The following is a 288,358-nucleotide window of genomic DNA, read 5'->3' as shown; positions in this document are numbered from 1 at the left end:
ATTTGTTTAAAAAAAACTTTAAGGTGAGTGGAGAGTTCTGATCACAAACAGAGCATATAAAGGCACACACAGTTTACAGAATACTGCTTAGAAAATGAGTCTTTATTCCTAATCAATTCTTGAAGGTGCAGACAATGTGAGTGGAGATAGCATTAAGCATGGGTTAAAGAGATACGTATTGTCTCCAGACAGGGCTGTAAGTGAGATGTTGCAAGCCCAGACAAGTCATGGGGATTACCGCTGCCCTCAACTAGACATGTATGCCCAAGCCATCAGGAGGTGTGTCAACACCAGATTCATCAACTGCATTCACAAGACAGCCCCGAACATCACCCAAGCACAACGCAATGCCATCCACACTCTCAAGACCAACCGCAACATTATCATCAAACCAGCAGACAAAGGAGGGGCCATCGTCATACTGAACAGACGGATTACTGCAAAGAAGTGTACCAACAGCTGAACAATGAGGAACACTACAGACAGTCTTGCTGCAACTGTACAGGGCACTGGTGAGGCCACAACTGGAGTACTGTGTGCAGTTTTGGTCCCCTTATTTGCAAAGGGATATATTGGCCTTGGAGGGAGTACAGAGAGGGTTCACCAGGCTGATACCGGAGATGAGGGGGTTAGTTTATGAGGAGAGATTGAATAGATTGGGCCTGTACTCGTTGGAGTTTAGAAGGCTGAGGGGGGATCTTATAGAGACATATAGGATAATGAAGGGGCTAGATAGGGTAGAGGTAGAGAGATTCTTCCAGCTTAGAAAGGAAAACAGAACTAGAGGGCACAGCCTCAAAATAAGGAGGGGGGGCACTTTAGAACAGAGTTGAGGAGGAACTTCTTCACTCAAAGGATGGTGAATCTCTGGAATTCTCTATCCATTGAAGTGGTGGAGGCTACCTCGTTGAATATATTTAAGTCACGGGTAGATAGATTTCTGATAGACAAGGGAATTAAGGGTTATGGGGAGAAAGCGGGAAGTGGAACTGATCCACTTCAGATCAGCCATGATCTTATTGAATGGCGGGGCAGGCTCGAAGGGCTAGATGGCCTACTCCTGCTCCTATTTCTTCTGTTCTGTTCTTAAGTTAGTGCGTTCTCTTTTGGTTGAAGAGGTGTCTGTCTGTCACAACTATGTATAGTAGGAAGTTTCCTTCTGTCAGATACAGCACAGGAGAATTCCATGCTAGCGCACAGTGGAGAAATCTAGACAGTCCCACTCCTCTGTCCAAACCCAATCACCCTGCAGATTTATTTCCTTCAACTGCTCATCCAATTTCCTTTTGAAATCACTGATTGCTTTCACTTCCACCAACCTCATGGGCAGTTAGTGAGTAGTAATGATGCGGAACAGTGTTAGAAAGATCTTCCTGATATATCTCCTGTATCTCCTACCCAAAACCTTAAGTCTATGTCCCCCTATTCCTTGTATTAATCAGCTAACAGGAACAGTTTTCTATTCTTTATCTTACCTGAACCTGTCATAATCTTATACATTTCAAATAAATCTCCTTTCTCCGAGGAGAATGGTCCCAGATCCCCCTACCCAGTCTTGGTCAGGTTTTAGTCCTCAGGTTGGGTGCTGGGAGTCAGGAAAATTGAATCAGTATTGAGAAAAGCATGGATGTTAGGGAGTTTGGGGAAATAAATAGTAATGTCTTGAGAAGTGTACGTATTATAGGGAAAGGAGGTGCCGAAAACTTTAAAACACACCAAGGTAGATAAATCCCCGGGACCTGATGAAATGTATCCCAGGACATTGTGTGAGGTGAGGGAGAAAACTGTGGGTCCCCTAGCAGAGATATTTGAATCATCGATAATCACGGATGAGGTGCCTGAAGACTAGAGGGTGGCAAATGTTGTATCTTTAAAAAGAGCTGCAAGGAAAAACCTGGGAACTATAGGCCAGTGAGCCTCACACCGTGGTGAGCAAGTTGTTGGAAGGTATTTTGAGAGACAGCATCTACGGGCATTTAGACACGCAAGAACCGATTAGGGACAGTCAGCATGGCTTTGAGAGTCTCGCAAATTTGATTGAGTTTTCTGAAGGGGTAACCAAGAAGGTAGATGCAAGCAGTGCAGTTGGTGCTGTCTACATAGACTTCAGCAAGGCATTTGACAAGGTACCACATGGTATGTTGTTGCATAAGGTTAAATCTCACAGGATTCAGGCGAGGTATCTAAATGGATACAAAAATGGCTTCTTGACAGAATAAGGAGTTTCACAACACCAGGTTAAAGTCCAATAGGTTTATGTGGTAGTAAATGCCACTAGCTTTCAGAGTGCTGCTCCTTTGTCAGGTGAGTGCGGAGTTTTTGACAGAAGCCAGAGGGTGGTTGGAGAGGGTTGTTTTTCAAACTGGAAGTCTATGACCAGTGGTGTGTCTCAGGGATCAGTGCTGGGTCCATTGTTATTTGTTATTTATATTAATGATTTGGATGAAAATATAGGAGGCATGGTTAGTAAGTTTGCAGATGACACCAAGATTGGTGGCACAGTGGATAGTGAAGAAAGTTATCTCGATTGCAACGGGATCTTGATCAATTGGGCCAGTGGGCTGGTGAATGATTGATGGAGTTTAATTTAGATAATGCAACGTGATGCATTTTGGTCAATCAAACTAGTGTAGGACTTAGTAAATGGTAGGGCATTGTGGAGAGTTACAGAACAAAGATTTGGGGGTAAATGTTCAAAGCTCCTTGAAAGTGGAGTCACGGGTAGACAGAGTGATGAAGAAGGTATTCACATGCTTGGTTTCAATGGTCAGAACATTGAATACAGGAGTTGGGATGTCTTGATGAAATTGTACAAAACATTGGTAAGGCCACACTTAGAATACTGTGTTCAGTTCTGGTCACCCTATTATAGAAAGGATATTATTAAACTAAAAAGTGTGCACAAGAGATTTATTAGGATGCTACCAGGACTTGATGGCTTGAGTTATAAGGAGAGGCTGGATGGACTGGGACTTTTTTCTCTGGAGCGTAGGAGGCTGAGGGGTGATCTTGTAGATGTCTATAAAATAATGAGATGCAAAGATCAGCTAGATAGTCAATATTTTTTCCCAAAGGTAGGTGAGTCTAAAACTAGAGGGCATAGGTTTAAGGTGAGAAGGGAGAGATACAAAAGGGTCCAGAGGGACAATTTTTTCACAGAGGATAGTGAGTTGCCAGAGATAGTAATAGAGGTGGGTACAATTTTGTCTTTTAACAAGCAGTTAAACAGCTACATCGGTGAGATGGGTGTAGAGGGATATGGGCCAAATGCAGGCAATTGAGATTAGCTCAGGGGTTTAAAAAAAAGGTGGCAGGGACAAGTTGGGCTGAAGGGCCTGTTTCCATGCTGTAAACCTCTATGACCCTATGACTCGAATTCTCAGCTTAGCCTAGCCGTCTGTGCTGTAGTTGGACCTGCCAGCTCAGAAAGAACTGGAAGATAGCCATAAGTTTCTGGGTGCCAAAGCAGACTGTTTATTAGATGTATCTTGATGCAATGGGACTTCATCCCAGTTACATTGAAAAAGTAAATCCCTCTGGACCACACCCTTCACATCTGCCATTCCCCATCCATTTTCCCTCATGTCCCTCCACCCAAGGCCTCCCTTAGCCCTGATGCCAAACTATGCCTTCAACCCACCCTCATGGCTTCTCATACCCCCATGCCAATCTGTGTCACTTCCATATCTGTTGTATAGAATCAGTGAACCCTTTAATATCTGAGATAACTTCATAATTTCTTAGAAACCACTATTTTTGTTACATGTCAATAAATGTGTCACTCATTCAGATGCTTTAAAATATCAAAATCAGAAACTGCAAGCATTTGAAAGCCATTTATCTTATATAATTAAACAAAGTTTTCCCTTGAATTCAGCCATTTCAACTTTGCAATATCTGGGTTTTCAGCAAGACCCCATTATGTATTCTTGACTGAACACCCAGACATCCATTAGATTATTGAAACAGCTGAGCCACAGGATAAACATTGCTTGATTAACACCTCTAGTTCTCCGATCTATACTGTTAATTGTACTTTATTTATTTACATAAGATCCCCCGAAGTTTTCATTTTGCGCCCTTAAGGGGTCTGAAAGGTTGACAATTTTCCTAGTCTTAGTAAATAAAGGTTTTGTTAAAGTGGAAAATAATGAATGAATGGCTGCTTTCACAGCTATTTTTACACATAGTGTTGTCACTATCGAGTTCATTGGTTCTATATACCGTATGGGGACTGAAAAGGCATAGAATACATTGTCATATTGGCGGGGGGGAGGCAAGAGAAAGACCCTTTAACTTATCTTTCAAAAGGTTCCCTAATCCAGACTATGGTTTACAATACCTGTGAGGTGTTGGTGTGAAAATGTAGAAACACACAGAGCACTTTATGGCAACGTAACCTTCCTCCATAGGTTCACCTCTTCATCAGAATGTAGATGTTTAGAATAGTCCCATTGGACAATCCATTGACACCAGTTGAGGAAACAATGGCAATAATTATTTAGAAACAATTAGGACAAGGAAACATGAAAATCTAAGGGAGGGATTCTCAGGCCTTACACTCGCAGCAGGATTCTCTGGTCCCTCCAGCAGAGGGCCCCCAATCTTAGGTTTCCTAGCAACATGGGATAATGGGAAATCCAATTGACTGCAGCAGAACCAGAAAATCTCACCACCAGCGAACAGCATACCACTACCAAGAAACATGTGGCTTGGAGGCTGAAGAATCTGGCCCCAAGTCCCAAAAGAGTATAAAGAAATATACAAAATATTTACTTCCTCAATAAAGGGTGCTTTCAACAATCTCCCACTCAATAATCCTCCACAGTACTGATTGACAGTGTTCCAGAAGCTACAATGATCTTACTGTCCCCCTCATCTACAATTTTAAAAGGGAATGGGATTTCCACACTCCCTTTTCAACATGAAAATAGAGCTCAGGTTTGGCTCAAATGGGAACTTACAAAACCACCCTCAGGCCTGATCAACAATCCACATGGGATCAGAGTTAGGAAAACACAGTAAAAACTGATCTCCATGTAATTACATGGTCTGGCTGTCTTTGCTCAAAAACAGACATTGACTGGGTATAGTGGGCACAAAATTAGTCTCTATGCTATTAAATGATACAATTCCTTTCAATGATAATTTCTTGGTAATTGACTAAAAACATTAATTTTGGGGATGCCCTTTTTGTCACATAGAAAGGGCAATGCTCAACATTAGTCCTGATGGAAAGTAATTATTCAATTTGCTCAGATTAGCAATTTGTCAATTTCTGTTTTAGATTCCAATCCATCGCCATTTGCCTGTTCTAGAACCAGGTTCCCAGCCCGATATTAAAATTATTGGCGACTGTACAATTCCAAATATCACTCTGAACTGCTTGGTCTCTCATGGAACACATTTCACTAGGGGAGAAACATTATCCAGAATGATTGATAGTGCATTCAATGAGACACAACTAGTGATAGAGTTTCATAATGAAGAGGAACAACATGAATATAGATGCATGGTAGAGAATCAGTCAGTCGTGCAGAGAGTGATGCAATGTGGCCCAAGCTTTGTACTGGGAATCACGGCGAGAGTTTGGAATATCAATTACACTAAAAAGAATTCTAGCTTGTCAATGTAGCTTTGAAATTACTTTTGCAGTGCAGGAATACAACTCTGAATCATAATGCAGTGCTTTTCATGGGTTTATCCAAGATAGGTTATAGAGTTCAATAAAATCCAATCTGACAAGAAAGGGTCAGGTGAGGCTTGTAGGCTATGTTCCAGTATTAAACATTTTTGAATAAGTGATGGAAGGCAGTCTAGCTTTGCATTGTAAATTGGAAGACTATGGGCTGGATTTTCACCATTGTCTCAGGAAATCACAAGTTAGGCCATTTCCCAAATTTCATGTCTTGAGTTCTAAATGAACTCACATGCATATGTCACAGTCCCTCGCAACACTCTTTATTGTGAATCTGTTTAACTGCATGAATGTATATGGGCATCAAATCATGGTACATAGTTCATCTGTAATACTGACTCTCATGTTAAACTGTTAGATGAGAAAACTCTTACCTCTCTCACATCTCTGCGCATGCGCAAGATCACCATTCACAATTTTACCCATCACGGGATTTTGTGGGAATGAAACCCCAACAAACGATGGGAATGGATTTATTTTGGGGAGTCACAGGTGGACTGGAGTTGGGGCCACCACTATGTGATGCACGTTTAAGGTGAAAAACTGAGTCAGGCAGAAGCCAAACCAGCCCATCTCCATTCAGTAGGACATTGACCCAGTGGCTGATTTTGTTCTTTGTTCTTTAGTATGGGCAACAATTAGACTTCCTAGAACTCATGCCTTACATTCCCACCATCCCCTAAGACCCCTCCGTATCCTCTCATATGGCCCTTTACCCACTTACCCAGTATCTATGAACAGAATACACAAGCCCAAAGAAAGCTGTTTAAATTTTTTTAATGTCATGAGCATTCAATCATCCATTCAAGCTCTGCTTGGGAAAAAAAATCCTTTTAGCTCATAGAACTATCAGGGAAATATTTAAACTCCCCTTATAAAATAACCTTGGGTGTTTGTAAGTCTGTTAAAATAAACAGGTACTCAAAAAATCTTCTTCAAAAGACTTCAAACTTATTAGCTGCTGAAAGGTATCAAACAAAGCTCTGAATTGATAGCACAATGGGCAGCACTGCTGCCTCAGTGCCAAGGACCTGGGTTCGATTCCCGCCTTGGGTCACTGTGCACATTCTCCCTGTGTCTGCATGGGTTTCCTCTGGGTGCTCCGGTTTCTTCCTACAATCCAAAAGGTGTGCTGGTTAGGTGCAATGGCCATGCTAAATTCTCTGTGTACCCAAACAAATGTCAGAGGATTTTCACAGTAACTTCATTACAGTGTCAATGTAAGTTTACTTGTGACTAATAAATAATCTTTTAAACTTTAGAATTCCCTTTGCAGGTGTGTTAACAACCTTTGCTGAGCTAAATTTATTAGTGGATTGGCCTACGGTCATTGGGCAGTTCCAATAGGTAAGGCCTAATGGGGTGGGGCCTCTGGGGGTGAGGAGTCCCGTTGCCGCTCTGCACTAGCTTCACGATCAGAAGGAGGGAGTCCAGCGATGCCGGCTGGGCATCATGCTGGATGGGGTTTGGGGGAGTCAGGTCTGCCAATGGGGATGGGGATTGGGAGGTCAGGGTTGTATTGGGCTGGCGGGGGGCGGGGGGGGGGGGAAGTGGGATTAGTATGGCCAATCCACCAAAGCAGCACATCTTTTAGACTGTGGGAGAAAACCAGAGTACCTGGAGGAAACTCATGCAGACCCGAGGAGAACGTGTAAACTCCACATAGATAGTGACCCTAGCCAGGGATTGAGCATTGTGAGGCAGCAGTTCTATCCACTGTGACACCATGCTACCCCTCTTTAACTGTAAAATCACAAGCCTACAAAATGATGCATGAATCTTCTTAAAACACAAACTAATCTGTTTTAGGTTTTTGGATTTTTCATTTCTTGTTTATTTTTATCCTGCCTTAGTTTCTACATTTATTTTCGATCACATCTGGAAACGATTTCAACATCAAAGTGAGTGGAATAATATAAAAATCTCTAACAGTTCTGAACTTTCAGAACAGAATAAATCAGACAGATTGCATTAGACAAGCCCGAATATTTCACAATGTTTATTCATGTTTATAGGGAACTCCTGCAAATATTAAGCACCTTTTCCTTAAGAGCCTTTCAAATATTAATTCACTCCGAGACGTTGCCTGTAAATACTGAGTGAAATTCAGGATCATTGAAGCTGTCATCTTCAGACCTCACAGTTAGATTTTTTTCTCTGGACGTTGGGCTGAATTAGGCCAAATGTAACCTTTAAATCTCGTACATTCAAGAACTGAGCTTGAAATATCATTTCCTATCTTCAGTAAGACACAAGTGCATTTATGCAGCACCTTTACATCTCTTATCTCACCTTTAGACTCCGTTCCCTCAATGTCCTTCATTTGTAAACTCCAGTTTCTTCAAAGCTCAATTGCCTATAGTGTTCTGGCTTTCAGTCTAATCCACTTGCCACTGTCCACCCTGACTGCCACTCATCTTGCAATCCTTCCTTGGTTTAATCTGGCCCCATCTCTGCAATTGCTTCCCACATTATATAATCTCCCAAATCCTCCCTCCTGTCCCATGTTAGTGACAGAGCACTAGTCATCTTAGCCTTATTTCCTGCAATACTCCCTCTAAACCTTTCCACTTTCACCTCTCTATACATTTGTCGTCTGGGTGCTTCACGTGGAGCACAGTGCCTGATCAAGAGGGCTCCCCTAATTTGTAGAAAGCCCACCAGATTTTACTGAGTGGCTTTTCCTAGTTGTGAAATCCCCCCTTCCTTCCCCCAAAGCCACCGGCCAAATGGCAGCAAGAGACCCTTAAGTGACAATCCCACCTGATTTTACATCTCCCACTACAGGCCCCTCAGCCTGCTCCTGGGGGTGCGGTATAGCATAACATTTCAGTCATTATCTTTCTTTATTCACTATAAAAAAAGCCATCATTATTTAAAAAGTTTTCATTGAATCTCGAATCTGCCTCACTGCTCCAACTGAAGTTATTCATATATCTCAAGTGTCTCCTTTTAACAATAGTTTCTTACCCTCAGCATTAGCCTACTGAAGCTTACATACACACAATGATATAAATGCTGTTTCTATAATGAGGGCACCATGCTGCACACTGTAGTGACTTACTTAGGAGCTTTCTCATGTATTACTAACACAATGCAGACAAAGCTCATATCTGTTTCTACGGCTATATCTTTCTAGAACAGATTGTCAATGGCTATAGCTTGAGAGGCAGCGCTCCATATTAAGCGTGGCTGAAAAGTAAATACTCTCATTCTTATTGTCCAGCTTAGGCATATTGGAAGGATTGATAACAAGTCTGTTTGACCACGTCATGAATGCACCTTCCTTGGCCATCAGGTCCTGGAGTGGGACTCAAACCCAGAGTTTCTGGCTTAAAGGCATGAATGCTACCCACTGCACCACAGACCCACTGTACACAGGAGCGTTATTCCAGTTATTCTTTGTCATGGTTTGATACCACAGTTGTTTGCTTGGCTACTTCAGAGGGCAGCAAAGAGTCAACCAATCCATTGTGAGACAGTCGCAGTTCTATTACACTAAATACTTCGTCCAGTAAGACGGATGAACAATTTTCACATCTGACATGCAAACTAGGGATGGGTGAGAGCAGTAGCTACCTCCAGAGGTAAATTCATTTAATTTCTGTAATTACCCCTTTTTAACATGCTTGAGGTGAGCTGCACAGGCAGCATGAATTTTAAGGGTCTATAACAAATGTTTAAAGGACAGGTGTAGTTTTTGTGTGGATCTGAAAGGAGCAAGGTAAGGTAATGGGCTCCAAAACAGACAGCAACAACTATAAACACTGACAAATCCTTTAAGATGTAAAAATCCTCTAACTAATTCAATATTAAGATCTGCAAAACCTTTACTTCTTTACCTGAAAGCAGCTGCAGGTCCCATTAAACTCTGCTAAAATGACTATTTTTAGTGATTTGTATTATTAATGGGCAGGGTCAGAAACCTATGGTTGTAAGGCAGTGAGGGTTGAAAATAGCACTGAGGTTAAAGTGACATTACTTTGACCTCTGACTCCAACAGAAATCGCTTCTATAATGAACAACAAATTTGCAATGTCAATCTTATATCTGGGCTACAAAAGGAAAAGATGCCCCATATCTTTCTGAGTTTAACACAATTACCAAAGATTCTAGACTGTAATGTAAAAGGTGTGTCATTACTGCACAATTTTTTTGAAGACAGACCTATATTCATAAAATAAAATAGTCTCATTGTTTGAAGATGAATAAATTTGATCTCTAAGAATATAATTTTGAAAAACTTTGAGCAGAATCTAATAGAACCTAAAGAAATATATGTCATCAGAACCATACAGGTCAACCATGAAGATGCATTCTGGGAAATTAGGTACCCTGCACATGCTCAGTCTGCACAATTGGCACTCACAAGCCAGGTGATATTTAGTCGAGGTGATAGAGGTACTGCTGCTAGGAGGCTTGTTTTATCTCCTTTACCTTCCTCTAGATTAAGGATCTTGGTGGCTGAAACCTCTTTTCCTGAAAATTCCTGCCCAATGAGAGGAATTGTTCATTGGCAAATATTCATTACAGGCAGTGCCAACTGGAGTGGTGACAACTGCCATTTAGGCACCCAGGAAGAGGCCTAGGCTCGCCAAAGGACATACCATAGGATAGGAGGTTGGGATAGGGATTGCGAGGAAAGGGTCATGGGAGGGTACGAGTGAGGGGTAAGTCACAGTAAAGGCAATGGACTGGCTCTCAGCACACCATCACCACTTCCAGATTCCTCAATCAGCATTGTTTTTAAACCTAGATAACAAGACACTTAAATGTCAGACTCTTATTTATTGACTACAGTTCAGCTTCAGTACCATGATTCCTACAAAACTCATCTCTAAATTCTGTGGATTAGGGCTCAGCTCTTCCTCCTGTGACTGGAACCTAGACTTCCTAAACCACAACCTGCAATGAGTAAGGAGAGGTAACTACACCTCCTCCACACTGGTGCCTCACAGGGTTGTGTCCTCAGCCCCCTACTATACACCTATGACTGCATGGCCAAATTCCACTTCAACTCCATTTTCAAGTTTGCTGATAGCATCAACGTAGTGGGTTGGATCTCAAACAAAGACAAGACAGAGTACAGGAAAGAGATAGAGAATCTGGTGGAATGGTACAATGACAATAATCTCTCCCTCTTTATCAATAAAATAACTGAGATGGCCATCAACTTCAGGCAGCGTAGTGGAGGACATGTTCCTGTCTACACCAATGGGGATGAAGTGGAAATGGTCAAGAGCTTCAAGTTTCTAGATGTCCAGATCACGAACAACCTGTCCTGGTCCCTTCACACTAACACTCTAGTTAAGAAAGCCCATCAACACATCTACTTTCTCAAGAGGCTAAGGAAATTTGACATGTCCACTACAACTCTCATCAATTTTTACAAAGGGTATGAATGTAACTCACTCCATCAAACAAACCAGCCTCTTATCCATTGACTCCATCTACACTTGCTGCTACCTCAAAAGCTGCCAGCATGATCAGGGAGTCCACGCACACTGGACATACTCTCTTCCACCTTCTGTTGTTAGGAAAAAGATACAAAAGTCTGAGATCACACACCAACCAATGTGAGACCTTTGAATGGATCTACCTTATATTAAGCTGATTTTTTTCTACATCCTAGCTATGACTGTAACACTGTACTCTGCATCTTCTCCTTTCCTCCTTCCCATATACTTTACGAGCGGTATGCTTTGTCTGCTCAAGAAACAATGCTTTTCACTGTATAGCAATACATGTGGCAATAATAAAATCAAATCAAAAATAAGGAATCCTGTGGGACTCTGCAAGAAACCTTAAGAGTTTGTTTTTTGGCCTTCCCATCTGATGATTGCCTCACCCACCACTGGAAGGATAACAGTGGTGGTGAGATGAGGATCTTAAATGGACATGAATTCCTGATTCTCAAGCCTCAAATAGCAGTGGGACTGGCAGGTCATGAACCTCCCCATCCCAGACATAAATCAGGGCAAAGGCAGGACGGCAGTAGCGTTTCCCCCCTCCCCCACCTCCCACCCACTTTCTAATCCAGTTAAATCCTCCTTCCGCCAAACTCATCTTATGGGATGGCATTAAATTCCACCCACCATGTCAAAAATATGAATGCTAGAAATCTGAAACATGAACAGAAGATGTTGGATTTACTTTGTGGATCTGGCAGCATTTTTGGAGAAAAAATGAGTTAATGGGCTGTATTTTATGCTGAAGGACCTCAGTGCAAATTTTGGGGGAAAATCTGCCTAGCTGATTTACCTGCTTTAATTTTTTGGGGGAACGGTCTTTTAATTGGTACAAGGCAGGACTTCCATCCGTCTCCGGGGGGAGGTGCTGGTTCAAAGAGCTGTTGGCCAATTGTGGGGTGGAGGACGGGAAGGGGATGAAAAACTATGGAAGGGGAGCTTCAGGTTGACACAGGAATCTGGGAAGGGGAATGGAACACCACCCACTCTTTCACTGATCAGCAGCCGGTGGAATAAACCTGTTGGACTAAACATTAAACGCAGGCCACTGCAACCGCCCTTTTTTTCAGAGTCGCTGCTGGATGAGACCTTCAATTGACATTAATTTCCCATTAAGGGCTTTGATTGAGTCATGGCCAGACAACCAACCTGATGCCTGCCCAAGTAAAATCGTGACAGGGTGGGCAGGCCAGGAGGCTGGTACACCACCAATGGCACAGTGCTCTAATTTACTTATTTTTCCTGCCCATCGGTGACATGTAAAATTTAGTCCAACGGTGCAAGTCAATGACCTTTCGCCAGAATTTGATAAAGTTCAAGATGTAATAGGTCTGATGCAAGTATAGGGGCAGGGAAAGAGAGCAGGAGAGAGAAAAGAACAAGAGGAAAGTTCTGTGATAGAACATAACATAAGAAATAGGAGCAGGAATAGGCCATCTAGCCCTTCGAGCCTGCCCCGCCATTCAATAAGATCATGGCTGATCTGTCGTGGCTCAGTTCCACATTCCCGCCCTCTCCCCATAACCCTTAATCCCCTCGCTTATCAAAAACCCATCAACCCGCATCTTAAAAATATTTAGTGAGGTAGCCCCACCACTTCAACGGGCAGAGAATTCCAGAGATTCACCACCCTTTGAGTGAAGAAGTTCCTCCTCAACTCTGTTCTAAACCACCCTCCCTTTATCCTGAGGCTGTGCCCCCTAGTCCTACTGTCCTTTCTGAGCGGGAAGAGTCTCTCCACCTCTATCCTATCCATCCCATTCATCATCTTATACGTCTCAATGAGATCTCCCTTCATTCTTCTAAACTCTAACGAGTACAAGCCTAGTTTATTCAGCCTCTCCTCGTAGCTCAACCCCCTCAACTCCGGTATCAGCCTAGTAAACCTCCTCTGCACTCCCTCCAAGGCCAAAATATCCTTGCGTAAGTGCGGCGCCCAAAACTGCACACAGTACTCCAGCTGTGGCCTCACCAGTGCCCTATACAGCTGCAGCAAGACCTCCCTACTTTTATATTCAATCCCCCTCGCTATGAAGGCCAGCATCCCATTTGCCTTCCTGACCACCTGCTGCACCTGCAGGCTGGGTTTTTGCAACTCATGCACAAGGACCCCGAGGTCCCTCTGCACCGTCGCCTGCTGTAGTTTTTCGCCCCGTAAGTAATAGTCCTTCCTACCATTATTCCTACCAAAGTGGACCACCTCGCACTTGCCAACATTAAATTCCATTGGTTGGGAGAGATTAAATAAGGAAAAGAAGAGGGTTAGTATTGGGACAAGTAAAGGAGGTATTAATGAGGAAATTACGTAATAATTACCAATAGCTTTCATCCAAAAGCAAATACATTATAAGGAGCAGGGCAGAGATTATAATTGGAAACTGTTGAATCCCCTGTTGAATCTGGAAGGCAGTGAAGTGGTTAACTATGTTGAGCTTTGCTGAAACATTAAAAGTGGCCAAGGACTAGGAGGTGGAAATGGAGTGAAAAATTATGACAGGGGATCAGTGTTACCATTGCAATAGGTACTCCGCAAAGTGATCAACCAATCTGTATACAGAATCCCTGATTTAGAGGAGACAACATTATAAGCAGTGAACACATACTCTGAATTGAAACATATTCCTATTGGCAAAAGAGTCAAGAAACCATGGACATGATTTAAGGTAATTGAACTAAGTACCAGTGGTGACATGTGGTAAAACCCTCTATAAAATGAGTGGTTAGGACCTGGAATGCCCTGAGAGGATGATGGATGAAGAACCAGATGAGCACCTCAAGGGAGGAAATTTACAGAGCTACAGGGAAAAAGCAGGAGTTGAATGAGCTGAGTTGCTCTTGCAGAAGGCCAAAGTGGACACAATGGGCCAAATGGCCTCCTCCAGTACTGTATTTCGAATTGTCAAATGTTTACACTAACTCAGTTTCACCTGAAAGAATTTTGGGGCTTTGAACAAGGAGAGGGGAGGAGGCAAAAGGGCAGGTGTGATTTTTCCTGTGCTTGTATGGCAAGGTGCCACGAGAAGAGAAGGGCCTGTTGGAGGTGAGTGAGGAGTGGACCAGTGTGGTGCTGAAGCAATGGTTTCTTCAGAATGTGGGAGGGGAGGAGATGATGAGGTAGGGGTGGTGGATCATGCTGCAATTGGTAGAAATGTCAAAGGATGAAGCATTAAGTGTGGATGCAGATGGCGTGGAAAGTGAGGACAAGGGGAAAGTAGAAGTGGGGAAGTGAGAGCTAAAGTATGAGAAATGAGGGAGACGTGGTCATTGCGGTTTACAGCACGGGAACAGGTCCTTTGGCCCAACTGATCAAGGCCCTCATCAACCACAATGGGAGGAAATTTTTAACTGAGGAATAAAGACAACATTCCAGAAGGGAAAAAAAAAACAATGAAACAGGGAGATAACAGTATTGGTCCAAACTGTTTTTCCTTCTGAGATATTAGAAATATTGAAATGGAAAAAGTGGCATCATTGGAACAGATGTGATGGGGAAATCCAACATTTTCTCCCCTTATTTCACTAGTTAAGTCACAGCTATATGTATATCAAGTCCAGGTCAAGGTTCAGGAGAGGCCTAGACTTCAGGTAAAAGTTTTTGCAAAGACATTAAAAGAAACGTAAAAGATATTTCTACAGAAATGTTTGATCACACTATTATGACATAAAGATTTAATTAATTTAAATACAAGCAAAAGAAATTTCAGTTGCTGTGGAGAACAGTACATAAGAAAGCAAATTCAAAATCTTTTGAACCCTTTTTTACTTTGATCTTTGCAGCATTTTAAAATAACCAAAATGCAATGCACTGTGAGCCATTTAAAGATTGTTGTAATAAAACAACTTCACTTGCTTAATTCCTTTGAACCAATAGAACAGAATAATATACAATATTCTTCAGCAGTGCCACTTAATGGATATAATCAGATACAGCAACAATATCACAACTTGAAGGAAAATACTTGTTCCTTTACAACACCAGTCCTGACAATAAGGAACCCGACTTATTGGTATTATTGATCACTAGTCAAAGCTGTGTGGACATCACAAAACCTCATAGTGCCTGCACTGTTATTCTTAGTCGTTGTTTGCTTGGCCACTTCAGGGCGCAGCTAAGAGTTAACCGATCTGCTGAGAGACAGTCACATTTCTACCAGGCCACGTGAGGATGGCAAGTTTAACCCTCCCAAAAAGGTTATTAGTCAACCAGTTGTGACTTTATGATAAAACAACTTTGTGGTCACTTTTACTGTCACCAACTTTTTAAATTTTTAACAGGACAGTTCTTTGATACAATCATATTTCCACTACATTAAAGTATATTATTGACAATATTGGAGCAGCAGTACCAGTGGGAGTCAAAATAAAATGCCTTTAGGGTAAGCATGAACGTACGTGGCACAGAATGTTCAAACTTGTACCTAATTCACTAATTACCAGGCTGGGGCTGCTGAGAGATTTCAGCTGATTGCAAAAGGTTGATGAAGCATTCAGCTTGTTTTAATTGGAAGCATAATGTTAATGTGTTAGTACTAAAGGCATTGTCATAATAATTCAAGTTAATTCTTATAATCTTCCCTGAATACTAAAATTGTCTACTATCTCAGAACACGTAACATCAGGTTTCATCCATATACAAAAAGAACTTGTGATACACATCTAAAATAGCAATACATGTTCTTTTAGACTTACTCATCACTGGATAAACCACATAAACCAACCTCTCCACACCATAGCTATTGACAAGACAGCTTTAACTGATTCCCAAACATTGATTGGAACACTGAATCAAGTCAAAATAGAACCTGTTTTCAGTGAATGTGTGATTGAGCATGATTGCTGATTGATGCCTGTTAGTCCTTCACTTTATAGTTACAAGTCTAAAATGGGAATGTTCAATATGTCCCACCTTTGCTTTAAACTACTATACTTTCTGTGCTTTGAAATTATGTAGCATTTTTGCAAACAACTACATAATACTGAGATAGACTGTGGAGACTGTGGAAGTTCCTCCCTTTTCTTCAGCCACATATTGCATCATGAATGAATGAAAGTGAACAAAGTTTTGGCATTAGTTTATTAAACTCTTGAAGTTTCAGTTCCTTTTGAGTGACCGCTTTAATTTGTTGCAGAGCAGCCTTTTGGTTCTGCATTCAATATTTTCAGCATCCTTAGATTTAACCTTAGCATAATTGTTAGGATCCTGGACCAGATCCCCAAGGCATATGAAGCCAGGCTAGACCCCAACAATTTTTCTAGTTTGGCATAAATGTGAGGAAAGGATGCTTCATGCCAGGAGTAAATTTTAAAAATTTATTTATTAGTCACAAGTAAACTTAGTCACAAGTTAACATTGCAATGAAGTTAGTATGAAAAATCCCCTAGTCAACACACTCCAGCGCCTGTTCATATACAGTGAGGGAGAATTTAACATGGCCACATCTTTCAGACTAAGGGGAAACTGGAGCACCAGGAGGAAACCATACAGACATGGGAAGAACATGCAAACTCCACACAGTGACCCAAGCTAGGAACCACACCCAGGTCAATGGCGCTGTGAAGCAGCAGTGCTAACCATGCTGCCCTAATTCCAGTTGCAAATTAAGAATCTTTTATCAAAACAAACTGTAATCATAACACACTATGTATGACTAGCAAAATTAAGCAATTTAACTTTTAACAGTTGAACAGTCTTTAAACATGAAAAGAAACAGCTCTAATTTCTAACATCATTTTTCAGTTCCAAATAACCAGCATTCTTCTTACAAACTTAAAATCTACTTTACATGTAGTAAACAATCACAAACATACTTGCTATAATGGTTGTGGGCAGCCTTGAAGTTTTCAGAGAGATATAGAACTTTCAAAAGCCTACAAAACTCTCCTAACTTCAGCTCAAATAACCAAACTGCAACTTTTTTTCTGCAGGAATCTATTGCTTGCTCTGCTACAGATCCAGGACTACACAGAAACTATAACATCACATGACCCTGTCAATCACTCTTATCTGAAATCCCAGGGTAATTTAAGTAAACAAACACCCATTAACACCACTTAACATAACCAGTTGCAAGGTTGGAGTGAGTAATTATTCTGCTTTCCCAACATCTGAGCTGTAGTCCTTCTAAATATACTGACTACTCATAGATAAAAGCTGAATTTTAAAACATTCTGCTGAAAAGTAAAATATACAATATGCCTGCATATTATTTGCATATTTTCATCACACCTCGGGTGAAATTTTCCTGTCCTGCCTGCCATGGGAATAGTAGCGGGTGGGGGAATGGACCATACAAAGGTCCATTGACCTTGGGTGGAATTTTCTGCTTTTGGGGTGAGCACAGCCAGAAACTCCCACCCATTGTCTCTGTTGAATTGTTGACAACATAAATGTTAAAATGCTGCAATGCCAATAACAAACTCAATGTCTCCTTCTTGATGGTTGAATATTTCTTTTGATAAATATTTAATTATCTAGAAAAATAACTATGCTTTCGTTATCTTCTTGTAATAGTACAGCACCAATAGCCACAGCACTTGCAAGAATGGCCACCTTGAATTGCTTTGCATAATTTAGTGTCATCGAAACTGGTGCAATGGCAAGACAATTTTCAGATTGTCAAATGCCTCCTGACATTCAGACATCCTCCGAAATTTTTTGTGCTTTTTCAGCAGTTTAGTCAGTGGAGCAACCACAATGCTAAAATTTGACATGAATTTCCTGTAAAAACCATTCATGCCTAGGAGTCTCAGCACTTCCTTCTCGTTGGCGGTATTGAGAAATCCCAAAAACTTTCATTTTCACATAGCATTGGGGCATCTGTCCATGTCTAATCACAAGGCTTAAAACATAATATGAACTTTTGTGAATTTGTTTTTAGCCAAGTTTATCACCAAGCCCAACTCCTGTAGTTGAACGAACAATTTCTTTAAATGCTCCTTACACATGAGACTGAAAACTACCAGATCGTCTATGTACATTGCACAATTATTTAGTCCAAAAATAACCTTATTGGTTAGCCTTTGGAATGTTGCTGGCACATTACGGCATGATTTAAACTGACATAGATCATTCGGTGTCACAAAAACCAAAACTTCCTTTTCTCCTTGTTACTATCTTTAAAGTAAACAGAGTTTGGAAAAAAAATTTGTTTGACCCACTTTTTCAATACAGCCTTCTAATTGAAGAATAGGATAGAAATCTGACTTTATAACCGCATTGACTATTTGATAGCCTGCACATAATTGTTGTGTACCATTTGGTTTTGGTACCATCACCAAGGGTGAGTTCCAATCACTCCAACTCACTTCAATATCATTCTTATGCATGCTTTCAATCTCCTTTTGAACCTGTGCCAACTCTAGTGGATTGAGTCTACATGGATGTAGCGTAATTGAAAACAGTGTTTCCCACATCTACATCATGCACAATTACTTTGGTATTTTCTATTTTGTTCCCACATATAGCTCTATGTGACTGTGATAACTCTTTCAGGTCATTTAGATTTTCTTCCAGAAGGTAACTTAGTAATTTCTCCAAATTTCTGATTATTTCCTCATTGTCCATTCTCATTTGAAGAATGCCAAACTCAGGATCATCTGGATTTGTTTCTTCATTCTTGAGTTTAACAACAAATGTCCTCCTGCTTAGATTCCCTTTCAAAGTACCATTTATTAAAAGCTCTGTGAGCTTTCCTTCTATCACATTCTTATCAAATAATTTACCTCACTCAATTTTCTTCCCGTTTCATTAGGCCTGCTAAACCTTTTGGCCTTGGAGGGAGTGCAGAGGAGGTTTACTAGGCTGATACCGGAGTTGAGGGGGTTGAACTATGAGGAGAGGCTGAATAAACTAGGCTTGTACTCGTTAGAGTTTAGAAGAATGAGGGGAGATCTCATTGAGACATAAAGGATGATGAATGGGATGGATAGGATAGAGGTGGAGAGACTCTTCCCGCTCAGAAAGGACAGTAGGACTAGGGGACACAGCCTCAAAATAAAGGGGGGGCAGTTTAGAACGGAGTTGAGGAGGAACTTCTTCACTCAAAGGGTGGTGAATCTCTGGAATTCTCTGCCCGTTGAAGTGGTGGAGGCTACCTCGCTAAATATTTTTAAGATGCGGGTTGATGGGTTTTTGATAAGCGAGGGGATTAAGGGTTATGGGGAGAGGGCGGGAATGTGGAACTGAGCCACGACAGATCAACCATGATCTTATTGAATGGCGGGGCAGGCTCGAAGGGCTGGATGGCCTACTCCTGCTCCTATTTCTTATGTTCTTATGTTCTTACCACTGATAATGATACTAATACTTCCTCCTCACTACAAAACTACAAATTTTTGATTTCTTATCCACTTGTTCTTTCATCACATGTTGTGCCACTTTTAACTGTGTCCAGCCAGCCCAACCAGCCCTAGTTAATCTGTCCTTAAAGTTTGACATCTGGCCAGCCCAAATCCAGTTCCCACCCAGAGTGAGCGGCAACCTGATAATTACGCAAATACCTGCCTTTGAATGTCAATAGTAGGACTGACCCCAGATTCAGCAGCCATGTGATATTCACCCATCCAAGCTACCAATGTAGGTTGAGTTACTTTTAAAAAGCAGGGACATGGCGGCAAGGCATCCAAGAGGGAGCTAGGAGGTAAGCATTAACTTTGAAATATTTTTGTCTTGCTTGGGGCTATGCCTGACTCAACGGGGCAACTCGGGTTTGAGTTGGAAGGAAGGTGGTGATCTTGGGAAAGGTGCCCTGGATCAGGGAGGCCTTACCTGACCACTTCCATTGACTCTTTGAAGTTGCAGCTGCCTCACTGGCAATGCCAGTCCTAGAGACCCTCATTGTCTGAGCAACGTAGGTGATGTCCTTAGCCATGGTCTGGTGTGACTGGGCCAAGCTCATGAGCACTTCTGCAATGTCCACCTGGGCCTTTGATAATATGTCCATTAGAATGCTGGACATGCTGTTTCAGCCTTTTGCCCCAGGCTCCTCACTGTGGCTGCCATCCTCGCAGTGTTGGCCTGGATTGCGTGCATTGTCAGCACTATCTCCTGCAGCAGAAGCCTGGTGGACTCTTCCAGGTGGCCTTGCAGTTGCAGGAAGGTTTCGGACATCACTGCATGGCTTTGCTTCTACATTTGTAGCAGTGCTGAGATGAGCTTTCCCAGAGGATCAATATCTGCCTTCAGAGCAGCTAGTTCCTGGGAGACAGCAGTCCCCTGACAATCAGCTCACCTGGAAGTTCCTACCTCCACCTGATGTGCAGCAGCAGCTGTGTGTTGCTTACCAAAAAGAGCCCCAGAAATGCTGACCACTAACATTTCTCACCAAGGTGAGTGTGTCAGCGCTGATGGATGGTGCTGGTAACAGGAGTGCTGAGGATTTAGTGTCAGGCCTGGAGCTGTGGTCCAGGGAGTTCTGAAGTGGTAGATGAGGGGGTGCGACCCCAGATGGCCCACCTCATTGGATGATGATTGCGAAAGAGAAAGGACATGAGAATGATAAATTCACTTGCGATATGGATGAATGTACTTTAGACTCTCTCTTTCTCAGGGCATCCTGATCTTGTAGTTGGTTACTAATCACTCCTGGCCCTATTGTACTATTTTCAGAGCTGATTAAGGACCATTAGCATGTGTGTGCCCTTGCCCATCTTCCCCCTCTCCCTCCTGTTATGTGCCACCTTAAGAGAGGAGAGAGGAGATTTTGAGAGGGTGGCTATGTGGGTCAGTGCCATGTGTTGGGATTGGTGAGGAGCCTTGATGGGTGTCAGGGGGAGGGGGAAAGACTAATAGGAATTATTTGGGTGTGAGCGGGGAATGGGGGGATTTGAGGAGATGCTGGTAGGCCAGCTGGCTGAAGGCTGGAAATGATTACTGTAATGTGGCTGCATTAGGGTTGGGAATGATGCCAGGGAGGACAAAGGATATTCATTCTTGCAGCTCTAAGGAGGCCATTAGTTTTCTTCCTGCACTGAACACTGTCCTTCGGGTCAGACCATTGCTGTTGATAGCCTCAATCACTGCGTCCCAGGCTTCTGTCACTACATTAGCAGGTAGTCTCCTGCCCACCCTGGGGAACAGAGTGGCTCACCTCTCCTCTCCTCAATGATGTCCAACATCCAGTTCACATCTGGTCTCCTTCTGGCCATCTTTCCAGGCGATGTGACTGTGGAGTGTGCGGGGAGCACTTTTAAACTGCTCCTGCTTGATGCTCATTTGAGTGATTTCTGACCCCAACAAATAAGCTGCCTGTTGAGTCAGAGAATCCGCAACCTTCACGAGGGGGCCAGGCTTGCTCATTTGAATAGGCAGGGTGGCTTGTGAACACCACTGCCAGAGAAAATGCAAATCACTCCCATTTTCCTGCTGGCAGGAGTACTTAGTCTCAAAACAGGAGATTTGAGCCCTATCGAGCCTAATTTCAACCAAACTGCAACCCCCCTCTGCAAAAAACTATTAATTTCCTTGCTATCGATCCAGGACTGCACATAAACCACATCACCACATGACCTTGTCAGTCATTCTAATTTGAAATCCCAAGGGAACATAAATAAACAAAAGTCCATTAATTTTACTTAACATAATCACTTACAAGGCTGAGCTCTCCCAGCATCTGAGCTGTATTCTTTCCAGACATACTGACTACATGTAGAAAAAAGCTGAACTTTAAGACATTTTTTTCTGAAGCATAAATGCATACAGTATATATAAATATCATTTGCACACTTTCATCACATCATAGTATCCCTTTTGATTCTGGGCCAGAACTCTTGGGAACGACTACATTCTAGAGACTTAGCATAATCATGGCTGGCTCTCATATCCAATACTGAGGGAGTGTTGCATTGTTGGATGTGCTGTCTTTTAGGCCTTGTTTGCTCTTGATGGATGGAAAAGGCTCTATTGCACTATTCAAAGAAAGCAGGGATGTTCATTCAGTATCCTGGTGAGCATCAACCCCTCAACTACCACCATTAAAGAGTAAAGTAGATTTTCTAGTCACTCATCTCATTGCTTATCATGGGAAATTGCTGTGTGCAACTTAACATATAATCTCCCACATTACAGCAGCGACTAAACGTCAAAATGCTTAATGGGCTGCAAAGCCTTTTGCCATTTCTAAGGTCATGAAAACTTATATAAATGTAGTTATTTTTCTTCTCTTTGTAGATACTCAGTAATGGTTGACAATCATGATGATATTAATAATTAATTATTAATTAATATTAATAATTATTTAGTATTACTAAAAGGGTTTTGATGTCTACCAATGTGTACAATATGTTATTAATTCCCTCTTATATTGACATATAGGCATTGACTATATTACACCCTAACATGCACAGGATTTATTGCCTGGTGCATCATTGAATAATGTGTGGTCATGCTTCACAACTGCATTGTGTTGTATAATAAAACATTGGTTTTACGCTTTCATAGATATTCAGCAAAGCAACATTATTGAAATTTGGAGCAACAGGGTTGGGTCGGAGTCTTGAAAAATCATTGTGCCTGTTTCTGAGCAGACAGCCAACCTACTGCAACACTAATTATGTAGATACTGCATAAGAAAACCAAATAAACAGATGACCTTTTATCCATTATGGGGAGCTACAGGGAACGGTGCTGCGTGAGATAAAAATAAATTGGGAAATCTATAGATAGAAATCTGGATTATGTTGCTCTCTCAAGGTGGTGAAGTAAAAGCTTCGATAGCACATCAGCTGTGGTCAGTGATGAACGCCACCACTGAAGAGCCTTAAAGGAATTCCAGAGACTGGTAGTTGAACCTTCACTGGATGCTAATCAATCAAGGCAGCAAAATCCAGTCCTGATCAAGTAAGTATGCTTCCTCAGAAAGGGATAGTGGAAATCTCAAATCCCATCTCAAAAAGGTTATGGTTAAGTCAGTTGAAAATACCAAAATTAACCATAGAATCTCCACAGTGCACAAAGAGGTCACCTGGCCCATTGAGTCAGCACCAACTCTCCAAAAGAGCATCCCATACAGGCCCTCCTTTCAGCCCTATCGCCATGATCCTGCACATGTACTATATCTAATCCACCTAACCTGCACATCTTTCGACTCTGGGAGGAAACCGGAACATCCGGAGGAAACCCACACAGATATGGAGAGAACAAGCAAACTTCACACAGTCACCCAAGGTCGAATTTGAACCAAGCTCCCGGGTGCTGTGAGGCAGCAGTGCTAACTACTGTGACACTGTGCAGTCCCTGATAAAGTTTTTAAAGGTTACAGAATACAGGAGGATAAATGGCTTAATTATTTAATGGATTACAGAACAGACTGAAGGAGCTGAATGGCGTAAACCTGTTCTTACGTAGATAAAGTACATTTTCCATTAAGGAATCATTTCATGAAATTAATAATTAAACCAAATATAATCTTAAAATGCTTCAAAGGCATCTATATTTTAAGGAATTTAGTAGTTAAATGGTTGGGAACTCCCAATCGGGTGCTTCAATGTATAGATTTCTTCGAACTTGTTCTGGAATTATTGCACCAGGTGGTGCGTGAAGAGGCAGGGAAATTAATGTTTTAGTCAGGGAAGGGATGACCTTAGATAAACTGGATTTTATCTTAGAAAAAGACAACAGAAACGGTGCAAGTAACACCAGCAGACCTCAGAGAGCTAGTGCTAACACTACAAACATTTCAAATAATATCATCGGAAAGAAGTTCCTTCCTGTCCTGTTAATGACATAATGACCTCCTGTCCTTAGCCAACAGAAAATAAGGCACTCCAGACATAGTCCTCTCTTCCACCTTCTTCCATCAGGAAAAAGATACAAAAGTCTGAGATCATGTACCAACTGATTCAAGAACAGCTTTTTCCCTGTTGTCATCAGACCTTTGAATGGATCTACTTTATATTAATTTGATTTTTTTCTACACTGTAGCTATGAATGTTACAATATATTCTGCACCCTCTCCTTTCCTTCTCCCCTATGAATGGTATGCTTTGTCTGAATAGCACACAAGAAACAATACATTTCACTGTATCATTAGAACATGAGAAATAGGAGCAGGAGTAGGCCATCTAGCCCTTCGAGCCTGCCCCGCCATTCGATAAGATCATGGCTGATCTGAAGTGGATCAGTTCCACTTTCCCGCTTTCTCCCCATAACCCTTAATTCCCCTGTCTATCAAAAACCTATCTACCCATGACTTAAATATATTTAGCAAGGTAGCCTCCACCACTTCAATGGGCAAGGAATTCCAGAGATTCACTGCCCTTTGAGTGAAGAAGTTCCTCCTCAACTCTGATCTAAACTGCCCCCCCCCCCCCCCACCTTATCTTGTGGCTATGCCCTCTAGTCCTGCTATCCTTTCTAAGCGGGAAGAATCTCTCTACTTCTACCCTATCTAGCCCCTTCATTATCTTATACGTCTCTATAAGATCCCCCCTCAGCCTTCTAAACGAGTACATACCCAGTCTATTCAATCTCTCTTCATAGGCTAACCCCCTCAACTCTGGTATCAGCCTAGTGAACCTCCTCTGCACTCCCTCCAAGGCCAATATATCCTTCCGCAAGTGAAGCGACCAAAACTATGTATCTCAATACATGAAACAATAATAAATCAAATCAAAAATCTTTTTAAAAATACGTGAGCCTGAAACATTTGGGAACTTCTCGTATATCTGAAATCCATAATTGTTTCCGAAAGCACAAGGGAAAGATACTGCCCTGTTACAAAACTGCCCATGAGCTGTGTTACAAAGATGGCAACTTCCATCAGCAGCTGTGTTAATGAGGCCTGTCAGTGTCTTTTTTTTTCGCCCAGCAGTTGCCCAAGATATTGAAGCTTCTTTCATGATCAGTCAAACAACCGCCTGAAGATATTTTCATAGCTGGGTTAGATTGATGCATTTTTTTTCCAGATAATCTCCAGCAGCAACCACCAGCTCAGTCTGCAACAAATCTGATTATTTTACCATTCTGAAGGCATGAGATAATTTGCTAAATTATCATTGGCTCATTATCACTGAAATCTGACTTTGAATCTAACCCCCTTACCAGCCGTTAATAATTGTCCATTAAAAATGTTGGTCTGTATGTAGCAACAGTGAACAAATTTGAGTCTTATTCTGGTGCAGCAGGTTGGTATCTGATTTATATGACACTGTTGTGTCCATATAGAAATGGAATAATGTACTCGCCTCCAGAAACACAGAAATCACTGTCAGATATTATTATTCCTTGCCACAAATACAAAGTGCTTAAGCAGTAAACATAAGTGGTCGCTGTAGGCAATGCTTCATGTGAGAACATCATTTTATTCTCGCTGTGACAAGAATGTTGGTATTTTTGCCTAGCATTGGTATGTTGCACATTGCTTCATCATGCGTAAAGGTATAAGTAGGTTCTTTAAAAAGGCTGCAGTTCAGATTCCTGTACATAGCTTACAACATTTCAAATGTTGCTGAGGAATAGTTCAAATTTGCTTACATGTGGCTTAAAATTCTTTTTGAAATCTGAGGGTGCAAAATGAAATCATCCCCCATTTGTGGTTGCCAGGGCTGTGATTTACAGTGTGCCTGCACCCACTCAGGTTGAGCTGATTAAGACACAAAATTGGTCTTTCACCTCATTAGTATTATCTCTACACAACAAGCTGTGCTGGTCTCCTCTTCATAATAGTGCCAGCAAGCTTTGTGCATAATAATTGGCACAGGCAGTGTTATTTTCTAATCACGCTGTACTGGCAGTCTGTTTTATATATATATATATATATATATATACATATATATGTATAGAAACAGGCTGCCTTTTAAAGGAAAGGTGAGAAAAAGAGATTGCTGCAGTGAATGGTGGGTGTGGCACTGGAGGCACTAGCTGTGAAGATGGGTAGAAGAGAGATGACATGGTATACAGGTGGAGCTACGGGCCTTCAAGGACCACCCTTGGAATGGAATGGGTGCAGGTGGCCACGGAGTCAATTCCCTATGTCTGGACCCATGGAAATGGCAGCAGTATCATAAGTAGTCTAATTAATTCAGCTAGTTATATGCACCTATATCAAACCATACAGGCTCGAGGCGTATTGGTCCATAGTGCTGCCTGCCTGCAAAAAATGGAGATAAATCTGCATAGCACTGATTAAACTTTCTAACCTTAGTATTTAGTAAATCTAACATAAAAGAAGATCCAGCATTGTTTCAAATCTGAAAAAAGGAGAGGTTCTTTCAGACCTCTGCTCAACCTATTAGAGAAAGGATATTATTAAACTAGAAAGACTGCAGAAAAGATTTACCAGGATGCTACCGGGACTTGATGGTTTGGGTAATAAGGAGAGGCTGGATAGACTGGAACTTTTTTCTCTGGAGCAGAGAAGGCTAAGGGGTGATCTTATTGAGATCTATAAAATAATGAGAGGCATAGATTAGCTAGATAGTCAATAGCTATTCCCAAAGGTAGGGGAATCTAAAACTAGAGGGCATAGGTTTAAGGTGAGAGGGGTGAGATACTAAAGGGTCCAGAGGGGCAATTTTTTCACACAGAGGGTGGTGTGTGTCTGGAATAAGCTGCCTGAAGTAGTAATTGAGGCAAGCACAATGTTGTCTTTTAAAAAGCATTGAGACAGTTATATGGGTAAGATGGGTATAGAGAGATGTGGGCCAAATGCGGACAATTGGGATTAGCTTAGAGCATTAAAAAAAAATGATGGCATGGACACGTTGGCCCAAAGGGCCTATTTCCATGCTGTGAACTTCTATGACTGTATTATAATACTTCAGACCAATGAGTTTCCCACAGTTGTAAGAAATTCAAGGGGATAACAATGGAATTATTTTCATTATTTTGTCCACGCGAAGAGTTAAATGGAAAAATGTCTACCATAGATAATAAATATCATCATATGATTGTTTACTTGTTTATCTTTTGTCACATAAATTTAAGGCAGTGTCTGGTATGATGCTCTACTGTTCCCAAGCTTGGGGTAAGTATTCCTGATTCCAGGAGTCCATGTATCACAGAAAACTTTCCCTCCGTACGTGATGATCCCCAAAGGAGCAGGAGTTAAGAGCCATCCATCAGGGTGATCTCAGATATGAGAGCTGAAAGAATATAAAATAAAAAGATTAGAAAATATTACAGAATGTGACACTGGCCATAAATTTGCACCTTAGCTGATCTTGATGTTTTGTCAATTGCAATTCTTACATAATTGGGGCTGGATTTTCAATGGGATCCAGACAGAGAACCAAGATGTGCAAGCACACAATTTTCCTCCACAGCTTATGTGTTTGTCTGCCCTCATTGACCCATCGCAGGGCAATTTCCACTGAGGTGATTCTGACTATTCCTCCCCACTGACAGGTAGCCAATTCAGCTAACTGAATTGCCAGCAAGACCAAAATCCAGCTGGTGTAACAAGGCAACCACCTAACAGCAAACTGGACACCCGTTCATGCCTCATTGAATTTAAACTCCCCCAGTCCTGATTGCCAGAAAGCCACATCTGCAGCTGTAGGGTTATCCTCCACAATGACAGTCTGGCAACTGTGGCTACTATTTATTTTCAGTCTTTGAGAAACATTTCAGTTGTTGCCTCCATATTGACGCACCTTCTCATTTCACTACTTACATCAGCAGGTCCCATCCCCTAGAGCTGCCAATCTTTCTGTGCTGCAGTGCCTCCTGCCTCAGGAACCTGCTCTTCATCATTAATAACAAAGAGCGCCTGAAGGCACCTTCTTGAAAATTGTCCTGTGGGTCCCAGCAGTGGTTGTTGTAGGTTCATAACCCTAGTAACAGGTGAATCAGGATCCAAGAATTCAAATCGAGTCCTTTGTATCCTCTTCAAAATGTGTTTTATACTTGTATGACCAGCACATTTGGTTTTGAAACACATATTCCTTCCATCCCAAGTCATTAATGAAGATTGTAAATAGGTGAGAGCCCAGCAAATATCAATCACTGTAGCACTCCATTAGTTAGAGTTTGCCAACCTGAAAATGACCCATTTGACCCAACTCTCTTGTTTCCTGTTTGTTAGCCAAGCCTCAATTCATGCTAATATATCAACCCTAATACCTAGAGCTCTTAATTTATGCAGCAAAGTTTTAACCTATGAAATGTCTTTTGGAAATCCAAAAACACTACATCTACTGGTTCGCCTTTATCCACCCTGCTTGTTACATCCTCAAAGAATCTTAATAAATTTGTCAACCACAATTTCCTTTTCACAAAAACATGTTCACTTTGCCCGATTATATTATGATTTTTTGATATATCCTGTTTTACTTTCGATGAACTCCAGCAATTTCTCAATGATAAATGTTAGACCAACTGGCCTATTGTTCTCTCCAGTCTGTCCCTCTTCTTTCTTAAACAGAGGCATTACGTTTGTGGTCTCCCAATCTGCCTGGACTTTTCCAGAATCTGGGCCATTTTGAAGAATACAACCAATGCATTCATTATTTCTGCAGCCACTTCTTTTTATAAATTCTAGGATGCAGGCCATCAAGTCCAGGGGACCCAATAGTTTTCCTAATACTTTTTCTCTAGTGATCCTGATTATTTTAAATTCTTCCCTTTGGTCCACCTCAGTTTTTCTGCTACTCTTGGGATGCTTTTTCTGTTCTCTACTGCAAAGATATACAAAGTTCCTGTTCAAAATCTGAAATGTCCTTGTTTTCCATTATTAAATTTCCACCCTCACTGTCAAAGGGACAAACATTCACTTTAGTTATTATTTTCCTTTCATAATATTGTAGATTTTTAAAAATTGTCTGTTTTAATATTCACTGCTAGCTTTCTCTCATACTCCAATTTCTTCCTCTTTATTTTAGTTTTAATCATCCTTTGCTAGTTTCTAAAGTTTTCCCAATCCCCTGGGCTACCAATAGCCTTTGCTTTGTAGATTTTTTTTTCAATTTGATACCGTTCTTAACTCCCTTAGTCAGCATCTTTCTTATGGAATCATTTTTCAATGCAACATATTCTCGTTGAGAGGTATGAAGTATCTCCTAAATGTTTGTCAAGCTCCTCTGCTACCTTACCTTCCAACCTAATACGCATTGCACTTAGCCAACAATGAGCAGGATTTTCCACTCCTCCCCCCTCCCTGCAGCATGTTTGATAGTGGCAGTGGCCCACCACTGGCCAAAACTGGGATTTTCTGGTCCCACCGCTGCCAACAGTGTGTCCCATTGTTTACACTGTCTGACACCAGGGAACCACATGGGGGGAGGGGGCGGGGGGTCACCATTGGCTAGACTGGAAGATCCTGCTGAGGGAATGGCCACCTGTCCCCTGTTACATTTATTGTTGTGAGGAGCAGTCCCAAATATTCTATTAACTCATCCTTCATGCTAACTTTGCCAGTTTGATTCTTCCTCAATCTATAAAAAGATTAAAATCATCCATGACCATTGCAGTACCCTTCTTAAAAGCCCACATTATTTCTTACTTAATACTGAGCCCCGTAATATAGTTACTGTTGGGGGCCGTATAAGCCACTTCCACCGGTAACGTCCTTCATTTGCTATTTCTTATCTCCACCCAAATTGGTTCTACCCTTTTAATCTTCCAAACCAAGATAATTTCTCATTCCCATACTTACCTCATGCTTTATTAACAGGACTAACCAACCAACTTCCCCATTTTTCCTGTCATTCCGAAATGTCAAAGATCCTTGAGTATTCAGATCCCAGCCATGGTCACTTTGAAATCATGTCTCTGTAATGGCTATCATATATTTATTTATTTCTACTTGTGCTATATTGTTCCAAATGTCTACCTGAAAGAGAAAGGGCAAGGGCCTTGTTCTTTCTCTTTCAATTTCCGAATTTCCCTCCTTTCATCCACTCTGCCCACTATTTAGTTTGAAGTGCTCCTAACAGTCACAGTTATATGATTCATCAGTGCAATGATCCCAGAGTGTTTCAGTTGAAGGCCATCCCAATGGTTCAGCTCCCTGTCCCCCTGTACTGGTACCAGTGCCCCACAAATCAAAACCCATTTCTCCCACTCTAATCTTTGAGCCATCCATTCAACGCTCTAATCTTGTTTACCCTGTGTCAATTTTCTAGGGGTTCTGGTAATAATTTAGAGATTATTTCAGAAGACAGCACACGTTTAAAGTGAGAGGAAGAAAATTTAAGGGGAATATGCAGGGGAAGCTTTTCATGCAAAGAGTGGTAGGTGCCTGAAAGGTGCTGTCAAGAGGAGGTGGTGGAAGCAGACACATTAGCAACTTTTAAAGAAACATCTGCATGGGCACATGAATAGGAAGGGAATAGAGAGATACAGACCAAGTAAGGGCAAACGTTTTTTTAGTTTAGTTAGGGCATCATGATCAGCACAGGCTTGGAGGGCCAAAGGGCCTATTCCTGTGCTGTACTTTTCTTTGTTCTAACTGCAAGAATATCAAACCTATTGGACAATTGCAAGGCTGAGTTTCCTCCATTGTTCCATTCTCAATTCCCATGCCTGCCTCTCTTCCTGTCCCTGACCCTGGACTAAGTCTGGTGTACCTTGCTTAAAGGGTGTGACAGCCTGCTGGAACAAAGCATCCTCCCCTTCCCAATCCATCAAGGGTGTCTGAAGCTTCGACTCTAGCAACTTTGAATCCCAGTTTCTTGAGCTGTAGACACTTTCTACAAAAGTGGTTGACTATGATCACAGCTGTAACACATCACCTGCCCTGCCTTATAGATTGTGTTTACTTAACCAATAGATTTCAACTTTAATAATTATCCATAGTTATGTTATTGAGTTTGATTTATGCTATAAATTTTAATATGAAACTTACATCTCTCCAGGAACAATTTAAATTACTGCCCCTGTTTAAAAAAAAACTTAAAACTCACCAATCACTTACCTGCTCTCCCAATGAATGTCTCCAGGTTCCAGTGCTCAGGTCTCATTGTCACTGGCTCCTTCTCCTAGTCAATTCCTTTATGTAAAAAGTCAGAACAATACCTCCCCTGTCACCACATCAAATTCCCACACTTAGCAAAATCTCAGAATCGCTGCACTCAGTCTCAAACTGCACTTTGCGCAACTTACTTCCTACATCTGCTTAACCTCCTGTATTTAAATAACTCAAATTCCAGTGAGCTGAGTCAGCCACTGCTGGCTAGGGAACCAGTTGTAGTTAGCTATCTAATTAATTAACTGCAGCTCAACAGTTGGATTGAAAGAAATTATAATTTACAGATAAATGTTAAATGCAAGCTTGGCTAAATTTTACAAAGTGATCAACACTTAAAACTTGGGGTGGTTGGTGGCACAGTGATTAGCCCTGCTGCCTCACAGCGCCAGAGATCTGGGTTCGATTCCCGGCTTGGGTCACTGTCTGTACGGAATCTGCACATGGTCCCCATGTCTGCATGGTTTCCCCCAGGTGCTCTGGTTTCCTCCCACAGTCTGAAAGATGTGCTGATTAGGTGCATTGGCCATGCTAAATTCTCCCTCAGTGTATCTGAACAGGCACCAGAGTGTGGCGACTAGGGGATTTTCACAGTAATTTCATTGCAGTTTTAATGTAAGCCTACTTGTGACACCAATAAATAAACTTTAAAAAACTTCCTCACTTATCAAAATCCCTAAGCCTGTGATCTCACTGCACTCAGTTTCTCGCTGTATCTTTGCACAGTGTATCTGTGCAGCGAGAACTGGATAAGATTCAGGATTGGAATGATAAGTGGTAAGTAATGTTTGTGCCATCCAAGTGCCAGGCAATGATTTTGGACAGCATAGAAGCACAGTGGTTAGCACTGCTGTTTCACAGCTCCAGGGACCTGGGTTCAATTCCTGGCTACGGTCACAGTCTGTGTGGAGTTTGCACATTCTCCTCGTGTCCGTGTGGGTTTCCTCCCACAGTCCAAAGATGTGCAGGTTAGGTTGATTGGCTATGCTAAAATTGCCCCTTAGTGTCCTGAGATGTGTATGTTAAAGGGATTAGTGGGTAAATATGTAGGGATATGGGGGTAGGGCCTGGGAGGGATTGTGGTCTGTGCAGACTCGATGGGCCAAGTGGCCTCTTTCTGCCCTGTAGGGTTCTATGATTCTATGAATGATCATTCCCAACAAAATAGAGTTTGACCTCCTTGAGGTGACATTCAATGGCACTACCATCTTTAAATTCCCACCCATCAATTTCAGCTGGAGTTTGCACCACTATTGACCAGAAACTCAACTGTACCTGCCAGAGTTATTATGACGGTTAATAGAGCAGAACAGAGGCTGGACACTTTGGGCCTTCTTCAGCAGTAACTCCAAAATGTACCATTTCCACCATCCAAAAGAACATGGGCAGCAGGTGCAGGGAACACTGTTACTTCCAAGTCACACACCATTAGGAACTGGATATATATCACCATTCCTTCATTCTGTTTCAATCAAGATCTGGGAATCATTACTTTGCAGCATTATCGGACCACCTTCACAACATGGATTTCAGCAGTTCCAAAATATGACACCCCTCCCCCCCCACCACCCAGCTCCCTACACTACCTCAAAAGTTCCTGCCTTGCCACTGATACCAGATCCCAGAAACAATTTTTTAAAATTGGAATTTTTCAGCAACAGAATCAAGAGCCCCAACTTGGATAAATAAATCTGTGCTATTAGTAGGTTCAGCGTTAATGTAACTTCAATAGATATATAGAGTAGGTAAGAAACAACTTTTCCTTTTAGTAGAGGGATCAATAACAAGGGGATAGATTTAAGGTAAGGAACAGGAGATTTAGAAGAAATTTGAGGAAATACTTCTTCAGCCAAAGGGTGGTGGGACTCTGAAAATCATTGTTTGAAAGGGTGATAGAGGCAGGAATCTTCACAGCATCTAAGAAGCATCTTAGGTAAGCATTTGAAACGTCATTGTATACAAGGCTATACACTGAGGAGTGTTGAAAAGTTGGATTAGGATAGGTGCTTGATGGCAAGTACAGACATGATGTGCCAAAGGACCTCTTTTTGTGCTGTAAAACTCTATGACTCTATGAGCCTAAGGGTGGCATGGTGGCACAGTGTTTAGCACTGCTGCCTCACAGCATTAGGGGTCAAGGTTCAATTCAGGCCTCAGGTTACTGTGTGGAGTTTGTATATTCTCCCCATGTCCGTGTGGGTTTCTGCCACGTGCTCTGGTTTCCTCCCACAGTCCAAAGATGTGCGGGTTAGGTTGATTTGCCATGATAAATTGCCCCTTCGTGTCAGGGGATTAGGAGGGTAAATATGTGGGGTTTTAAGGATAGGATATAGGTGGGAATGTTGGTGGTGCAGGCCTGATGGGCCATATGGCCTCCTTCTGGACTGTAGATTCTATGATAACCCATATAGTGTAGAGTCTTGGCACTGTAATCTCTGGATTATTGAGGTATAATGGCATATTTTCTGCATGCAGTACAACTTTGTGGCAACACTTCCGAAACCCATTGAACTGGATAAGTGCATACGCATGGATAGTTGAAGATAACAGCAGGATTTGCAATGGAAAGACCCGAAGCAGCACAGATCAACGTTGCTAGGCACCCCTTCCACTAGACATTCCTGAGTCACTAAGTCACGCTATCATCATTGCATAAGGCTGCGGAAGTGAAATCATCCAGTAACTAAAATCATTTATCGAAATCCTTTTGCCTTGCTCAATCCCTTCCACGTTTTTTACTGTTTTCTCAATACCCAGTATTCTATGTTTATTGAAGAGTTATGCTGTATCCTGTTAAAAATGGAGCAGAGCAGATATTGTTTTCCTGGTAGGAAGCCAGTTTCAAGCATCTATATGGATGAATTCCCACAATGTCAGTGACTTCACACAAAACCATTATATCCAGAGGGCTGCCAAAGCCTTTTATAGAACTCCATCGGAAAAACTTTTCCATTCTGAATTTGGCCAAATGCCTGTCCTAATCAAGAGGGAAACATCCCAGGATCTGTTATTCTTATCTCAGACTTGCAGAAAATCCTGACAACTGTATGCAGTTGCCTTTTCCTAAGTTTCTTTGGGTCAGAAACGGTGGCACCGTGATTAGCTCACAACTCCAGAGAACCAGGTTTGATTCCAGCCTCGGGCTTGTGCCTGTGTGAGTTTCCTTCAGGTGCTCCAGTTTCCTTGCACAGTCCAAAGATGTGCAGATTAGATGGATTGACCATGTTAAACTGACCCTTAGTGTCCAAAGGTTAGATGGATTAGCCATGGGAAATGTGTGGAGTAATGGGGATAGGATGGGGGAGAAATTCTGAGTAAAATAGTCTGTCAGAGAGCAGTGCAGACTCGATGGGCCAAATTGCATGTTTTGCACTGTAAAGATTCTACAGCTCTATCGATTGATCTCCTGTAGGCCATTGAAATATTATACTGCTCTTTGAGCTTCAGGGTGTGTGGGGAGGTGGTGGATAATGGTGTGAAGTGTCCTTTCAACCATCTTAAAGTTATGAATCTAGTGAGAAGTCACTTCTCTCTTCATTGGGTACAGTGACAACTTGCCATGTCCTCTTTCAAAGATAATGATACTGATAACATACAAACTGATGTATGGCTGTTTTTGGCTTAAACGCTAGAGAGTTCTATACACTGCTGACTATTAGAACCACTTAATAAATCTACAGTGTGGGAACCCGATTGCCCAGAAATGATTTCAGCTTCTTTTGTAACCTCAGCATAATCCTTCAAAACTGCTCTTTCCTGGAATTTGTGAATCAGGTCATTTGTTCCCCACAATAGGCGAAGGCTCTTTTTCCTGTGATTGTATGGTGACAATTTGGCTCATTGTACAGTGTCCACGCTGGCCAAAAAGTGCTATCCAGCTGAATGCTGCCTTTCAAACTTTGTCTGTAATCATGTAGGTTCCTACATGTAGCGCAATTCCAAATGTTCCTTTTCAAACAGAATGATGGTTTCTGCTGCTATCTATGTTTCAAGCAGTGATTCAAGACTCCACCACTTTTGGGGTGAAAAAATCCTCCTCAACTCCTGTCCACTCCTTCTCCCAGTTACTTAAATCTATGTTCCTGGTTCTTGACTTCTGCAAACATAAAAAGGTCTTTCCTATCCAACACATGTAGGCCCCTTAATTAAGTCTCCTTTTGGACTCTTCTGTTCAAAAGAAAACAAAATGCCTAAAATAGCTTAAGTTAAAATTTTCCATTCCCGATAACATCCTCACAAATTTCTTCTATACCCTCTCTACTGTGATTACATCCTTTCTGTAATTCAGTGACCAGTACGGCGGCTGTGGCATAACCCATGGCCCAGATCCTCCATTTCCCTGGGGACAGGGGGTTGTGCCCTGGAGGTACGCAGGAGGATGCTCTGTGAGACCCTCAAAGGTCCTGATGCAAGTATTGCATGGGAATTGACCAGGAAGTTTCAAGTTCTGTTGGACTCTGGAACCCCCTGAAACTCTGATTTCAATTGAAGACTTCAGATTGTTCTGACTCTTTTGGTAAAATAGTTACCCAGCTAAAATTAGGATTAAAACCACTTCAAAGAAAAATGGTGTCAATCTCTCTGACTATACTGTCCTTTACTCCCTTCACTATATGTCTTTTGCTCTTTGAATGGCTTCCTGTATTATGGTGCCCTAGTCAGTTAGCTCATCCTTCCTGCAGTCCCTATTGGACCATTGCAAAGGCTGAGGCTCCTGCTCTTAGAGTCCCTTTACCTGCCTCACACACAGTCATACTCTCCTGTTCCTGACCACTGATCAGATCAGAAGACTCTGTCCTAAGAGGTGTGACTATCCCTGGGTACAAATAATCCAGTAATCTCCCTGCTCCCTGATGTGTCACAATGTCTGTAGCTCAGGACCCAGATCACAAACTCTGAGCCAAATCTGCTCAAACTTCAAACATTTACTGCAAACGTGTTTGCTCTCAATCAAACTGGCATCCAGAAACTCCTACATGTCGCAGCTGTGATGCATCAAATATCCTGCCTCCATAATGCTATAACTAATTATCTTATTCAATTACATATTTTACATTTTTTATGTATTTTACATTTGTTTATATATATTTTATTAACCTTATCACAATTGGTGTATAATTTTAAACATTAGGAATAGAATAAATCGTAGTCATTTACCAGATACTCACTGAATAACCACCTTCTTCTTTTGAAGCAAAGTGAGACCACTTCCTGAAGGCTGAAGAAGCGAGAAAGCAGAAAGTAAAAGATTGTCACTTTCCCTCACTGCCTTAATTACCCAACACCTAGTACTTTATTCGCACTCAAGTTCTAAGCCCCAATAAGTTGACTGGCTTTACAGCCTGTTAAGTCAAAGGCAAATGAGTCAGTTATGCAGGAATTTGTTTGAGCTGCCCTTAATTAGCTAAACCCAACTGCTCTTGCAGTGGAGGCCTTGTTAAATCACTGCTCAAGGCTTTGACCTTTAGAACTTAAAATTCAGGTTTCAGTTAAAGGATAACTACAAACAAAATTTGACTTTTATAAAAGACTTTAAGTTCACCCTCTTTATTCACCATCCACCAGCATCCAGTCCTAGCCGAATGTTCACAGTATCTCTATTTATGAAGCCCAAGATCCCATCTGCTTTGCTAACCATTTATTCAATATGTCCTATCACCTTCAAAGATCAATATTCATGTCCAGGTCCCATTGTCTCTGACTCTCTTCAGAATTGTGCCATTTATTATATATTGCCTCTCGCTATCCTTTCAGTCAAAATGCATCACCTCACACTTCTCTATATAAACTTCCATCTGTCATTTGTCTGCCCATCAATAGTCTGTTGCAAACAAATTGTATCACTTGTTGCCATTCTTCCAAATTTGGTATCAAATTTTGAAATTGTGTTCTGTATTCCAAGATTCATGTTATTTATATATAGCAAATAAAGCAGTGGTCCTCGCATTGACCCTTGAGAACACCACTGTCTGCTATCCTCCAGTCTGAAAAATAACCAATTAGCATGTCTTGATATTTTTTGTCCTTAAACCGATTTATTTTCTAATTGGGCACTGATCCTCCTTTTACATAAGTCTCAATTTTGTTATCCAGACTTGGTTATCTGTAAAAACTTGCATTCTGACCATTATTTTGTAAATTGAGTTTGTGTCTTTATATGCCCTGTTTGTGAATAGAACTTTCTTTCACCTGATGAAAGAACAACAAGCGCTCCGAAAGCTAGTGGATTTTGCTACCAAATAAACCTGTTGGACTTTAACCTGGTGTTGTGAGACTTCTTACTGTGTTTACCCTAGTCCAACGCTGGCATCTCCACATTATAATTTTACAGGCTGATTTACAGATAACTGGTGACATTACAATGTTGCTAAAATATGAGATTGTGAAATTTTAGTCAGATTAAAGCTTCAGTTGCCGTAAAATAAGGGCTGCAGAATCAATTGTGCTCTCAAGCAAATGAGTTCTGAGTATGCTAGAGTTGACTTGATATGTTGAATATATAAAAGGAAAAGCAATATTATAAGGGCCAACCACTTCAAACAGGATTATGTTCAGATGATAAAAGTTAAAGAAAAAGTCCCTGGAAATAAATTTGAGGGAACAGCAGAAGGAAGTCTCCAATTTAAGTTGGCAAATTGCTTTGCCCTTATAGTAAGATCTTAACAATTATCCAGAACACCCTGATAATCAAATGCTACAATACCAAGATGAAGCTCTGCCTTCCTAGTAAATTGAATCAATTGGAGTTAACCTGGCACACATCCACAATAACAATGCAAGATTGACATCATAGAGCAATACATAATATTCAAAAGGAGTTAAAGTCATGTGAAAATGTCTGCAATTGAGGCAGTAAGATGTTACTATTATGTTTACTGTTACTCTTCTATGTGGCAAAATATTTTCATCTAAATATTAAGATCCCACTGTTATTCACTTTTTTTAGGTGGAAGAGTTACGGAAAATACATATCCTATTTGTAATATTTCAAAAATATTCAATATATAAATTAATAAGACTTCACTAGAGCTCGTAGAGTCAAACCTGCCATTTTGACTTTAGTCTCAGGAACACTGAGGAGGCAGTTGTTTTGATGTAAGAAAAATATTTTGAAAGAATGAATCCAATTAAAAGATAACTTATAGACTGTGCTAAGTATAGACTGAAGTATCAAGTAATCTGTAAGAGACTATGATTCTTATGTGGTTGGGGTAAATATTATGTATGCAGGGTGAGGTACTTTAGTTTAAGAATTGGAGTGTGTTGATTTAAACTTCCCTCAAGAAATTAAATAGATGGGGTGATCAGACAGGGGTTAACTGTTCAGGGGTCAGTGGAAGGAGCCAGATTGAAGTTATTTTTACATTCTATGCATTTTTATGATACATCACCAGGAATGAAGAATTCGTGTCTGTCACAGATATGTGCTCAGATTCATTAATATCGATCACTGCCTGTCAGAGGTCTAGTGGATTAGTCGATAGCACTCCTGCCTCCAGGTCAATTCCCACTTAAGAATTTGATGGCCAAGGAAGAAGTGTTCACAACGTAGCCTATCAGTCTTTAAAAACCCTGTTCTCCAAGGGAAAGTGTGAAGATACAAAACAACAACAACCTGCACCTTTTCAAAGTTGACTCACTGCTTTCTATCAAATGAAGCTGTAGCTTAACCTGTGAGTGAAATGCAGATCATATCTCTTTTGGCTTAAGTCTGTATGCTTATATAATCTCTCAGAGAGTGGACCAAAGTAACACTAGGTGAGGGCCATATGGTCTTGTTTATAAATGCAAACAAAACGTACAGAACAGAGAGTATCATGATAGTTGGTACAAGTAGTTCGACTTCTGTTTGTGTACTGTTATAAAATGAACAAACACACAAGCCTGCTTGGAGGGAGGCTGACTTAGCATCCACATATTTAGTCTGCTATCTGCCCTACTAGCAATGCAGAGGTTAATTTTCCCAGGCAGCCTTTTTGCTACTTTATTTCTTTTGCATCTTATCAAAATAATTGATATCTGTTAACTCTCAAAACCCTGAAGGAACAGGAAAGTTCGCCTTTCTAAATTAGCCTACTAATATAGAATGGTTAAACATAGAAAAGTACAGCCATCAGGCTTGTGCTAGCTCTTCTGAAATTAGTCCCACTCAGAATTGTTACAGTGCAGAAGGAAGGCCATTTGGCCCATCATGTCTGTACCAGCTCTTCAAATAAGCATTATAGTTTAATGCCATTCCCTGTCTTTTCTTCATACCCCACATATTGGTTATTTGGATAAAAACATCCAATGTCTCCATTGAACCTGCCTCCACCACAATTCCAGGCAAAGCATTCCAGACCCAGATCATTCACTGTGTGAAAAAGTTTTTGCTTGCATCACATTTGCTTCTTTTGCAAATCTCTTTAAATTTGTGCCTCTCAACTACTCTTTCTCAATATTCCAGTATTTATTGGATTCTTTTTGAAGGATATAATTGAATCAATCTTCTTCACCCTATCGAGAGTGCATTCTAAATCCTCAACTTGTGTTACATAAAAAAGGCTTTTCCACATTTTAAACTTTGGTTCTTTTGAAGATCACCACTAATCTGTGCCCTTGCATTAGTCTAATGACTCTTGCAGCCATTGAAACAATTTCTTTCTATTTTAAACACCTCAATGAAATCTCCTTGAAGCTTCCTCTGCTCTGTGCAGGACAACTTCAGCTTCTCCAGTCCAGAGTAGCTGCACTCCATAATCCCTGGAACAATTCCAATAAATCTTTTCTGCATCCTCTCCAAAGCCTTCATGTCCTTCCTGAAGTGTGGCACGCAGAATACTACTCCAACTTGGGCTATACTAGTATTTTACATAGGTTTAGTATAACTTTCTTGTTTTACACGCTATGCCTCCATTGGCTTTGTTAACCCTAACATGCCACCTTCAAAGATTTGTGCACGCACAACTCCAGGTCTCCCATTTCTTGCATCACATGTTGGCACTGTATTCAATCTGCCATGTGTCCACCCATTCCACTTATCTATCCTTCTTGAAGTCAATTACTATTTTCTCATTATTTCCAAAACTTCTAAGTTGCATATCATCTGCAAATTTTGAAAGTGTGTGTGCTTATGCTCCCAAGTCCAAGTTAGTAATGTATACCATAAACAACCATGTTCGGAATCCCACAGCTAGCCATAATCCCAGGACTTCACCAAGGGAAACAGCACTTTACAACTTCCTCCAGTTCAAAACAAAATAACATATTAGAAAACAGAATTTTATATCCTTATTTAATTTTGTATCTAAGCTGATACTGCCTCTTCTGTCCCAAGAGCTTCAATATTGTTAACAAGCCCAATATGTGATACTCCACCAAACACCTTTCGAAAATCCATAAATACATCAGCTGCATTCCCCTCATCCATCCTCTGTTAACCTCACCTAAACTCAGTCAAGTCAGTCAAACGCAATTTGTCCTTAAATAAATCTGTGTTGGTTCTCCTTTATTGGTTCATACTCATCCAAGTTGGTGTTAATTTTCTCCTAGATTATTGTTTCTGAAGGCTTCCCCACCACTGATCTTCAGTTGACTGACCTGTAATGACCAGATTTACTCTTCTCCCTGTTTTGAAAAAAGGGTGGAAACATTTGCAATCCTCCAATCCTTTGGCACCACCACTGTAGCTTAGGGAGATTCGGGGGTGGGGATTCTCCTGGCCTGTTGCGCTGCTCGGGTAGCGCAGTGGGCTGGGAGATATCAGCAGGGTGCCCAAAGCAGGAGTTATGTCAGCATCCAGCTGATCACGACTCTCCCAGGCCCTTTTTTTTTAATAAAAGGTAATAAGCCTCACGCTGGAAATCAGCTCAAGGTTGATTATGATATTAAAATTCACATTTACATATCATTAGTAAGCCCAGGACAGTATCCTCCGATTTTTCTAACGTCTCCCACTCTGCCGGAAGAGGTTCTAGCAGGCATTAAAGTTGGTCCCCATCAAAGGGTCCCCCTGGACTTTCAGGCGCAGGGGACCTGTCATCCTGACATGGCTCACCAGCCACTCTGGCACTGCCCACCAGACAGTCGCAAGGGGGCAGCACTGGAGGAAGGGGGCAGCCAGACAGGGGTGGCTGGTCAGTGGTTGAGGGGGAGAACCCGCTGCCCACTTTTCACTAGGGATCAGTGGAGTTGGGAGGGAGGGGGAAATCGGTGCTAGATATCAGGAGTTGAGGGGGGTTCTCAAGCTCGACATGGGAGGGGACAATCAAGGCTGGACTCAGGGGACGGGCAGGAGGTGGGGGGGGGGGGGGGGGGGGGTCACTGTGACCAATCGAGACTGGAGGTCCAGGGAAGAATTTGTAAGACCAGCGATCAGGAGGCTACAGACTGGGGAGGTGGTGCAGTGCACATGCACCAATCTCCTCACTCCCTACTGACATCAGCGCATGCGCAGTGGCCCACTCAGCGCTATTCTCCGGCCTCTCTGGCGGCTTCAGGCCCCACACCCTCTTACCAGCATGAACCCCCCTATTGTACTTTGTGATGCACAGAGATTCATTCAACTAAGTATGCCCAAACAAATGGTAGGAAAAGCTCCCTCTTCCCACTCTGGGCACATTTGTTTTTGGGAGAATTGTCCCCGAGTTGTTTATAGTCTGCATCTCCCAAATTGCTACCTTTACATTCCTCAGCAACCTCATAATCATCTCAGCCAGACAATTTATTCACTTTGTGTCCGGCCTGCTATGCTGAATGTTCCCATAATCCATTTTTACTTCGCCTAGTATGCCAGCAACTTCCTTGCTTACGATACTCTGACAAAGTCGTCTACCTGGTTAAACATTAATACGAAGTACTGATTTAGTAGCTTAGTTATCCCTTCTTCCTCCACTGACTTGATTCTATTTTGGTTCCTAATCACGGCCACCATTCCTCTAACACTAACAATTTTACTGATAAGATGCCTTTGCGGGAGGGGATGGAATTCTCTGGGGCTGTTAGCTGCTTCAGTTGGGAATCCTGTTAGTTTGCTGAATTAGGCAAGAGGGCCAAATTGGGATTCTTGCCAGGTGTCAAGCCCATTGCAAGTCTCCAGGCCCCTGTACCTGGACAGATCAGGCTCTCAACCAGAGCGGGCAAGAAGCCAATGATTAACAATTAGAATGCATTTAAATAGAATTATCAGGGTGGAAGCCTGATTTATCAGCCTCCTGAGATGTTCACACCTTCCCAGCAGGAAGTCACATGGGTGCCATTTAGTGCAGGCACAAGGCACCATGGACTCTGGAGGGGGAGTAAGGAGGTAAGTACACTTCAAAACATTCTTCGGTGATGTAGAGAGGGGGTACTTCAAATGCCCTGGGGGTAGGTGGAGCTCATGCTAGGGGTTAGACAGGGAAGGAGATGACCTCAGGCAGGTCTCCCCTTGGATAGGGGTCTTTGGCTAGACTTATGCTTGTCATTGTTAGAAAGTAGTAAGTCACTCTTAAATAACCCTTGGTTGATTTCAGGAGTCATGATGTGGGTATGCCAGCGTTGGACTGGCGTAAACACAGTAAAAAGTCTAACACCAGGTTTTAGTCCAACCTATTTATTTGATAATAGACTCACAAGCTTTCGGGGTTAGCCCCTTCGTCAGGTGAATGGAGAGACCATTCACCTGACGAAGGGGCTAACCCCGAAAGCTTGTGAGTCTATTATCAAATAAATAGGTTGGACTAAAACCTGGTGTTGTCAGACTTTTTACTGATTTCAGGAGCCCCAGGTACTGGCAGACCTTCTTGAAGATTTTTGATTGGCAGGAGCTGCCAGTTTCACAAGGGAGATCCCCCTTTCTAGTTGGACTGAACTTGAGCCCCAGGTGTTAGCAGATCTCTCTGAAATCCTTTGATTGACAACTCCAGGTCAAGGAGTAGATTAGCCAAGGTCTGTTTACACAAAGGAACAGATGGGTGAAAAGCTTTTTTGGCAGACAACCCAGATCAGATCAAACACTACAATCAGTAAGCCTTAAGTGCTTCCTCTTTTCACCACATCTGTTCTCTCTCGTCCCATCTTCTGTACATTTCATTTTTTTTTTACATCTCTAGAGGGTAGAACTGCTTTCTAATACTACTTTTTAAAAAAAATTGTTTTTTTTGGCTACTAAAGCTTCCAAAGATACACACTTCTATAAAATTATTCTTAAGGCTGTGGCTTCACTCCAGCATCTTAAAAAAGAGCCGTATGTCTGCACAGTATTAACATCTCCACCACACACAGACAAGCAGGCACATGGGTCCTCCAATGAGCACCCCTGATCCCACCCACAAATTTTACTAGAAAATGCTGGGTAGGGGCCATACTGCTCGTGGCAGTAAATACATTTATTGCCGTGAGCTCTGGGGGATATTGGCTTATGATTGGGGAAGGAGGGATTGTGAGGATTGAAGATTTTCAGAGCAAAGTACAGGCTGCAAATCACTAATGGGGACAAGATTAAATTGTCAAGTCAATGTCCTGAAAGGGGACTGTGCTGGGGGTGGGGGGCTGGAATAGTAGCCTGCTGCTCATTTTTGGACGTGTTCTACAGTGACTCTCCTGCTGTATGGAGTGTGGCTACTTGCCAGGAAGAGGGTACCCTGATCATCTGCCAGCCATTCTTCTTTGCTTCTTAGAGCACCTGTGTCCTGCTACATTCACTCTAACATTGAGCCTCCTATCAACTGTCTTTCACCATTGATAAACAATGTGCTAAGGGATGACAAGAATGGGGTCAAGGAGGAGACCATGGAGGATAGTGGCCAGGCAGTGGTCAGAGTCTAACAGGATCAGAGGACAAAGGAGGCCCTCATAGCCTCCAGATTCATCACTTAGGAAGCTCCTCTATCCATCACCCCCTTAGCTATCTCAACAGCCTTAGCATCCAGGTAAGGCTTGGGGAAAGATGCAGTCATAGGCATGGCCTGAGGCTCATTGTCCTGCCATAAGCGAGGGCTTACCTGGCACCATGTATCACTGACCACACAACCAGTGGATTTTGAGACTGTGCAAGCTAGCTGTTATGGGCAACAGCTCCTCTAGGCTATGCTGGGCGGTGGTCCTATGTACAATGACCATGGGAGTTGGGAGGTCAAGAGTCCAGGGATACACGACCTTACTGACCGTCTCTCTCTCTGTCTCTGTCCTGCTCAGCTTTGGGGATGCGATTCACAATCAGGAAGGGGCTCCACTCCTCTAATATCCAGATAGTGTGAAACTACAGATGACCATCAGGCACGTCTGTGCACGTTATCCTGAGAGTGTGTACGATGCACTCATCCTGGGACACTTGGAGGTTCCTGCCGTCTTTGACAGGCACCCTAGACCTAGTGGTTGGCTAGTAGGGGAAAAGGTCATGGCTGTTGGTGCCAGTGTGGAGGGCCCAACACCAAGGTGGCAATCTGCTACTTTGAGGCTCAATCTGCCACCAGGAATGTCATCAAGTGGTGCATAGAGGTTTTCAAGATGCTGTTCTGCTGCTTGGGCTGCTCTTGGGCACCGCAAAAGAACCCCCAGAGAGTCTCGCAAACCATCACTGCATGCTGTGCTCTCCACAACCTGGCACAGCAGTGAGGTGGCATGCTAGGAGGAGGAGGAACATGCAGCCTCACTGGAGAAGGATGACAAGAATGGGGTCAAGGAGGAGCCCACGGAGGACCTGGAGGACAGTGGTCAGGGTCTGTGAGGGAGACCTTCATAGCCTGCAGATTCACCACTTAGAAGGCTCCAGCAGCTTGATCCACGCCCCACCCCCCTCCCCCCCCCCACCTTATCATCAAATCCTGACTTGACTGATTCCTTGTCACCCCCCCTCTTTTCCATTACCCTTGTTTCCCTCCTTGTACCACATTTTGCCACCCCCCCCTTCAACCTCTTCACCTTCCCATGACCAGTGCTCCCCCTACACCCCTCTCCAAGGATCAACTTAATATCACACCAGGGTGATGGGCCTGGATTGACAGTGTCAGCAAATCTTATTTCAAGGCAGGAGTGATGAGGGCTTGAATCTGTGGTGCTCCTCAGATTCTGCTGAAATTTGACTCCTGTCTTCTTGATGACATGCCTGAACGTGCAATGGGGCCACAGTTTGGCTAGGGGTGGGGAGGGAGAAAGGATGCAAGGTTTGGGGGGGATAGAATGGGTGTGAGATTTGACTAATGATCACATGGCAGTATACCTTTAGGTGATGATAAAGGGCCTGTTTGAAGTTCAGAGGTCCGAGGGGGAGATTACTACTCACTCACACGCCCACTCCCCCAACCTGTGGGAAAGCAGTGAGAGTAAGCTCGTAGTTTTGGGCATAACTTTCTTTAATTGTGATTACTTAAATAGGTTCTCCTTTTCTCCCTAACTAAATCTGTGCACCTTTACTTGTGCCTACTTGGTGGTTCTCCATGTTTTGATTTGATTTATTATTGTCACCTGTGAAAAGTATTGTTTCTTGCGCACTATACAAACAAAACATACCATTCATAGAGAAAGAAAGAGTACAGAATGTAGTGTTATGGTCCTAGCTGGGTGTAGAGAAAGATCAACAATGCAAGATAAGCCCATTCAAAAGTCTGACAGCAGCAGGGAAGAAGCCGTTCTTGAGTCTGTTGGTACGTGACCTCAGACTTCTGAATCTTTTTCCTGAAGGAAGGTGGTGGAAGAGAGAAAGTCCAGGATGTGTGGGATCCTTAATTATGCTAGCTGCTTTGCTGAGACATCTTATGTGACATGACATTCCTTCAAAGTATCTCTGCAGAATGTACATCAGACAGGGAGGTGGCCTGTTACATTCCATGCCCTATGGTGGACGTCCTCCACAAGACCTGGACCTGGACTTGGGGGGCCCAGGCAACTTTTAGGCAACATGTTTCACTACGTCACCCTGTTCTGCCTACTGGCCATAACATGCTTCGAGGTCAGGATTTAGAAGGGATGAAGACTGCCAGGGTCTTCCTGGTGGAAGGCCCTGGAGTGGGCACCACCGCTTCCTCCTCCTAAGTGCTTGCTGGCCCCTGCTCTACTCCATAGGACTGAGGGGCAGCTGCAGTGAGCCACTCAGTCTCCTGGCACTGCCAGTCCTGGAGGCCTGCCAATGTCTGAACCATGGTGTCAAAGCCCCCAGCCATGTCTTTTTGTGACTGAGTCATGCACCTCTGCTAGGGAGCCATGCTCTCAGTGCCGTCAGCCATGGTCGTGTGTGTGAAAGGGACAAGCTCTGGAGTACATGGACTTCAGCCATGGACAGAGTGAGCCAAGCCTTGGAAATCATCAGACATGGTTCGAACATCTTGCCCCAGGCTTTCCACTGTAGATGCCACCCTTGCAGTGTTGGCTTGGATATCACGCAATGATGGCACCATCTCCTGTGACAGAAGGTTTCCGGATTCCTCCAGTTGGTCGCTGACACCCCATCCTGTAATGCCTGGCTCTGTATTTGCATTTCCACCAGTGATTGGAAAACCTTTCTCCACAGGCCCAATATCTAGCTTAGGGGCAGCTGTTTCCTGAAATCCAGCAGACCTCTGACTCCCCATTTACTTGGAAGTTCCTGCCTCTACCTGAAGCACTTCAGCAACTGTGTGGTGTGCACCAGATTGTGACCCAGATGCCTGTCCACTAACTTATTCCATCGAGGTCTGTATCTCTGTGCTGGCAAAAGCAGTGCCAAAGATTCTATGTCCTCGTTGACAGTTTTGGGGGACAGTGACTCCGGATGGAGGTCTTCTGGATAAAAGTGCAGTGAAGCCAATTGTGCCATCTGCCATTCTTGCTCCGAAGCCTTCCCTGTGAGCTCCATTACCCTCTCCTCGCAAGGGGTTAGGATTCTTCTCTAGGCCAACCCCGACCTGCCTTTTCACCTTCATGCCAGTTATGGATGATCTTCTCCTGCAGGGACACAAAGAGGACATTGTGAGGCGGACAGCTGGCAACTATGTTGCAGCTTACATCAGTGGGCAAATGTAGGCTCAGCACCTAGCTGGAGAGGGGTTGTAATGAGGATTGCTGGGGGCAGGGGAAGGGGGGGGGTGGGGGATGGTTTCTGAGGGAGATGCTGGTAGGTGGGCTGTTGGGAGGTTGTGATGGAGGTTCATAATGAAATAACAGGGGTTAGAGCTGGGAGTGATGCTGGGGCAGGCAGGTGGGTACTCACTCTTGCAGCTTGAAGGTATTCACCCTTTTCCAGCACTGATGCCAATCCTCTTCACAAGGCTGCTGGCACTGATAGCCTCTGTCACCCTGTCCCAGGTTGGGCTGATGACATTGGTAGAGGTCTTTTGCCAACTCTAGGGTATGGGATGGCCCTCTTTTCTCCACAACATCCAGTATGCAGTCCAGGTTGGTCAAGGAACTGTGATGCAGATCATTGTGCTTGCAATGACTGTCAAAGGTGAACAGCTGATTCCCAACTTCAGCAAATCGTGTGTCGGGGAGTCAGGAACAGCGTGAGTCACATTGAATCAGGCCTTGTTAGCCTTGTCAGCGGGAATCACACCAATTTTCCTGATGGCGGCAACACAGGCTGCATTCGGGAGAATCACGCCATATAGAAGAACTTTGGATTTAGCCTTAAGTTAACTGCTAATCTATTCTGTACTGTCTCTTTGTCCCTTTTATTTCCCTTTTCTCATCGCCTCTGCTTGTTAATGTTTGGTACCTGCATAAAACAACCATCCATCCCACATGTAAATCACCTTTCATCTATCATTTCATAACCAACTCAGCATGCAATAGCAAACCATCAAGTAAACTACTGTTCCAAACTCTTCTGAAGGCAAATCATACCTGGGTCACGCTTGTACTAAGAACTGTAGTAAGGATGTGACACCAGGTTACAAAAAAAGTCACCTGTCTTTGCTCCTTGTTACACTGAAATGACTCATTTCACATTTTCAACTCTCGCCTTTAGACAAGCTGGAACTATACTTTCGCTCAGCATTCCACAGAACAACTCTGAAACGTGCCTTCTTACCCTGCAACAATACGATATTAATAAAATGGCAGAACAAAAACATCTTCTTTAAGTTCAGAAAAATAAGCTTCTCAGAAAAGCAATAAGATAAAATTAGGACAAGATGATTTACAAACTTTATTGAGTTTTGCAATAATTAAACACAACCATACTAGGAAATTATGAGTTTCTAAAAGCATGTAAGACATCTGCTGCATTAAAAGCAGCAAAACATACTTTGACTTCACAGTATTTTATACTTTAACAGTTACCCTTGAATTTGCAAAAAGGATGTACACATATGGTTAAGCAATTTCAAAAACAAAAATTGGATTAGAAACAATACATGAATGGCTTTGAGTATACCTTTCCAAACGCCACTTTATACTCAACAACTTTTTCTATAGGTTTACAACAATATTAAACATCAAAAGACCAGAGTTCAGAAACCGTCATGTCATCTAAAATTCAATATATAAAAATATGCTCCAACAACTCTTATTACACATCGTTCACCCTTCACATTGCTGATACCAAATAAAAACACAGAGCAGGATAGGAAATTAGTGTCAGCAGATTGCTGCCATATAGGATTCTTTAAATCTCTACTTCCAACAAGTTTCTGATCTCTGGTCTTTAAGTTACACAAGACAAAGTACAACATTTTTTTCCTTGACCCTCTGTTATAATTCCTGGTACAATTGATATCTTAAAAACAGTAAAAATACACACCATCGTTTTGAATGAATCTGATAACCATGGGATGGACTTTAAGTATAAATTAAAAGATAAATAATATCATTCAAAATTCTGATAACTCAGACACAGATTTTCTATTGATACTCTAAAATGATTTCTGTAGTACACAAATTATGTGTCGTCACATTCATGTCTGAGTAACTGACTACCTTGTTTCTCTTGCCCCTCTTTGCCAACAATAAAAGAAAAAAGTTTCACTGCACCATTCAGGATGTACGTTACAGTGAGTCAGTGGCTTACACAGTATTATAGGAGCAAAGATGCATTATTTACGCCAGGTCAACAATTATGCAGCCCAAAATTCTGGGCACATAATTGGAGCTTCTTGAAAAAAACTCAGAAAAATTGCTTCTGATATAATCAGTGATTGTAGAATATCTGTTAAATGATGATATTCTTTACAACTATATTGCAAGATAAAAACAACACAATACATGATGCACCCCTAAATATGAGCCACTATCAAAGCAAACTGTGAAGCGGAATCTGTAATCAACCATGAAAAACCAATTCAAAGCAGTTATGTTGTAATCAATCGAAGAGTTAAATGCAGCCAAAAAATATTTTGAGGGTATTACTAGAGTAAAAGCCCAATGTAGGACCTACCAAAGTGTGATTAAACTGTAATGTTATATATAAGCATTACAGCAATTATGCACAGCCTTTGGGCTGAAAGATTTTAAGGCGAAATCTGGGATGTCCACATTTCATGACATACGAGAGCATGTAGCCTGATGCAATTTGCACCCTCTCCCAAAATAATTCAAACCAAATTAAATCACAGATGATTGATATTCCTTGTGTATAACTGAACAAATTGAGAAAAGTCAAATGAACATTCCAAATGCACAATACATAAAATCTCACATCTCACACATTACGAGCTAGTCAACAAGGTTCTAAAGCACAGAGATAATTAAAGATCTGTAGTAAGACATAATAAGTGAAATACATATATATAATATATATATAGCAAGTGAAATATAAAAAGATTCAAGATATTGACGAAAGTGTAGAAGGAATCGGTGGTAAAAGGTAACTGTAGGCAGTGTGTTCACAATGAGCAGCTCAACAGAAGCAAGGCACAAAATATTTTACATACAAGAGATTTATTCAAAATTAAACAGAAGTACGATGCAAATGGGACACAACTGTAGTTTTAAAATTGAAAAATTATAAATGAATTTGTTGTTTTAGGTCATTATTGCCAGTAAGTTTGAAAACAAAACATGATTTCCCTTGCCTCCATTGCTTCTTTTTCCCTGCAAGAACAGTCCATTTCAGTGGATTTTTCCCTTCAACATTAAGATAAAGGTTTAACCAAGAACAATTTCTCTCCCTGTTCGCTCGTGAAAATTGGAGCCTTTTTGTAATGTTCCACTAAATCTTCCATGCTGTCAAACTTGCGCTGTCCAATGCAGTAGAGGCCTTGTTTCAACTGTACCTTGAAGTGTTTGTTTTTATTTTGGGCCTTCAAGGAAACCGAGAAGTCATTAGGCTGTGAAAGAAAATAAAGGCTGATTAGGTTTCTTTACAAAAATGCACACCAAGTTCTGACTCCAATCTTGTTTCACGTCATGCCTGCATATCATGGAGTATCACTGGACAATAGGAAGAATTACAGTAACTTTCATATTTCTAGCCCCATAGGTGGTCACCCAACTTGCATAGAAAAGACTACATTTCTCATCCAAATTCTAAAGATTATGATCAGCAAATATTTTTGATGCCATGATTAAATTCACAAGAAAAGAACAAGATACTGTGTGCATAATCCAAGTTGAGTGAGGGGGAATAAAACAGAGGGTTGTAGTATTTTTCTACTAGCAAAGTTTTAAGATCAGCTTTATATATTAATGTTACATTCACTTATGGTAGAATGCTAATAAGTTCAGGTACAACAGACAAGGGTGAGCCAAAACTGATGCTTTCCAAAATTAACTTCACCAAAAGCATTTGCCCAGAAGGTGCCAAGGAATTTGTGCAAAAACAAAGTCTCACTGCACTCAGCCATTAATCACAAATCAGAAAATTAAAGGATTTCATGCATTAAAGTTACATTTATACCTCGTGTAAAATATAGTGCTGGAATACTGTAAAAAGCTAGTTGAAAATGGAAGAATCTGAACTTGATATATTACTGATATATTACTTACAGATGATTCACTATCTCGAATTATGAAGTCTCCATCAGCGCCCCTTTCATTCAGAGCCATTTCTCCTTGATGCCTTGTAATCTTTCCATAATACCATGGACTACCAGCAAACCTGCCAGTGGTTGCTGCACCTATGTAGTCACATCGAGGTGGTGTTGGACCAACGCTAATGACTGGTGGTGACGTCTGCACAACATGCACATAGTTTTTGGGTACCAGACCCACTTGCCCATCAGCTTTCCTACATTTCCACCATTCTGGATCATTTTCTGGTTTCTCAACAACATCCATCACTTCACCCTTCTCAAAATTAAGCTCCTCTTCATTTGAAGAACTGAATGGGTATAGAGCTTGCACAACATGGAGTACTTTGGCATTGTGTGCATTGATCACAACTGCTAGTCTTTCTGTTAATGAGCCCACACCAGATTCCATTGTGGTTCCCTCAGGTTCTTCCATAACGTAATTTGAAGGGAACCAACCAGTTTGTCCATTATAACTACCCCTCCACCATCCATCGCTGCATTTTTCCATGACAGTAACTTTTGTTCCTTTAACCAATGTAAGCTCATCATCTCTCTCCGCTGTGTAGTTAAATTTGACGTAAGCTGGAGCATTCAAATCATACAGGCGTTCTCCATTGTCAGGATAACCATCCACATCTGCATTGGATGCAGTATCACGAATACTTGGTTTCCGTTTCACTTTTCCAATTCCTTAAAGAGAGAAAATATTATTGCATTGCACATATCAACTGTACTTTGTGCAAACAGGAAGATACAAAACAATATCTGAAATAAATTAGTTGCATTCAACTGTGATTGTAACCATTTCCTTGCAAATAGGGGTGACTGCTTCAAAAATCTCTCCTGGAGAACCAGAAGTGTTCACATTTCTAATTGTTTAGTACATTTATAATTGCTTAACATTGAACAAACTGTTTTATTGCACAATGCTAGTTACCATACCATAAATCATTTTTCAAATTTGCTATCATTAGATCAGATCAGCTGTGCTAAATGCATTGCTGCCATAAGTTATTATGCAGGTCAGCAAAGATCCTGGTTTGAGCTGGAATTTCACCTTGTTGGGAGAGACCAATCATAGTAATTTGCTGTTATGTTCCTAAACTTAGGAGAGGAGTAAAAGAGAACATGTGGAAGAAGATTGTTTCTTTAAAAAAAAGGCCAGTGTTGTTGCTCATTACCCTGCAAGCCCCCTGAATAGTGCATGCATAGGAACATCAGACTTGGTTCTGCTACATAGCATAGTCAAATAGTTTGTCATGATCAAAATGCACATGAAGTATAGCCAGCTGCATGAGGAACCATAGCACCATTGATCTGATTGAAACAAAATCAGTGCCCTCAAGATGAAGAACTGAGGCCAGAATCTGCTCTCAGCAGTAAATGAATGGCAGGTGCTCAATACAGTAGCAGTTGGCCATCGACAGTGTGGGATTTCACTCTGCAACTTACAAATGATCTTTTTCAAGACCCACAAAACAGTTAACTAATTTTCATAACAAGCTAATTAAGATGGGTATAATTTTAAAAGTCCAGTCCTGCATCAACTTTACTTTAGAATCTCTGTCTCAGAGGTAGAGTTGATTAATTGGACCCAACACTCGAACACTTAATCTGGGCTGACACTTCAGTGCACCACTGAGAACATGTTACACCTATAGAGGGACTGACTTTTGGATGACGTATTTCAGATCCTATTGCGCTACGCAAAGTAAGTGTAGAGTAGTTCTGTCAGTGTTCTGTCCAAATTTTATTTCTCAAATGACCATTAGCAAAGCAGATTCACCAGTCATTTATCACATTATTGTTTATGGGACCTAGTTTTTTTTTACAAGTGATTACAAAATAATAGTGACTACACATCAAAACAAACTAATTGGCTTAAAGCTTTTTGGGTTGATCCTGCAGTCCTGAGAGGTGCTACCTACATGTAAATACTCTCCTTAGTAGCCATACAAGTGGATACAAGCAGAAATATTGGATCAGTGCCAATCCGATAGAAGCCTGCTGATGAATTCATACCGTGGAGATGCTTTGTCTCTGTTTGCCAATACTGATTAAGGGAATGATAAAAGATCAAATCCTCATTTTACATAGCTTTAAAATTCTAACTCTTCTGGAAAATCAGAATCCTCAGAATTGAAAATGCTGTTCACCTTAAAATGTAGCCATCTGGTTTAACAGCAGAGCAGATTTGCCCCTTTAAAGCTGAGGTGTGAACTCTTACTGCAAAATCAGACACAAGCTGGTTAGATCTTTCCGTCTATTCATTTTAAGTTCACCATTCAATTGTGATGTGGAAGAGGAAAATCTACCTTAGCAGCTTCATGGTTTCGAATAACCAGCTTTGAAAGCTCTTTTTTTCATTTTTAACAAATACGTTCACTATAGTCTTTGATTATCAGTTCTATTATGTGTCACAAATAATTGATGTCATAGTTATTTAAAGATTGATTATGTTGTAGCAACAAACCAGTAACTGGTGCAGCTCACAATAAAATGATCAAGATGTTTCACAACATCTTTACTGAATGAAACAGGAAATAGATATATGTCATCAATGCTAATCTAATTCTCAATTTTAACACAGCTCCATTTGCCAACACGCTGAAATTTGAGCTAACATAAAAAAGTGTTAGCTGCTGAAGGCTCCATCTCCTAGCAACCAGCTATAGTCCTCCTTGCTAGTCTCAAAAACAAAATCCTTTAAACTTGCAAGACGAAGAATTTTGTTCCTAATTTCCTTCCACATAATGGTTGCTCCCTTCAGTGGAACATAATTCACTTCTGAAGGTCAGAAAACTATCCCACATTTCTAAATATTTGGACAGTTAATTAAAGGGGCACAGAAAATTGCATAATCAAAAAAAGAGAAACATTACATTGCTGAGACAAAAATGAAAATACAAGTAAGACAGTGATGAAGGAAAGAGAAAATACAGATGAAAATTATTTGAGCTGGAGGGTTGATAGACGGGGCCTGAAAACATGAGATCCATCAGAGAGAATGAATTTAATGGGCTGAGATTGTCTTTTGTACCTATGCCTTAACTCCTGCACATTCACCCCTATTATTAGTAATAAAATCTACTAGATGTCTTGGATTACGATTTCAATAATAAACTCAACTATCCACTCAGCGTAGTGAGTGTACAAGAATGGGATCAAGAGGAGTAAGATTACTGGGATTGGAGGAACAGATTCATTTACTGTTACTCTGCATCTATTTTTCCTTGTGGACTGCTTTCCATTCTTCCTGTTTATCCTCTTCCTTCCTCTAGCCTTCTTAATTATGGAGCAAGGGAGCAAAGCTAGCTCAGCTTCCACAATACAAATATGTGGGAAAGGCAAACGGTCTGAAGTCTTTTTGTTAGTTACTGGTCATATGCTAGTGTAGCTCTTTTTCCTGACAGCTGGAAGAGTGTGCCCAGCATCAAGTTTCCACTTCAATGAAGCTCTCGCCTAAATGGGCATGAAGGAAGGCATGGAGACATGTTGATGACGCGAACTGCATTCGATACAATATTTTCTACATCAACAGCTTATATTTATACAGTACCTTTAATGTAGGAAAATGTCTCAAGACTATTCGCAAGAGCATTATCAAACAAAGTAGAGCACCAAGTTACATAAGGAGATATTAAATCAGATGACATAAAGCTTTTCCAAGCAGGTGAGTATGAAGGAATTTCTTATGGAACAAAAGTGAGGTAGAGTGTCAAAGAGGTGTAGGAAGGATATTCTGAAGCTTGGGGCCTCCACAACTAAAGGCACAGCTGCCAATGGTTAAAATTCAACTGGAAAAAGTGAAGTTGTTGTTTTTGGTCCCCATCCCAACTGTGTTCCATAACTATGAACTCAATCTCTCTCCTAACACTGATATGAAACCAGCCTGGTGTTTCTGTGACCCCGAAATGAGCTTCCAACTTCATTCATGCCATCAATAGGACTGTCTATTTTCATCTCTGTATCAATGGCCAATTTCACCCCCGTCTCAGCTCATCTGTTGTTCAAATTCTCATTCATACCTTTGCCACCTCCAGACTTGACTATTTTATTGTACTCCTGGTTGGCCTCCCATATTACACTCCGTAAACTTGAGGTAATCCAAAACCCTGCTCCTCAGCCTTAACTGGCACCAAGTCCCATTCCCCTATCTACTCTGCCTGCTGACCTATGTTAACTCCTGACATCATTTCTATTTTAAAGGTCCTGATGTTCTTATCTCTGTAATCTCCTCCAGCCTGACAAGCAGACAAAGTGCACAATTTTAGTTGGTCCGCCAGTGGTGACTGTGCCTTCAGTTGCCAAGGTACTAAACTCTGGAATTCTCTGCATACAGCTCTCCACTTCCCTATTTGATCAAGTATAGGGGATCATCTGCTCTAACATCTCTTTACATGGTTTGGTGTTGTATTTGTTTTATAATACTCTTGTGAAACAACTCGGGACTGTTGAATACATTAAACGTTTTATCGTATAAATTGTCGAGGTACAGAAGATTAATGGCATTTGCGCTTTTCTTGAATTAAGGTCTGTATAGGGTAGGCACTGCATATGAGCCCTAAAACTCTTTGTCGTTCCTATTTGCATATCCCTTGATTCTCCTTTCCTTCAGTCATCTATCTTACCCATTCTCATTACCTCCCATCTTTACCAGCTGTCTCTTTGAAAACAAACAAACCGTCATTGGGAAACTAGGCCTGCATGATTAATCTGATGATCAAACAGCTGTACTTCACCCCATCTGTCTGGAAGACATAATTGATGAAGAATTTGTTTATCTCCCTATTGAAGATGGATCAGGGACCTGTTCAAAAGAAAGTTGCTCATTAAAGAGTTGATAACCAGCGCAGGAATCCTTCCACCACCTCCCCTTATTCTTGAAAAGGAAAACAAAGTGTGTGAATACATGCTTAAAAAAAATCATGAATTCCAAGGTTTTGCTATCAAGGCCAGACATACACAAGTGGTTGCCCATGTTTCTTCAGTTTACATCACTATGCAACACTGGCCCTGAGACACATAGCATTCCACTTACAGCATGTCCAAGATTACAAATTGAATAGTGTCTATTTGTGATCATTTTCAACATAGAGAAATATTAAAACCACAGTTAGCTCAGGAATCAAAAATTCATGCTGTAGTACACTGATATTCCTATATCATATTAATCATCAGATTGCAGCCTCGTTTGATAAAAAAATGACATACAAATTTGTGCATAATGGTGCTAGATTCAGATTAATCTCAGTATCGTGTGGTCCAGGACCAATTGATTTTATAGACACAAAACCAAAAGATTCAATGATCGCAGGTAAAACTTTGCTTGAAGTAGAATTGAAGAGACAGAGTAAAAATTGATCCTGTGCTATCCTCTTTCCCCAATAATCCTACTGCCAATTCTATTATTACACTTACTGAACTAATCCATTTCCTTGCTTTAATGTGTTTGGCTGTCAGGTAGTCTGACACACTGCCTTGTATGACATCTAAAGAGCTATTTCCAAAGCTACATGGCTCATGGATTCATAGAATCATAGAATCCTACAGTGCAGAAGGAGGCCATTCAGCCCATCGAGTCTGCACCAACCACAAACTCACCCAGATCCTATTCTCATAACCCCATGTATTTATCCTGCAAACATTAAAGGGCAATTTAGCATGGCCAATCCACCTAACCTGCACATCTTTGGACCATGGGAGGAAACTGGAGCACCTAGAGGATCATCTGCAACAACCTGTTAAAAAGCATCACTCACTCGAAGTGTTGGCTCTGTTCTGTCTCTACAGATGCTGTCTGACCTGCTGAGATTTTCCAGCATTTTCTCGTTTTGTTTCAGATTCTAGCATCTGCAGAAATTTGCTTTAATTCACTGCTACTTCTCTTTCAGGAATGCTCACCCTGAAGAAGTGTTGCTCTTCTCTCAGACAGGATCTCAATTTGTCTCTTTCACCCTGGTTATTTTCATTGCCTCCTATTTCCCTCTTAGTATTTGCCATCTGTCCCTAGCCCTCTATCTAGCCCCTACTTCTCTACCCCTCCTCCCCACAACAGTGTAAACAGGTATCTTTAGCTCTGATGAAGAGTCATTCAAACTCTCCCCACAGATCTGTCAGGCCTGATGAGATTTTCGAGCATTTTCTGTTTTTGTGTCAGATTCCAATATCTGGTGTAAGTTCTATTTTGCTTAAAAAAACATGGTCAATTGCTTGGCACACCTAATCCCTTGTGACTGTTGTCCCAATTTTTACACAAGCATTAAACCATGTTTTCAAGCAAACCTCCACATAGATTGGTATTTTCTGCAATATACCTTACTCTCCATAGTCACCTATTGCCAAGCATGGCATTTATTGATACTTTTGACATTAATAACTTTGTTTAAAAAAATTTTTGGTTAACCTTCATGCCCGATATAAAAGAATTAATAAATGTTTCCAAAGTGGTGTTTGTATATTAGGTTTTCCAGGTTAATAACTGTTTTGCTTGACCTTCTCGGGTCTTTTCATTTCTGGGTGCATGAAGGGTATCTAGATTAAAATAATCAAATTTCATTCATGCCCGAACCTCAACAACTTCGACATTTCCAAAAGGCGTGTACAATTTGTTGTTTAATCTGTGAATGTCTGAAACCATTTTTCTGCCAAATTTTTATATTTCCAGTGTTCCAAGCAGCAGTGTGCATAGTCTCTCAGCTCCTTCTCTAATTTATAAGTTTTTCAAATAAACTTGGTGTCACCTGACAATTATTTCTGAACTTATCTCACCTTTGCTTCAACAATTTTAAGTACTAATGGTATTTGGACATTGGTCGTTCACACAAGTTAGTTCTCAATGGTTTACGTACATATATAAGTTACCTTCTGGGTCTGCATCATTCCCCTCAGTCTGGAAGACAAGTTGCGACATGTACATAATTTCTAGAAGCTGAACAAAATTTTCGAATGGTTCAACAAGTTCTTCAAACAACTATCTGAGCCATACGGATCAAAAGCATTCCTCATCAGCCAATCTCAGAAGACGCAGAAAAATTGTCACTTTTGCTTTAGATAATGAGAATAGAAACCTAGAAGTGACTCTGTGTAGCACACTACGTACAAATGAGGATGGCATCACCTTCAACAAGGCTTAAATACAAATAACAGCCATTTAGGCAACGTACGGAGAGAAAATGGCACCTAGGAGAAAAGTCAATGTCTTTGAGATGAAAATTAGCAGGGGTACTTTTAAAAAATAAATAATAGACCAACTAATTGTCATAGTTAACCTATTCAAAACAATGCAAGAAAGGATCTCCCTTCTTTTACACCCCTTCATTCAATCTAGTTGAGACTGTCTAAACATTCTTAGGAAATGTCGATGAATCCATTTTACAGAAATTGCTATTAATACTCAGGGCTCTAGTTAGGAATCCAACACTTGAGCATATCTACTAGGCTGTCTTCATGTAATTTTATTTAATAGGTCATACATTAATACCAACTTCTGCTGGTGTTATGCAAAGCCAATAGTATAACTCTGATCTAGCTTCACACTATGTTCAGAGGAAAAAAATTGCATCAATTACATAAAAGCTTTTCACAAAAACAACAGACAAAACATTTAACCTGCTCACCAGTCTGCTGCTATAGCAACAAAACAAAGCTAATCTCAGGAGAGCAATTTGATTTTTTGATCTTCTGATTTGTTAGATTATATATAACGACTTCAACTTTTCCACTTAGTCATCATAAAGAACAACCAAGTAACTATAACAAAACAGAAGGTGAAAGGCCTAACCTGGTCCCTCCCGTCAAAATAGCATCTAAAACATGTGCATGCTTGTAATAGCAGAATTTAGCTGCTTCAGCTGTTTATAATCTTCAACAGCATTTTTTCTAAAAAAAGTGACAATTTTTCTTCACTTTTATCATCACTTTTTCCACAGTTTATCATTGGTCAAAACTGTTATTTTATAAACTTCTCAGGACTGGGCGGAGAAGTGGCAGATGGACTTCAACGCGGATAAATGCGTAGTCGTCCATTTTGGCAGAACCAACGGGATGAATGAGTACACTATCAAGGGCAGGAGTCTTGGTAGTGTTGAGGAGCAGAAGGATCTTGGGGTCCGGGTCCACAGGACTCTTAAATCGGCCTCGCAGGTGGAAGATGTGGTCAAGAAGGCGTATGGTGTACTGGCCTTCATAAATCGAGGGATTGAGTTTAGGAGTAATGCTGCAACTTTATAAGACCCTTGTCAGGCCTCATTTGGAGTACTGTGCGCAGTTCTGGTCGCCTCACTATAGGAAAGACGTAGAAGCTATTGAAAGGGTACAGAGGAGATTTACAAGGATGTTGCCTGGACTGGGAGGCATGCCTTATGAAGTTAGGTTGAGGGAACTGGGTCTCTTTTCCCTGGAGAGACGTAGGTTGAGAGGCGACCTGATAGAGGTTTATAAAATGTTGAGAGGAATAGATAGGGTGGATTCTCAGAGGCTATTTCCCCGGGTTGAAATGGTCGCTACGAGAGGACACAGGTTTAAGGTGCGGGGAGGAAAGTACAGAAGTGATGCTAGGGATAAGTTTTTCACTCAGAGGGTGGTGAGTGAATGGAATCGGCTGCCGTCAGTGGTGGTGGAGGCGAACTCGCTGGGGTCTTTTAAAAGACTTCTGGGTGAGTATATGGGGTTTTATGGGATTGGGGGTTATAGATAGGAGTTGATGTGATCGGCGCAACTCGTGGGCCGAAGGGCCTGTTTGTGCTGTAGTGTTCTATGTTCTATGTCCTAAACAACATTGGAATCATGTTTCAGATTTAAATATCGAATTCTCCAATGCAGATTATGTTTGAAATCATAAGAACATAAGAAATACAAGGAGTAGGCCATCTAGCCCCTCGAGCCTGCCCCGCCATTCAATAAGATCATGGCTGATCTGAAGTGAAGTTCCTCTTTCCCGCTTTCTCCCCATAACCCTTAATTCCCCTGTCTATCAGAAACCTATCTACCCGTGACTTAAATATATTTAGCGAGGTAGCCTCCACCACTTCAACAGGCAGAGAATTCCAGAGATTCACCAACCTTTGAGTGAAGAAGTTCCTCCTCAACTCTGATCTAAACTGACCCCCCCCTTATCTTGAGGCTGTGTCCTCTAGTCCTGCTATCCTTTCTAAGCAGGAAGAATCTCTCTACCCCTACCCTATCCATCCCCTTCATTATCTTACATGTCTCTATAAGATCCCCCCCTCATCCTACTAAACTCCAATGAGTACAGACCCAGTCGATTTAGTCCCTCTTCAACCCCCTCATCTCCGGTATCAGCCTAGTGAACCTCCTCTGCACTCCCTCCAAGGCCAATATATCCTTCCGCAAGTGCGGCAACCAAAACTGCACACACTACTCCAGCTGCGGCCTCACCAGCACCCTGTACAGTTGCAGCAAGACCTCCCTACTTTTATATTCTATCCCCCTCGCTATAAAGGCCAGCATCCCATTCGCCTTCTTGATCACCTGCCGCACCTGCAGACTGAGTTTTTGCGACTCATGCACAAGGACCCCTGGGTCCCTCTGCACCGTAGCATGCTGCAGCTTTTCGCCTTTTAAATAATAATCCCTCCTACTATTATTTCTGCCAAAGTGGATAACCTCACATTTGCTAACATTATACTCCATCTGCCAGGTCCTCACCCACTCGCTCAGCCTATCCAGATCTCTCTGAATCTTTCCACACCGTCCACACAATTTACTTTTCCACTCATCTTTGTGTCATCAGCAAACTTCGTCACCCTACACTCAGCCCCCTCCTCCAGATCATCAATATAAATGGTAAATAGCTGAGGCCCCAGCACCGATCCCTGCGGCACTCCACTAGTCACCAACCGCCAACCCATTGATACCAACTCTTTGCTTCCTATTAGGCAGCCAATCCTCTATCCACGCTAACACCTTACCCCCAACTCTGTGCACCCTAACCTTCTGCAGCAACCTTTTGTGAGGCATCTTATCAAACGCCTTTTGGAAATCTAAAAACACCACATCCACCGGTTTCCCTCTGTCTACCACACTAGTCACATCCTCATAGAAATCCAATAAATTCGTCAAACACGACTTCCCCTTAACGAATCCGTGCTGCGTCTGCTCGATCAAACCATTCTTTTCTAGGTGCCTCGCTATTTCTTCTTTGATGACGGATAACTGGCCTATAATTCCCTGCCTTTTGTCTGTTACCTTTTTTAATCAGCGGCGTAACATTAGCGGTTTTCCAATCTTCCGGCACTTCCCCGGAGTCCAGCGAATTTTGATAAACAATTACTAAGGCATCCACTATCACCTCTGCCATTTCTTTCAGAACCCTGGGATGCATTCCATCCGGTCCTGGGGACTTGTACACCTTCAGTCCCATTAGTCTATCAAGCACTACCTCTCTAGTGACAGTAATAGCATTTAGGCCCTCATCTTCTACCATCCTTCTATCTTTAATATCCGGCAAACTATTCGTGTCCTCCTCCGTGAAGACTGAGGCAAAAAACTTATTTAAAGCCTCAGCCATTTCGTCATCACCCACCGTTAAATCCCCCCTCTCATCCTCCAAGGGTCCAACATTCACTCTAGCCAGTCTCTTCTTCTTTATATATTTGTAAAAGCTCTTAGTGTCATTTTTTTATATTTAGTGCAAGTTTAGCTTCATACTCTATCTTTCCTTTCTTTATCACCTTCTTAGTCATTCTTTGTTGATTTTTTAAATCTTTCCCAATCTTCTAATCACCCACAATTTTTAGCCACTCTGAACGCATCAGCTTTTAATTTAATACTCTCCTTTATTTCCTTCGATAACCACGGCTGGTTATCCCTTCTCCTACAGTCCTTCTTTACCATCGGAATATATTTTTGTTCAGTACCGAAAAAGATCTCCTTAAAAATCCTTCACTGTTCCTTAGCCGTCCTACCAACCAATCTGCGCCCCCAATCTACATTTGCCAATTCCGCCATCATCCTATCATACTCCCCAATTGAATATTACATTTTTTTCTACTGCATCTAAAATGGAAAACTTGAGATTTGGATGGGCTGCAAAAGTATTACAGCATTGAGGATACACCCTGAGACACACTAGATTGAATAATTCAGAACTGCTTGGGGCATGCATAAGTTAAAAGTCCTACATCAAATGTTTAGCTTTCTGAAACAATAGTTTCAAGTTCCACATTCTGTTAGTATATATTTTTTTTGAAAAGTAAACAGATGTTCAATTTGGAATGCTGGCCTCTAATTAGCAATCTACTTAAACTGAGCCAAAAATCTCAATACATTAAAATCCTCTCTTTTGTCAAAACTAACATGAACCGAAGAGTTACCATTTACGTGAACTAAAAGGAAATTGAAAAAGTACACTGCAAGATATTCAAGTAGCAAAATTTCAGAGCTACAGTAATTTTAATTCTCACTGTACACACCACACTGGGACAGCTTGAGAATTTTAACAATTGAACTATCACAATCCAAACAATAATGGTTCGTTTATCCCTATTCATTACTATATATCCTATTTAGGGCAAAAATATGTACTATATAGAAATTGGTCTCCATACATAGGATTCATATAATTATCACAATACTCTCCTGATGGCGGAATTGCTTTTACTAGTGAATAACTGAGCCATGCAATGCAGGAAACATTTGATCCTTGGTGTGTATAGTTAGCCCTTACTGAGGACATCAGAAATGGACTTCAATTGCCACCAACAGGTTAGGCAGGATTAGGAATAGGGGAAGTAAAACTAAGCTGCCACTTTCAATTACTGTCCAGAGACCCCTGCTGAAAGTATCTGCATTGGGATACAGGCTGCAGTGCCAAATAGTTTGCCAACACCTTCCATCCAAATTTCCACAGAACCCACATCATTTGGATGAGGGCTGGGAAGACCCTATTGTCTAGGAACTTCATCCAAACAAGGAATTAAAGATTTCTTAAGAAAATAAATCACATCCACAGCCTCTTATAATGAAGAAATCCTGAAGTGGCACTGAATGACTTAATACTCAAATTATTTGACCCCCCCCACCGCCAAAAGCTCTTCAATACTCTATTCCCAGAGACCTTTCACATTTAAGAATTATTACAGCTGTTAATCTGGACTACTTAATGCTATAGAAATGTACACAACTACACAAACTATTAAAGTCCATGCCTGTAAAAATTAAGTAGCATGGCCCAAAAGAGCAGTTGTAAACTTTGCCAGAAAAGTTACAGTCAGGATCCTGACCCAAGCATCTGCCACGTCCTTACGATGAGAACAGCCATTGGCTCAATGCCCTATTTCATCTCAGAATATTGCAGCTATCTGATGTGGAATATTGAGAGAGTATAATGGTTGCTGTGAAAGTGAGGGTTTCTGTCCATGTTCATCTTCATCTGCTGGGAATCTCAAACCCTTATGAAAGTATTAAAAGGGCTACCTGCAGTGAGGGCAATGCATGGTAATAATTACATTTCTTCCTGTACTGACCAAGCTTAGCACTGAGATTAGGAAACTACATAGGACTTGATGCCCAGTACTCAAATTCAATACGTAGCTGCACTTCAGAAGTGAATGTGTGAATGGCAATGATATTACTGCTGGACACAGCTCTTCTGGATTTTTTTTGGGGGGGGGGGGGGGGGGGGGTGTGTGTGTGTGCACGTGTGTGCGCGCATTGGCAAGGGCCTGGGTAAAAGAGGAATGGTGGCCTGTATGTCACCGAGCCTTATAAGAAGGGGGCTTTGGATGGAGGCAAAACCCCTGCCCCCCCAACCCCTTCCTGTCCAACAAAGAGCTAGCTCCATTTTTATGTCTCTCCCCAAGTTGCCATCTGCCTGCCGGCCAGATAATTTAGGCCAAGTGGGAAAATGTCCTCAGGACCTTAATTTGGTCAAGTGTGGGTTTCACACCCCAAGCATAAAATCGTAATCAAATCAGAGGTGGGTGGGAACCAGGAGGCAAACCCCTGCCTCAGAACCTGTTGGGAATAAAATTCTGCTCTTAGCCTACAACATTAAGTAGTTTTGATAATAAAAACAAATGGAAATAATCAATTACAGTGCCATACAGAGCATCAGGAACTTGGCTCAGTGTCCACTGGAAACCTGCAATTGCTTTTGGTTGTTTTGGCTACAAACAGATCAATTATTTGCAATAAGAAAACAAACGTACTGCGCACTTTGATTTCTGAAAAGTAATCTTCTCCAAACCAATAAATTGGCAATACTTCCTCGACAATTTCCAGATTACACAGTGAACTCACATTCATTTCAAAATTATTTTGATAGTTTGAAGACTCTAAGCCTGATTGACAGCTTTAGTTTCTTCAAAGGGGTAAAGTGGTTTCACTTCAGGGTGGCACGGTGGCACAGTGATTAGCACTGCTGTCTCATAGCACCAGGGACCCAGGTTTAATTCTGGTCTTTGATGTCTGTCTGTGGGGAGTTTGCACATTCTCCTCGTGTTTGTGTGGATTTCCTCCGGGTACTCTGCTTTCCTCCTACAGCCCAAAGATGTAAAGGTTAGGTGGATTGGCCATGCTAAATTGCCCATTAGTGTCCCAACATGTGGAGGAGGAGGGGTGGTACTCGGTTAAATGCCCTGTCAAAAGGTTTGGCACAGACTCGATGAGCCAAATAGCCTCCTTCTGCACTGTGGAGAGATTATGATTCTTGTTCTGCAGACCATATGAAGAAACCATGGCTGTCAATCAAGCTTAGAATCTTTGTAATCATTGAAGTTAAGAACAATGGGGGTACTTGAAATGCATTCAAATGTGAAGGAAAAGGTAAATTTACAGTTGATTGGAGGCCGAGTCGATGACCATTAAGCTGTCAATCAAAGCCTATTTCAAAGTGCTGGAAAATGAAATTGAAATAAATCCTAGGTTTCCAATGGAATAGAGAGGGTTTCAAAGTATTTGAGCTTTCTAGGAACATTCAGAGACTTCACATAAAAGCTCAGTGAATGGAGGCTGAGCGAACAGCTGTGGTGAAGAAACCCCTTCCTTGCAGTGAAAGTGATATCTTTCTGTTACAGGACTTCAAAGGGATCAGCTCGCACCTACAACTTGTGACAGAAAGAAAGGGAATTCCCTGCTGCAGAATAGTGATTTAAAAGATGGCTAGGTGACCAGGCCACTTCAAAGTTTTCACAGATAACTGGCAGGAATGAAGATGTTGAATAGAGAATTGCCTGAAATCACACACCACACCAAGGTGGTGATCTTCAGGTCAGCCAAGGCTAGATGGGACAGTCAAACCATGTGACCACACCCCCTCCATCCCAGGGGCTTGTGCTGAGATCAACCTGTTGTCTCAAGCCGAAGCCTGCCCAACTCCCAGGACCCTTGGGGACCCTCTGCATCTTGGCAGCAACAGAGAGGCAAATGGTCAATGGACCTAGTTCCTTGATCCCCCTCAGGGTCCAGCACACCAAGTCCACACTGGTCACTACCAGTGTCAAAGCCTGCTGGTGCAGTTCCCGCTGGAGAGGTGGGTGAATGTCTGGAAGAGTACTGAATAGGGCTTGAAGTCCACTAATGAAATTTAAGACAGGAGTTCTGAATAATAACCAGGTTGCCACCCACTCTGTGCAGGAGCTCAATTAGGGCTGGCGAAGCAGGTGGGTGAATCCTGATTTTTGGTCCATGCCTCATTCAATGGGGTGTTGGGATTCCCACCAGCAGCTAACGGGGCTGGTGAATTGTCCCCATAGCATCATTCCGAATGGTCGTATTTCAATAGTTTCAGTTCATGTTGATATTGTTATATATCACTTCAGAAACATTCAATGTATTAAGCACTGATTCCAATTAATCTTTAAAAAAATTCCTAATGCAGTAAGAAATAAACTGTAAATTTGTGTTTAATCCTCAAAGAACATTGCAGAAAAATATTACTTCATCAAGCATCTAAGTGAAAACTTACTCATCTCAAGAAACTGCACATCGGTTATGCAGGTCACTGCATGATGCACTTAAGGCTGTGAGCAATTATGAGTGTATATTAAGAATGAGTGTTCCTACACTGATCCTGGGTTGATGTGTTGCTTCATCTCAAATTGAAGAGGGAGGCACCACAGCCTGTTAATGACCACTGGTGAGTTGCCAATTACGAAACATGAAATATGATCAATGTTTAAAACGTACATCTAATGTTGAGAGATTGAGATCCTGCCTCACTGCAGTGACATGGGATTTTATATTGCTCATTATTAAGTTTATGTTCTTCAATGGTGATCGCAATGCTTCCCTGAAGATGATCGTAAAACATGTGACTATAATTTTGTCATTCTTATTTTTCCTGTATATAAGATTTTTAACAAATGAGCATTGCATCCTCAATATATTCCCAAATGGACAATAAATTTCAATTTAATGCCCATTTGTTGAAAATTCCTTGCCAGTACTGACCAAGAGGAAAGACAGTTAACAAGTGAGAAAGTTACAAGGTAAATTTAAACCATTCTACCTATCATACAAACAAGTACTGTGGTTTATGAATTTCAGTGTCAGTGTGACGCCAGATATTCATGCCATACATCCCAAAGACTGGCTAAAACAGTGATTCCAAGACTGGACAAGACTTGCTAAACAATTTTGACTGTGCTAAGAATTACACAATCTTAAAATTGGTTATCAGTGTAAAATAATCAGTAGGCCTCTCGGCGTGGCTCACTTACATGTACTAAAAGCCAGAAATATTCTCTCATTCCACCTTTCTCAACTAAACAATAGCTTGGGACAGCCATTTCCTAGTTCACTCTCCAGACCAATGTCTTAACAAGACACAATCTATCTGGTTTGAATTTAAACAAAATTTGGCAGTTAACGATCAGTGGTCAGTTACTGATGCATTCTTCATAGTAACACCTCTTCCAATCAGAGCCCACTTTCCAACCAATCAGTGCTCCCTTCTCAGGCAGTATAAATTGTTGCTCCCTTTACAATTTGGTATTCCTGAGAATTGTCCTGATGAGTGCAAAGCTTTGACAGCATGTTTTTTTTTGTAATAATCAAGGTAAATTTAGTTCAATCATAGCTGGACTGACTGGGAAGGGGATCATGGAATATAATATCTAGAATCCCTCAGCCCATCAGAGTCTAATTATCCATTCCCAATTATGGTTAATGGACTGTAACTAGTTCCAAAGACAGGCATGCCAGCTGAGCAAGACACATTTCTACAAGCATGAATTTGGTTGAGGCAATATGATAAACTTGTTGCATGTTGTACGTACAACTGTGATTGCTGCCACTGTGAATTACATCATTAGTGACTCCAGCAGTTAACAGTGGAAGCACATATGATCTCTATGATTAACCACCAATTAAGCCGAATAACCTTTACTGTCGCATATTTGTTCAACTGCAGGCAAAGAACCCTTTGTTAATTCATTCCAAAGACAGTTGGTGAACGAAGAAACCAGATGCCAATCTTTCACTTAATGATAGATTTATTACAGAATGCAACATTACAAATATCTATCACCACCCTAAACAACACACTGTGTCCCAGAAGCTTCTCTTTTAAGCTTTTAGCTTAAGCTACTATAGTAAGAAGTTTCACACCAGGTTCAAGTCCAACAGGTTTATTTGGAATCACGAGTTTTCGGAGCACTGCTCCTTCATCAGGTGAGTGGAGAGGTAGGTTTCACAAACACGGCATAATTAGACAAAAACACAGTGCAAGATAATGGTTGGAATGCAAGTCTTTTGAGGTAATCAAGTCTTTACAGGTATAGACAGTGCAAGTGGAGAGAGGGATAATCACAGGTTAAAGAGTTATAACTTATCTCAAGGTAGGACAGTTTGTAGGATTTTGCAAACCCAGGCCAAATGGTGGGGGTTGCATGTGGTGTGACATGAGCCCAAGATCCCAGTTGAGGTCATCTTCACACTTGCGAAACTTGGCCATCAGTTTCTGCTCAGCAATTCTGCACTGTCATGTATCTTGAAGAATGTCATGGAGAACGCTTACCCAAAGATTGGAGGCTGAATGCCCTTGACTCCTGAAGTGTCTCCCAACTGGAAGGGGAGCACTCTGGCCTGGTGAATGTTGCACAGTGTCCGTTCATCCGTTGTTGTAGCATCTGCATGGTCTCACTGATGTACCATGCCTTGGGACATCCTTTCCTACAGAGTAGACAACGTTGGCCAAGTGTACCTGGTGAGTGGAGTTCTCACGTGTAATGGTGGTATCCATGTTGATGAGCTGGCATGTCTTGTAGCGGTTGCCATGGCAGAGTTGTGTGGTTCTGTGGTCTCTGTTCTCTTGAAGGCTGGGTAGTTTTCTGCGAACAATGGTCTGTTTGAGGTTGCACGGTTGTTTGAAGGCAAGTATTGGAGATGTGGGAATGTCTGGGCAAGATGTTCGTCTTCATCAATGACATGTTGAAGGGTCCGAAGATGTCACAGCTTCTCCATTCTGGGGAAGTCCTGGATGATGAAAGATACTGTCGGTCATGTCCCCTGTTTGTCTTCTGAGGAGATGGGTGTGGTTTTTCGATTGTCGATTGATGAGTTGACCATCATATCCCATTCTTATGGGGTCATCTTTCAGTGCCTGTAGATGTCTTCTGGGTTTCTCCTCGCTTGAGCAGACCCTGTGTATAGAGGGGGGCCTGTCCATAGGGGCTTCTTTAACATGTTTAAGGTGGAAGCTGGAGAAGTGGTGCATCGTGAGGTTATCCGTGGGCTTTCGGTAGAGTGAAGTGCTGAGGTGACCGTCCTTGATGTGTGTCTCCACGAATTCGGCTGCAGTTATCTGCGAGGGTGTCCCAATTTGGAACACCAGTTTTGTGGTTGTGTAGAATTCTGTTTATAGAAATGGTGTAAGGAGTCACGTGGAAGACCCAACGAGAAAGTAACCAGCCCAGTCATAGTTTAACACTTTAATTAAAGACTATTCATTACATACTGAACTCTAACGCATTCATTACAATAAAAACAGGATTATAATGATCCAAGACAGTTTTCTTTTTCGTGTTTGATCAGTCATCTAACAAAACTCACTTTCACAGACACGTCTTTCTTCAATGGCTGTCTCTGCCTACAACTTATGCCATATGGTTTACAACTGAAATTCCACCCTTTATATTTTTGATCCACCCATGATTAAAGACATTGCCAAAAAAATTCAGCAATCCTGAACCGGTGCTCTCCTTACTTTCTGAGATCCATAATTAATGCTGTATGCTGCAACATCTGATTCTTGGCCTTTCTCCACAGCAACACACACTCTGTCATAAAGCTTTCCTGGTCAGCAATTCCATTTCACCCTTTGCCTTACCAAACATTGTATTTTCTTCCTTTCAGGTGACAAGGACTACAAACTTTGATAATTCCTGAATACAAACAATCCATCCAGATACTTCCAATCTGGTCCTTTATTATGTTATCACAATCTCCTCCAACCTTATCTTCTATGATACTGAACAATTAGCCCTCAGATTACACTGCCACATCAAATTAACTCCGAGTTCAATACTATGCTAAGCTCTTCTTCAGGTACACTTGGCCACTGTTGTCCACTCTGTAGGAAAGGATATCCCAAGGCACGGTACATCAGTGAGACCATGCAGATGCTACAACAATGGATGAACAGACACCACGCAACAATTGCCAGGCCAGAGTCTTCCCCTTCCAGTTGGGAGACACTTCAGGAGTCAAGGGCATTCAGCCTCCAATCTTTGGGTAAGCATTCTCCATGATGGCCTTCAAGATACACGATAGTGCAGAATTGCTAAGCAGAAACTGATGCCTCTGCATCCATTTTCTGCCAGAGGTCTTTGACCTGGGAGAGCAAGATCCTTTCACTGCTCTTCAGAATTCTCATTCTACCTGGCCCTTCTCTCTGAGCCTTTACGGTATCCACATCTTTTCATTAGAAAGGGCCAGCATGAAGTTAGCTGCCTCAATTCTTCTACTCTACTCACTCTAAACTACCTCCCTCCAAACTTTCAGCACTCTGTTGTCTCAGGACCAACCACAACATTGTCATTAAGCCTGCAGACAAGAGCAGTGCTACTGTTATTAGGAGGCCAGTCCTCTACCTTTCAGAGGCTGAACGCCAACTCCCCAATACCTCTCACGATCCATGACTTCACCATCGAAAATCATTTTCCAGACTGCCACTGACCATCTTCTCTCCATGTCCTCCAACTTCAATCCCCGACCAATGTTCTTACCAAGCTATTAGTCACAGTGTGACCAAAAACATCCTATGTAGACCATACAAAGTCAACCCCTTTAGGTTACTGGACATGCACAGCCTCACAAAAAAATTAAAGGGCTTGCTCACAAACATATCAGCTGTATGCTACAAAAAAAGGTATGTAGCCTCAGCCATACTAACTTTTTCCACAATCCAGAAATAGCACTGTTCTTGCAGATCTATAGTTACTGATAGTTCTCTCCCAACTCTTTATTTTCTCCTCTTGTCTAGTCTCTTTCCAACCTTTTCTGTCTTTTCAGCAGTTCCCAGCTTCCTGGCCCTAAACGATGTCCTTTTCACGATGTCCAATCCCTCTGTTCCTGCATCCCTCATGTAGACAGCCTGAATACTCTTTGGCTTCTTCCTTGAAGGGAAGCCCAACAAGTCCCTATCCACCACCACCCTCCTCTTTATGTTTAACAATGACTCCTTTAACTCCATTCGGATCCTTGAAGTGAAAGGAGCTACTATGGAAGCCCACGTGGGTCCTAACTATACTTGTGATATCAGGGGATATATGGTCCATTCTTTGTTTCAATCCCATTCAGATCCCCTCCCATACATCACTTATCAGTATATTGAGGACTATATTGGTGCTGTTTCCTACCCTTGATCGGAACTGAAACATTTTCTGATAATTTCTACCTTCCCTTTGCCTTCACAATAAATCATTCTGATTTTCCTCTTTCTTTCCTCAACTTCTCTATCCCCATTTTAGAGATTGGCCAATATCCACCATCAGCCCACTAACTTCCACAGCTACTTAGAGTATACTTCCTCCCACCAGACTTCCTGTAAGAACTTGATTCATTTCTCCTAGCTTCACCCATTGAACTCCTCTAACAATATATCTTCCATACCAATGCTTTCAATATGTCTTCCTGTCTCTTCAGTTTTGGCTTTCCTTCCATGAGGGCACTGTTCACTCATGGCTGACAAGCCCCTTGCCAAGTTCTGTCCCATTTCCCACAATTCTGCTCTCAGCCGTTCCCTTCCCCCTCAAAAACAAGATAGTGTTCCCCTTGTTCTTACTTTCCACGTTCAATGGATCTTCCTCCATCATTTCCACCACCAAGCCATCTTGTCCCCGTTCCTTTCAGTATTCTAAATGGGAGTGCTCCCTTCTCAAGGCCCTCATCATCTTCACTCACCCCAAACATGCCCTCCTTCCCATTGAAGCACAGAAGATCCACCATTTATTCTTTTACCTCCTCTCCACAAACCTGGGTCCCCAAAATCCACACCTGGGTGAAACAGCAATTTCTTTCAATTTAGTATGCTGTAATCATGTCGTAATCCTTTCTGTGTTGGGTAATCCAAAGACAGATTAAGTGATTGCCTGTGATCATCTTTCCCAATATCATTTATAACTTGGTGTCAATTTTTGGCTGATTGTGCTGCTATGAAGCACCCAGGAGATCTTTTATTATATTAAAGGTACTGTGCAAGAGCAGCATGATGTTGAACTATGACACGTATAATATGTTCACCTTAATTTGTTTGGATTTGATCACTTCCAAATGCTCAAATGTAATGTGGTATGTGTGTATTTCCTTATCAAATGCCTGGTTTAGGCAGCACCTGATCAAAACAAGGTCAAATTCTTCCTTGCAATTACATGTTCTCCAACAGGGTGATTCAAGTTGATTCATGAACATCTCTTTCCAAATCCATTATTAAATACCACAGCATTAAATCAAAATTATTTGGGTGGCACTAATGTATAGCATTAATAAAGTCTAAAATAAAAAGAAAATGGCTCTGTCAATTTTGTACTTCAACTCAGGACGGACAAATTTCTTACAGAAGAGACATAGCAAATTCAACAGGATGACACTGGGTCATAGGGGTTTTAAAAATGAGAACAGTTCCATAAATGGGTTGCAGTCCTTTGCATTTAGAAGGTTGAGGTAATTGAGGTGATAAAAATGATTGGATAGTTCGAGGTTGAGATACAGAAAATTGTTCAGAATATCGTGTACCATTTCGGTCCCTTATTAAGATACATCACAGGAGGTAGTACAGAGGAGATTTACTAGGACGATCCTGGTTATGAAGGGACTGAGATGAGCAAAGATTAAAAAGAACACCTGTGCACCTTGGAGTATGATTGAAACATATAAGATTCTTGGTGGGGGGGGGGTTAGACAGGGTAAATGTTGGGAGGATGTTTTCACTCATGGGCGTGTGTAGGACTAGAGGACTTGGTTGCAGAATAATGGGCTGCTCACTTAAGATGGATTTGAGGATGAATTTCTACTCTCAAATTGTCAATCTTCGGAATTCTTTACCCCAGGAAGCTGTGGAGGTCGAGTCCTTGAACATTTTCAAGACTGAGATTGATAGGCTATTAATCAGCGGGGAATTAAGGGTTGAGGTAAGGCAGGAGAGTAGATTTAGTGAGTGTTAGATCAGCCATGATATTATTAAATGGCAGTGCAGGCTTGAAGAGCTGGGTGGCCTACTTCTGTTATTTCTTTTATTTCCTCCAGTGAAGGATTCCTGAACATGAGGGTACAATCTTAAAGTTGGAGCTAGGAAGTGGCAAAGAAACAAACACTTGAGGCGGCAAAGTGGCACAGTGATTAGCACTCACTGGTCACAGTCACCTCACAGCGACTGGGACCAGTGTTCAATCCCGACCTTGGGTTACTGTATGGAGTTTGTACGGTCTGCCCATGTCTGCATGAGCTTCCTCTGCGTGCTCTGGTTTCCTCCCACAGTCCAAAGATATGCAAGTTAGATGGATTAGCCATGCTAAATTGCCCCTTGGTGTACAAAGATGCACAGATTGTGTGGATTAGCCATGGTAAATCTGTGGGGTTATGGTGTAGGGACAGTAACAGGTTTCACAACACCAGGTTAAAGTCCAACAGGTTATTTGGTAGCATACGCCACAAGCTTTCTGAGCACTGCCTGTTCATCAGTTGAGTGGGAGCCGTGTTCATGAACAGGGCATATAAAGAAACAAATTCAATTTACAAGATAATGGTTGGAATACGAATCTTTACAGTAATCAAGTCTTAAAGGTACATACAATGTGAGTGGAGAGAGGGTTAAGCACAGGTTAAAGAGATGTGCATTGTCTCCAGACAGGTCAGTTAGTGACATTTGGCAAGCCCAGGCAAGTCGTGGGGGTTACAGATACTGTGACATAAACCCAAGATTCCGGTTGAGACCATCCTCATGTGTACGTAACTTCAGTTTCTGCTCAGCAACTCTGTTTTGTCGTGCGTTGTGAAGGCCGCCTTGGAGAACGCTTACCCGAAGATCAGAGGCTGAATGCCTGTGACTGCTGAAGCATTCCCCAACTGGAAGTGAAGACTCCTGCCTGGTGATTGTCGAGCGGTGTTCATTCATCCGTTGGTTTCCTGTTGGGGAACACTTCAGCAGTCATGGGCATCCAGCCTTTGAACTTCGGGTAAGGCAGCCTTCACGGCACAAGACAACGCAGAATCGCTGAACAGAAACTGATAGTCAAGTTCTGCACACAAGGACAGCCTCAACTGGCATTTTAGATTCATGTCACACTGTCTGTAACTCCACAACTTGCCTGGGCTTGCCAAATCTCACTAACTGCCCTGGCTGGAGACAATACACATCTCTTTAACCTGTGTTTACCCCTCACTCCACTCACATTGTATGCATCTTTAAGACTTGATTACTGTAAAGACTTGCATTCTAACCATTGTCTTGTAAATTGAATTTGTGTCTTTATATGCCCTGTTTGTGATCACAACTCCCACTCACCTGATGAAGGAGGAGCACTCCAAAAGCTTGTGGCTTGTGCTGTTGGACTTTAACCTGGTGTTGAGAGACTTCTTACTGTGCTTACCCCAGTCCAACACTGGCATCTCCACATTATGGGGTAAGGCACAGGGGAGGGCCTGGGTGGGATGTCCTTCCAGAGAGTTGGTGCAGGCTTGATAGGCCTGATGGTCTCTTCTGCATTGTAGGGATTTGTTTCCATGATGGGATTCCACACAAAAACTGATGCCAAGCCATAGATGATATTAAGACAGGTGATCATAAACAATTACTTCATCTATCTTTGGTTTACCCAACACAGAGAGGATTATGTTATGAGCAGCAGGTCACAGAAACATTGAACAGTCTCCCCAAAAGGCTGTGAGTGTTAATCAATTAAAAATGTCAAGATTCAGATGGACAGGTTTTTATTAGGTGAGAATAGCACGGAAGATGAGTCCCGCTGTCTACATCAAATGGGGATGAAGTGAAAATGGTTAAGAGCTTCAAATTTCTAGGTGTCCAGATCACCAACAACCTGTCTTAGAACATATAGAACATTACAGCGCAGAACAGGCCCTTCGGCCCACGATGTTGCGCCGACCAGTTAAAAAACAATGACCCTCTAACCTAAACCAATCCCTTTCCATCCATAAACCTATCCACGGATCTCTTAAACACCCCCAAACTAGGCGCATTTGGTGTCTCCATGCTGACACTATAGTTAAGAAAGCCGACCAAAGTCTCTACTTTCTCAGGACGTTAGAGATTTGGCACGTCTGCTACAACTCTCACCAACTTCTACAGATACACCATAGAAAGCATTCTTCCTGGTTATCTCACAGCTCGGTATGGTTCTTGCTTTGTTCAAGATGCAAGAAACTACAAAGGGTCATGAACGAAACCCAGCCCCCTATCAATTGGTTCTGTCTACACATCCTGCTGTCTCAGAAAACAGCCAACATAATCAAGGATCCCATTCACTCCGACGTACTCCCTTCCATCTTCTTCCGTCGGGAAAAAGATACAAAAGTCTGAGGACATATCAACCGACTCAAGAACAGCTTCTTTCCTGCTGCCATCAGACTTTTGAATGGACGTACCTCGTATTAAGTTGATCTTTCTCTACTCCTAGCTATGACTGCAACACCACATTCTGTCCCTCTCCTTTCCTTCTCGATGTACGATTTGCTTTGTCTGTATAATGTGCAAGAAACAATACTTTCCATTGTATACTAACACATGTGACAATAATAAATCAAATCAAAAAGATAATAAGGAAATGAAGTTGAGGTATTGGTTGGCCAATGTCTGATGGAGCCTGAGAGGCTGAATGGCCCATTTCTGTTTCTCAGATAACTTATTTGAAAACTGAAGCAGTTTTATATTATCAGCCTAATATGCAACTCATTTTCCTTTAAAAAAGAAAGAAATGTCTTTGAAACTTTCAAAAGTTCTACACGCAGCTTCTTGAATTTATGAACAGGACAGGTTCCAGCCAAGGAGGAAAATCACCAAATACTGGCATTTGAATAAGGCTATATCAATAGCTTAATTGTGAACTCAGATGAAAATTAGATCATTTTAGCCAGACTAAGAAAAAGCTCTGTTGGTCCAGTGTAGATTTATGACTCATTAATAATTCCCACTGTGGCATACATCATATTCAGCCATGAAATATATAAAGTCAACAGACCAGATAGGTAAGACAAATTAGACATTAGCAGCTTGTTTCAGCGAACCTGAAACAAGGCTGCGGTTACATAATGTAGCTTATTAACAGAAGGGGTTCTGACAAATGTTTTAAGGAAAGAAACCCGTGCTTAAACAAGCAGGAAGAACCCCAATGCCCCGATTGATTGGATGCTTTACTAATTGGATAGGAGATGGCCTCCATTTGTACTCCTTCAAGGCAATTGTTTCTGGTGCTGCTTTTTGGACAGGTTGTCTTCGTTTCAGTGGTATTTGGATTGTAGAAGGTATAGTAATGCAAATGACTGTAATCTCAAGTCATTGGAATGTGGCCTTAGTTTTTTTATACAAACTAAATTAGGAGACAATAAATTCAAAAATCATAAAACATTGTTTCACATTAGTCTCCAAATTTAATAGATCATTTGGCATTCAGGCTTACAACCCATTGCGTATAGAGGTTGAAAAAAGGCCATTGTCCACTTTCAGAACTACTCCCTTCACTGCTTGAAAACCTTACACCACACAATGATGAACATAGGTTATCAGGTTTCCACATGTCATTCAACTGTATATGGAGTTACACATACTGCCAAATGACCAACAAACATTGAAGGAATACATCTGTTCAGAGCTGGGGAAACAACATGCTAAGCAGCTTGACAAGAACAAAGGAGTCACTAATAAATCTAACTTAATAAGCAAAAGAAATACTTTCTTCCAGTCCAGAAATAAGGGTTTATAAACATTTCCATGCAGCAGATATATTATCTACAGTATATTAAACATGAATCAGAATTGAAAGACTGCAGGTAACATCCTATACATACAACTATGGAAACAGGCTTTGAATGTGATGAGATGACTAAGGAACTACTGCACCATTTCCATCAACATCTGTTTTCTGCTGTATTTGAGCAAGACTTGCCAATTAAAATGAGATATGCGATAAGAGGTGTAAACACAATTTCCCTGCTTAACTGTCTTGTGAAAACTAATTTTACCCAAGATTCCCACATACACCCCCACACATTCAAACTTCTTTGAAATGAGGTGCCAGAGATGGGACGGTGCTAATTCATGGTACTAACTTTCCTAACATTTCCTTTAGAGTTTCCAGCAGCTCCAAGCCAGTCAAACACACAACACGTTCAAGCTTTGCATGGAATGGAGACATCAGAATGTACTTGGAACACTAGTCAATTTAGAATTCTTCACCATTGCATACCCTAGACATTGTGGTTACTGATTAACCACAATTTGTCAATGGGCAGCACAGTGGCTAGCACTGCTGACTTAACACCAGGGACCCGGGTTCGATTTCTGGCTTGTGTCACTGTTGGTGTGGAGTTTGCACAGTCTCCCCATGTCTGCGTGGGTTTCCTCCGGGTGCTCCAGTTTCCTCCCACAGTCCAAAGATGTGCGGGTTAGGTGGATTGGCCATGTTAAAATGTCAGAGGGACTAATTAGGATAAACGCATGGTGTTGTGGGGATAGGGTGTGGGTGAGATTGTGGTCAGTGCAGACTCGGTAGTTTGAATGGCCTCCTTCTGCACTGTAGGATTCTATGATTGCTGGGCTGCGATATTCATCTGGCTGGAAGTCAGGGATGGAATAAAAATGCAGAACCATGGCCAAACATCTCCAATCTCTCCCAACACTGGGATTTCCCAATCCCACGACAGGGTATGGAGATTTGGTTGGGTGCCTGTTACTCTGTTCTTGCTGGCAGCAGTAGTGGGGTGTGTCAGACCAGGGAATTCCAGCCAATAGATTCAAACTAGAATGTTACAAGAGAGATGTGACTACTTATACCAGTAAATCTTGGCTAACTGACAACATAAAAAAAAGTATTAATTTTCCATAAGAAGTGGCTTCAAAACACCATATTTCTCTTGTTTTCCCCAATGTACACATAAAAATGGCATTGCTTTTTGAGGAAAGAGTGAATATATACTGCACATATATGCTCTGTTTTAGCAATACAAGCACAGTAAGTCCTTACTTCAAGATGCCAGTGTTTTAATTCAAATGCATAATTCAGTCCTTGACTGTACCATTAGCTTTGTATACAATTATTTAACTGATGCATACGAACAAAGAATACTCCATCTGCTCAGAGTGTCAAAGTTGATGTTAAGACGTTTGACCACAAAGCAAGTCCCAGTACTGCTCTCTCCTGAGATGGTCATTTTCCACTCCTAAGAATGAAGAACAAAGAAAATTACAGCACAGGAACAGGGCCTTCAGCCCTGCAAACCTGCGCCGACAATGCTGCCCGGCTGAACTAACTCCCCCTACCCTTTCGGGGACCATATCCTTCCACTCCCTTCATATTTAGGTAGTTGTCCAGACGTCCCTTAAAAGTCACTATCGTATCTGCTTCCACTACCACCCCTGGCAGCCCCCAGTAACTGACTCTTCCCTGGGAAAAAGCTTCCGACTATCCATTCTGTCCAGGCTCCTCATAACATTGTAGACTTCTTTCTGGTCGCCCCTCAATCGCTGTTGTTCCAGTGAGAACAAACCAAGTTTCTCCAACCTTTGCTCATAGCTCATGCCTTTCATACCAGGCAACATCCTGGTAAATCTTTTCCATACCCTCTCCAGAGCTGCCACATCCTTCTGGTAGCGTGGTGACCAGAATTGAACACTATATTCCCAAGTGCGGCCCAACTAAAGTTCTATAAAACTGCAACACGACTTGCCAATTTTTAAAACTCAATGTCCCAGCCGATGAAGACAAGCATGGCTTATGCCTTCTTGACTACCTTCTCCACCTGCGTTGCCACTTTCAGTGACCTATGTCCCTGTACACCCAGATTCCTCTGCCTATCAACACTTTTAAGGGTTCTGCCATTTACTGTATATTTCCTATCTGTTTTAGACCTTCCAAGATGCATTACCTCAAATTTTTACGGATTAAACTCCACCTGCCATCTCTCCAGCCAACCAATCTGTATTCTGCTACATCTTCTGATGGTCTTCACCGCTATCCACAAATCCACCAACTTTTGTCTCATCCACAAAGTTACTAATCAAATCACACTAATCCTCTACTATGTTGCATTAAATCTATTGGTAGAAATAATGGTATACATATTCTATGGCTACTTATAGTCACAAGATTAAAGCTAAGGAAGATCATCTTAACTTGTCCATCTGGAAAAACCTTACCAGTTTTCCCAATTCAATGCATAGTTGCTCTTAACTAGGACCAAAGCATTTGTTTCCACTTATCTATCTTAAGTTAGTTCCAAGTCATCACTCTTCATGTGAAGAAATATTTCAAATTTAAATTTGCTTTGTCTTGGTTTGAAGCTCCTCACCAAATCAATACAATTTAATTTATAAATGATATTTCCTTAACATACTTCTTTTTGCAACAGAAATACCCATGCATTTCTCAGAATCATGATACTGGAACCAGCCTTGTGAAGATTCTCTATCTTGCCTCTGGTGCAGGGATGTAAATTTTGTTTCTCAGTGATCAGAACTGACTCCAGTTGTAATCAGGACTTCCTCAGATTTGCATTACATAGAAACCAGAAGCTGGAGTAGGCCGTTCGGCCCTTTGAACCTGTTCCACCATTCATTTTGATCATAGCTGCTCATTGAATTCAATATCTGAATTTCCCCTTCCTCCCATATCGCTTGATCCCTTTAACCCCAAGAGCTATATCTAATTTCTTCTTGAAATCAGACAACGTTTTGGCATCAGCTGCATTCTGTGGTGGTGAATTCCACACATTCACCACCCTCTGGGTGAAGAAATTTCTCCTCATCTCAGTTTTAAAAGGTTTACCCATCACCCTCAAACTATGACCCCTAGTTCTGGGCCCCCCACCATTGGGAACATTCTTTCTGACTCTACCCTGTCTAACCCTGTTAGAATTTTATAAGTTTCCATCAGATCCCCTCTCACTATTCTAAACTTCAGTGACTATAATCCTAAACAATTTAGTCTCTCCTCATATGACAGACCAACCATCCCAGGAATCAGCCTGGTAAACCTTTGCTCGGTACTCCCCATCTGAGGACATCCTTCCTCAGATAAGGACACTAAAACTGCACACAATACTCCATTCTATCACCTTTCTAGGCAAGTCAGAATTTTGTTTGTTTGTGAAGTTTCTTTATTGTCGAATGTTTCAGCATTGAGTGTACTGATGTCTAAACTTCAGTCTTGGTTTTATCAACACCATTCACGGACTACATAACACCCGATTTTCTTCCTTCTGTTCAACACTTAGCAGCATTTAATTTCTATCAATGATGTGAAACAAGACTATTAGGTCTTCAGTTGCAATTTTATAAACGAACACTACATTTTAGACTGTCCATTAAAGCACTTGGAAAACTACATTTTCACATTTTTATGTGCAAAATACCACAGAGTTGCTTGAAAGGCAGCAACTCTGGGAAACTGATGCAAGGTAGTAATTGTTATTATAATGTTAATTAAAAGGTGATTAACATTACTTCACGTAATGATGACAGAAGAACAAAGAGACACAGGTTCAAATAACAGCCAATTATATTTATGGAGCACCTTTAATGTAATAAAATGCCCAGGGCATTTCATAGGAACATTATAAAATGACACTAAACTACATAAGGAGATATTCGGTCAAATGACCAAATGCTTGGTCAAAGAGGTAGATTTTAAGGAATGTCTTAAAGGAGAAAAGTGAAGTTGGAAGCAGAGGCATAGGGAGAGAATTGCCCAGCATGCTGACTGTTCCTTTAAGGATCCATAGGTAGAGTGAGGGGCACATGATTCAGGGAACCAATCAGGGAGCTGGGTAGGGGATCACCCTGGTGAGCTCAGGTTTCTGTTCCAGAACATTCTTGGAAGCTGACCAGCAGCCATGGGACTGCAAGCCTCTGTATTATAGTCAAATATTAATAAAACTGCAGTTGTTATACAGAGGTATACAGGAATTCTTACACAGAGCTTTTGTCACATACAATGATGGAGTGATTAATAATCAGGGAATGCCACGAGGTCAGAAGTGGATGTGCAAGGGGAAGATGAGGCCATGAAAGGATTTGAAAACAAGGATGAAAATTAAAAAAAAAATAAACATTTGAATTAGGGAACTTAGGATGGATACAAGGACATTCTCACCTACAGAATGATTGAGAGTTGGAATGGCATCCCAGCTAGGACTGTGGAGGAGAAAACCAGGACAACTTACAAAAGAGCCATATTCTGCAACATGGAGAGATTCCACACCTCCTCACATGGTGTGGATGTAGATTCTTCTATAACAAGCTAAGATTGTCCAGTTGTATTTTCTCATCCTTATCTATCCTATAAATGCACTGAATAGATGTAATGAATTTTGAAAATAATTCACAAAAGCTACCATAAAATGCACTTACTGGAAAACTGTGGCAAACTGCCCATAACCAGCCTTTCCGATCATATATTCTGCCACATCAACTATTTTGTGTGCAGCAGTTTCTCACTTCAATTTACTGGGTCCTGTATATACAAAATCTTGAAAAAAAAGAGGATCTCCATGGACTGTAAACTGCTTATTTTAGAACTGAAACTTCTATGGTATCTATCATAAGGATGTAAATTTATCTATGTTTGCAGGCGGTTTATTACTTCTGGTTCATTACACAATCCTTTGATCCATGCACCAGAGACTTCAAAAACAAGTCCTCTGCTCTTTAAAATAACAGCACTAATACATTATACAACATTTTCAATCCCCTGCCTCAAACCAATCTTTAAAAAATCCTTCATGTCGACAAGATTACACCTGTCTTAAATAACCTTTGATGTACAAGAACTTAGTCACTTTGGAATTTAGTTCAAGTAGCTTTTTCTTTAAGGGCAAATGCAAAAGGCACTTTAACAAAACTCAACCATCACGATCAATAACAAATTATCTGTTCATGCATGTGCAAAAAAAACTCTTATGGCATTATAATTAGAGATCCAAATAGTGAACAATTTGAAAAACCGTGCTTGAAGATATTGTGTTGGTTCATTAATATTTTGCCAAAATACACAAGATTGTCAGTTTATAGACAACATTGAACTTCAATGGAGTTTTTGAGCCTGCCCCAAGTGTAACCTCAAAAGAAGATTAATGTCAAGAATTTCATTGTAAACCTGAATATTGCCAAGTGTAGCCAGCAGTCAAAGCTCTTCATCTTGTACTCATCAGAACAGATTCACGAGAATACCAAGTGTAGCTCACGTACCAGTACTAAAAGCTATATATAGTCACACACACAGCCCTCTCCTTTGAGGACAGAAATAGCATGTCCACATTTTGCACCTTTTTGAGTTAAACAAAAGCTTGGGGGACAACCACTCCCTAGGGCAATTCCTTAACCAGAGTTGACATGCCTGGTATGACTTTAAACAAAGGCTTGGCAGTTGACTAGTGCATTCTCCATGGCAACATCTCTACAAGAGTCCACTTGACAACTAATCAGCAGTCTATCCTTGAAGTATAAACTGCTGTTTCCTTGACAATTGGGATTCTTACAAATCTGTCCTGTTGAGTGCAAGACATAAAACTTCGACAGCATGCCTCACAACTACTTGTAAAGCAGGATAGATTTTCTGTTGAATGAAATAGGTTAAGTCACAGCACTACACCCAAATTTAGAGAAAGGTAAGTGAGGGCCAAAAACAATAATCAAAATTTTCATTCTGGAATCCAAAATCAGAGTGGGAATGGAAGCTGGATTTCCTTTGGAGTGAGGAAGGAGGGGAGGTGTGTGGTTAATTATGTGGAATCTTGCATATTTCAGCTCCCTGTGCACCCATGCAGAACATGGCAAATCCTGTGACAGAGCAGGAATGACGTCACTGCCATTACCTCATAGGGTCGAAGATCTGGGTGCTATACTTAAAGGACACATTGAAAACCATTCACTCAGTGCAGACTAGGAGCTTCAGACTGGCTGCTCCAATAAGGAAAATGTGTAGCCCCATGGTCCTAGTCCTCCAAGCTGTTCAAGAAGGGCTAGCAGTATTGTTTCCTTGGAATGGCAGCAAGAGCCCCTCATGTCTGAGCATGATGGATCATTAATGGAGATCACAATGGAGATTTGCACCCATGGGGCCCAGCACAAAAATGCACAGCATTGTTGGAAGAGGATGAATAATCTGCTGTATTCCACTACGGTAAGTGCACAGTTTACTCTCATTGCAAACTGACACTCAAAGGCATCAGGCAATATAAGTATGTGGGTGTCAGACAGAAGTTAGAGTTGCAGCTCTCACCAGCAGATGGGACAGGGTGGCACAGTGGTTAATACAGCTACCTCACAACGCCAGGGACCTGTGTTCAATTCCGGCCTTGAGAGTTTACATATTCTCCCCACGACTGTGGATTTCCTCCGGGTGCTTTGGCTTCCTCCCACAGTCCAAAGGAGCACAGGTTAGGTTGACTGTCCATGCTAAAAATTGTCCCTTAGTGTTACAGAAGTGTAGGTTAGGGAGATTAGTGGGGTAAATACGTGGGGTTACAGGGATAAGGTCGTAAGATGCTCTGTTGGAGGGTCAGCACAAACTTGACTGGCCAAATGGCCCGCTTCTGCACTGTAGGGATTCTATACTGAATATGTGCCAGGAATTTCACACCTATAATCCTGCATCAGTTGCAGAGTATCATGTTTTTTAACCTTGTAAAGCCCTTCCAAAGGGCTTCCCAGACATTAATCACTTGGAAGCTTAACCTGCCTTTAAAGCCCCAAGAACAAAATTCCTGACTTCATCCCAACATCAGGAAACTGATCTTTGGCCTCACGCTAAATTCAGTTCTCCTGCCCACCAAGCTTCCCATTGCTAGCAACACTGGCAAATATCACCCTATGGCTACAATCTTTCCAATCCTAATTAGAGCAAATTCCAGCTCATCCACAATTGCAGCAGACTAACAACACATCAGCAGTGGAGTAGTCGTGAGTAGTAGTGGTGAGGTAGAGCTGTATCTCCTTAGGTTAAACATGGAAATTAATGTCAAACTTATGGGTTATGTAGCTGAACAGCAGCACATATACAATCTATAGCCTGAGAAAAGGATCTATATCATGTATCAGCAGGAAAGACTTGGTGGTACAACAGAAATGTTCCAGTTGATTAACTTGTTTAAGATACTTTGAGTTTTACTAATAATTCAATGTGACATAAAATCAGTAGCAAAGGAGGCACATATACTCAATTTGATGGGAGAAATATTTGAAAGAAAATTAGAAAATCACAATTTACGTGAAGCTGCATGTGCCTCACAGAGCCAAACATAGATTTCGTACTTTAAAATGAAGCAGATTTACCAATGCACTCCAAAGATGTGTGGGTTAGGTTGGTTGGCCATGCTAAATTGACCCTTAGTGTCCCCGGATGCGTAGTTTGGGGGATTAGTAGGGTAAATATATGGGGTTACGGGGATAGGGCCTGGGTGGGATTGTTGTCAGTGCAGACTCAATGGGCCGAATGGTCTCGTTCTGCATTGTAGGCTTTCTATGGTTCTAAATCAACTATTTTCATAGAAATGATCACAGACACATTCACAAAATCTGTTTTGACAATAAAATGATGGCTGATTGCTTCCTTCCATAAACAAGTGGAAACACTGCAACACACTTCGGGCAAAAATCCCCAGTGGCCACACTCAATAAAAGTAAAAGCAAAATACTATGGGTGCTAGAAATCTGAAATAAAAACAGAAAATGCTGGAAAAACTCAGCAGGTCGGTGCATCGGTGAAGAGAAAAGCACTTCCAAGCTCTGAAGAATCATACAGACTTGTTAATACTGCTTCTCTTTCCACAGATGCTGCCAGGTCTGCTGAGCTTTCTCAGCATTTTCTGTTCCAACAGAATCACAGAATTTATGCAGCACAAAAGGAGACCATTCAGCCAAACAAAGCTATACTGACAGCAATCCCACCAAGGCCCTATCCCCATATTTACTCTGCCAAACCCCCAGACACTAATGGGGCAATTTAGCATGGCCAATCAACCTAACCCACAAATCTTTGGAGTGTGGGAGAAAACCAAAGCACCCGGAGGAAACCCACCCAGACACTTGGAGAATGAGCAAGCTCCACACACAGTCACCCAAGGCTGTAATTGAACCAAGGTCTCTGGAGCTGTGAAGCAGCAGTGCTAACCAAATAAATCAGACTCCAATATCTATCATTTAGTTTCCAGAACTTACATGGAGCAATGAAGCTGACTAAAATAAGGAACAATTCAGGTATTGATTGGTCAGAGCTACCAGCAACTACAGGGAGCTTCTATAACACTACACATTACTTGCTTCGCCTCTAGATTATCCACCATGTCTGATGTTGGCAGTGCATTTCTGTTTATCTGCATCACTCCCAGTTTTCCCTTCTGCTGAGCTTTTTCAATTGTGTTTTATCAAGAGGATGGAGAAACTGCAAGGTGGAAACACAGGGGAATATTTTCATAATAAAAGATAGAGCACTGTATCACAAAACAAGTTCTCTTCTAACATCCCAAGTAGAAATGAATCATTCCAGTCTTGCCATTGTCTTCAATTTGTCTTCAATTTCCTTGATAATTTTGTCAAGTACAAAATAGTTTGCGAAGAAATATTTTCTTGCATGAAAAATTGGCAAAAGTAGATTTGATAAGCTAAACAAATGTAGCTGGTATCTGTTTCCACAACATGTTAACATCTGAGAGGTACCTCAGCAGACTATCAAAGTGCTGAATGATTTATGTTATGCACACTTGTAATAGTTTGCTAACGCTTTAGCACATCAGATTTTAGACCAGACTTACAAATGTTGTTGCCAAAAATTTATAAGGGACAAATTTTATGGAGGGTTGGCTTATGACTCGCCCCACACATTAGACTGACCAAGTTTAAAAGAGGCTCTCCCCGCTGTGATAATACTGCCCAAGAGTGAGATTTAACAAGCCAAAAGTGGGGCTTCCGCCCCTCAGTGGAAATCCCATCCTTGAGAATCTGATTGGCCACCAGCTCTTGCAATCCCAGCATCATTAGAATTCAGTAGTGAGTGTTGCTGGACAGTAAGCAGTTCCACAAAAATTACATCATGGAATGGGCAGGAATTACTGAGCACAGGGAGATGTGGGAGTGGGGAGGTGGTGGAGGGTGAGGGGAAAGATGGTTTTTATCAAGTTTTGGAGGAAAAAAGAAGGCACAAAGCTGAAGTACCATCCTGGAGGTGTCCCCGAAGGACACAGGGCACTCACCGAAGGAGATACCACCCCTTCCCTCTTGCTTTTTCATTTAATTGGGAAAGAGGGAGGAAAAAAGTGTGGAATAGTCACCAGTCACATTTGACTGCCTCCTCCCCGACATCCTGCCGAAGACACGCCCAGCAGGGGCTCGTACAGTACAAATTCCAATCAATTAAACACTTAGCCAACTTGGATCAGTGTTTCTGTTACTGAAATAGATCACTGGAATCATGTTGTCTCAGTCTCTGATTTTCCCTCCAAAGAGAATGCAAAGACCAAACTATGACCATGTACACACCATTGAGCAATCAATGAACATGAATGTGTTCTTCCCATTGGAGGCACAATATGTCAGTGCACCAGCATGCTGATCAAATGACTCATCACAAACTCTGCAATGTACAAATATTTGCATTTGTGTCAAATGTTTGATATGTCAAGGAAATGTGTAAACAAGCACCAACAGCTCAGCAGCAAATTATGGCAGCCATACAAACTGAATTTTTGGTACATTATTGGTCCTCCAACATTAATTCTTATTATGCTACTCATTCAATGGTTCTTCTGCCTTCATGCATTCGTAACTTTGTTATTATCTAATCTTTTGGATGGAAATGGTTAGTGGGTTAATGGTAACCAACCGCAGGGCTTGACCATGGGCTGACTGGGGTTATGCATTTGGATGGCAGGGCACCAACTGAATTTAGATGAAAGAAAAATTATAAACAAGAGAAAAGAAAAATCTGTGGTGGCTTGGGAAGGAGCTTTTGAAATGGAATTTACTTTTTCAACCCCCAAATTAGCACTACATAATCTCTGACGCCAGCCAAGTATCCTTGATGCTGGCTCTACTGGCAACTTGTACACATTCCAAAAATTGCAATGTTGACAATACAGAGAAAGAACTTATGTGCAAGTGTTTAGCCATGAAGCAGTGACAAGAATGCTTGATGATGGAAAGGCAATGGATGTTGTTTACATGGACTTTAGTAAGGCATTTGCAAAGGTCCCTCATGGCAGGCTGGTACAAAAGGTAAAGTCACATGAGATCTGGGGTATGTGGCTAGATGGATACAGAACTGACTTGATCATAGAAGCCAGAGAGTAGCGGCAGAAGGGTGCTTTTCAGAATGGAGATCAGTAACTAGTACTGTTCCACAGGGATCAGTGCCTGGACCTTTATTGTTTATAATATAAATGATCTGGAGGAAAATGTGGGTGGTCTGATTAATACATTTGTGTATGACAAAAATTGGCAGAGTTGCAAATAGTGACAAGAATTGTCTAAGGATAGGCAGGATATAGACAGATTGTAGACTTGAGCAGAGAAATGGCAGATGGAAAATGATCTGGACAAATATAAGGTGATGCATTTTGGAAGAACAAATTTAGGTGCAAATTATACAGTAAATGGCAGAACCCTTAGGTGCATTGACATGGAGGAATCTGGGTGGACAGGTCTACAGATCCCTGAAAGTGAACACAGATGTATAAGATGGTGAAGGAGGCATTCACCATGCTTGCCTTCATTGGTCAGGGCATTGGGTACAAGAGTTAGCAAGCTATGTTACAGGTATAAAACTTTGGTAAGGCCACATTTAGAATACTGTGTGCAATTCTGGTCACTACACTCTAAGAAAGATGTTGAGGCTTTGGACATGGTGCAAGGAAGGGTTCACCAGGATGTTGCCTGATCTGGAGGATCTTAGATATGAGGAGAGATTGGATAAACTCAAACTTTTTCCATCGGAAATCGAGGCTGAGGGGTGACCTAATAGAGATCTACAATATCATGAGAGGCATAAATAGAGCGAATAGTCAGGGGCTTTTTCCCCAGGGTGGGAAGGTTAATGACAAGAGGGCACAGATTCAAGGTGAGAGGGGGAAGTTTTGGAGAGATGTGCAGGATAAGTTTTTCACACAGAGGATAGTGTGTGGCTGGAACGCACTGCCAGTAGAGGTAGTAGAAGCAGGCACATTGGCAATGTTCAAAGTGTATCTTGATAGACACATGAATGGGAGGCAAACAGAGGGATTGAAACCACGTATGAGCAATAGGTAGTGGATCTAAATAAGGATTAGGAATTGGCGCAGGCTTGGTGGGCCTGTCCCTGAGCTAGACTATTCTTTGTTCATATTTGCATGTTATAGTCCTGACGTTACTGTAGGATTTCCAATAGAATCAAAGGAAATAGCAGATATTCCAATTCATCTGATAATCATGGTATTCCAAACAATGTGTAATTTGAAAAAAAAAAGTTACTTACTGAATACTGAGAAAAGAGAAAAGGAAACACATTACAGCAAGGACAATTAGGACAACACAAAATCCATTACATTTTAAAATTTGTTTTGGACATACAAAATTATGCAACGCTGTTACACCATTGCTCATACTGCATTAATAGGTTTCACTTCATTACATTTGGAATCTAATTAATATTCCCCATTTCTTATCAATGAAATAGATTTACTACATTTCCACTGATGTTAAAAAGAATTGTAACAAAAGTTGATTTACTGCAGTCTGGTACCAGTATATTGTATATCTAAATTTCAGGAACTGTGATTTCATTATTTTTAATTTTTTTTTAAATAAGACATAGGAGCAGAATTAGGTCACTCAGCCCATCGAGTCTGCTCCGCCATTCAATCACGACCGACACTTTTCTCATCCCCATTCTCCTGCCTTTTCCCCGTAACCTCTGGTCCCCTTATTAATCAAGAACCAATCCATCTCTGTCTTAAGACACCCAATGACCTGGCCTCCACTACCTTCTGCAGCAAAGAGTTTCATAGATTCATCACTCTCTGGTTGAAGAAATTCCTCCTCATCTCTTCATCTCTATTTTAGAGGATCGTCCCTTTAGCTTGAGGCTGTTCCCTCTGGTTCTAGTTTTTCCTACCAATTGAAACATCCTCTCCACGTCCACTCTATCCAGGCCACGCAATATTTTGTAAATTTCAACATGATCCCTCCCTCACCCATTGAAACTCCAATAAGTACAGATCCAGAATCCTCAACTATTCCTCACATGACAAGTTCTTCATTCTCAGGACCATTCTTGTGAACCTCCTCTGGACCCTTTCCAAGACCAGCACATCCTTCCTTAGACACGGCCCAAAACTGCTCACAATATTCCAACTGGGGTGTGATCAGAGCCTTATACAGCCTCAGAGGTACATCCCTGCTCTTGTCGTCTAACTCTCTCGACATGAACCCTAACATTGCATTTGCCTTCCTATCTGCCGATTGAACCTTAAGAGAATCTTGAACAAGGAGTCCTAAGTCCCTTTATGTTTCTGATTTCCTAAGCATTTCTCCATTTAGAAAATAGCCTGTGTCTCCATTCCTCCTTCCAAAGTGCATAATCTCTCACTTTTCCACATTGTATTCCATCTGCCACTTTTTGCCCACTGTCCTAACCTGTCCAAGTTCTTCTGCAGCCCCCCTGCTTCCTCAGTACTACCTGTCCCTCTATATTTCTTTGTATCATTTGCAAATTTAGCAACAGTGCCTTCAGTTCCTTATTCCAAATCATTAATGTAAATTGTGAAAAGCTGTGGACTTAGCACCGACCCCTGAGGCACACCAATAGTCACCGGCTGCCATCCTGAAAAAGACCCCTTTATCCCCACACTGCCAGTCAGCCAATCCTCCACTCATGCCAGGATACTACCCTTGACACCATGGGCTCTTAACTCATTTAACAGTCTCTTAAGTGGCCCCTGGTCAAAGGCCTTTTGGAAATCTAAATAAATCATGTTCACTGGCTCTCCTTTATCTAACTTCCTTGTTACCTCCTCAAAGAACTCGAACAGATTTGTCAGACATGACCTCCCCTTGACAAAGCTGTGCTGACTCCATCCTATTTTATCATGCACTTCTAAGTACTCCGCGATCTTATCTTTAATAACGGACTCTAAAATCTTGCCAATGACTGAAATCAAGCTAACCAGCCCATAATTTCCCATCTGCTGCCCGCGCCCCGCTCTCCCTTTCTTAAACAACAGTGTTACATTAGCTACTTTCCAGTCTTCTGGGACCCTTCCTGCCATGATGTGGAGATGCCAGCATTGGACTGGGGTAAACACAGTTAAGAAGTCTCACAATACCAGGTTAAAGTCCAACAGGTTTATTTGGTAGCAAAATCCACTAGCTTTCAGAGCGCTACTCCTTCATCAGGCAAGTGGGAGTTCTGTTCTGTTCGCAGACAGGGTATCCTTAAAAAGGGACAGTACTCAGGAATTTCAAATTATGGTAGTCAACATTGAACATTATTTGTTAACTTTGACAAATGCATCAAGATTAAAGTTTGGTGTGATTGGCTCGCTCTCTCTCGCCACTTCCATGGAAAAAAGGACTGCATTCATCTGTCTGCTCAATTAATCAGGTGAATTAGATCCAAAAAGTGACGAAAAGGTTGTTGTTCAAAATAGTAAACTTTAGTAAACCAATTTGCAACAGTTATGTCGCTACACAATAATATTTTGTCCTAATCTGCACTGAACACTGCTGAGAGAAAATATTACTCCATTAAAAAATTGCACCAGTGACTGAGAATAATACAAGGTGAAAATTGCCCTGTAGTGTCATAAGACACCTGGAAGGAAAAACTGATGGACTCCAGGTCTACCCAAAAAAACTGGATGATAATGTATTCTGTACTGAAAAAATTTCAGCCATTCCAGCATGTTCACTGACAAACAGCAGTTGCTGATCGTGCTTGGGGCAATATCCTCACATTAAAAGCAAGAATTAAAAGTTATTTTGTGACTCTCACCACATCTGTTAACTGGTGTTATGTAAATTCAAGTAGGGGTGCCTTGATTTGGTTTCAGTTGATTTCAAAGGCACCATTCTAATCCAGAATTCTAGTTCCTTCTATCTAGCGATCCAAAACTGCATATCCATGCATGCATCCATCACATTCCAACAATTAATACATTTTTGTTTCTAAGATTAAAAAAACCGTGCAATTCTGCACCCTGTATTTGCAGGCCTGTTACTTAGAGCAAGTCAGCACAGGAGCATGAGCTTACACAACATGTACATTGTACCCTATACATTGCTGTTAGTACTGCGGACGCATCAAGAATGATTCATGAATTTGGTGGGCATTAAGTACATTTACAAATTAAATTAAAATGAAGTACATCTCTTCATTCAGAACGTATTCTCAGCGTTGTTAATAGGGAACATCTTGGGGTATTCATTTAATTTTTATATACGTGTATTTAGCAAAGTCAGGGTGGGGCCCGACAATAAACTTAAATCAGAACATGAAACACCCAATATTCCCTGCTGGATTTAAAGTACATTCCTTGCTAGTAACATTGTGTTTCTTAAGTAGAGATTTTAAGGCTGGACAGCCACCATTGTACTTTTTTCTCATCTACTGAACTATAGAGAATGGTAGCCACACCTAAACCTGTCCTCAACCAAAGTTCACAAATGCATGCTTTTACTGGCAGCTGAAAGTCAGATAAGGGGATACTGGCTCTTCTCAGTTAATCCTAGAGTATGGATCAATAATCGTAGATAATCAGCATAAACCCAGAATCTAACAGCTTAGTTCCACATTTTCCAATAGAAGAACCCCTTCAAATACATTTATGATTTGAATGCAATGAGTATCATTCGTCATCAGTTTTCCTCCCTTCCCCCCCAAATTCCTTAAGGCACTAATCATTTATTCAAGTTATGGGGAGAATTTTAACCACCCACCCCCCCCCCCCCCCCCCCCCCCCCCACCACAATGGATGGGTTTGAGTCAATTAGAACGCAAAGTGTTAAAAATCTCAAACCAAAGTCCAACCTACTTTGAACTTGCCCATTTTTAAATTCTCCCTCTTTTGCACACCTCGCACTACCCATCATGGGATGGCAAGCTCCAACATATTGTATCTCCTCTTTCCCTTCACGCTCACTCTCTGTTGTACATCACCAACATTACAAGTGTTACTTGATAGTAAATACCAACAGGATGTTCAACAATGGACCATAGCAACAAAGCCTACTCAAACAGCACAACTGTGTCCAGCAAGAAGCCAATTTCTTCCTACCTAATCGAGGGGTGACTCAGTAAAAACAACATCTTGCATTTATTTTACAATCTATCCCAAGTCACTTCAGAGGAGCAATATTAAGCCACATAAGGAGATATCAGGCAGCTAAGCAAAATGTTGTTTGAAAGGCAGTTTTAGGACAAAATCCATAGCATCCCTACAGTGAAGGAGGAAGCCATTCAGCCCATCGTGTCTCCACTGACTGTCCAAACAGACATCGTCACCCAAGTCCACCCCCCACCCTATCCCTATAGCACCGTACATTTGCCATGGCTAATCCACCTAACCAACACATCTTTGAACAATAAGGGGTAATTTGGCATGGCAAATGTATTAACTTGCACACCTTTGGAATGTGGGAGGAAACCAGAGCACCCAGAGGAAACCCACGCAGACACAGGGAGAACATGCAAACTCCACACAGACAATCCCTCAAGGCTGGAATCAAATCTGGGTCCCTGGCACTGTGAGGCAGCAGTACAAACCACTGCGCCACCATGCTGCCCCAAATGAGAAGTAAAAAGGCAACAGTTGAGGAATAGAATTCCTCATCTCAAGATCAAGACAAGGAACAAAATCTAGTCAGTGTGGTCCAGCTAACTGATAACTTGTGAAACGTAAAATAAATCCAATAAAACACTTTCATTTCTAGCTATTTTCATTAAACTGAATAGCCTATGGCTTACTATTGATTAGAAAATAGTAACTTACCAAAGAACTGTTTGATGATATTAACTGGTTCCATTTTGTTTTCCTGTGCCTCTGTATTCGTTCAGATATGTAAAATCTTAAAGAAACTTCTAGTAGTCTTGAAGTAATTAACAACCTAGAAACTCCCCACCCCAAGAGCATGTGACTTGACAGCCTATCGACCTAAAGGATACCAGATAACACCCAACCAATCATTATAAAGATTTGGCTTGAACCCTTATAAAACCTGTCTGACAAGTGAATCATGTTGTCACGGTAACAGTGATTACATTACTTCAAAATACTTTACTAGTCACAATAGTGACTATCAATCAGAATCAGGGCAAACACTGCATTAACATTTCAACTTTCACTTTTATTTCCTCCCCTCCCCCATTATCCTCCAGTCCCTTCCCCTCAGATATAAATTGCTCCATTAGTCAATTCAACCATTATTTATATTCCTGCTGATAACATCCAAACTCAGTAACAGTTTCCCACCTACCCAGTTCAACTTAGATTCTTGTGCAGAGTAGGAGTACTGCAGACTGGAATTTTGTCACATATTTAATATATTAACAGATTTAATTTGCTAAATTGTACAATGTACTAGTTCCTGTTCAGTTTAGACAAACTGTCATAATGCCAAAAATACAAGAACAAAAATGTTCCAAAAATGTTCACACATTAAATATCTACAGAATGACTGCACTTCTTCATAATTACACTGCCATTGTACATACATTGTCAACATTTCTGCAAACCACATCCATTTCAATGCAACCGTAACTGACTAAACTCAAATATCAAATTTTGACAAGTACATCTGTAAGCAGCTGAATCATACAGAGCAGCAAGGATGCAGTTTTGACCCTGGTTGATGCCGAGTCAACTGAGTCAGACAGGTAGCGTGGCAAAAGATATCCTCACATTCAGGAATTACCTTGCATTCAATTCAGTCAATACCATCAAAAGCAGGGGAGAGGGGAGCATTAAAGGCTTTCAGAAATAATGTAAACTTGTTAGCTCAATAAAAGGGTTTGCAATCATAGAATCCTACAGTGCAGAAGGAGGACATTTTGCCCATCAAGTCTGCACTGGCCACAATCCTAACAAGACCCTACCCCATGTAGTTACCCTAGCTGGTCCCCTTGACATTAAGGGACAACTTAACATGGCCAGTCAACATAACGTGTACCTCTTTGGACTGTTGGAGGAAACCAGAGCACCTAGAGGAAACCCACACACAGACACAGGGAGAACATGCAAACTCCACATAGACAGTCATTTAAGGTTAGAATTGAACCCGGGTCCCTGGTGCTGTGAGGCAGCAGTGTTAAGCACCATGCCACCCCAATTGGGCTCACTTAACTTGAACATATCCCTTTTGTTTGCAGAGAACTGGTTGCAGCTACACAAGTGGTACTTTCCACTAGCAGGATTCTGCAATCAAGCTAAATTACATACTGCCTACCATACATATTAGCAATACTGTTTGCATTTTAGTGCTGGTGTGATGCCAGGTGCATAGCAGCACGTTTTCAGCGATTGGCTCATCAAATCAAAGAAGCCTTTTCCTTCATTGTTCGTAATAGGTAGGGTACAGGCTGCACTCAACCAGCCTGCGTTTGCAAAACCCAAAACAAAATGTCTAAGTGTTAGGTGTGACTCTGGGTTTGGGCAGCACTTGCTCAACAATACTGAGTGCACAAATAACCATTTTAAGATAATCAGTCAAGCTTGTAATGTGATTCATTTACATTTGCTAGAAGCAGCATACATCGAGGCACAGAGACCCATTCTCTGCAATCGAAAAAGGAATTTGTTCAAGCCTTATACTTATTTTGAATTACCTAGGAACATGGGTAGCCTATTGTTCCCTGCTGTTTTTTTCCACTGCAACACTGCAGCCAATCAGGGTCGATTCGCCAACTTTATTGTCTTGTAATACAAATTATTTTGTCCGCTTGAAGTTTGGCATTTTTGCTTTGGCACCATGTTGCTCTTTTCAGTAGTATTTAACATAATAATTAGGAGCAGGAGAAGGCCATATCAGCCGTTGAGAAATAAAATCATGGCTGCTTTTTGACCTCAACTCCTCTTTCCTGCTCTTGCAGGAAATCAAATGGTAAAAATTGGTCATCATTTAACCAGAGACCAATATTAAGCTTGGGACAGGTACATGGATTAAAGTAGAAGATGAAATATCATAAACAATTTAAAAAGTTGTTATTATTTGAAAAACCAATGGAATCATAAGAGAAATCTGACTTCCAAAAATTATTTTTTTTCCAAGACTCGAGACGTTATTCATGCTGTTGAAAACCCAGCTATACCTCAAGCAACAAGGCATCTTTTTTTCCAAGGATTTTTTGCAATGAGACCAATACTACGAAGTGAAAGTTCACATCAATGCAACTGATTACCAAGATTTCCATTGGAGGAGACTTCGGGTAGATTCTCTGATTTATTTGCCCTGCTCCCTTTCTATTGAGCATGGAGAATTTGGCACTCAGCCAAAGCTCCATTCACTGCAACAGCACTGGAGAATCCCAGCTGCGTGGAGAATCCCAGCTGCGGATGAGGTCAGAGGTTTCTGGCATTTAACAGTGCAGCTTTTGGAGGATTTGGAAAACTACTAGCGCACATCCCAGCAAGTGCTGTCAGATTCAAAGTTCTAGTACTGACAGTTTTGCCATCAGTACCATTACAAAATCCGGTGTGATACATAGTCCAGGTCTCACTGCTAAAAAACAAAGAAAATTACAGCACAGGAACAGGCCCTTTGGCCCTCAACACCTACATCCAACCATGCTGCCCAACTGAACTAAAACCCCCTACCCTCTCAGGGACCATATCTCTCTATTCCCATCCGATTCATGTATTTGTCAAGAAGCCCCTAAAAGTCACTATCTCCTTCCATTACCTCCCCTTGCAGCGAGTTCCAGGCACCCATCACCCTCTGTGTAAAAAATCTTGCCTCGTACATCTCCTTTAAACCTTGCCCTTCACACCTTAAACCTATGCCCCCAGTAATTGATTCTTCCTGGGAAAAAGCTTCGACTATCCATTCTGTCCATGCCACTCATAATCTTGTAGATTTCTATCAGGTCGTCCCTCAATCTCCATCGTTCCAGTGAAAACAAAGTTTTTCCAACTTCTCCTCATAGCTAATGTCCTCCATACCAGGCAACATCCTGATAAATCTTTTCTGTACCCTCGCCAAAGTCTCCACATCCTTCTGGTAGTGCGGCGACCAGAATTGAACACTATATTCCAAGTGCAGCCTGACTAAGGTTCTGTAAAGCTGCAACATGGCTTGCCAATTTTTAAACTCAATGCCCTGGCCAATGAAGGCAGGCATACCATATGCCTTCTTGACTACCTTCTCCATCCGCGTTGTCGCTTTCAGTAACCCGTGTATCTGTACATCCAGATTTCTCTATCAATACTCCTTAAGGGTTCTGCTATTTACTGTATATTTCCGATCTGCATTAGACCTTCCAAAATGCATTATCTCACATTTGCTGTTCAGAAGGGTGGTGATGACAACTGCTTGGTACACTATTTGCATGGATCCTTGTTGTCAGGCACTCATTGCCATAGTTTGCAAAAGACTGGGGCAGCTGATTTGGTGTAGGATCTTCTGGACAATGGTGTGCTTTTGAGAGAGGTGGGTGCCAAGGTATGGGAAGCTCTCAATATATTCCAAAGTCTTTCCTTTAATATATATGGGAAGTGGAATACTTGGCTGACTATGTATATGTTGACATATATAACTTTTGTTTTGGAGGCGCAGAGTTAATGTAATCATACCGTCATTGGACTAATATTCTAGAATCCCACAGTAACATTCTGGGGACCTGGATTCAAATCTCACCATGGCAGAAGGCAAAATTTAAATTCAATAAAAAAACTGGAATTAAAAGTCTAATATGACCATGAAACCATCATCAATCATAAAACCCATCTGGTTCACTAATATCTTTAAGGAAAGCGACACAGTGGCATAATGGTTAAACCTGGTGCTGTGAGGCAGCAGTGCAAGTCCTGGCTTGGTTCGTGTTTAAGAAGAGTCTGCATGTTCTCTCTGTCTGTCTGAGCTTCCTCTAAGTGCTCCAGTTTCCTCCCCACTGTCCAAAAGATGTGCTGGCTAAGTGCATTGCCATGCTAAATTCTACCTCAGTGTACCCGAACGCGCTGGAGTGTGGCAACTAGGGGATTTTCACAGTAACTTCTTGCAGTATTAATGTAAGCCCACTTATGACACTAATAAACTAAGCCTTTAAATCTGGTGTTTTTACCTGCTCAGGCTTACAAATGACTCCAGATCCACAGAAATGTGATTGACTCAAATATCTGAAGTAGTCTAGCAAGTCACTCAGTTCAAGGGCAATTAGAGGTAGACAATAAATGCTGGCCCAGCCAGCAATGCCCAGATCCCATTAGTGAATTAAAAAAAATTCAAGGAAAGGCTGAGTTTCATGAATGCAGAATTCAAAAGGCAGCATGACTTGCAGATCTTGTGCTGAGTGGACAATGTCCTTGAAGTCATCCACAAACTGTAGATCATGTATATCTATGATAGTTTCTCAGAATAATGTCTTAGACCAAACCATCTTCAGGTGCTTCATCAATGATCTTCTTTCCATCATAAAGGTCAGAAGTGGGGATGTTTGCTGATGATTGCAGAATGATCAGCACGATTCGTGATTCCTCAAATGCTGGCCAAATGCAGCAAGACCTGGACCGTATTCAGCTTACAAGTGGCAAGTGACATTCGTGCTACATAACTGCCAGACAATGACCATTTCCAATAGGAGGAGTGAACCTAATCATCTCCTGACATTTAAAGGCATTCCCATCGCTGAATCCCCATTATCAGCATTCTGGGAGTTACCACTGACCTGAAACAGAATTGGACTAGCAAAAACAGGTCAGAGGCTTGGAATCCTTTGGTGAGTAACTCACCTCCTGACTCCCCAAAACCTGTCACCATCTATAATGCGCAAGTCAGGAGTGCGATGGAATACTCTCTACTTGCCTGGATGAGTACAACTCCACCAAACTCAAGAAGCTGATTGAGTGGCACCCCATCCATCAACACTGACTCCTTTCACTATTGAAGCACAGTAGCAGCAGTGTGTAGTATCTACAAGCTGCACTGCAGGAACTCACCAAGGTTCCTTGGACAGTAATTCTTAAGCCCACTGCTACCATCTAGAAGGACATGAACAGCAGATGCATGGGAATACCACCACCTGCAAGTTCCCTTCCAAGCCATTCACCATCCTGAATTGGAAATATATCGCTAAGTCAGAATTCTGGAAGTTCTCTCCCCAAGACTACTATAGGTGTAACTACACCACATGGACTGCAGCAATTCAAGGCAGCAGCTCACCTTCTCAAGGTCAACTCGAGAGGGGCAATAACTGCTGCCTGGCCCACATCCTATAAATCAATTTTTATACAATTCAGTTTAGCTTTGGCACAGAGGCAGCTGAGGTATTATTCAGGTATTAAATAATACCATTTAGGTATTATGTAATACTGACAACACAGCGCAATTGAACTTGGAAGAGGTGATAGCAACTGTGAAGTAAACTTTAAATAATATGGTAGTTATCACACAACTTTGCTTGACCTTGGTCCAAATTTAAGGTGTCTGGTTCAGATCTCCCACTCAAAACATTTGCAGTCATATCATCTTGAACAATTTCAGGACTGTGTTGCAGTTTCTTGGACATTATGTAGCACAATCGACAGAGCCTCATGACATAATAAGTCAAGTGTGTTTTTGGAAGGAAAGGAGAGCCGCTAACTCAAAGGGGAAAGAGAGACAGCATGACAAACTAAGATGGAAGTTGACATTACTTAAAATGAGAAAATTGCTTGTTGCAGAGTATAGGGAAAGAAAACAGTAAAGAGAGCTCGTCGACAAAACTGGCATAGTACTTGTTCTCTATCATCCCCCCAAGGATTTTAAATGAGGGGTAAGGAAGTGGTGTGCAATAGGACAAAAATGATCAAAGAGTTAGTGCCAGAACAGCAGAGAGACAGACCAATGTGTGGTCTGGTGATAAGAGTCACAATCCCACTGCAACAGTGAAAGGTACAGCCAGGAGGGGAAGCATCATCTAGAGGGAAAGCATTATCAGCCCTCAGCCAACTTTCTGCCAAAGCCAGTGTTAGTGCAATTGTCATTGAAAAAAAAGCTGTGTTCATGAGTGATTGGGAATTCTGGAGGCAGATGTGCCAGTGACAGCAGAATCACTGGCAGAGTTCACAACATCAGCACTGGGAAGAGTGAGGTGGGTGGAGAGGACAATGGAAACATCAAACTCCAGCTACAATGTTGGACCAGGAACCCATGCCCATCAATGTAGCTTGGTAAAAATTAGGATACAGTTAGGAGAGCTTTGCATAGCCCAATGCTTATGGAGGAAGGAAGGTGAATATCTGGCCAAGACATCACTGGAATACCACAATCATAATGAGGAATGAGAACTTTAAAACTCAACTTATATATCCATTCAAGCTCAGAGATCAAAATATTAAAATAACCAATTCCAAAATTCCAAATCTTAATCCAAGCCCCTTAATTATAGGTGAAATTACTTTCCAGGGATGGGAATAAACCTACCAACATTATGACTTAAGTTATATATTTCTCACCTTTCCTCCCAAATAGACAAAAATACAGAAATAAGACACTATTGCAAGCTTGAATATGTTTTCTTCATCCAATGTCTATGAATATATTTGGTGTTCATATTGAAGTTTGGGACCTTCTCACATGGCTGACTACATTATACTATTATTCAGAATTGCAGGAAAATCAAACAGAAGTTGATGACAGGGAAATAAAAAGAAATCAGAAACAAGTAGATTTGTTTGCAATACTGCTCAGAAAAAAAGTTGAGGGTAGTAACAACAAGGATGGATATATTAACAATGATAGCATCAAATCTACAGTATGTTTGCTGTTGACCCCAGGGGAAAATAATCTGACAGATTTTAATGCAATTAATAGTCTCGCACAACCGTTGAATGTTACTTATGCAAACTCCTCTTCTCACCCCACTCCCAAGCAATTACCACTGTAGCCTGGTTACTGACTCAAACTTCAAATTGTGTGCCAGGTTGGGACCCATTTCACTGTCATGTTGACATATCTAAATCTAATAAGCAAGTTGACTCTCACACTAGCTTTTAATTTTAAAAAAACACAACATTCCCCTCCCTTTCCCTCACAATTTAATATTCAAGAATTATTCCTTCACAAATGGACTCCCAAATCACAGCAAGATCATTACTTAAATCATCTAATACAAAATGTTGCTGTGTTATGATCAGTATAGTATCAACTGAATATGAAAGTATTATTTAGAACAAAGTGGAAAAGCACAATGTTGGCCTTCATAACTCCAGGTCAGTTATAATACTAGAATTGTTCCAAGTGTAAAGAACACAGGGGATCGTGCTTTAATCACAAAGGGAGTTTGTGTTGATCATCATTGAGAATGATTGACGAAACTGGCCTCATTAAAGTAAGGCCACAAAGGAATTTAAAGCCACTGATTTAAAATTGTAAGTTCTGGGGGGAAGAGGGCCAACGTAACGGAGCTTAATGAATGGCACAACAGAGAAAAAAACAGAGGTGGTGGTGAATTCAGTGGTGGGGCAAGAGAATTTGAAGTGATAATTGAAATCAGAGTTGTTTGGTAGAGAATGAGGGGAGTGAAAAATGGAGATAGCTTGAGAATATATTCCACATTACATGTAATAAGGTTGTGGGAGAAAAATGCTGAGACAATAAGGGTTTTAAATCAAACAGGGATTGTGGAGGTGTCAAGGGGATGTTTGTGTGTAAGGTGAGGGGAGAAGAAAAATCAAATGGTGACACAGATGAGCATCATACTGGCATGGTGATAAGAGAGATGGATGGAGTTCTCCCTTCCAACAGACTTCTGTCATCATGAATACCAATCACAAATGGGTTGTAGATAGTCAGCAGTTTATTTGCTAGAAATCAGGAATTCTACAGGACATGTGGAGTGGTGGTAATGGGGCTGAGCAGCTGAACAGCAGGGAAGTTTACGCCACGAGAATAATGCCTGGTTAAATGGTTGGTGAGAGTGGAAAATGGGGTAGCTGCCTTAGAGAGATAGCAATTAGTTGTTAATAACAACCCACAGTGTTTGTGATGTTCCAAATACAAGATTTTAATTTAGCATCCTGACAAAGTTATTTTGCTTTTAAGTTAAATTGTGTATATTTTAAACAGGATATGGAAATTTTGGGATTAGACAAACTGATTAAAGCTGTTAATTTTCCCTACTTGGTTTGCTAGGGTCTAGAGTTCGCATGTTCTCATGTCTGTGTGGGTTTCCTCCAAAATCCAAAGATGTGTGGTTAGGTTGATTGGTCACGTTAAATTGCCACCTAGTGCCAGGAGGACTAGCTAGGGTGAATGCATGGGGTTACAGGGAAAAGGTCTAGGTGGGACTGTTGTCAGCGCAGACTCAATGGGCCAAATGGCCTCCTTCTGCACTGTAGGGATTCTATGATTGTATTCCTCGATTTCTTTTGAATAATACCCTGGTCTCTGTTCTCTTAATTCAGTCATCTGACTTCAGCATACAAGTCAAGGTTGACAGAGGGCATTGCCCCATCTTTCAGATGGGGCATGAAACTGAGGCCCCAACTGATCTCTCAGTTGGACAATAAAGAGCTCATGGTACCATTTCAAGAGTGAGCAAGGGAGTTGTCCAAGGTGTCTTAGCCAATATTTATCCCTTATTCAACATAATGATCTTTTTAACATTGCTGTTTGCGAAAACTTGCTTTGGGTAAGCTGGCTGTTGCAATTCCAACATTTCAACAGTCAAAACATTTCAAAACTCCCTCACTGCCTGCAAAAGTGTTTTGAATCATAGAATCTCTACAGTGCAGAAGGAGGCCATTCGGCCCACCAAGTCAGCACCAATCACAATCCTACCCAGCCCCTATTCCCGTAACCCACACATTTACGCTCGCTAGTCCCCCTGACACTAAGTGGCAATTTAACATGGCCAATTAATCTAAGCACATCTTTGGACTTGAGGAAACCGGAGCACCTGGAGGAAACCCACACAGACATGAGGAGAACGAGCAAATTTCACACAGTGACTTCAGCTGGGAGTCAAACCCAGTTTCCTGGTGCTGTGAGACAGCAGTGCTAACCACTGTGCAATGATTGGTGGTCATGAAAGTAGCTATATAAATGTAAGCCCTTCTTTCCTTGTTAAGCGTATCCAGCATAATGGCCCTTAGGGACAGCTTCAGAAAGATTCTTGAATCACAGAAGCATAGTCTTACAGCACCTACAGAGGCTCTTCAGCCATCGTGTCTTCACCGGCCATCAAGCATTTATCTATTCTAATCCCATTTTCCAGAATTTGGTTGTTAGCCTTAAATGGTATGGCTGTTCAAATGCTCATCTAAATGTTTTTTAAATATCCTGATGGTTCACACTGCCATCAACTTTTCAAGCAGGGCATTTCAGGTTCCCACTGCCATCTGGGTGAAAAAAGCCCTCAAATGCCCTCTAAATCTCCTATCTCTGACCTTAAATCTATGTCCCTGGTTATTGACCTCTCCTCTAAGAAGAAACGTCTTCCTATCTGTCCCATCAATGTCCTTCATAATTCTGTACATCTCGATCAGGTACCTCCTCAGCCTTCTCTGTTCCAAGGAAAACAGCCCCATCCCAACCCCACCCTAGGGTGCCATGGTAGCACAGTGGTTAGCATGCTGCCTCACAGCACCAGAGGCCCTGGTTCAAATCCAGCCTCGGGTGACTTTGTAAATTTTGCACTTTCTCCCCATGTCTGCACGAGTTTCCTCTGGGTGCTCTGATTTCCTCCCATACTCCAATGTATGGGTTAGGTGGAATAGGCCATGCTAAGTTATCCCTTAGTGTCAGGCGGATCAAGAGGGTAAATATATGGGGTTACAGGAATAAGGCCTGGGTGGGATGTTGATGATGCAGCCTCGATGGGCCGAATGGCAGCCTCAGTGGGCTGAATGGCTGCCTTCTGCACTGTATGGATTCTATGATTCTAATCAGCCTCACTTCATAGCTGAAACACTCCAGTGCAGCCAACATCCTGATGAATCTCCTCTGCATCCTCTCTCATGCAATCACTTCCTTCCTATAGCGTATACCAGAACTGCACAAAGTACTCTAGCTCTGGCCTAATGAGTGTTTTATACAGCTCCAACGTAACTTCCTTGTTTTTACATTTCATGCCTTAGCTAATGAAGGCAAGCATTATATATGCCTTCTTGACCACCTTATCTGCCTGTTGTGCTGCTTTCAGGGTTCTATGGACATGTACCCCAAGGTTTCTCTGGTTCTCTACTTCCCAGCGTCCTAGCATTCATTGTGTATTCTCTTGCCTTGTTAGATCCCCCCAAAATGCTTAATTCACCCTTTTGAGCTTGCGTCCCAAAGAATCAAAAATTACTCACAAGCAGCCATTAACAAATCGGTGGCCTTTAAGTTGGATGACTCTATACTCAAACTTGTAGTTGCTACAACAAAAGTTGCATTTTTTCCTTCAGTTTGGCATACAAACAAGTGTCTTTCATGTGGCCTAGTTCCAATACAGGTGTAGCATTTTGTTGAAAATCTAAATAGTGGCTGTTCCAATCACAGACCACTAACCTCTCAAGTACCTTTTGTTCTAAGTGTGAATTTGATTGCACAGATCTAATTATTGTGAATGAAAACTGCTTATTGGCAGCATGACATTCAGTTCCAAGCAGTATGTCTTTACATACTCATTACCATTCAGAGTTGGGAATTTATCCAAAGTGATGAGCCAAACTAGTATTTAATACACAACAACAATCAGGAATTAAGATAATCAAATTGGTACTTGGATAAATCCCAATGATGAAAGACAAATCTCAAGCCATTATCGCATGGTCAATCAAGATAACAAAGATTCTATCTCCAAATAAATTGCTTATAAATTAACACAGGAAATCATCCCCAAAACAAAAAAAAATCTCATGAGGACTATCATCTCAAGACCTTTTCCAATGAAACTGGGAGAATAAAAGATTCAAATAGTATACAGTGGGGTGACTATATGCATCTAACTATTTGTGTTGGATAATACCTATTTTCTGTGGATCATTGCAAATAATTCTGATCAGTGGCACAAAAACAGGTCTGCTTGATATTTTTCATCTTCTAGATTCACAAGAGATATAGTTGACAGCCAGGGTGCTCTCTGCAAGTAATTGAGACCAGATAGGGAGGGGAAAACCATGGTATCCACCTTAATTATCCAGTAACCTCCTGTTGTAAATTTGTGCACGAGAGAAGCAGACTGACCAAAGTATGACACAGCAAGTTAAAAAAAAGTTCACCAATTCATCTATCAGCTCACATCAAGAGTGGTTAGAAGGATAAGTTACTGGAAGAACCATGAAACTAAATCCCAAAGAATTAACCCTTAACATGAGGAGGGAAAACTGTCAGGAAAAATAAGAGATGAAACCATGAGCACATCAGCAATATTCTCACTTAAGTGAAACCAGATAGAGAATCATAATTCGTTTCCATCAACATTTCCACATTTCTCACATTCATAAAATTTGCATTTTACTGAACTCTACTGATCTGAAGCTGCCGAATGAATGGAAGCTCCTTTGCATAATGCATAAAACCACTACTAGGTTTCACCAATGGGTGGCATCATTCCCAAATTCAACCAAGATAAAGCACACCCAAATGGGTACTTGTATTTATTTGCAAAGATAGCAGCAAGTTAGAAAGGGATACTTTAGTTTCCATTAAAAGTAAATATACGACTGTGTGAAAAACCATTCAACCGTACATTAATGTTTCAGAACACAGTAATGAAACAGTACTTCAACAGACGCTCAAGGCAAAAACTGACAGTTTTGTCAGCCAAATAAAATTTCTAATATGTTAGGTGGTTTCAGTTTAATACAAGCAATCTGACTGACACGCAGGGAAATTCCTTTTTCTTTCGCTATGTTAAACTTTAAACTGTGCTCCCTCAACATCGCTCAAAATGTTAGAAATTGGGTAACATCTTTGGACTAGATGAGCCAAAAAAAATTGCCTTTTCTGACTAGGATCTGCTTAAACTCAAAATGATAACACAGGTAGAACGCCCCGTAAAGGATTCTAAGTGAATTCATTATTGGAAAAACTTAATGGAGAGGAACTATATGCTCCTTCTTTCCCTGAGTCCTACTGATCGCCACTGGATCAACAGCAATGAGGCACATATATTTCACTATCTTCAAAACAGCTGTCCTGACCCACAAAATGTCACATCCTGGATACCAGAAGTGAAGTCATTCCTTCCTTTAAAGTGATTCTGCACTGTGGTTAATTAAAGTATTGCAGACCAGAATGAAGTCCGAGCTGAAAAAAATATGGAAGCATACACATCAACTTCTTTCTCACTCAGCTCTTCTCACTTGCCACTAAATTAACTGAACCAGATTTGTCACCGTCAATGACAGGAGCCAACCCTTGGGCAGCAGTCTCCTAGAATTTGAGTTAAAACAACTATATCAAAGCAGCTTTAAATAAAGTTTGAAGGAAGCTATAAATTTTCTATTTTAATACACAGTGGTAGCTTCTCCACATCAGAAACAGGTTATTGATCATACTGGAATGGGAAATATTTAATGCCTCACTCACCTTGAGGTCCAACCATACTGTAGATGGGTGCCCTCTTCAACGTTGAGAATGTTCTGGGAACACCCAAAGTCATGGATGAAAGGCAAATTATTTGAAAGAAATGTATAAATTAACTTCTTAACATTTGGGAACATGGAGGGAACTATTTCATCACCAAGAAACCTGTGATGGGGATGGCAGTCAGTGGGACCAGAATATACTACCAATGGGAATGGACAGAAAATCCCACTGTCTGGATCTCAGTAACATGATGCTCTTGGTAAAAGATTTTTTTTTAAATTACCCATGAGATATCAGTCAACATTTATCACCCATACCCAATTCCTCTCAAGTTGATGGTGGTGAGACACCTTAGTGTACCACTTATTTTGTTGGTACACACACCCACAATTGATTTTGGCTCAGCAATGATGTCTGAATGACAATATGTTTCCAAAATGGAATAGCATGCAACTTGGGGGGGAATTTGCAGTTGGTGGTTCCCAAGAACCTCTAACTCTTGTTCTTAAGCTGCAGAGATCTCAGGTTTGGGAGGTACATTGATAGCCCAGCATGCATGTGAGACCCTCTTCATTAATCCATTAACATGTGTCACTAGAAAACGACAGTGAGTGGCTGCTTCAATTCAAAGTCCAGAAGCCACACAACATTTGGTCAAAAACTAAAGACATCCCACAGCTTACCAAAGAGGTAACTAGCCCTTTTTGGGGGCTTTTATACTCCAATAAAGTGAAATTTAATTTCTCTCAGGAATGTTCAAAAGATAATGCAATTGAAATTACTGAAGCACCCAAGGATAAATAATAATTAATAAGTAAATGAAAAAATCCAGCTTTAACTTGTATTGAAGTTCACAGGGCTGATACATCATTAGGATGACATTCACAAGGACACAGTGGTTGGCTGCTTTTTATCATGCAGAATCAAATGATGAGGGGATTTTGTGATTTTGAATCTGCCAGTTGTTCAACATAAACCAAATTCACATTACTAACATCAATAAAACTCTGTTCCCTTTCTACAGGAATAACAGAAGAGCATTTAGAAAAGTGGTCTCTTGCACTGGAGGTGAACTTCGACTGGGATTTATTGGACTGACATTCCAACTGGCTGCAGTGAACTGCAGAAATAAAATGGCGAATACCTGCAAAACCAGACTGCCATGTGGCAAACTGTAATAATGCACAATCTTAAAAGAGCTGTCAGCAATGCAGAGATGTTTGGATTGAGATTTGTTTCTAACCCTGAGATTTAAATAAATGAAGTTGTGTTTAGTTTTAAGAAGCATATTTTAAAAAGGCTACATTTTTAAGGAAGCACAAGTGAGTCATACAGCAAATCAGAGACTTGAGCGCCCATCTACCAATCAGCCATGAATCTCCACAGCATTTGTGGCAGGTCACAAGCTGTTTTAATTAAGGGTTAGGAATAAGGTAAACGTTTCAAAACCCATACCTAAAAGTCAGACTGGTTCAACTGAAGTTTCAGCTTATAATGAGTCAGACCTTCTATTTGTTCAAGCAGAAATATTTGACACTGTTTCTTCAAGGTTCAGTGAATCAAGATGGCAAATTCCTTTCAGGTTAACTTTACAATTAGTAGGGAACACAATAATTGGGTGGAACAACAGTCAATGTCTAAACCTAAGATGAAGTTGAATTAAGAACAATCACCCCAGTGTAGCACAACATTCATCTTTAACTGTCATCAAAACCATGACATAACCTTTTAGTAGAAATGCAGAGTAATTTTCATACTTTATTCATAAAACCATACAATTTCCCTGAAACTTTTTGAATTGTTCAAGAGGTTTACATTTGATTTGACAGACAGAGCGAGAGAGGAGAAAAGAAGTTGAGATAAGAATAACCAAGTTGACAAAAAAATTAACACGTCACCTTATGGCTCATTTTTTTTCCCATAGAATCCTGCAGTGCAGAAGGCTAATTGCCCATTGAGCCTGCACCGACAACAATTCCATCCAGGCCCTATCCCTGTAACCCCACGTATTTACCTAGCTAGCCTCCTTGATATAAAGGGGTAATTTAGCATGGTCAATTAACCTAACCTGCACATCTTTGGACTGTGGGGGGAAACCAGAGCACCCGGAGGAAATCCACGCAGACACAGAGAGAACGTGCAAACTCCACACAAACAGTGACCCGAGGCTGGGTCCCTCGTGCAGTGAGGCAGCAGTGCTAATCACTGTGCCAGTTTGTTTGACAGTACCTTTTTTATCTCAATACAACGTGACTCTCCACTGCTTCTGTGCCACCAGGTGTTCATTGCAATATCCAGTCTTAAATGAGCTACAATTTCCATCAACTAAATACTGCAGGCAGAAGGTACTGTTTCATTCTCTTCTATAAGCTGCACACGCTTGCCATCAATTCCATTCCTCTTCTTGAATACTATCTCAGACTTTTCTCAATCTCTGCATCTGAAGTTGTGATTCTATATGTTCTGCATCACAACAACAAAAACCTGATCTCACCATAAAACTGCCTTCTTCTGTCCCAGCCTCAGCCCAACCAATATTGATACTCTTGTCACTTTCAAACTCAACGATTCCAATAGTCTCCAGGTTACTTCTCATTCTTCAAATTCTGTGAACTTCAGCCTAACCAAACTTCTGCTGCCAGTGCCAACAGTTCCAGCTGACTCAAAAGTGTTCAAATTTTAAAATTCAAAATTTAAAATTAGGAATTCACTACCACAGAAAGTAATTGAGGCCAAAATGTTGTGTGATGATTTCAAGAAGAAATTAGATATGGCTGTTGGTGCCAAAGGGATCAAGGTATATGGGGGAAGGGGAGAATCAGGATATTGAATTTAATGACCAGTCACGATCATAATGAATGGTGGAGCAGGCTCGAAGGGTGTAGTTTTAGATATATGTATGAAAATTCCCATAGCCAAGGGAATCATAAATTGTACAAAAAGTATAGCCAGTAAGGAAGGCAGCAAAATTATATAGAAAGAATACATCAGTAGTAAGAGTATGATAACGAATGAACTGTGTTGCTGGATTAGTATTCCAGAGGCCTGTACTAATGACCTAGAGAAAATAAATACAAATCTCACTCTGGCTGTTCAAGGGGCGGCACAGTCACTAGCACTGTTGCCGCATTGTGCCAGGGACCCGGGTTCAATTTCTGGCTTGGGTCGTTGTCTGCATGGAGTCTACACGTTCTCCCCATGTCTGCATGGGTTTCCTCCGGGTGCTCTGGTTTCCTCCCATATTCCAAAAGATGATCTGGATAGGTGCATTGGCCATGCTAAATTCTTCCCCAGTGTATCTGAATAGGCACCAGAATGAAGAAACTAGGGATTTTTCACATTAACTTCATTGCAGTGTTAATGTAGGCCTACTTGTGACTAATAAATTAAAAACCTAATTTGAATTCAGTTTTAAAAGATTTAGAAATCAAACCATGATGCCCATGTCACAAACAATAGGATTGCCTACAGCTGGTTTGAAACTCCTAAACTATCAAAATCCTGCCTAACTTTGAATCAGCTTTTAGCATTTTGCATTCAATTGTGGGGAGAATGGCAAGATTAATGAGAATTAATCATGGACACATCTGGAAGCAATTCCTCAAATGACTGTTGTCCCATAGATAAACAAAAGTCAAAATCCACATTAGCCCACAATCAGTGCTCCCTGGAAGTGCAGAGTAATATTTGTGGAGTCACTTTTGACTTACATTATTTTGGTTCTGTCATTTTTCACAGTAACAGCATGCTGACCTGTTATCCCTATAACTCAATCATTGTTTTATGGATGAACAACATAGTTGAATTGGCTCAGTTATTCCCTATTGAAAAACTTCTTCACTGATTCCTAAAACTGGCCACACTATTTTCCTACACTATTTGCCAGCAACGATCTCCCAAGAATGTGCATCAAAATACAAATACAAGCAAAATGTTAGTTTCATATACATTACAGATGATTCGGAATTTATTACAATCTCAAATATTTGTGTAATATATTCTGAATCATCTGTAATGTATATGAAACTAACGTTTTGCCTGTATTTGTACTTTGATAAGGTATCTTCAACCTCTCTTTACAACAACCTGGAAGTTCCTATCTGTTTCAAGAAAACAACCATCATCCCAGTACCCAAGACATCCATCATTATCAACTGCTTGGAAGGCTATCCATGCACAAATCAATTCCAGCCTCTTGGACTACCTGGATCCGCTACAGTTTGCCTATCACTGCAACAGCAGATGCCATCTCCCTGGCCCTGCACTCAACCCTGGAACTATTGACCACAGCTCAGCCTTCAACACCATTATTCCCACAAGCTCATCTCAAACCCCGTGGCCTGGGCCTCAGCACCTCCCTCTGCAAATGGATCCTGAACTTCTCAACTCACAGAGCACAATCAATAAGGATAGGCATCACCACCTCCTCCACAATCATCCTCAACGTTGGTGCCCCACAAGGCTGTGTTCTCAGCCCCCTACTATATTCCTTAAACACCTAAGACTGTGGCCAAATTCCCCTCCAATTCAATTTTCAAGTTTGCTGATGACACCACGGTAGTGGGTCAGATCTCAAATAATGACGAGATGAAGTACAGGAATGAGACAGAGAATCTGGCGAACTGGTGCAGCGACAATAATTTCTCCCCTCAAAGTCAACAAAATGAAGGCGATTGTCATCAACTTCAGGAAGTTGAAAGGAGAACATGCCCCTGACTACATCAGCAGGGATGAAGTAGAAAGGGTCAAGAGCTTCAAGTTTTTAGGTGTCCAGATCACCAACAACTTGTCCTGATCCCCCTATGCTGACACTATGGTTAAGGAAGCCCACCGACACCGCTACTTTCTCAGAAGACAAAGGAAATTTGGCATGTCAGCCACAGCTGTCAACAACTTTTATAGATAGACCAGAGAAAGCATTCTTTCTGGTTGTATCTCAGCTTGGTATGGCTCCTGCTCTGTCCAAGACCACAAGGATCTACAAAAGGTCACGAACGTAGCCCAATCCAACACGCAAACCAGCCTCCCATCCATTGACTCGGTCTACACTTCCTGCTACCTTGGCAAAGCAGCCAGCGTAATTAAGGACCCTCACACATCCTGGACATTCTTTCTTCCACCTTCTTCCATCGGGAAAAAGATACAAAAGTCTGAGGTCACATACTAATTGGCTCAAGAACAGCTTCTTCCCTGCTGCTGTCAGGCTTTTGAATGGACTTATCTTGCATTAAGTTGATCTTTCTTTACACTCTAGCTGTGGCTGCAACACTACTTTCTGCACTCTCTCGTTTCCTTCTCTATGAATGGTATGTGTGCAAAATACAATACTTTTCACTGTGTTAATACATGTAACAATAATAAATAAAACCAAATCAAATCTAGAAGTTCAGTGAAAAACTTTACAATAGCTAATCTGTGTCAAAATCCTATCACCATTTTTTCCAATAATTATTTTTTGTTGCACAATTTAATTCTTTTAATTTAGAAAGATATTCATGATTAGCTGTACTTATGCAGAAACTGCCCATTTGCCTTGCGTTGGGAAATAAAGACTGTGATTTATGCTTTCGAATTATTTTAGTAATCGGCAAAAATGTACGTGAAGTTCAATTTGTTCCGTGAGCATTATGAAAAGAAGTAGCTACAGTAAACAGGATTATACAGCTCTACTTCTTCAAATAGTTAATTAATGTTGATCTTAAAGCTCCTTTTTAAATAATGCACATAATCAATGCTAGTGTATATAAATTCAGAAGAACTGTTTCCTTACAAGTCTGTATAAATCATTCTTCAAAAAATACTCATTTGAGATAAATGTTTAGACTGAGAGGATTTCTAGTTTGTTTGCATTGTGTCCTACTTACTTGTATGTGTTAAGTTTATGAAAGCAACATAGAAAAGGAACAGATGTTTGAAAGAGCATTATATTCAGCAGCACAGTACTTTTATTGCATATATTTCCTCTATTACCACCCACCCATCTGCCCAATTTCAGTTATTTAAATACCTACTGGGATTTCTAGCTTTCACTGCTGCAATAATTCCCTCATGATTATGGCTGCTGACATTTATAATGTGGTGTCACACTCTGACAGGAAGAGTTTTTAATAAAAACAATGAGTGTTTTAAAAAAAAATAGTTAAACTGTCTCAATACTTTAGTACATATTACTAATGATAAACTTACCCAAGGTATCCTTTAGATTCTTCACAATAGAAGCTTTCCTAGCGCTGTTCTTTCTTTCCACATAATTTGAAGGTACAAAGCCAGTTCTGTTTGTGGAGTTTCGCACACGCCACCATGACTTGGAGTCATCTAACAGCCATAATCGTTCATTCTTCTTGATGTCCAACTCTTGCTCCTGCTGAGCCACATAGTCAAACTTGGCAATCACTATCACCTCTTCCGTCATCTTCCCGTTGGCTTAGCACTGCAAATTCAAAGAGAAAGATTATTATAACAACATGCTGTAAAAAGACTTCAGAATTCCACATTTAAAACATTCCCGGGAAGAGCTAACCTGTACACATACTTTAAAAGCTGAAAGAAAAAAAGTTTTAAAGTGTGAACATCCTTAGTTAGGGTTGTACTTGGAAGTTTTTAGGAACGCAAGTTCAAACTCAAATGCAGTTTATGGAGTCATGTTCAAAAGACACCCGAAACAAAATTTCAATGATTTTAAGATGAAAATTGATAGAAAAAGGAAAATCTTTCAAGATAATAATACCAATATTATTTTCCATTTAGTTATGTGGCTAACCCAGCATAGCAACAATCTTTTTTTTGACCTGCAAGAGATTCCAGTGTTGTCAGCCTTGACAGCTCTGTTGTCAAACTAGAAGGTTGTGAACTCAAAGCCTACTCCAGAAACTTGAGCACATAATCTAAATGGAAACTTCATACTGTACCAAAAACGTCTGCACTATTGGAGACAATGTCTCTCACAAAGACATGAAACTGAAGCCTTGGGCCATCCTTTCAGATGGATGTGAAAGGTTCCATGGCACATTTGATTAAAAAAGCAAACTCTACCAGTGTTGAAGTCACGTTACAGGCACCTTATCTAGTCATTAATCTAAAGTAGTCATGATGTGGAGATGCTGGCGTTGGACTGGGGTAAACACAGTAAAAAGTCTGACGAAGAGGTAAACCTCAAAAGCTTGTGAGTTTACTATCAAATAAATTGGTTGGACTTAAACCTGGTGTTGTCAGGCTTCTTACTGCATTAATCTAAAGGTCAGGTACAAATTGATGTTGGCCATACTGGAGAAAAAAAAAGACAAAGCCATTGCACTATGAAAAGGATACTCTGGTTCAGAATTGCATAATGCTACAAAAACATGTTTTTAAACACAAAACAATCCATATTCTTTACAAATGCTCTAGTCTGACTTATAAATTGCACAGTCTACCTATTTTAACTTCTTTACCCAAAAGCAGAAACAGTGATTGACTCAGCTCATGAAATATTTACTGGATATTAAATTCTCAAGGTTACCTACTGGTTATATTAGTGATTTGAAGGAAGGAATAGAGTGTACTGTAGCCACATTTGCATGTGATAAAAAGGTGGAAGGAAAGACAGGTTTTAAGGAGGATATAGTCTACAGAGAGATACTGATAGGTTGAGTGAAATGGGCAGAAAATTGACACATGGAATTCAATGTGGGAAAATGTGAGATTGTTCATTTTGAAAGAAGGAATAAGGCGGCAGATTATTTTTTAAGTGGAGAGAAACTGCAAAAAACTGCAGCACAAAAGGTATTTGGGGATCTTGGTTCACGAAACTCAGAAAACCAGCATCCAGATGAAGATAATAGTGAAGGTAAACGGAACACTGGCTTTTATTTCAAAGGTCTGGATTATAAAGCAAAGAGTTGTTGTTGCAACTGTAAAAGGTACTAGTGAGGTCATAGTTAGGATACTGTGGACAGTTCTGGTCCCCTTATTTAAGGGAAGATGTATTAACACTTGCAGCAGTACCGTGGAGGTTTACTAGGATAATCGTCTTTATGCAAGGACTGAAGATTAAACAGGCTGGATCCGTACTTAGGATTCAGAAGACTGAGAGGTGATATGATTGAACCATATAGGATTCTTAAAGCATTACTTGGAGGATGTTTTCACTCATGGGACAGCACAAGAGTACATAATTGCAGAATAAGGGGATAATCATTTAAGATGGACTTGAAGAAGAATGGTGAATTTTTGGAATTCTTTACCCCAGGAAGCCGGAGTCCTTGAACAATTTCAAGACTGAGACAAATAGGCTTTTAATCAGCAAGGAGTTAAGGGTACTGAGATGAGGCAGGAGAGTGGATTCAGAGAGTGTTAGATCAGCCATAACCTTTTTAAATGGCAAAGCACGCTGGAAGGGATGAATGGCTGACTCCTGTTATTTCCTGTGGTCTTATTTCCTCCAGGGAACGATTCCTGAACATGAGACTATAATCTTAAAATTAGAGTTGGGGAGAGGCAAAAGAAACAAACACCTAGTGGGGTGGCACAGTGGTCAGTTAGCATTGCTGCCTGACAGCACCAGGGACCCAGGTTCAGTTTTTGTCTCGGGTTACTGTCTATGTGGAGTTTGCACATGGGGTCAATAGATTATTAATCAGTGGGGGAATTAAAAGTACAGAGATAAGGCAGGAGAATGAATTTTGAGAGTGTTCGATCAGTCATGATCTTATTCAATGGTGGAGCATGCTTGAAGGGCTGAATAGCCTATTCTGTTTCTTTTTCTTATGGTCTTATGATTAAGGACACATTTAATACACTAACTTTATAGATTGAAAGTTACAAATGTGCCACTGGAGCTCAGTGGAAGTAATATCTTTTTCCCAGTGTATTCTTTACAGACAAATAGACTACCTCAAAACCTAATGGGAAGATCCCAATGAAATCTGGTACATACATAGGGTATGGTCAAAGGAAGAATGGATTAGTTTTTGGCAAAATCGTGGATCCAGATACTGGAATATTTTTTAAAAAAAGGATCCATCCACTAACAATAGGATGGGCAAAAATTGACTTTGTCTTTTAGAATGTTGTGGATTGGCTTAGCTGTTGTAGTGCAATTTAATACATCAGAATGCAAGCAAAGTTTTGAGAGAAAGATGTTGGATGTGGATTGGCCTGAAGCCATTTGGATGAGATGGAAGCTCTTAAAAAGATTTTTCCAGCTTTGTAGTTACAGGGAGTCAACCAGGCAGGGAAACGCCTTAAGGAAGTGCTGTGTACTTATAATAACAGAGCTAAAACAGTGTGGCAGAGATATACAATTAACTGATTACCCTCTTCATTTGTTTCAGTTCCGTCAAAATGTAATTTTAAAAAACTACTTTTCAAATCTATGAAGACTTTGCCAAGAATGTAGAGTCAACCCACATAAAAAAGCCCATGAAGCAGATAAGTGAATAACCATATAGCCCTGTAGAGAAAGGATTTATTTTCTATTCCACGGAATGCTTCCCAAGTTTATTTGTCCACATTACTCTTTCATGCAATGTGGGTGTCGTTGGCAGGGCCAGCATTTATTGCCCATCCCTAACGGGCCCTTGAACTGAATAATGGAATTTGTGGAGAAAAAGGGAGGCAAAATAACAGTCTGACTAAATTATGTTTGTCTCAATATTATTGCGGGAGGCAAGGGGGAGAAAGGAGGTCGAAGGAGAAAGTGTTGTATGCATCATTTCTGGTAAACTCAGCACACAAGTGCAGGTGGAGGTAATCTTCTGCTTTAACTGAAATCTCAACACATCAGTAGTGCTGTAACATTAGGAATGCAAAGGAAGCAGACCATGTTTGCTCAAGAACTGGAAAAGTGGTTCTATATTATGACACCTCCAATCCTGAACAAATGGAGATGAGTGGGGGAACTTGCCTCTCAGTCACTGTTGTGTGTGCATGGGATTGATTAAAAAATAATTTGTATCTAAATTTTCTCTACTTCATTCCATTCTTATGGATAAATCACCCTTTTTTTCCTAAGGTACATCGCTGTCTTTTAGTTAAGAGTTCTGTCTACTGTCTAGATTGTAAAGGTCCTTTTTATAAGTTCTGCCCTCTACTCTTTTAAAAGTCTCAGCATCATCCTCCTCATCAAAATACCCACTCTCAATCTCTCTGTGGCATGAAACTACTGCTGCGTCTTCAACTTCTCCTTCCTTGACAAATTCCTTAAAGGTGTTGTTGTCTCCAAAATCCATGTTCATCTTAGTTTAAATTTCTTCAAATAAAATTTCCATCTACCACAGCACTCAAACATATTCTAAGCAAACAATTATTACATCCCATCATTGTGGGGAATCATCTCTTCTCATTCTTCTCAAATCTCAGATGTTAACCATATCAATCAGATTTTTCTGAATTCCTTTGGGATGTTTCTCGCTCCGAAAGTTGATAAATGAATGCAAGTTGTTCTTGTTGTTGTCAAAATACTTGCTCTAATCATTACAAATTAATTGTTTGTATGGTTACCTGATCAATTTTTTACAAAATAATTTTTGAAGATGTAAAATTCTCCACTTTTTCTCGTACTCATGATTGCTCGGCAAATTATAATTATTTAGGAATTAAAACTTCCTTCACGATTTGAATCAGATTCTAAACTTCTGAAAATAGAGACATCAAAAAACATATAGCCTTCCTTCTCCTCCCCCCCAAATGGCTATTCCTACAGGTTTTGGCCAATAAAGAACTGTCCCTTACCAGAGAGAATGATGGGGGAGGTGGGGCTTCGCTGCATTGTGCCACATTACTAAGTTTGTGAAGGGAGGAGAGGACAAAACCTAAACCTTCATATTTTCTGATGAAAGGGAGGTTGATTGATACTAGTTATGTGCATTACATTTAATAATGAGATCGGTTAAAAATAAACCTGAAAAGTCAAATCAGCAAGCCTTTGAAGTTAACAGATTTATAAACACATTCACAAGCTGCAAAAAAACATGCATGCTCAAGACAAAGATAAAGATCAACAGTGGCGTAAATAGATAATGCATCACTGCTCTCCGCAGAAAAAAAAACAGACAATAGTTGGGATATGTTTGAATAGACTAGACTGACACAATGGCTACAATTTTTAATTTTTTTTGAAGTTATGCAATATCACAATACAGAATTAATTTTAACTCGTAATCGAATCAGCTATCAGAATGCAGTTGCTGCCTTTCTTTCTAATTCAAATGAGAGAAAAATGTAAACATAAAATCTTTGAAGTTCAAACTGGGAGGGAAACACACAAACTCTTTGACATATTAGCAGTGTAGCATTGAAAACAACCTGCGCACCAGCTTCATTCCACACGTTTGCACAAGCAACAACACCAACAAACACATCTACCAGTTTCCTTTTCAACAAGGACAACTAGGCAAATCCTTTTAAGTTGAAGAGTAAAATTTGCTTTAAAAAAATCAACTACTGTCAAACTAGTACCACACAAAAATGAACAAGTAGCTCACTGGCTTAACCAGACATCATCCTGGAGTCTTACTGTTTTGTTGCTGAATCTGGCCCTTGTTGGTAACATATTCAGACATTCTTCTGACTGTCAGTTATATTTAGAGACAGATGGTGCTTCATGCTCAAGATCCAACTAGCAAACATTACACATGGCATGCATAACAGCATCCAAACATTTGACACACCAGCACTGATCTTCTGTAAGTAGTTGCATTATTCAAATAATTATTGATGTGCCACTTAAATGAAACCCAACCTCATTCATGAAGAAACAGGGATCTCTGCAGAGAGAGAGAGAGAGTGTGTGTGTGTGTGTGTGTGTGTGTGTGTGAGAGAGAGAGTTTTTGCATGTGGTTTGCAGGGGGTAGTGGTTTTATTATGCAGCATTTCATTAGCAAGGATGAACATTTGTTCAATAATGGAAGATAAAGAATTTTAAAAATCTGATTAAAATGTTGGGATCTTCAGGCCCCTAGGCAATAGTTTCCATTGCTGCTGCACAACCAAGGTAATATAAAATTTGGGCAATAAATTGCACCCAGTCATATAAAGTCATGGCCGGCTGCAATAACTAGGTTTTAAAGAATACCGACCTGCTCTGGAAAACTCATTCCATACCTTTTAGCCCTTTTACCTTATCAACTTTAGTCAGCTCTCCTCTTATCCCTATATACTTGACTTTGGTAAATTTAAGATTTTTGTTCATGATTGGAGTATATATTTATGATCACCATTTCCAAGTGGATCTTTTACTATGGCCCCCCAAGGTTCGTCGGCAGGGGCACAGAAAAATAGGAATGAAGGGGAGACTGATTTAGAGGGACGGAAAGGGTCTGGTAAGGTGATAGTGGTAGGGGATGGGAGGGTCCGAGGGATTGATAGGAGGTTCTGTGGGCAAGGGCGCGACTCCAAGATGGTGGTCTGCCTCCCTGGAGCAGGGGTAAAAGATATAATGGAAAGGGTAGAGGGAATTTTGAAAGGGGAGGGGACCCAGGCAGAGGTCATAGTACACGTAGGGGAAGGGGATATAGGAAGGAGGAGTAGGGGAGAGGTCCGTAGGCAATTTAGGGAGTTGGGGGCCAAACTAAAGGGCAGGACCTCTAGGGTGGCACTGTCTGGGTTGCTGCCCAGTATGAGCAGGGCTAAGAATGACGAGATCATGCAGTTGAATGCATGGTTGAGGGACTGGTGTAGGGTAGAGGGGTTTACTTATGTAGATCATTGGGAGGTGTTTAGGAGAGAAAGGCAACTGTACAGGAGGGGTGGGGAGGATTTGAACGGGAGGGGGACTAGTGTCTTAGCAGGGAGGTTAGCTGGGGTGTTCAGGAATGATTTAAACTAATAGGGAGGGGGGGTGGGGAGGTGGCTGGGAGAGAGACGGGTGAAAGGAAAATTATAAGGGAGAAGGTGGTTCCGAGGGACGTTTGTGGGTTGAACTGTGTCTGTTTCAATGCTAGGAGTGTGGCAGGGAAAACGGATGAGCTTAGGGCCTTGATGTTTGTGAGGCAGTTGGATGTGGTGGCTGTAACGGAGACGTGGTTACGGGAAGGGCAGGACTGGCAGCTGAATGTTCCTGGGTACAGGTGTTTTAGGTGTGACAGAGGAGGGTTGAAGAGAGGTGGAGGGGTGGCACTGTTAGTCAAGGAAAACATCACAATAGTGCAGAGGGAGGGCGATATGGAAGAGATAGGGATTGAGTCGCTGTGGGTGGAGTTGAGGAATAAAAAGGGAGAGATCACACTGCTAGGGGTGTACTATAGGCCACCCAACAGCCCAAAGTCAGTGGAGGAGGGAATTTGCAGGGGCATTTTGGACAGGTGCAGAAAGAATAGAGTGGTTGTAGTGGGTGATTTTAATTTTCCCGGAGTGAATTGGAGGGGGCCTAGAGCTGGGGGTACGGAGGGAGAGGAGTTTGTGAAATGTGTTATGGAAGGGTCGCTAGAACAGTATGTAACTTGCCCGACTAGGGGAGGGGCTATACTGGATTTAGTGTTGGGAAACGAGCCAGGGCAGGTGGGTGAGGTAGAGGTAGGCGAACATGTGGCGAACAGTGACCACAAGTCCGTCTACTTTAGGATAAAAATGGAAAGGGACGAGTGCCGTCCAAGCGGAAGTGTGCTGAACTGGGGAAAGGCGAGCTATGGTAGGATTAGGAGGGAGCTGCAGCAAACTGACTGGGAGGGACTGTTAGCTGGCAAGTCCACGGTTGGCAAGTGGGAGGCTTTTAGGGACAAAATGAAATGGTTGCAGGGGAGGTTTGTTCCGGTTAAGCGAAAGGATGGGAAAGGTAGGATTAGAGAGCCGTGGATTACGGGGGATATTGAAGACTTGGTTAGGAAGAAGAGGGAGGCGTATGATAGGTCAAAACAAATGGGTACGGAGTGTGCGCTGGAGGAATATAGAGAGAGTAGGAGGGAGCTAAAAAGGGGAATTAGAAGGGCGAAGAGAGGACATGAGATGGCTTTGGCCGGTAGGATTAAGGATAATCCTAAGGCATTTTATTCCTATATTAGAGGCAAGAGAGTAGTTAGAGGGAAAATTGGTCCTCTTAGGGACAAGAGTGGAGAGTTGTGTATTGAGTCGGAGGGAATGGGGGAGCTCCTGAATGAATACTTTGCGTCGGTATTCACGAAGGAGAGGGGTTCGGAATCGTGCGGTCTCTTGGAGGGAGCGGAGGTTCAGTTGCAGGATATAGTTATTACGAGAGAGGAAGTGCTAGGGCTTTTAGGTAGCGTAAGGACGGATAAAGCTCCGGGGCCTGATGGTATTTATCCCAGGCTGCTTAGGGAGGTGAAAGATGAAATTGCTGGGCCTCTGGCGCACATCTTTGTCTCTTCTTTGGACACAGGTGAGGTCCCAGAAGACTGGAGGGTAGCAAATGTGGTCCCGTTGTTCAAAAAAGGTAGTAGGGATAACCCTGGGAATTATAGGCCAGTGAGTTTGACGTCGGTGGTAGGGAAGTTAATGGAAAAAATACTTAGGGGTAGGATGTATGAGCATTTGGAGCGTTGCGATCTGATTAGGGATACGCAACATGGCTTTGTTAGAGGGAGGTCTTGCCTTACGAATCTGGTGGAATTCTTTGAGGAGGTGACAAGAACGGTTGACGATGGGAGAGCCGTTGATGTCATCTACATGGATTTCAGTAAGGCGTTTGACAAAGTCCCTCACGGTAGGCTGGTAGAAAAGGTTAAGGCGCATGGGATACGAGGCCAGGCAGTTAGGTGGATTGAAAACTGGTTGGGAAATAGAAGACAGAGGGTAGTTGTGGAGGGTACCTTGTCGGGCTGGAGGCCAGTGACCAGTGGTGTGCCGCAGGGCTCGGTACTGGGACCTCTCCTCTTTGTAGTCTACATAAATGACTTAGAAGAGGGAGTAGGTGGTGTGATCAGCAAGTTTGCTGATGACACCAAGATGGCAGGGTTGGCGGGTACAGAACTGGATTGTCAGGTGTTACAACAGGATATAGATAGGTTGGTGCAGTGGGCAGATAGGTGGCAGATGGCATTTAATCCTGACAAATGCGAGGTGATGCATTTTGGAAGGAATAATGCAGAGAGGAGTTATGTGATAAAAGGTAGGCCGATTAGGAGTATAGATGTACAGAGAGACCTGGGAGTGCAGGTCCACAAATCCATGAAGGTTGTGTCACAAGTGGAGAACGTTGTTAGGAAGGCTTATGGGATGTTAGCCTTTATAGGAAGGGGCTTAGAGTATAAAAGCTGCCGTCTAATGCTTCAGTTATACAGAACGTTGGTTAGACCGCATTTGGAGTACTGCGTCCAGTTCTGGTCACCTTATTACCGGAAGGACGTGGAGTCTCTGGAAAGGGTGCAGAGGAGGTTTACCAGGATGTTGCCTGGCATGGGGGGACTGGGTTACGAGGAGAGACTGAAGAGACTGGGGCTATTCTCCTTGGAAAGAAGGAGATTGAGAGGGGACATGATAGAGGTATATAAGATACTGAAGGGAATAGATAGAGTTAATAGTGAGAGACTGCTCCCTAGACTGGGTACGAACACAAGAGGTCATCAATTAAGGGTGAGGGGGGGGAGGTATAATTTGGAGGTAAGAGGAAGGTTCTTTACACAGAGAGTTGTGGGGGTCTGGAATGCGCTACCGAGTAGGGTGGTGGAGGCAGGCACGTTGGACTCGTTTAAGATGCAGTTAGATAGGCATATGAGTGAAACGGGAATGGAGGGATATGGTAGGGGCTATTAAATAGGGTAAACCTCGGGAGACACCGGAAGGGCAGGCTGTATAACTAATATGTTTTGTCTTTATTCCACAGGTGGAGGTCCACCTCGTGTCAAGCGAGGGGCATGCACACGGCGGGTTGTGCGTGGGCTGCTCTTGGAAGTCCAGGAGTGGCCTAGTACTTCATGTCGGTGTGTGTGCTTGATCCTGGACCGATAGACGGGCTCCACAACAGCTCAGTGACTAGCACTGCGTGCTGTGCAGATACATGGATTTGGGCCTGTGTCTGTGGGAGTTTGCGCATTCTCCCTGTGGCTGCGTGGGTTTCCTCCGGGCGCTCCGGTTTCCTCCCACACCCCAAAGATGTGCTCTTAGGCTAATTGGTTTCCACCAAATTGACACTATTTCTTCCCTGAATCTGACTGAGTAGGGTCCCATTCGTAGACATGCAGGGTAGGATAGGTGTAGGGCGATGCGGCGGCGCGGGCTCGTTGGGCCGAAGGGCCTGTTTCCCGTGCTGGGTTGTTCTTTGTTCTTTGTTCTTTGTTCTATGTTACTGATTAACCCTGCCTCATTATACAATATGAGAACTAAAATAGCTTTGTCCCCAGTTGGTTCCACAACATATTGCACCAGGGAAGTGTCACAAAAATATTCTACAAACTATTTCATAATGAAGATTGAAAGCCCCCACAAAGATTACATTGTTTTGCTATAAGCTCCAATAATTTATCGTTTAATTTTCAATCCAACAACAATTATTGTTAGGGGACCTATGAACTACTCCCACAAACTTTTTTTTAAAACCCTTGTTATTGCTAATCTCCACCCATACTGAATCGACTTCCTAATTTTCTAAGCCATTATCTTTTCTTATTAATGTCCTTACGTAATCATCGATTATCAGAGCTATCCCTCTATTTCCATTCTACCCAACTTTGAAATGTTTTGTACCACTTAATATTTATTTCACAACTTTGATCACCTTGTATCTGTGTCTTGAAGGTTGATTCGATCTAAAACATTTACCTTTATTTGTGCCACCTTATTGATAAAATGACTTCATTTTCTTACCATTCCCTGCACTGACGCACTGTTGCTGTTGAACTCTTTCTCCCTTTCTGCCTCACTTAGCTCATCTTTACCCATATTACTATACTTTTCTATGCCCCAACTTCTATCTTAAAAATTTCTAAATCTCCTTTCATCTGAACCATCCTTCACCTCTCGCTTATAGCGATTTTCCCTACTCTGACCATATTTGCAGGTACATTCTTATGTTTATCCACTCTGTCCTTACCTAGCATACTCTGGTTACCATTACTCATATTGCTACCCTGCAGTATTGTTATGTCCTTGCTCTTTAACTTTCCAAATCACCCCTCATGTAAATGTACCCCCAGTCTCACTATTTACTTTAAGGCCCTCTCCAGAACCCCAGTTACATGACTCATCAGGACACTGACCCCAGCACAGTTCAGATGAGGCCCGGCTAAATGGTACAGTTCCTTCTTTCCCAAATTCTGATACTAGTGTCCCAAGTGATCAATGAAATAAATACATGCTTGAAAGTTGCAGCCGCAGTTTAAAAAGATTTTGGCCTCTTTTACAAACAAGCATATGCCCATAACTACTTGGCAACTAAAAAGGTAGGCCAATCCACAATGCCCTTTCTTAGCATATCTGTTCACCCATCACCCAAACTGGCCTGGTCCAGAACTAGATGAATCTTCACAACCCCGAGGGACTCAAGGTTGTCTACCACAGTCATCTGAACAGCCTTCAATGGAATTTAAGCTGCCTTCCACCTCACAAAACTGAAGCCACTGCATAAAGGGTTTGAAGCACAGCAGACAGGCACTAAGGAATTGCACAAGAATGTTTCTTTTGGTGATTCTTGTCAAATATTATACACTGATGAATTGAGTTTTTGCATTTTTATTTCTCCATTAGGTACTGGCAGTAATGTTTGCGGAGAAGTGAGGACGAGTGCTATAATGTTGAATTGAGAATTATAAGCATAATGGTGAAGAGGATTGCATCATTGATGGTAAATTGGGGACAGGAGGAATGGTTCACACAGGTGCTCTTGCATGAGCTGTTCTTTAAGAGCTCTGACAGATACAAGCACTAGTGGTTGATGCTGCTCATGTACGTCTCTGTCTACTCTTCCTCCTCTGGTATTTCTTACTATCAAAATGATAGCAAGAGCAGGCCGATGGCCGTACAAATTTGAGTGCAGCACATGACCACAAATCTGGATACATATTCAAAGCAGAAATGCCATTTGAACACATAAAAAAGCCTGCTGGGTGATATTCCTGGTGGCAGAATGGCTCCCATTGTAGGGCAACGTTGTAGCAGTACCCAAGTTTCTGACAAGGATCATTAGCCATGTTTGAAGAAGATATCCGATAATCAGCATGCAATTTTCCAATGATACCAAGCTTGGAGATGTGGCAAACAGTGAGGTGATACCAATCAATTGCAATAGAATAGTAGAGTAGTAAAATGAACAGGCAAGGGGCAATTGGAACTTAATGCAGAGAAGTAATGTAATGCATTTTGCTAGAAGGGATAAAGACAGACAATAGATATTTTATGACATTGTTGTGAGGTGCATGAAAGGACTGAAGGGATTCACGTGCATTGATCTTTTAAGGTGGTGGGCATATCGAGAGAGTAGTTAGCAAAGCATATGGGATCTCGGAACTTGGGCTTCATAAACCAAGATATTGATTACAAAAGCAGGGAAGCTGTGCTGAACCCAAAAGAAGATTTGGTCAGGCCACAACTAGATTATTGCATCCAGTTCTGATCACCATACTTTGGGAATGATGCAAAGGTCCTTGAAGGAATGTGGAAGAAACTTACCAGAATGATTCCATGCACAGAGGAAATTTTAGTTGTAAAGTTGTTGGAGTTGTTTAGTTGTTGGAGAAGCTGGGGTTGTTCTCCCTTGAAGCAAAAGGTGGTTGAGGGTAGGTCTGAGGGGGATACAATATTTAGACAAGTTTAAATAGACAAAACAAAAGCCATTAACTGATAGTACAAAGACTGGGGCACAGATTTAAGCTTTTGGGCAAGAGATAAAAGGGGAATGTGAGAAAACAGGTCTTCAAAATGCAGTAAGTAGTAATGACCAGGAATCTACTGACGAAGACATTGGTGGAAGCAGAAATTATCAACAATTTTGAAAGAAATTTGGACATGCACTCAAGAGAAACAAACACTGTGTTACAGGGATAGAGTGGTAGACTGAAACTGACAGGAGTGCTCTATGGAGAGCTGCATTGACTCAAATGAGCCAAACTGCTTCCTTCTCTGCTATAATGACACAATGACTTAGAGGAACCCAATCTGATAAGACAGGCCACAAACCTCTAGCACAGAATGAGCATATGCCCAGCATCTATTCTGGTCTGAGTTTCCTGTTTTACACAGCAACTTTGAAATTCTAGGCCCATAGATTTCAAGCAAATGTATAAAAATGCACAAGGGGAACAGTACCAGAAGCTTCAGCAAATTGCAGATTCTGTAGGATCAACATGAAGTTAAACTAGTATAATTTAAATAAGTGATATGTAAAGTACCAACATTATAAATCAAGAAAGTAATTGTTGCATTTGGCGTGGGAAAGGGGAAGGACTGGTGAACAACCCAATTTTAGAATGAAGGTCAGAGATTCTGAGAGAATTTAAAGATGCTGTGTCATAACTCCAAAGACAACCACATTTAACCCATCGGCACTAAACTAGGCATGGCTGTGCAGCATTTTTTTTTTGCCAGTGTCAACAACATTGTTGGTGTCCTTAATTTGTAGCCTGTGAACTTTTAGTTCAGCAGATTGTCAGCAGGATGTTGGCCAGCTGAACAACTTCAGTTCACAGGACAGCCAGCAACGCGGAGTGTTCGTAATGATTCAAATGCTGACATTAACTTAATTGTTTTGTGTTACAGGGTTATTCATAAAAGGCCAATTCCAATGCCTCCATGGAAACATAGTTTCAATTTAAGGAACGAGTGAGTGATTGGGAGTCTGAGGCAACATTGGGGGAGTGAAGTGAAATGAAATGAAAAATGTAACAGTTCAGGATTCTCATCTAAATGCACGGTAGGAATATGGGCTAGTCAGCATGTTGGACATGGGGGGGCTCGAGGATGAGTTCTTGGAATGCTGCCGGGATAGTTTCCTCGAACAGTGTGTGTTGGAGCCGACGAGGGAGCGAGCTATCTTGGATCTGGTGCTATGTAATGAGGTGGGTAGAGTTAGGGACCTTGCGGTGAAGGATCCTCTTGGGGAGAGTGATCATTGTATGGTGGAGTTTCTGGTGCAGATGGAGGAGGAGAAAGTGGGTTCCCAGACGCGTGTCCTTTGTTTGAACAGAGGGGAGTACGGTAAGATGAGAGAAGAATTGGTGAATGTGGACTGGGGGAGCGCGTTGGAAGGTAGGTCTGCTGAGGAGCAGTGGAGGATCTTTAAGGAGATCTTTCTTGGTGCTCAGCAGAAATTTATTCCGATGGTCAAAAAGGACAGTAGGAGGAGAGGTAATAAGCCGTGGATAACGAAGGAGGTGAAGGAAAGTGTTAAATTAAAAGCGGAGGCGTTTAGAGTAGCAAAGAGTAGTGGGCGAGAAGAGGATTGGGAGAGGTTTAAATGTCAACAAAGATTGACAAAGAAGATGATAAAGATGGTTGTCAAATAGGAGGCAGAGAGTGGGGGTCAATGGGTGCTATTCGGATTGGCGGATGGTGACTAGTGGAGTGCCTCAGGGGTCGGTGCTGGGGCCTCAGCTATTTACCATTTATGTAGATGATCTGGAGGAGGGAACTGAGTGTAGGGTGTCGAAATTTGCTGATGACACCAAGATTGGAGGAAAGGCAAATTGTGCGGAGGGTGTGGAGAGTCTGCAGAAGGATCTAGATAGGCTGGGCGAATGGGCCAGGAAATGGCAAATGGAATTTAATGTTGGCAACTGCGAGGTGGTCCACTTTGGTAGGAATAATGGTAGGAAGGATTATCACTTACGTGGCGAAAAACTGCAGCAGGCGACGGTGCAGAGGGACCTCGGGGTCCTTGTGCATGAGTCGCAAAAACCCAGCTTGCAGGTGCAGCAGGTGATCAGGAAGGCGAATGGGATGCTGGCCTTCATAGCGAGGGGGATTGAATATAAAAGTAGGGAGGTCTTGCTGCGGCTGTATAGGGCATTGGTGAGGCCGCAGCTGGAGTACTGTGTGCAGTTTTGGGCGCCGTACTTACGCAAGGATATTTTGGCCTTGGAGGGAGTGCACAGGAGGTTTACTAGGCTGATGCCGGAGTTGAGGGGGTTGAGCTATGAGGAGAGGCTGAATAAACTAGGCTTGTACTCGTTAGAGTTTAGAAGAATGAGGGGAGATCTCATTGAGACGTATAAGATGATGAATGGGATGGATAGGATAGAGGTGGAGAGACTCTTCCCGCTCAGAAAGGATAATAGGACTAGGGGGCACAGCCTCAAGACAAAGGGGGGGGCAGTTTAGAATGGAGTTGAGGAGGAACTTCTTCACTCAAAGGGTGGTGAATCTCTGGAATTCTCTGCCCGTTGAAGTGGTGGAGGCTACCTCGCTAAATATTTTTAAGACGCGGGTTGATGGGTTTTTAATAAGAGAGGGGATTAAGGGTTATGGGGAGAGGGCGGGAATGTGGAACTGAGCCACGACAGATCAGCCATGATCTTATTGAATGGCGGGGCAGGCTCGAAGGGCTAGATGGCCTACTCCTGCTCCTATTTCTTATGTTCTTATGTTCTTAAAAGTGGATTTTAGCCAGCTGTTCCCCTCATTGGAAATCATTGATCAGATCTAACTTTTTGCTTCATGAATTTTTCAGATGCTATATGTTTTTGCACTTGATCACAAATTGCAGTGCACTGTCAACACCACCTTGCAGTCTCAGACCAGACTTTAAAAATGAATTCTATGAATCAAATATGGAGCTTAAGATTGTATAGCATTCAAAAGCACGTGTTTGGGCTTGACAATGTAAGGGCATCCATGGGGCTGAAACAACAAAGTTTGCATTCAAACTCATGCACTTTTGACTGTCTTGCACGTTTCATGAAAACTGTTACTGTGAGCAATAATTCAAAATGTTCAAAAACAGCTCTATTGTAATATGCCATGAAAGTAATAGCAATACGCCATTCACTATGTGGAGTTGTACGAATGAAGTAATGGCACGATGGGAAAATTGGTCAAGTATTTGGTACAAAGTAAGGAAAGCTGATCAAGTTATTCCAAAATGCCAGATCCCTGTAAGACTTAATAAGACTGATTCCGCAAAACCTAAGACATGAATAAGACTGGAGAAGATCAAGACCTGATAAGACTGACTTCGCATAACGTGGGGCTGTATGAGTAAGACAAGATAAGGTCAGGGATGAAGGAGTCACCAACCTTCTTCTGTTCTATCAAAGGACAAGATAAAGGTATGACTGATGAGACAAAGAGTTTTAGGAGGTCAGCAGGTTGTACCATCATTTATGACATTACTCATGATGCCACTATTTGATCAAATTCCTGAAGAAGCTCTGGTCATGCAAACTGTTAATGATTATGTATAAACGTTGAGTTGCTTCTTTACATAAGGCTGGACTTGAAGAATTAGCAAGTCATAACGACAGCTCTCTGAACTCAAGTTTTTGCCAATACTGCAAGCAATCTTTCAGAAATAAAGGCAAGTTATTTTGTTGGAACGAACTTTGTTGAGTCTTTCTACCACAGTCAAGAAGCAGGAAAATTTCCACTTCAACAACTAGGAAGAAAGTGTGTTATGCAATCTTGTTTTATTTCCACTTTTGCTGTCAGCTGGGCACACACACACAGCTCTGACGTCATCAAGCTTTATATGCATCTGTATCAGTTCACATGTTTTTAGATTCATAAATGGACCCATAAGTTGTTTATCTAATCTCTTATGAGTGAATGCTGCCTTTATATCATAACAAGCTCCAATTCTAGGTCCTGCTTAAGACATCTGGATGGGTACATGAATAGGGCAGAAACAGATGAATGTAGATGAGTAAAGGCAGAAGTTTAGCTAGGCCATCATGATCAGCAGAGGCTTGGAGGGCCAAATGGCCTGTTCCTGTGCTATACTTTTCTTTGTTCCAATTCTAGGTCTTGTTTAAGACAGTTACAACACTTACCATGAGTTCAGCTCATTCAGAAGGAAATCATTGTATTGCTATTAAGGCATATGTTGTGGGTTTTGCTTGAAAAATTGAGTACAATCAAATTATCTTAAAAATAGAACAGGTAGATGATCACCAACTGGTGCAGGGGTTAAAAACAGGTTATAAGCAAGAATGGGTGTTGCTGACCAAATGGTTCAAGGCAGAACAGGACATCGAATTTTATGAACAAGGGTGCAAATTTTGTGACATAATATGTCACAAAATTTGCACATATTATGTTATTGATTCTGTTCTTATTGTGTTATGGTGTTAAATTGGATGGCACCCAAACAATTCAATCTCTGAGCAATTTGCTTTTTGATGGATGCTAGCTCCACCACTAAAAGAGAAAAATTTGGTTTTGTACAGTTGCTTGTGCCTGACCTGGAACTGGTAGCTATTCTGTCCAATGATAATCTGACAGTTCAGCAAGTTAGCATACCTACCTAAATATTCCCTAAAGAAAGCAATACAGATGGTCAAGGTGTTAAGAAGGCATATGGCATGCTTGCCTTCACTGGCTGGGGCTTTGAGTACAAGAGTTGGGAAATCATGCTGCAGCTATATAAAACCTTGGTTAGGCTGCATTTGGAACTGTATGCAGTTCTGGTCACCACGCTACAAGAATGTGGAAGCTTTGGAGAGAGTGCAAAAAAAGGTTCAACAGGATGTTGCCTAGTCTCGAAGGTGTTAATGAGGAGACGTTGAATAAACTAGAATTGTTTTCACTGGAAAGCCGGAGGCTGAGGGGTGACCTGATAGAGGTCTACAAAATTATGAGGGGCATGAACAGGGTGGATAGTCAGAGGCATTTTTCCAGGGTGGAAATGCCAATTACAAGGGGGCACAGTTCAAGGTGAGAAGGGGTAAGTTTAAGGGAGATGTGCAGAAGAAATTTTTCACGCACTGAGTGATGAGTGCCTGGAGCACACTGTAAGGGTGGAAGCTTTTTTTTAAAACTTTAGTTGAGGCATCATGATCAGCATTGGCTTGGAGGGCTGAAAGGCCTGCTCCTGTGCTGTACTTTTCTTTGTTCTGAATAGAGTTTAGTTATTTAAGAAAGCACTCTTTGCAATTATAGCTCTCCACCATTTCAGGGGGTTACAGGAAAATAAGAAAGCAAGCAGAAATAGTGATGGATGAAAGCTGAAAAGGTTATTTTTGTTTTGTAATACGGCACATATATTCACTGTATCAGTCACCGTATAGATCACTAAATTCGGTCAGGAAGTAACCAAGTAACTACTTCAACATGACACCAGTCAACTTCACTAGCATCAACAATGCATAAAGATTGGTGCAATGGTTAGTGATATGTATCTCACCACATACCAGAACATTATTACTTAAAACAAGTGCTAATCTTTCCAACTATGACCCCATTTTGAGACTTGAAAATTGCTGTGGTCAGAGTGTGCGCCAAGCGAATACAGCAACTGAGAACGGGAAAATTGGGATGGGGGTTTGCTGTTTAAGCCAGATCATTTTTAAGTGAAAAGCATTTACCTTTCCACTGGACTTTTTCGTTTGTGAATCAGGCCTCAAAGATCGGTCAGCTAGGCCACACTCACCATTGAAAAAAAATCCCACAGCTGTTAAACATTTGGTCGGAGCTTCACAGTAGTCATTGCATCCTCAGACTCATGGCCACAAACCTTCATCCTATGATCCCCACAACTTGGGAAGCCCTGACTTAAAACATTGCAACAATATGCTTACACAGCCACCCTCTACATAAAATCTACCAGTTTCTATTAAATTTTCAACTGACAAAGATTCAAGCCCACTATTTTTCTTTGCAAACAAAGCATTAAAAAGTTTAGAGAGTCACACGCTAAGTGATGATATATGATTATTCACAACAATTTGAAGAGGCAGTCTCTGAAGGCAGCCAACCATAACATGAGAGACTTTCCAGCAATCTTCACCATTTGACTAATATGTGATATTGTCCAATAGTGTTCACCCAACGTGTGACTATAAAGTTGTGCAATAAATTACCAATAATTGGGAAGGAAATCTGTAATGAAATATTTACATACAATGAGAGGAAATTCCTTCCTTACATTTTCTTCCACAGACTGCAACTTGGCTGATGGATTAAGTTTAAAACAGAAAATTTCATCTTACCTTTCTGCCAATCTGTTCACTTAGAAGCAAGCAAACCTGAAAATCGTATTTATTTCATTTGAATGTTTACAGATCAACAGTATCTAATTGCTTGCAAGACTTTTCAGGGTTGAGGAGGAACTTCTTCACTCAATGGGTGGTGAATCTCTGGAATTCTCTGCCCATTGAAGTGGTGGAGGCTACTTCGCTGAATATATTTAAGTCACAGGTAAATAGGTTTCTGATACAGGGGAATTAAGGGTTATGGGGAGAAAGCGGGAAAGCCATGATCTTATTGAATGGCAGGGCAGGCTCGAAGGGCTAGATGGCCTACTCCTGCTCCTATTTCTTACGTTCTTATTATCTTTTTTGGGAAGTCTTGAGAACGTTATATGTTATTTCTTTCCATTTTCATGAATTAGGCATCTTTAAAATAAACCTTTCATTATGCTTATTATCACTGTGATTTTAGTGATCACTAATTTTCCACCAAACAGTTGCATTTACCTAGAGAGTAAAACAAATTATTTGTACCCTTGCATTATTAATAATATGAAGTTAGCATTCAACTCATCAAGAGATAATAGCCCTTTTGCAATTTCCTCTTCACATATATTCTTTGATTCCATTCAACCAGTTTTGCTCCTCACTAAAACATTATCATATCAAAGAGATTTTCACCTTTCCTTCTTAGTACATAGGATTTTTCAAAATGGGGTTCACAATCCACACTTGGATGTTGAAAACAGATCACTGGTACCCGGTTTTCAAAAAAAATGTGGGATGTTCTGTGATCTTGTTCAAAAGAAAAGCAGGATTTCTGTTTATAGCACACATTTTGTAGAACTCAGTATGACAATAAGGATCTCTTGACTCAGATGATGACATAGCTAGCAAGAGCAGGAAAAGCTTAGTACTGCCTTTTACAATTCAAGTTATGCACACTTTTAAGAAAGGGTAAGTTGTATTTTTAAAAGCCACAGTAAATCCCATTTAAATTGCAATTGCAGAAGCAGGACTACAGCTTGCCTGGTCAATGGGTCGGGAGGGGCAGCCATTTTGTAGAAGTGGGTCACCAGAAAAAAAAGTTTGAAAACGACTGGTCTGGATCTTGGCTGAGCCCAAATTTAGTGATCGTGTGCAACAAACATTTTTCAGTTCTGTACACAACTGTTCAGTTTCCAGCCAAGAACTTGATTCATTAACTTATAAAAATTGCCGCTGTGATTCTAATTTCACCTAATAGTCTTACTGTTACAGCAACCACATAAAACCAGCATCCGTACCGAGGATCCTTCTGAAAAGAAAACCTCCTACGCAAGTAGGAAAGTAAAATAAATAACATTTGAAGTGTGTTCCAAGTAGAAGCAATGTGCCAGCACATGGAGATAACAAGTCACCTTGTTGGGTCAATGTACTGCGACTACATTTTCCAAAACTCAAAACAGTTCATAAACATTATTCAAGAGAATTACACAGAACTTTTCCAACAGAAATGTGGAATTTGTCAAAAAAAAAACACATCAGATAAGAAACCACATTGCAGCTTCACTGAATACAATTTTCCACATCAAATGTTTTACTCATGTAAAATTCAAAAGATTATTCACCAAGGGCCATTTAATTTTTCAGCACCTGGGACAAGGTTGGAATTGGAGCCGTGGTATTTAAATTAAGTTTGCTGACTCAGCAGAAATTTTTTTTAAAAATGCAGTTATCCCACTGTTGATGCAGCACTTGGTACATTTACATTCTAACAAAGACAAAAGCAATTTGACAAGAACAACTCTGTTGGGATCAGGATTCATGATTCTGTGCAGATGGTATTGGAATAAATATAAAAGAGTGGTTTATAAACACTGCAACTTTCCAACCACAAACAGTATTGGCCAGTCTGTAGACATGAAAAAAAATCCAACAGTGCAACTAATATTTTTGTTCAGTCACATAACGCACTTGATTTTCCATTATCAATCCTACAATATAATATGGTGGCAGGCTTGGCAAAATTATTGCTATATAGATTTAATTTTGAACATTCCAGGATCCAACTGAAAATCACAACTTGACATAATGTCAATACATCACATCCATCACTTGCAACTGCCATTGCAGATCATGGGGGAAAAAAAAATCCAATAATACAAACTAAAGTAAAAGGTACCCTACAAAAACATGGTTTTCATTATACCTAAAAATACCAAAAACTTTGCTTGTGAGCAATTTCAAGGCTGCAGCTCCACTTCTGGATTCAGAGAATTGTTACAATCCATAATAGATGCTTGGCTAGTTTACTGATGCCCATTATCAGATTACTGCCTTGTAATCATTTCCAGACAGCCATTATTCTCCATTTGTTCCATGTCATGATTGGTAATTTCACTGCTCAATGCTCATGAGAATGTTATTTTACATAGGTGGAGTCCCAATTTACAGTGCAATCTCAGCATTTCTGAAGAAACGGGTTTGCATTACCCCTGAAATTCTTCTTTCAATAAATCCTGGTGTTGAAATCTTCAAATTTTTATTGGGCTCCCTCCCCCAACTGTTTGCCTCCACACAATCTTGCCTTACATCTTTGTGACACCACTCATTCTCCTACAGTTGAGGGTTATTTTTCAAAATCTATATACTTTAAAGAATCACAATCTTTCCACAGAGTATTCAATGCTTGATTAAAACTCCAAAGTTCAAAGAAAATATATTAGTCACGCAAGTAAAATCAAAAGTTAACTGAAATGATGTGTGGACTTTTATTTTACCCAAATTAAATGAAAGCCATTTTAAAATACTGCTTCAAACTTAGATGTGATGTTGTTAACATGTTAATTCTGGTTCCCCTTCTTATTTCTTATTAAGTTTTCTTACTTAAAGTTTTTTTTTAAAGTTTATTTATTAGTGTCACAAGAAGGCTTACATTAACAATGCAACAGTTACTGTGAAAATCCCCTGGTTGCCATATCCAGCGCCTGTTCGGGTACACGAAGACAGAATTTAGTATGGCCAATGCACCTAACCAGCACGTCTCAGATTGTGGGAAGAAACTGGAGCACCCAGAGGAAATCCACACAGACACGGGGAGAACATGCAGACTCTGCACAGACAGTGACCCAAGCCGGGAATCAAACCTGGGTCTTTGGCACTGAGAGGCAGCAGTGCTAACCACTGTGCCACCATGCTGCCCCTACTTTGTGAAGTGCCAACACATTATTGCAATGTAAATTGTCATGACAATGTATTATGAATTACTTACAGACACACTAAAATAGTAAGATAAGTGTTCAATAAAAAAAGGCCATACAAACCAAAGACAGCTGAAAATGTAAATTCTGAGAATGTAATTCAGTGATTGGAAAGTTCCTGCATGGATTAAACTCAGCTCCGAAAAAGACCATGGAATGTCACAAAAAACTTCAGAAGAGATGCAACACAAAAACAGAACTGTAACGTCCTGTGGTTGCAGTGATAATGGAGGCTGATTACCATTTCAGCAGAAACCATCTCCTGTGAGTGACTGTGGACATGATACAAATTGAACGAAAGCAGTTTCTGGGTGGAAGATGTGTCGATTTTTTTCCTTCCACAAATACACAAGAAAATGGGTTAAAAACCAACTATAAACCTTGTCTCTGGGTGCTAGTCTGTTGTCTTAGTTAGACTGTGCTGATGTGTCCTGTGGAGGTCAGAGCTGAAGAACATCCACTAGGCAACTCGGTGTTTGAAGATAAAAATAATTTCTCTCTCTTGGATTGCTCGAAGCAAGTCATAAGTCAGTAAAGCGACAGTCAAAAAGGAAGCTTTCAGCTAGCCTGCAGAATCAAGAATCTCTGAACCAACTATTCAACTGCCAAAGGCAGTGCTACCAGAATCATCGAACTTAATGGTTGCAACATTCCACCACATACTGCTCACGGACAAACCATGACTGATTCGTACATCATTTTTAAATTTTATTTTTGGACTCACTTCTCATTTCTAATTTATTATTTTTTTCCTCATGTTTTAGTAACAAATAAACTTTCTTTAACTCAAGAAAGCCTGGTTAAATTAGTTATTTTAAAGACAAATATATTTGGACTGCAGTAAAGCATCCACAAGGGTAGGGATCCTTTTTAGTTAACCTTGTTGTGACCAACTGAGGGGGTTGAATAAAGAAGGGAACCGGCTCATTCCTCCTCACCTGGGAGCACAACAATTTGGAGATACCTCATCCAGAGTCATAAACTTGAGGACCTTGCCCAAGGACCGCTCACAACAAAATTAAACTACACAATATTCAGAAGGGTAAAATTATGCTATGAACTAACTGTGGGAGCTGATGCTTCCAAAATGGACAAAATTAGCTTTCACACAATTAACAGCTACCAGTTTCTTGTTTCAGCATGCATTAGATAGCCACTAAATAGCTCACAGCAAATGCACAGCTCTTTCAATTAGTTTGCAGGTAATTTTCAATCCTGCCAATCAACTAAATTTTCAACTAACATTCCCCTAAATTAAAATGCCTCCCAAACCTAGAATCACTGATCTCAAGACTTATTTTTGGAACTTGGGAAACAAACTGAAATTCTTCCACTTCTGCATGTTTCTCAGAGTCATGAGCATTCAATTTATATTCTGATGATACATATGTTAACTAAGCCCTATTAAAATATAGTAAGGCGTTACTAAATCAAATCGACTGGGCTCCACTGACCACAAATGCCGGTGGTTCTATAATTCAGAGTTCCAATATACAAATCAGGCAAAATTTTCTTTTGTGATATTAGCAACAATGTGCAAACTTAAAGCAACTTACTCTTTCTCTTCCTTCTTGGCTACTTGAAATTCATTTTACAAAACTCTTGCAATGTTTAAACTACTCATCATAACCTTATTAAAGAATTTTAGTTGAAGCTTAATTTCAGGACACAACAGCTCATTGTTTTCTTTCACAGATATTATTTATCACCAAATCTCTCTGTTGAGTTTTTAATGTGCAGGAGTACATAGGGGTATGAGGTTGAGCGTTTGGGGGGAGGGGGGGAGGGGGGGGAGGTGATGACAATGCGTCAGGAAGCTGGCAGCTTCTGCATTCAACTGTAACACATTAGGTTGGATGTGAACAAGTCCCTCGGGAGGTGGATTGTCAATTTCAATGCGTTAAAAATTATAAAACTACAGCCATATTAACATGGTTTTTGGAATTTAACTATGAATGTCTGGGTTTCCTAAGCTTACTGAACACTGCCAGTGAAAAGGCGGCGAGAGCACAGCAGCAATTAAGGGGATCTAAGACAAGACTGTGAAATATGCCAACAGGTACTGAAACCTCACAGTTGATTCCCTGCACGATTATGCTTTGTTCAAGTGCTGAGAAGGACTTCCACGAAATTGGAGGTCTATACATTTGATCTATTCTCTGACACTCTGATCAATCACATCAGCATGGGTGCTTCTTCATTCTGCATTATTTTAGACCTAAGATGAGGGTTAAGATCACTGGTACCAACAGCAGCAGGAGCAGCACTAGTCTGCTCACAGACCTGGAGCTCCGTAGGACAGAGGGGATCAGCAGAGAGGTGCAACTTACATGAGGCCAGGCTCAGCACACACTGACTACAGATGGATGATAACCTTCAGTGACAAGTTGCCACACCAATGTCACAGGGGCTTAATATCTCAAGTCTGATGGAAGACATTTTCTGCCTGCTGGAAGGAGACCGGTTATCAAGTGCACCTAATGGTCACATTTTACCAGTGGTCCTCAATGTCATCACTCTCCTCATCTTCTTTGTTTCTAGTTCAAAGCTCTGTTGGTAACATTTGCAGGGCTACCCAGTCAACAGTGCACTTATGCATAAATCAGGAGTTTGATGGCTTGTTTGGAAGGCTGACAATTATGTCAATGATAATACTTAGAACGAGTGGGTGCCTGGGTTTGCAGCTGTGACTCCCCTTCGGGTGTAAAGCATTACCAACAGCACACTTAAAATTAAAGGCCTCCATTCCATCAATGTGCAGCTGCTGCAACCACAATAGCATGATTTTGCAAGTGTTTGAAAGATTCCCAAGAAGTTGCCTCAATGCTTTCATCCTATGGGCAGTCCACCCTTCATGATTTCCATGTAACTCATAGCACTTTTACCAGCAGCTGCTTGGAAACATGGGACATGCACTTAAAAAACATGGCAACCACAAGGACCCAAACTAATGAGATCTAAGAGCAATGCAATGAAGGTCAGGCAACAACAGGATGCATTATTGAGCAAACAAATAGGATGTTGAAGGTGCACCTCAGGTGCCTGAACAGTATTACTCAATTGACAAAAGCCAGGATCTTCAGAATGATGCATGGTGTTTTGGGCTCTGCCACATCATTGCACAGAAGCAAGGTTTAGACCTGGCCAAGGGCTAGATGACTAGTGAACCAGCAGCAGCACGCATGAGTACTTATGATGGTCTCATTATTATGAGGTTCACTTAGGTCCACCAGTCGACTCATCAGCCACATACAAAACATACCTCCCCTCCCACCCCAAGCATAAAGCAGTCCTTCAAAACAATGAAATACTCCTCTCACAGCTATTAATTCCTCACTATCAATTTGTTTTACTATTCATCGCTACTAAAAAGGCCATAACTAAAAATGGGCAACACGGAAAGAAAAATGTTGGTGCAACTCAAATAAAATAGAAACTTTGCAATCTAACACTACATAAACAAATATGCGTATACCTTGTGCAACTTTACTCTCTCTTTTCAAAGCACTTTTACATATGCATTCTCTATGGAGATGCACTTAGCCCTTGTTCAGTGGATTTGGGAGCTTCACTTGCAAATGCTTTGAGTCAAATATCCAATGTCATGTCCCCTTTCACCATCATCCCTCTCATGGACTAGCCGCACTTCCCAGCTTCCAGTAAACTCAAGAACATTTTGCTGCAGGTAAGTGGGATAACAAATGACCAAGGCTAGTGCAAATCTTACATATATTTCAGATAGCATTCATACTGTACAAACCATTGGTGAAAGTCCCAAGAAACTAAAAGCAACAAACTGTAATGATCTTCAAATGGTTGGTAACTTGTCCAAATCCAATTTGTATGAAATGGTCTTTGCAAGGGAAAGAAAGTTCATTCCTATACCTAGCTGCTGTAGACGCTCACTTTTAATCAGCCAATACAAGGGAAAATCGCAGAAGTGTGCAGCAAGGATTTTCTCTCTATTTGAGATATTTCAGACTGCTAATACACAAACTTCCTTCTCGTAAATATGATTGTTTAAATGTCTTCTTTCATAAAAGGTAAAATTCTTCCTGAACCAGTTCGAGAGATATTTTATTTCTTGATTCTCCAACTCATGATGCTGCTCAAGCATCCAATTTTTCCCTATGCAAAATGCAGCAAAAGAACAATTTGAGGAGCAGGAAAAGAATTTCCAGATGGGGCGTGACATGACATGAAAAGAGCAGAAGCAAAAATAGCAAAAGCAAACAAGCAGAAATATGGTCCAGATGGATCATCTTCTCTGACTACATGTTGAACCTTCTTCAGATTAGTTGTAATCCTTCCAATTAAGTAGTGACACAAAAATATTTAAATACATAATCAGAATGAAACATCCTGTTAACACTACAACTGGATGCAAATTGGGCTCAGTATTTCTGCGGTAAGGAAGAGAAAGCAGCATGTGGGATTCTTACCCTAAACTAGAAGTTAGTCACACTGAAATGGGCTAAAACTGCACAAGTGTGAATGTCATTCACTGACTACCATTAAGGTGGAAGTTATCCAGTTAGCTATTTGTAACTGCAGTTAAAGTTCACCATAATGACTAACAATGCAAGGTTCTGAAAAACTACCACTACATCAATGAAACCATAACATTGTAAGTTTTTTCATTTAATGCCTTCAATCGAAAGGAAACTACCAAGAATGAAAGTGGAAAGGAAGGCTATATTCTTTGCTCTTTTATAGAATTCTATAGAAATTGTCCATTATCAATTCTTTCTCCTGGGTTAGCGGGGGTGGGTGGAAAGAGAGAAATGAAAAAGTGGTTTGTGAAGTACCTCCCCTCCAGCTCTGCTGAACGAAAGGCAGAGAGGATGTGTAGGGGAAATAAAGAAGAAAAATTTGCATTTATGTATCAATCTTCCACACCTTAGGACATCCCAAAGCACTTCACAGCTCATGGAGTGCTTTCATCTTTTTGTATGAAACACAACAGCCAGTTTTGATACAGCAAGGACCCAAATACAATAACTTTGGTGCTGAACCTGCACCTTAGTAGTACCCAATTTGGGGAAATACGGCAGCGTATATAGTTAACATTTTGCAAACAAATTAATTCAGCTGTAACAATGGACTACTTCTGTTTCCAATATCAAAACAGTAATACTACTTCAAAAGTATATAATTGGCTGTCGCGTGCTTTGGGACATTCACTATAAAGTAGGATTTATAAATCCAAGTCTTCCTAACTACTTCTAGCAGGCGCTGCAGATGACAAATTAAATCACATTTGTTGAAGTGGAGTTACCTTTCAAATGTAGTTAAAATGTTTGTCAACACCCACATAAATAAGAGCTGACAGTGTTCCACGATTTAATAGCTATTTAAGGATATTACTCTCAACATGTCTGGCGAAAACGTAAACCAATTCACTTAAAGAACATTCACGAATTTGATAACAGGAAGGCATTTAACAAAGTTTGTGGAAATCCCCTCTTCTATTACAAACATAGGTTTCATAGTCATTCACTCTTCAAGATGCTAATAAAAATGCAAAATGGAACACTGACACAAATTTTTGAATTGAGCATTTACCATTCAAGTAAATTGCAGATTTATTTTAAATACTGGAAATTGAGAGGTTAAATGTCTGTCACCTGAATTTAGGTGAATTTCCTAATTTAGGGGCTGAGCAAACCATGTAACAAAATGATTTGGTAGTTCTTGTTTCAAATGAAGCAGAAGTAAATGCAATATAAACACTTCATTGGTTTTGTTTGAGAAATGAATTCTGGATGCAATTTTCAGGTACTTTGTTTCTACTCTTTGATTTACTTAAAATAAGTTTTGTTTGTTTGTAATATGTGAACCATTATTAAATTAACCTACTGCACCATACATAATGTTTTGCCAAATTTAATGTGGCATGATCACTACTCAATATTACTGTTACTGGCTGCTATCAGTACCTGAAGTAATCTGCTTTGAAAACTCAGGTGAAATATTGACTGAAGTACAGTTCAGTTGGCAGGCTGAATGTTGTGTGGCAGAAACTTTTCCCAGTGCAGTTTTAATGTGCCTCAGCTCACCATTCAAGTTACTCCTGTATATGTGATAAGCATCGATAAATAAATTTAGACAAGTGATCTCAGGCAGGATTCCCTTTCATCCCAGGAATGCACACCAACCTCAGACACCCTGTTCCCACCTTTCTATCACTGACCACCCTGAAATTGCTACAAAGAGCACATCCACTGCAAAGTAACCAGCGATACATCCCTTTCTTCAAGGATATTGTTCAGAACAGCCACTCAGGAAGTGATTTTGGTTTAATCATGACACATAGCACGTTCAACAAATAATAGTTTTGCACCCTATCATTCACCAACAGCTATGTATACATATACAGTCAGATACATATGTTTGCAAATTAGCAAAGCAACAGTAAATGTGGCCACAATTCCAGCATACCAAAGGCACTTCCGGCTGAAAAGAGAGCAGTCTCTAACGCTTTCATAGCTTTGTTCACTATTCCAGCAATAAAGCCCAGAATGTTCTTGGCTTTATTAATTTGAAACAAGAATCAAATACTCTTAACATAAAGATTACAACAATTAATTTCTGTCAAGAAAGAACTAAGCAAAGTAAAACATACCACATAGCATAAAACGGGTCATCTAGAAACACACATTGAAATTATAGTGGAAGATTCCTCAGGTTCTATTTTAAAATGAAAGAGCCTGGACTAATATTTTCAAAATATTAGACATTAAATAGCATTAATAACTCTACCTAGCTTAAGAATTGGTCTAATTCCATGTCAAATTTTATACAAACAGCAATAATTATCCAATTTGTGTTTAATTGATTCCAATTTCTATAAGCTCTATCTGTTTATTCCATCAACACCTTTGTAGTTTAGTCAAGGCTTTTCTGTATAATGTCAGCTAATATATTAGTGATACACAGCAAGACACTTATGTGAGGCTTTATTTTATGACTACCTTAACTGAAAAAGGTCATTCAGTGGAGAACAGAATACTCTGGATACTGGAATCCAAAATTTAAACAGAAAATGCTAGAAATAGTCAACAGGTCAGGGAGCACCTGTGGAGGAACAGAGCATTTGTAAATTCTTGCCTTATCTGGTTATGGAATTTGGATGATAAGGAGAGATGGGGCAATAGGACAGATGTTACATCTTGTTCAATTCATTTAATATATTGTACTTGCTGCTCAATGTGGTCTCCTTAACATCGAGGCCACTAAATGCAAGAAATGACCACTTTGTGAATATCTCCATTCAGTCCCCAAGCATAATCTGAACTTACAATTGTATGTTGTTATTATAATTCTCCACCTTGCTCTCATGTTTTCATCTCTGTCCTTGATCTATTGTACAGTTCCAGAGAAGTTCAACATATGCTTGTGGAATAGCATCTCATTTGGGCACTTTACAGTCTTCCAGATTCAACATCAAGTTCAACAATTTCAACATGTAAACTCTATTTCCTACCTCTGGCCCTACCACCATTTTGTTTTATTTTTAAAATTATTTCATGGGATGTGGGCTTTGCTGACAAGGCCAGCATTTGTTTCACAGCCCTAATTGTCCTTGAGACAAGCCACCTTTTGGAACCTGCTATTAAGAATCCTTGTATGATTCAGTTTTTCCAATTTTTGCATTAGAAAGCAGCACACCTGTTAAAAGCACATCTTTTGTTTTTGGTTCTTTTCTTGTTCCATTCCTCTGGCCCTGAAAGACCAACTCTTTCATCATTCAATTTCTCCTGTTTCCTACCATACCTCAAACCTTCATTTGTCCGTTTCCCACCCACACCTTCCTCAATACTTATCTCTCTCTAAGAACATAAGAAATAGGAGCAGGAGTAGGCCATCTAGCCCCTCGAGCCTGCCCCGCCATTCAATAAGATCATGGCTGATCTGTCGTGGCTCAGTTCCACATTCCCGCCCTCTCCCCATAACCCTTAATCCCCTTGCCTATCAAAAACCTATCAACCCGCGTCTTAAAAACATTGAGCGAGGCAGCCTCCACCACTTCAACGGGCAGAGAATTCCAGAGATTCACCACCCTTTGAATGAAGAAATTCCTCCTCAACTCCGTTCTAAACCGCCCCCCCTTTATCCTGAGGCTGTGCCCTCTAGTCCTACTGTCCTTCCTGAGCGGGAAGAGCCTCTCCACCTCTATCCTATCCATCCCATTCAACATCTTATACGTCTCAATGAGATCTCCCCTCATTCTTCTAAACTCTAATGAGTACAAGCCTAGTTTATTCAGCCTCTCCTCATAGCTCAACCCCCTCAACTCCGGAATCAGCCTAGTAAACCTCCTCTGCACTCCCTCCAAGGCCAAAATATCCTTGCGTAAGTGCGGCGACCAAAACTGCACACAGTACTCCAGCTGCGGCCTCACCAGTGCCCTATACAGCTGCAGCAAGACCTCCCTACTTTTATATTCAATCCCCCTCGCTATGAAGGCCAGCATCCCATTCGCCTTCCTGACCACCTGCAGCACCTGCAGGCTGGGTTTTTGTGACTCATGCACAAGGACCCCGAGGTCCCTCTGCACCGTCGCATGCTGCAGTTTTTCACCACGTAAGTAATAGTCCTTCCTACCAGTATTCCTACCAAAGTGGACAACCTCACATTTGCCAACATTAAATTCTATTTGCCAGTTCCTGGCCCATTCGCCCAGCCTGTCTAGATCCTTCTGCAGACTCTCCACACCCTCCGCACAATTTGTCGTTCCACCAACCTTGGTGTCATCAGCAAATTTCGACACCATACAATCGGTTCCCTCCTCCAGATCATCTATATAAATGGTGAATAGCTGAGGCCCCAGCACCAATCCCTGGGGCACTCCACTAGTCACCAACCGCCAATCCGAATAGCACCCATTGACCCCCACTCTCTGCCTCCCATTTGACAGCCAATCCTCTATCCACGCTAACATTTCTCAATTCTGATGAAAGTTCATTGACCTGAAGCATTAACTCTAGGTTCATTCACTGCAGATGAAGAATATTGAATATTTTGAGCACTGCATTTTTTTAATACAGTGGAATTAAAGGGAATGAACTATTCAGTGACCCTGGAAACAAGGCAATAATGTACACACACCCCTGAAAGTAGATCTTCTTCACAAACCTCTAACCATTAAAATATGGCCCCTCCAATTAGAATACCTATAATCAGATGGATTGCAAACATGAACATTAATTAGCTCACACTATCATTCAGTCTCCCGACCACCTTTCGCAAAATCAAAAGGCAGACAATGACAATGAATCCAGGCAGGAAGAGTCATGTTAGGGATAGAGTGAGAGAAAGAAATCTGAAGTTGAACCAGAGGCTAAAATGAAAAATCATCAACATCGTAAGTGATTAAAGTGCCTACCAGGAAGAATTGTGAAAATATGTGATTTTCACACATCTGATCAAGATGTTTGGCAATTGGAAGGTTCAGTCTCCACATTACATAGATCATGTTTTACCTTCAGAGTTCAATAAGGAAGTTGGGAAAGATGAAATGAATCTGATGATTTGGATTATTGGGATGTGAGTAGAATACCAACAGTTTACATGACAAACGAAATTGCTGTATGTACATGGAGTTCCAAGTACCCAGATGAAACCAGTTAACCTGATTTTGTTTTATGTACACACATATACATTAAGCCATGACACCACTTTTACATTCTTCCCCAATAAAAATATTATAAAAAGGTTCAAAGCTCCACACAACCAGGTTCAATGTTCAAAGCTCCACACAACCAGCATACATTTTTTGTTTTTCATTTATGTACAAATCAAATGTAACCACTAATTTTCTATTTCTAAGACGATGCCTCCTTTCTCTTGAGCCAAGCTCTCAGAATTTGGGGAAGGGCCTTGATTCATCTGGACCTGAGTGAGAGAAGTTTTCTCCCAAGTCTGATTTTTCTCCCCTTGACCTTCAACTGAAATTTCGACATTATCAGACATATCTGTCTGACACTGAGCTGAATGGATTCAGAGGGTAACCGTTGGGTGGGGGTAACCGTTACTACTCACATCCCAATAATCCAAATCATCAGATTCATTTGATCTTTCCCAACTTCCTTCTTATTGAACTCTGAAGGTAAAACATGATCTATACAATGTGGAGACCGAACTTCCAATTGCCAAACATCTTGATCAGATGTGTGAAAAATCACATATTCTCACGATTCTCCCTGGTAGGCACTTCAATCACTTACGATGATGATGATTTTTCATTTTAGCCTCTGGTTCAACTTCAGATTTTTTTCTCTTACTCTACTCCTAACATGACTTTCTGCCCGGATTGATTGCAATTGTCTGCCTTTTGATTATGCTAAATGTGGCTTTAGAAATGAAACCCCTCATTCTAGGTTGTCTTCTATAAAACAATTCAACAAGCACTCTGCCAGTAATAGTGTGTTACAACAAACAAAGAACTCACCAATTTGCAATTCAACAACAACTGATGTTTCTTTCAATATTTGTTTACCGTTTGTTTAGTAAGCGTGCTTAACTATTTGTATTTTGCACACCGCTGTTCCATTTATAGCAGGATGATATAGTGAAACTCTAGTATGCTTTACCCTGTTCATTTTCACATTATAAATTCTTCTGAACAAAACTTAGGTCTGTTGTCAGACACAATTCCCCTGGGAACCCATATATAGCAAACTACACAACATATCAAGAGTTTCTCTAGTTGTTGTCTGATTCATTGGAAATCCCTGATCACACAGTGAGTAGCTGCTGCCCTGCAAAATCTGCCATATCTACATGCAGCCTCAGACACATTCGAGCTGGCCATTTCCATGGTTACAAAGCTACTGATGGTGGCGTCTTTTCTACTGCTTGACATACACCACAGTGCTTCACTCTTTGTCCTTATCCAAACTTGGCCACCAACAGTAGCTGCTCACTAGACACTGTCAATCTCATCACCAAGCGTCGATCATGAAGATCACTTAGCAACTGTAATCTGTACTTTTCAGGAATTACAATTCCGGCTCCCTTTATCAAACGTGGACTCATTCATACGCACAAAAGAATGTCATGATTTCTAATTTTGGTACGGTATTGGCCACCCTTTTGTGATATAGTTGTATACCAATGCCAATCCTGGGCCGCTGTGTGATATGTTCTAACAACATCACCTGTGAAAAGAAGCATACACACATCCTCTAGTTTGGTCCATCTCTGATGGGGATGGTAATCTAGACATTGTATCAGCATTACAATGGTCTATCATCTGTACATAATAGCAAACTGATAAGCAGACAAAATCAAAGCCCAATTCTGCACTCTGGCTGCAACTAAAGTAGATGCTAGAGGCTTTGGGTTCAAAATAACCATCAGAGAGTTATGATCAGTGTTAATTGCAGAACTATGACCATACAAATATTTAGGACATGTTTTTAGTTCAAAAATCAAAGAAAATGGCTGGAATTTTCTGATCGTTCACATCAGCAGTATTCTATTGTACTCCTGGCATGGCACCCCACTGCTGCAGGTTTCCCAGTAGCATGCAGTGGCTTCACTGAAAACTCCCATTGACTGTGGCAGGATCAGAAGATCCCACCACCAGTGAACGGTGCACTATCTCCTACCACCAAGTAAAACGCTGAGGAGAAGCTAGAGAATCTCACCCCATGTTTCAGATTCTGAGCCGATTTCACACATTGAAGTTGCCTTGGGCAACTTCAGTGTCAATCAATTTCTCCTTATCCAACACATGGGAGGTCACAGCACCTACTTCAGATGGAAAGGTATCACATGCTAGCTTAATCTTTTTAACACACTGTAATGTATGATCATTGTACTATCTACCAATTGACTTTTACACAATTGGAATGCCTTATTACACTGCCTTGTCCAATTCCACAGAACACTCTACCACAAGAGACCATTCAATGCACGCAATGAAGTTGTCAAATTTGCTATGAATTTATTGCAATAATTCTCAAAGCCTAAAAAATTTCTGACCTTGAGATATTTCACAGGAGTGACACTTTTCTTATGGCTTGAACCTTCCTCTTCATAGGATATAATGCTTCCTTGTCTATCTTGTGACCATAATACTCCAGAATTTTGGAACACTTCACGTTTTATACCTTCACCTGAACTCCATGCTTTCCCAAACACTGCAACACCTTATTCACCCTGTTATCGTGGGTTTGCCTGTTTGAAGCTGACTTAAGTATATAATCTAAATAACACACTACCTCCTGAATTTCGTGCAAAATTTAATACATTACCTCTTAAAATTCCAGGGGCTAAAGAAACACCAAATGGCAGCCTATGAAACTGAAATAGACTTGTGTATATTAGTACTGAATTATGACTTCTAACTCAAGCAGCAGATGGACAATTGTCAACTTTGAAAAAAATCTGGCCTTCTGGCAACATAGTGAACGCATTTTCCATGTTTAACAAACTATTGGATGGATTACATTCTAGTACCTGATTCAGTTACTTTATAATCCCAATACCACCATCTAATTTTGGTACTACCACTATAGGAGTAACCCAATTACTCCAGAGATAATATTCTCAGTCTCAAATTTGTTCAATTCTCGCTCTACTTTCGCCCTTAGAACGTAGGGCAGGTCTGCACTAATTTAGTCTTGCATTCTTCAGAATCCAAATGATTCAAGGGTCTTCTGCCCTTGAATCAGTTTGCTGGTTTCACTAAAGGCCTCAGGGTACTTTGGCAATCATGCAGTCTTGTGATGCAAATTTCACTTCGACACAAAAAATATTGTTCCAGTTTAAATAAGTGCTCCTAACTAGCTTCTTCTTGACACACCTATTTTTTTTTCCCCTTCACTATAATGATGGGCAACTTTACCCATTGCTCCTTGATGTGACTAGAACCAACATACTTTCCATCCTAAAGACTTTCTCTCCTATGCATGGTTTCTCCAGTTGGTGTTGACTCAACTTCTGACTATGTACTGATTCAGGAATCTGATGCACCCATGTCAACTTCCACACTAACCAGAACTCCATTTGATGATACACGGACTACAACGCCTTCCAAATTCCCACTGGACATCCTCGTACTTTGGATTGTATGGGTCTTGAGCAGCCACTCATCAACTTTGTGCAGCTCAACAACCATATGCAGTGACTACCATTTCCTCCAGCTCGCGTTTTCCCTGTTTACATTCTTCTGACATGACTTGGCAAGATTAGCCTTCTTGCAGCTGTAGCACTTTGCCTTCACAAATGGATAATTGTGTGTCCAATACTGGTATAAGCATCAGTAACTGGACAATGTTCTGCACTTATTATTAACTGGTGTTGTTAGGGCACATGAACATATGAATTAAGAGCAGGAGTAGGCCAATTGAGCCTGCTTCAGCTCTCAATAAAATCATGACTGATCTGATTGTAACTTCAACTCTACATTCCTGTCTACTCCCAATAACCTTTCGCCCCGTTAGTCAATAATCTATCCAACCCTGTCTTAAAAATATTCAGACTGCATCCACTGCCATTTGAGGAGGAGAACACAAGAGACTCATGACCCACAGAGAAAAAAAAATTCTCCTCATCTGTCTTATTTCCCATATTTTAAACAGTGATCCCTAGTTCTAGATCCTCTGACAAGAAGAAACACCTCCTCCACATCCATCCTGTCAAAACCCCCAGGATCTTAAAAGGTTTTGATCAAGCCTTCTGCTTGCCCAGCTGCAGCTTATTGATGTCACTGGACGCCTGGTAGTTGTTAACTCCAACTCCTCTAGTCATAATTTGAAATGTCCATGGACAATGTGGCTGTGAGCGCACTCACTTTTAAGATCATACACAAATTTGTCCCATAACGCTCAAAATTTTCCAAACTATTGTGGTTTTGAAAAAGCAATTCAAAGTCTCCAATATACTGATTCAGCAACTAATTTCTCATTCCAAACCAACATCTTTCAGCAATTTCAAATAGTTTGGGATTGTAATGCTGTTCAAACGAAAAATTACATACCTTTTGGCTTAGCAGGGCGAGAAAACTCTCGAGCATTTTGTACACTATTGGGCCCACTTCTTTTAAAAACATCAGCCATTTCCTTCTCTCTCCCCCACCACCACTGTCTGATTAACGGCTGGATTATCAGGTAAGGAAGGATATCATTAACTGTGAAGAACATATGGGGTCCAATCCACATATGTACTCTATGTGGATAGCAATAGTTTCCCAGAAATCCAATAATATCTGTTGATGTAGTCATCTTTGAAAGTCAGTCCAACCACATGTACAAACAGCCTTTTCTCTATGACCGGATTTTTCAGCCCATTTCTCCACACACAAAAAAAACCTTTTAATTCCTCTGTTGGAAGCTTCTGGAACCAAATTTGTTTGGCTAGGGAAACCCACAATCCTACCTCATTGTCAAGACAGTGATATCTTTGCAGGACGAAAAGAAACTGATGCATGTGCTTGAGTTCAAGTACTCACTGAAAATCAATTAATCTGGTTTTGGTTTATAAACATACACAAATGGCCATGAGGGGATGCTATTACAACCATAGTTCCAGTTAAACTTGCATCATCTCTTGAAACACAAGGGGAAGAAGTCCCAACTAGGCAATTATACATGTGCTGGGATTTTAAATACTAATATTTAAAAACAAAAACCAATAAATTGCCATCACCAATTTAAGACAGTCAATAGTAATTCATGTACCATAAAGAATGGCACATAACGTACTGTCATGCTAATTAATATTTCAATTGTCCATTTATTCAACTAATGTTTCAAAATAAGTCACAAACCAACTTGACAATGAACCTTGTACTAAATTCAAATTCACTTTCATTGTGTTTAAGTTGCACACTTCAGTTGTTGGTGCTCTTCCTGTTACTCAGATGTTCCCATATGGCTGCAATATCTGCAGCTCTCAAGCTTCCGGGAGCTATAGCAGGTGTGTGACCTTGACTGGTACAATACTTATCTAAACTATTTTAAGTAACTTGTTAATAGAATGACAAATTTTAATCCTCATTACAGGGTATGGGTGTGATTTGTTAAAAAATGCATCCGATTACAGACAGGATGATGTGAAGAAGAAGAGTGATTTATAGATAAGAGTTTTAAATTTAACGTGTGGAAAGGATAGGTGTAGGGGTACAGAACTTGGGATGGAACAGATTTCATGAGGTAGAGTCTTTGCTTACAAATTGAGCCTTAAAATGGGCACAGGAAGGAAGGAAGGTCGGCAATGATAGCAGTTGAGTCGTCAAGGCTGGAGGGTTTAGGGGTTGGGCATATTCACAAAGCGGTAAATATCATCGAGGTGTCTATAAACAGTCTTGATAGTGGATAGGTTAGCGGGTCTGAAACTAAGTATGGGACAAGCAATACACAAAAGTAGTTATGACTTGGTTGTGGAAAAGCTAGAATTAGGGAGTTATGTCTAAGAATAAAGGGATGTCCATTTAGGACAGATACAAGGAGAATATGTTTCCCTCTCAGAGTGGCAAGTCTTTGGAAATCTTCCTCAAAAAAGGTGGTAGAAGCAGAGTCTTTGACATTTGCAAGGAACAGCTAGATAGATTCTTGATTAGCAACGGGGTGAATAGTTATTAGGACTAGGTGGAAATGTGCAATTGAGGGTACAATCAGATCAGTCAAGAAGTGGAGTAGGCCAAGATACCTAATCCTACGCCCAATTCATATGTTCATGTTGATAGGCATTTGGGAAGTTAATGATGTTAATAACTGAACTTGAGATGAAAACAAAATATTAGACAAGTAACAAGATTTGCAGACACCTAGAGAAATTGAGGTACAAATTGCTACATCAGAAAAACTGTTTACCAGAGATCAGTGGGGCTATAAAAATGATAACTTCTAAAAACAAAGAATTTGGGAGGTGTAGACATCCAAATCCACAAGGTGGGATATCAAACAGCTAACAGTATAATGCTAACTCCCTCACTGGGGATGAAGGCTTGTTTTCCATCTAATATTCAGACAGACCAGTTCCATCAATGATCAGAGCTAAGAAGGCCTTTTCCATCTAACACTTAGAGGGGCAGATTGCTGACTTTCTCCTCTGAAAGCAGTTATGTGCCTATGCTGAACCCAGAAAAGACATCTTCTCAGATTTGGCCACCTAAGTGTGTGTGTGGTAGTGTGGTAACTATTAGCTGGATTTGACTTAGAGTTATAAATTGTATGCTGTTTGGGCAAAGAAATAGCTCAGTGAGTTCAGGAAACATGGATATTATATGGGAACATGAGGCAATTTCAGATGAAAAGGCATATTTAATTACTGATATACTCAAGTTTCATAGCATATATTAGTCTTTGTTGTTTGTTTTATTTCTTTTACTTTAATAAATACTCTTTATTCATTGTTTGTACAACAAATGGGCTGCTTCCTCACCAGGTTGTACATTATTCCAAACAAATATATATCACTAACAGCCAATGTTTCAAGTTATCTTTCAGAGTTTCAAGACACCATTGCAGGTATCAGCAGGGTTCTTAATAATAAGTCTGAGACAGTAACCAGGGGAGGCATGGGATAAATGGGAAAGATAGTAGGGTTAAAGACCGTGCCTTAGGCCTTCATTGAATGAACAAGTTATGATTAATCCAAGTCTCATCAGAGAAACAGTAACAGCACAGTACCAGTTAGGGGCGGTGATGGAAAGATAAAACTGAGCATCATCAGCCTTTATAGGGAGATTACAGATGATATAATCAACAGTTGCAGCATGGACAGGACGAAGGGGAAGGCAGGTGCAGCTCCTTTGAGGACAGGGCAGTGCAGAAAATTAGAGACACTATTTCTTGAAATGTAATAGCTTCATTTAGATAAGTAAGCAATAGAATCATGCAAGAACAGCTGTGCAAAGAAGAAATATAGAGGAGAAACACTAGCCAGGGGTGCCATGGCCAACTAGGTTAAAAGCTGCAGTCATAGTGGATTATTGGTGAAATTCAATTAGCTTTGATGCAGTGGTAAATTGTAACAGTTACACCAAAGGAAATGGGATGGACAATTGTGCTAACTGATGATATCCAGGAGCCTTGGGCAGGAAAATCAGGCTGGTGATGGAGTGGTTAAGATGTGGAGATGCTGGCATTGGACTTGGGTAAACACAGTAAGAAGTCTCACAATACCAGGTTAAAATCCAACAGGTTATTTATAGCAAACACCCGTAGCTTTCGAAGCTTTGCTCCTTTGTCAGGTGGGTGGGAGTTTTGATCACAAACAGGGCATACAAAGACACAAACTCATGAATAATGATTAGAATGAGAGTCTTTACAGCTAATCAAGTTTTAAAGGTACAGACAATGCGAGTGGAGAGAGCATTAAGCACAGGTTAAAAAGATGTGTATTGTTTCCAGACAGGACAGCAAGTAAGATTTTGTAAGTCCAGGCAGTTTGTGGGGGTTACAATAGTGTGACATGAACCCGAGATCTCGGTTGAAGCCTGGTTGAGAACAGTGACCATGGCACCACACAACCCTGCCACAGCAACTTCTGCAAGACGTGCCGGGTCATCAACATGGATTCCATCATCTCATGTGAGAACACCATCCACCAGGTACACGGTACATACTCTGGCAACTCGGCCAACACTGTCTACCTGACACGCTGCAGGAAAGGATGTCCCGAAGCATGGTACAATGGGGAGACCATGCAGACACTACGACAATGGATGAATGAACACCATTCGACAATCACCAGGCAAGGCTGTTCTCTTCTTGTTGGGGAACACTTCAGCAGTCACGGGCATTCGGCCTCTGATCTTCAGGTAAGCTTTCTCCAAGGCGGCCTTCATGACACACAACAGTGCAGAGTTGCTGAGCTGAGACTGATAGCCAAGTTCCGCACACGAGGACGGCCTCAACCGGGATCTTGGATTCATGTCACACTATTTCTAACACACACACACACACCACCCTGCCCCAATCTCAGTAACTTTCCTGTCTGGAAACCATACAGATCTTTTTAACCTGTGTTTAATGCTCTCTCCACTCTCACTATCTATACCTTTAAAAATTCATTTCCAGCTAAAGACTCACATTCCAATCATTATTCATGTACATTGAGTTTGTGTCTTTGTATGCCTTGTTTGTGCTCAGAACTCCCACCCACCTGAAGAAGGAACAGCCAGTTCCGAAAGCTAGTGGCATTTGCTACAAATAAACCGGGTGTTGAGACTTCTTACGATGGAGTGGTTAACAGGGGGAACAGATTGTTTGTGTGTTTTATGAAAAGGAGTGAACGAAAAAGGGAAAATGACCAAAGATTCATTGACAATACCAGTTAACAGAAGGACCACAAAGTGACACAGCTGGGTTCGATGGAAATTGAGGGAGTAGAAAGTGCCTTACTGAGGAATTTAAAAGAGGGCAGCAGATAAAGATGGGGGAATACCAGAGAGAAAAACGATAAGGAAATGGAGAAGAAATAGTTAGTATTGATCTTCACGACTCACAATCACATTTAGCCTTTTGAGACAATAGTAGAGGGGACAGTGAAAAGGATTAGGACAGAGGATTTATGGAATGATGATTCAGAGGAGTAAAAAAAAACAACTGCATGGGATTATTGTAGCACATGACAATGATCCCAAAATAATATTTGCATTAATTGGAAAAATCAAAGCAATACATTTTATGGGATAAAACCAAATTAATAACAATGGCCTCAGTAAAGAGAGAGAGAAGGACAGAAAATTCACAGGCCTAGGGGCTTTGACACAAAAATTGAAATGAGTGCAGTTTTCAAAGGGTTGTGAATATAGCTCAGTCCATCACATAAACCAATCCATATATACTTCCTGCTGCCTTGGAAAAGCAGCCAACATAATCAAGGACGCCGTGCATTCCGAGCATTCTCTCTTTCACCTTCTTCCATCAGGAAAAAGATACAAAAGTCTGAGAACATGTACCAACCTATTGAAGAACAGCTTCTTCCCTGCTGCCATTGGGCTTTTGAATGGACCCACCATATATTAAGCTGGTCTTTCTTTGCACCCTGTTACTGCAACACTATATTCTGCACCCTCCCCTTTCCTTCTCCCCCATGAACTCTATGAACATTATGTTTTGTCTGTATAGTGCACAAGAAACAACACTTTTCAGTGCATCATGACACATGTTACAATAATAAATCAACTCAAAATGAGGAGACAATTGGAGCAAATGATAGTCTGAAGGAGTCTCAGTCCTCAACAAGTTGGGGATTTTCCCCTCGAGCTGTGTTTTTCTCCTCAACAAGTACAGAGAATTAGCCCAGGGTGTGGTGATAGTGGTGATGGGGCAATACTTTGAAACTGCTTCACTTTCCAACCATGCATCATGTCTGAAACACATCTACACCCCAAATTTGATTTGATTTATTATTGTCACATGTATTACAATACAGTGAAAAGTATTGTTTCATGCACACTATACAGACAAAGCATACCGTACATAGAGAAGGAAAGGAGAAAGTGCAGAGTGTAGTGTTACAGTCATAGCTAGGGTGTAGAGAAAGATCAACTTAATGCAAGGCAGGTCCATTCAAAAGTCAGATGGCAGCAGGGAAAATGTTGATGCATGATCTCAGATTTTTACAACTTTTTCTCGATGGAAGAAGGTGGAAGAGAACATGTCCAGGCTGCATGGGGTCCTTAATTATGGTGGCTGCTTTGCCAAGGCAGTGGGAAGTGTGCACAGTGTCAACGGAGGCTGGTTTGAGTGATGGACTGGGCTTTGTTCATAATCTTTTATAGTTTATTGAGGCTTTGGACAGAGCAGGAACCATATCTGCTAATGATACAACCAGAAAGAATGCTTTCTATGGTGCATCAGTAAAGTTTGCTGAGAGTTGTAGTGGACATGCCAAATTTCCTTAGTCTCCTGAGAAAGTAGGAGCATGGATGGGCTTTCTTAACTATAGCATTGGCATGTTGGGACCTGGGCATGTTGTTGGTGATCTGAACACCTAAAAACTTGAAACTCTCAACCATTTCTACTTCATCCCCATTGATGTAGACAGGACATGTCCTCCACTACACCTCCTGAAGTAAGAACATAAGAACATAAGAAATAGGAGCAGGAGTAGGCCATCCAGCCCTTCGAGCCTGCCCCGCCATTCAATAAGATCATGGCTGATCTGTCGCTGCTCAGTTCCACTTTCCCGCCCTCTCCCCATAACCCTTAATCCCCTCTCCTATCAAAAACCCATCAACCCGCTTCTTAAAAATATTTAGCGAGGCAGCCTCCGCCACTTCAATGGGCAGAGAATTCCAGAGATTCACCACCCTTTGAGTGAAGAAGTTCCTCCTCAACTCCGTTCTAAACCGCCCCCCTTTTATCTTGAGGCTGTGCCCCCTAGTCCTACTGTCTTTTTTGAGCGGGAAGAGTCTTTCCACCTCTATCCTATCCATCCCATTCATCATCTTATACATCTCAATGAGATCTCCCCTCATTCTTCTAAACTCTTAACGAGTACAAGCCCAGTTTATTCAGCCTCTCCTCATAGCTCAACCCCCTCAACTCCGGTATCAGCCTAGTAAACCTCCTCTGCACTCCCTCCAAAGCCAAAATATCTTTGCGCAGGTGCGGCGCCCAAAACTGCACACAGTACTCCAGCTGCGGCCTCACCAATGCCCTATACAGCTGCAGCAAGACCTCCCTACTTTTATATTCAATCCCCCTCGCTATGAAGGCCAGCACCCCATTTGCCTTCCTGACCACCTGCTGCACCTGCAGGCTGGGTTTTTGCGACTCATGCACAAGGACCCCGAGGTCCCTCTGCACCATCGCCTGCTGCAGTTTTTCACCCCGTAAGTAATAGTCCTTCCTACCATTCTTCCTACCAAAGTGGACCACCTCACACTTGCCAACACTAAATTCCATTTGCCATTTCCTGGCCCATTCGCCCAGCCTATCTAGATCCTTCTGTAGACTCTCCACACCCTCCGCACAATTTGCCGTTCCCCCAATCTTGGTGTCATCAGCAAATTTCGACAACCTACACTCGGTTCCCTCCTCCAGATCATCTATTGTCATCACGTCACTTCAGTAGATTCTCTAGTTCTTTCCTGTACTCCATCTCATTATTGTTTGAGATCTGACCCATAACAGTGGTATCATCAGCAAACTTAAAAATCGAGTTGGAAGGGAATTTGGCCACACAGTCATAGGTATATAAGGAGTATGGTAAGGGGCTGAGGATACAGCCTTGTGGGGTATAGGTGTTGAAGGAGGTGTAGTCCCTACGCAAAAGCATTGACTTATTAAATCTACTATGCACAAGAGGTACGTGTCTATCACAACCTCAACACTTCTTTAGAATCACATTCCTCCTTTAAATTACTCAGATTGTGCTGTTCAATTGTTTGGAACTATAATGATCCTGTATCAGAAAGTAACCATCCAGGTGCTTGCAGAAGAACTGCAAAGCAGAACAGCATGCCAGACAGGATGTACAAGCATAGCATAAACCATAACTGTGAACCCCACATGTGGTACAACAGGCTACAATCCAGTGAATGGGTTCAGTCTGCAGCACGGTTTGTATTTCCTACCTTGCATTAAAGATGATCTTTTTAAAATAACCTGCTTTACATCATGTGCTCAACTTTCAAGTAAACGGCCTATATTTACATTTATTTTTCTTATTGAATGGTGGGGCAGGCTCAAAGGGCTAGATGGCCTACTCCTGCTCCTATTTCTTATGTTCTTATGTTCTTACATTCTTACAGAAGATCACTGATAGGTTGAAAGGTAGTCAGATGCACAGATATTCGATGTTAAGAGGTAATTAGATGCACAGGTATTCGACATTAAAAGGCAAATAAAAAATTTCAATAAAAGAATTGGTATGCTATTTACTTCATAAATTCTTCTATAAAAACTGCTGTAATATTTGCTAAAATACATATTCTTAAAGATGTATAAGAATATACACCTTTCTTGCATGTTGCCTTGTGCTTTGCACTTCAGTCACACGTGTTACTACAGGGCCAACATTTACGGGAAAATGACTTATCTTGGTAGAATAACCACAAGCATTGTGATCATCACAATGGGTTCAGTTTTCACTACACTTGAGTGAAAAGGCACAAAGCTAGGCAAGCTACTATAACAGAATAAACATGAAAACATTCTAAACAGGGACACAATTTAAGAATTACTAGCTCCGTAAGTAACACATTTACTGTCAGCCTTTCAACTCCAATGCTGTCTACCATAATAATTATACATTAGGTATTGTCACAGTGCACGGCACACACAACGCAGTTCAAGATTTTGCAACTTGCATTTGCTCAGAGTAGCTTGATCAATGCAATACTACAAATGAGCAATTAATCAGCATTTAAAGCAGAAAACAACAAGGCAATTCTAATTATCAAGCATTCAGTCAGGTGTCTTTTTCAAAGATTCTCTGCACATTCTTTTCTAAGGTAGACTTCTCTGTGGTAAATGTTAAATTTCCAAATTTGAACACACCTCAATTTTCAATTAAAATTGCTCAAGTGGAAGATAAAACATCCAATACCAATACCTCAATTTAAAGCAGTACTTTTGTTGTACTGAAATTTCTGTGCCAAATAAAAGATGATTCAATCAACACACAGCATTGAACTAGCACACTGAATTCACAGCATCAGGTCTAATTAGTGCATTGGTGTTTATATTCCACACAATAGCCTCCCATTTCAGATGAACCTCTATCTTTATATTCCCCTTTCACGCTGCAATCATGTTGTTTCCTTCAAAAGCATCTAAGCTATTTGCTGCAATTACTTCCTGTGATAAAGGTCTCCATAAGCAGATGCTACCAAGATTCCTGGAGTAGCGAATAGTAATGAAGATTGTCAGAGAATATAGCAGGATTGGGCACAGCAATGGCAGATGGAATTTAATCCAGACAAATCCGAGGTGATACATTTTGGTAGATCTAATTCAGGTGGAAGCTATAAAATAAATCACAAAACCATCAGGAGCATAGGCACACAGATCTGGGAGTACGGGTCCACAGATCCTTAAAAGTGGCAGCACAGATGGAAAAGGTGGTGAAGAAAGCATACGGCATGCTTGCCTTCACTGGGCAGAGCACTGAGTATAAAAGTTGGCAAATTAAGTTACAGCTATATAAAACATTGGTTGGGCCACATTTGGAATACTGTGTCCAATTCAGGTCGCTGCACTACCAGAAAGTCGTGATAGCTTTGGAGGGAGTACAGAAAAGGTTGACCAGGATGTTGCCTGGTATTAGCCATGAGGAAAGATTGAATAAACTGGGATTGTTCTCCCTGGAAAGGAGGAGGCCGAGGGGCAGCTTGACGGAAGTTCATAAAAGAAGTGCATAGATAAGGTGAACAGATGGAATCTTTTTCCGAGGGCAGAAATGACAATTACAAGGGAGCATAACTTCAAGGTAAGGGAGGTGTAAAAGGTTCAGTAGAGATGTACAGTGGAAGTATTTTGTTTACACAAAGGATGATGAGGGTCTGGAATGCACTGCAAAGTGAGGTGATTGAGGCAGATACATTTAAGATTTATCTAGAAAGGCACATGAACAGGCAGGGTATAAAGGAATACAGGCAGTTGGTCTAGGTAGGTCAACATGACCCATACAGGCTCAGTGGGCAAAGGGGCCTATTCCTGTGCTCAACTGTTTGTTCTATTCTAACCACTCTCCAAATAAAGGGATTTCTCCATTTCCCTGTTGGATTTATCGTGCATTTAAGGCCTCGAGTATTCGACTGCCTCATTAATAGAAACATCCTCTCCATTTCTACCTTGTCAAATCATTTGTATAGTTGAAAGACATTTGCACAGGTTTCCTCCAAGTCTTCTTCTATCTAAAGAGAGGAATTTCAAGCTCAAGAGTCTTTACCTGTTACTGTAACTTCAGTTTTCAGACAATCCTTGTAAATTAGTTTTCTGATCAACTTCTCCAGTGCTTTAATGCTCTTTTCATATTAAGGAGATCAGAACCTTTACAAGCCAGTTGACCAGGATCCCAAACAAGCTGAAGAAACTTCACTACTTATGAACTTCATAAACTTCCCAGTGCCTAGTTAGCATTTTAATTGTTCTGTTGACTGAATTTATTCACATGGATCCCTAGACCCTTCACTTTTTTTTTAAATCCACACTTAATTTCAGATTTTTCAAAATGTAGGTGATGTTTCTAATTTTCCCACCAAAGTTCACGTGCTCACATTTTCAAGTAATCCTGATGGGGAGATGGTGGCATAATGTAATGTCAATGGATGAGTAATCCAGAACCAAGCTAATGCTCTGAGACAGTGGTTCAAAATCCCACGTTTGAATTCAGTTAATAAATTTGTAACATAAAGCTAGTCGCCATAGTGACCACAAAACAATCTTTGATTGTGGTAAAGACCTATCTGGTTCATGAGTGTCATAGAATCATACAGTGCAGAAGAGGGCCATTCGGCCCATGAGTTTGCATTGACCACAATCCCACCCAGGCACTATCCCCATAATCCCATGCATTTACCCTACCTATTCCCCCTGACACCAAGGGGCAATGTAGTATAGCCAATCCACCTCATCTGCACGTCTTTGGGCTGTGGGAGGAAACCCATGCAGACACAGGGAGAATGCAAACTCTACTCAGACAGTGGCCCAAGCCAGGAATCAAACCTGGGTCCCTGATGCTGTGAGGCAGCATTGCTAACCACTGTGCCATCGTGCCACCCTTTATGGGAGGAAATCTACATAACGTGACTCCAGTCCACAGTAATATAGCAGACACTCACCTGCCACTCAGTTCAAGGAAATTAGGAATAGGCAACAAATGCCTACTCCCCATGAAAGAATAAGGAAAAGATTTGCCACTGAACAGCCCAATTCTTTTTCATCAGGTAATGGCATCATTTTGATACTTAGTCTCAAGCCCAAATCATTACTGCAAATTGTCAATCAAAGTGGTCCTAGCACTGATCCTTGCCAAACACCACTTTCTCACTTTTTCCAATCTGAAGAACTGCAATTTGCCCCTACCCTTTATACAGTTCAGCCAATTTGCATTATGTTTCATATAGGAGGTCTTGTGGCACAGTGGTCACATCCCTACCTCTGGGCCAGAACCTCCGGCTTCAAGTGTCCAAGGCCAGGACTTACTGGCCAGAGAAGAAGCATTCATTATGCAATTCAATGGGCTGATAATTAGCTCAGGGATCCTGCTACCACTTCCCCACTATGCCCCAAATGGGAAAAAAGTATGATAAAACAAAGAATTATATTTCATTATTTGTCCTACAACTCCACATGCCCTAATCTTGGTCATGAGGTGACCATGTGGAATTTCAATAAAAGTCTTTTGAAAATTTAAATGTATGGCATCTACTGCAACACCCTTGTCTACCCTTTCAGTTACCTCTTCCAAGAATTACTTTAAGACTTTGAGAATACATGTCATCTATTTTCTACTGACAACATCAAACTGAAGAGGCCCATATATCAAAAAAATTAAAAATAGGGATTTCCAATGGCAGAGCCATTGTATATATTGATGTTTATTGCACACAAATCCTAAGTTAAAGATTATCCCATCTTATTAATGGCAGTGCATGATTTTGGCTAAATACCATCGCAAAAAGCAGAAGATGCCTCCGATATTAGCAGCATCTTGTTTTCATTTCAGACAACAAATAACTGGAAGTGCTGTATAAGTGATACATCCATTAAAAAAAATGGCAACCTGCACAGATATCAAATGCAGCATTAAAATAAATAAATGTAGACTTCCATCAATGGCTTGTAGACTATGACCACCACCTCAAGTAGGAAAACTAGCTTTGGCCATTCATCACCCCAATGATTGGCATCAAAGCGCTTTCTGGTTCATTGCTAGCGGAAATGCAGGTCAGACATGAGAGCAATGGCGAAAGGGGGCATGCAATTGAAGAGTCAATTCAAAGTATTCCCCTTCTCACACACTGTCATCCCACATTTTGTCTCTTTCCTCGATAACCAAGTCTGCCCTTCCACAGGTGGAGGTGAAGCAGTTATTTGTCATGGATCCAAAACATAGACGACATTGGCCAGAAATATCTTAGCAATCAGAGCAACAGTTTGGACAACTTGCCTCTACTTCTGCTGTACCAAAGGGATCACATTTTTGAAGAGGAATGAAGATTAAATTGGTAATACTTTATTTATGAGCCACAAAAATATTTCTATTACTATAATAATATTCCTATTGCCCATTTTTGTTGTTGCTTGGCAAGCAACTGCATCAGTTGTGATGAATGGCAAGTCTCGATTGTTTGCAGGATTGTTTTGTGCTGTGGGAAGAAGGCAGTGGAACAAGGAACTGGCACTTCTATACAGCAGATGGGTAGCTTGGTGAAATACAATCTTGCAATCATAAGGATACACCAAGCAACAATGTGCACTGCTGCTGGTCCCTCACCTACAATACCTCTTCTTGAAATTTCTTGAAGAATGTTATGATCTTAGACCAGATCTCTGAACTACAATCTATGATGGAACAAATAACATTTTGTATAAAGTAGATAGAGTTTGAGATTTAAGATACTTGTTCAGTGAAGAAAGCCAGAAGATTCTAAATAAAATCAGATGGTCTCAAGAAACCAACTGGAGTTAGTATGGAATAGACCAATCTCCCTAAAACCATCTGCCTCATGAGGAATTTGAGTCTTTACTGTTGAAGATTTAACCTGGGAATTCTCTCCAAAGTCATTCAAACTCAGGTTTCATCAAAGATGGCCCATCTTTGAAATGTTTTAATCTAGTCTTCTGAGCTTCAGTTTCCCTAGATTCCTGAGTTTTCCCTCAAGCACCAACTCACATGTACAATTTCAGCTCTTCAGTCGCACTGAGCAGAAAATTACTGTTCCTAAGGGACAGTGATACCAGTGACCCACAATACAGAGTCACAAACCATCAGCACTATGAGTGCTCCCTGCACTCCTGTTTGCAGGCCTGCTTTGCTGTGCCTCTCTTTTGAACTGAACTGGGACCTTTACCTGTCACCTTTCTGAGACTGTTCTTTTGGGACCCCTACCTGTCCCCACGGTCCTTTGGAATTCCTTCCGAGTCCCTTTCCTAGGACGACTCTACTTAATGGAGAAGTGACCCAAGTTTTCGTGCCATTTTTCTTCTTGCAGGTGCTCTGGGCCCAAACAACAAAAAGGCCAATCTGTGCATGTGCAAAAGCACCTAGGCCCATCGAGAGTTGAAATTTCCAACCTCAGCTCTCAACATCATGTTTGACTTTCATAACAAGAGGTTTTGTTTACCTCACTTTATTTTCCGAAAGGTCCAAACCTTGCTGGTGTACAAAATGCAGCACAGCAAGGACATTCTGGAGATACTGGCAGGCAGACACTGATGCTCATCTTCAGCATATATGGTTTGATCCATGGCACATATCTTTGTCATAGTTTTCTTGGGACTTGGGTGTCATCAGCTATGGTTTTAAGTGGGCATCCCCTGTCTCTGAGCAGTCAGCTTGTAAATCTGCTTCAAAATGCGACAAGATCAAGAAGATGGTTCAGTGAGGGACAAGTGTATCTTGACAATTACATGAGTATCTTCTATATATCTGCATAAACATATTCTGGTGGTTGCACTCCAGCTGAGATGAAAGACAAGTTCTACAAAGAACTACACGCCCTATTATCAGCAGTGGGCACTACTGACAAGCTGATCATGCTTGCCGATTTCAATGCAAGAGTAGGGTGTGACTCTGCAATCTGGCAGGGAGTTATTGGGAAGCATGGAGTGGACAAGTGTAACAGTAATGGCCTACTCTTACTGAAGACCTGTGCAGCACGTGACCTCCTCATCACCAACACAACCTTCTGTCTGCCTACCCGTAACAAAACCTCCTGGATGCACCCCCGCTCTAAGCATTGGCATCTTATTGACTATGTCATTGTCAGGAGAAAAGACAGGCAGGATGTCAGAGTAACCAAGGCCATGTGTGGTGCTGACTGCTGGACAGATCACAGGCTCATTGTCTCCAAAATGAGGCTCCGCATCAGACCCAAGAGGTGACCCCAAGGAAGCAAGGTTATGAAAAGAATCAATGCAGCTAAGCTAAAGAACCCCAGCATAGCTTCAGCACTGGCCGAAGAGTTAGAAATCAAGCTTGCTGACGTACACCTCGCAGGCAGCACTGAGGATGACTGGGAACGCTTCAAGGACGCTGTCCACACATCTGCACTGAAGATGCTCAGGCCCTCCACCCGCAAGCAACATGATTGGTTTGATGAGAATGATGAGGAGATACAGGGTCTACTTGTTGAAAAGCACCGTCTTCATTGGGCCTGTCAGAACGACCCATCTTCAGCTGCCAAGAAAAATGCTTTCACCAGTGCTCGCAGGACAGTCCAGAATAAACTGCATAAAATGCAGGATGCCTGGCTGAGCGCCAAGGCAGATGAAACACAGGGATATGCTGACAGAAACGACTTGAAACGATTCTATGAAGCCCTCAACACTCTCTATAGAGCTCAATCTCTCGAGAGTTCCCCCCTCCTGAGTACAGATGGTACAACTCTCATTACAGAGAAGGCTCAGATCCTGCAGCGGTGGGCTGAACACTTTGAAGCCGTCCTCAACCGACCGTCATCTATTAACGATGAGGCAATAGACAGGATTCCGCAGGCTGAAATCAACAGTACCATGGATGACCAACCAGTAGTAGCCGAAGTCACGAAAGCTGTCAGCCAGCTATCCAGTGGCAAAGCCCCAGGGGCAGATGCCATACCCGCACAGATCTATAAAGCTGCTGGTCCTGCACAATCAAGAAGCTCACTGAGTTGTTCCAGTCCTTTTGGAAGGATCCATTCCTCAGAAACTTGAAGATGCTTCCATCGTACACCTCCACAAGAGGAAGGGCAATCGGCAAGTATACGACAACCACTGAGGAATCTCACTGCTCTCCATCACAGGGAAAACCCTTGCAAGAGTCCTGCTAAATCATCTGGTCACTCATCTGGAGCTGGGCCTGCTTCCAGTGTCACAGTGTGGCTTCTGCAAAGGTCGTAGGACTACTGACATGATTTTTGCTGTGGGCTAACTTCAGGAGAAGTGTCAGGAGCAGAATCACAAGCTCTACACAATCTTTGCTGACCTCGTGAAAGCCTTCGATACTGTAAGCTGACAAGGCCCGTGGAGGATCATGTCAAAGTTCGACTGCCCCCCCAAATTCATTCAAATGGTATGCCAGTTCCATGTTGGCATGATGGCCAGAATACTGGATGGTGGAGAATCCTGAGGCATTCCCCGTCACCAATGGCGTCAAACAGGACTGTGTGCTCACACCCACACTGTTCAGTATGATGTTTATTGCCATGCTGAACGATGACTTCCAGGACAGTGTTGCTGGAATCAGCCTCAAATACAGAGTGGATGGGAAGCTTTTCAACCTGAGGAGACTTCAAGCTATTACCAAAGTGAAAGAGACTATTCTGAGAGATTTTCTCTTTGCCAATGACTGCGCCTTGTACGCTGGCTCAGAGCCAGAGATGCAAGTCAGTATGGACAAATTTTCCACGGCTTGTGACAACTTTGGACTCACCACCAACATTAAAAAGACCAAAGTCATGCACCAGCCTGCTCCTCATGCACCGTACACAGAACCCATAATCACAATCAAAGGGCAGAAACTACAGGCAGTGGACCAGTTCACTTATCTTGGCAGCACCCTCTCCCAAGCAGTGACTACGGATGCAGGAGTTAACTGCAGAATAGCAAAGGCAAGTTCTGCTTTTGGTAGACTGCGCTCCACTGTATGGGAACGTTGAAGAATCAGCCCAGCAACAAAACTGAAGGTCTACAGCACCATGGTACTCAGCACCCTCCTGTATGCCTGTGAAACGTGGACTGTGCATCAAAAGCATGCAAGACAGCTCAATCATTTCCACACGACTTGTCTTCACAGAATATTACGCATCTGATGGCAAGACAAAGTACTAGACACTGAAGTTCTCTCTACAGCAAGTCTACCATCAGTCCACACACTGCTGATGAGTGCGCAGACCTGGTGGGCAGGTCATGTCATCCATATGTCAGACAAGCGCATACCCAAGCAGTTCCTTTTTGGGGAACACTCTGCTGGAAAACACTCGCATCGAGGGCAGAAGAAACATTTCAAAGACACACTCAAAGCCTCCCTGAAGTCGCCTGACATTGACACGACATCTGGGAAACACTGGCACAAAACCGCCCTACCTGGCGCTGCCTCATCCACAAAGGCTGTCAAGCTCAAGAAGCAAGGTGGATTGCTGAAGCACAACTTAAGCACGAGCTGCACAAGTCCAAAGCTACCAGCGCAACAACTAGTGTCTACACAAGTCTGTTCAATATGTGCCAGGACATTCCATGCCCGAATTGGGCTGATCAGTCATCTTCAGACACACCGCAACCAGCCTCAAAATGACTAATAGTGTCGAGGTCCCCATCGACGATGATGGACGAACAACAACAGTATTCGGTTGAGTGAGTACCCCTGTAACTGACAAACATTGCCAGGCAATCTGTGAATGCTTTAGTTGCCACATGCAGTTGAGAGTGTCCCACAATTTTGGGAAGCCAGTTGGAGTTGCAAATCCAGACATCATCCACGCAAATGTTGTCATAACTTCCTTGCTTGGCAGAGAGGAGTCACCTGTCTTATGCATTGTAGGCCACCAGCTCAACGATCTCACAAATGTTTCCGGTAAAGCACTGGAAAAATCAAGAGGCAAAAGGTGTCGAGGATGGTGGTAGCTTTGACAGTCGCTGATAAAGCATAACTATCAGGCTTTGTCCTAGCACACTGAAAATATCTTATACCACCTGATGTTAGCTCAAGCTTCTGGAGATGCTGGAATTCCAACATGACTGAAGAAATTTATCCTCTGTCCATATACCATGTGTGGCGGATATGGCACCTGCAAGCTGCTTCTCTCCATTAATTTCCTCTGTCTTGTGAAACAGAGTGTTTTTTGAGGAGCAGGTTGTTGTGCTTCCTGAAAGTTGTGCTTTTTCTGCTGGACCACCTGCTACCACCCACTTTGATCCTCAACAGACATCCAAAGTAAAGCAGCACCACGCAGCACTGCTCCAAAGTGCACAAACCTCTGAAGAAGCAAACACAAGTCTTTCAAACAAGACCTTTCATTATATCTGACAGGAAAACAGGTGCAAGGCTTCACCACTTATTGGCATATGTCCCCGTCATGTCTTCAACCCCTTCAATTGTCACCATGTTCTCACCTTACTTTCACTAGCGAGTTTCAGGAGACTGGGGAAACCATGCCCCCAAAATTAAATTGCAGAAACCATGTCAATGTCACTCTAATTGAGCAATTAGCACATTGAAATTAAAAACCACTTCACCTGAGGGAGTTTCACACATGCAGCCTAATATACGGCAGTCAAGCACAGAAATTGGTAGGTTGGACCCAGTTTCCCAAAGGATTGTCATTTCCCACACTGTTAAACCCCTCACACACTTCCAAACATACACACTACCGCAAATTAAAATTCATCCCATGTATTTTGTTACAAAAATAACTTGACATTATATTGCAATCAAAACATGCATAATACATTTGTACTCCTCTTTCAGGATGTTCAACATAAAATGTGATTATAAAGGATCCAGTATTTATTCTTTCTTGTGTTCTACTCCATCCACTCCACACACTGTTTTGATATGCATTTAAAACAAACACACAAAGCAAGTTAAAAGGTTATAAACACATCGACTAGTTGAGTGTCATGAATAGATTATTTCAAAAGTTAAAAACACGTGAGTTACTGAAAAGATTTTAGTAGAAATCTCACCACATAATACCCAGGTCCGACCACCATCACCCCCTCACATGCAGCAGGAAAAGCAATGAAAAATATAAACAGGACTATTTAAAATCGGGAAACTAAGATTATAGAAGAGGAAATGGAAGAAACAGCAAATTGTTCTTTGGCCTGGAGTTTTTGCATAGAAGGATAGGATATGCATTATTATTAAAAATGCTAGGCGTATTAATGTTGTTACAGTGTGCAACTTTATGGAATACATTTTTTGCAACAGGACAGGAAATCCATGAGGAGCTTCTGCAGAAAAAATGCTCAACCAAAATTTCCCACGACTTTTAGCTAAAGTCAGTCTTGCTGTGACATGGAGGTCTCAAGTAGGTTGCACAGATGATATCAATTAAAGGGAGTAAACTCATTACAACTAAGGAGGAATGGTGTTCCAACTGCTCCAACACACCCATTCCTACTCCCCCTAAAAAACACAAGATTTTCAAAAAAATTAAAACAGATTCCCAGGAGACAGCTCCAGACCAGCTCAGAAGGTTGCTTCACACACCACTCCTTTTTTGCTATGAAGTGATTGCACACAACTGGTGCCAAAGATGTAAAGACTACTCAATGGTCTGAATCCTAGTGGCAAAATTGCTATTTAAAAGAAAGAAGAGAAATGGATAAATGCACTTAGATCATATCAAATATAGAAAAATATTAAATTATCTTCTGGGTAATTCAAGGTAAATTTAGCTTCTAAACTAAGAAAAATGTTTGGTCAATGATTGAGAATCTAACATATAGGAAAGCATTTGACAAGGTCCCTCATGGCAGGCTCTTGCAAAAGGTTAAATTACACAGGATCAAGGTCGAACAAGCTCAATGGATTCAGAACTGGCTTGGCCATATAATGCGGAGATGCCGGCATTGGACTGGGGTAAGCACAGTAAGAAGTCTCAACACCAGGTTAAAGTCCAACAGTTTATTTGGCAGCACTAGTTTTCGGAGTCTCAAGCTTCTTCATGGGGTGAGTGAGGACTTATATTCACAAACAACGCATATAAAAATACAAGCTCAATTTACATGAAAATGGTTGGAATGCGAGCCTTTACAGGTGCAATGTGAGTGGAGAGCGGGCCAAGTGCAGGTTAAAGAGATGTGTATTGTCTCCAGCTAGGACAGTTAGTGAGATTTTGCAAGCCCAGGCAAGTCGTGGGGGTTACAGATAATGTGACATGAACCCAAGATCTCAGTTGAGGTCGTCCTCATGTGCGCGGAACTTGACTATCAGTTTCTGCTCAGTGATCCTGTGTTGTCTTGTGTCATGGATGCCGCCTTGGAGAATGCTTACCCGAAGATCAGAGGCTGAATGCCCGTGACTGCTGAAGTGTTCCCCGATTGGAAGGGAACACTCCTGCCTGTGATTGTCGAGCATGTTCTTTCATTGTCATAGCATCTGGATGGTCTCCCCAATGTACCATGCCTCGGGACATCCTTTCCTGCAGTGTATCAGGTAGACAACGTTGGCCAAGTCGCAAGAATATGTACCGTGTACCTGGTGGATGGTGTTCTCACATGAGATGATGGCATCTGCGTCAATGATCTGGCACATCTTGCAGAGGTTATTGTGGCAGGGTTGTGAGATGTCATGGTCACTGTTCTCCTGAAGGCTGGGTAGTTTGCTGCAAATACTGGTCTGTTTGAGGTTGTGCGGCTGTTTGAAGACAAGAAGGGAGTGTGTGGGGATGGCCTTGGCGAGATGTTCGTCTTTAATCGATGACATGTTGAAGGCTCCGGAGGAGATACTGTAGCTTCTCCAGGGTGTTAGCGTGGATAGAGGATTGGTTGTCAAAGAGGAGGCAGAGAGTGGGGGTCAATGGGTGCTATTCGGATTGGCGGTTGGTGACTAGTGGGGTGCCCCAGGGGTCGGTGCTGGGGCCTCAGCTATTTACCATTTATAGAGATGATCTGGAGGAGGGAACCGAGTGCAGGGTGTCGAAATTTGCTGATAACACCAAGATTGGGGGAAAGGCAAATTGTGCGGAGGGTGTGGAGAGTCTGCAGAAGGATCTAGATAGGCTGGGCGAATGGGCCAGGAAATGGCAAATGGAATTTAATGTTGGCAAGTGTGAGGTGGTCCACTTTGGTAGGAAGAATGGTAGGAAGGACTATTACTTACGTGGCGAAAAACTGCAGCAGGCGACGGTGCAGAGGGACCTCGGGGTCCTTGTGCATGAGTCGCAAAAACCCAGCTTGCAGGTGCAGCAGGTGGTCAGGAAGGCGAATGGGATGCTGGCCTTCATAGCGAGGGGGATTGAATATAAAAGTAGGGAGGTCTTGCTGCAGCTGTATAGGGCATTGGTGAGGCCGCAGCTGGAGTACTGTGTGCAGTTTTGGGCGTCGCACCTGCGCAAGGATATTTTGGCCCTGGAGGGAGTGCAGAGGAGGTTTACTAGGCTGATACCGGAGTTGAGGGGATTGAGCTATGAGGAGAGGCTGAATAAACTAGGCTTGTACTCGTTAGAGTTTAGAAGAATGAGGGGAGATCTCATTGAGACGTATAAGATGATGAATGGGATGGATAGGATAGAGGTGGAGAGACTCTTCCCGCTCAAAAAAGACAGTAGGACTAGGGGGCACAGCCTCAAGATAAAGGGGAGGCGGTTTAGAACGGAGTTGAGGAGGAACTTCTTCACTCAGAGGGTGGTGAATCTCTGGAATTCTCTGCCCGTTGAAGTGGTGGAGGCTGCCTCGCTAAATATTTTTAAGAAGCGGGTTGATGGGTTCTTGATAAGAGAGGGGATTAAGGGTTATGGGGAGAGGGCGGGAAAGTGGAACTGAGCCACGACAGATCAGCCATGATCTTATTGAATGGCGGGGCAGGCTCGAAGGGCTAGATGGCCTACTCCTGCTCCTATTTCTTATGTTCTTATGTTCTTACTCCGGAGAAGTACTGGACGATGAAGGGTATTCTGTCCGCTGTGTCCCGTGTTTGTCTTCTGAGGAGGTCGGTGTGGTTTTTCGCTGTGCACGTTGGAACTGTCAATCGATGGGTCGAGCACCATATCTTGTTCTTGAGGGCGTCTTTCAGCATCTCTAGGTGTCTGTTGTGATCCTCTTCATCTGAGCAGATGAAGATCACAACAGACACCACAGTGAAAAACCTCACCAATCTCTTCAGAAGACAAACACGGGATACAGTAGACAGAGTACCCTTCATTATCCAGTACTTCTTCAGAGCGGAGAAGCTACGGCATCTTCTCCGGAGCTTCAACCTGTCATCGATGAAGATGAACATCTTGCCAAGGCCGTCCTCACACCCCTACTTCTTGCCTTCAAACAACCGCACAACCTCAAAATGGACCACTGTCCGCAGCCTTCAGAACAGTGACCACGACACCATATAACCCTGCCACAGCAACCTCTACAAGACGTGCCAGATCATTGACACAGATGCCATTATCTCACGTGAGAACACCATCCACCAGGTACACGGTACATACTCAAACAACTCGAACAACATTGTTTCCTGCAGCATATCAAGTAGGCAATGTCCCGAGGCATGGTACACTGGGAGACCATGCAGACGCTACAACAATGAATGAATGAACACCGCTCAACAGTCACCAGCAGGAGTGGTCTCTTACAGTCGGGGAACATATCAGCAGTCACGGGCATTCGGTCTCTGATCTTTGGGTAAGTATTCCACAAGGCAGCTTCCACCACACACAACGCAGAATTGCTGAGCAGAAACTGATAGCCAAGTTCCGCACACACAAAGACAGCCTGAACTGGGATCTTGGGTTCATGTCACACTGTTTAATTGGAGTAAGGGGAATTATGAGGCTATCAAGCAGGAAATTTTAGGCAGAAATTGGAAAGATTTTCTCAGGGAAATGTACAGAAATGTGGCAAATTTTCAAGGAATATTTGTCAGGAGTTCTACACAGCAACATTCCAATGAGACAGGGAAGTTACGGTAGGCTAAAGGAACCATGGTGCACGAAAGCTGTAATGAATTTAGGGAAGAAGAGAAGAAAAGTTTACAAAAGGTTCAGGGAGTTAGGTAATGCTAGGGATCTAAAAGAGTATACAGCTAGTAGGAAGGAACTTAAGGAAATTAGGAGAGCCAGAAGGGGTCATGAGAAGGCCTCGGCAGGTAGGATTAAGGAAAACTCCAAGGCATTCTACAAGTTTGTGAAGAGCAAGAGGATAAGATTTAAAGGAATAGGACCTGGAGCAGAGGAGTGAAGGAGCAGAGAGAGAGAGATAAGAATTTACCTGTTAAAAACCTGTTTAAATAAGTTTAAAGCACTTTGTTCCTTGTAGAACTGTTTAAATCATTTAAAAGCATTTTTGCGGGCTTTTTGTATTTACCTCTTTAAGAATTCTGAGGAAGTGGTTAGAAGGGAGTTGTGGACCAGCAAGCTTTAAATCAGCGCCAGGTTTAAAAAGAGGCCTGGCATAGACAGCGGGCAGCGTCGGAGCGGGCAGCGGAGTGAGAGGGAAGCAAAGTGAGCTATTAGGGCTTAATATCAAAAGGGCTTAATATCAAAAGGGCCAGGTAAGTTCATGTGGAAATTTTCAATACTACTACAGTGAATAATGGAGGGGCATGTGATGTGTTGTTTCTGCATGATGTGGGAACTGGTGGACCCCAGGGTCCTTCCCAGTGACCATGTCTGCAGTAAGTGCAGGTTGCTGGAGGAGCTCCAGCTCAAGGTAGATGAGCTGGCCTCTGAGCTACAGACGCTGAGGCTCATCAGGGGGAGAGAGGGTGCCATTGTCAATGGGGTGCAAGTGACATTCACCCCCCCTAGACATGCTAACTCTAAGGGTCAGGAACAAGAGGGGGCTGCTGAGAGGAGGAAGGGGGGGGTGGGGAGAGGAGGAAGGGGGGGGTGGGGAGAGGAGGAAGGGGGGGGTGGGGAGAGGAGGAAGGGGGGGGTGGGGAGAGGAGGAAGGGGGGGGTGGGGAGAGGAGGAAGGGGGGGGTGGGGAGAGGAGGAAGGGGGGGGTGGGGAGAGGAGGAAGGGGGGGGTGGGGAGAGGAGGAAGGGGGGGGTGGGGAGAGGAGGAAGGGGGGGGTGGGGAGAGGAGGAAGGGGGGGGTGGGGAGAGGAGGAAGGGGGGGGTGGGGAGAGGAGGAAGGGGGGGGTGGGGAGAGGAGGAAGGGGGGGGTGGGGAGAGGAGGAAGGGGGGGGTGGGGAGAGGAGGAAGGGGGGGGTGGGGAGAGGAGGAAGGGGGGGGTGGGGAGAGGAGGAAGGGGGGGGTGGGGAGAGGAGGAAGGGGGGGGTGGGGAGAGGAGGAAGGGGGGGGTGGGGAGAGGAGGAAGGGGGGGGTGGGGAGAGGAGGAAGGGGGGGGTGGGGAGAGGAGGCCTCAGCCTCTCAATCTGCATAACAGGTTTGAGGCTCTTGCTTCCAGTCTGGACGAGGACGAGGGAGGTGAGGTCGGTGAGCAAACTGCACACGGTACAGTGATGCAGCAGGACATAGGCAAGGAGAAGGTGAAAAGGAACGTAGTAGTGATTGGGGATAGTGGGGTGAAGGGTATTGACACTGTCCTTTGTCACAATGACAAAGTCCACAGAAGGGTGTGTTGTCTGCCTGGTGCTCGGGTCCGGGATGTCGCATCTGGGCTGCAGAGGAACCTGGAGTGGGAGGGTGAGAATCCGGTCGTTGTGGTACATGTGGGTGCCAACGACATAGGCAAAATGCGAACTGAGGATCTGGGGAGGAAGTATGAGAAGCTGGGAATGGAATTAAAGAGTAGAACCAACAAGGTGGTTATCTCTGGGCTACTGCCTGAACCGAGTGCAGACGGGCGTAGGGTTGATAGGATTAAGGAAGTGAATGGGTGGCTCAGGGATTGGTGTGGGAGGAATGGGTTTGAATTTATGGGGCATTGGCACCAGTATTGGGGTAGGTGGGACCTGATCGGGCGGGATGGGGTTGGTCTGAACCGTGCTGGGACCAGAGTGCTGGCGAATAGAGTAAAGAGGACTGTAGACAGGGCTTTAAGCTAATTGGGGGGGGGGGGGGGGGGGGGGGGGGGGGGGTGACATTACGGGGTCTAAAGTTGAGGAGAGGGTACAGGTAAGGGAAGAGGCCGAGGATGTCCCAATAATAGAGGGAGTAGGGGGCGTGAGTATGGTTGGTGGCGTTACGGCAAATAGGGTCCAGATGAAGGCTGGGATGAAGGCGCTTTATCTGAATGCACGAAGCATTCGGAATAAAGTGGATGAGCTGGTGGCACAGATCGGCACAAATGGATATGATCTGGTGGCCATTACAGAGACGTGGCTGCAAGGTGACAGGGACTGGGAGATGAATGTCCAGGCGTATCAAGTGTTTAGGAAGGATAGGCGGGAGGGAAAAGAGGGGGGGGCGTAGCTCTGCTGATTAAGGATAGCATCAGGGTGGTAGCAAGGGATGATATTGGAGCCAAGGAGCAGAAAGTGGAATCGTTGTGGGTAGAGATTAGGAACAGCAAGGGGAGGAAGACGTTGGTGGGTGTCGTCTATAGGCCCCCGAATAATGATCTGGAGGTGGGGCGGGCTGTTAACACACAAATAAGTGCGGCGTGCAGGAATGGGACGGCTGTAGTTATGGGGGATTTCAATCTACATATAGATTGGTCGACCCATGTTGGACGCGGTGGGCTCGAGGAGGAGTTCTTAGAATGCTGCCGGGATAGTTTCCTTGAACAGTGTGTGTTGGAGCCGACGAGGGAGCGAGCTATCTTGGATCTGGTGTTATGTAATGAGGCGGGTAGAATTAGGGACCTTGCGGTGAAGGATCCTTTTGGGGAGAGTGATCATTGTATGGTGGAGTTTCTGGTGCAGATGGAGGAGGAGAAAGTGGGTTCCCGGACACGCGTCCTTTGTTTGAACAGAGGGGAGTACGGTAGGATGAGAGAAGAATTGGCGAATGTGGACTGGGGGAGCGCGTTGGAAGGTAGGTCTGCTGAGGAGCAGTGGAGGATCTTTAAGGAGATCTTTCTTGGTGCTCAGCAGAAATTTATTCCGATGGTCAAAAAGGACAGTAGGAGGAGAGGTAATAAGCCGTGGATCACGAAGGAGGTGAAGGAAAGTGTTAAATTAAAAGCGGAGGCATTTAGAGTAGCTAAGAGTAGTGGGAGAGAAGAGAATTGGGAGAGGTTTAAATGTCAACAAAGATTGACAAAGAAGTTGATAAAGAAGGGTAGGAGAAACTATGAAGCTGGGCTTGCGCTTAATATAAAAAAGGATAGCAAGAGTTTTTATAAATATATAAAAAGGAAGAGGCTGGCTAGGGTGAACGTTGGTCCCTTAGAGGATGAGAAGGGGGACTTAGTGGTAGGGGATGGGGATATGGCTGAGGTTCTGAATAACTTTTTTGTTTCTGTCTTCACGGAGGAGGACGTGAATAATTTGCCGGGTGTTAGAGATGGAAAGGTGGTAGGACTGGAGGGTCTTAATGACATTACTGTTACTAGAGAGGAGGTGCTCGACAGACTGGAGGGGCTGATTGTGGACAAGTCGCCAGGACCGGATGGAATGCATCCGAGGGTTCTGAAAGAAATGGCGGAGGTGATAGTGGATGCCTTGGAGGTTATTTTCCAGACGTCGCTGGATTCCGGGGAAGTGCCGGAAGATTGGAAAACGGTTAATGTTACGCCGTTGTTTAAGAAGGGTGCCAGGCAAAAGGCAGGGAATTATAGGCCGGTTAGTTTAACGTCTGTTGTAGGTAAAATGTTAGAATCCGTCATCAAGGAGGAAATAGCGAGGCATCTTGAGAGGAATTGCTTGATAGAGCAGACGCAGCATGGTTTCGTTAAAGGGAGGTCGTGTCTGACAAATTTACTGGAGTTCTATGAGGATGTGTCTAGGGTGGTGGATAGAGGAGAGCCGGTGGATGTGGTCTTTCTTGATTTTCAGAAGGCGTTTGACAAGGTACCTCACAACAGGTTATTGCAGAAGGTCAGGGGACATGGAGTTGGGGGTAGGGTGTTAGCGTGGATAGAGGATTGGTTGTCAAATAGGAGGCAGAGAGTGGGGGTCAATGGGTGCTATTTGGATTGGCGAATGGTGACTAGTGGAGTGCCTCAGGGGTCGGTGCTGGGGCCTCAGCTATTTGCCATTTATATAGATGATCTGGAGGAGGGAACCGAGTGTAGGGTGTCGAAATTTGCTGATGACACCAAGATTGGTGGGACAGCAAATTGTGCAGAGGGTGTGGAGAGTCTACAGAAAGGATCTAGATAGGCTGGGCGAATGGGCCAGGAAATGGCAAATGGAATTTAATGTTGGCAAGTGTGAGGTGGTCCACTTTGGTAGGAATAATGGTAGGAAGGATTATTACTTACGTGGGGAAAAACTGCAGCAGGCGGTGGTGCAGAGGGACCTTGGGGTCCTTGTGCATGAGTCGCAAAAACCCAGCTTGCAGGTGCAGCAGGTGGTCAGGAAGGCGAATGGGATGCTGGCCTTCATAGCGAGGGGGATTGAATATAAAAGTAGGGAGGTCTTGCTGCAGCTGTATAGGGCATTGGTGAGGCCACAGCTGGAGTACTGTGCGCAGTTTTGGGCACCATACTTACACAAGGATATTTTGGCCTTGGAGGGAGTGCAGAGGAGGTTTACTAGGCTGATGCCGGAGTTGAGGGGGTTGAGCTATGAGGAGAGGCTGAATAAACTAGGCTTGTACTCGTTAGAGTTTAGAAGAATGAGGGGAGATCTCATTGAGACGTATAAGATGATGAATGGGATGGATAGGATAGAGGTGGAGAGACTCTTCCCGCTCAGAAAGGATAGTAGGACTAGGGGGCACAGCCTCAAGATAAAGGGGGGGGGGGGTGGTTTAGAACAGGGTTGAGGAGGAACTTCTTCACTCAAAGGGTGGTGAATCTCTGAAATTCTCTGCCCGTTGAGGTGGTGGAGGCTACCTCGCTAAATATTTTTAAGACGCGGATTGATGGGTTTTTGATAAGCGAGGGGATTAAGGGTTATGGGGAGAGGGCGGGAATATGGAACTGAGCCACGACAGATCAGCCATGATCTTATTGAATGGCGGGGCAGGCTCGAAGGGCTAGATGGCCTACTCCTGCTCCTATTTCTTATGTTCTATCAAGTGTGACGGTAGGAAGGTTTATATAGAACCAGTAGAAATTGCACAAATGCTCAATAAATACTTTACTTCAGTATTCACAGTGGAAAAGAATCTTGGTGATTGCAGTGCAGACTTGCAGCGGACTGAAAAGCTCGAGCATGTAGAGATTAAGAAAGAGGATGTGTTAGAGCTTTTGAAAAGCATCAAGTTAGATAAGTCACCGGGACCAGATGGGATGTACCCCAGGTTACGTGGGAGGCGAGAGAAGAGATTGCAGAACCTCTGGCAAAGATCTTTGCTTCAGCAATGGAGGCAGGAGTGGTTCTGGAGTATTGTGAATGTGGTTCCTTTATTCAAGAAAGGGAGAAGAGATAGCCCAGGAAATTATAGACCAGTGAGTCTAACCTCAGTGGTTGATAAGTTGATAGAGAAGATCCTGAGAGATTGGATTTATGAACATTTGGAGAGGTGTAGTATGATCAAGAATAGTCAGCACGGCTTTGCCAAAGGCAGATCATGTCTTATGAGCCTGACTGAATTTTTTGAGGATGTGTCTAAACACATTGACGAATGAAGAGCAGTAGATGTGGTTTATATAGACTTCAGCAAGATGTTTGATAAGGTGCCCCATGCAAGGCTTATTGAGAAAGTGAGGGGGCATGGGATCCAAGGGGGCATTACTCTGTGGATTCAGAACTGGCTTGCCCACAGAAGGCAAAGAGTGGTTGTAAATGCGTCTTTTTCTGCATGGAGGTCAGTCACCAGCGGAGTGCCCCAAGGATCTGTTCCGGGACCCTTGCTCATTGTGATTTTTATAAATGACCTGGATGAGGAAGTGGAGGGATGGGTTGGCAAGTTTGCTGATGACACAAAGGTTGGAGGTGTTGTGGATAGTGTGGAGGGATGTCAGAAGTTGCAGCGAGACATTGATAGGATGCAAGACTGGGCAGAGAAGTGGCAGATGGACTTCAACCCAGGAAAGTGTGTGGTGCTTCATTTTGGCAGGTCAAATATGATGACAGATTATAATATTAAGGGTAAGGCTCTTGGCAGTGTGGAAGATCAGAAGGATCTTAGGGTCCGGATTCAGAGGATGCTCAAAGCAGCTTTGCAGGTACAGGCTGTGAGTAAGAAGGTGTATGGTGTACTGACATACATCAATCGAGGAATTGAGTTTAGGAGTCGGGAGATAATGCTGCAGTTGTACAAGACCCTGGTCAGACCCCACTTGGAGTACTGTGCTCAGTTCTGGTCACTTCATTACAAAAAGGATGTGGAAGCCATAGAAAGGGTGCAGAGGAGATTTACAAGGCTGTTGCCTGGATTGGGTGGCATACCTTATGAGGATAGGTTGAGAGAACTCGGTCTTTTCACCTTGGAGAGACGAAGAATGAGGAGTGACCTGATAGAGGTGCATAAGGTGATGAGAGATATTGATTGAGTGGATTCTCAGAGGCTTTTTCCCATGGCTGAAATGGTTGCCAAAGAGGACACAGGTTTAGGATGCTGGGGAGTAGGTACAGAGATGTCGGGGTAAGGTTTTCACTCAGAGGGTGATGGGTGCGTGGAATCAGTTGCCGGCAACAGTGGTGGAGGCAGATTCTATGGGGTCTTTTAACAGACTTTTGGATAAGTACATGGAACTCACTAAAGTGGAGGGTTATAGGTATGCTTAGTAGGTAAGGACATGTTCAGCGCAACTTATGGGCTGAAGGGCCTGTTTGTGCTGTAGTTTTTCAATGTTTCTATGTTCTATGTTTCTATGTTTCTATCTGTAACCCCCACGATTTGCCTGGGCTTGCAAAATCTCACCAACTGTCTTGGCTGGAGACAATACACACCTCTTTAACCTGCGCTTGGCCCTCTCTCCACTCACATTGTCTGTACCTTTTAAGACTTGATTACCTGTAAAGACTCGCATTCCAACCATTTTCATGTAAACTGAGTTTGTGTCTATATGCCCTGTTTGTGAACACAAGTCCTCCCTCACCTGATGAAGGAGCTTGAGACTCTGAAAGCTAGTGCTGCCAAATAAACCTGTTGTACTTTAACCTGGTGTTGTGAGACTTCTTACTTGGCCACATAAGACAGAGGAGCAGTGGAAGAGTATTTTTTTTTTGAATGGAAGTCTGTAACTAGTTGTGTTCGGCAAGGATCAGTGCTGTGACCTCTATTCTTTGTGATATATATATAAATTACTTGGAAGATAGATGTGCGGTTTGGGTGTATTGGCTGTGCTAAATTGCCCTTTAGGGGACAATTTAAATTGCCACTTAGGGGACTAGCAAGGATAAATACAGGGAGTTATGGGCATAGGGTCTAGGTAGGATTGTGGTCAATGAAGGCTTGATGAGCCGAATGGCATTGGATGGTTCCATGATTCTATGAAAACGTAGTTGGACTGATTAGCAAGTTTGTGGATGATATTAAGATTGCTGGAGTTAGATAAAATGACTGTGGATAGTGATGAAGTGTGTCAGAGAATACAGCAGGATATAGAAAGGCTGGAAAATTGGACAGAGAAATGGCAGATGGAATTTAATCCTGAAAATGCAAGGTGATGCATATTTGTAGATCCATTTCAGTTGGGCTGTATTAAATAAATGGCAGACGCACAGTCATCTGGGAGTATGTGTCCATCGATCTTTCAAAGTGATAGCACAGGTGGAAAGTTAGTGAAGAAAGCATATGACATGCTTGCCTTCATCAGCCGAGGCATCGAGTATAAAAGTTGGCAAGTTATGTTACAGTTATATAATCATTCATTAGGCCACATTTCAAATATTGTGTCCTATTCTAGTTGCCACTACCAGAATGTGGAGGCTTTGCAGGGGCAGATGGGACCTGTACAAGATGGGCGGGTTGCACCTAAACTGGAGGGGCACAAATATTCTGGCCAGGAGGTTTGCTAGTGTCACACGGGAGGATTTAAACTGGTTTGGTAGGGGGCAAGGCCCAAAGCAAAGGTGAATGAGCTGAAGGGAAACGAGAGAGTAGGGCCAATAAGACAGAGAAACAGCAGGCAGGATGGGATTGCAAATCAGAGGGGGTCTGGTGGACTGAAGTACATTTGTTTCAATGTGAGAAATGTAACAGGTAAGGCAGATGAACTTCGAGCTTGGATTAGTACTAGAAACTATGATATAGTTGCCATTACAGAGACTTGATTAAGGGAAGGTCAGGATTGACAGCTTAATATTCCAGGGTATAGATGTTTCAGGCAGGATAGAGGGGGATGTAAAAGGTGTAGGGAAATTGCACAACTGGTTAAGGAGAATATCACAGCTGTACTCCGGGAGGATATCTCAGGGAGCTCATACAGCGAGGCAATATGTGCAGAGCTCAGAAATAGGAAAAGTGTCATCACAATGTTGGGGGTTTACTATAGGCCACCCAATTGCTATCAGGAGTTTGAGGAGCAGATACATAGGTAGATTTTGGCACGGTGTAAAAGTAACAGGGCTGTTGTGGTGGGAGATGTTCATTTCTCCTATATAGTGCTAGGGGCGTGGATGGAGCAGAGTTTGTAGGGAGCGCTTCCTGAAAAACAGTATGTAGATAGTCCAACTAAGGAAGGGGCCATACTGGACCTGGTATTGGGGAATGAGCCCTGCCAGGTGGGGAGCAGTTCGGGAACAGTGACCACAATTCAGTAAGCTTTAAGAGACTGATGAGTAAAGATAAGCGTAGTCGTCAAGTTAAGGGAAGGCTAATTACAACAAAATTAGGCAGGAACTAAAGAATGTAAATTGGGGACAGATATTTTGAGGGCAAATCAACATCTGGCATGTGGGAGGCTTTCAAGTGTAAGTTGATAGGGATACAGGACCAGCACACTCCTGTAAGAATGAAAGATAAGTATGGCAAGTTTTGGGAACCTTGGATAACGAGAGATATTGTGACCCTAGTCAAAGAGAAAAAGGAAACATTTATCAAAGCTAGGAGACTGGGAACACATGAAGCAAGCGTGGGATACAAGGAAAGTAGAAAGAAATTTAAGCAAGGAGTAAGAAGAGCTAAAAGGGTCATAAAAAAGCATTGGCCAGCCAGATTAATGAAAATCAAGGCTTTTTATACACATATGAAGAACAAGAGGGTAGCCAGGGAGAGGGTTGGTCGACTTAAGGACAAGGGAGGAAATCTGTACGTAGAGCCAGAGAAGATGGGCGAGGTACGAGTACTTTGCGTCAGTATTCACCAAAGGGAAGGACTTGGTGGATGATGTGTCTGTGAAAGGATGTATACATAGTTTGAGTCATGCTGAGATCAAAGAGGAGGAGATATTGGGTTCTTGAGAAACATCAAGGTAGACAAGTCTCCAGGGCCTGATGGGAAATACCCCAGAATACTGACAGAGACAAGAGAGGAAATTGCTGGGGCCTTGAGAGAAATCTCTGTATCCTCACTGGCTTCTGGGGAGGTCAACACAGTAAGAAGTCTCCCAACACCAGGTTAAAGTCCAACAAGCTTATTTGATAGTAAACCCACTAGCTTTCGGGGTTTGACCCTTCGTCAGGTGAGTGAAGGGTTTTAGTTAAGTCAGGCAGCATGGTTGGTGTAGGCTTGGAGGGCTGAAGGGCCTGTTCCTGTGCTGTAATTTTCTTTGATCTATAGAAAAGGTTTACCAGGATGTTGCCCGGCATTAGTTATGAGGAGAGATTGAATAAACTGGGATTGTTTTCCCTGGAAAGATGGAGGCTGAGGGGCAACCTGAAAAAGGTTTATAAAATTATGAGGTGCACAGATAAGATGAACAGTTGGAAGCTTTTTCCTCAGGGCATTGGAAATTGCAGGGGACATTTGTTGACACAGAGGGTGGTGGGGGCCTGGAATGCACTGCCAAGTGAGGCAGATACATTAGCAATATTTAAGACTTATCTGGATAGACACACGAAAGGCAGGGAGTAAAGGGATACAGGTGGTTGGTCGAGATGGGACAACATGATTGGCACAAGCTTGGTGGGCCAAAGAGCCTGTTCCTGGGTGCTGTACTGTTCTTTATTCTTTATAGGAGATGTATTGCAAATTATCTTCCTCGACAGCCACTTATATCTAGGTTCTGCTGTGCACTGACATGTTAACTCTTTAGAAAAATATATGCCTTCATTTGTTATTTTAGAGTTAATAGCACAGTAGATTTAGTCAAGGCTGGCCTAAACAGACCAGGAAGATTGAAAGCCTAGGTGTGAAGCAGTGCTGCAATTTCCTTTAACACCTATGTTTGTGGTGGTGAGAGGTGGTTGTAGCGATGCAGAACAGCAAGAACTTGGCTTTCACAAGAATGCTTGCTTTGAAATAAACAAGTCTCTTCAGTGTCTTAATTCTCTAGTCTGCCCATTCACTCTAACTTGTCCCCATCTGAGCTTGCTAAACTCTGTGCTCTCAAGTCTGATCCCAACCTGCTGTTGCTGTTGTCTCATGCAACAATCTCTACCTCCTAGAGGCAAAGTGTCAACTTCCAATCCTTTTTCCTATCTCCCCTGGAACATTACTCACCACTGAACCATCAAGCCATTGTTTCCAGGTGTGTCAATCTAACTACCTCTGGAAATCATCCCCCCATAGACTCCAGCCTCAGAACAGACCTGCTTATATCACCATCCCAAAATCCATAAGCAGAACTGTCCCAGTAAACAAGTCACTCTGTCCTTGCCTTGTTGGAGATTTTCGTACTTTGACATATTTTTTTCCCCTTGTCCAGTCTCTTCCCACCTAACGTTTCTGGTGTCCTACATCAATTCAACAATGACTAGTCCCAACTGTCTCCTCTGCACTATAGACATCCGATCTCTCTATATTTCCATCCTCCATCAGGACAATTGGAAGCTCTCTGCTTCTACCTTGAACAATGGCCCAACCAGTTCCCATTTATCACACCTCTCTTTGCCCAACCAGTTCTGATGAAGGAAGATTCAGCCTCGAATCTCTCTCCACTGCCAGATCTGCTAAGATTTTCCAGCATTTCATTTATGGTTCATATTTGACGCTTTACTTCCCTGACATCTCCATCTCCATTCCTGGAGATGGGCTGTCTAATAAAAATTTATTTTAAACCCATTGATTCCACAATGACCTAAACAACTCATTCCCAATCTTTTCAGCATCACAGTACACTTCAATGAGGCTAACAATTCCAAGGTGCGTCCATTTTTTTTCAGCTAAATCGATTGGTCATAACACTGCACAATGTACTTGAGAAATGACAATGGACAATCACAGATGAGGGACGGGACATTGGGAGCATCACAATTCAGCAATCCACTGCAAGTGAAGGGCTTCCTATTGTGTAGCCATTCATACTGTGTACTCAGTTTAAAATTGGCATTCAACTGAACTACAGTTTAACTCAATGTCATTATATTCAGTGTAACAATAATTTCAGTTAAAATATTAATAGGTATTACACATGAAGATATGCCAATCAATGCCAACCAGAAAACAAAAAATTGTTACTGTGATATAATTGGTGCCCACATCATATGAAAACAACCTCTTTTGCATTTACCAAGTTAAATGTTAAATCTAAACACCAAACCTAGTTTATTGTAATGCACTGTACGTGCTTATAATTGCAAAATATGAACTTAATTTCACAGTCCTTAACAAGACATATATCATTTATTTATTCTCCTTTAACAACACATGGTTTACATTGACATCATTTTGTGTTACACTCTATAAATCTGTTACATACCCTTGTTGTGTGCCAAATGATAGCAATATGTTTAGCATTAGATAATTACTACATTGATTTACAAAGATTGTTTTAAGTGGATGATAAGCTAGGTGCAAGAACTCCAAATCAAGGTGTTCTGTGCTAGTTAGTGTTTATTGTTTGGAATTTGTATCCAATAATAATTGATTCACTTATACTGTGTATGTGTGTGAAAACAATTAGCTAAAAGGTATTAGAAATAAATACAAGTCTTCAACATCTTACTATTTTGTATTGTGTATATTTCAATCTGCCTGGAAGGTTTCTGAATTGCCTACTTCTTTCCCCATAGAATATCACCAAATGCTCGAAAGACAGCCTATGTCTTACTGACCAGGAGATTAATTCATTTGTTCGCCTTGCAATTTACATTGTTCATGTTTTTATTAAACACATTATGGCTCATGTCTGAAACTCCAAAATGCTTTATGGAGCCCGCCTGGATCTGTTTTGCCTCTTAAATTTGGCTTGGATTATCACGTGACGTCTCACTTCAGGTATAATTCAAATGATTCACTAGAGAGCTTTTACCAAATAGAATATAGTTAACATATAAAGTTGGAAAGTTAGCAAGAACTCTTATCAATTGCAAACAAGAAACAAAACAACCACTATAATCTATAACCTTTAACAAATGTATCTAATGTGGGAGTTTGCACGTTCTCCCCGTGGTTGCGTGGGTTTCCTCCGGGTGCTCCGGTTTCCTCCCACATCCCCCAAAGATGTGCTTTTAGGCTGATTGATTGGGTACTAAAATTGTCCCTAAATTGGACCTCCCTGATCCTCGCACGTTAGGCGTAGACTAAAATCATGAATAGGACACTGAGATAGTAGGACGGCGGCGCGGGCTCGTTGGGCCGAAGGGCCTGTTTCCCGTGCTGTGTTGTTCTTTGTTCTTTTGTTAATGTGTTGCAATCAAACTAATCCTGTAGTTTAACACAGCAAAGATTAATGCTCACATAAAACTGAACTTGCGTCCTTCAGATGAAGTCGGCAGTGCTCTGGATAGACTAAGAACAGTTTGAAGTCGGAACAGCTTCCTAAAACACCAGAAACTCTAGGCAACTCACCAACAGCTGATTTCCTCTTTCAGAATGGCAAGTCCTTGCTTTCAGATGACCGGCAGAATTTCCGTAACCAGAGAGAGTGAAGTCTTTTCAGCTTGATGCCCCTTCTAAAATTAAAACTCAAACTCCAGCGCCAAACCGAAAATGAAAAAAAACTCCTATGACCTGACCTGCCAACCAGTTCTCCTAACAATGCAGAGTCATGAACATCCCAGGGAAAATAAACAGACCTGTTAGGCAGCAATAAAAAGATTCTTGTAGACAGCCCGGCAACAATGAGAAAAACAAACTGAAAAAAAGTTTGCCTACAACTGCAGAGTACGTCTAAAAATTACACTTAAAAGGTACATTAACATCAAGCACAATTCTAAGTAGTCCAATCTCTTGGGTGATATTTCCAGCATCATCACAAGACGGTAACATATAGGAGCAGAATTAGGCCATTCAGCCCACTGAGTCTGCTCCACCATTCAATCATGGTTGATCGGATTCTCATCCCCATTCTCCTGTCTTCTACCCATATCCCTTGATCCCCTTATTGATCAAGAACCTATCTATATCTAAAAGACACTCAATAACCTAGCTTCCACAGCCCTCTGTGGCAATGTGTTCCACAGACTCACCACCCTCTGACTGAAAAACTTTCTCCTCATCTCAATTTTAAAGGAGAGTTCCTTCACTGAGGTTGTGTCCTTGGTTCTAGTCTCTCCCGCAAGTGGAAATATCTTCTCCATGTCCACGTCCATTCTATATAGGCCACTCAGCCTTCTACAAGTTTTAATCGGATCCCCCTCATCCTTCTAAATTTTGAGTATAGACTCTTCAAGTACTCCTCATATGACAAACACTTCATTCCTGGGTCATTCTTGTGAACCTCCTCTGGACCCCCTCCAAGACCAGTACATCCTTCCTTAGGTACTGGGCCCAAAACTGCTCACAAAATTCCAAATGGGGTCTGACCAGAGCCTTATACAGCCTCAGCAGTACATCCCTGCTCTCGCATTCTAGTCCTTCAGAAATGAATGCTAACATTGAATTTGTCTTCCTAACTGCCAACTGAAACTGCGCGTTAACCCTGAGTGTTCTGAACCAGGACTTCCAAGTCCCTTGTACTTCAGATTTCCATAGCCTTTCCCCATTTAGAAAATAGTCTATGCCTCTATTCTTCCTAACAAAGTGCACAACCTCACACTTTTCCACATTGTAATCCATCTGCCACTTCTTTGCCCATTCTCTTAATCTAAGTCATTCTTTAGCCTCCCCACTTCCTCAACATTACCTGTCCCTCTACATATCTTTGTATCATCCGCAAATTTAGCAAACATGCCCTCAGTTCCATCTTCCAGATCATTAATGTATATAGTGAAAAATTGTGGTCCCAACACCGATCCCTGTGGAACACCATTAGTCCCCCTATCCCCATTCTCTGCCTTCGGTCTGTCAGCCAATCTTCTATCCATGGCAGCACCTTGCCTCCAACACCATTGGCTCTCAGCTTATTTAGCAGCCTCCTGTAAGGCAACTTGTCCAAGGCTTTCTGGAAACTTTCTGATGGCAACCAGCAATCAAACACAAGGCAAGGCCCTACTTTTGGCCCTTTCCTAACTCCCCTGCCCCCACTGCAGAGTGGACAATGGTACAAGTGCACTTTGGGGCCAGCTGCCACCAAAAGCCTAGCTGCAAGAAGTTACCAGGTGACCTGGTGGTCATACGTGTCTGTCCTATTGGTAGCTTTCTGCATTTGCTTGCTTACCAACCAGTCATTTTTATTGATGTTCTAAAATTGCTGTCCATTAAGAATCACTATTTTCTTCCAAAATGACACCATTTGAGTAATTGCCACTGTCTTTTAGAATTTGTTAATATTTGACATATGTTAAATACGAAAGACATTGTTCTGTGAATTGGAGACACATATGTACTTACAGAAATAACATTTTCACTTATTGTAAGAGTTTTATTTTTAAGTGCAACTGGTGTGAGGTGACCAAATTGGAATCAGCAGAGATTGATTGAATAGCAATCTGGATGCTTTTAAACAGATTCCTGGGAATGCACAGAAACACATAGAACCAATCAACCTGGCTGAAGGGAATTCAATGCAACGATTCACATATACACAATCAGTGAAATTCTTTATTCCACTGTGACACTAAATGAAAAAAGAGAATTTAGAGTTTGAGGCATTCAGTTTAAAAGTTGGCAGGTCTTGTTGCAGCTTAGTTAGGCCACACTTGGAATACAGTGTTCAATTCTGGTTGCCACACAACCAGAAGGATGTGGAGGCTTTGGAGAGAGTACAGAAAAGATTTACCAGGATGTTGCCTGGTATAAGAACATAAGAACATAAGAAATAGGAGCAGGAGTAGGCCATCTGGCCCTTCGAGCCTGCCCCGCCATTCAATAAGATGATGGCTGATCTGTCGTGGCTCAGTTCCACATTCCCGCCCTCTCCCCATAACCCTTAATCCCCTCTTATCAAAAACCCATCAACCCGCGTCTTAAAAATATTTAGTGAGGCAGCCTCCACCACTTCAACGGGCAGAGAATTCCAGAGATTCACCACCCTTTCCTCAACTCTGTTCTAAACCGCCCCCCCTTTATCTTGAGGCTGTGCCCCCTAGTCCTACTGTCCTTTCTGAGCGGGAAGAGCCTCTCCACCTCTATCCTATCCATCCCATTCATCATCTTATACGTCTCAATGAGATCTCCCCTCATTCTTCTAAACTCTAACGAGTACAAGCCTAGTTTATACAGCCTCTCCTCATAGCTCAACCCCCTCAACTCCGGCATCAGCCTAGTAAACCTCCTCTGCACTCCCTCCAAGGCCAAAATATCCTTGCGTAAGTACGGCACCCAAAACTGCACACATGGAGGGCATTAGCTATGAGGAGAGGTTAGAGAAGCTTGGTTTGTTCTCACTGGAACAAGAGAGGCTGAGGAGTGACCTGATAGAAGTCTACAAGGTTATAAAGGGCATGGACAGAGTGGATAGTCAGAAGCTTCTTCCCAGGGTGGAAGAGTCAATTACTGGGGGGCATAGGTTTAAGGTGTGAGGGGCAAGGTTTAAAGAGGATGTATGAGGCAAGTGTTTTTTTTAAAACACAGAGGGTAGTGAGTGCCTAGAACTCTCTGCTGGGAGAGGTAGTGGAAGCAGATACAGTAGTGAGTTTTAAGGGGCGTCTGGACAGATACATGAATAGGATTGGAATGGAGGGATATGGTCCCCAGAAGGGTAGGTGGTTTTAGATCAGTCAAGCAGCATGGTCAGTGCAGGCTTAGAAGGCCAAAGGGCCTATTCCTGTGCTGTAATTTTCTTTGTTTGTTTAATTCAAAGGAAAATTGAAGTAAAATATTTGCAAGATTAATCCACTTTCTGAGCCTTGAACAGAATAGCACTGGTACCTCCTCAGAAGGGTACAACAGTCACAATGTCAAATAACAAGTTGGAGATCTGGCTGTTTGGAATTATTCATGTAAATTGTCACTTATTCAAAAGTATTGACCTCTTGTAACATATTCAGAATTAACCCATTGCCAAGGCCCTAAGGATTGTTGCTATAGCAGCAGGAGGCATGGGTGGTTCATGCTCTGTAGGGAAGAGAACAGATTTTGAACACAATGTTGGAACGGCAGCTACAGCAGAAGCCAGGCAGTCGCTGAGAGAAACAGTTGGGGCTTGTCATGTGGCTTGATGCATGTGCAGAAGTATCAGCTGTCACAGCATACTCGCACCCTCACAGCAGTTGGGAACCACAGAGCGAGCCTATACCCTGCCTCCTGTAAGGACTCCATGATATTCTCCCAGTTTCTCTGCTGCATATACGCTGATCATGCCATCTTTGAAACTTGAGCAACAAAAAAAAAGACCAGAAGCAAAATTTGATGTTGGCAAAAATGGCGGAATCCTCCACTCTGCCCCATGTGATTGACAGGGCCCTTGACCATACTGAACCTATTTTCCCACACATTTGTTCTCATCCCTTGCACTCCCTTCTAGAACTGCTATAAGATTCCCCTTTTTCTCACTTTCCACCCCAGCACGTTCAAAGGATCATCCTCCACCATTCCTGCCATCAACAAATACACCTTCTCCCTGTCAGCATTCCAAAGGGGCACACTTATCCACTCCTCAATCGTCCAATACCTCATCAAAGGTAAAATGTCTGCCCTTTTACTTCCTCCCGCCACACCATTCAAGGTCCCAAATACTCATTCCACGTGAATAAATGATTTCTTGTTCTCCTTTCTACTAAGTATATGACATATGCTGCTCACAATGTAGTCTCCTTTACATTTGGGAGATTGGGTAACTGCAGTATGGAACAGCCCAGTCAGTCAATCAGTAAATATGACTCTGAGCTTCCAGTTGGTTGCCATTTAATTCACCACTTTGTTCTCACACTCACATGTCTGTCCTCAGCAAACTGCAGTGTTCCAGTGAAGCTCAAGGAACAGCACCTTATCATTGGATAAGGCATTTTACAACCATCCAGACTTAAAGTTGAGTTAAACAATTTCGAACTATGAACACTGTCCCCCATTCTGTATTTTTTTATGACTATGTGTTGGCAGAGGGTTCGTTACAGCAAATTGTGTCTGCACCATGAGCAATTCTGAATGAGCAATTCACAAAGTGCCACACTCCCTTTAAGTGAATCTTGTTTTTCACATTTTTGCTTTCCGATACGGTTATTCATTATGCTGCCATTCTTACGCACTCTGGCCAAATGCTTTTTTTCCTTTATTACAACATTTACCATTTCTTTTTGCCTTTTGTTTGATGACACCTTTGTTATTTAATCACACCTGCCCTCTATCCTATCCCAGACTCTGATGTTCTTCCTTCCCCACTGTCTTTTTAACAGCATGACACCCATATATTTTTACCTTCCTACAGCTCTAAACAGTCAGATGCAACTCAAAACATTAACTTTGTTTCTCTTTCCACGGATGCTACCAGAGCTGCTGAGTACTTCCAACACATTTGGGCAGGGTTTTCTGTGTCCCCCTGCTTCATGGTAGCAGAAGCAGCTCTCCATTGGCAGAATTTTCTGACCCACCGCTGTCAGTGTAGTTTCCTGTTGATTGCAGCCCCATTGCTGGGAAATGATAGACTGGAGCAGAGTGGCTGGAAAATTTCAGCTTTTGTTTTTTTGTCCGCAACTAATGTTGAATTGAACAAAGACCTCAATTTCCCTTCTCAAGCAAACAGAGGTTTCAGATTGCTACTTTCCAGTCCCTTTACAAAACTGCAGTCCACACTTTTTCTGCAACGTCGCAGTCTTTATTCAACAACTGGAGCAAACATGGAAGGAGCTAGCCTTTTATCCATCTTTGGTTTTATTTTCTCAGACATAATTAATCTACAGATACCTCCAGTAATAAAACTGCATTCTCCTCTCGTAAGTCTATACTTTACTTACACTATCATTTTCAAAAACTAAACCTATTTAATATCACCACCATATCATCATGCGCTACAAGGAGATCCTTGTATGGTGGTGAGAGGATGGGAGCATAACATCACAAAGAGGTTGATAGGTGGAGAGAGTTGGTGAAACTGGCAGATGAATTTCAATGCCGTGAGAGGTCAATCCAAAGAAAGAGAATGAATCCAAACACTTACTAAGTGGTGAAAAGCGAGGAATAGTGAGAGTCCAAAATAAATTGTGATCCATGTACAGATCAAATTAAAAAAGGTTAAGGGAATGTTAGCCTTTATATCATCTTGTGCAATGGAAACAGAAAGTGGAGTAAGTTTTGCTACAGTATATAAAAGCTGATTAGAGCGCATCGCAAGGAGTACTATATACTTATTCCAAACTCTACCGCTTCAAAAACACATTAATCTTGGAAAAATATTACAGTGTAGATGTTTATCTTCCAGTGAAGATGGCCCACTGTTCATCATGATTGTAACTTTACTGCCCACTTAATTTAAGTTAGTTTATTATTTAATTTATGGCACATTGAGCTTGGCCTTTTCCAGTTCAAAGAGTCCTTTGTACATGATAGTCAAGGTGATCAAACCATTTGATCCAAAAAAGCAGGTAATTAATGAACTGTAACAATTCACATATCAACACTTAAAGCATTTTTTTTAAATGAATAAAATTGCATACGGTCAACTAACATTTCTGGGTATTCCACAATTAAAGAAGTTGCTTTTGCTTACTCCCACCAGTAAACAAAGTGAAAATTCTACCTGTGCCACATCAAATCAGCCAGCCTCAGAGAGTATCCTGTCCAATGGTGAGCTGAAAGTAAAAAAAAAATTAAATTCAACACATTATCTGCTTGCTCCTCATCCTAACATCTTTTTTCTGTACGAGTAAACAGCAGAAGAAAATTGGTCACGTTTTCTAACCTAATGGCAGTCATTTTTCACCCAAAACTGGCACTGTGATTGTGTCAGGTGTTTTTGGGTCACTGTTTCATTAATTTATTTTGTAAATGATTTCTCAAGGGCATTTAGGGATGGGCAATAAATGCTGGCTGAGCCAAGGGCACCCACGTTCTGAGAAGAATAATTTTTTTCTCAATTCACATCCAATAATTACATGCCCAGATGGGAAATTACAGGATCAGGAGCATTGAAATGTTGACCAATAGCCATCATCAGTTTAAAGTGAAGCTTAAGAAGCTCACTGCAAAATAATAATCAAGTTCCTGGAAAACAGATCAAATAAAACAAATATTGACAGAACGAGTGTGAAATGCTTAAAGCAATCAGTCTGATGTTTTCAGTGATCACAAGAACATATGTAAATGACAAGTGGACCAAGGCCACAAGTGGTCCATCACACCTACACACCTATTCCATACTAATTGCTTCAGAGGAGCTAAAACAATGAGATGACAAAAAGCACATCCCATTCACAAAAGCATCTGATAAAGCAAGCAGCAGCAAAAGATGAGCTGGAGAACCACAGACTGTCAATATCTGCACCTATGGATTTTAATTGTTAAAAGCACAAGGTAACTTATTTTTAACAATATTCTAACAAATAGCTGGAACTAAACACAAGACCATTCAACATAATCAGTACAATTTGTTTCCTCATGATTTCCACCAACTACTAATTTATTGAAGAAACATTCTTTAAAATTTCTTCCTAAGAAAGATAAAGCAAAAGTCCAGAATTATCAAACCATTCATCATGGTTGCCCTTCCATTTTTATTTTTTCATGGGATTTGAATATCGCTGACAAAACCTGCCTTTATTGTCCATCCCAAATTGTCCTCGAGAACATGCTGATGATCCACTACCTTCAACTGTTGTAGTCTATACGGTGTAGATATTTTCACAGTGTGAAGAGTGTTTCAGGATTTTGATCCAAGGAATGGTGATACAGATCCACATCAAGATAATATGGTTTGCAGGAGAACTCAAGTGGTGGTGCTGCCAAGCATCTGTTGCCCATGTCGCATATTTCAGTGATTTTGTAACACACAAAATTCAAGAATCTCTTGTGCTTGCCCTTTAAAAAGATTATTTGCTTCAGCCTTTTCTCCTAAACTGCTTACTTCTGCCCAGCATCCATCTGCTGGAGTTAATTTATAGCAGGATGCGAGGCAAGTTGGTGCTGTAATTATCAATATTGTTAATTCTTGAATTTTGAAGTGATTTATTGTCACATATATTAGTACACAGTGAAAAGTATTGTTTCTTGCGTGCTGCATAAAGTATACCATATGTAGAGAGTGCAGAATGTAGTTACGGTTATAGCTAAGGTGTAGAGAGAGATCAACTTAATGTGAGGTAGGTCCCATTCAGAAGTCTGATGGCAGCAGGGAAGAAGCTGTTGAGTTTGTAACCTCAGACTTTTGTATCTTTTTCCCAATATAAAAAGATGGAAGAAATTATGTCCGGGGCACGTGGGATCCTTGATTACGCTGGTTGATTTTCCCAGACAGTGGGAAGTGTAGACAAAGTCAATGGATGGGAAGCTGGTTTGCATGGTGGACTGGGCTTCGCTCATGACCCTTTGTAGTTTCTTATGGTCTTGGACAGAGCAGGAGCCATGCCAAGCTGTGGTACAACCAGAAAAAAAGCTTTCTGTGATGTATCTGTAGAAGTTGGTGAGAGTCATAGCAGACATGCCAAATGTCCTTAGCCTCCTGAGGAAGTAAAGGTGTAATTAGCGGACTTTCTTGATCTTAGCATCAGTGTGGAGGGACCAGAACAGGCTGTTGGTGATCTGGACACAGAAACCTGAAGCTCTCAACCATTTCCACTTTATACCACAATAACTTGTTAATCTAGGAAGTACATCATTTCCCCCTTAGCATGTTCATGAGGGGATGGAGAAATTAAGATAAAAAAAAGAAAAAAATCCTTTTAATCTTAAACTTTGCTCAGGGTGCAGCAATTTTGCAGTTCACATCTGTAAATGCTTAAAGTTAAATGGGCTATTTGTAATTTTTTTTAACTTCTGGGAAAATGTGTATTGTGCGTAACATATCTTTTGCTTAAAAAGAAAATTTCAGCTCCTCAACTCTCTTAACTTTCTACCTTCAATCTCAAAACACCCTCATTTCTCTTCCATGCAATATTGCCATTTTTAGGGTGGGACACAAAACCTGGACTAAATATTTTAAATGTTGCTTTAATGATATTTACAAAATAACATTTTAGGCACTGCAAGTTAATCTAATAATGTGAAGTACCAAATATTTGCACTATAGATGTGACATCACTCATCTCCTACTGTGCAAGATCCAAACCTTTTAATATACATACAATACCAGACCCAAGTTTTGTTTCAAACAGTATCTTCTGCCAATACAAGATAGTCGTCCATACAAGTCTGCACATGCACTGGTCAAGGTATGCACAGAAAACCAATGACAGCACACTGCTGCGCTCAGCCTGACACAATAATCTAGCAAAAAACCTTTCAGACAGTAGCTACCATGCAACCTAATCTGATAGCACAGAGAAGGTGGGCAGCTGGATGTGACCGATGCCCTTGTATGCAAGTCAAACAGAGCTGCGGACAAGGAACTGAATGAATCTTGTGTGGATCAGCAGTTTGGCACCTGCTCAATGAGGACAAAGTTGTTATCAACCGAGGCCTAGATTGATATTGAGAGCAGGTTAAACCACCGAAGCAGTGCCCGGAACAACAGCCCACTGCATCTTTCATTGGCCCACTCTGGTTTGGAGAGCTGTGGGGCAAATGATGAGAGTTTTTTATTTGCTGGTATGGAGATGGAATCTTATCAGATGTTTTCTTAAAGCATCAGCATTTACTTAAAAGTATCTTTCAAAATTGATGGAAAAACGTCTTCAATAACCATTTGATAAGTATCCCTTCTCCTGGCCATGGCCTACTCTATCACTTGCAAAGATGTAACCGAGTGAGTCACTAAAGCCGCAAGTTGAAACGCGTTGGCAACAAACGCAGCCTTTTTCAAAAATCATTCACAGGTTGCAAGCATCGCTGGCTAGGCCAGCATTTGTTACCCAACTCTAGCTGACCTCAAGAAGGTGTGGTGAGCTGCCTTCTTTAACTGCAGCAGTCCATGTGGCTTAGGTACACCCACATGCTGTAACAGGCACAAAATTAATGTTCCTGGCAACTAACAGTTGCCTTTCTTTCACTTCATTTTACAAAGTTCAAAGCATAATGTTAATATTTTCCAGAACTAGTGCTAATTAGTTCAATTGTCTCCAAAATTTAAAACATATGATTCATGTTTTCTTTTTAGAAGTATTGTTTGCAAAGCTTTTCTTAAGTTAGACTAGCGTTTATATCATGCTTTTCATGGTCACAGGGCGTCTCAAAGCATTTCACAGCCAATACAGTACTTTAAGTGTAGTCACTACCATAGGAAACATGCCAACTAATTTGTGCTCAGCAAACTGCCAAAAACAGCAATGTGATAACAACCAGTTAATCTGTTTTTGCAATGTTGATTGAGGGATAAACATACTAGCCAGGACAACTGGAGGGGACTTCCTACTCTGCTTCAAAAAAAAGAGTACCATTGGATCTTTTATATCGAGGCAGACAGGGCTTTGGTTTAACACCACATTGGAAAAATAGCACTTCCAACAGTGCAGTGCACCCTCAGTACTGCAGTAGAGTGCCAGCCTTGACTTTTATTTTCAAGCCCTGGAGTGGGACTCAAAAACAGAATCTTATAATTCAGAGGCACAAAATAGTTCAGAAATTATTCAACAAATCGTTTGTTTTCACTCGATTTGAGAGATCCAAAATATAATGCTGCCAACAAGCTTTCCAATTTTTTTCAGCTATTGATAAACTAGAACATATTGGGTACTAAATGCAACTGCAAGCATTTCCCCCAACAGCAAGTACACTTGAGTTTCAAAGAGTTTCCTCTCACCCTGAATGAATTTCCTGTCATTGTATGGTTACAAGGTTTGCTGCGAGCCATGTATTTCACCATGAACTGAACCCAGGCAATTACTTAACAATGTGCAATAAGAGCTGAAGTCCTGAAAAATCTGTTTACACAACACTAAATTGAGGAAATTGTAAAATAGACAAGTAACAAAACCAAGATTGGCTACAGCTTTGCTCCATTGATAAAACAGGTCATCATCTCATTTACTGTTGCTTACCTGCTCCTCTTTCTTTATCAGTCATAGAATCCCTACAGCGCAGCAGGAGGCCATTCAGCCCATCATGCCTGCACCAACAATCCACCTAGGCTCTATCCACTTAACCCCACATATTTATCCTGCTGGTGCTGCTGACACTAAGGGGCAATTTAGAATGACCAATCCACCTAACCCATACATCTTTGGACTCAAATGTCAAATGATCTTTGGAGTCAATGTCCTACAAAGTATAGTGCACATTTCCAGCTCCCCACTCTCACCGCAAATGTCAAGACCCTCAATAGCATCTAGCATCAAACGTCAACCGCATCATCAGTCGATAGGATGGAGTGCCATCATCTATGCATCACCACCATCCATATTCCGGTAATTCTTATTATTTTGCTTACATCCCTGCAAAATAAAGTTCTTAAGTATGCATACAGCTACATTTTGAAACTGCCAATTGCTTACTGCTTTTCCGTTCTTCCACCACAAAAAAAAACACATCAATTGGTGACTTGTATTTCATTGTCTAACTTGCACCTTGAATGGCTTTGTCTTTTCATTAGCCAATGGTAAGACAGAGGCTGCCCAACCTAATTCTTACACCTTCAAAATTGAAAGGACACAATCTTGTAACTGGTTTAACCATGCATCATCAGATTTAGAGCGAATACATCAAACCATAATGTGCCTCATGCTCCTCTTCCAAGAACAATCGTGACTTTAAAGTCACACTGTGAAGCAAAGATACCATAAGTTTATTTTCTGAACTACAACCTCCTCCTCAAGTCTCTCCCAACCTGTAATTTTCCCCTCCATACTCACCTCTAGCAAAAGCCATGAGTTCACAGATTTGAGAGGCAAGGGTGACAGCATCTGCTGTTTCCCATTTGCTACTGACCATCAGATCAATCTTTCCGTGGCAGAGCCTACCAAAGCCCCAAACCTCTATTGATCTTTAGGTTCTCTTCCACTGCCCCATGCCCTCATGCTCAATACATCCAAAAAACTGACCTCCTGCTGGTTGACCTCATTTCCTCTAAATGGTTGACTACCTATCACCCTTCCTAACCCTCACTTTATTTTGTGTATTAAATCATTCCATTTTCTCAGGCATGTCCTTCTGTTCAAAAACATATAAAAAACTAAATCATCTCTCCACTCCAATACTGTTTCTTCTCCAACTTTCCTTTTCTCAACAGAATTTTTGAACATGTTGCCCTTTCTTAAACACAAAACCTCCCAATCTAAATCTTTCCAACACTTTCTACCCCATCTACAGCTATTTTTCACATCACACTAGTGCCACGAGGCTTTCCAAACATATGTTGTCCCAGTAAATTGCACACTATCAAACCATCAGCCTAAAAGACAGTGAATACTAATCTGTCCATCTGCTAATCTCAGCAAGTTCTTCCAGTTCAACAATTGACTTGCATTCAATTGCAGGAGACCCATACCTCAGGAACTCTCAACGTGGTCTGTCATGAATCAAAAGTAGCCACAACCGGATCACAGAAATGAAATGCAATGCAATGTACGTGTATGTTGATTAGACCAGAATTGAGAACCAACAGCATGGTTTAAGATCCAGATGCAAAAGAGTTATGATCTCAAAAAACAGCACAGAGAAAAAAAAACGTGTTAAGTAAACCTGATTGTCCATCTCAGTCTGCAATATTACATCATATTCACTATTATGGTTTTCAAAACAAAAACATTTTAGGCGGAATTCTCAAAACAAATTTCTTATCGCTAGCAGGAAAGCCGGTGGGATTCCTGCTGGATGGTTTGATGTGCATCAGTTTGTAATTCTGCTACACTCAGAATTTTTTTTGGATTAGGAACTTAAAGAACCAGCATAAAATCTGGTACATTTTAAAAACAGCATTATGCCGCCATTTCCCTGGCCACCCAGGAACTCCAATGGCCTCCGTCAGTGTTATCATAACCGGTCTCCATTTGTGGGATGATTTCACCAGGAGTGAAGCATCCATAGAATCCCATTCAACCCATGAAGTCTGCACCGATTCTGACAGAGCATCTTTGCTATCCCCCTAACCTACACATCCAGAGGTACTAAGGGTCAGTTTACCATAGCCAATCCACCTGATCTGTACATCTTTGGACTGTGTGCGGAAACTGCAGCACCAGCGGGGGAAGAGATGGTGGCTACAGCCTGAAAAATCACTTTTAATATTGAAAGTCAGGGCTGCATTCAGCCATTCCTCCTCCTCCCCACCACCACCGCCCTCACCACCCCTCCTCCTCCACCACCGCCCCCACCACCCACTCCCCCCCCCTCCTCCTCCTCCCCCCCGCCCAAGACACTTCTATATTGTCTTCCTTCAGCCTGCAATTCATTCATAATAGTAAACAAAATTGCCAACCTGAGGAAGGAAGCATAAAGTGGATGGGGGTACGGTGAGGGAGGTTCCCTCAAGTCACACCACTAAACATTTTTTTTTTAAATGCTCAGCCTCATAACAATGTTCTAAGAATATCTAATGAGGATTTTTTAAAACTAAATTGTCAAACAACAATGTTCAGTAAAAATTACAATCAATCATGCGCTGAGCTTTCAGGGACGTGTTTTCCCATTTCCATATTTTCTTCAAGCAAGATAAAGAAATCAAAAAGGTAATGAAATTATCTTAATGCACCATCTGTAGATAGAAGCTAGGTAACAAATGTCCAAGGTTGGTAGGGCATGGTATGTTGAAACCTCCAATTACCAACTGAAGAAAAGCCTCTACTGATACCTGAAGTTCCAATACATTTCTATTTTAAAGAGCATTTCAGAATTATGCTCACAGAACAAATTGAATTAGCTTTCCATAAATTCTCCAAAAGAAATTCGATCAAGATATTTGACAGGAATTTGCAAGCAATATTTCTGAAAAATTACTGCAGTTAAATACTCCAGAAAGGAAGGCAAGCAACGTTCTTCAATGCTTTTACAAAACATTTCATAGAATGGAGTTGGCATAAGTGTCAGAATCCCTCTGTAAATCAACAGAAAGGGTGGCGTTTCCGTTTCTATCTTCTAGTTGTGATGTCAAGCCAATTCAATTCATTTCAACTCCACTTTTTCTTCATAGCTTCCTACACCGTTCCCAATTGCTGTATTATTATAGCAGTAAGGAACATTAATAATTTGGTATGTAGTTTGGAAAAAGACACCCAAGTATTCACTCAGTTGTGAACAGTGTAATACAACTACCAAGTACAACTAAGAGTAGTCTGCTTCTCCAATTGTGTGAATAATTCCATCCCCACACCAGGTATCAGCCTGGTGAGTAGAGAAGTCAATCTCATAATATTGGGTTGACATCTGGCAGGGTACTTGTGACTTTTAGGAATAGTAAGTAGTCTCACAACACCAGGTTAAAGCCCAACAGTTTTATTTGGTAGCACGAACTCTCGGAGTGTTGCTCCTTCATCATGCGAGTGCAAGATTTGTTTCACAAACGGGGCATATATAGACACAAACTCAATTACAAGATACAAGTTATGATAGGAATGGAGGTGGTACCCACATCTCCCCCAGTTATATCTCCTGTTAGGGGCTCTGAGTCAAGATGTCTGCATTGCTTCATGCTGCCATACAGAGAAGAGAAAGAAAAATGAAGACTACATTTTTATCCAATCTTCATGGCTGGTCACCTTGTAGCGGATGTTGAGATTTCTGTGCTGCAAGTTTGCGGTAGTTAACAACCGGTTTCAGGATGTCAAAATAATTTCATATTACTATCAGTGATATTCAGCTGAGAGACAAGTCTGTTATTCCAGTCAAAGGCAATATTACATTTACTAGTCTGAAAACATGTTTACAACTGCACACTTAATATCTAATTTACTTTAGAAGCATCCTTAAAGACAAAAAGTTGATTCTATAAAGTGCACTGAACATTGAAAAACATTATAGAGTTTCCCGGTTACGTTCCAAAGCAGGCAAGGTGAAGCAGGAAAGATTAAGAGGAATGAAAAAAAAGTTTGAAGTAAGAGGCAGGTTTTTTTTAAGTGACAGACTTAAATGGGGGAAAGAATATATATTAAGGGTGGTATATGGAAGGAATTTCAAAACGCTCAACCTAGGATGGGAGGCCAGCCAGAACAGAATTGGAATAATCAAGTCTGCAGCAGACAGAAGCATAGATGAGGGATTTAGCAGATGGAGGACCCCAAGACAGGAGTGGATGAAGGTGATATTACAGGAGCTGAAAATGGTCAGTCATCATGACAGACAGCATATGAGAATCACAGGGTTGGCTTGATCAAAAAGGAGGCTAAAGTTACCAGCAGTCTGGTTCAGCTAAAGGCACTGACCTGTAATGGGGAATTAAATCATTGGCATGGATCTAGAATTTGCAGCTGGGGCCAAAACCCCCATAACCTTATTAATGATTCCACCCCAGACAATAATCTACAGAACACAAATTCAAAACTCATCATGTTCAACATTAAGACCAGAATTCTACCAGTCCACCCATCATAGGAATCAGAGCGGGCAGAGCACGAGAGGAATTTTATAGTTTTGGGACGAGTGAGGCCATAAAACCCTGCCCTAAGGATTAGGACATAAGCATAAAGCCTGAAGTGCTGCTGCAGAAAATGTCACTGAAGCAGCAGTCACATTTTAGCTGTCACAATCCCATGCACTAGATTCAACATGTGTATCACCATCTCAGTGGAACAATAACTAAGTCATGGGAACAGAGCATGGTAGCCAAGAAATGTAATGGCCAACACCTCAGGAATTACATTTGGGGTACTAATCCATCTATAATTCAAGGGGAAAAAGTGACCAGGTTGAAAAATATTTTATCTTAAGATATTATGGTACACACTTTGCTGACTGCACAAGGATATTAGATGAATTGGATACATTTGTAATTGTTCTGCAATAACCTGTGTTCCCGACCGCTATCCTCCCCCTCCCTTCACCACCCGTACCCCTATACATTCTCTATAATGGCCAGAAAAATGTCTGCAGAGAGATGACTGATCTGTTTGCTGTTGCAATGCTTTAACTGTATCATCTGCAGTCCTCCATCAGCAAAAGATGATCAGTATTTTACAGCAACAAGACTGGTGAAAGCAACTAAAATTATTTTACTGCAATTAAAATTCTGTGTTCATAAAGAACTTCTTTTTAAAAAAATTCCGCATCAAGGCTCACAACTTCAAACGTATTAAAGTACAATTGTTTAATAAGTGGCACAGTCACAAATTGGGGGTGGCGCGGGGTGGGGGGGGGGGGGTCAAAAGATGTAAAATTCTCTTCTAATAAACCATCATAAATTTCATATCAACTTCTGATTACACTTCTTTCAAAAAGAAAATGCTCAAATCAATACTTTTTTTTCTTAAAAATACTCTGTGGCTATGAAAACCAACATTAGCAGGGGCTTAAAGTAAATTTAGTTAAATGAAAGTTCTTTATGCAAGGATACTGATCCATAATCCATTCAACAACAATATGACCTTCACCCCTGCTTCAGCCCACTAATTATAACATAGCTGGTGTTTTCAAATGGAAGAATTAATTCATTGAGCAACTTAAAAATAGCTTTAATGTTATTAAAATTTACCTTTAAAATTCCCATGTGGCCATCTAAATGACATGACACATTGGAAAGCAATTAAAACAGCATGTTTCAGCAGAGAAAAAATCCCAGATGACCTGTACCAGATCATTATAATAATAGTGTTACACTTGAAGGATTCACATTTGATATTCAAATCATTGCATTAGGCATTTAAACACTCTCTTCCTTGCACTTCAAATCATATAAAAATGCATTTCAATGGAGAAATGTCAAGTCAAAATGAACATGCACGTACAAACCTAGGAATAGAAACATAGGGAGAATTGCTGAACAGATCAGCCAGCAGGAAGCCATCACAACCAATGTCAAAAGGTTTAAATTTTCCTTTCCATCTTTAATTCATTGCTTTATTTAGAAGCTAGAAAGAGAATATTCATTACAGACAAACTGCAATTTTACCCTAACAGGGAATCTGTAATTTTAGCTTTTTAAGGCAATGTGGAATCAAAAGATTCATGTCAATTACATTACTTGCAGGTATTCCATAACACACATGCTATTAAATACAGTGCCATAATTTCAATTCATTTCGTATACTCAACTCCATTATAAGTCTTGAACATCTCTTGGTATGAATTGGTACTTTTGGAATGACTTGTTTGAGGGTCAATCTCAGAACTATAATAAAATAATCCCATGTGTTTTTTTTGTTTTCTGTTTCTTTCTCCCACCCCAACCATTTTCTCTTCAATTATTTCTTTTCATCTTCCTCCAAAGTCTGATCTACAACACTCCAGTGCTGACAGGCTCTGAAATGAGGACAATACACACAGAGAAGTGGGCTAAGGAGCTGATGGGCTGCAATTGGGCCTTCAGCCTAATTTCAATTACAACTACCACTGGAATAACACCAGCTATGTTGACTCAAACTACAAAATCCAAATGTTTAGAATATAGACACAATACAAGTCATTACAAACTATTCCCACAATATATCTTTATTCATTCACAGGATGTGGACACCATTGGCTAGGCCAGCATTTATTTCCCATCCCCAATTATGCTTGTAAAATTAATGCAAAACCAACTTATGTAACAAAAATTTCTGTCCATCTACAAGTTTGCCATATTGTACTCAACCCACTGTACCAACCACCTCCACCTCATCACTCTTCAAATGTTTAGATATGCTCATATTGCTTTTTAGTTCCCACTCTTGAGCCAGAATATTTAAAGATGGCTTCATTACTGATTCAAAAAAACCAAGATAAATTAGACACTAAGCATGTTTTTATGGAAGGAAAACAGTGAAATCATTTGGAAAACCTCATGTTACTGAAGTCAACTTCTCAGCAAGAAACCTAATATATCATTTATAGGAATAAGTATTCCATAAATACATTCTTCCTGGAGTTTACATCTACAGTAACAGGATATGACACACAGTTTGATACACAAACTATTCTGGTAGTGTTTATTTTGTACAATAATAGTTCTAAGAATATCAGCAGGTCAACAAGGCTCGTGCAGCACACTCAACTCTTGAAATGCATGTTTGTTCACCGTTTTTTCAAAATTGCCAGTGTGTCACCCTCAAAGTCATTTTTTGAATTAGTGACCAAGTTGAAAGAAACTCTTTAAAAGCCTGTTCCGTAGGGAAAATTAAGTTTGCAAGTCCATTGTGACAGCTGATTTCAACAATTCAATGTTGACAAATGCATCAACAGCACAATAACCAGAGGTGTATTCTGTGGACAGGAAATGGATGCTATAAGAAGATTGAGCTGTAGATTTTTCAGCGTAATTCATAGAAAGGCCACAATTGCACCTCATTCAGTCTCCTGTTAGCCAACACGATAATGATCTAAAACTCAACATGAATTTTTTTATATTTACGATGTAAGCCCTCACTAAATTTTACATATGTAGAATATTCTGGTAATCTTAAAGAAGCCACCCCATATGTATTGCAATGTGGTAATACATCCCTTAAAATGTCACAAAAATAAATTTGTGTGCACAGTTTACATCATAATCCATAAAAGACTATAGAGCTTTATGGCTTTTTGTCGCCGATGGGTAAACACCATGTCAAGACAAGCAGTGATCTCTTGCTATTACTGTCAGTTCCCAGAACAAGCAGCAGTGCCTTGCAACCTTTAATATTCACAGTACAACTTATCACAAAAATCCAAACTTATGTAACTGTCAGCTGAATTATGGTTTAGAAAAACTTGGCCTAGGGAGATGGTTTCATGTACGTGCGTCTCATATAATTTAACTGTCAGAGCATAGTAGCTTTCAAGCAATTTTTTAACTCAAATACAAATTTTTAATGAACTCACTCAAATCTACATAAACTGAATTTCTGCACTTCCATGCAAGATCTGCTTCATTATCATGGCTAACATATGTAAAACCTTTGTCCATTTGGAATGATTCCAAGTCTTTTACATGGAACAAATGGATAGAAATGTATTTCAAGTAGTAGTAAGGATATTGCAATAAAAATACTGACTAAAATAATAAATCACCATATTTCTGGAAATTGTCATAGCTTTATTTACATGCATTAGCACAGAAACTAATCCAAGCTTCCAGTACAAGGTGAGATAGCATGGTATGGTCTGAAAATAGAAAGGTGTAGATTAAAAATATAGTCACCAATATTTAAGAATACTAATACTAATAAATGGTGATGGCCAAAGTAAATGTGGTTTTTTTTGATTAACATACTGTTGCACATTTTGGGAATTCAGGTTATTATAAAGAAATCAAAATCATAAATAATAAAAACAAACAATGGTACAAATCTGTTAACCTCATATCTGCTATTTTAAAAAATTGAGTTTAGTGTTAATTCCAGTAAGCGTAAAAGCATACAACAGGATTCGATCATTCGGCTCCTCAATTCCACTATTTATGTAATAAGATCGTAACTCTGATAAGTTGGTTAAATATGATTTACTTTTCATAGAACAATAATGACTCTACCTGATTACCCCAAATTTATCCAAGTGCTTTACCATAGTTTCTTGAATATTTTACCATTTTCCCCATGGCAGATGTTAAGCTAACTCACCTATAATTCCCTGTTTTTTGCCTCCCTCCCTTTTTGAATAATGGAGTTACACTTGCTAATGCCGAACCAATCTAATGGACCATCCCCAAATCTACTAAGATTTGGAAAACTAAAACCAATTCATCAACTATCTCACTAGCCAGCAAATCCAAGAATCCAGAGATCTGGGTGTTACTTTTAAAGAGTAACCCGATCTCTAATAAGAAATGAAGAATCCCCTCATCCCTCTCCTAGCCACGTGTATAATAAGATCTCCCTCTCCGCACCCCCCACCCCCCTGACATTTCTGCATGGGAACTTTGTTATTTCATCAGACATGATTGTCTTTTGGTCAAGCAACAGTTTGATTTTAATATTCTCGCCCTCATTTTTCAGATTTCTCCATGGTCTCATCGCTTCTCATCTCCAAAATATCTCCAACACCACAGCCCGCCAAAGTATCTGTGCTCATCTAATTCTGGTCTTTTGAGCATCCCCAATTTTAATTGTCCCATATTTAATGGCCATGCACCAAGTTCTGGAATTCGCTCCCTGCATCTCTCCACCTCGCTTTCCACCTTTACAATAGTCTTAAAAACTTGACTCCAGAGTCAGCTTTTTGTCATCTGACCCAATAACTGTGTGTAGTTTGCTGCCAAATTTTATTTTGTATTGTTGCTTTGCAATGCCTTGGAACATTTTCATAAAGGCACTACATAAACACACGTTCCTGTTGGGAACGTACATTTTCAAAATGTGAGTGGTCATATACACTGATCTCAGAAAATACGTAGGTGAACACATCTTGAATAAACAATGACTTAATAAAATATTGCAGTGAGACACACAGGCACATTTAACAATTATATATGTATATTTGCATATTGTTTTATCAGGAAATAGACAAATGTCGAACAGCTTCATAATAAGCAGAAATACATGACCTGGAACCTTAAAAAAAAGACATTTAGAGTGCGCCACATAACCATTAGCCTTTCTAGGGTGGGAGTGTGGGGAAATCCTGGAACCTAAATTTTCATGATTTTAGGAGGTTTAATTGCAGTTTAAAACTGACACATTACTTTCTTTACTGTTTCATGCTTTTGTAAGGAGCAAGGAAAATCTACAATAATCATGAAGAATGCATTAATCGCCTCAACAGTGGTTCAAGCTTTTTAAAATGAAATCTGCAAACATGTATTTTTCTGAAGCCTGGGATGATTACCCCGCTGCTATTAAAGAGACAAGCTGCTTTCTTGTTCTACTCCCCCAACACTGCCCCCTTAATTTTCTTCCATTATTTAATCGGGATCTTTTGGAAATCACAAAAATAAAGCACGTTGGCAATAGACTGACAGGCCAGTTTCTCAATTAGATCTACAGGAGGTAAATCGCTTTCTTTAGTCTTTCAACTCCTGGGATTTAAAACCCACTACAACATATTCAATTGGAGTCTTTTGAGTCAAGCTATCAACTAAACTACATCTACAATATTGCTATTTCTTAGTTTTGGTAAATAATCACACAGGTACTTCAATAATACATTCTAACATTAATTAGTTGGAACTCAAACCAAAAATGAAAAAGCCACAGCTGGATATTTCCTCATCTCATTTGGATCAAATAGCTTTAAAAATAAATGCAATAGCCTGGTCAATTTAAATCACCAGAGCTCAGGCCCCTTGTTTTTGTGACCAACTGCAAAAATAAATTTCAGTACAGTTTTAAAAATCTTTGGTGTTTAATTTAATTTTGCTTCCAGCTTTTAAAACAGATGATGCCTCATTTATCAGATGGGAGACACAGAATTTAAGACTCATCTTTCCAATAGGTTCCCATCTCAGCTCTGCTTATTGCAACACAGAAAAAGGAAACTAATACCTCAAGTGAAAATCATAAAATAGAATCGCTCATCATGGTGCCCCTGTTGCATATCACTTACCAATAAGCTCAAAACCAGCACAGGAAGAGGAATAGTGTTACATTATAAATGTACATTCTCAGCAACGTAGGTAATAATCTGGAAGGTACTGCCTGAAGGGTGGTTCAGATTTAATACTGGCTTTCCGAAAAAAATTGAATTGGATATCTCTACTTGAGAAAGAAAAAAAAATTACAAAAAAGTGGAATTAATTTGTTCAATAGGCGCAATAGGCTGAATTACCTCATTCTGTGCTGAATGATCCTATGGCTAACAAAGTCCATATGGGTATCTTGGAGGACAGGTGAGACCTGTACCAGACAGGTTGCATCTAAACTCGAAGGGCATAAATATTCTGGCTGGGAGGTTTGCTAGTTTCACACAGGAGGATTTAAACTAGTTTGGCAGGGAGGAGGGTAGGAACCCAGAGCAAAGGTGAATTAGCTGAAGGGGAACCAGAGAGTAAGGCCAGTAAGACTCAAAAAGCAGGCAGGGTGTGGTTGCTCATCAAAGAGGGTCTGGTCGACTGAAGTGCGTTCGTTTCAATGCAAGTATAACAGGTAAGGCAGATGAACTTAGAGCTTGGATTAGTATGTGGAACTATGTTGTTGTCGCTATTACAGAGATTTGATTAAGAGAATGACAGAATTGGCAGCTTAACATTCTAGGATATAGATGTTTCAGGATGGAAGGGGATACAAAAGGGGTGGGGGAGTTGCACTACTGGTTAAGGAGAATATCACAGCTGTAGTGTGGGAGGATACCTCGGAGGGCTCATACAGCAAGACAATAGGAGTAGAGCTCAGGAATAGGAAGGGTGTAGTACCAATATTGGGGTTTGCTATAGGCTGTCCATCAGCCAGCAGGAGGTAGAGGAACAGATATGTAGACAGATTTTGGCAAGCTGTAAAAGTAACAGGGCTGTTGTGGTGGGAGATTTTAACTTCCCCTATATTGACTGGGACTCACTTAGTGCTGGGGGCATGGATGGGGCAGAGTTTGTAAGGATCATCAAGGAGGGCTTCTTGAAACAGTATGTAGATAGTCCAACTAGGGAAGGAGCCATACTGGACCTGGTATTGGGGAATAAGCCAGGCCAGGTGGTCGACGTTTCAGTAGGGGAGCAGCACGGGAACAGTAACCACAACTTAATAAGCTTTGAGAGACTAATGGATAATGATAAGTGTAGTTCAAGATAAAGTGCTAAACTGGGGGAAGGCTAATTATAACAATATCAGGCAGGAACTGAAGAATGTAGATTGGGGGCAAATGTTTGAGAGCAAATCAACATCTGGCATGTGAGAAGCTTTCAAGTGTAAGTTGATAGGGGTTCAGGACTGGCACATTTCTGTAAGGATGAAGGATAAATACAGCAAGTTTTGGGAATCTTGGATAACAAGAGACATCGTGAGCCTGGTCAAAGAGAAAAAGGAAACATCTGTCAAGGCTAGGAAGCTGGGAACACATGAAGCAAGTGAGGAATACAAGCAAAGTAGAAAGAAACTTGAGTATGGAGGGCTAAAAAGGATCATGAAAAACCACTGACCAGCCAGATTAAGGAAAATCCCAAGGCTTTTAAACATATATGAAAAACAAAAGGATAGCCAGGGAGAGGGTTGGCCCATTCACAGAAAAGGGAGGGAATTTATGCATGGAGCCAGAGAAAGTGAGTGATGTATTAAATGAGTACCTTGTCAGTATCCACTAAAGGGAAGGACTTGGTGGATGATGACTCTGGGAAAGGGTGTATAGATAGTTTGAGTCATGTTGAGATCAATAAGGGAGGTGGTATTGGGGTTCTTGAGAAACATTAAGGTGGACAAGTCCCCAGGACCTGATGGGATATACCCCAGAAAACTGAGGGGCAAGGGAGGAAATTGCTGGGGCCTTGACAGAAAACTTTGCATCCTCACTGGCCACAGGGGAGGTCCCAGAATTGGAGGATAGCCAATGTTGTTCCTTTGTTTAAAGAGGATAGCAAGAATAATCCAGGTAATTACAGGCCGGTGAGCCTCATGTCAGTGGTAGGGAAATTATTGGAGAGGATTCTTCGAGACAGGGTTTACTCCCATCTGGATGTAAGTGAACGTATTAGTGAGAAGCAACATGGTTTTGTGAGGGGGAAGTTGTGTCTCACTAACTTGATTGAGTTTTTTGAGGAAGTGACGAAGATGATTGATGAGCGTAGGACAATGGATATTGTCTACATGGATTTCAGTAAGGCCTTTGACAAGGTCCCTCATGGCAAATTAGTGCAGAAGGTGAAGTCGCATGGGATCAGAAGTGAGCTGGGAAGTGGATACAGAATTGGCTCTGTCATAGAAGACTGAGGGTAGCAGTGGAAGATGCGTTTCTGAACGGAAGGCTGTGACAAGTGGCCTTCCTCAGGGATCAGTTCTGGCAGCTTTGCTGTTTATAATATAAATGATTTGTAACTGGTTTGATAAATAGGTTTGTGGACGACACAAAGGACCATGAGAAGATACAGCAGGATATACATTGGTTGGAGACCTGGGCAGAGAGATGGCAGATAGAGTTTAATCCGGACAAATGTGAGGTAATGCATTTTGGAAGGTCTAATACAGTGAGTAGATATACAATAAATGGCAGGATCCTTAAGAATATTGATAGGCAGAGTGATCTGGGTGTACAGTACACAGGTCACTGAAAGTGGTAACGCAGGTGGAGAGGTAGTCAAGAAGGCATGCGGTATGCTTGCCCTCACTGGCCAGGGCATTGAGTTTAAAAATTGGCAAGTCACGTTGCAGCTTTATAGAACCTTAGTTTGGCTCCACTTGGAAAATAGTGTTCAATTCTGGTCACCACACTACCAGAAGGATGTGGAGGCTTCAGAGAGGATACAGAAAAGATTTACCAAGATGTTGTCTGGTATGGAGGGCATTAGCCATGAGAAGAGATTGGAAAAACTTGGTCTGTTCTCACTGGAATGGCAGAGATTGAGGGGCAACCTGATAGAAGTCTACAAGATTATGAGGGGCACGGATAGAGTGGATAGTCAGAAGCTTTTTCACAGAGTGGACGAGTCAATTACTAGGGGGCACAAGTGAGGCGCGAGAGGCAATGTTTAAAGGAGACGTATGCAGCTTTTTTTCCTCAGAGGGTGGTGGGTGCCTAGAACATGCTGCCAAGGGAGGTAGTAGAATACATGAATAGGATGGGAATGTTGGGGTATGGCCCCCGGAAGGGTAGAGGTTTTTAGTTCAGTCAGGTAGCATGATTGGTGCAGGCTTGGAGGGCCAAAGGGTCTGTACCTGTGCGGTAATTTTCTTTGCTCTTTGACTGTGGACAGTGTCCAAAAGTAGATAATGAATAAGATTTGAAATGTACAGATCATTACAATAGGCTTCTAAAAACAGAGACAGAACCGAAGAAAAAACATATTGAGCAACCTGTGGCAGATCATAAACAATCTGTCATAGCAGTGTTCAAGAAGAAGCCCCCAACATTCTCCCAGAAGTGAGACAGTATTTTCTGAGAAGTGCTGAGTATTTTACAGAACAATCGTTATTTCAGACCAATCATTATTTCTGATAAGGAATAAAATAAATATTGAAGATGCTGAAAAGAGTCAAGAACAGCTGCTATCTTGACAAGGCTTATTTCAAGTATCATTTTTCAATAAAAAGTATTTACTTAACCACATGGGTTATACAGGAAAATACAGACAGCCACAGGACAGTTTGATTGAAACACACCATGTTATTTTGATCCATAACCTAACAGCAACGAAAAAATACAAGATATCTGACTGCACAGAGAAGCCAAATAAAACTGGCACTGGCTCACTTTCTCAAACTGCCCTCATAACATTGCTGTAGCCAAGCAATATATGAAGAAACAAAGTGACTCTTAAAAGCTCAAGCTTGGCCACTCAATACAAAGCATTCCATTTCAGGTAACTTAATTGGTTTAATCACTCTGGTTGCTGCACTTGTCAATATATGTCCATCATCCAGTAGCCAATCAGACCACTTTAATATTGTTACATGCATGAACAACTTTCTCATAATGAAATGAAAAAAGAGCGACAAATGGAGATTAGAACAATTTAACATAGGAATTTATGCAAGCTAATTGTTAAGGGCAAATATATGAAGTTAAATTTTACAATTGTTGAATGCCTAAATGCAGAGTTGATATATTGAAACAGATGAGTGTGGGGAGGTGATGGTGATGTATTGCGGCGTGGGGAGGGAAGAGAGGAAGTCAGGGGAAATGAGTTATGGGCAAGTTGGGAGCTTATGGATGGTAGACAATGAGAGACTGCAAAAACAGTATACTTGCGCGTTGGTGCCACAAAAAAATTACATAAGAGCTTCAACTATAGTGGAAAAATCTAGACAATGTTACGTAAGTGGGAGTTAACAATTTTAGTAGTGGGCAAGATGTGGAAGTTCAGACTTTACTCAGTTATCTTGGTAACCTGTTTTACCCAAAGTTAGATTTCACCCAAGTGTGGCCAGTGAGAGAACGTAGACGTCAGTGAGACTGAAGTAGAGATTATGGTGGGTATGAAACTATCGCCAGGATTCTCTGGCTTCCCTGTGATGTTTTTCCTCAGGGCCGGTGGGGGCTGGGATTTTCTGGTCCTGCCGCTGCCAATGAGATTCCCCACTGATTCCACCTAATGCCACCAGTAAACAAGCTGTGGGGTGTGCCCTCAACGGGACCAGAAAATCCCGCTGGCTCAAAGAGCCACAAGACTGCACCCCATATCTTTGATTTTTCAAATGTTCCATCTAAATATTCCAATGGCAACTTGATTCGATTTTTGAGTACACCAAGATGCTTTATATGGTGTATATGTTGAAACAAATACTAGTGTTGGCAGCAAGAAGCTATCATCGGTGAGCTGTATGTTCTACCTCATGGGACCAAACAGGCTCTTTTTTGCGCTCACTCATTGAATTTGCTTTGGCAGCAACAGAAATAATCACCAAGGAACATCAAGACTCTAAACTGAATTACAGGCAGATTTGGTTTAATGCTGGTACCTATAAACCATCCAAAGATGTGCAGGTTAGGTTGATTGGCCATACTAAAATCAACATTACTGACGGGGATTAGCAAGGTAAATTTGTGGAGTTATGGAGATAGGGTCTGGATTGTGGTCGGTCTCGATGGGCTGAATAGCTGCCTCCTGTACTATAGGGATTCTATCATTTGCAAACTGAATATGCTTCTGGTAAATGAACAAATTTTATTTTAAAATGTTTTGGACTCTATATTCAAATTAAAACAAACTGCCAGTATTCATTACATTCTCATTGTTCTGCATGTTGAGGTTATCTTATACCTTAAGTATGAGTTGGATGGGTTTTTTTATAGTTTGGCCACAACCATTATCAACATTATCAACTTTGAGACTGTCATTGTACTGTCCATCACATGTGCTTCAACCCTAAAAGCATGATATGTACAGTGAGCCTCTCAAACTCCAACCTAAGCAAACTCCAGATCACCAAGAATTCTGCTGTTCACATCTGGTTTACATGGAAGTCCACTTATTTGTCACCTTAATTCCATCAGCAACTTGCCCTACTGAGCACCAAATTTAAAACCCAACTCGAGAAAATCCTCCACACTTGCAACTTCTTTCAGCTCTATTCAACAGCTCTGAAGCCTATTCCTTCAACTGCACCAATACCACCACTTTTATCACACAGCAGTTCCTTCTTCTCCAACGTAAATCTTCAAATGCTCCGTAAAAGCTGCCTCACCAAACATCACTCCCTTAATTACCACCTGTTCAAATATGATCCAAATTATGAATCTAAGCATCTTTGCTTCAAAGTTGTCTGAGGAAATGCAACTTTTAGAACTTCCCATTCAAAGCTTTCTTTGCCTTTTCGTGTCATCAGCACTCCAGATTAAGAGTAACAATCATATCATGTTGAAACCTCAAAATGCTGATGCTGAAGGTAGCATTGTGGCCAAACTATAAAAAAACCCAAACTCATACTTAAGGTGTAAAATAACCTCAACATGCAGAACAATGAGAATGTAATGAATATTGGCAGCTTGTTTTAATTTGGATATAGAGTACAGAACATTTAAAATAAAATTTATTCATTTACCAAAAGCACATTCAGTTTGTAAATCATAGAATCCCTACAGTACAGGAGGCGGCTATTCAGCCCATCCAGTCTGCACCGACCACAATCCCACCCAGACCCTATCCCCATAACTCCACAAATTTACCTTGCTAATTCCCATCAGTTGATTTAGCATGGCCAATCAACCTAACCTGCACATCTCTGGATGGTTTATAGGTACCAGCATTAAACCAAATCTGCCTGTAATTCTGTTTAGAGTCCTGATGTTCCTCAGTGATTATTTCTGCTGCTGCCAAAGCAAATTCAATGACTGAGAACAAAAAAGAGCCTGTTTGGTCCCACGAGGTAGAACATACAGCTCACCGATGATAGCTTCTTGCTGCCAACACTAGTATTTGTTTCAACATACACACAAACTGGAACAGCAAACTCTTAATTACTAACATTGTTCTATTATATTACAGCTTTCAAAATCATTATCACTTCAATTCTTCAAGTACACAAGGCAGGAGACATGATAAGGGTTTTAACAAATACTTATTTCAGAACTGTTAACTGGATTAGACAATGTAATTTCACAAATTAAATCTCTTTTCACTATGCTTAACTGATTACTGTGATAGCTTGCACTCCTATTTTGCACCCTGTCCATAAATGTTGCAAGGTTTCAATTTACCTCCTGGTACAAGACAGCTAACTTTGAATGTTCGCAGCCGCCAGTCCAGGTTGGTTAAACAGTTACAGGAACACAATAATGAAGCCCACCTTAAAATTGTATATGAAGCAGCTCAGTGAAGCTGCAATACTTGCTGACAAAATGATGAAATATGGGCTTGCACCTATAATTTGCCACTAGAGTGAATCAGGCACAAGTTTTCATTGAGCCAAATGTGTCCTTCAACCCCTAAAAGTCAAGAGAAACAAATATGCCTAAAATAGAGGGAGCAATGGGGAAAATCAGGGGAGAAAGAGAGCACAGTACCTTAAACAGTAAACGCTCTTAACCAATAATCTGCAATCCTCCAGCTATAGCAATAACATTCAACCATTTACAAGAATGTTAGTATCTCTAAAGATACTGAAAAACTTAGGTTTGAAATGTAATGAAAATGATAAATCCGTGTAGGTGGACAGCTTGTCAAGGATTTAAAAGTGGCATTGGAATGTGGGTAACAGGGCTATATGTTAGAGCACTTCAAAAAGATTGCCAACATTATACAAAGTTATTTGCTAAACATTCTGAGACTACAAAATGATGCAGGAATTCAATAAAAATACACACATTATTTAGTCGCCAAATTATGCCGTTCACAAACTACTCTTTTCTACTTTTCAATATGCAAAGTTGATTAAAATTTACCCACACACAAACATGACTGCACTTTACCTACCCAAGATCAGTGTGTCCCACATCACAGATCACACAAGATACAACAGTTGTAATCCAACAGGGGCCAGCTGTTCACTGGTTTCTTTTGGCAACAACCCGAGATTAATATCAGACACATGCTGACGCACACAGACTGCTGGATATTAAACCAAGGCCATTGACTACATAAATGAAATATTCAAAGCTTTAATGCAATAAAAGAGGTGGTTAATGTAGCTGTCTGATTTAAGTGAGTTTTAGTCAAATTTAGAGAACTGGGGGAGGCAGGGACAGCAGGAATCCAAGCACAAAGGTCAGTTGTTGGGGGACACAATGAATGTACCACTTAATTAGCAAGACCTTCCAGATGGTCAAATACTTCAACATGTACAGGAATATTTACCATTTTTCTCAAATTCTACACCTGCAATAGCAATGATTATTTCTTCTTAATTTCCGCAAATATATCATTCGAGTCTTATGCTCCTTGTTTGTAACAGATTAAAAGTTTTGCTCCCCAGGGAAAACCACTGCCTTTGCAGGACAAGACAGTGGCTGCAGGCCAAAATAGGTGCAAAATGGATGTGTAGTTTGAAACGGCCTGTAACAGACTGGTCAGTGAGGTGGCCCACTGAGGCTCTGCTCATAATGTTACCATCATTTTGGTGTCCGTCCGGCATCAACATGTGGAATCTGCTTCACTAAGAATATCTTGCAGGCTAATAAGGGTACTTAGAAGAGATTGCCGACATTGGAAAGCAAAAATGGAATAACCTCAAGCCACTTCAGAAACTTTAACTTTGAAGTGCTCATCTTTATTTACCTGCCTGATCTTGTCAGATCCATTCAGGCCATCATGCTTGTTTTGGCTCTTTAAACAAAGATTAGTCCCACTTCCCTATGTTTCCCTAGCTTTGCAAATGTTTTCCTTTTCAAGTACATCCAATGTGATCGAAAGGCCTGCACGTCCAAAAGGCAATACAATAACCTACAATGACAGTGGAGCTTTTTTCAGTAAAAGCAGAAAGAAAATGTTATGAGGCTCCCAACTCTCTACTACAGAATGATAGGGAACTATTTTAAAACTCATGATTGAAAATGTTTTTTTTCTGAATTTAAATATTCATTTCTCGACTTTTGGCAAGGAGCTACTACATCATTTATACCATGTATGAGGACAGATTTTTTTTTGTTATTGCTCAGGCTTGGAGGCATTAAAGATATCTTCATATTTCCAGACCATACAAAACACAAACCAGTTGCTTCCTTTCAATCTACACAGGCTAAAAACAAATACCTGCATGTGTAAACTTGAAAAGAGCCAAAACTATTAGCTTCTGTACATGCTATGGCTCTTAACAAGTATTTGAAAGGGAACGGGCATCTAAGTTGCAAAAAAATGTAAATCACAAACAACTCAGAGAAGAAATAATACAAGAGCCCAAAATGTTACAAATCCCTCGACCACACAATACTTGTCTAAACAATCACTTCAACTTAATTTCCTTCAGCTCATCACTGTCGCTGTTTACATCATTTTGACAATCACAATCCACAAGCAAAAACATTCCTGATGTCAATAAATTCTATGTATAAAACGGCTGACTCTTCCTTTGGGAGAAATTAATTCCTGCTGGGAAGTAATGGCCTTAGTACTGGTTAAAAGTCAAGTTATTTTTGTCAAAGAATGTAGAACTGCTGTTTTTGAAATGACAGCCTGAGAAAAAAAGACATTGCATTGTATTCTGCCAACACCAGACAACGAACAGCTGCATTGGCTGTAAAACATGTAGCGAATAGTTCCAGATCTTAAAATCCTTTTCTCAAACTAAAATAACCTCAAATTCTGAGCAACAAAAACAAAGTGATGATTGCCTAGTTCTCACATAATCAATTGCTGCCCAATGACGTTAAAATAAATTCAACATAGATAGTAGATCATAGACTCATTAAAAAAGATTGTATATTTCACCCAGGTTTGGATTTTCCATTCTCCCTTTTTATTATTCAGACTTCATCTGAAAACTTCGCAGTCAATCTTTTAACCCGTCAGGTCTGTTTCACTCCAATGCGAAGATTGATCTTCAGTTTAGCTCCATGTACCCACTGTGTCCCATTTCCCTTAATACCATTGGCTAACAAAAACCTACCTTTTAAAGACTAAGTTTTCAAGTCTAACTTCAATTGCCATTTGCAGAAGGGGATCCTAAATTTCGACAACCCTTTGTGTAAAGTGTTGATCAATTTTGTTCCTGAAATCTCTGGCTCTAAATTTTAGATTTTGCCCCCAGTTCTGGGTTCTGCAATCATTGGAAACCATTTCTCTCTGCTTACCCAGTATGTTCTACTCAATACTTGAAAAACTTTGATCAAATTATTCCTGAACATTTCAAATTCCAGGGAATACAATTTGGGTTTGTGTAATCTTTCCTCATAATTTAACTCTTGGGAGGATAGGCATCAAATCTATACGGCATTCCAGCCAAGGTCAATACAACTTCCTTAGTATGATACCTAGAACAGGTGTGTCTAATTAGGGTTTTGCACTGCTGCAGCACAGTTGTTACCCACTTACATTGTAGTCTTTTAGACACAAAGGTTTAAAATTTTAAATTATTTCCTGTACTGCCTTGTGTCATTTTAACAATCTATGCTGTTGGATTCTTTGTGTGCCCCTGCAGCATGTTTCATGGCAGCAGGAGGTGGCCCACTGTTGGCCAGCAGTGGGATCTTCTGGTCCCACCCCTATCAATGGGATTTCCCATAGAAACCTGCGTCTGATGTGGATTCAATCAGCTGGACCAGAAGGTCCCATTAGCGAGAACAGCTGGAAAATTCCAGCCTAAGTTCTCGGGATCTCATCTGGCAGCACTGAAGTTAATTCACCACAATTTTGTCTATTCACTTATTCTATTAATATCACTTTGGAACTTCAAGCTTCCATGCTGACAATGTCGTCCAGCTGCACCATCTGAAAATTTGGGCAGATGGCATTCCATTCTTTCATCTCAGTCATTAATAAATAGGATGAATAGTTGCAGCTTCAAAATGCATCTTTGCAGACTACCATTAGTCACATGCTACTTAACAACCAATTTCATTCAGCCAATTTCTTAACCAAGTCAATATTTTGCCTTCAAATCCACGAGCTTCAACTTTTACTAACAATCTCTTATGAGGGGCTTGGCCAAACATCTTCTAGATATCTGCAAAAACATCCATAGACATTTCCCTCATCCCACTGAAGTCAGGCTTAACTTCACACAAAATCTTTAACTGTTTCACATTTCTGCCTTTCAAATGCTACTTTGAAGTTGGTCATATTGCAGATGGATCTATGGAGGCTTTAGAGAGGGTACAGAAAAGATTTACCAGGATGTCGCCTGGTATGGAGGGCATTAGCTACGAGGAGAGGTTGAAGAAACTTGGTTTGTTCTCACTGGAACGACAGAGGTTGAAGGGCAACCTGATAGAAGTCTACAAGATTATGAGAGGCATGGACAGAGTGGATAGTCAGAAGCTTTTTCCCAGGGTGGAAGAGACAATTACAAGGGGGCACAGTTTTAAGGTGCAAGGGGCAACGTTTAAAAGGGGACGTACAAGGCAGATTTTTATTTTTACACAGAGTGTGGTGGTTGTCTGGAACTCGTTGCTGGGGGAGGTGGTGAAAGCTGATACGGTAGTGACTTTTAAAGGGCATCTCGACAAATACATGAATAGGATTGGAATAGAGGGATATAGTCCCCAGAAGGGTAGGGAGTTTTAGTTACGTCAGGCAGCATGGTCACTGCAGGCTTGGAGGGCCGAAGGGCCTGTTCCTGTGCTGTAATTTTCTTTGTTCTTTCTATTATGAATGCTGTTGGGTGAATGTTCTCCTACTGTTCGGCTGTTAATTAAACCTGGCTCCTTACTGTTACCAATTCTAATCTGGCAAGCTTCCCATGAACATACAAAATAGAAACAGAGGCCAGCCATTTGGTCTCTCAAGCCTACTCTGCCAATCATTAAGATCATGGCTGATCAGTTTGTGTTTCTAATTCCACATTCCCATTTACCCCTGACAACCTTTGATTCTCTTGCCTAACAAGAATCTACCTTTATCTTAAAAATATTCAATGACCTCATCTCCACCAACTTCTCAGGCAGAGAGTTCCAAAGTTAGACAACCAAAAAAAACTTTCCTCATCTAATTTTAGAACAGTGACCCCTAGTTTTGTATTCACCCACAAGAGGTCATGTCCTTTCTACAGTCACCTTGTCACTATTGCTCACAATTGTTCAGGATTTTATGTACTTTAATCAAGTTACCCCTCACCCTTCTACACTCCAGTAGAAAAAAAATCCATCCTTTCCTCAAAAGGCAACCTGCTTACTCCAAGTGTAAACCTCTACTCTATTTATATCCTTCAATAAATAAGTTGACCAGAGTGCACCCTGTATTCAAGATGTAGTCTCATCAATGCCCTATGTAACTGAAGCATCCTCACTTCTCTGTTCAATAGCTCTCAAAAGGATAGCATTCCATTACAAGCAAATTACTGTGGATGCTGGAATCTGAAACCAAAAGGGAAAATGCTGGAAAATCTCAGCAGGTCTGGCAGCATCTGTAAGGAGAGAAAAGAGCTGACAAAGTCCAGACGAAGCTTTGACAAAGGGTCGCCTGGACTCGAAGCGTCAGCTCTTTTTTCTCCTTACAGATGCTGCCAGACTGCTGATATTTTCCAGTATTTTCTCTTTTGATAGCATTCCATTAACCTTTTTAATTACTGTTGCACCTGCAGACTGTGACTCATGCACTAGAGCACCTGGATCTTTCTGCACTTCTGAATTCTGCTATCATTCTCCATTTAAGTAATACTTTGCTTTTTTCAATTCTTCGCTTTTTTTTTTAAATTCTTCCTGCCAAAGTGAACAACTTCACATTTTATCACATTATATACCATATGCCAGATTTTTGCCCACTCACTAAACCTATCCATCTGCAACCTCCTTATGTGCTCTTCGCAACGTACTTTCCTGCTATTTTTGTGTCATCCACAAGCTTAGTTACTAGGCCTTCACTCCACTCATCTAAGTTGTTCATGTTATTTGTAAAAAGATGAGGCAATGATCCCTGTGGTACACCACTTGTTACATACTGCTATTCAGAAAAAGACCATTTCTGCATTTTTTGTTTTCTGCCAGCCAGATAACTTTCTATCCATGCTAATATGTTACCCACTGCACCATGGGCTTTTATTTTCCACAACCTTTGATATGGCACCTTGTCAAATGCCTTCAAGAAATCCAAGTGCATTTTGTCTACAGGCTCCCCTTCATCCACAGCACACGCTAGTCCTTCATACAACTCCAATAAATTGGTTAAACATGATTTCCTTTTCACAAAACCATGATTCTTCACCATTGTCAAGTTTTTTTAAAGTACCTAGCTATAAGCTCCTTAATGATTGATCTTAACACCTTCCCCACAACAGATGTCAAGTTCAATGCCCTATAGTATCCTGTTTTCTTCCTCCCTCCCTTCTCGAATAGAGAGGGCACGTGTTACTTTCCAGTCTGATGGAACACCGAAGGAGTTTTGGAAAATTAACACCTATACATCTACTACTTCATTAGCCACCTATTTTAAGATGCAGGATGGAATCCATCAGGAACTGGAGACTTGGCTCCATCAGTTTGCTCAGTAAGACTTCCCTGGTGATACCAATTTCACCAAGTTCTTCTCTTGCGTTTATTTCTTAATTTATAGATATTACTGGAATGATTTCTGAATCTTCTGTAGTGAAGACAGAAGCAAAATATTTGTTCATTTCATCTGCCATTTCCTTATCAACTATTAACTCCACACTGTCACTCTCGAGATGATCAACACTTACATACTCCTTGTTGGTTCTAAGACATGTTGTTACAGGAAGCTACTGAACACTTGTTCATTCCAATCCACATGCTTTGAAAGGTAAGATTATTTTGAGCCAAAATGGAAGAGAATAGTGCAGCAGTTAGAAATTGTTCTTTTGGCATTATAGGAAAGAATGAAACTAAAATATGATAAATCAAGAGAATTGGGCAAAATGTGAGGATAAACAATATTAGAGCAAAAGGACAGGCTTGGGTTGTGGGTTGAACAAATGTTTTTCACACAAACGCAGAATATAGGAAGCAAATTTGATGAATTGCGTGCACAAATTCAACTTGGTGTACAATATGGTAGACGTTACAGAGGCATGGTGGCAAGGTCGTTAGCACTGGGACTAAATACACTCTGAAGTGTATTTATACACTATATAAGTGTATTAACAAGTGGCTAGCAGTGTTGCCTCACAGCTTCAGGGACCCAGGTTCGATTCATGGCTTGGGTGACTGTGTGGTTTGCACATTCTCCCCATGCCTGCGGGGTTTCCTTTGGGTGTTCAGGTTCCCTCCCACTGTCCAATAATGTGCGGGTTATGTTGATTGGCCGTGCTAAATTACTCCTTAATGTTCGGGGGATGTCAGGGAGATGACTAGGGTAAATATGTGGGTTACGGGGATAGGGCCTGGGTGGGATTGTTGTCAGTGCAGGCTCGATGGCCTGAATGGCCTCCTCTGCCTATAGGGATTTTATGATTCTAAATTTTTTAGGAAGAATGAGGAAAATGATCATGGTGGACGAATAGCCTTGGTAATTAACGATGAAATAACTTCAATGATAAGAAGGAATAAGAAGATATAAGCAGAAATTGAGTCTTAAAATCAAAATTAAAATCTCCCATGAAAACCATTGTGCCTTTATTACTTGCCTGCCTAATCACTGCATTTATATAATCTACCATTTTACAGTTGCTACCAGGGCTCCTGTAAACATCTTCCATTACAATTTTAATCCTTCTTAATTCTACCCATCAAGACTCAATTTCTGCTTGTATAGTGTATAAATACACTTCAGAGTGTATTTAGTCCCAATCCTAACGACCTTCCCACCATGCCTCTGTAACGTCTACCATATTGTACACCAAGTTGAATTTGTGCACGAAATTCATTAAATTTGCTTCCTATATTCTGCGTTTGTGTAAAGAACATTTGTTCAACCCACAACCCAAGCCTGTCCTTTTGCTCTAATATTGTTTATCCTCACATTTTGCCCAATTCTCTTTCTTGATTTATCATATTTTAGTTTCGTTCTTTCCTATAATGCCAAAAGAACAATTTCTAACTGTTGCACTATTCTCTTCCATTTTGGCTCAAAACAATCTTACTTTTCAAAGCCTCCCCCTCAAAGTCCACCAGGGCCCTAGTTGCAGCCCATCTCTACCATATACTAAGTTGATCTTTTTCTACACCCGAGTTATGACTGTAAAATTATATGTGCACCCTCTCCTTTCCTTTTTCTTTTGTACTCTATGAATGGTATGTCTTGTCTGTGTAATGTGCAAGAAACAATACTTCTAACTATATCCCAATGCATGTGACAATAATATACCAAAATTCAGTTCCTTGCACCCAGAACTGATATCAACATCTCATGAAATGGAATCACTCTTTCCCACACTTGTCCAGAATTGTCAGCTGGGATTTTAACACTTGATTTACATGAAATAATCTCTTCAAAAATTACACTTGAAAACAAAATAAAGCACAAGAGATAGCAGCATTACGCAGAGGTAATATATTGCTCTGATCTCCTGTTTGATCTCCATTATACTATTATGATGGAAGGGCAGGAAAACAGCAAGGATTTGATTTATAGTGCTAATACATGTGACGTTAGAGTGAAAAGTATTGTTTCTTGCGGGCTATACAAAAGAATACCGTACATAGAGGAGGAGAGGAGAGGGTGCAGAATGTAGTGTTACAGTCATAGCTATTCTCACCATGCTGACGCCTTGCATTTGTGATCGTGATTCTGGCTCAGTACAGCAGGTGAAGGAGGCCTACTCTCAGTTTCAGTCAAACTACAAATTGTCTCTGATCTTCTGACATAAGGATATATGTGGATGTCTTGAAAGACTAACTCAATCCATAAGTAATGGCCTCATAATTGAATAGTCAATTCTCAACAAGGTTGCAAGAGCAAAGTCATACAAAAGAAAATCTAAATGATCATTTAAATGGTGAAATCTGGGAGCAATGGAATTCCAAAAAGAATTAACGATCTCTGTACAGATATTAAATAGTAGCAAAGTGCCAAAATAATCAAAGACTAATATTAATGTTGCTCACCTTTATAAGTAGAATTTTAGAACATAAAGAGGATGAAGTTTTGCCTCCATTATGGTTTGCATTTTGTACAATTCTGGGCACCACACCTTAAAAGGATTAGTGCATAGATTCAGTCTCACTATATCAAGCCTCCAAAGGTTAGATTCTGGAGAATACAAACTAGATTTGTAATCCCTGAAATGCAGAAAACCACAGAATAATTTTGTTGAGATTTTGAACGCAATTGAAGAGGAAGAGAGAAACTTATTCTGCTGGTGTGGGAGTAAAGGACAAGGAGACAAAATCTTATAAGTAGAGGCAGGCCTTTCAGGAGAGAAGTTATAAAACTCTTTAACCAACTGTGGTGGGTGCGTTGTGCGAGAGATTGTTCAAAAAAAAACAGCTGATACTAGCCAATTAATACATTAGATTTTTAAAAGAGTAGTAAAGAATAGTGAACCAGGACAGGTAGATGGAGCTAGGAATCACATCAACCATGATATCACTGAACATGCTTAAGTGGCTAACTGAGATGTATCTTGATGTTCAACAGCTCATGGAATCAAGAAAGTAAGCAATGACAGGCAGTTAAGGAATACATAAAAACAAAGTGTTGGAAAAACTCCGCATGTCTAGCAGTATCAGTGGAGAGAGAAACAGGTACTAAATTAAAGTGTCATATTCAACTCGAAACATTAATTATTTGTCCATAGCTGCTGCTAGGCTCGCTGACCTTTTTCTAACATTTTGATTTTTGTTTCAGATCGCCAGCATCCATAGTATTTTGCTTTTATTATAGTTGAGAGAAAGTCAGCCATACTTTGCTACTTGCTCCATGAACAGAATGAATGCCTTAAGGTCGTAGATCAATCAGGCATATTTTGAGTTAAAAGGGTCTTGCTTACACTCAGTAATGGTTAAAAATCAAGTTATTTTTTGAATCTTTTTGTTTTCAAAAAATGCTATTTTTAAAATACTAATCACGTTGAGGAAATAGTTGGTTAAAGTAAGAAAAGAAATGGTTTGTAAAATTGCAAGAAGCTACCCACATTGAAACATTTTGCATTGCATTCCCCGGAAATTTATACAATGGCTTCCTATTCTCAAACAGACTGAAACCACACTCAGCATCAACTATTACGTATAGGTACTATAATTAGCAGCCAATAAAATCAGAATCTTACTAATAGTTACTCAATTATTTCATGAATTGATGTACAAGATCTGAACTCAACTTATATTTTTCGAATAGAAATGAATGGAATTTTTTTAAAATGTATAAGCGATACAATTTTAATCATGGCAAGTAAACTAGCCAATACTTCACCCTCAGCCATCTTCACAAAAATACATTTTACGTTGCTGTGCACAAATTGGCCACTGAGTTTCCTATATTGCAACGGTGACTACACTTCATTGGCAGTGGAGTGCTGCAGGACATCTTGAGGTCACAAGGATGCATTATAAAATGAAGAGCTTTCTTTTCTTTACACAACTCTGGAAAAAGAACACTGCATACAGTGCCAAATTACTCAAAGCAATTTCTCAGTGTATGTTGCTCAGTTTCCATGGGGACAGGGGAAATAAAATGGCATGGTCTGTGTGGTTACTATGAAACCAGTGGCCAGCTAAACAACCATTGGAACATTACAAGTTACCTCCTTGAGGTGCAATTGGAACAGTTAGAGCAATTGAAATGGTGTAATTTATGTGGGCCTGTTTTTTTCAAATTCATCATTGGCTGTTGAAACACATTATATGAACGCCAACCTTGAGGAGACAACCAAATTTGTATGGATGTAATGTTATTATACTCCTATTAATGCATCTTTACACCTTCTATACCACTGCCTGTATTTTATATTAGCTACCTCACAGTCTACCTGGAGATAGGGGCTTCATTCTATCTTAAGTGAGAATTCCAAGATCAGAACTTTATGTTGATCGAGCGGGTGCACATCGAGTAGGACTAGCAACTTAGTATCATTGTGCATGCATGCAACATTACAACTAGCAGGCACACATGAAATCTGATGCACATCCACTGGCAATTAAGTGGTCAATTAAGCTCATTAAAGTTGGTTATTTGTGACCCGTCCACTTAAACTTTTGGTGGATGGGCCAATTATCCAAGTGGCCTTCATGTTTTCGCAGCAAATACATTCCGAGAAGGGATAAAACGTCTTTGGTGACATAAAAGATGACATTTGAGGGCTAAGGTCCGAGGAGCTCTGCTGCCAAGTGCTTGAATTTGCAATATTTCTTTGACCTCATTTCATTTCTACAGGACTGGAGCTCCATGCAGCAGCTGTGTGCCTTCAGGGAGCTTGGTATCCATCCTCACTATGCTCGGTACCTGCTCTCTTCTCAGGTCTGATCATGTCTGGAAGCACACAGTGCATCTCCTTCTGGATCTGCATGATCACATGCAAGATTCTGGCCCAACTGTTTTCTTGGTGGATGCTACTGGTTGCAATCAACAATGCCTTCACATTGAAAGAAAAGTATTTGCACCTCTTCTTGCTAAAAATCCAACAGAAACAGAAAATGAAAAATGTGACAGGTCAGTCAGTGCAGTTGGGAGGAGGGGGGGCTTTGCACATCAATATATTGGCTGTAATCTTACACCATACCTAAATAAAAATAAAAAGCAATTACACATGAACAAGATGAAGTTGAAGTGTAGTGAATGAGGTGCAGAGCAAAGGAGAGTGAGGAAGGCATTGAGAGGGGAATGAATGCCAAAATTGCCACTCACTTCAATTTTCACCAACAACATGCATTCACATTGCTCAATATACTGCATTTCCTAAGCTGGGGACACCAGATGCAAATTAGGTAACTGCTTTGTCAAACGGCTCTTTTCAATCAATGTGCAGCACCAAGCTTCCTGTCATTTGCCACTGGAACTCTCCAACCCACTTTCACCCTAGTCCTTTGCTTTCTACATGATTCCAGTGGGGCACAATGCAAGCTCAAAAAATAGCAACCTCTTTCCCCTGGGCACTCTACAGTACTTTGCTCATAACACTGTCTTTACTAACTTCCAATTATGTCCCCCTTCCTTTCAAAGAGGGACTGATGTGGAATGATCAAAATGGTTTTGACAGGGTCACATCCCAGGATTGGACAGAATGGAAAACAGAACAAAACTGTTTCATGTTGTTCTACCCGCCCCCCACCCCCAACACATACTCTCCTGATCATATTAAATGGCAGTTTCCACAATCACTTGTAAACTAAAACTTGCAATCTTACTCATCCCTAAGTAAGTTTAGCACGTCCTAATTGGTATCAATCATATTGTGGTTTATTGCTAATTAGAGAATGCGCAAAAGGCTCATGGACATTTCCTATCTCTTCCAGGAGGGGGAAAATAATAATTGTAACAATTTGCAGTACAGAAAGAAAACAATTATATTTGTGCTCCATGATGATCGTAGAATATAAAGCGGACTAAAAGTAGGCTCAGGGGTTCCTTATGTGGTTGAGCCAGATCTGACATTGGATGGTCAAACCAGTTGACTACCATACTGTTTAAAGTCTGTGTTCTTTGATCTTAAGGGAATAGAGATGAGGGCCATGGCAGGGAAACAACTAGAATGAAAGAGTAATGGTTTTACTCCAAATCATGAATGAGTGAGGGAAACACTTAAATCTACTCCTAATAATTTAAACTCACTATATTAAATTATTTGACCTTGGGATCAGACTGTAGCTGAATCAACTTTAATAACACTGCTCTCACCTTGCACTGCACCTCATAATTAGTCTCAACTTGCATGCTGCCTTCTAAAAGCCTGCCCTAACAGCAACATTTTTCAACTCCAATTGGGCCCATGCAAAATTCATATGGAAATTAGAAACTAGCAGGCCTTTTCTAAGGTTAGAACTAGAAGGCTATTCCAGTTCATTATTTAGTAATAATCCATGTACACAAATTACTCTGCAGAACAGGAAATGATTATGGACCACTATTTCTGCAACTACAAAGTCAAGGTGGCTGCAGAGATCTTCGTCCAATGTAGCAACAACCTGCAGTAATTCTTTGCAAATAATTAGATTCAACTGCCGCAGTTGGAAATTCCTATGCCAATTTATTGAAATAAAGATAGAACTGTGAAGGTTGAAGGAAAAACGAGAAAGGGACAGGGCTTTTAAAACTTTATACTTAAGAGGGCTGTATTAATTGACATTTTACACCTTAAATTATTCTGGGTACAGTTGCAATCAACCACAAAGTCAATATGAAAATGAGACTTTTGTTGCTTGCTTCTGTTTAGAAGCACTGCTGAAGCAAACAGCGAGCTATACTTCAATAAGCAGACCAACAGAAGCATAACACATCACTAATGTGGCAGGATTCTCAACTTTTTTTGCATTTGGAAAGAACAGATGGTTAAACAATAGCATTATATCAAATAGTAGCTTACATGATCGTATGACTGTAAAGAACCCCCCAAAGCTTCATTAATTGTAACAAGAAAAAGGGCAACTGATGCATATATGACATGCCATAAATAGGAAAATTGTTAACCTTCGCTAATTTTAAGTGCTAAAAATAAACATTAATGTAATTGCCATTATGTAGAATATACAGCACAAGAGCAGGTTATTTGACCCAACAAGTTATGTTCCATTCAACCCACTGATATCGAAAACAACAAAATGCAGCATGAGGAAAAAAATTGCAACCAAAGTGTATACACTTTGAGTCAATAAATTGATTGTGTGGAGATCTCAAAGGCAAGTGGAGAGTTAAAGGAATTTTGAAAGGGTCATCAAGTGCGCAGCATAGGTGGCTAAAAGGAAAAAGCAAGATGCACAGGACAACAGGATGTGGTGGTGAAACCAAGGATTCATGGCTGAAGAAGGTTACAGAGATGGGGAAGGGTGAGATTATGAATAGATCTCTGCATTATTGAATTTAATATCCAAGATCTTAGACAAGTCAGCATGGTGATGAGTAAGCAGGAATTAGTAAGGAATGGGACATACAGACAGCAATGCTGTAGACAAGCTAAAGTTTACACAAAACGGACAATGGGGGGACCTCTTCGGATAGCATTGGTCTAATCGAGTATGGAGGTGGCAAAGAACATTCCAAAGAGAGGGACCAAGGTTAGTGCAAAAGTAAACAATTCTATGGCGACGGAAATAGGTAGTCTTTATGATGGACAGACTATGGGATCAGAAGCTCAAACTGAGAATGAATCACATATAAGACTGTGAAAAGTCTGGCTCAGCCCGAGACTGTGGCTGGGGCGAGGAATAGAGTCAGTGGCAAGGGCTTGCAGGAAACACGAAAGATGACGACTTTGAACTTTGCAACACTTAGCCAAAGAATATTTTGACTAATTCAAAACTGCACACATCAGATAGGCAATCAATAACATTAAAGCAACTGTGGAGGTAAAGCTCAGTGTCATAAGTATATGTATGGAAGCTGTCTCCTCGTGTACAGGTGCTGTCTTATTGAATGGCGGGGCAGGCTCGAGGGGCTGGATGGCCTAGTCCTGCTCCTATTTCTTATGTTCTTATGTTCTGTCAGCAAATGGAAACATGGAGATGAAGGAGAGGTGAGATCAGAGGATAGTTCTGGAATCCCTTCAACATCCAAATGTCAACACAGATAGTGTGAAGAGCTAAGTGTCGAACTTCAAAATGCCATAGGCGAATTGGTGGAATTGGCAAACAGGTGGCAGATGAAGTTCAATGTGGGGAACGAGACGCGATTCATTTTGGTAGAAAGAATATAGAGACACAATATAAAATAAAGGGTACAACTCATTACAGTGCAGGAGCAGAGGGACCTTGGGGTATATGTGCATAAATCACTGAAGGTGACAGTGAGAGAGTGGTTAATAAAGTATGCAGTATCCTAGCCTTTATTATTAGGAGCATCAAACACTAGAGCAAAGATTAATACACTAGTTTGGATTATTGCATCCAATTCTGAGCACGACACATTAAGGAAGGATATAAAGGCATTGGAAAGAATGCAGAAAAGATTCACAAGCATGGTTCCAGGGATGAGGAACTTCATTGAAGACAGATTGGAAAAATTAGGACTGTTTCTCTTTGCAAAAAGTCTGAGGGGGGGATTTGATGGAAGCATTCAAAGTCATGATGAGAGTTGATAGGGTGAAATTGTTTCCACTCGTAAAAGGATAGATAGTGAGGGGGCACAAATTGAAATTAATTGACATAAAGCAAACATTTCACAGAGTGGTTAAGGTCTGTAGTGCATTGCTTGAGTGTGAGGGAGCCAAGTTCATTCAAAGCATTCAAAATTGAATTAGACTGTTGTCTTAAAAAGGTGGGAGAATGGCACTAAGCTGCACACATGGGCCAAATGGCCTCCTTGTTCAGCTCAACAGTTCTGCATTCATAGTTGAACTTAGGAAGGAAACTAAGTAATGGCAGTTCCACTAAAGTGGACAACAAAAGAAAGGTATTGGAAGCAGGATGGTGTAGCTAGTGCAGAAACCCGATTGGAGAGATTTAAACCAGAATGTGAAGCATGGGTGAGAAAGGAAAACTGGTGGGTGGATGGGTAGCTTAATACGAATGGGGTCAAAGGGAAGAAATTAGTCTCCTGAACAAAATGAGCTTGTATATTTAAAGAATTCTTGCATTGAAACACAAGGACAGACTCAGCCTATTTGCATGTACGCATCATCACTTCAATATACATGCCTAATATAGTTTAGCCTCAGACATGTGGGGTGGGATTCTCAGCATCGAATGCGTGTAAAAACTGGAGTAAATAATACTTTTTTGCAGCAGGAGTTTCAAAATGAATCTCCCACACTCTGGGCACTGCAGAGTGCACTAGCAAGAGTCACCCTAGAAACCAGTGGGTGGGTATATTCCCGCTGGAGAGGCCGGCAGCATAGCGCCATGCAGGCCACTGTGCACGTGGCAATCTGTCAGTGCTGAGATCAGCGCATGCACTGTGTCCCGTCTACCAGCCTCTCGGTTGCAGGCTAACTCCACGATCCTGCATCGCTGGCGCTCTGATTTCCCATGGCTCAATCGCTGGCGCCCCCCCCCCAAAGACATGTCTGGGCCCATCCAAACCCCTCTCCAACCCCGAATGCCAGCCCTTATTGCTCCCTCCTACTGTCACTTAGCTCCAGTGCAGACTGGCAGTGGGAACCCCAACCACATCAGACCAGGCCCCACTGGGCACCACCCCATGCCAGTTGATAGTGCCAAGATGCCCCGGTGGCAGTGCCAGCAGGCCCAGATTGGCAATGCCCAAGGACACCTCCCCAGGGTCCCTGACCCTCTGGAGGGGGGGGTGGTAGCTCCCCCCTTTCACTCCAGAAAGGTTGAGCTACCAGCTCCCCACAAGTGAGGAGTTAGGGGCAGGGGCTAAGTTCAGCCCGACTAATAGGATTTAAATTATATTAAAATTACCTGCTGCATATATTAGGCAGTTCCGTGCCAAATTCCAGCACAGGGAATCCTGCACTTAAGAGACATGGGGAAAAAAATTCTTGCTTCTCAAAAAATGACTCAGAAGAAAATACAGTTGTGTTATACAATGCACTCACACACATATGTCACCCTTCTAAGTTTAGGGTTAGACCCAATAATTATCCTTGAAAAGGGGAATTCCAAAATTAGGGTTAAATCCACAAATAGAACTGGAATTTTTGTCAGCCACGCACATTTTTTCTACTTTTGGCACATAAATGTTCTAATTTATGTCCTTACTAATGAATGAATAGTGCAAACATACAAATTTGGATCAGAAGCAGGCCATTCAGCTACTCCAGCCTGCTCCACTATTCAGTAAGATAGTGGCCGATCAGATTATAACCTCAATTCCACATTCCCATTTACCTGATATAATCTTTCACCCATTTGCTTCTCAAGAATCTATGTATCTCTGCCTTAAAAATATTCAAACCCTCTGCTTCCACTGCCTTTTAAGGAAGAGAATTCCAAAGACCTCGAACCCTCAGAAAAAAATTCTGTGTGAATCTTACATGGCTGAAAGTAGTGACCCTTGGTTCCATTTTCTCCCACAAGAGGGAAAAAAAACCCTTCTACATTCATCGTAAAATGCTTCAGGATCTTGTATGTTTTTATTAAGTTGCCTCTTCTAAACTCCAGTGTATACAAACCTAGTCTGTCCAACTTTCCTCCCAAGGATGTCTTCAATTTTTTTTCATGAAGCAGACACTGTCGTTAAAGCTAATGATGCCCATCAAATCTATCTGGCATAACACAGTATGAAGACAGTTTTAATTATCCACTCAAGTGTTTCAATTTGTTGTTCTGCTGCTTAAACCCAACATCATCTAGATTACAAGCATGCTTTTATTTTTGACCAAATGTATTTGTTCACAGCTGATGTTACTTTTGAAATAAAATCAGGGAGGTTGGTGCGCATGAAAAAAAAATCAAAGCATCTAATTACGCATACACGTTAACCAGTTAGCTAAATAGAAAGTTCCTTTTTTGTTCAATATTCATATGGGCCCAAGTTAACTTATACATTTTAAAAAGAATTGATATAATTACCATCCAAGATGGTATATGCCAAAATGCATTCATCAGCCTTTCCACAGAGTACATTACTATGAAAAAGCAGGTCAAAAGGGCACTGACCATTTTAACTGCATGCTGCAAGTACGTTCAAGTAGAGTCTTAAGTGTATAATACAAACTTTTGAAGAGTAACTTTGCACCAATTAAGAGGCATAGGATTTCTCACCTTCTTGCAGAAGTTCATATGTCAAATGAGAATGTGGTGAATTTACTAAGTGATAGCTTAAAATACACAATTCCTGGAACCTTTGAGATTTCTGGCCAAGAGCAGATGGATTTCTCTGCACATGTAAATGACGCACCACATTTAAGTTTTGATTTTACAGACATGGAGGCTGAGGCTTAGGCAATTAAATCCTTAACTTCATTATAGAGAACCTTCCCCAGTCATAAATTTCCAAGAGCTAATTACATAAAATTACTGTGTATAAACTGCATGAAATACTTAGATAAAAAGGGAATCTTGTCCTCCAAGTCCAAAATAGGTCAATGGATCATCTTAGATCAGAGAATGAAAATTAATTGATGTCCCCTCATCAAGATATACAAATAACATCCAACTGCAGTTGCAATTATTTCTTACAAGTGGTCACATCTGTTTTACTTACCCATGAAGAATGAGACAGTGAAAGTTTAAATTTGTAACAGACGAAAAGTCAGTGCCTTCTATGAAAGGGGATTCTTGTGTTCAATAGTGTCACTCCTCATTTATGTAAATAAATCCACAATAACCCAAATCAAAAACTTAAATGCAGTACGTCGTTCACACGTGCAGAGGAATCCATCTGCTCTTGGTCAGTGTTAGAGTGTAACCCAGTGACACACTCATATCCTCTCTGATCTGTCCAGATATTCCTTTCTTTCTCAAATTACTTCTCCGATCTTTCATGCAGCTTATTTAAATATTTAGTCAATTGAGGCTAAATACAAAATGTTAAGCTATGTTCCCCTCACAACAAGAACAACATACTTGACCAGTGCAATCACTTAATTAAAGTCCGGACAACCTACCCCCGTGCAATAGAAAATAGCCACATCTGATAGTTTGTTGGTGTAAACCAGTCTTTCATGACTGAAAAACATGGCTTCCAAAAATTCTCCAACATTTCTAAACTCTTTGTCTCACTGAAAGTCTTTACCTTTAATAAAGGGTGAGATTATTGGAATTGAAGTCTTTCAGAAGACATGTTTAAATTCTGCTTGCTCAAGCGGAATTAAAATCCAATGGTGTTAGTTGATTGTGGCAGAAAATTATGTGTAGTTCTAGATACTGTTTCGCCCTCAGTATCAAAAATATATATCTGATAATTCATCCATTTACTAGTTACAGGACCTTGCCGTATGCAAGTCAGTTGTCATGTATTCAGGCAACGTTAAGGACCACCTGGGAAAATAATCCACTGCATTAAAGCAACTTGAAAGTTAAAGCAATTTGGTGCTACCGTAGTCCAACTACTTTCTTGCACACAAGGCAAACGTGCATTCATTTGCACTCTCAATTCAGAGGAACTTGCATATAAAGCATCTAAGTTACACATAAGATTTGGGTTATTTGTGCCAACAGCACATTAAATCTTTTACATCACTAATAATAAATCACAGGGGAGTACATATTTCAATCTTTAGATGGTATTCCCAACCCTACAATGTCAAAATACACTGGGAAGGAAGACCACATTCATGCCAACAGCAATTAGTGGTTACCTGTTCCATCAGATTGAAATGATTCTATATTGCCCACATCATACTGAATGAACACTGTAAACAATCACACATGATGCTTTAAGCTAGACTTATTTTACAGCCTCTCACTATCTGATTTATTCATGAAGCATTAGTAACAGTATCCCGAAATGACCTGTTTCTTCCACATCAGTCATTTCAACAAATCATTTACTATTACCATAGGATAATATGATTCAGCACATTTTTCCACTGTAATGCACCATCATATCCTTGCTTCTGAAACAATGCTCTTCTCCAGCACTCAGACTAAATTTGACAGTGCTCAAATCTATGATAACATAAGAAGTAGGAGCAGGAGTAGGCCATCTAGCCCTTCAAGCCTGCCCCGCCATTCAATAAGATCATGGCTGATCTGAAGTGGATCAGTTCCATTTTCCCACTTTCTCCCCATAACCCTTAATTCCCTTGCCTACCAAAAACCTATCTACCCGTGCCTTAAATATATTTAGCGAGGTAGCCTCCACCACTTCAACGGGCAGAGAATTCCAGAGATTCACCACCCTTTGAGTGAAGTAGTTCCTCCTCAACTCCGTTCTAAACTGCCCCCCCCCCCTTATCTTGAGGCTGTGCCCTCTAGTCCTGTTGTCCTTTCTGAGCGGGAAGAATCTCTCTACCTCTAACCTATCCATCCCTTTCATTACCTTATACGTCTCTATAAGATCCCCCTTCATCCTTCTAAACTCCGAGTACAGACCCAATCTATTTAGTCTCTCTTCATAGTCCAACCCCCTCATCTCCGGTATCAGCCTAGTGAACCTCCTCTGCACCCCCTCCATGATGAGCTAGGATGCCACATCCCATCCATCAGGAAGACTATTTACATTTACTACCAGAGCTTCACATCAACTTCAATGAAATCCTTACTCAGGATTTTGTTACTTTCAAATTCCACTTGTCTACTGCTACTAGTCTACTGCTACTAGTCTACTGCTACTAGTCTACTGCTACTAGTCTACTGCTACTAGTCTACTGCTACTAGTCTACTGCTACTAGTCTACTGCTACTAGTCTACTGCTACTAGTCTACTGCTACTAGTCTACTGCTACTAGTCTACTGCTACTAGTCTACTGCTACTAGTCTACTGCTACTAGTCTACTGCTACTAGTCTACTGCTACTAGTCTACTGCTACTAGTCTACTGCTACTAGTCTACTGCTACTAGTCTACTGCTACTAGTCTACTGGCTACAACGTACCTTGCAATGTGCTCAGGATTAAAAAAGCTAGTTTGTCCTCATGCTCAACTACTTTCACAAGTTTCCGTCAAACAGCAAGATGTGCAGAACGACTACCATGATCTTATCCAGCATCTTTATCTGGTCACTGATCATCAGATCTGATTTGATTAAGACATACAAAATTATGAGGGGCCTGAAGAGAGTGGATGAGGGAGAATTTAGATGGCCAATGAATCTAACCAGCATGTCTTTCGGATTGAGAGAGGAAACTTACGCAGACATGGGGAGAACGTGCAGACTTTGCACATACAACGGCCCAAGCTGGGAATCAAATCCTGGTCCCTGGCGCTGAGAGGCAGCAGTGCTCACCTCTATGCCACCGTGCCACATTACTTGACTGGATATGCACCTCAGGTATCATAATCTGCAAGGCTACAGACCAAATTTGCAAAATGGGATTAGACTGGGCAGTTCATTGTTCAGCCGGCACAGACGTGACAGCCAAGTGACCTGCCATAAACATCCTAGGATTCAATGATTCTAACTTCCACTGGCTTCCCCTAACACACCAAATTCAAAATCTCAATCCTCATTCTCCCTTCACTGTTTCATCCATCATGACCAAAGGGACCTTCTTTAATTCCACATTTAGCCCATTACTTTTAGCCTTCCTATACAGCTCTTCGGTGCTACCGGAGTTGAGGGGGGTTGAGCTATGAAGAGAGGCTGAATAGACTGGGCTTGTACTCGTTGGAGTTTAGAAGGATGAGGGGGGATCTTATTGAGACATATAAAAATGATGAAGGGGATGGATAGGGTAGAGGTGGAGAGGTTCTTCCCGCTCAGAAGGGACAGCAGGACTAGAGGGCACAGCCTCAAGATGAGGGGAAGGCAGTTTAGAACAGAGTTGAGGAGGAACTTCTTCACTCAAAGGGTGGTGAATCTCTGGAATTCTCTGCCCGTTGAAGTGGTGGAGGCTACCTCGCTAAATATATTTAAGACGCAGGTAGATAGGTTTTTGGTAGGCAAGGGAATTAAGGGTTATGGGGAGAAAGCGGGAAAGTGGAACTGAGCCACTTCAGATCAGCCATGATCTTACTGAATGGCGGGGCAGGCTCGAGGGGCTAGATGGCCTACTCCTGCTCCTATTTCTTATGTTCTTATGTTTATGTACCCTTCCGACCTACCATCAGTGGCAGAGCCTTCCTGCAGCTGAACCGTTCTTTCTGCAACTTCCTTTGTAATCCCTTTGCACCAGTATTCTCCCCACCATAATAAAGCCTCTGGAAAACTCCATTCTTCAATGAAGCTTTCTGTAATTTTCACTGTCTATAGCTCCTTTGTCATTATTTGGAACAGTTTCCCCCTTCAATGGAGTAACTTGCGGTATTTCATTTGTGTTCAATCTTGACCATTGCAAATCATGACCCAATCAGAACAGAAATGTTGCAATAAAGTCAAGAGGATCAATTGTCAACCTTTCTCTTAACATGACCTCTAACAATGCGATGCTGGGATATGTCTGATCAGCAGTAAAATGCGATAATTATCATCATTCAAGAGATAGGCTTATGTTACAGACAGAGGGGTAAAGTGAATTGAATTATTATTACTGTTTCCCTCTTCTGCCCCTGACAGCAATAGCTTTAATTTCTAATTTAACTCATTTCTCTTCATATCCATTCCCATATCGAAATGGATGGTGACATGTTTACTAAATGCCAGTTTCAAGGTTCAATGTTCAAAAAAAATCTGCAGCAAATTGCTTAAGGTGAAATAAAACTAGGATTTATTAACACATACAAAACCTGAGGGATGGATCGTGACACACAATCACACCAGCATATCAGGTAGAAAGGCAAAGAAAGGGAAAGAAGTTACAAACTGCGAGTTACTTAAACAAAATCAAAATGGTATCAGCATTAATTCATGTGAGCAAAGTCCAGCAAGTCAAATGCCCAACGCAGGTTCTTTCAGGCAGCTTTGTCTGGCAGAATTCCTGGTCTTGATTCTAGGAATTTGATTGCAGCTTGCAAATGCAGCAAAGTATTCTAGCATTCTGGGAATTAGTTCACTCTGTAGGCAAAATACAAGATTCCTTCTGGAGATCTGACTTTTACAGATATGGAGGTCAGAGGCCGGCTCCTAACCTACAGTCCAGTTTGAGGTTAAACTGCAACTGAAGACAGAATCCAGAAGCTGTACAATTAAAACAATTCAAACAGCTCGAGTTTCAGTCATGTGACAGGGTGGTTTTAGGTTGAATCATTTGGCTGTGTACTTTAAGGACCTTTGCTAAAACCTATTGTATTTTGAGCAGGTAACTGCAGAACAATTTGCACAACATTGGAAATGAGGGGTTACAGATAGCTCTGTGTTTGTCCAGGGCTGGCTCGTGCAGAGGTCTCATCCACTAGTCTTTTATGTTCGCTCAGCTGGAATGTTTGTGCAATGCAAGGAGCATCATTTCCCAAAGGTTTGATGAGTTAGCCTTTGTCCATTTATAAACTGCTCAGAAACTTCCAGAATTACTTTCATGTGGTCAGCTGCAGCCATTTTATCAGTCCAGCCAAATTGTCCACCTTTTAAAAAAAAGAGTTTAAGCAAGAGTAAATGGAAGAAAAACAATTTTCTTTTAGTTTTTTTATATGCCTTCTTGGCAGGATACCTATCTCACTGGCAATTAGCACTTCAAAACTATAATGATCAACCTGAACTGGAAATAGGATCCTGCATTCTCAAAGACATTGTTTATCTGAAGTTAATCTGAATCAACATACATTAAAAATATTAAACATATCAGTCAACAGTACTTACAGATAAGGGAAAGAGATGGGACACAAATTCAATTGCCACTCTGCTGCATTACTGATCCTAAAATACACTCACGTAGATGTGTACTGAACAGAAACCTTGGCACTGTATGAAAGGGGGGGTTAGGGGTCTGCTGTTGTAACACACTTTATTCAAAGAACTGAACACAATCTTCCTCCATTGCAAAATACATGACTTGTGAAGGAACAGAAGATAAAAAGATCAATGCCGCAAACCTTCAACTTCTCCATCGGCCCGATTCTCCTGTCCCGCTGCAGTGAACACAATTTTGGCTGAGCGCCAAATTCTCCATTCTCACTGGCAGCAGGAATGGAGTGAATGAGTCAAAGAATCCCACCCTTTAACAAAAAAAAATCAGAAGACAGTCTATACAGATTTACAAATATTTAACGACACTATAAATATAAATCACACAAAGGTACATTTCAAAAGTATCGCAAGGAGGAAAATGAGAATACTGGGGAATAGCCTTAAACTAAAACAGTAATAAAGAGAAGCAAAAGGGAATTTAATGTCTGAAATGAAATTTAACATCAAGTGTATAGGTAATAGGAAGGAGCAAGGCTGAAAAAAAAGGCAAAGGTGACAGTAAAAACAAGGGGCTAAAAACCCAGAAAAATCAAAATTGCATATAGGGTATAAAAACAAAACAGAACTGAAATTGCTGATTAAAAATAGAAAATCCTAAAGCAGCAATATCTAAATATAGCTGTAACTGGGTTAGTACTGACAATTGAATATATACATTGCAGCAAACATAAGGGAGTTAAAAGAAGTAGCACTTAGAGTCAGTATCATAGTACTCAAGCTTAAGATTGCAAATGCAAGTAGAATATTTTTTCATTAGTTTCATTAAGGACAGATCACACATAATAGGTACATCACAAATTGTCAAACACTTGCAAGAAATTAGAGAATCTTGACAAGTTATTGAGATGTGTATTAACTGAGTTTGGTAGGAGATTGGAATTATCCAAAAATAGACTAGCAAACACGTGTGTTGGAAAAGCAGAAGATGGACTTCCACTGTTTTTCCATCTCGCTCACTTCCAGCAAGGAAAGAAGCACTGCTTTAATTAGTTAATGAGGCTAAGCAACTAAAACAAAATGATTGGGAAGCAGTGACAGCAACATAATTAACTTCCATACAAGAAAATAAAATTTGAGAACAGCAAAATAAAGTTTGGAGGGGGAGGGACAGTGGAGAGAAGAATAACTTGCTGTAAAGAACTGTGGATTAACAATATGAGCAGATATTGCAATTGTGGGGGTAGTTTATGGAAAATCATCCCAAAGTGGTGCTGAAGAGGAGACTCAAATGTAATGTGAGCAAATCACCAGTTTCTGACAGTTAATATTTGAGAATTTTATGGGTGGCTAGGAAGAAGTAACAAAATTGGACTTTCATTTTTCAAAAGTCTGCAGAAAGAGAACTGTGCTAGACAGAGCGTGATAAATGTGATTGTTCTCTTTAAAGAAAGAAATAATTAGGCAAGAAACTACAGTTCAATTAATCTTAATTCAGCTGTTGGCAAACTAGAGTCTATAATACATAATGAGATTACTAAGCACTTAAAGGAACATGAGGTAATCAGCCAGCACTAATTTTGAAAAGGCAACTTGTTAAACTTTATAGAATTCTTCCAAGAAAAATGGGACAGAAATGCTGCAAATGTGATTTTTATGGATTTTACAAAAGCACTTGACTGTGACTTGTGGCAAAATTGACACATTGAACTAAGAAGAACTTAGCAACTCAGACAGATATGGCTGCCAGATAGAAAGCAAAGGAAAGATCAAAAAAGTAGGAATTCCACAGATACGCTACACCATTCATTTCCTATACACACAACTGTATTCACACCCATAAATGATATAAATTTAGTAATCAAGAGGACCAAAATTTGTAAGAGCATGTGGTTGTAAGGCATAATGTTGCAAGGACTGAGATGTACTGTTGGCTATCAGAAAATGGGAGATGTTGTTCAACGCAGAAAAATGGAAAAGATCTAGGGAAATGCAACTTAAAGGGTAAGATTTTACAAGTATATGAGCAGTGGAACTTTGACATGCAAATACAAGGTCACTGAAGTTAGCAGCCCAAACAGATAGACAACACACAAAAAAGGCACAAAGTCTTGCTTTAGTATATGGCAGTGGAGGTAACAAACACAATGGAGTAACAGTAAACTTACATAAGACCTTATTAGGCCTATAGTTGTTTTACACCTCCATTCCTCATCAGGACTCTCAAAGCCTTCTGCTTGTTCCTTGGAAACCAATATACAAGACAAACCCAAAGACTCCCACAATTTTAACTACTTCACACGCAACTTCCTGGACTCCATTCCATTATCATAGTTTCTCCATTTCAGTCACATCAGTTGTGATGGTCCACTCTTTCCCCTGGGGTGCTTGGAGCAGGTCTGCCTTTTCCCTCAACTGTGGAGTCCCACCCAGTTTAGTTCACAGGGCCCTCCATCCCGTCCATTCAATTTCATGATTTTTGTTTTCATCCCTTCCTCTCCCTCTCAGAGCCATGATTAGGTTCCCCTCATCTTCATCTTCCACTCCAGTCTCCTTATTCGATAGGTCATTCTCCATTTATGTCAGCCCTTGCATTTTCCCCTGCTCTGCCCTTTCAGCACTCTCCACAGTGAACATTCCCTTTAAGGCTCTCCGCAGTGACCACTCCCTTCAAGATACCCTGGTCCACTGTTCAATCATCTTGAACAGCCACTCCCTTCCAGCTCAGCAGATGCAATACTTTTCCTTCTGCCTCTTCCCTTCTCACTATCCAAGCCATTAACACTCCTTCCAAGTGAAATAGCGATTTACTTGTAATTCTTTCCATTTAGTGTACTGTATTTTCTGCTCACAATGTGGTCTCCTCTATAATGGGGGAGACCAAAAGTATGATTGGGTTATCACTTGGTGGAACATCTTTCAAATCGGCATGAAGGTTCACGGCAAGACAAATATTACTGTCTTGCTGACATGTGAAAATAATCTGAGTACATAATTGAACAGTTGATTAGGAAAATTTTGTTTATATAAAAGCGTAATTAAACTATAGAATTCTCTGCCACAAACTACTATTAAAACATAATCCATGAATTGTTTTAAAACTAACTGGCTATTTGTTTGGAAAGGACAACATGAAAAAAGGCTTAGACAGCAGGCAAGACAGTCGAATTAGACTGTCCTGCTCCTGCACAGGCAGGAGCTTCAGATTACCTCCTACACAGTTCAAATAGCAACAGTTTATAGTTGCGGTTTCCCTTAACCTAATAACTTTAGACCTGGCAGGCTTTTATTGCCAGGTTTAATTGTTTAAGGCTGCTTCCCTCTCAATGCATTAGAATTTTCTCAACCCTATTCTCAGACTGATATTAATTGCGGAATAAATACTAGCTAGGACATCAAGGATAACGCTTCAAAATAGTGCCATGGGTCTTGGAGTCAAATCCACAACCACAATATCAATAGGTACACATCTTTTTAATTATTTTCACTTGAACTGGTTTTAGTTGCCATATTTTTGATGGGAGCGAAATTAAAGCTAAATGCAAGTTTTTAATTACAAAAAAAATCAAAATTCCCATACTAATTTGAACCAACTACATAAACCTGTTCCTTTTAAATGTCTTGTATGTCTTTCTTCCATGTTATTACACAAAAAAACAACAAAAACTTGTTACTGCTTGCCACTTAGTTGGGGTGGAAGTATAAAAAAAATCAAAGAGACAGGACACACTTAAAGCATCAATACCTGCCACATTGAGTTTCCCTGTGTTAGAAACCCAACACAATACAAGATTTCAAGCTGTGAATAACATTGTATTTTTACTTTGTTGATGTTGAAATAAAATATAATAAGGTACATTGTAAGTGTTGTGAAAAGCCGCAGAAAACAGACGGTATCTGACTTATTTCTTATTGCTATCCCATCACAATTACATGGAACAAAGTAACCTTTTCAAAACAACCCATAGATCTAAACCTCACTTTTGTCACAATACGAACACTAATTTTTAATGTAAATGTTTGGGACACAAAGGACTATGTAAACCAGTGATTTGACATTTCATCTTAGTAATTCCCCGCCTATGCTGGCGCATTTAGACTACACATTATCAAAAGGTGGATAATGATCTGCCTGCAGCCAGACTGCATCATGCTTATGAACACAAATCAAAATATTGCAGATGATTGGAAATCTGAAGCAAATGTGGAAAACTGAGATGTTAAGTACATTAAGAAATCGAAGCTTACATTATTTAGAGCAGATGCCAGGAACGCCAAGGTCCAGCAGGCCTTGGGAGTTTTGCACATGCACGGGCCAGGAAAGCAGCTGATGCAATCTGACGTTTTGTAATTCTTTCATTCAAGGACAGGCTCAGCACGCCTGCGCAAGAAGAAAAACAGCATGAAAATCTGAGTTACGTGACCGGGAGCAGAGAAAAAAGCCCCCAGTAGGGAACAGGGGCGGTCCCAATTTGGTTAAGAAGAAAAAAGGAGCAGCCAAAGAAACTCCAAGCAGAAAAAGGCATGCAGCTGGAAGACTAAGTAGAGAAGGCTCGGAACAAGTCCTGGAGATCAAAGAAGTTAAAAGGTGGGTGATGCGGGCCATTGAAGCAAAGGTACCATTCTCCACTACGATTTTTGAAGACGATGACAATCTCCTTCATTTTGTTGACATTGAGGGAGAGACTATTGTCACTGCACCACTTCACCAGATTCTCTATCTCACTCCTGTACTCTGTCTCATCACTGTTTGAGATCCGACCCACCACAATGATAAAGTAAACCTGAAAATTGACTTAGAGGGGAATTTGGCCACAAAGTCATAGGTGTATGAGGAGTATAGTAGGGGGCTGAGAACACAGCCTTGTGGAGCACCAGTGTTGAGAATGATCATGGAGGAAGTGTTGTTGCCTATCCTTACTGACTGTGATCTGAGAATTAGGAAGTTCAGGATCCAGTTGCAGAGTGAGGAGCCGAGGCCTAGGCCACAGAGTTTGGAGATGAGTTTCATGGGAATAATGGTGTTAAAGGCTGAGCTGTAGTCCATAAATAGAAGTCTGACATAGATGTCCTTGTTATTCAGGTGTTCCAGGGTTGAGTACAGAGCCAGGGAGATGGCACCTGCTGTGGACCTGCTGCAGCAGTAGGCAAACTGTAGCTGGAGGCTGCAACTGGTTGGTGCCATGACTAACCTTTCAAAGCACTCCATAATGATAGCTGTCAGAGCCACTGGACAATAGTCATTTGGGCACACTGCTTGGCTTTTTTTTAAGCTATCAGGATGACGGTCATCTTCTTGAAGGAGATAAGGATCTCAAATTGTTGTAAAGGGCCGTTGAAATTCTGCAAATACCCCGCCAGCTGATCCGCGCAGGATCTGAGTACTCCAGCCAGGCCAGTTGCTTTCCATGGGTTGATCTTTGCGAAAGCTGCTCTGACCTTTGCAATGGTGACCCTAGATACAAGTTCATTCAGGGTGTTGGGCATGCTCCTGCTGACCTCTTGCTCAAAATGGGTGTAGAATGCATTGCATTCATCAGGGAAGGGTGCGTTGGAGCTAGCAATTTTACATGCCTTCATCTTGGAGTCTTGGGAAGAGAAATTATAACCCTGTGAGGTGAGCCATTGTTGAGGTTGCCTGCATTGGAGTGACATTTGGAATGAATGCCAAGGAGAGAACTTTAAAGGTAAAGACTGGAATCCCTCGAGACAGAGTTTCAACAAGATTGGTTGATTCAAATGTTTACTCATGTCTGGGTACGCTGCTGAGAAATCTGAGGCCTATCTTGGTTGCATGTGGCATTAATTGTGCAATGTGGTGTGGTCAACTATGGTTCGCCTGTTAATTCACATGCCTCTCGTTTTAACCCTGAATGTTAAGATTGTCTTAGCTATGAGAAGAGATTGGGTAAACTGGGGTTGTTCTCCCTGGAAATAGAGAATGAGGGGAGACCTAATATACAAGTGTACAAAATTATGAAGGGTATTAATAGGGTGAACAGTGGGAAGCTTTTTCCCAGGTCGGAGGTCAGAGGTGATGATCACGAGGGGTCACAGGCTCATGGTGAGAGGGACGAGGTTTAACTCAGATATCAGAGGGATGTTTTTTTTTACGCAGAGGGTGGGGGCCTGGAATGCACTGCCAAGTAGGGTGGTGGAGGCGGCCACGCTGGGGTCATTTAAGACTTACCTGGATAGTCACATGAGCAGACTGGGAATGGAGGGATACAAACGAATGGTCTAGTTGGACCAACGAGTAGCACTGGCTTGGAGGGCTGAAGGGCCTGTTTCCTGTGCTGTACTGTTCTTTATTCTTCTTTAATCTTATTAAGAGTATAAGATAGATATTGTAAGTGATTTTATTTTTCTGACCTGGTACAACAATTTTTCTTTGTTGTAAACTCGTGGAATCTTGTGGGTTTACTCTCTTCACAAGTGTCTTGAACCCAAAAGTCTATTTTAAACAAAAGGTTATTGGTTCCTCACCGATCTTAGCAACAACTTGGAGTCTTGTCCAGGATCCTCATATAAATATTGAGCCTTCCTCAGAACTTTAATTAGTGTTTTGTGTTTATGTTTCAGTACCCTGCTTACTGTGAACTCCAACTGCAATTCTCCTTTCAAGGAAGAGATCTGCACATGTACTTACATGTAGGTACAGACTCATTTTCCAGAGCTTAACACTTAAAAATTGACAGCACACATCTCTCTACACATTAAAGTCAATAACAATTTTTTTTTTCCAAAATCAACTTTCCAAAGTTTGTTTGACACCATAATATTAGAAACAAACCTACAGTGCAGGGAGCCATTCGGCCCATCACATCTGCACCAACAACAATCCTACCCAGACCCTATCCCCATAACTCCACATATTTATCCCACTAATCCCTCTAACCAATGCATCCCAGGACACTAAGAGACAATTTAACTTGGCCAATGCACATCTTTGGACTGTGGGAGGAAACCAGAAGACCTGAAGGAAATCCTTGAAGATATGGGGAGAACGTGCAAACTCCACACAGACAATGACCCCAAGCCAAGAATTGAACCCAGTTCCCTGGCACTGCGAGGCAGCAGCGCTAACCACTGTGCCACCGTATGTGTTACAGCATGTTACACACACTGTGGTGTCAACCCCAGGTAGTGAGAGAGAGAGAGGTTTTTCCATTGCTGTTCAGAGCTTTGTTGGCTTACATTCCAGAATAACCCATGACTTTGGATCATATATTGCATCTGTACTGGCGCTAGATCGTAGTTTAAATATGCCCCTTATTTAGTCAGTGCCAAGAGGAGAAATCAACCATTTTAACCATTAGCATATTTTGTAATTGGCAGGTGATTTTAATTTTGGCAGTACAAATCAAGAGCAGCAACTGTAAATTCCGATGCACTTTAAAAGCCCAAATAATATTGCAAAGGAGGTAAAATCCATTTTTACTCCTCCTAAAGTAAGCATGTACACAAGCAAAAAAGACTCTTCTCATAATCATATCATTTAACAGACCAAACTGCAAATCCAAGTGGCACAGATGGAAACAAGTGAAGAGAAGATGGCATTCAGTAGAGCACATCCCACACTGTGCTTACTCAATGCAGTTACAATTACTCAACTCTTCCTAGAGGCTTTTCCCTGCCTGGTTGATACTCTAACTATAAAGATGAAAAAAATTGCTTTAAGAACTTTCTTCTTACTGAGCAAACATCAAGACATTCCACAGCTAACAACCTGCTCTGAAAACTCTGCTCATATTTTCACAGCTGTGACAAATTCCAGCATAGCAGCTGTGATAATCCACAACAGACTAAATAAAACAACCCACAACATTATTTTAAAATTTAGTTCATTCTATTTCCCAATGTTAAAGGAGGAGTTAAATGTTCCAGGAACCACTTCTTTGCCAAAACCTAATCAGTTCTTCTATCTGTGCACCAAGTTTTGTTGAAATTATCTATTAGTTTTTGAAATATATTGCTCATAACCAGGCCAACGGGGCTAAAAACAATACAAGCACCCACCTTTACTGAAGAGATGAGAGCTTTTGAAGTGTTTAACAAATGATCTTGATACAGATGTTAGCTATCAGTAATCCATAGAACAGAACAAATTTCAGGATAAACTACTGTCAAAAATCAGAAGAAAGCACATTCTTAAATCAAAACAACTATAGCATGTAATGTAATACATGGAATCAATGATTACATTTTCACTTTTTTTAAAGCAGCAAATCCTGTAAAATCTGCCAGGTAGTAGCTCAGATTTGTTCATTTCAATAAACAGGCAAACCTGGGCAGGTTAGAAATTAAATGGAAAAGTTTAAGCCCATTAATCTTTACTGCTCTCAATAAAACACCATCTGTTTTTGACATAGGGTTTACTATTCTGGAGCAAACATACTGCTAAAGAGCTCTTTTGGCAGAAGAGAAAAAAAGTACTCAAGCATACTTTACTTCATTAAGGCTTGGATCAATATCAAGCTGTGTTCGTTAAAACTTGAATTCAGTTCTTCCTTTTCCATTCTTGGAACTTTTTAACTACCAGAATTGATTGTTACAGCACAATGTCCATTGCTTACCTGCTTTTTTCACACTTGGTAGCGTTCTGCATATTCTCCAGGCACTTGCATATAGTTACTTTGTGTAGCACATCTAATTTCATCAAATAGGTAAGTAGGCAGGCAAAGTGGGGGGTGGGAAATTTGAGTTACACTGTACCAAGAAAGTGGGGGGGGGGGGGGAAAAAGAGATGACCCACTCAAGAGACGCAGAGAAACAAAAAGAGAAAATAAAAGAGGAAAGAGCCAGGGAGATAGACATGCAGAAATAATACAAAACTGACAATCAAATGAGGGGCTGTGGAATGAAAAGAACAGCCTTTGCATATTAGCGAGAGGACAGTGGAAGCTTTTCTGAATTGCATCACTAACTCTTTATGAGGCAGTGGTTGGGGTAGCTAAGAAAAGTGGAAAGGGCCAATTCAGCTTACATGCAACTCCCAAAAGGCACATCACAATTCAGAGGAAGAAAGAAAATTCCAATCAAATCTGATCTAAAATTTATAAGTCAAAGTGACATTGACGCATTTTTTCCAGTAAGGGAATATAGGGATGAGCTGTGTTTGAGCTACTTCACATCCTCATCCCAGAGGCATATGCAAATACTAGCTGGCTGCTTGACAAACTATAATAACCCACAACCGTTCTACTCTGCGAACAGGAAAAAGCAGCCAGATTTAGTAAAACAAATGAAACAAGCAAGCCCATAAATCATGATCTCCCAGGGCTTAAATTAAACAGATGCCAATTCAAAAGCGACACAAACATCCCATCTTCTCATTTCTTTTCTACCTCATCAATGTATTTTATTCCCTCTAATTCCACCATTAGAAAAGTTTGAAGTATGCCATCACATTCCACCAGAAAAAATGCATTAAACTGCACAGTATACTTAGAGCATCGTATATCTGAAAGTTAGTGGCATTGGTTTTCATGTACGAATTGCTCACAATTGGTTCAGTAACAACAATGTATTTGCTGACCACATAATTTCCTGTTATTATTTAAAACACTTTAAAATGCAGTCACAGTTGGTGTCTCAACTGACAACCAGTACATCAAAAGATTCCAAAACTGAATATAAACAATTTAATATACAGTATTTTGGAAGATAATCCATCAGGCCAGGTGATCTAATCACATGACTCAAATGATTTATAATCTGCTCAAATTTTTACAGCAACATCAACAAAATCTCACTGGAGGATTAGGTTTCTGCCTCTAATCACTTGCAAGTATCAATTATTTCCTTCAAAATATGCAAACTAGATACAAGCACCTGCAACGATCCAAATTAGAAATTCAAATCAACCTCTCAGACACAAGTTTTAGGATATAATTTTCAATTACAATGGCCTACTAAACTCAACAGTAAGTGACGAGAACAAAATGTTTTACAAAAAGGAACAATACGCAAAGTCCAAACGGAAAAGTAGGTATGTTTAAGAGATCATGTGACTTGAAATAATGACATTGACAGCAAAGCCAATTTCATGGAATGGTGTTCCAACAATCAATAATCATGGAACGGTTAAAGCACAGAAAAGATTTTGCTTATATTGCCTTTGATTCTTCTGCCTGTCAGTAGTTTCTATCTACCCTGTACAGATCTCTCAATTTCTAACACTATATCTCTCCTTTCAGCCTTCTACTCTGAGGAGAGCACCACAAAATTCAACTTCCCCAGCAGTTGCCTTTTGGTCATTAGCCCAGGTTTCCAGATTGCCAATCCAATAATAAGATAACCACCAGGTGACTATATGCTCCCTTTAATGTTGCTCTGACTGTTTACATCTTGATGAGCAGGTACAAATCCCATCATGCATTCATTTTAATAAGACTGACTTTGAATACTATTATGAACAACGTAAGCTTTCAAGTTGAATACATAAATAAATACGTATATAGGTGTGTGCTCATCAAGAAAAAATGATTTCAGTTTCATTTGAGAGTCTTGGTGCTTGGGAGTCTGGATAGACTCCTAACTAAAAGGTCAGGTATTCTGAATTTGTTTAGATCTAAGTGGTTAGCACTGCCAGAGTTCGATTCTCAGCTTGGGCTGTCTATACAGAGTCTGCAAGTTCTTTTTGTGTCTGTGTGGGTTTCCTCCAAGTGCTCTGGTTTCCTCCCACGGTCCAAAATACGTGTGGTTGGGTGCACTGGCCATGCCAAATTCTCCCTTAGGTGTACCTGAACAGGTGCCAGAGTGTGGCGACTAAGGGATTTTCACAGTAACTTCATTGCAGTGTTAATGTAAGCCTACTTGTGATACTAATAAACAACCTTTGAAAATTTTAAATTAGTGAGGTGGGATAAAAGTCATTAATTCTGTGGGGGAGAAAACAGTAGAAAAACTGTTGCTTAGTGACACTGATCAAGTGAAACAGTCACTCATGTCGGAAAAATCTTGTTTAATAAATATTTTATTCTTTATTAAAAGTTAATCAGCAACGTCCTGCGAACTTGTTCACTAACATTCTTCCACTGTTTCTAAATAACAAAAAAAAAAATCCATCAAGCCAGGTTTCACTTTGGGATCTGGCTTGCCTCAGTATTATCAGCTGGGATCATAACAGTACTTCTAATTCTCTAATATTCCTGTCATTGAATATAAAACTTGGTAGTGGAAAATCCAAAGACAAGTAAAATACAGTTGTGATATCAATTTGAAAGTGGCACCCTGGCACTGCCCAAGGACAGTAAAAAGTCTGACAACACCAGGTTTTAGTCCAACCCTGACGAAGAGGGTGTCCCTCGAAAGCTTGTGAGTATATTATCAAATAAATAGGTTGGACTAAAACCTGGTGTTGTCAGACTTTTTACTGTGTTTACGCCAGTCCAACGCCGGCATACCCACATCACTGCCCAAGGAGCCAGGGTTTTGGTGGTGGTGGTGGTTGGGGGCGGGCGGGGGCGGGCACGGAAGAACCAACTGCTACTCTGCACCGGGATCACTGGAAGAGAGAGGGAGTGAGGGCAATCGGGGCTGGCCCGGGAGGCCAAAGGTTAGGGGGGTAGGGTTGGTAGGTCAGTGATAGCAGGGTTGTGGGGCTGGCCAGCAATTGGTGGGGGAGGAAGGGCAGGTGGCAATGTGGGGACCGCTGCGCACGCACCAATCTCCACACTGACAGATCAGTGCATGCACAGTGGCCTGCTCAGTGCTATGTTACCAGCCTCTCGGGAGGAAATTGGCCCTGCCCACCATTTTCAAGCAGGAATCACGTTTGGGCTCTCAGTGATGAACAGAGTGTCGGAGATTCAATTTGGAAAGCATGCTAAAAAAAGGTGGGAGTTACTCCCTTTGTCCCACGTGTTGCGTACTTAGACTTTTTTTGGGAGTATCCCAGCCCATGTTTATAATTCAATACAGCAACATCCATCTTTATGGATCATTTTGTCTCAGACTTTGCATTTATTTTTTGTACCATTATGCAACAAAGTACAAGTATAAAGCAGATAAAAAGCGGAGCACCAACTTCTGGGTCTCAAGATATTTTAGGTGAAGGTGAAACTGAATATTAGGCAATATAAAATATTAAGTGATCTGCGTGGCCTGGTCCTTAAATCACAAATAGTATGTAAATACAGCAAGTGATTAGGGAGGCAAATGGAATGTTGGCATTTTTTCAAGGGAACAAAATACAAGAACAGGGAAGTTTTACTGCAGCTACGCGGGATCTTGGTGTGACCACATCTGGAATACTGTGTATAGTTTTGGCCTCCTCATTTGAAAAGGATATGCCTGCATTGGAAGCAGTTCAGCAAAGATTCACTCGACTCATTCCTAGGATGAAGGGCTTACCTTTTGAAAATGAACTGTTTGGGCCTACACCCATTGGAATTTAGAAGAATGGGAAGTGATCTTATTGAAACATAAAAGATCCTAAGGGAAATTGATAGAGTGAATGTTCCATCACAAAAGAGACTAGAACTAGGGACACAGTTCCCTTGAGCTTTGTCTGTTAGTCTGTGGAATTCTCTATCCCAAAACGCAATGGAGGCTGAGTCACTGAATTTATTCAAGGCTGAATTAGATGGATTCTCGATAGACAAGAGAATCAATGATTATAGGGGCTAGGGCAGGAAAATGGCATCGAGACCACAAGCAGATTAGTTATAATTTTATGGATTTTTTTCCCCATTCTTAAACCTTAGAATGGATCAGGCAAACCTCAAATCTATTCCCTGCTTACTCCAAAAATCAAATTCAAAATCCAATTGAATCCAATTCAAGGTCCCCACAAGGGAGACAACCAAGATCCAAGCTGACAAGATGAAGCATTACAGCCCATCTTGGGCTTGATCTGAGACTTGATCTTAAAAGGGTGAAGCAAGCTCAAAGAGCCACCTACCTATAATATCTTAAACTTAGTGAAACGTCATTGATTGAAGAATAATGAGTCTGTCACTTGTGAGGCTAGCACAACAACTGCTCTGAATCAAACTGGCACACAGTTTTTAAAAAAAGGTTGCACTGGTATATCAGATTTTCAAGTTAATCAGACCAGTGGCCAATTCCTTGGTTAGATGGAACGGTCAAAATAATGTTGCCAGACAAACTCTTCAACATCAGATTAAATTTTGTAGCCTTAACCACAAGAACTTTCCTTTTAAAAAGGAAGCATAAAAAAAGAAAGACTTCCATTTTAATTTTAAAAACATCTACAAAATTCACGTCTCTGTGGTTGACAGTTACACTACAGTACTGTTCCAGTTCCACTGATCAGGTGTCTGTCAGCTCATCCAATTGGCTTTTCTTCACCTGACAGCAAGTGTCAGCAGCCGATTAGACTGCACAGAGCATCCAGATCGAAAGGAAAGGCAAAATGACATGAAAGCTCTGCTGCCTAGGCTGGTCAACAATATTAAAGTGAAAAGATCAGAGTGATGGCACAGGCAACCTTACCAATGATATTCATTTCTCTGCCTTCCTCAACAATAATTTTTTCCTTGTAAATAGACTGCAATTACTTCAAATCAGGAAAAATTTAAGAGGATCACAAGACAGGAATTAAAAATCTTAAAATCTAAAGGCAATATCCCTTCAGTTTTTTTCCAACATGAAGTCAACTATACATAAACATCTCCCAATGATTAACACCCTGATCATTCCAACAACAATATCTACTTAAAGCAGGTTGCCTTAAACAAATAAGGCCACAGATTAAAGCCTCTTTTGAATTTGAACCAAAATTTCCATTCAGGCATTTAAATAAAAAAAGTGCACCCCTATATTTGTTTTAAACTTGATCATTCTCTTCTTGTATTGGAAAAAATTAAGACCCAATCTGGTCTATACAGTCTACAGAGTTCCATTAAAGGATAGTCGCAGATATCCAAATGATAAGCACAAGAACTATTAACAAGCAGATGGCATAAACCAACCTACTTGCTCCAGAAGAACGACGAGAGGAAAACAAAATTGCATGCAAGCCCATTTGTTTTCTTTAAAATAAACCATCATATTAGTTGATTGGCCAGCAGCAGCCAATTCAAAGTAGGAACAAGAATCATGAACGTGAATCAGAACAAAGAGGCAAAAAGTTACAGATCATAGCATGGAGATCACCAATCCCAAGAAGTTATTGATTTAGGGTGTTCAAGAGGTTGGAAGCAGAATTATTTAAAGAATGACAGAAGGCAGCCATGTAACATGGTATAAACATTGCACACCACCGAATGGCAATTGGTGCAATGCCTTTGCACCAAAAAATCATGCTTACAACCATCTTCAAAAAATGTTAAAAAGTGATATGCATCCTCACATTTTCCTTCATAAAAATTTATTCATCTCCCTGTACATGATACAGAAAACTGATAACATATGCTTAACACGGTCTATTTTTATAGCATGGTGCTGCTGTTGCCAAATAGAAAGCAGCATATTTCACTATACCAAAACTGAAGTGCAGTGACACTGATGTTTCCAGGATTTAGACAGGCTTAATCTTAATTTTGGGATTCATCTTAAAGGGTCATTTTCAGTTCACTCATGAAACTAAAAGGCTTGTGCGCACTAAACTAAACTGCAGGAAAAATACTGACCTGAGGATAGAATGCCAAATCATCCAATCATGGCCCATTTTGTACACAATTCCAAAGCCAAATTTCAGTGGAAAATCTGAGCTGGACATTAAGTATTGCCCAGGAACTTCCAAATACACTGTATCTAATAGTTTACCAAATTCTTGTCAGTTTATTGCATATCTACAGTTCTGATTCGTTTTGGATTAAACGGTTAACTTCAGTTAAAAATACTCTGCAGCACAAGATCAGAAAATTGATAATTTGATTTTCAAGTGTGTATCCATATTATACCCCCACCCCCAATATTATTCCATGAAAAGACAGACAATTTGCAGAAGTACTAATAGGCCCATGAGATTCTGCCATGTGGTGATCCTTACCATGAGAGTTTGAATATTTGATGGTCTGCATGTTATTTCACCCATAAGTAAAATGACAGCTGAGTGCAATCTTCTCTTCATCCAACGTTCACATACATACGCTTGCCAGCAGAAGTCATTGGATAAAAATCAGGAATGGAAAGTCGATGGATTATTTTACTTCTCTGACCCAGGGGAATTTATTTCAACTGTAAAATATAGACTGCTGTCCAGCTGAGATTAAAGACAACACGCAAACCTGGGTGATTCTGACCTGCAGTGCTAGACTGGACTGTACCTTTACTCAGATTTCCTTCATGAAAGCACTATTATATTATTAATTGATTACCTTTACTTGGAATCAAAATTCTCAAGCATAATTCTGCAAATACAGATCAATACAATATTGAGTTTTATTCTGAAGTTCTTTTTTGAGTATGTTACATTGTTTTGAGAAAAAAAGTTTATTCTGTTTTATGCTCTATTGACAGGTTGATGGTGTATAGAAAATAATTCATGATCCTATTGTGAGCTACCCCCAAAAAACAGCCTGACAGCAAGAATTTATTTGCATAGGGAATTAGTGTGCATAAGCTCACTTTGGCCAAGTCACACATTACAAAGAGCTACACCATCATATCTTGAAGAGGAAGACTAAACAACTGCTCGTTGGATGCAGTACTAATCCAGGTTTCCTGTGCTGCTAAAGTAGTACCTGCCACCTGCTCGCTCCCAAACCACAAGACTCATTTCACTCACCTTGTAAAAACAAAAGGCTGAGTGAGATCCGCCAAGATTCAAACCAGACTGCTGGTGCCAGATCAAATGCCAGACTGACTAAGCCACCTGACCTTGATCCTTCTGAAAGTGTAAATAAGCATATCGGATTGTGTATATTATTAGGTTTCCCTCAATGTTTCAAAATCTGTTTTTCTTTAACTATTGGGACATGCATTCTTCTTGCTTTTACACTATTGCTGCAAATTTTAATGTTGAACAGTTATATTCAACTGTACAAGCTATCATCCAATTACTTCAAAAAGCACCAACGGAAAGGCACACAACAGATCTCCAATAGTACGTAACCGCTACTTCCAATTTTAGCCCTCTGGGAGCAATTCTCCTGGAAAACTTCCCACCTTCCAACCTCCATAAACTTCAGCTCATCCTGAACTCTGCTGCAGTATTCTAACTGCACCAAATCCAATTCAATTTTAAAATTCTCATCTTGGTTTTCAAATCCCAAAATAATCACAACCTTCCCAATTTCTGTACGCATCTCCAGTCCTACAACTTTTCCATTTTGGTCTCAAGTGCATCCTAGTCACACCACCAATTTTAAATCGGAGGCCTTTAAACTGCAAAGGTCCAAAGATTGACCTCTTTTGAAGCTTTAATACCTAACACTTGGTCTAAAGTTGGTTGTCTAATATCTCCTTTTGTGGCTCAGTGTCAGTTTTTGGTTGGCAATACTGTTAAATGCCTTGAGGTGTTTTAATAAACTAACAAGGTCCAAATAAATGCCAGTATTTCTGTTTTACTGTGACATTAAAGTGATAAGTTGAGAGAGGAGAGATACAAAATTCCTTGAAAGATACACTTCTGGTCGTCAAACACAAGGTATACTACTACATGTTCCCAGCAGATATCAGCACCCCTTCTTTCCACTCCCCTACGCTGCATGGATCGAGATACAAATGTAATTTAAATCTTTGACTCGAACAATGACATAATCCAGGTGATGTCAGTGCTCTGAACGTGAATGATTTCACGCGGTTTTGTATTTGTCCTTCTGGCAAAAGAGAGTATTTGTTATAATGAAGTCATGCCGAGTACACTGTCAGCAGGAGGCACCCATTTGTATTGGTTTTACCTATCCTGCTTTTCCCAATGGTTCCTCCCCAGACAGTGGAGTCACGGCCATTAAAGCCTCCCAGAAGAATGAACTTTTCTCCTTATGGCCTGGTGATGAGAATTTCATTAAAAGCAGAATAGAGCTTCATAATGTCTTCATCAGTGTCAAGGATTGAGGCATGTGCTGATGATGTCCACTTCAAAATCCAAACAGATGACAAGCAAGGGTTTGTGATAGCTCCCATTCTATTTATAATCTACCTGACAGTGGCTATTCACCTCAAAAGAAAAAATTAGTCTCTGATCTGAGTATTAAATACCTTTATATGAAAAAACTCTAATCTCATTCATCTTCATGCCAAAATTAAACTGACCAAAAGACATGTGACCTATTGTTTGCAGATGACTGCAGAGTCATTGCTCACTCTGCACCAGATTTGCAAGCCACACTCACTCAGAGCACTATTAATTAGAAGATCCAACAATGGATCAGCTATGCATGCTGATCTTTCTACAAACTAAGACGGTGTGTGTAGACAACAAATACGTCCACAAATCAATAAAGTCTTGCGCAGAGCAGTTGTCATCATTACACTTCTGTAATGCACTATGACCTAGACAGTGCATCAACGGCACAGAATGCAGCAAGGGAAATTCCACCAGCAATCCCTCTGCCACTTCCGCCAGACTCAACGGGAGGACCTCTGAACAAACATTAACATCCTCTTGAAATCAGCTCCAAGCATTCAAGCAAATCTCTTCCAAAATCAATTACAAAGAAGAAAAAGCATCTCCACCTCCAGGTCGTATTTTTTCCAACGCTCAGTTACCATTCCATGAGGGGTAATATTCTATACAGGTAATCTCGTTGCTTCCCACAATTGGTCCAATTGCTATTACTAACAGGTTTACAGTTCTGCAAGTTTTTTGTTGTGAAAATCAGGTCAACTTGCTTCCAATCCAGTAGAAATTTCTATGTTCGTAAACCCTATCATCATGATTAGCACTTCTATCATTTTGTATCCAACCTCAGTTAGCAATTTACAAGGATGGACTATCCTCCCTTGGAGATTTATTTATTATCAGTCCTTTCAGCTCATCTCGGCCTCCATCCCAGTGGTGTTGCATTCATGGCATTTATTTACAGAACATCTTAAACTGAACCGGAGGTTACTCACACATTCTTTGTTTGTATTGTTCCAGGAAGTAATCATTTTAAGCATCATAATCAACTTTAGCTTTTCCTCAGTTTAAACTAATTATCAGCTTTAAGGTTTGCCAATTCTTCTCTGGTAACAGGCCCTCCTATTTGCAGTGAAATAACAATTACATTTGGCATGGACAGCCTCTGCTACTGATCACAATTCCTGCCAGAAGTTAAAATTTGTTGACATTGAGAATAGAATGTCATTTGCCATTAAATTGCCTGAAAGCATGTGCCTAGAGACATTCTTTACTTAGCTAAACATTATTTATGTATCAGAGTTAGCCCAGCAGCAGAGAACTGCATCCACAAGGAATGAAACTGCTTAGGACTGGACAGAACCATAGATCGACAGTTTTTATTGCACAAATCAATTATAAAAAACCATATCTTGATACTGATGTAGCAAAAATTCACTATTACTTGATGTAGTATATTTTGGAAATGCTATGATAAAATATTTATTTAAAACACGCAAAAATCAATCAAGAACTCTATCAATCTACAGCTGAAAATACCATTGAACAGGAGGAGTCACAATACATTTTCTCCTTTACATGGTTAACCTGTTGGAATCAGACTGCAAACACACTAACTTAGGAGACGTGGTTTCATTAGCCTGTGCACCATCACAGGCCAGACAGACAAATTCAACATTAGTCACCTATAGTGGGTCCAGCATCAGATACCCACTAGATAAGGTCAGTCATTGGTTTATTTAACTAAGAAGTATTAAAAGTTATTTTCATTAGCATGCATCCTAGTTACCCATTATACATTTAGGATTTGGAAACTAAAATCCCTTTCATCTTGCTACCTTTAATTAGAATGGGAAGAATGAATACAAACGCTGCTGTTGTAAGGCTTCTCTCCCCCAGGACTAGTGGCAACTACTTATTAGGCATTTCTAGAGCTACTGTTCCAGTTGGCAGTAAGTGAAACCAAAGCATCCCTAGAGGATTAAAAAGAAATCAAGTTGTGAATCACTCCAATTTCCCCCATCCACACAGAAAACTGAAAGTTGACTGATCAGCCAGCACCAACTATGGTATCTGAAGCCTCCCCTGTTACAAACAGAAATAACTGAACTCTTCACCACTATCCAGTCATCAATTTAAAATCAAATGCTAGAACTGACACACACGTACACAAAGACTGACACACACACACAAACAACAGGTGAATACAATGCTTCTTCCAAAGTGGAAGAGGGTGGCACAGTGGTTGGCACTGCTTCCTCCCAGCACCAAGGGCCAAGATTCAATTCCCAGCTTGGGTCACTATCTGTTTGGAGTCTGCACATTCTTCCAGAGTCTGTGTGAATTTCCTCTGGATGCTCCCGTCGATCTGAAAGATGTGCTGGTTAGGTACATTTGCCATGCTATATTCTCTGTCAGTGTACCTGAACAGGTGCTAGAGTGTGGCAACTAGGAGATTTTCACAGTAACTTCACTGCAGTACAAATGTAAGCGTACTTGTGACACTAAAAGAAATTATAAACTAGAGTTCCTGTGACCTCAATCCTTTGGACAGAGGGTAACAGAAAAATCAGTCAGGATTCAGCATTTAATGGAAACCCAGTCAGCCTCTCTGAAAACCCATTGTGCTGACTGAGAATAGAATTTTGCTGAACAGTGATGTCTTTCAAAGTCTTGTTACATAACCACACCCCACCACCAAGAATTTAATTTGCACACTACACAGATTCACACAAAGAAAAGTCAAGTACCAGAAGGCTGCCAGCATAATCTTCCAACACAAGCAGCAAAGGAAGAAAAACTAAGATTTAGTGCCAAAAAAAAAACTGCAGTCAACATTTCTCACTTCAATAAGTGCAAAATAAAATTAAAGCAGTTATTAAACTGCAGCGTACTTAATGAGAATAAGATCACTTTCAAAGACTGTCATCCTACGCAAAGACGCAGACTGCTAACAGGAGCGTGGCACAGTCAAACCTAATGGCATTACAATAGCAGCTTTTACATTATCTGCATGACTGCTTCCGGCTGCTTTCCTCAAATTTGACCACAGTGTGTGTGCATACAAAGACAAGGTGATAACATCTATTTGCTCAAAGACATACTCAAGTGTTTCTCAGAGCAGTTATATAGCAAGACGGAAATACAACATAAGAACCCAAGCAATAGGAGCAAGAATAAGCCATTTGGACCCTCGAGCCATTGAATGATTCATGGCTGATGTTGTTGTAGCCTTAACTCCGCTTTCCCGTTGCCCCCCGCCATAACCCTCAACTCCCTCGTCAATCAAAAGCCTGTCAAACTCAGCACTGAATATAATCATTGACGCAGACTCCACTGCACATTGGTGTTTAAAATTATTTTCCCCAACAACCATCTGGAGAAGACAAGAAATAGTTCTGAATTCACCGAGAAAGTGGGTTATCTTATATTAAAAAAACTCAAATACCATTTAATCAATCATTACATTGATCTGGTCCTTTTGCAATGCAACACAATAGGTGCAGGATCCAACATTACAACAGGTATAGGATGCAACATTACAGTTATAAATAAACAACATACATTCCTTTCAGGAATATTATGAGCCACATTTTGGATACCAAGGTGGGTACAGCTCAATTCAGACTCGTCTCAATAAAAAAAAGCCCTGAATTGCAAGGTTTTCTTCTAATCCTAGCAACAGAGTGCAAGTGGCCACAGGAACAGCTGAGGACCAAGGCAGGCTGGTTAAGAGCCCATCATAGTCCTCTGGAACTTTGTCCCATTTGTTTTAGATACTGTTAGGCCCTCTAGCCCAGACACCCTCAATGGACCCTCCATATCCACTCACCTAGTATTCACCATAGGCAGACTTCTGGCGATTAAAAAATAAGTACATTTCTACCAATGTAATACAGCTCTCACTTACAAACACTTCATAATGGGGAAAAAAACTTGCATTCATGAAACATATTCTAATCTACTAAAGCTCAAGTGGTTAGTCATTCAACAACAAAACCCCTGTTCAGACCCCACAAAGACAGGCAATCTTTTAAAGCAATCAACTATGACTGCAGAAACTACTACTGAAATAATCATAGTTTTTGAAACTCAGTCAAGTATTCATAACAATAACATGACCACCCTTGAGAAATGTCAACAAAGACTTCTACTAAAACAATAATAAGAGATGAGCAACAAAACTCTGTCTGAGCCAGCAATACTGACACCCAAATAATAAAAACTTAATGCTCATTAAAGAAGTCACATTGATCTTTGTGATATGTGAAGGCATTCACTTTTTATTCTAATTGGACTCTTCATTTGCACTACAATTCTGCTCAGTCTTGCATATTATTTTTAAATTTGAATATTCTCAACCCCACTGAGAATGCAAACTAGCTGAGGCAAAGCTCAGCTCTTGATCAAAAATCCATACCTGCAACCCCCATCACGTGACAAGCACAGGATCATAACTAAAATGGCATCTAGAATTTGGCATTGGGTCAGCCATTCTCTGTCACTGACATCTGAGCTCACTCATGCAGGCTAGCAAGATGTCTTTGGCTCAGGCAGGACACTAATCATGCTGAAAAATATCATAAATGTCTGAACCCTAAGTGCACATGAATAAGATTCAGCTGATGTCTTTATTGACCACAGTTTCCATTACACAGATTTGTGGCTGTTGACATAAAAATGGCATCCACTGATGCTTCTGGAAATTTGACAAATATAGGGCAACCAATCTGTGTTTACATTAAAAATCATCTGCAAGACAGCAGTTAAACTCATGTGTCAGCATTACAGTCAACAGATACTCAGGGCAGAATAGAACGCCCACACCCCAGGTACATCTGGAGGTGGGGCATTTAATCAGATAGGACAGTGCTGGGTGGGGGGATACCCACTTCCTTCCAACCTCTGCTCCAATTAAGTCTTGTTGGAAAGACCTGTGTTCAGCCTTCCCATCTAATGCCAATTGAGGTTCTTAACAGGGTAATTAATTTCCACTCACAGGCCTCATCCAAACACCTCAATTATTTCATCCAGCAGCATCCAGGGTAGTAATCCTGTGTGAAGCTCAAAAAAGCAAACCCTTGCAGGTCAACTGGTTTTGGGTGCTCAGGGTCAGGGAGTGGCAGGTCCCTCATTGTCATCCATGGGTGGTGGGGGGAAGGCAGTATTTCACACCAGGTCCTTAATCTCAAGGAATGTACATGCCAGTCATGGAGAGGCACTTAATATCTGCAGGTCTTCCCCAAAGGAGATGTCAGTGGTAGGGGAGCTTTGAAACTATAACCCAGGACAAATTCAACTGGCATTTGTTGAAAGTATAGGCCAATAAATGAAATGAATTCGTTAAAGGCAAATTGTGTTTGACTAATTTAATGAAACTCTTTTGAGTTAATGGAGAACGGCTGATAAGGACAACACACGTGATTTTGTGGACTTAGACCTTTGAAAAACATTTCAGAGTACCATATATCGCATCTGAGATGAAAGTAGCAACATATTTATAATACTGGCTAAAGAAGCAAGCATTGCTTTTAGAAAGAGCCTTTTCTGATTTTAGGGCACTCTAAAGTGCTTTACAACAATTAAGTGCTTTTGATGTGCGATTACTGTTGTAATGTAGGAACCACAACAGCCAACTTGTACACAGTAAACTACCACAAACATCTCTGTGATAATAACCAGATAATCTGCTTTTAATGTTGATATAGGATAAATGTTGGTCATGACACCTAAGGTTACCTCCTCTGCTCTTTAAAATAGTAAACACAGTAAGAAGTCTCACACCAGGTTTAAGTCCAACCAGTTGGACTTAAACTGGTTGGACTTAAACCTGGTGTTGTGAGACTTCTTACTGTGTTTACCTCAGTCCAACGCCAGCACCTCTACATCTTTAAAATGGTGCCATGGGTCCTCCTGAGAATGTTGATGACGCCCAAGTTTAATGCTTTATCCAAAAGACAAAGACTTCAACAATGAATCACTCCTTCAAACCGCAGCGCAGTGTCAGCCTAAATTTTTAGCATCTAGAGTGGGACTGGAAACCACAACCTTCTGATTCAAAGACAAGAGTGCTCCTAACTGAGACAGCAGTGGAGAACATTGTTTTTCAGACTGGAGAGAAATGGTATTCCCAGGGGTTGGTTTGTGATACCTTTTTATAACATACATGGACTTGGGTATATTTAACATAATTTCAAAGTTTTTTTGCAGATGCACAAAGCTCAGAAATGGAGTAAACAATGAGAAGGATAAAAAGATTTCAAGAAGACACAGACTGTTTAAAAAAATTGACATGGCAGATGAAATTCAATGCAGAGAAATATGAAATGATATATTTTGTTAGGAAGAATAAGAGGCAACATGGATTAAATGGTGCAATTTTAAAAAGGGGTGCAGGAACAGGGGCACCTGAGGGTATATGTACACAACTCTGAAGACGGCAACAGTAGTTGATATATGCAGGCTTTATTAGTAGAGGCACAGAATACAAAAGCAAGAAATTTATGCTAAACTTTTATAAACAAAACCTGTTTAGGCCTCAGTTGGAGTATTGTTTGATTCTGGGCACCACACTTCTGGAACAATGCCAAGGCCTTGAGAGAGTACAAAGAAAATGTACTAGAACAGCAACAGGATGAAGGACCTCCTTTAAGTGAAAAGACTTCAGTAGCCAGGATTACTGTCCTTAGCACAAAAAGAACTTTGGTAGCGATGTTCAAAAATTATAAATGGGCTTAATGGCATAAATGAGGAGAAACTGTTTCCAGTGACAGAACGGTCAATAATCCAAAGGCACAAGTTTTACTTAGCTGGCATTACAGCAAGAGATATCACGATAAAACTTTTTTTAAAAAAAAGCAAGTTGTTGTCATCGAGAATACACTACTTGAAAGGGCATGGACACAGATCAAATAATGACATTTAAAATAAATGGATAAAAATATGAAAAAAGTTACAGGAAGCTATGGGGAAAGCATCTCTGACAATGAGCCAGCACAAACACAATGGGACAAATGGTTTCCTTCTGTCCTGTATCATTCTAAAAATGTTATGATGAACACTTGGTTTTGGGTTCCTTTGATCAAAAGCTGACTACATTCATCTGCAGCAGTTAATGCCTCCACCCTGGCCCTCATTAATCAATTTTGGATGGAAGCTGCATGGGATACAGTTAACCAAGGTTTGAAGAAAAAATATGCAAATACTGTACACATACATAGCAAGAAATAAAAGAAAAACATTTTGATAGAGCTTTCATTAGCCACCTCTCATGCAGCAAACATTGGCAAGAGAGTTGAAAATGAGTAATTGGGAGGCAACAACCCTTGTTGTTCTTCCCATTATCCCAAAGTCAATTACAGTATTAGCAAAATAATTAATTAAAAATAGATCAGACAGATGAGTTAAACGTGGGTGAGCACTTTAGGAACACTGATCAGAACATGATAATAGTTTAAGATCCAATTAGAAAGGTGAAACCAGTACTGACTATGACAAATCTTTGACAGATGAAGTCAAATGAAAAAATACTTGCAATAATTATTTGACACTATTAATTCCTTTCTTAAGGAAGAGATTACAAAAGGCATAGAAAATGTATCTTCCATTAATAAAGAAAACTATTAATAGTTTTAGGATACCACTGATAAAAAGGCTACAAGAACTAAGTAAAATTGGGTGATAATATGAAATAACAATAAGGATAATAACATGAAACTAAAAGGAGAACACAAGAAGAGATTAAGAATGGCATAAGGAAATTCGGAATGAGTATCAAGGAAAAATTCACGAATTGTAAACAGAACAGGGAAATATTTAAAAAGCGATCAATAAAATGAGAATAGTTAAGAACTAAATGGAAGCTTTGAAAGGAAAGTAGTCCCATTTTCAGATATTCAAAAAAATTATAGATCTAGTTCATAAGTACTTTCCATCAGTTTCCACTAGAGAGAACATTGGAGAGATTAATTGGAAACTAGCCGAGAACAAGATGAGCAATATTTTGATGGATAAACTAAAATTAGATATGTGGGTTACGCCAAGCGAAGACAATGACAGGATATGCCATAGGATGCTGAAGAGGGATTTTTCAGAAGGCCCGATATATTTCAGAGCTTTTTTTGAGTGTAGATACATATCACAGGACTGAAAAGTGATTAGTGCAGCACCCATTTTTAAAAAAGAGAAATTTTGAGAATCTTCAATCGAGGAAGAAATTAGTAAGTTCTGAAATAAGGAGTTGCAACACTGGCACCTACCTGACAACATAGAAAATCGCCCAACTATGTATAGTCCATGAAAAGCAGGAGCCAAGCACCACCCCATCAGCCAACTCTCAATCATCAGCAAAGTGATGGAAAGTATTGTCGATAGGGCTATCAAGTGACATTTACACAGCAGTAACCTGCTCACGGTCACGCAGTTTGGTTTCCATCAGGGCCACTCGACTCCTGATCTCATTTCTGTTTTGGTCCAGATGTAGACAGAAGAGCTGAACTCCAGTGGTGAGGTGAGAGTGACTGCCCTTGACATCAAGGCTGCTTTTGACAGAGTATGGCATAAAGGAACCCAAGCAAAACTAGAGGCAATGGGAATCGGGGGAAAGCTCTCCACTTGTTGGAGTTATATCTAGAATGAAGGAAAATGGTTATGGTTTTGGAAAGTCAATAACCTGAATCCCAGGACATCCCAGCAGCAGGTGCTTCTCAGGGTAGTACTCCAAGTCCAACCATCTTCAGTTGCTTCATCAAATGACCTTCCTTCCATCATAAGGTCAAAGTGAGATGGTCACTAATGACTGCACAATGTTCATTACTATTTGTGATTTTTCAGGTGCCAAAGCATCATATTATTACTAATAATAATAAAAATAATGGTCACGCCCCACAAATGCTAGGCAAGGATCATCTCCATCAAGAGAGAATTTAACCAACTGTTCATGACATTCAATGATATTACCATTGCTGAATCCCCTATTGACCAGACATTCAACAGGGCCAGCCGTCTAAATATTACAGCTACAGGTCAAAAAGCTGGGAATTCTGCAGAAGGCATGTCACTGTGACTGCCCAAAGCATGTACAAAATGTACAAGTCACGAGTGTGACAGAATACTTTCCACTCACCTGGATGACTGCAGCTCCAACAACATTCAAGGAGTTCAACACCCTCCAGGACCTAGCAGCCCACTTGACACCCCATGCACTAACAACCATTTGCTACCCTGCAAGGCACCAGTAATATATACAATATACAAGTAGTGCTACTCATCAAGGCTCCTTCAATAGCATCTTCTAAATTCACAAAAAGGAGAGCAGACACATGGGGACACAACTATCTACAGGTTTCCCTCCAAGTCACTCATTATGTCATCATTCCTTCACTGTTGCTGAAATTCTCTTCCAAACAGCAATTTGGGTGTACTGGCACCAGACAGGCTGCAGCGGCTCAAGAAGGCACTCACCAGCAACTTCTCTTGACCGATTAGGGATGGCTAACAATGCTGGCCTTACCAGCGACACCCATATCCCACAAAAGAAGAAAAAAATTATAACAAATTTCAGAAGGGATAATTATACTTGATAAGCTTCAAATTCCTTTAAAGGAATAAAGATGGAGTTTGGGGAATTTCAGAAAAACCTATGACAAGATAGCACATGGGAGATTACCAAATAAGGGTTTGAAATTCGGGGGAGGATAGCAAACTAAATTAAAGACAGAAAACAGAAAGTGGAAGTTCTGGGCATTTTTACCAGAGCGATTAGAAGTGGGTGCTGACATCCCTTGGGGTTCAGTGGTGAAGACACTTCTCTTCACTTTTGGATCTAGGCCTAGAGGAGAAGAGGTTTAAATTTGCAGATGACACCAAAAGAAAATGCACTGTTAACTATCTTAAAGGCCAAAGGAAAATGCAAATGGATGATAGATGGGCTAAGAAGTGTCAGATGCCATTCAATGTCAGTGTGAGGTAATGCGGTTTTCTTAGAGAAAACAATAAAGATCTGAATGGAAGCATGCTCAGTTTTCTGAAAGGGTTTGGGGATACAGGTTTATTAAACATTCAAGGCAGCACCCATGTTGACTAGAGAAGTTAAGAGAATTTGATGTTTTATCTCAACATTCGAGTAAAAAGATTTAGAATGCAGAAGATATTTCTTCACAATTGAGAGACCGTGTAATTCACTCAGTCTCTTGATATGCTTCTAGGTTCTTGATCTATTAAAAGATCTGGGACTTAATGGAATCTTTGCCCAAATCCATATGTTCATGCTACTGCCAAATTTAGAAAATTAAGCACAGCTTGGAATATGGCCAGCTGGCCAACATAGGCATTTACTATTCCCATTAACAAATAGTTCAAAATCACTTTTGTTTTATTCATTCTTGGGATGTGAGCATTGCTGGCTAGCCAATCTTAATTAATTAGCTTTGAGAAGGTTGTGGTGAGTTGCCATCCTTAAACCCTGAAATTCACATGGGCTTGATACACCCACACTGTTGTTATGCAGGAAGTTCCATGATTGTGACAGAGTGACAGTAACATTGTCACAAGTCAGAATGGTGGGTGGCTTAGAGGCAGAGCTGTAGATGATGGTGTTTCCTATGCATCTGCTTCCCCTGTTCTTCCAGTGGATGCAGCAGGGATTGTACAAAAAGCGTGCTTAAATTAAATGGGCAAGGAAAAGGCACCGAATGAATAATGTGATGGGAATATTCTCTGCTTACTTGGATGAGTGCAACTCAAACCAAACCCAAGAAGATCAAGACCATTCAAGACAAAACAGCTCATTTGATTACCACCCCATCCACTACCTTAAACATTTATCCCCTCCATCACTAACACAGTGGCAGAAGGGTGCACCATCTACACCCAGCATATACTGCAGCAACAGCCAAATTACAGTCACTGTCTGTGTAGAGTCTGCACGTTCTTCCCATGTCAACAGAGTTTCCTTCAGGTGCTCTGGTTTCCTCCCACAGTCCAAAGATGTGCGGCTTAGCTGGATTGGTTGTGCTAAATTGCCCCTTAATGGGACAGGGACAAGTTAGGGTGAATGTATGGGGATAGGAACTGGGTGGGATTGAGGTCAGTGCAGACACAGTGGGCCGAATGGCCACTTTCTGCACTGCAGGGATTCAATGAACTAGCCAATGTGCCTACAAATGCACCTTCTAAAGCCAAGACCTCTATCACCTGGAAAAACAAGGGCAGCAAATGCATGGGAAACATAATCATCTACAGGTCTGCCTTTCAGACTCCATGTTGACTTTTAAAGTTATCACTGTTCTTGTGTCAAAATCATGGAACTTCCTTCACAACAACACTGTGGGTGTATCAAGCCCACATGGACTGCAGTGGTTGCGATGGCAACTCACCACAACCTTCTCAAAGCCAATTAATTAGGATTGGCTATCAATGCTGGCCTTGCCAGCAACGCTCATATCCCAAGAATGAATAAAAAAGTGATTTCAAACTATTTGTTCATGGGAATAGTAAATGCCAGATGGCCTTATTCCAAGCTGTGCTTAATTTTCTAAATCTGGCAGTAGCATGAACATTTGGATTTGAGCGAAGATTCCATTAAGTCCCAGATCTATTAATAGATCAAGAATCTAGAAGCATATCAAAGGACTAAGGCAGTACACAAGAGCCACAGGCCGAAATGTACTTTCACAGATCAGTAACGTGAAAGGAAGGGTAAAGAAAAACAGAAGTGTACACGAAGAAAACTGCATTTATCCTAAAGCCTTGCACCGCCGTATGATCTGCTTAAGCGCCTTACAGACAATTGACTCATTTTTGTTTTTTCGTAGGAAACAAGGGGAAGACTGCCAAACGGTATTGGAAAAGTAAAGGTACTACACAATATGTCAATGTTTAACGCTGGGATTGCACATCTTAGTAATAAAACAGACAACCATTATTAACTGCACCCAATCCAAGTATAATGGGATGGAGGAAAAATACTATATATAAAAAGCATTCTGATCATCCAGAAAAAAAAACTTTAAAAGGGGGTGTGTATAGTTTCTGTAATACGGTTGATAAACTTTTAAGTATTCGATCAGGATCGATCGTAGAATTCAAGAAAGTCACTTGATCACAATTTTCCTTCCATAACTTTTGGTTTTAAGCCCCCAAATAATGTTTTCAAAGCAGTTCCATCATCAGTGATTCCATCATTTCACCCTGAAGGAAAAAGTCTCCATTCAGTGAAACAACGTTCAAGTTCTTAGAAGGGACTGGGTGCTTCTTACAGATGTTGAAGTTTTCGAAAAATAAAACAACGTTCAGCCAAAGTCGGGAGAACAAAAGGTTCGCGTTGAATGCGACAGAACCCGGCGGGAGTCAGCGGCCGCATTTGCTTTGAGCGCCCGAGGACAACCTGGTGAGACGCGGTTTGCACCGATCAGCATTCGAGAAAGTTTTTGTCTCCCTTTTGCTTGTGCTGCGCCCAGCATTAATTGCCTTTACGTGTGTAAACTTTCTCCCATCCCAAATGATAAAAAACATTCAAGGATTTAGAGATAGATGTACAAAATGGGAGCGAGTCCTTCCCCACCCCCAACAAAACAAAATCCCCAAACCCTCAGAGCGGCCGTCTCCTGCCGGCAATCAGCACTCAGTCCCTCCCGCCAACAGCCAGCACAAGCTGGCAGCGCTGGCTAACTGCACCGATTGCTCTCCACTTCCATTCACTCCTCACATTGTATATTCGACAAAAAAAAGGAGGGACTACCTGAAGAAACAGACCACAGGCCTGGGAAGTTGGTGTTAACCCCAGCACAATTGTATCCAGTGGTGATTGAGACAGTAACGAAGTGATTTTTTTTCTCTCTCCAGTTAAAACTCTGCGCCTGCCACCCTGAGCCGTGCGAAAACTCTCACTGCGCATGAGAGCTCCCGGCCACCAATTTTACTCAGGGAAGTCCCGCCTTTGCGCCTCTTCCATTGGGTGCTTCCACACGCTGTGTCCCTTCCTATTGGCTGGCCGTGGTGTCAATCATCGGGCTGGCTGGACTTGCTACATGAGATTGTAACAAAAGTGCCGGCTACAATGGATCAGCCTCTGGGCACCAGCCGCTGCTTCAGCTCCTCTCCCTGGGCGCAGCGATGTTCCTGTTCAAAGGCATGCTGCTTTATGCATCTTCTCCTTGTGGATTCTCCCGGGTTTTTTTTCCCCTTTCGGTTGGATGGGGAAAAGTTGTAACTTTGCGGTGACGTCATCCTCATAGTCATCCGCAGTCGCGGAAGGCAAAAAAATGGAGAGCTAACAGTGTGTGACATTGCCCAGAAACATTGTCACAGAACAAGAGGAAAATCCTTCTCTACCTTCAGACCATGGATTGTTCAGACGTTGCAGCATTTGTTCTCTTCCCCGACTAGGGAAAATAAGCATTTCCTTTATTTCGTAATTTGTCATAATGATTATCTTAAATGTTTAGGAAGTAAGTTTATCCGTGACGATAAGTGATGTATTAACTTGTATTTGCAAAATAATTTTGAAAGTATTATAGAAGAGGCTTACAGTGTTTCCGGCTTACCTCATGAACACAGCTGAAATTACTTTGAATCCGTTCTTCAAGGTGATGGTGCGGAATGGTCCCTGTTGCAGTGAAAAAGCAGTAATATTTCGAATATAAATCTATAAGTTTTTTCCTTAAACGGCCTGCGTAATAATTCATTGTTTGTATAAAATGAACGTTTTCTTCTATTGACATTTTGTGTTAATGTTTGCAAAAATAAACGCTTCACGTGTTCAAAGGCTTTGTCGTAGTTTTATTATTTTATTAAAGGAAAACAAAACGTCGATCTGGAAAGGACATTAATCAGGCAGCTGCCGAATATTTTCCATTCGAAACGAATTAAGTCATATTGTGTCATTCGTGGATCAAATGAAAAAAAAACTGTTTTAGATAACAAAGGTAATGTACAAATTACCTGAATAAATGCTGAAAGAAATAAACAATAAAGGTAGTCATTGAACTATAGATCAATTCTTAATGCTTTGATAATGCATCATTTAGGGTTGCAGAAGGCACAAGTTGATTTTCTTTCTCTCTGATCAGTACGTTCACTGTCACGTTATTCGATGAGCGAATCAATGTAAGCCGTTTGCGGTATCTTGTCTGTTTCCTGTCCTGCTGCGCACACGTGTGAAAGGCAATTTTTAGCTGGCCTCCAGGGGCTCCTTGCAAATGGCAGACACTGTTCACTTATTCAGAGATTGGAGACCGGCACATTCGCTCACATTCGGGAAACGCTGGTCGAATGACATAGCTTGGTTTAGGTGTTGCCTAAAGACGCCTGGGGTTACCAATTTTCTAGCGTGCAACCAGCCGAAAATTCACGATGACATCCTGTTAACTGTATCCAGCGTATTTCGGCGGGTACGGCTGATAAAGCATTGCAGTGTATCACATGCGTGGCGACAATGTTTCAAGAGCGCCGTTTTCTAAACATATCTTGTTTTAAAATAAAAACGACTCAGCGTTAATTCAGCCAATCGTCTCATTGCCAATGCATCGTTTAATCTTTTGTATACGGTTCAAGAAATACGAAGAGGGATTTCATAATGCACTGAGATCTCCAAATCCCAAGATGTCATGAATCATTAACAATCGTGTTAGCTGAATATGATAATGAGAAATGAGCGTAAATCAATAAGCTGACTCCGTACAATACTTGCACAACTTCGTGATTAGGAATTAATAAAGTTGAATATATACATATAATCGGGAACTTACTCTTCAGCCATACCGACAGCTAATAGAGTTAACTGAAAGTGCCATCTGATTTGGATTATGTGCCGCATTCCCAGCACCTCTACTGCCTCTGGTACCGCTGGTTATAGAATCGCGGTGGCCTCCTGTCGGGACTGGGAAAAGGCGCTTGTATTCATCCCTTTGACACTGGAGCCACTCGATCGATCGGAACCAAATCGTCCATGCGATTGTTCTGGGTGTAACATTTACAGAAAAGCAAATGAAGTAGGAATGGCTGAGGGGGGATCGTTTGATAAAAGGTTGTGTCAGGTTTGTTGAGTAATGAGTTTAACTGCCCGGTTAGGTACACACAAATCTGAAGAATGTGCGAAAAGGTCTTTCAATTGGTTGGGGGGGGGGGGTGGTTGCCACACACCCAGTTAAGAAAAGGGAACCTAACAGAAGACGTTAACTGTTGTTGGAGAGTAGAAGGATTCATTGCGGTTTAGCCAATCATCTAATCCTGGACACGTTTAAAACATCTTCAGGGCAAGGGAAATAAGTTTCGTATTTCAAGAAACACGGCGACTATTTTATTACACAGCAGACAGTAATACAGCTGACCTTTAATTTACTGTGTTAAAACCCTTAGCATAACCATCAGAGCAGTATTTCAGACTAATGTTGTAAAGAGCCTCCAGCACACAGACATCAATCACATTTACAGCTCCAATCACTGCAAGGGGAAAAAACACAATCAGCCGATAGGAAATTATTCCTAAGCCCAACATCAAATGCAATTGGGATCAAAGTTGCTGGATTTTTTTCAATCAAATTCCCTTGGTTTCAATCAAGTCTATTTAGTAAATGCAACTTGCAAGAGGGTGCTATTTCTTATTACTACCTATCCAATACACCATTACAGCCAGGTGCAGTGACCTAACTCCCCAGTTACCGCCCCTCACCCTACTCCATCATTCACTTCTGGCAGGTCAATCCAGATCAGCGGAGTATCACTGTTCATGTGTCAGGCTGATACTCCGTGACACATCCGTGTCAATCCAATATAATCGTTTCTGCTATTGGATTGACAAAGAACTGGAGCAGTTGTATAATTGTCGCAAAGTACGAGTTAAAACCTTTTTTCCTCACTCTGCGACTCACCTCGAAACTTACATTGAGTTAGTTACCCGTAGTGTTAATGCTGCCTGCATGCCCTGATGTCTCCAGTTAAGCGTTGGATTTGAAAGAAGCATTGACAGATCAAATCAGGAGCCGGTCAATCAATCCCTCGAGACTCTGCCGCCATTCGTTTGAAGCAGTTGTACCTCAACGTGATGGATCCATATCCAGTGACACGCCCCGCAAAAAAAATCATCGCAGTCTTCAAAATTCAAATTATCACTGCATCTACAGAAATTTGGGAAAATTCAAGATTTCTACTATCTTTTATGTAAAAAGAAAACTGCTTTCTGGTTTTACTCCTTAAGTGATCTGGCTCTAATGTTAAAATCTGAATTCTGCCATCAGAGGAAATTGCTTCTGTGTATCCACTCGATGGAATGAATCCCTTAATCATGTTAAATACCTCGATTAGATCACCTTCGACCTCTGCTACACGAGGGAATATAAGGCAAGTTTATGAAACATGCCCTCAGAACTTAAACCCTTTAAGCCCTGGTTTTAATTTGGTTAAACTCCTCAGTATAGTATTGCTCAAGTCCGGAAGAAAATACGAAATGCTGTCCTCCAGCTGGTATTGTGTGTTTTCCATTCAAACATCAAGTAAAAATACCTAAATGAATTCTATACTTACAAACGTTACATTTTTCCTTGTTATATTAAAGGTATCAGAGGATGCTTCTTGCCTTTTTTATTGTCTATCGGAAGGATTGATTTCATTTTGTCCTCTCCCAGAAATGACCGAAATATTGAATTTAACAACGCGATTGCGGAGATGGGTAGCTGCCGTGCACAATTAAGATATGTAGGTGACTGACTACTGAGTCTATAAATAATTGGAGATGTCCATCATATAGTCCCTGGTGGTCTTGTTTTTAAAAAAAGTTAATTGGTTCTGACAGGCTTCATTGCTGACCGCGCACGATTCAGCCTTTGAGTCGTTTCTCATGGGTGGAATGTGCTCATCCAAGGATTTCGATAGGATACCCTAATTGAAAGGTGAGAAATGTTGGACAGATAAAGGCGGAAAATAAAAGTGGGTCCAAACACTTCACTCTGACTGAGGGAGTATTAAGCCCAACTGTGACATGTGCTTCTTCTGTCGAAACGTATGGGAAGCAATAAAGGATTAAACACCTTGAAAGCATGAGCCCCAGCAGAACAAAACGTGGAGAGGAGCTGTGGGAGATAGTTCGCCTCTTTTTTTGTATGAAGCCAGATTTGACAAGGATTGGGTTAATGGAGCATCGCCTACTTCAAGTCCATTAAAACAAAACATTTTCTGTAAGCTGAACTGTAATTCTAATTGATTAGACTCGGTGCTTGTACATTCCAGCTGTATGGATTTATTTTACGTGTTAGGTTATACACATTCTTACGTAGCCCAAGTGCTTGTTCCAACGACAGCGTGTGTTGAGCTGCTGTTTTAAGCTCTATAAAACTCTCCCAGGGGCCTTCTGAACAGAGTATCCTGGACGTGCTTTGAAAACACAATGACAACATTATTAATTCCCCGTGCTTGAAGGATCTACATTTGAATCAGATCCCGCCGAAGAGTAAACCAGGGGATGCAATTAACTGAAGGTGAAAAAATGAAGAAGGGAAATGGACGTCATTCTGCTTTTAGCATGCTGCTTTTAATTTAGTCAGCTGCTCAGGAAAACATTTACATGAAATCACGGCTGCCCTTCTCATTCAGACGAATCCTCTTCCTGTACCGGAGGACGGAAAAACAACCACAAAAATGGCCGAATGGGAATCCAGGGACCATCTCAGCATTTGGAGGTGGCCTGTAAGAGGGCTCGCTTTCCCATGGCACGGCACAATGCCTCTGGACATCTCCCCCGAGTCAATAGACATCTCAGTGATCTCTCATGTGGTTGCGAGACTCAGTCGACACGCAAGATAATGACAATCTGTTGATGTAGTCATCTCAACAGCTGACAAAATCTATTACATCTCAAGAAATGAAAAGCGATGGATTCGTGCAGTGATTCAGTTTTTAGCCCTCAGAATATTAACAGGTTGCTCGCAAATCCATGCTCTTTTTGTAAAGCTTTCAGCTTCATGCACTGTGACATCCAAACGAGCAATGATGTTGCACTGTTTTGTTGCAGTAATGTTGTGGTTGCGTAACCTTCCGAACATCAAGAGCCTGATTCTACCATGATAATTAAAAAAACTGACTAATTTATTTTGGAAAATATTTGGAAATAAAAGTGACCATGAAAATGGTCTGCTGTTCTGCTATAAAAACCCACAGTAGCCTGTCAAATGATTCAAGTAATGTCCTTACAGGAAGAAATCTACCATCTTTAAAGTTTAAAATTTATGTATTAGTGTCACAAGTAGGTTTACATCAACCTTGCAATAAAGTTACTGTGAAAATCCCCTACTTGTCACATTCCGGTGCCTGTTCAGGTACACAGAGAGAATTTAGCATGGCAATGCACCTAATCCTTACATGGTCTTTTTTTTATTCATCAAAGGATCTGGGTTTCGCTGGCTAGCATTTATTACCCATCCTTATGCCTTTGATTGTGAGCTGCCTTCTTGAATTGCTGCATGTGGTGGGTACACCCACAGTGCTGTTAGGAAGGAAGTTCCTGGATTTGTGACCAGTGACAGAGAAGAACCTGTGATATAGTTCCACATCAGATGGTGTGTGGCTTGAAGGGGAACTTGCAAATGGCAAGATGGCAGTGTTCCCATGCATCTGCTGCCCTTGTCTTTTCTAGGTAGAGGTCATGAGTTTGGAAGGTGATGTCAAGGGAACTTTGGTGAGTTCCTGCATCACCTTATAGATAGTACATATGGCTGCCAGTGTGCATCAGTGGTGGAATATCCATACTTCTAACCTTCTAATGCAGGAAAAGTCATTGAAGCTGGTATCCTGGTTGATTCTGAACTGAGGAATAGAGTGCTAAAACAAGACAGGTAAGCTAACTTTCACAAAACATTGAATAGGCTCAGCTGGAATATTGTGTTTCAGTTCTGAGAATCACATTTAGAAACAAGGTGAAGGATTTGGGAGGAGATTTAACAGAATAGAAACAGGAATGAGAGACTTCAGTTGTGTGTAGCGACTGGAGAAATGGGTTGTTGTTCTCCTTAGAGCAGGAAAACTTAATCAAGCTATTCAAAATCATGAATAGTTTTGATAGAATAAATAAAGAGACCTTAATTCCAGTAACAGAAGAGTTAACTAACCAGAGGATGCAAATTTAAAGTGATTGACAGAGGCAACATGAGAAAACTTTTTCTCACTCTATGAGTTGTGGTGATCTGGAATGCATGGCTTGAGAGGGTAATGGAATCAGAGTCAACAGTAACATCCAAAAGAGAACAGGATAAATGCTTGAAGGGAATTTACAGAGCTATGAGGAAAGAGCAGGGAATTAGGATTAATTGGATAGCTCTATCAAAGGCCATCAGAGATAGGTTGAATGTTCTCCCAATGTGATTCTATAGTTGATTCTACACTGAAGCAAATGTCAGTCATGATGACGCATGCTGATTAGCTTATATATCCCATTCACAAAACAAAAGAACAAAATCAGTCTCTTTGCTGTTAGATTTGTTTTAGTAAATGAAACATTTTCAAAAATCAAATCCAACTAGTCATGAAAAACAATTAGTAAATCTGTACTAAAATATTCTGCTTAGTAAAATCTAACCAATATTAATCTCTTCTCTGATTTTTTTATTGGTTCTCCAGCTAACTAATTCCTCTAAAAATACAGTTTGTAAAAAAAGCAAATAAAAATCCAAAATTGAAAAATAAATGGGTGTTTGCTGGCATTTCTCATAAAAGCCTTTAACCTTGGCTTTTGTCTATCATATTAGACCCGCCCTTCTTGCCACGCATATGAAATGAAAAGACTATCTGAGGCTTTGAAATTGTATGGAACAATCAGATTCCGACAACACCATCAACTTGTATTTTTAAAAACCCTTTAAGGTAACTCCAAAGTGCTTCATATAAGTATGATTAAACTGGGTTTGACGCCAACACACATAAGGAAAAATAAGAACATATGATAAAACCTTGGTTAAAGTGATAGGTTGTAAGGAGCTTTTTAAAGGAACAGATGTAAATCAGTGGCAGCAAAATTGAAGGAGAGCATTCCAGAGCTTGTGGCCTAGGTAGCTGAAGGCACAGCCTCCAATGGTGGGGTAATTAAAATTGGGGATTCATCAGTGCAGTGCAGGTGTAGGGCTGGAGGAAGTTACAGAGATAGGAAGTGGCGAGGCATGAGGATTTCAGCAGTAGATAAGCTGAGTTCACATAGCCACTCTCCATCACAGTGTATGCACATGCACAACATATGTGCACATTTGGAAGGCTGTTCCTTATGCCTGACTTTGATAGATCTTATATCAATCACATGTCACCTACTAGCCTGAATCCTGATGTGCTCCTTCAATGTGAAGACATATGTTAGTTCTCTTGCTGTTGAAAGAGTGAAACCCAGCACAATGAGAGCTGATGTGGAGTTGAAACAAAGTGGAATACAGCCTGTTATAGAAATAGTTAATCAAACACAGCAGCTCTGCACTCAGTAACTGTGCAGTAGTAAATCTGAAATCTGTCTTGTTTTATGCCAAAAGAATCTTTATAAATTATATATTCTTATTAATTCTTGTGTGAGGTATTGTTTATTATTAAAACTCCTCTGCATGAGAAGGGAATTAAGTTAAAATTGGCTTTAATTGACTAAATAGCTTGCTGAAAGAACTGATTTGTCTAGACTGATTACACTGGAAGACTAGGTTAAAATATATATGGGTGATCAAATGATATCTCTGCCCTTTTTATGATTCCTTGAGGCATAAAAATGTAATTATTTGGGAAGTTGGTTGCAGGCATTTCAAGGAGCTAATTGGCAAACTGCTGGGGAAGCAAGTGAGCTGGTATGTTATAGGCAATCTGTAAACTCCGATAATGATGATTGATAGCTGCTTGTCTGGGTGAAGAAATACATTTGGCATCTATTGATGTGGAAATGAATGTTTGTAATTTTCACTGGTGGACTTAAGCTCACATGTGATTTTTGTGTTGAGGAACCTGGTCCACATTTAATGTAATTAGCAGTTAGTGAAGCAAAGAATCATTTACAGTTTTGTGAACCAGGCAGTAATAAATTAAATGTTGAAATCCAGTGAACTTGACTGCATTGACCTTTTAGTTACTGTTTTAATCTTACATTATATTAACGTAATTTGTGGATATTAGGATAAGACACATGACTATTTAGGATAGAATTACATAGAATTTACAGCACAGAAACAGGCCATTCAGCCCAATATTTGGTGTTTATATTTCAAATGAATACCTGCCACCTTACTTCACCATGGAGGCAAAATGGAGCATTGGCTTATCATCTCAACCAAAGACTGTATCTATGACACTGCAGCATTCCCTCAGTATAACACTGAAGTTTCATGCTATCTCAGATTATTTTATTCCTTTCTTCCTCCTGTATCTATCTCATTTCCCTGAAATGCATCTGTGCTATTCACCACTCCATGTGGCAACAAGCTCTTACTATTGTGATCTGACTGGATGAATATTATTTCATTATTTGGGATCAGAAACCCCAAGGTATACTATGAAGTTAACTCGACCCCAACTATATGCTATGTTTAGCATTAGTGTGAGGATAAGGTATTTTACTCCAGGTGATTCTATTGACAAACTAGGAAGTTTTTATCAAAATAAACTTTATTTAACAATGCAGCAGGTGGTCAGGAAGGCTAATGGGATGCTGGCCTTCATAGCGAGGGGGATTGAATATAAAAGTAGGGAGGTCTTGCTGCGGCTGTATAGGGCATTGGTGAGGCCGCAGCTGGCGTACTGTGTGCAGTTTTGGTCGCCGTACTTACGCAAGGATATTTTGGCCTTGGAGAGAGTGCAGAGGAGGTTTACTGGGCTGATACCGGAGTTGGGGGGGTTGAGCTATGAGGAGAGGCTGAATAAACTAGGCTTGTACTCGTTAGAGTTTAGAAGAATGAGGGGAGATCTCATTGAGGCGTATAAGATGATGAATAGGATGGATAGGATAGAGGTGGAGAGACTCTTCCCGCTCAGAAAGGACAGTAGGACTAGGGGGCACAGCCTCAAGATAAAGGGGGGGCGGTTTAGAACGGAGCTGAGGAGGAACTTCTTCACTCAAAGGGTGGTGAATCTCTGGAATTCTCTGCCCATTGAGGTGGTGGAGGCTGCCTCACTAAATATTTTTAAGACACGGGTTGATGGATTTTTGATAGGCGAGGGGATTAAGGGTTATGGGGAGAGGGCGGGAATGTGGAACTGAGCCACGACAGATCAGCCATGATCTTATTGAATGGCGGGGCAGGCTTGAATGGCTAGATGGCCTACTCCTGCTCCTATTTCTTATGTTCTTATGTACAGCTTAACTATAACAAATGAATCAGCTTAAAATTTAGCATTTGAACCATACATAGATACGACAAAATACAATTCTTAATTGCTAATTTATGTATATTATAACCAATTCAAGCAAATAAAGACTTAAAACCCCTCTTCAGATTCAGTTAGCAAACAACACAGGCTTATGTGCTTGTACTTGATTACAGACCTACAACCTTTTGAACAATTCTGGATAGAGAGAGAGACAGAATTTTTCAGAGACAGAGAAAAAGTGAGAGCCACCTCTTTTAAACAGCTTCGTCAGTGACTGCTCTTGATTTTAAAAATGAAATAAAAACACTGTCTTTCCTGCAAGCTTAGCTCCTCCCTTTAATCACATGACTGTCAATTAACTGAGTTAAGATCCTACCCCCAGGGAACCTAAGTAAATAAAAATGTATCAACTCTATTAAAACAAACACATTCCCAGCTAAAACTAGTCATTATTCTGCATTCTTAATATTTGAGAGGCCTGCTGCCCAGACAAGTTGGCACTGATATAAAACAGAGTTGACTTTCAAACATATCCCTTACAACAAACATGATAAAATACATTTCTTAAAGGCACAGCATCATTGCAATGTGAAGACAAGGGCACAAAAAGGTTTGTCATTTCCATTGTGCAAAATATAGTGACAGTGATATTCTGTTTAACCCTAGGTAATGCCTATTATAATGCATTGTGCATATCAGGTCACACTATAATTCTTTGAAAGTAAAGGTTTAGATGCAAAAGTACTTCAAGTCCATATTCTCCCTTCTGCTCATTTTAGCTCCCATCTTATCTGCTAAATTCTCTTAGATTTAAGTTCCACCCCCATTTCCCACGAGTTCACCTATAACAGGCTTTCTCCAGCCTTTGGTCAACAGATCTCTCTTCCTCTCTCTCTCTCTGCTTTACCACACCTCAGTAAGATTTCTCTTTTTCTTGTCAAACATCCACAAACATCTCCAACTTATGCTATCCCAGATTGTCATTCCAACATCATACCAATTTTTCTTACCTCAGCATTTTCTTAAACTCAACAATTGAGTACACTCAGATTTCATGCCCTAAATGGCTACTGTGCCAATCCTCTTCCTATCTCTCAAATGCTCCCAGGCTAGTGACATCCTGCTAAATAGTAATGATATGAGGCCCAGTGGCACTGTTAAAGCACCCACCCCCTCCCAAACAGTGGTTCCCAGCACAACATGATGACTATTATTGGGCATTCGTGTTCTGTTAGTATTGGATGAGGTAAAAGAAAGAAGGGAATATTTGCATTCCTGTAACATCCTGATATTCTGTTTAATTCTAGGCAATGCGTAAAATAATGCATTGTGCATATCAGATCATACTACAATTCTTTGACAGTAAAGGTTTAGATGCAAAAGTATTTCATTTCATAGTCAATAGAATGTAAAGTTTAAGATGTATAATCGCAGTTGTGATCTAGGAAAAGAAGCACCCAATATTGTGAACAGTAAAGTTCCTCAAACAGCAATGGCCATATAATTTGGTTGCTGTTGATTGAGGGATAATCATCGGCCAAGATAATGCCTCAAATAGTGCCATGGGATCTTTTACACCCAGTTTAGAGGCAAAATGAGGTTTTGGTTTAACATTTCATCCAAAAGACAGCACCTCTAACAGTATTCTTTCAGTATTCAACTGAGTTAACAGTCAAGCTGATGTGCTGAAGTCTCTGAGGTAGAACTTCACCCCACATCATTATTTTATCAGTAGTGCTGGCAGTGTGGTTATGTCACAAACTAACCCACTCATAGTACAGGAAGATTAAGCATGACCCCAAAGGAGGAACCAGAGAACTAGCAATCTTACTGGCATCAGACATCTGGTCAGATCAATATATAATCTCAGTATTTAAATTCAATTTAAATTAAAATTTATATATTCCAAATAAGCCTGGGACGTAATTGTCCAAGCTCACTTGTCTGTGGCCTCATGGTGAAGCTCCTCACTGGCGAAGATCATGTATGGTCCCTATCAATGGGGAGCCGTTAATTGATGGCCTTGCCGTTAGGACCGCAGGCTTTTGAAGCCCCCCGCCTCCCCGGGCACTCTGGCTGTATCAACTGGAGACTGGGCAGTGACAAGGAGGTGGGACCTAAAGAGATGGGGTCATCTGGGATGGGGTGGGGCCTGAAAGGGTGGGCCAATGCGGGGGGGAGACACTGCGCACTCTGCAACTGGCAATCGGCTGGTTCATGCACAGGGCGGATTGGCCTGCAATGTTGGGGGGGTGGAAATCAGACAGCCCATGCGGAAAAGGGTAACAGATTCAGGTGGGTTGGGGGGGATTGGCCCTGGAGAGCAACAATAGTGGGGCTTGATTGGTCGGGGCAGGGGGCCATCGGTCGTGATGGCCAGTGGTAGCTGGGGTATGCAGTGGCTGAGCATGTGCAATTGTGCCCTCTGCTGCAATCTGCCAGTTTTCAGTGAACTTAGGCCTCGACCCTTCCCCTGCTGGCAGGAAATAGATCAATTTTTTTCATATATTGAGGCAAGATTTGATTTTTTTACTCACCCAAAAAAAGCACAATTCTTTCCCATTTTTACGCTTGTTCAGCAGTTAGAGTTTTTTGGTAAGATCACCCCCTCTCCCCCCCAAGTCTTTGCCACAGGAATTAAAGAATTTGTCCAAAACTAAATCATTGCTGATGGTAAAAATACTAGGAAACAATATAGATTGCATCAGTTTCAATAGGTTGGGGTATCTTCTTTAGATTAAATCAATTATCCAAGGCATTAATTTGTAATCCTTTGGTGGAAAAAAAACTTTTATATACTTGCCAATGTGAAGATTGGATATGGATAAAGTGATATTTCTCATTATTTCACAGAATTAAAATTTCTCTTTCACTACTTGCCAGATGCAAAGCATATCACTTTACAGGGGCTGATTTTCACATTCAGACCTAGGGTGGAATTTAACCCAGGCAAAATGTTGCCCACTGAATGGAGAGCCAGCAAGGGCTCTGCATTGTCTCCTTTGGTGCAATCCTTCCATATGAAGTGCAAGTCAGGCATCTGAATGTCCAGCAGCAGGCCTTCCCTGGGCCTCCCCTGCAAAACATCCCCACATCATATCCCCCTTCCGTAGCCCCCTCTTCATAGCCCCCAATCAAGCCTCAGCCCCTTGACACTTCCCCCGGCACACTGGCGATGCCAACTTGCACTGCCTCTTGGCCACTGCCAGGATGCCTAGTGGACACTGTCAGTGTGCCAGGTGGACACTCCCAGGGAAGTACTGTCTGATGGGCACTACCTGGCCAGACCCACGATCATCCAGAGCTTCAATGGTCTCTTAACCTCACCATCACACCAGGTCTCTGCTTCTGGAGACCAATAGTGATTTCCGCTGGCATGACTTCCACTGGAGAGGTGGGAACATTCCAGGATGGGGACGATCGTGTACCGAACTTGCTAATGAGATTGAAATCCAGTCAATCTCATGCAAATTGGCCTGGGCACAAGCTGGGTTGCACCATTAGAAAGAGATGATGTGGAGATGCCAGCGTTGGACTGGGGTAAACATAGTAAGAAGTCTGACAACACCAGGTTTAAGTCCAACCGATTTATTTGATAGTAAACTCACAAGCTTTCAGGGTTTGCCCTTTGTCAGGTGAATGGAGAGTTCTGGCCTCAGACAGAGCATATAACAGCACAGTTTACAGATTACTGATTAGAATGCGAGTCTTTACAACTAAGCTGCCATTCAAGTCTTAAAGATGCCGACAATGTGAGTGGAAAGAGCATTATGCATAGGTTAAAGAGATGTGTATTGTCTCCAGACAGTACAGTAAGTGAGGTTTTGCAAACCCAGGCAAGTCACAGGGGTTACAGATAGTGCGACATGAACCCAAGATCCCGATTGAGACTGTCCTCGTGTGTGTGGAACTTGGCTATCAGTCTCTTCTCAGTGGCTGTGCGCTGTCATGTGTCGTGAAGGCCACTTTGGAGAACGCTTACCCGAAGGTCAGAGGTCAAATGCCCGTGACCACTGAAGTGTTCACCAACTGGAAGGGAACAGTCTTACCTGGTGATTGTCGAGTGATGTTCATTCATCCGTTGTTGTAGTTTCTGCACGGTCTCCCCAGTGTACCATGCTTTGGGACATCCTTTCCTGCAGCATATCAGGTAGACAACATTGGCTGAATTGCAAGAGTATGTACCACCTGGTGGATGGTGTTCTCACATGTGATGATGGTATCCATGTCAATGATCCGGCATTTCTTGCTGAGGTTGCTGTGGCAGGGTTGTGTGGTGTTGTGGTCACTGTTCTCCTGAAGGCTGGGTAGTTTGCTGCGAACAATGGTCTGTTTGAGGTTGTGCGGTTGTTTAAAGGCAAGAAGTGGGGGTGTGGGGATGGCTCTGGCAAGATGTTCGTCTTCATCAATGATATGTTGAAGACTGCGGAGAAGACTCCATTAGAAAGAGGCCAGGACTGTTGCCAACTGTTTTGTCACTGGGTGCAAAATTGATTTTTAGGCCAACACATTATTTTCCAGATCGGCACAATCTGTGCCAGGTGCAGTGAGGTGGGAAAATCCCCCCATGATATTTGACAATGTAAAATGCTTGTGATTTAATTGCAAATAGGTATATATGTCCAATGTATGGATGGAGCTAATTTAAATATAGAGGGGTAGAATTTCAGCACAATTGGCAATGTAGGCACAAACTGTGACCAAAATTTTTTCTGAAAATTATTTCTTGAGTTTTGGCTCAAATTTATTTGTTAATTGCTGAATAGAAAAATATACCACAAACTGGCATATTTTTTAAAAAGTACATTAATATTCCTTGGTATATTTAAGTGTGATACCTAGGTGAAGTTTGATTGAAACTGCTGATTAAACAATTGGCTTCTCACAAAAAATGGTACGTAAGCATTTTGCAATCACAGTCACAAGTCACCCAAAAGTAACCCAATTTTCAATGATGGAAAATTACTTTAAAAAATGCAGTGAACCATTTGCTTGTTATATTGGTATACAGTAGTCAGTTTCTTTGTGAATTGAAAAAAACACATTCAATAGCTTTTAAAATGTCTGGAAACTAGCGCATTTGTGTATGAGTGAGGATGCTAGCTAGCATAATGTTGTTTGGCTAGTGTAAAAATATTGAGGAAACTTAATATGAACGTAGCCTGCATTTAAAATGTCACAGTCTTTTGCATGGGTTATTCTAACTATGTAAACTGGAGAGTAAAGGAGTGGATGCTCTCCTTCCTAATGTATGTGAAGATAGATTATTTGCATGAAAATATTTGTTTTATGTTTTCTAGTTTAGTTCAAACTGGGTATATAATTTGTTGTGTTTATGCATGTCCTGTGTATATGCCTGTGTGATGTGTATCTATATTTCCATATTTCTCAGTAATGGTTTTATTTGGTCTATGTACAGTTGCTAATGTCTGGCATTACAACTGTTTTGGACTGATATCGGATGTCTTTTTTTGCAGTCAATTTTGCAAAACCTGACTATTTCCTGACTTGAATAAGTGATAAAGCTTACTGATATCAGTTGAGGGTATTTGCTTATCTTAACACCTAACCTATTTATTTTGTGCAGTCAGGAAAAGCCAGATTTCTCAGAAAATGACATAGAATGTTTGAAGCTGTCTTTAAGCTGGAGCCAGATGTATGAATATAGATTCGACTCCCTTCCAACACAGTGGAGCCAAGTATTCAGTAATCAATTCAAAATGTATCAACATGATGCGCAATGATATTTGTATTTGTAGTACAAAGATTCCTAGACACTAGGTGAGATTGATTTCAATTTGCCACAGATGCATAGCTCTCACTTTTCCTAGATGTTCCACACATGGAACAGTAAACTGATAAAACGCGTTAGGCATATCTATGTTTTACATTTTGAAATGATTCCTCAGAATATATCTGCATGCCCTTCGTCAAGATTTATAGTGGTGTGCTTGGTTGGCTCTCCAGCAGTTGACAATTACATTAAATTTGAATTCACCAATTGCGATAATGTTGGTGAATGGCAAATACTGATCAAATCAAAAACAGAAATGTAAAAAAATCAGGTTCAGCATATTTTCCAGTTTTAATTCTATCCCTTTAGAAATACATCCTAGAGCTTAGTTCACTATTTTTATGGCCTTGCTAACCTGTGGCACAATTTCTAATGATTGGTGTATTTGTACTCTGAAATCCCTTTGTTCATTCACTTCACCTAGACAACACTTTTCAAGTAAAAAGTGATCTCCCTATTCTTCCTTGAAAAATAAATTAGCTCTAATTAATCTATTTTGAACTTCATTTTTCAATTATTTGCCCAATAATGTCCTCCTGTAATTTGTTGCGACCCTCCTCAATTTTGACTATTCCCTGCAACCCCAATTTAGTGTCATTTGCAAATTTAGAAATTAAGTTTTTGCTGGAATATTGTGGTCCTCCTGAGGGCAAAATGGCAGGTGGTGGGGAGAAGGTGGGGCCTGCAAAATTGGGCAACACTGTTTCTGCTATCCACCTATGACTGGCCCCTAAGGCGCAAATTGTTGGCCATTTGAGTGCCTCCTCCTACAGCCATTAGGATTTTACCTATGGCTGGGGAGGCTGCTGCCAAATGTTAAAACCTGGTGGACTGGTGGCTGGGCAAGGCCAGGGGTGGTGTTTGCAATTTGTTGGGCCCTCTGTGCTTATCAGAGGCCTTCCCTCTTAAGGCATTCCACTTCCCCTCCCACTTCTGCGTTTCCCTTGCCAAATGCCCTGTCAACCCCAGTCATCAAACCCACCTCCCCTTGGAGCCAGATTGTGAGGCAAATCTGGGATCTGGCATTATAGACGCTAATGGAGGTCTTTAAAATTCTGAAAGGGAGTTGATGGGCTGCGTACAGAGAAAATATTCCTTTTTATAGGCAAAAACATAACTAGGGACCATCAGTATAAGATAGTCACCCTAAAATCCAACGGTGAATATAGAAACAATCTCTTTACCCAAAGAGTGGTGCAAATGTGGAATTCACTATCCCAGTGAACAGCTGGAGTGAGCTGTATGGCTGCATTTAAAGAAAAACTCAGACAAGCATATGAGGTTACAAAAGTCAGAGAATTGTAAAAGTACAAAAAGAGGCTATTTGGCTCACCGTGCCTGCATCAGCTCTCCAAATGAGCAATTCACCTAGTGCCATTCCCCTCCTTCACCCTGTAACCCTACACATTCTTTCTATTTAGATAACAATCAAATTCCCTTTTGAATGTCTTGATTGGACCTGCCTCCAATATATTCTCTGCCAATGTATTCCAGATCCTAACCACTCAGTGTGCGAAAAGTTGTTTTCTTATTCTTGATCATTAACGAGTGGGAACAGTTTCTCCCTGTCTACTCTGTCCAGACACCTAGTGATTTTTAAAACTTTTTTCAAATCTCCTCTCAACCTTCTCTCCTCTGAGGAAAACAACTTCCCCAACTTATCTTTGTAACTGAATTTTCTCATCCTGCTTGTGATTTTTTTTTCTGCCCTACGTCCAAAGCCTTCACATCCTTCCTAAAGTCCAGTACCCAGAACTGGACACAATACTCCAGCTGAGGCTGAAGGAAGAAGGGAATTTAGACTTCAGTTGTATGTGGAAAGACAGGGGAGAGTAGAGTGGAGCATAAACATGAGTATAGACTGGTTGGGCCAAATAGCCTGTTTCTGTGTAATGTGCTTTTTGTGCTGTGATGCCTTCAGGATTGAAAAGCCTTATAAACCTGTTTACTCAGGCTGGTACTTGCAGAAAGACTGCTAACTGAAGCATCAGAGGCCTCTTTAAAACTGGCTGGAGTTAATGGCTTCCAGAGGGAAGGAAATTCAATTGGTTTCTAGATAATTGACAACTTTTTACTGAAGCATTTGATTATATTAAAAATACAAGGAAATTGTTGGAAGTAAATATTGTTTTGCAAAACCCTTGGACCTTGAGCTTTAATACTAACAGCATGCTATTTTCCTACAAAGAGCTTTAATCCTACATGTAACCCAAACAATTATTAGATTCTACTTGGTGATTTTTTTTATCCTGTCAAAAAATGTTTTTTGATAATCTTAACATTCAAGTTGGAGTGCACTTAAAAATCAGCCAAAAGAGAGCTGTAATATGATGACGTAAGCAACATAATTTGTTAAGTCTGTGGGCGAAATTTTCTAGCCATTCACGTCAGCAGAATTTTCTGGTCCCGCTGCAGTGAACAGAGGTTTGGCTGAGTGTCAAATTCTCCGTCCTCACTTGCACTGGCAACAGGGCGTGAATGGCAGGAAAATTCCACCCTACATTTTACACTGACATTTTATTTGATATAAATGTCTATAATGAGAGATGACACCACAATCCATGGAGTATTGGATTCTCATCCTGCTTCCAAAAAGCTACAACATCTTTATATATTTGCCAATTACGTTTGGTCCTCCTTTTCAAGACAGATAATAAATTGCTTCTTTTAAGATTCTAGCAAGACATCTTATGATGACAGGCATGATGACTTGGATGTTAAGCATCTATAAATATGTGCTGGGATATATAATGGTTCAAGTGGGGTGTGTATTGCTGCAGGAAAGATTTGGAAAAAGGTTTGTATTACAAGGTAGATTTTTGTTTGAACTTGCTTTCATGCTTAAGACTCACTCTGCACGACCACAAGTACTTAAACAAGAAGTCTGAGGATTCATGAAACTAGATCCCCAGGCCTAAACAGCATACTCGACTTGAGCTGCTCCAGCCCCCACACACAGATCACACAAGAACTCAGTGTTGGGCTGCCTGCCTCACTGCCAACGGCCCTCAGCTGGGTCCAGGAACAAGAGGGAGTTTGACTACAACTCCTGTGGAATTGTGAGAAGCACTCGCACTCCTTCAGCTCCACTAAGATTTTTGAAAACTTAACCTGAAGTTGGTGGCCTTGGGGCCATTGAAGAATGCTGAAGGGGCCAGGTCCAATGTCTGCCCCAGTCATCACCATTTATCTCTGCTTTAGGAGTGCAACTTTGAACAAGTGTGCCGGGAGTTGGGTGAGTGAGGGAATGTTAATCTCTTTCTAAAAATCTAATTTTGTTTGTATTTAACACCTAATTGAAATTTACAATTTATATTTTAAATTTATCCCTGGCTCAAGCAAGTAAATACAGGTGTCCACTGGAGAACAGTTGGAGTTAGTTAATTAAAGAAACTGTTTTTTTCAATGCCTCAGGCCAAGCTCGTTTCAGAGCTTAGAAATACAAGCTTCTCAGTGCAACCTAGCACAGGAGTGTGGCTTTGAACAAAAGTACTGAGAGTTGGGTGAGTGAGGGAGTTAGGGGAAGGAGGTACACCTTTGACTTTTCTAACTTTTTTCCTGTAGGAATTGGTTCTTACTCCACTGGGGTGGGGGTGGGGGTGGGGTGGGGGGGGGGGGGAGGAAGCTAGCTGTTTGGTGATTATCTGTTGAGTATCTGGTAAATGTTTAAGATCTAGTCTATTCCTAAGGGTTAAAATAGCATACAAACTGATGGTGAGGTTAATAAAATATACATAAAAAAGAAAATAAGTAATTGAATAAAATAATCAAGTAGTTAATTAAAACACATTGAGGATAGCAGAACAGGTGGTGTGTCAACGCTGCAGCATATGGGAGCTCCAGGATGCTATTGGAATCCAGGACAGTGCTTAACACTACTGCCGCACAGCTCCAGGGGCCTGGGTTCGATTCCTGGTTATCCATGGGCTTGTCGTATAGTGAAGTGCTGAGGTGACCGTCCTTGATGGAGATGCATGTGTCCAAGAATGCAACCGATTCTGGAGAGTAGTCCATGGTGTGTCTGATGGTGGGATGGAACTTGTTGATGTCATCATATAGCTGTTTCAGTGATTGTTCACTGTAAGTCCAAAGGAAGAAAATGTCATCGATATATCTAGTGTATAGCATTGGCTGAAGGTCCTGTGAGGCGAAGAGGTCCTGTTCGAACCTGTGCATAAAGGTGTTGACATATTGAGGCGAAAATTTGATCCCCATGGTTGTTCTGTGCATCTGGGTGAAGAACTGGTTGGAGAAGGTGAAGACGTTGTGGTCCAGGATGAAGTGGATGGGTTGTAGAATTGCATGTGGAGATTGGCAGTTGTCGGCATTGAGTACTTAGGCAGTTGCAGCAATGCCATCATTGTGGCAGATGCTGGTGTAGGATACCAAGACATCCATTGTGACGAGGAGTGCTCCTGGTTCAACTGCTCCATGGATACTAAGTTTCTGTAGGACGTCCGTAGTGTTGCGACAGAAGCTGGGGGATCTTTATACAATAGGTTTTAGGATGTCCTCAACGTAGCCGGAGAGGTTCTCACACAGGGCCCCATTGCCTGATACGATGGGACGGCCAGGTGTGTTGGCCTTGTATATCTTCAGAAACTGATAGCCAAGTTCTGCACACGTGAGGACGGCCTCAACTGGGATCTTGGGTTCATATCACACCATCTGTAACCCCATAACTTATCTAAGCTTGCAAAATCTCACTAATTTTCCTGGCTGGAACAATACACACCACTTTAACTTGTGCTTGGCCCTCTCTCCACTCACATTGCCTGTACCTTTAAGACTTGATTACCTGTAAAAACTCGCATTCCAACCATTATCTTGTAAATTGAGTTTGTGTTGGTATATGCTCTATTTGTGAAAACAAGTCCTCACTCACCTGATGAAGGAGCAGCGTTCCGAAAGCCTGTGCTGCCAAATAAACCTGTTGGACTTTAACCTGGTGTTGTGAGATTTCTTACTGTGCTTACCCCAGTCCAACACCGGCATCTCCACATCATAGCATTCAAGAAGGCAGCTCACCACCACCTTCTCAATGGCAACTAGGGATGGGCCATAAATGCTGGCTGGCCAGCGGCATCTGTGTCTCTCAAATGAATGAAAAGAAAATTGCGCCAAGATGGGTGGCAGGTGAGAGGATTTTGCAGATAAGGGGGTGATCTTACCAGAATTTGGCAAAATGTCGGTTCCAGTGAGAAAAACAGAGTGAATCGCACCAATGGCTCCAAGTAATTTCTGACCATATATTGCGCCTCACTGACAAGTTTTATGGCCTCGAGAATGGCACTGTGCCTGAGGCAAACTCTCTCTGATTCACCCCCCACCACAGTTCCATCTAATCGTGCCAATCTCTGGGGAGTTCCGTAGAAATATCATTTGCTCCACAGCTTCTGCAGAAAATGGCAGCCGGTAAAGTTGCACTGTGATTATCGGAGATGCCCTCAGCAGACTTCTTAATGGAGTGCAGGAGAAGCTGGATGCACTCTAGCCCTACTCTAGGTGAAGGCCTCCCATCACGGTCACCAGCCCCACCTGAGATGCAGTGGCAGCCGTTGTGAGTGCCAGCTTGCTGCAGAAGTGGACAGACAAGCAGTGCCGTAAGGAGATGAATGATCTTCTGTGCTTAGCCATACTAAGTCAGCCTCATGCAGTCTTTTACTGGACCCCCTCGCACACCCATCATAGCTCCAATGTCATCTGTCACCCAGCCACCAGACTTTACCAACATCTGCAAGGAGCCCTCCTGCCCCCTCCCCAATCACCATTTTCCCCTCTACTCATTGCTATGCTCCTCACACTCCAACTCTCAAAATCCATGGCTGCCATACCTCATCACCATTGTAAATGTCCAGGTGGAGTAATGTCAGAGCTCAGACCCCTCACACAATTTGAGGACAGAGCCCTCAAGCTGGCCTGAGAGAAGGAAGAGCACACTGCACTGATAGTCCTCAGGACACACATTCTCCAAGTCTCAAGTGAGTAATCAATGTTCCCTCCACCTCCCATATGATACGATAATGTCATTTCTCTTCTCTTGTAGGCAAAGCAACTGAGCAGGCTGGACTATCTTGCTCCTCCTGGACCCACTAGACTCAAGCAGTTCCAAGGAAGACTTCTCGGACCCCACCATTGAAGAGGTGTCACAGCTGTCACCCACACCCAGCACCAACACAGATGCTCACATCTCTTTGTCTTCACTAAGCTCTCTGAGTCACTCATTGGTGAGCACTTTACAGCTAAACATCCACAGCAGGTGCAGGCAGGGATGTTCCAGGAAGCCAACATCAGGAGGGCTGCCAGACCCAGGACTCTGCTGGGCTCCTGGCCAATGACATGCCTCTGGGGCCAGTTGTCCCAGAGCTGATGGAACAGTGAAGGCAGAATAGTGAGCATCAGAAAGGGATGATAGCAGCACTCCTCAGGGTGCAAGGTTAACTGGAGGAGTCCCATCAACTTCTGTCCAAAGAGATAGTACCGTCACTCCAGCACAAGTGAGACCAGCACTGTGAGGGCAGCATCTGCAGTGGAAACTTCGGTGCAGAACGAGCATTCCATGGCAGGAAATGTCCACACTATGGTTCACCTCATGACCTCCAAGTCTGAGGGAATCCACAAATGTCTGCACCAAGGACGGTGGGGCTTCTGACCTCACTCCAGCTGCCCCTCTATCCCATGGAGGACCACCAAGCCCATGGACACTCGAAGAGATGAAGATAGTTTGGTGCATAGTCTGGGGCCTTCCACCCAGGAGATCCTGGGGGTGTCCGGCCTATTTGAGTCCCCACTTTGTGTGAGTAACACTCCTCCAGCCCCACAGGTGGGTGAGGGGAGCACTGCAATATCTGTGCTGCCTGAAAGCAGACCAGAGCCCTCAAGGTCCAACCTCCCCAGGGGTGCCCGCCAGGGCTATCTCAGGCAACAAGACATGGAAGTTAGCAGGCCTTCTCAACCTCAGCTGCAGATCCTTTGGAAGCACATAGATGTAGTGGGAGGGTAAGGAACATTAAGAAGAGGTAGGCACCTTGCTGGCACAGATGAAAGTAGGCACAAGTGTAGAGAAGTCACCACTATATTATTAAATAATAGATTACTGGTTCACTCACAGATCCTCCACCAAGCTTGCTGAACCCATGCACACACCCAGCGTTTCATTCCTGTGGAGTGTGAGAATGGCTGTATTGTTTCTCTCCCACACTGAGGACAGAGTAAAAAAAACCCTGCTGAAGGCAACCCTGCGCCCCTCCCCCCCTTCCCCCCACCCACGCCCCAGCCCCTAGCCACTGTTCCCAAGACCACATTCATTGAAGGGGCAAACCCTACCCACCATCATCCATCAGGACTAGAACAGTTTAATTTTGCATGTCTTCATCTGAGCGGGAGAGTCCAAGGGGCTGTCGAGGTGTTGATTGCCTGCCCACCTCGGGTGTATGATGAAAGTGAAAACTTGGCCAAAAACTTACAGGGGCCTGCAATGCCTGAGACAATCATTCCAGCTCTGATGAACTCCATGATGTGTCTGTTCATTGACATGGAACATGTAGCTCTCTGCTAGTCAGTCAGTTATATCACTGATGATGAGAGAAGCATTACTTTGTCCTCACTTCGTCATCATCATTCTCCTGCAAAATCAGATGAATGGCTTCAGCCCCCTACGACTGCAAACCTGCAATCTAACGGTTAGACAATGCTGGTACATCATTGGTTTGATCTTACACCTATGATGGAGACTGCACCACATGCTACTCCCCCTCATCCCTGAAACAAGTGGCAGTCGGGACATCCCTTGCTTGTCTGGCCCTATCCATTGCCTCATGTTCTTCCTCTTCTTGCTAGACATCATCAGGCCTACCATCCTCCTCAACATCCTCCTCAGATCTGCAGAGATCTGGCACTTGCCCTCCTCCTCCAGATCTATGTTGCCTCCTGTCTGCAGCGCTACATTGTAGAGAATGCAGCAGATCACAATAATGTGAGAGACCCTCTGTAGGGCATCCCCAACTGGAACCACATTTTCAACAGTCCAGTTGCCTGCTCCACCAACATATGCATTGAAGTGTGAGTCTCGTTGTATCGAGTCTCCATTGGTGTTTGTGGCCTCCACACTAGGCAACATCAGCCATCTCCTGTTTGGGTGCGCCTTGTCCTCAAAGAGACATCCTTCCAGCCACGGCTCTTCCTCAAACACAGCTGGGATGTGCGAGCAGACCATGATGTAACTGTTGTGGGCACTCCCTGGGAAATGGGCACCTGCACGGTATGGTTGCAGATGAGTTGAATGTTGAAGGATTGGAATCCCTTGTGGTTCCTGAATGGCGCCGCATGGTACCATGGTGAATTAAGAACCACCTGAGTGCAGTCAATGACATCCTGTATGTGGACATCCCTGCTACATGGGCGAAGATCCTGGTCCTGGCATCCTGGCCCACTTGTTTCCAGACAAAGTTGATATACATATCAGCCCTGACATAAAGGGCATCTGTCACCTCCCTGATACATTTGTGAGATGTTCCCTGTGCTGTCCTGCAATAGAATCATAGAAACCCTACAATGCAGGAGAGGCCAGTCAGCCTATCAAGTCAGCACCAACTCTCTGACAGAGTATCTTATCCAGGCCCTCTAACCTACCCTCTCCCTTATCCTCACATATTTGCCTTGGCTAGTTTCCCTAACCAACACATCATGGGAAACTAAGGGGAAACTTAGCACGGCAATTCCACCGAACCTGCACATCTTTGGACTGTGGGAGGAAACCAGAGTGCCCAGAGGCGCCCCTTGTCCCGGCACGTGCAACTGTGGGTGAGCTGGGTTTTGGCCGGTTCGCAGATGGTGGAGAATCTGCGGCGTGGCCGAAGAGATGGAGCCGGAGGGCGGATGAGGAAGCTTCGTAAGCTCCCGTAATGGAGCTGAAAGCAGCGTAGGGTTCTAACAGACCCCGCGTTTGGATCTCTGGGGCAGCGGCGGCTCCGTGCTGCCTCCCTCGGTTACCAACCCAGTGTAACGGCTGCCATCTTTATCGGAACATGCGCAGTGCTCCCTGCCAGCAGCAGGAGGAGAGAATGTTGTGAATGTCTACCCTGGACTGACAGTGATGGACTCTGGAAGCTCCTTTTACAGAGGGTGAGAAGGGGAGGATTTACGCACAGAAAATTCAAACCAAGGGAACTATTTGTCTCTCCTGGATTCATGTCTTGGATTTGAGGAGAGGCTGAATAAACTGGGCTTGTACTCGTTAGAGTTTAGAAGAATGAGGGGAGATCTCATTGAGACGTATAAGATGATGAACGGGATGGAAAGGATAGAGGTGGAGAGACTCTTCCCGCTCAGAAAGGACAGTAGGACTAGGGGGCACAGCCTCAAGATAAAGGGGGGGGGGGGGCGGTTTAGAACGGAGTTGAGGAGGAACTTCTTCACTCAAAGGGTGGTGAATCTCTGGAATTCTCTGCCCGTTGAAGTGGTGGAGGCTGCCTCGCTAAATATTTTTAAGACGCGGGTTGATGGGTTTTTGATAAGAGAGGGGATTAAGGGTTATGGGGAGAGGGCAGGAATGTGGAACTGAGCCACAACAGATCAGCCATGATCTTATTGAATGGCGGGGCAGGCTCGAAGGGCTAGATGGCCTACTCCTGCTCCTATTTCTTATGTTCTTATGTTCTTATGAAACCCACACAGACACAGGAAGAACATGCAAACTCCAGACAAAGAGTCACCCAAAGCTGGAATTGAAACTCTGGTATATAAGTTCAGAAAGGCTGTAACTTTAGGGGCCACATACATTGAGTGTCCTCCAGTTCCATGCAGTATCAGTATGAGGCAGTGGTGGGCCACTATCCCCTGGGACAGATGCAGTCTTGTTCAGCACTGCAGCTTGGACAGCTGAAGGTAGGAACATCAACGCCAGAAAATTCTTGGCCAGTACTGTCTCCGACATTGTTCCGCCATGTGTGATCCTGCTCTCTGAACAGATGCGGACCACTGGTCCTGCCCACTCACAGCAGCATGTCATTGT

At 41.3% G+C, this 288,358-nt stretch overlaps 1 protein-coding gene across 2 annotated transcripts; it reads right to left on the bottom strand.

The window, feature by feature from the left end:
* Positions 1-48,129: 48,129 nt before the first annotated feature.
* LOC145340904 (SH2/SH3 adapter protein NCK1-like) lies at positions 48,130-263,123 on the bottom strand. 2 transcript variants are annotated; one of them, XM_080185456.1, is made up of 5 exons: positions 262,978-263,123; positions 188,380-188,431; positions 111,501-111,744; positions 50,925-51,640; positions 48,130-50,266 (listed from the first exon to the last, which is right to left on the bottom strand). In XM_080185456.1, the coding sequence occupies exons 3-5, from the start codon at positions 111,724-111,726 to the stop codon at positions 50,072-50,074; spliced, it is 1,137 nt and encodes a 378-aa protein (XP_080041582.1). In that variant the 5' UTR covers positions 111,727-111,744; positions 188,380-188,431; positions 262,978-263,123; the 3' UTR covers positions 48,130-50,071. The 2 variants fall into 2 exon arrangements, with proteins under 2 accessions (XP_080041582.1, XP_080041583.1); XM_080185457.1 differs by lacking the exons at positions 111,501-111,744; positions 188,380-188,431; positions 262,978-263,123 and adding an exon at positions 92,600-92,720.
* Between the last annotated feature and the right edge of the window lie 25,235 nt (positions 263,124-288,358).

Source organism: Carcharhinus amblyrhynchos, chromosome 3, assembly GCF_965287045.1.
Source record: "Carcharhinus amblyrhynchos chromosome 3, sCarAmb.v2.hapA, whole genome shotgun sequence".
In the NCBI taxonomy this organism is placed as follows: Eukaryota; Metazoa; Chordata; class Chondrichthyes; order Carcharhiniformes; family Carcharhinidae; genus Carcharhinus; species Carcharhinus amblyrhynchos.
Note: the sequence above shows the minus strand (reverse complement) of the source record. Positions and strands in the feature narration are given on the sequence as shown.

Bases quoted from the DNA above. Each gene is read 5' to 3' on its own strand.
- LOC145340904 (XM_080185456.1), bottom strand. From the start codon at position 111,726: ATGACGGAAGAGGTGATAGTGATTGCCAAGTTTGACTATGTGGCTCAG. The intron at 51,641-111,500 runs GTAAGTTTATCA...TCTCTCTTTAAG, and splicing joins GAATCTAAAGGATACCTTGG to GAATTGGAAAAGTGAAACGG. The intron at 50,267-50,924 runs GTAAGTAATATA...TTTCTTTCACAG, and splicing joins TTCGAGATAGTGAATCATCT to CCTAATGACTTCTCGGTTTC.